This window comes from Xiphophorus couchianus, chromosome 7, assembly GCF_001444195.1.
Source record: "Xiphophorus couchianus chromosome 7, X_couchianus-1.0, whole genome shotgun sequence".
Taxonomy (NCBI): Eukaryota; Metazoa; Chordata; class Actinopteri; order Cyprinodontiformes; family Poeciliidae; genus Xiphophorus; species Xiphophorus couchianus.
This window is the reverse complement of record NC_040234.1, coordinates 24,807,383-25,039,665: the sequence shown is the minus strand read 5'-3', so window position 1 is coordinate 25,039,665 and position 232,283 is coordinate 24,807,383. Positions and strand designations below refer to the sequence as shown.

The 232,283-nt window shown below is 38.4% G+C and overlaps 9 protein-coding genes and 2 long non-coding RNA genes across 18 annotated transcripts; 3 read left to right on the top strand and 8 right to left on the bottom strand.

The window, feature by feature from the left end:
• Positions 1-86: 86 nt before the first annotated feature.
• Positions 87-6,682, bottom strand: eve1 (even-skipped-like1). The gene is made up of 4 exons (XM_028021967.1): positions 6,638-6,682; positions 4,644-4,719; positions 3,839-4,062; positions 87-769 (listed from the first exon to the last, which is right to left on the bottom strand). Exons 1-4 carry the CDS (start codon positions 6,680-6,682, stop codon positions 293-295), a joined length of 822 nt encoding a protein of 273 aa, XP_027877768.1. The 3' UTR covers positions 87-292.
• Positions 6,683-22,148: 15,466 nt separating this feature from the next.
• Positions 22,149-35,493, top strand: ube2z (ubiquitin-conjugating enzyme E2Z). Its single transcript, XM_028022818.1, has 7 exons — positions 22,149-23,015; positions 24,289-24,361; positions 25,212-25,399; positions 25,967-26,078; positions 31,164-31,276; positions 31,377-31,467; positions 34,293-35,493. The coding sequence occupies exons 1-7, from the start codon at positions 22,558-22,560 to the stop codon at positions 34,473-34,475; spliced, it is 1,218 nt and encodes a 405-aa protein (XP_027878619.1). The 5' UTR covers positions 22,149-22,557; the 3' UTR covers positions 34,476-35,493.
• On the top strand, positions 32,186-34,154 carry LOC114147974 (uncharacterized). Its single transcript, XR_003596175.1, has 2 exons — positions 32,186-32,487; positions 32,729-34,154. It is a non-coding gene; the product is annotated as an uncharacterized LOC114147974 (long non-coding RNA).
• A 2,198-nt stretch (positions 35,494-37,691) lies between the features above and the next one.
• Positions 37,692-107,321, bottom strand: LOC114147999 (potassium voltage-gated channel subfamily C member 1-like). 3 transcript variants are annotated; one of them, XR_003596177.1, is made up of 6 exons: positions 106,757-107,321; positions 75,110-75,241; positions 73,846-74,707; positions 72,536-72,748; positions 48,719-51,301; positions 37,692-46,119 (listed from the first exon to the last, which is right to left on the bottom strand). XR_003596177.1 is itself a non-coding variant. In XM_028022875.1 (5 exons), the coding sequence occupies exons 1-5, from the start codon at positions 107,297-107,299 to the stop codon at positions 46,106-46,108; spliced, it is 1,764 nt and encodes a 587-aa protein (XP_027878676.1). In that variant the 5' UTR covers positions 107,300-107,321; the 3' UTR covers positions 37,692-46,105. The 3 variants fall into 3 exon arrangements, 2 of the variants coding, with proteins under 2 accessions (XP_027878676.1, XP_027878675.1); XM_028022875.1 differs by lacking the exon at positions 48,719-51,301; XM_028022874.1 differs by lacking the exons at positions 37,692-46,119; positions 48,719-51,301 and adding an exon at positions 52,617-53,211.
• A 194-nt stretch (positions 107,322-107,515) lies between these two features.
• On the top strand, positions 107,516-113,737 carry LOC114148000 (uncharacterized). The gene is made up of 3 exons (XR_003596178.1): positions 107,516-107,667; positions 108,497-110,430; positions 110,514-113,737. It is a non-coding gene; the product is annotated as an uncharacterized LOC114148000 (long non-coding RNA).
• A 513-nt stretch (positions 113,738-114,250) lies between these two features.
• Positions 114,251-127,741, bottom strand: aoc2 (amine oxidase copper containing 2). Its single transcript, XM_028023211.1, has 5 exons — positions 126,125-127,741; positions 122,853-122,971; positions 120,489-120,655; positions 114,944-115,076; positions 114,251-114,849 (listed from the first exon to the last, which is right to left on the bottom strand). The coding sequence occupies exons 1-5, from the start codon at positions 127,695-127,697 to the stop codon at positions 114,559-114,561; spliced, it is 2,283 nt and encodes a 760-aa protein (XP_027879012.1). The 5' UTR covers positions 127,698-127,741; the 3' UTR covers positions 114,251-114,558.
• Positions 127,742-134,910: 7,169 nt separating this feature from the next.
• On the bottom strand, positions 134,911-154,504 carry LOC114148167 (synembryn-A). 2 transcript variants are annotated; one of them, XM_028023212.1, is made up of 14 exons: positions 154,410-154,504; positions 153,126-153,228; positions 152,392-152,439; positions 151,342-151,359; positions 147,677-147,766; positions 146,663-147,165; positions 144,426-144,561; positions 142,830-143,012; positions 142,445-142,539; positions 142,182-142,332; positions 140,789-140,884; positions 139,512-139,656; positions 137,558-137,840; positions 134,911-136,071 (listed from the first exon to the last, which is right to left on the bottom strand). In XM_028023212.1, exons 2-14 carry the CDS (start codon positions 153,213-153,215, stop codon positions 135,900-135,902), a joined length of 2,010 nt encoding a protein of 669 aa, XP_027879013.1. In that variant the 5' UTR covers positions 153,216-153,228; positions 154,410-154,504; the 3' UTR covers positions 134,911-135,899. The 2 variants fall into 2 exon arrangements, with proteins under 2 accessions (XP_027879013.1, XP_027879014.1); XM_028023213.1 differs by having other exon boundaries at positions 153,126-153,225.
• Positions 154,505-157,774: 3,270 nt separating this feature from the next.
• Positions 157,775-197,685, bottom strand: prr12b (proline rich 12b). Of its 3 annotated transcripts, XM_028022617.1 has the most exons (16): positions 197,110-197,685; positions 192,299-192,456; positions 186,722-186,883; positions 182,077-186,557; positions 179,647-179,859; positions 175,339-175,422; positions 171,196-172,009; positions 169,610-170,205; positions 167,157-167,273; positions 165,374-165,507; positions 164,512-165,257; positions 162,901-163,020; positions 161,969-162,066; positions 161,722-161,853; positions 159,993-160,088; positions 157,775-158,842 (listed from the first exon to the last, which is right to left on the bottom strand). In XM_028022617.1, exons 1-16 carry the CDS (start codon positions 197,190-197,192, stop codon positions 158,708-158,710), a joined length of 8,169 nt encoding a protein of 2,722 aa, XP_027878418.1. In that variant the 5' UTR covers positions 197,193-197,685; the 3' UTR covers positions 157,775-158,707. The 3 variants fall into 3 exon arrangements, 2 of the variants coding, with proteins under 2 accessions (XP_027878418.1, XP_027878419.1); XM_028022618.1 differs by lacking the exons at positions 192,299-192,456; positions 197,110-197,685 and having other exon boundaries at positions 182,077-182,836; positions 186,722-186,828; XR_003596162.1 differs by lacking the exons at positions 157,775-158,842; positions 159,993-160,088 and having other exon boundaries at positions 161,802-161,853; positions 162,901-163,036.
• Positions 197,686-197,794: 109 nt separating this feature from the next.
• prrg2 (proline rich Gla (G-carboxyglutamic acid) 2) lies at positions 197,795-209,690 on the bottom strand. 3 transcript variants are annotated; one of them, XM_028022626.1, is made up of 7 exons: positions 208,515-209,662; positions 208,332-208,422; positions 205,168-205,340; positions 204,008-204,041; positions 202,472-202,610; positions 201,476-201,625; positions 197,795-198,153 (listed from the first exon to the last, which is right to left on the bottom strand). In XM_028022626.1, exons 1-7 carry the CDS (start codon positions 208,554-208,556, stop codon positions 198,114-198,116), a joined length of 669 nt encoding a protein of 222 aa, XP_027878427.1. In that variant the 5' UTR covers positions 208,557-209,662; the 3' UTR covers positions 197,795-198,113. The 3 variants fall into 3 exon arrangements, with proteins under 3 accessions (XP_027878427.1, XP_027878426.1, XP_027878425.1); XM_028022625.1 differs by lacking the exon at positions 197,795-198,153 and adding an exon at positions 200,427-200,542 and having other exon boundaries at positions 202,472-202,607; positions 208,515-209,690; XM_028022624.1 differs by lacking the exon at positions 197,795-198,153 and adding an exon at positions 200,433-200,542 and having other exon boundaries at positions 208,515-209,681.
• Positions 209,691-210,385: 695 nt separating this feature from the next.
• rras (RAS related) lies at positions 210,386-220,850 on the bottom strand. Its single transcript, XM_028022627.1, has 6 exons — positions 220,246-220,850; positions 218,225-218,312; positions 216,478-216,580; positions 215,043-215,151; positions 213,764-213,882; positions 210,386-213,053 (listed from the first exon to the last, which is right to left on the bottom strand). Exons 1-6 carry the CDS (start codon positions 220,330-220,332, stop codon positions 212,966-212,968), a joined length of 594 nt encoding a protein of 197 aa, XP_027878428.1. The 5' UTR covers positions 220,333-220,850; the 3' UTR covers positions 210,386-212,965.
• A 2,512-nt stretch (positions 220,851-223,362) lies between these two features.
• On the bottom strand, positions 223,363-228,385 carry LOC114147890 (dual specificity protein phosphatase 16). Its single transcript, XM_028022623.1, has 5 exons — positions 228,173-228,385; positions 227,811-227,903; positions 225,957-226,116; positions 225,673-225,796; positions 223,363-224,339 (listed from the first exon to the last, which is right to left on the bottom strand). The coding sequence occupies exons 2-5, from the start codon at positions 227,901-227,903 to the stop codon at positions 223,637-223,639; spliced, it is 1,080 nt and encodes a 359-aa protein (XP_027878424.1). The 5' UTR covers positions 228,173-228,385; the 3' UTR covers positions 223,363-223,636.
• Positions 228,386-232,283: the final 3,898 nt, after the last annotated feature.

Genomic DNA, 232,283 nt, shown 5'->3' with positions numbered 1-232,283 from the left:
AATGTAAAAAGAACAATTTTAGTAAACTTCTGAATTTGGAGTAAGGTACAATTATTTTAAAAAATCAACCATTATTCTGTCATCTAACAAATCAAAAAAGAAAAAATGGAAATCATAACTGCCATAAACAAGATGTCAAAAATTGAAGGAAAAAATAAATGTCTTTAAATAAAATGTTATTAAGCATCTGGGTTTAACTGTGATTGTTTTAGATTCTGATGTCAACACTTCTTCTGCCTTGCTCTTCTCTTTCAGTTTTGATTGTTGCAGTTGTAGTTTTTCTTAGATGCATTCACACTTTTTCTTCCCTCTGTTGCAGAGAACCAGTCTGTTTTTTGGCTGCAGAGTTGTTGGCATGGCTCAGTCCCTCCATTTCCCACTGGACCTTATGAAGATCTTGTTGTCCCCACTGAGGGCAAAAGGAGCAATGACTTGAGACATGATGGTGCATGACGCCAGGAGAGGGATAAACAAGTACTGCTGTTGGAGGCCCCTCCCCAGGCTTGTTGTGTTGTTGGGAAAGGGAGAAACGCTCTGGCTGCTTCATTAGTGCACTGTGTGGACCATTTATCATACCGGAAAAAGTCAGTGGACAGTAGTGCTGAAAAGGTAGGTGGGGCAGTTGGGATGTGGAAAACGGGTAAATCAGGTTAGAAGATGGAGAAGCATGACCCATCAGCAGTGTGCCCAGTGGGTTGATGAGTGGGTGAGACCAAGGTAAGGAGTGCCTCTGACGTTTGTCCTTCATACGCCTGTTCTGGAACCACACCTGAAAAAGCAGAAAAAAGAATCAAAAATATTAAGAAAAATATTAAGAAAAACAACAAGTGTCACTACAGGGATAATATTACAGCAGGCAATACAAAGGTTCACACAGGGCTTTCGCTCATTTGGAAAAAATGTAATGACACTAGCACTACTACTACTACTACTACTACTACTACTAATAATAATAATAATAATAATAATAATAATAATAATAATAATAATAAATAGTAATAGTAAGTGCAGTACAGGCGTTGAACTGCTATCTGTTAGCATAAGGCCATATTAGGTTGGGAGTTTTGATATGTTTTTATATGTTATTGTGATAACTGTGTATGTGCCCCCCTCAACTAATGCTGCAGCAGCCTGCTATGTCCACACAGGCAGACTCCAAGCACAGAACCACAGACCCTCTTTCTGATCTCCCAGGATTGGAGTCGTGTCTCTCTGTCCGTCACTCTCCCCACCTTTATCCCCATCATATGTCACCTGATACACCAGAGACAATAAAACACTGGGTTAATAAACCCAGTGTTTTATTGTACACCAACACCAAGATATGGTATAAACATATACCTCATCACCTCTCTACCCATGATGTTCATATCACAACCTAGTTCATCAGTAGCCTGTGTACACAAAGAACTAGCTGTGACATGCACAGTGAAGACGTGGTCCAAGGACTCTGAGACACTCTGAGGGACTGTTTATGTCCCACTGTGGGGGAAGAACTCCGAGCTCCTCAGGAAGAGGATGACAGCGATGTATAGTAGTTCCATAAAAATGGAACAGATGCAGGGTAAATTTCACCATCCAGCGCTGGGCTCCACTCAGCTCACCTTAAGGTCGCCAGCAAGATTACACCAAAGATTGTAGTTCTGCGAGCTCTGATTTTACCTTCTCCTCATTCTGCTCCCTCTCTGAGGCTGTTTTTTCTGCTTAATCAGGTTTCGTTTATGCAACAGAATCAAGGTTTCTTTTTCAATAATGGAATAATTCAGTTGGTTTTGTGAAACCAGAACCCTGTAATAAGAGCACTGGTTGTGGTGACAAATTGTCTGATCCCTGTTTTGAATCGTTCATTTCTGATGGTCTCACTGACAACAGACCGCTCTTAAAGCAAGTATGCCTCCTAGTAGATGCTGGAGGTTCTGAGTCAGTCATTCTCTCAAAAGTCTTACCTTTCTCACATGAGAGTGGACATAGTTTCAACTCTGCTCTGAGAGGGATAGAGATTGGTTATGCTCCAAGAACAGTAAACAGAGTTTACATAAAATCAAAACTGAAGCCAGTAGACAGCGACAGGATTTTTCCCTGTCACTGTCTACCCAGATTTACCATCGATGATGTGGCTTTGCTAGTGGGGAATAACATTTCTGGAAGTTTAGTACATCCAAGTCTGGAGATTTTAGACAATCCTTTAAATCAGTGACTGACGCCAGTCTTATATGCTTCTGTCAGACCGCAGCTGTAGCTACTGTCCAGTAGTTTGCCTCCATCAGCATGTCAGTGTGTGTGTGAATGGGTGAATTATTGTGAAGCGCTTTGGGGTCCTCTGGAGTTGATAAAGTGCTATAGAAGAACAAAGCCATTTACCATATGTTATGGTTATGTAAGCATGCAGCACTGTGTATGTGAGCAGATAAAAGAGTCAGAGGAAAGATACTCTGACAAAATCTGCTGATTTTGTAAGTGCCTTGGTAAGATGTGTGCTATAAAAATAAGTTGAATTGAATTAACCTGGCAAATGTGATGAAGCAAAATTTGTTATATTATGTAATCCACTGCTGTTGATACTATCACATGTATATATAACAGCATCACGGACTGGACTAACTTATTTGAGGACAACACCGTGTCCATCAGTAAGGCACATTGATTCTCCAAAACAAGCCCTGGATAAATCCTGAGATAACGGTTCTACTCAAGGAGAAGAAGGTGGCATTTAGGTCAGGAAACAAAAAAGAGCTGAGAGCTGTGCAGAAAAAACTGCAAAAAAAAGAGAGAGAGATGGGGGGGAAATGATGGAGGTTCAATTGCAGCAGAAAAGCATCTGTGGGGTTTGGAAGAGCCTGAGGACAATTTTAGGCCACAAACTGCCTAACCTGTAAGCCATTACGTTTACAGGTTTGACTATAGTCACCCCTCACTTTGTGCACTGATACCAGCTGAACCACATATTGATTGAGATTAGTTATACTTTCTATAAAGAAAACCTGGATGTTCACCTAAACAATAAACGGAACTGGACTCACTTATGTTCTTTAGGCAGGTGAGATCATTTGCACTGCAGGCTGAGATTCGGATTACCTGTTAGTGAGCTGATTACAAATTTAAAGCAATGAATTGGACCTGTTTTGTAAGTGCCTTGGTAAGATATGTGGTATAAAAATAAGTTGAATTGAATTAACCTGGCAAATGTGATGAAGCAAAATCTGTTATGTAATCCACTGTGTAGCAGAAAACAGATTTCTTATCAGATATGAAGATAACCCCTTTTATATGAATACAAGTTTGATACTATCAGCAGATGTTAAATCAAAGAACAAGAATTGAAAATGTCCTGGATGTTTTGAATCAGTCTTATAATTTTCTTTCTACTACACAACTGTATACCTGTTTGTGTTGATCTTACATATTCAATTCCAATTTAATATATTGATGCTTGTTGTTATGTGGCAAAATATAGAAAAGTTCAAGGTCTATGAATACTTTTGCAATCAACTGTTTGGAAACTAAACATTTAGCTCATACATCAATATTTAGTGTGTAAACTAAATGCTTAACTTACTAACTAAATATTTAATTTGAAAGCTAAATGTATTGTTTGTAAGATAAAGATTTAGTTTGTGAAATAAATATTTAGTTTGGAACTCAAACATATGAATAACATCGTGAAAATATGACTTTGAAAAATGAACATCCACATTTTTCCCCTTTATGACATGCTAGATAAATCTAAATATTGCTGTTAATTTTTAACTGTAACTTTACAAATGGCACCTCACAATCCCGCACTAAGCAGCAATGAACGGTTTATCCTCTGCTGAAACTCTTAGAAAGCAGTAAATACCTTTATCGTAGTCTCTGGAAGGTTGAGTGCTGCGGCCAGCTCGCAGCGCCGAGCCCGGGACACATAACTCTCATTGCGGTACTCCTGCTCCAGTCGGGACACCTGATCCCGGGTGAAGGCCGTCCGGTGCCGCCTACTGGGGTCCAGCGAGCCCTGCTGCTGCTCCGGGCTGCTGTCCAGGGTGACCACAGCACCCCGGACTGCTGTCTGTCTGCCTTCCGCCACTAAAACGACAAAAGCTTAAGGGTAGCCACTGTCTGCTGGAACAGAAGAAAACTATCCTCCACAATCATACCATAAATACATTTTAGAGTGTTTTTTCTATTGAATATGTTTTAGTAAGAGCTAAGCTGCAAAATAAGATTGTTTAGTAAGAGACTAATAACATAGCAATAAACTACATCCAAGTACAAACAAAGTAATTGCATCTGGTAACCTATCAGGTTTACTTCCCGGCCTGCTCACTCATGCTCATCTAGCCTACGCAAAAAGCACAAATCAAAAATCCTATTGGCTTCTCCTTCCAGCTTCATACCGCTCTTATGACAATAGTTTCATTTACGCTAGATAAATCCAAATAGAAATGCGTTCTGTATTTAATCTACTTACGCATAAATTAGTTCTGTGCTCAAAAATAAATCAGAGCACCTATCGCCCTTTGTGTTTATCGCTGTGTGCCTTTCAGGTTAATTTTCTCCCTAATTCAATCTGCGCTTCTAACCCAGTGGAGTGGGAAAACACGCAGACATATTTATCTACATACCCTACACCAAACCTCTCCACCCCCCACCGGTCACACACAGACCTCTCCTGTCCGGCTCCTGTCTCTCGTCCTGCAGCCAGCATGTTTTTCCAGGTGGAGCAGGATCGGCGCCGCGGCTCTGAGAAGTGTTTATAAGGTGTTCAGAGATAAAACCTTTGGTCGCCTTCTCAGTCTTTGTACTTTTGTTGTGGAGAATTAAAGACTTCGTTGTTGACTCGTTGTTCAGACCGCAAACAGACACTTATTGTTTTCGTCTGTTTGATGTGTATGAGTTTGGGAGCGAATTATCACTGGTTTACTGTCTCCAAAGAGACCGGCTGATCAGGGGGGAGAGGAGTTAGTAATTTAGATAATTTTAAGGCTGCTAGTTTGTAGCTACCTTATGATGCCAGGTTACTTCTATACATATTCTTTCATATTCTTTGCAAATAACATAATTTGGACAAATATTGAAACCATTTTCGAGTTTCATTCATTCACAAACTTTATTCATAGTTTGTAAATCCCACTGAGACATTTGGTCTTATTAAGCTTTTGAAGCTTTTTTAAGCTTTAAAGGAGTAAATTAATGTTTATTCTTGGTGGTCCCAAATTTTCCTCTATTTTATGAGATCTTTGAAAAGATGACGTATGATCAGTTGACCATGTCCCCTAACAGCTGTGGACACTGATAACCTTACTGTTCAGAACTGACCTCCAGTAGAAACCTTCAGAGAAAACACCACAACTGCATATCTCTGGTGCTTTTTTATTTTAATGGGATTATATAGAATAGAATAGAATAGAATAGAATAGAATAGAATAGAATGTACTGATCCCCTAGGGGAAATTGATGAAATTACATTTGATCAATTTTCAAACTAATATTAATAAAGCTTTAGCAGATTTTTGGAAATGTCACAATATTAAAATAAAACTGGTAATAAATATTAAAAACTTGAAAGATATTTATCAAATGTTCTTTTCATAATTTTAGTCTAAAGACAAACAGTACAGGTGTGGAAGCCTACCTACAGGCAGAGAAGGAAAATGTCAAAGTTTACTGTGTAGCACTACATATTGTGGATTTGATGAAAACATGTTTATTTCAGTTGTTTGAGACTTGACCTGATCTACCCCTCAAAATTTGAGTCTTCACCTGGACAGCCCTGCTACATGTGGGTGGTCCCCCAATGCTCCATGCTTTCTAATCTACTTCTGAAACATACATAAGATTACCACTGGAATGACTGTCAGGATCTGTGTTTTCTGTGTGTTAATTTCGAGTTTTCTGTGTCCTTGAGTCTCTTCCTTGTGCTGTCCTCCCCTTGATTGTTCCCAGGTGTGTCTCGTTCTCTGATTACCCGCTGTGTATTTAACTCCACCTGTGTTCCTTGTTCCTTGTCGGGTCCTTGTCAATGTCTTGTGAATGTGTCAATGTGCGTGCTGCCGGTTGTTTGGACTGTGCTCTCATCATTAAATTTTATTATTCATCTTACCTGGGTCCGCTGCGTCTGCCTCACCAACCCTCACCGCACCGCTTCGTGACAATGACTGGTCGTGATGTTTGTTTGTGTCAGAGATGTTCAGCTTTGTCCAAGTCAAGCCCAGTCTTAAGGCTGTAAGAGGATCAGTCATTGAGTTAAATGAGTGTCAAACATCTCATTGAATGGAACAGGATGTGCTTTTGATTTCTAGAGAAGGTTGGGGGTATAAGTTACATTTATTTGTTCTGAAATGATCCAGTCATTAGTTACACAACATTCACTTCAAGTGACATCCATGGTCATTATTAATTAGATAAAAACTGTGACTAAGACTCAAATTTTAGACCAATACTATATTTACTCTATATATACAGTAAAATTTGTATTTATATGTTAAAGTTCTGGCAACCACAGCTGCTGGCATTTTACCATAGATTAGAGATGGGGTTTTTTTGTTTTGTTTTTTAACAGGAGTCCAAGTGAAGTCTCTAGTCTTTGGGGCAATAATCAAAGTAGAGTCTGATGTCTGTTGCAAATTAAATACAACTTGAGGCTGAGCGTCAAACTTACTCTGATGTGTGCATAGGGTGTTATTCCATCTTGGACCAGTGTCATACTTTAGATGTTCCCCTTATTCAACACCCTGATTTATAGGAATGGTTCATTAGTAGGTATCTGCTATGTGTGACATGCTGAGAGGGTCATTCAGTCATTTTAACTAAATGAGTTGGAAGAAGGGCATATCTAAAATGTGCAGCACACCAGCAATTAAGAGATTTTAACTGAACATAATGGTTTAGCAACCACTCAAATTTTCAGAATCAGAATTTCTAAACCTCAAACTGGCTTAAGTCAGATGCAGTACACTCTGTTTTCGTCTTTTTAGCAAATTCATAACTGCTTTGCTCAACCATGACAAAATTATTTTTACAATTTGAACATGAACATTTAGCAATATGTTTTGAAAGTCTTATAGGTCATGGAAAAAATCTTGGAAAGTTGTTGCTTATGGTTCTCTAGTGTCCTGTTCTCGATAAGTGATCACACAGTCTCACTCTATTTCATTATATCCATGTTTGTAGAATGATGAACATGTTGCATCACTTTTCAATGCATATGTGAAACACATTGAATGTAACTATGCAACACATGTTGCTAATAAGTTCTGAGAATACTGGAAAAAAGTGTTTGTTGTCCCTGTGAGACACACACAATGCCTTTTGGAAGTAAATATGTCTCAAGCCTGACCTGACTCTCTATATTTTAATGTATCATGGTAATTTCCATCAAAACCAGTATGGAGTGCTGCTAAGAAATGGAATCTCAGATGTTAAAATGTAAAAGAAGTGAGTCTCAGAGGTGAAAACACAAATAGCAATAATGATAATAAAACAAAAACTTTGCTTAGTCTGTGGATTCTGGTGACATCTTGTGCTCTGCAGTTCAGGTTCTTCTCTCTGTGCCACTGTAAAAAGCGTCATGTGCAATTTAGCTACAGTTTTGCAACTGATGTGATGATGCTATACAGAAAGAAACTAGGGACAATATTTGTTTGCATAAATACCTGTTAGACTTAAAGTGACAGGATTACATTCGATTAAATTGTCGTTAGTTGTTAGCTATAAGTTGTTTTAAAATATCTTGTTATTTAAATACAATGAAACCTGCCTATGTTCACCATAAAAACTTAATTTTAAATACACTGCCTGGCCAAAAAAAGAAAAACGTCGCTGCCAAAAAAAATATATATATATATAAAAAAATCACATGCTCTAATATTTCATTGGGCCATCTTTAGTTTTGATTACAGCACATATCCACTGTGGCATTATTTCGATAATTATTGTAATTATTTCTGCAATGTGACAAGATTTATTTCTATCCAGTGTTGCATAAATATTTCACCAAGATCTTTCATTGACCGCCACAAAAGCCTTCTCCAGCACATCCCAAAGATTCTCAATAGGGTTAAGGTCTGGACTCTGTTGTGACCAATCTATGTGTGAAAATGATGTCTCATGCTCCCTGAACTAGTCTTTTACAATTCGACCCCCATAAATCCATCTTGGAATATTCCCCTGCCAGCTCTGATTACCAGCTGACCTCATTCTGTGAGCACATGCTGTTGCTGAACCTGGATTTGACCAACTGCAGAAACTCCAGATCATAGCACTGCCCCCACAGGCTTGTACAGTAATCACTAGGTATGATGGGTGCATCACTTCACCTGTCTCTCTTCTTACTCTGCTGCACCCATCACTCTGGAACTCAGGGTAAATCTGGACTCATCAGACCACATGACCTTCTTCCATTGCTCCAGAGTCCAATCTTTATGCTCCCTAGCAGATCGAAGCTTTTTTCCGGTTAGCTTCACTGATCAGTGGTTTTCTCAAAGCTATAGAGCTGTTCAGTCCCAGTGCCTTGACTTCCCTTCACATTCTGCGTGTGGAAATGTTTTTACTTTCACTGTTAAACATAGATCGGAGTTCTACAGTTGTTTTTCTTCTAATTGATTTCACCAAACATTAAGTGATCACCAATGACAATCATTCATGATTTTTTTCCATCCGCATTTCTTCGTTGAAGAAAATTGGTCTCCATTATCCTTCTAGTTTTTAATAATGCATTGGACAGTTCTTGACCCAGTTTCAGTAGTTTAAGAAATCTCTTTAGATGTTTTCTCTGCTTGATGCATACCAATGATTTGACCTTCTCAAACAGACTGACATCTTTTCCATCTCCTTAGACATGGTTGTTTAATAAATGAGAAGCAACTCATTGCACCAGTTGGGGTCAGATAACTTTTTGCCAGCTGGAACAATATCGACTATGAAGTAATTATCCAATAGGAGTCTTGTACCTATTTGTTTTGTCAAATCCAGGTGACGACTGTACTTTTGGCCAGGCAGTGTAGTAATTTCACTGTAAAACAGTTGCATAAAATTTATTTACAACACCACCTAAAGTTCCACCAGCTGAATCTGATTAAACTTTTACCTTCTTTAAATGGAAGATGTTCATCCACAATAAATCCTAAATATTTAGATTTTTTTGGAACAGACTAAGTAATAGACTCAAAGCAAAGACTAAATGTTGTCAGTTTGTGACTCAGCATTCGAAAATTAATAACGTCAGTTTTATCACAATTTATGTCTAACCTAATTTTGCTACACCAAAAATAAACCACACTTAATTTCTGAAGATCTCAGCAATAAGCACCATGTCATCTGCATACAGACTTCTATATCGCTTTCTGTCACTCCCACATCTACCTTCTTAACTGCCATTACCAGATCATTTATATATAAGGCAATGAGAGTAAGATACGGGACGTCACCTTGTTTAACACTGTATGGTGTTGGAAGCCAACCTGTTCACCTGAACACAAGATTGTGAATTATGATAAATAGCTTTTACAGAGTTATTAAGTTTCCCATCAATTCCTGCTTTTAATAACTATTTAATAGACTTGTATGTTATGACCAAACAAATAATCTATGATTTTCAGTCTCCTGTTCCTAAAATGCAAGATAATACCTAAGAAAGGCAAATTTAGAGTCTTGTTTTCCATGGGGCAGACTTGATCATCACCAGCTGGTACTTTTGTGCTCAGTTCAGCAGTCATACACTAATACCAAATTCAGTACCAGTTAAGAGGGACAGTGACTGGATACAGTGGCAAGTGTTTTGTTCTGTGAGAGATGTGAGCCTTATTAGAAACACATTTCTTGCAAAAGAGGATAACTTATTTTTTTCCTTAGTGGGATGAATTGAATTATTTGTGACCATGCATGCCAATGAGGTTTTTGTTATTGTCTTTGATTTTATCCTTAGCACAGAGATTTTAAGAAATGTAATGATTTGCATTGTTGCTGTCACATTCTGCCAAACACTCTGTCCCATAGGGTTTGTAGTTTTGATCAAATGATCAGAGTACAGTTGTATCTGTACAACACATGGGCATTGAACCCCTGCCCTGTTGCATGTTTCCCAACTATGCTGGTGCTGAGTTTGCAGTTTGGTGATCATTTATAAATCTGTTCATAGTTTGGCCGTCGTGTTTTTTTATAATGGTGTATGAGTTTCCACAGTATATCACGACATTGCTGACTTTATTTTTGGTATGTAATAGTCATCAAACTAATGATAAAAATCCCTGTGTACCTGGAATTGCAACTAAAATATTTCAAAAGCCAACTTGAATTCTCAATGAAAATCTTTACATATATATTTTTTTTCCTTTGGACACATCCACAAGGGATTTTTGCTTGGAACATCAAACAAGAAGCAAGAACTCTCCTAGTTGAAATATCTTTGTTTCTCAGCTAGCCTAGGAACGCCTTGGGATTCCCCCGGAGGAGCTGGAACAAGTGGCTGGGGAGAGCAAACTGTGGGCCTCCCTTCTTAGGCTGTTACCCCGCAACCTGACCCCGGATAAACAGAAAATGATGGATGGATGGATGGATGGATGGATGGATGGATAAATGCACATACATAAACACACTCACATGCATGATACACACAGCACAATAGAATACCGACGGCAATGTTAGCTAGCTTGGTTAGTTAGCTAGTTTCAAGAAATGTGCTCTTTCCATCCCCTCCCCCTCCTGCCCACACACACACATAATGGACACTGACATTGTTCCAACATTGCTGTTATAAAATTGCTGTTGTTGTCATTTCGTTTTAAAATGTTCTACAAATCATCACAAATGTTCGAATTGTTCTATAAATGCTTAAAAAAGTGAAAATTGAAAATATTTCAAACATGAAATAACTCTTATGTGAAATAAAACACAGCAGAAAGTATCATACTAAACATTATTTTGAATCAAAATGACAAAAGTAGCATAAAAACACAATGATTTAAACATGGGTTCAAAAAGACCCACTCATGGAAGACTGTATAGTCAATATGTCATGCATCAGAGGGTTAAACAATACAGTAAAGTTCACAACTGTTCTTCAGTAGATTTCCATAGAGAATAGATTTATCAGAGATCAAGTGATGATGGCTGTTCACAGCATTCATACATGTGCTGAACGTCAGGAGTTGATGTAACTGAATCACAAGCTATTCTGGAGCCTAAACCCGAGAACTTCTCCATGCAGGATCAGGTTGGGGAGACAATACAGCTTCTGAGAGTTCACACTAAAAGTTTCTAAAACTGACAGATCTGGGATCACACACATTAACAACTGCACCTGCACCTTGTGCTATATTTTTTATTTAGTGTATTACACTAAAAGTTTATTATTTCTGTATTGATAACTAATTTCATAAAAAATTTATTAGAAATTGTGTTTCAGGTTGCGGCGCAGGGGAAAGCAATCAAAGAGAAAACTAAAGAGACTAAAGAGAAATAAATATTAGCGGCATACCCAAGAGAAATGTTTACATATGGCCAAGAAAAAAATGCATCCAACTCACCATGTTCACAATCGTTGCATTTATGAGGCAATTTTATCAAGATTTTCATCAATATTGAAGTAGTAAAGGGCCAAAACCAAATTTCTCCAGAAAAAAAAACTAATAGCCTTAACTGACTCCATCAAAAAGCCTTTTCAGCATCGATAGAAATTATGATGCTGACCAAATTATGACCATCATCTACACCTATTATAGGTGTAGATGATGGTCGAGATTCTCCAGCTTTTCCTCAGTGTTGGTGTTTATTTAAATGCTTTTTCACACTGTACATTTATTTATCATTTCATTTTTTCTATAATATTGCATTGGGATGTTTGCTGTTATGGGTGCACACATTTAATAAACACCTTTTTGGGTTTATATGCCCAACATTGGGTGCATAAACATTAACCAGTGTCACAATCTTATACACCAAATTTGCCTGATATGATAATGAATTATCCACTTTGATCTGAAATAATGTTAGAAATAACAAATGGGCTGTTTTGAATAATTTGGATAGCAGCAACCTTTGCAGATAAATACTCTAAAAGATAAAAAAAAAAAAAGCCTTCAGAGATATCGTTTACAATACTGTGGCAAGCCACAGTGTGGGAAGGATTCTGCTGCCTTTCTCCATGGGTCAAAAGACATGTTAATTACAGCTTTTATTAGAAGTCTCATACTGAGCACTAACTTCGTTACAATACACTCGGAACCAGCTCTGAACATACTTTTTAAATACTCAGCTCCTTCCCTTGTTGCTTTATGTGCTTGCCAATGCATGCATCAATAGAGATGTGAAAAATCTTCATTTTTGTTCCATCTGTCTCTCATAAAGAATGTGATGGTGACCATATGTGATGTACTTTCACTTCCAGAATGTATTTTGACTTGTGTCAACAATAAGTGAAGGCAGCTGGTGTTATGAAAGGAGTTGTAGTTGCAACAGGAAAATAATCAGAGCTAATAGAAATCGGATGAACAGGCTTTAATAAGTTGGTGAGAGCTCTCTGCTTATTGACTTGGTATGTCAATAAGCTAATACCCCTGTCCCAGCCCAGCAACTGATACAACAAAATAGCAAATTTGCATTACACACTATCTCTAAGACTACTTTTGATAATGCATATAACACGTTTCTTCCTAATATCATATGCTAACATCTGTTGTAAAGCTTCACATTTCAAAGGAGTGTGTCAATGTGTATATATATCTATATATATATAAGCACCTCTCCCTTTCTCCTCACAGTTGTCACTCCACGCCCAGCATGACAGCTTTCTCATTAATTACACCAGAGATAAGTCAATACCAAGGGAGCTATTTCAAATAACTCATATTACTTACTGGATTAGGTTCTGTGTATTTGTACCTGCACTTGTGAGGGGGTGGGCATGCATGTGTGCGTGGGGATGTGGGTGTGTGTGTGTGTGCGTGGGGGTGGGCGTGTGTGTGTGTGTGGGGGGGGGGGTGCCTGTCTTCTTTTCTTTGCTGTGGTTGTCATAAAAGTAGGTCTGCACCACACAAACAGTAAAGAGATTGCTTGTAAAAAAACACAACAGCTACAAACACAGACATGCAGACCATGCATGAAAAGAGAGGCTGTGTTATCTGCATTACATGAAAGACGATTGGTATCACAAACAACAAAGAACTGTTGTTTTGACAAAAATACAGAAACATGGAGTTTCATTTATTGTCTGTGTAAAGGCAGAATAAAATGCTGTCTTTTTTTAAATGGTGCATTTTGACATTGACAACTATAAAGGAGTTAAATCTGATGACAGCATTACTAAGACCTGCATCCATTCTTGAGTTTCATGACTAACAACATTACAGAAAGAATGATACTTCTAGTATCTAATGACAATTGACTGTTCTAGAAGGTAAGAGTGAGGAGCTTAGATTTTTTTAAGAAATTCAAATAAAGCCATAATGTTTTCTGTCAGTCAGTCATCCCATGACCCAGGGGTCAGAAATGTGTTATGCTGGATGCTTGGACAGTTAGGTTGGCAACCAAAGTTACTGGGGCCAAACCTGGAAACATGTGATGACATCTAAAAAAATTATATTGCGTAAAAGTGCAACTTTTTTTAAATGTTCTTGATTGACCAGCAAACCTCCCTGACCTTTAACCCCATGGAAATTATCTGATCCTTTGTGCAGAGGAAGATAATAAACAAAACCCAACAAAGCAGATGATCTGAAGGCAGCTATCAATGCAAGCTGGACTTCTATTACACCTGCAGTGCATTGATACAGTAATTCATGCAAGTGAGAGGAGGCCCAACCAAGTATTGAGTGTATAGAAATGTACATACTTTTCAGAAACCTCACATTTGTGCTCAAACATCTGGTTGGTTGGTCTACTGTAATATTCTAATTTTCTGAGACAGAAATTTAGTTGTCTATACCTGTTAGCCATAATCATTAAAATTGCAAATAAAACTTCAAAATAAATAAATAAATAAACGAAAGCTCAAAATACTTTTTTCTACATGTAATGAATCTCTATAAATGGCATGTTTATGCAATGTTAACAGTGCATTTCTCAAAATAATTTGTACAAACAGCAAAACAACAAAGCCAGCCTTTCTCAAAATATTTAATTCATTTCTCAAAAGTAAATATGTGTCAATGAACATGCCAGTGCTTCAGAATGATAAGTCCTTTTCTCATTGCATATGGATAAGATGTCAAATTAATTAGTCATGTTGTCAGCATAACATTGTACTTTGAGAGGATGTACTGTTTTAAGTTATAGCTAAAGTTTTGATGATTGTAACTTGTAATTTTGGAAGCTCAATGGCAAGAGACCAGACAATGTTCATATTCATGTTTTTACTGTCATTTATTGAGAGACCAGGTCATTGTGATACAGAAAGGACAAGACAGCCCTGCAGAGAACAAGGAAAAAATTAGATATGGGAACATAAGGTAATCTCCTTTAAGATGCAGTACATAACTTTTATTTTTTTTAAAATTATATTTTTGTTACATATTTGTTGAAACTAACATCAGTTACAGTATTGTGACAGTATAGTATGAGACAAATAATGTGTAAAAAAATAAAGCTTCTTCACCTCCTCTTTGAGCTACTATTGTGATCTAAAGAAATGCACTGCTCCTGGTTAAAAACAAGCAATTAGAGTCAGAGGAGGGTCTTAGCATTGTCAATCAACCTCAGATATGCGTGCACTGCTCAATGTACTAATGGTGAAGAAACAACTTACTGTTACAGAAAAACTGTTTATCCATCGTTGTCAGTGGCCCTGCTAACTAGCCTAAGTATTCATGTAGCATTTATGTCAATCTCTGCAGATGGGGAAAAGATATAGCATAGCAGAAAGCAAGGGGGAGTGAATGAGCAGCATGTACACAACCATGAATGATAGAGCTAAGACTGTCCTTGTGGCTCTCTGTGTGTCCGGCACCGCACCATGTTTGTGTTTTCCTCCTGTTCTACCCCAATAAGTGGGGAAACCAATTTTATGTTAAAACAGCCTGCCAAGAGGAAGTTACATTCCAGATATCATAAACTGGTTTATGACTAGATGTATTAGTAAAGTAAGATATATCTAATTTAATTTGAGTAGTATAAATGATGTCAGATTTACCATTGAGTTGTATGGAAGCTTCAATTCAAGATATCTACAATGAAATATTGACTGTATAAAATACCTATTTCAGATACCTACAATTAAATTACCGGTATGACTAGTTATAGTCAATCTATCTCGCTTTTTGTTCTGACTAGACATAATTCTAAATAAAGATTTCTTGAACGACACCATAATTCAAGATATTTTAATTGTATTTTTTGATAGGAGATATGTATATTTGGCATGTGCAAATTAAATTGCAGATATCTTCAAAGCAATAATGACTAGGCAAAACCAAATTACACATATCTGAAATGATCATTTTGACTTGGCAAAAGTCCTTTTAAAAATATCCCCAAATGAATTACAGATATATTTAATTACACACATTTTATAATGTGTGTAATTAATACAGAATATTATCTTGAATTAATATTCTGTCTCATCAGAATGACATTACTGATATCTTGAATTTGTTTTATGTCAAAATGTCACAGACGTATGTGGCGTTTAGAAGTTTCAATTAAGCAATGAAAAAGAAAACATATTAAAAATTATTTTTGAAATTGCACTATTTTCAGTTTGGGAATGGGTTGACAGAAGCACTTCTAACTTTTTGGAGCCATTTTTAAGTGCATTGTGAATAAAGAGAAAATTCTTCGCATATTATTTAAGCAGTCGTTAAGTCTAAGTTTTCCGCATACTGTATTCCTTAAAGTTGAGCTTTTTCTCCATTCTAACAATTTTATGCAAAATTCTGCAGACAGGCAGACTTTTGAATAAAATGCAAAGACATAGTTTTGACTAGTCATAGTTACTTTTGAGGTTTCTTAAATTGTAATTACAGATGTGTGACATGTCAGATGACAAATCTGGTGATCTCATTTGAGATATCTTTTGATAGTTTGACTTGTCAAAATGAAATTGAAGATATGTTGAATTGTTATTCTTACTGTCTGAATGTAACTGCAGATATCTTAAATTACCATTCTGGATATTTAAAGTATATATCCAGTATCTATTTAATAGACACATTCCTTTTGTATTCATTAGTTGTGTCTAGTATTGTATCTGTATTTGTAGGTATCTGGAATGTAATTATGGATAGTCAGACAAAACCCATTTTATGTTAAAAAGGCATGCCACAACTCACAAACCAATTTCATATATCTGGAACGTAAGAATGATGAAATTGATTTTATGTTAAAATAGCCTGCCATATATTATTGTCCATTTAGAGAACCTGCTGTACTCTTTGGGGGTCAAGTGAATACGGAGCCCTTTATTGATTATTTGCATGCCGATAAGTGTTAAGTATAAACAAATACAGAACACATTTATGACCTTAGCTACATGTTATGCACATCCCCAGACGGGCCTTTAACAACATACAACAGTTTAGAAGATTACAAAGCAACATACCATGATAAAATGTACATAAACACTGGCACTAACTAGACCCCAATGAAACAATAGCCATCCTGGAACCATCATGGGCTAGCAGCTAAGATTAACAGTCAGCTTTTCATCAAACTGTGGGATTCAATTTGTGTCAAAAATAAGTAGAAGTCAAAAGTGTAGAAGTTGTTGGTCTATGATGTTGCTATGTGTCTTTGGTTGATGTCTATGGTCTTAATCCATTATGGATATGTTGATGCTGTATATGTAGATGGTGCATATGTAGATGTTGCATATGTGTTTGCTACATATGAAAAAGTTGCATTATGTCTGTAGCTGCATCATGGTTATTATGCACTGCCACCTTGTCAATTCATCTGCAGTAAAGCAGTGAATCCCTTGCAGTTGTTTTTTGATGTGATTGCCCCTGTGGTTGGTTCATGGAGTTGTATGAATGTCTTTAACTTCTGTGATTGAAAAATGTCATGGGTCCATGCTATTAGTTTAAGTCCTTAGTACTTGTTGTTGATGAGTGCTGCTGTTGTCTGTTCTCGTCATCATTAATAACTTTTGAAATAGGTATTGTTGTGTGATCAAAGTGCTTATTAGATATTACAAAAATGGTGGTCTTTCAATATTAGTGGTTTCAAAATGTTAAGATTTCTACCTCGTATTTTCTTTCGGTATTAATCAGGGCAGCTAAGGAAGACATAGTTCAGGCTATTTACTATGTGTAAATGTGTGCTCACATTGGAAAGACCCAGACTGCTATACACAATGTCTAGAGTCTGAGCCACCAGATTGTTAACCAATTAAAAATTGATTTTGACAATAGGGCATAATGGAAGCTAACCACTTTTTTCTTTTTTGGGAAATTTGTTTATATTAATATCAACAAAGAATACATAGTTATTTTTGAAGCACTCACTAATATTAAAAATGATCAAAATGCCACCCGTGTGGTTCACACCATAGACATAATATAAGGGTAGACGCCGCATTGGCCGCTCCGGCGCAGGAAATACGGCGGCCATCTTAGAGCGGTATACCCTCGTACTTTGCTGAACCAAAACAACAGAAGATGCCTCAGTTCTGCTCGGCTTATTCGTGTTTAAATCTACGAACTGTTGATGTCAGGGACCGGGGGATAACTTTTCACAAGTAAGAATGACATATTATTGTTAGTATGTTGTGAATGTAATATTACTGTACTGTATTTATGCCCACCAGCGAAATGACAGCAAATGTTAGCAATCGGTCTTCAGCCGGAGATTTGATGACAGGAATATGTTTCAAACAGGCCTACTCACAATTTCAGTAGCTTTGTTTAATTATCATTATCAACAAATTTTAATCAAATTTGGAGTTTTATGTTCTTTAAAATATGAAGATCAAAAATAGTGAGTGTAACGTTTTTCTGAATGCTCAGCTTAAGCAGGCAACAAGGCTCCTTAGTTTCAACCGTTGCAAATAACATGGACCTCATTCGGACAATGTTTTTGTGTACACACTCCCAGATATCACGTTTTTGTTTTAAAGGTTTCCAAAAGATAAAGAGAGGAGGAAGAGGTGGGAAATAGCTTTGAGGAGGGATGGATTCACTGCAAGTGATTCATCTGTACTATGCAGTGAGCATTTCAAAACGGAGGATTTTGACAAAACAGGTCAGATTGTCAGACTGAGAGCTGATGTGATACCATCAATTTTCAGCTTCCCAGTTCACCTTCAAAGAGTAGGTGCATTATTAAAAGTTCATTAGCATTCATAAATGTGCATAATGTTAGCCTTAAGGGATATATGTGTGTTTATGTACAGGTAGTATATACTGTGAAGTCCATATTCATAAGGTTTTTACATTTAAGGTTGAAAACTACAGAACTACAATAACCTCCACAAAAGCCCAAAGTAGTGAGTATGTGGCCTCTCAAGATGACCCAGAAACTTGTAGTTCAGACCTGCAACCTCAGTCTAATGATGTGAGTATTTTTTCTATTGTAAATATCATATCATAATGGTCAAGATCATATTAAAATCTAAATTATTTTCTAACCCTCATGTTGAATGTTGTCACAAATAAAACAAATAAAACCAACATAGTTGAAGACACACACAGTGCTGCTGTCGTCTGAAAGAAAGTGTGCCATAGTGATGTCTAAGTGATGGGTGATGTCCATCTCTCTGTCTTTAGGATCATTGCTATGCTTTGCCAGCTTCTCTTACCGCTGTCACTGCAAAACATTATACCAATTTCCCACATCCAGTTATTGGAGAGAAAGTATTTGTAATGATGGATCCATGCCACATGCTGAAGTTGACACGTAATATGTTGCAGGTAATTGATGATTGTGGTATACCTAATCCTGCAAGTTATGTATTTGTCTGTTCATGTCCATAGATTTGATTGGATTTAGTGGTCAACATTTAGCTGCTTATACTTATTTAAGTTGTGACTCATTCTTACTCTGCAGGCACATAGCCCAATAGCAACAACCACTGGACACATCAACTGGAGGTACATAAATCATCTCAATGATGTTCAGAAACAACATGGACTACATGCTGCCAATAAAATTTCGGACAAGCATGTGTACTTTGAGAACCACAAGATGAGAGTGTCCCTGGCTGCACAAACACTGAGTCGCTCCGTGTCAGTGGCCCTCCGCACTATGAGAGATCTTGGGTACTCTCTGTTTAAAGATTGTGAGGCCACAGCAGCATTTATTGAGGTAATGCAATTTGTTAATACGGAATGAAAGTACATATTTTATTAATCTATTATAAAATGAATTAACATTCTGGTAAAATAAGACTGTGCTGTTACTTATAAAATTATTCTCTGTATATTTAGAACAGAATTCAGTGAATGCAAAGTATTGAATTCACCTATCGGATAACTAACGAAACCCTGCAAGTTTGGCATTTCAAATAATGATTTAGATGTCGCAATTTCTTACAGATGATTGACAGGATGTTTGATACAATGAATGCACGCAATCCTCTTGCTAAAGGATTCAAAGCTCCCATGGGATCTTGGAATTGGATGGAAAGAAAAGCATTTTTGTCAAGAGCCCGGGAGTACTTGCTCACTTTGTTGACGAAAGATGGAACACCCCTTCACCGATCTAAGAGGTTTATTAAAATAGTGCATGAGAAGTTCCTGATTTCTGTTCTGTTATCCATCAAGTTCTTAAGATGGACTGTTCTCTGCATCAAGTTCATAAGATGTTACTGTTAAAATGTTTTGCATTTTGTCACACAGTCTGTTTTGTTTGTCTTAATTATCTTGTCTTCAGTGTATTTCAGATCCCCGATGCTTCTTGGTATGTATTACACAACATATATTTTGTGCAGAAATCATATTTTATGTACATTATGTTGCTATGATTGTGTATGTATGTGATTGTGTGTTTGGTGATGGTCAGAGTGAATGTCAGTGCAGAATGGCAGTACCGCTTCTATCAAACTGACCCAAGCTGGGCTGTGGCTCCAAACCACCAAGAATGAGAAATGAATAAAAAAGATATATGTTAAGTGTCTTAGAGTGTCGAGAAAAGAACTGTACAAAAATGATTTTATTTTACATTTTAAACAATGTTCTCTTGTTTAAATTTTTTAAGATCTGCAGTTTTGTTTCTGTTGGAATCGTCTTTTCTTCAGTGTGTTACAGGTCCCTAATGCTTTTAAATGGTAAGTACATTATTTAAAAAATTAACTATAGGTAAGTGTGAAAAAGGTATGTATTGTATGTGTTCTGGTTCAAGTTCATATTGGTGGTTTCTGAAAGTACCGTTTGAAGCAGCATCATTATGCTTTTCTGTGGTGCTTTTTTGAGGTGTCTTGTTTAGCCATGTTCAGAGCAATAAAACATTTTTCTTTTGCAGGTACCTCTCTGTCATTGGATTTGTCATCAACATTAACACGTTACTGCTGATGATTCCTGAACTGCTCCAAGTGCAGCGGTATGTCCTCACATACAGGTTCAGCCAAGATCACTTGGAGCTCCTGTTTAATTCCATCAGAGCGTCAGGTACTGTTGATGTCCTTTCAGTTAGAATAACTTCATAAAATATACTTCATGAATGTGTTCATATGTTATGTCGTATGATTAACACATGTATTGTATCCCTGTATTCCATTCAAGGTGGCTGGAATAACAACCCATCAGCATGCCAGTTCCAGGCCATCTTCCGCCGGCTGATGGTTCGGTGTGGGGTTACACCCAGTGAGACTGGCAATGTGGCAGCACAAGACAACACCGTGTCCCTGTCTGCTGTTGAAATGTCCTCTCCTGAATCTAATGAAGAGCATCCCTGTCCTTTTGCTAGGATTTCAGCCATTCTGGATGACCACAGCTATCTTCCGACCAAGTTTGGTGGTCTGGTAGAAAATGCCTTGGTTTACATATCTGGATTTGTTGTGAGGCAGATTCTGCGTAAACTAACCTGTGACCCATGTCGAGTCAGTTTGATTCAAGATGCCACACCGTCTTCATTTGATGAGAACTACCATCTTCTGACTTTGAAAAATAATGGCGGGTTAGTGATTCCCTCACAAGGCGTAGTGAAGGTGGTGAGAGCTGCAGAGAGGGTGATTCGTGGTGCTTCACCAAACCATCCTCCTAAGCTGTCCGCCGTCACATACATAGTCCGTGAAGACATTGGAACAGAAGATGTTTTCCAGCTTGGGGAACACACTCAGGAGACACAATTTGGCATTGACAATCACCATTCTGACTTGCTGTCATTGGTTGTGTCTGTGTTTCTGAAGATAAGGATGCACCACATTGCAAAAGTCACATGTCTTGGTTTGCAGAAAGGCAACACCAGAAAAAAGCTCTGCAAAACTGTCCTATTTCAAGGCTATTAGATTGTGTAAAAATGTAATGAATATGTAAATACTGTCACAACAGATAAGTATGCATGTGTGTATGTGTGTATATATGAGATTATCGGAATATATACATAATGTGTGTGAATAAATTGCATCTTTGGTTGTATCTTGCAAAACATGTCATACTTTAAAACATTGTATTCCACCAAAATTATTTAAATATGCTAAACTATACGTTCCTATACATGCAATTTTAATAGCTGTATGCCTAAAATTTAATTATGTGACAATGTGATTACTGTTCAGCGTGTTATGATCTATTAAATGCGCTGATCCTTTATTGTGCCTGCCAAATATATAAGGCTGAGTGGAGTGGTATACCGCTCCAAGATGGCCGCCCTAAATCTCGTCAGCTCCAATAGGCGAGAGCGGCCCATGAGGCGTCTATCCATATATTATGTCTATGGTTCACACCCTCACACTCCGTCCCACTGAACCGGAAATAGCTTACCGAGATTCTGCCGTGAACCATTACCGCCACCTGCTGGATCAGTCTCGTCCATGCACTACTTCAAAATAATGCACCTGTGCAAATAAAGGTTTTTAGTACAGTCTTAAAAGTAGATACAGGATGTGTAAAGTGATCCAACTATTTGTTTTCAATTCTTACTGAATTTTACCGCAGAAATTATGCTACGTATTAAACCATTGCAGCTCCGGCTTTATGATAAGAAATTATTGTCATGGTTTTGAAGTGGTCATTGAAAAAAAAAGTCCCAAACAGGAGTTTTACTTTGAAAATCCTCACCGGATATTTAAAGTTTCCTCATTTCCAGTAGAGCTGACGGTGAGATGTTCCTGAAGTTGCGATATGCTTCGTTAGTGATTGTGATTTGGTCATTTTAAAGCTTTTTTCTCCACACAAACACATATAATTACATCGATAACATCTAGCGGAAGAACAGATGTCATTGTGATCGCGAGAAGACCGTTTGAATTCAGATTAAAACGGAACACTTTATTGAGGGTTGGTAAAAATATATATTTAAGCTAACGAGAGACAGCCATCATGTCGTGGGAAGAATTTCCTTGTTCGCTGGACTCGCCTCAAGCCGCCTTGTTCTGTGATTGAGCTGGTAAATAGAAAAGTAAAGGGAACTTCTTACTCAAGAGTCAATGAGGCTTACAAGTTTCAATACAAGTTAGTGCACACCAGATTTATCTAGCTTGCTAGCTCGTAAGCTATGGCGGACAGCTTTGGAGAAGAGTACAGCGGCAATTCCCATGACTTAGGCGTTCCCGGACAAGGTAGCGGTGCCTTCCCACTGCCCACTTTAGCCAACTCTTTGCCGGGAGAACATCCTGCAGCGAGCGGTGCGCACCCTAGCCCGAACTCGGCCTCTCCTTCTCCGACTACAGCGGCGCTGGGTGGCCTGACCGCTGTAGTGTCCCCTATGTCCGCTGTTACCTCTTCTGCTACCGGGTTTGGGAACACATTTACCTCCGGCTCTTCGATACCTGTCGTGGCCGTGTCCCCGATCGTACACACGTCCTCACCCCTGTCCGGTGTCGGCCTAGGGGTGGCTGGGTTGGCAGGAGGGGGCCTCTTGTCCCAAATCCACGCCACTTCCTGGGACCCGACTCTTAGTGCAGACTGGGACAACGAGAAGGCATCCCAGCAATGCATTTTGAGGATAAAGAGGTAAATAACGAGTAGTTGGAGACTGTTTGTATGGTTTACTGTAAACAGCTTTTTTTCCTCCTAACATGTAATAAGGCCTAGACTAGGAACGAAGCCGTAGAAAGTAAGAAAACTTCCTTCAAAGTATTGTTGTTACTAAACTCTTAATTAAAATTGCATTCGACGACGTTATACCAAGTAATTAATGATTATTTTACAGTTTGCTTTAACGAATTGAATATGTACTTAGTCCCTGCTCTGTAGCCTAATAAACAATGCCGCCTGCTCCAGCTACTGTATAACTGACGCTCACACATTTCTAATAAGTTGACATATTTTATTTTAATTTCTTCTACCATTTCAACACTTTGTTTTAAAATGAACGGTAAGCAGACTTTGTAGGTATTGAAAGCAGCAGCACTGTTCCAGCTTCAGCAGAAAGTGAAAGCAAAACCTAAGCTTTGCCCTCACCAAACGGAAAAAAGAAAACAAAGTCGACTAAAAGGAAGAAATTAATTTTACGCCATCTTACTGTAATTAATTTCACCTTATCTGTTGTAGAAATTTATAAAATGTCTACTTGGAATTATTTCCTTATTATAATATTTAACTGGATGTTCAATATTTTATAACATGCATATTATAAGGAGGAGGAATGCCAGGGGACTATACAATTCCATTTAATAGACACATTCCTTTTGTATTCATTTTTTAAAATCTTCTTTTACTTTCTAGCTACCTCTATAGACATACAGAAACAAAAATATGTTTTATAATGATGGATGTAGATGTGCATAGCAATACAATTACAATACTATTCATAATTAAGCCATAAATTGTCCATCTGAGGTTATTTCTGATGCTCAATATCAGGAGGGATTTCACCATCTACACCTGGCAGATTGGAAGCCATTGAAGTTATTGGTGATATGTGGTCACGCTTCTGCTTACCAATGAGAAGAATGGCTGCTGCACTGCACTAGTTGCAGTCAGATGACATATTAATTTCTGGTGAACCACGTGGATTACAATAATCCAGCCATGATGATACAAGGGCCTTGATCCCTTTCCAGATCACTGAGAAGGAGCTAGTCTTTCATCTTGACTGTAAATTTGATTAGAAAACCTGCTGGAATAAACACCTGAGAGACCAGATCAATCTTAGGTATGGTTATGCTGGAATCATAGCACTTCAAAGAACTTAGACAGTATTTGAAAGATCACTGATAGAACCAGCGGTCTTCATTAGTTTGTATGATAAATGTATGTTAGTTTGTATGTTCTTTCATTGCAGGGATATTATGTCCATATACAAGGAACCCCCCCCTGGGATGTTTGTTGTTCCGGATCCTCAAGACATGACCAAGGTAATGAACACAGACCAATCACCATGTGGGAAATGTTCCCCACTTTAACCAGATCCCCTCCTTTCCTTCTTTTAGCGTTCTCCTCATGCTCCTGTTTTCATTCTGGGACATTTTAATAATGGCTCTCTGTGGTTATTCCTTACAGTCAGTCAGGAAGAGGGTCTGAGCCCTGTCAATGAACCTGATGTATGTGCTGCTCAACTCCTAACCATTTTTCTCTGCTACTCTACAGCTAGTTTTCCCACAACAGCCTACCATGACAGGTCAGGCTAGTTAGCATAGTCACCGATGAAAGGGGACAAACTGTTTTCTTGAAACGGTAAATTGTTTTTCTGCCATTAGCACATTTAGCAGCCCATACATGAGTAGATTGACAGCTCTATGATCCTCCTCCTGGTCATAGAGTGACTGGTTGTTTCTGAGTGAACTGTGTATTTGTTCTTATGACAGCAGGACCATATTAAGAACACAAAGGACTTATTTTTTTTATTTAATTGTTTTGCAGAAAAATAAACTGGGTTTACAAAAGCCCAGTTTACAAAAAACACTGGGTTACAAAAAATAGTTTTTGGAAGTAGTTTTTTTTCAACTGAATTAGGACTATTTTGCACAGCTGACTCCAAAAATGACAGTCAGGTCAGTTTTTTATTCTGATTTGATTTAGAGAAATCAGATCTTCTGACTAAATCGATTACATTTTTGTGACATTATCAGTTCATTTCCTTTTTTAAAGAAATTTTTAATTACTACTTAGATAGTGGATGGATAAGTACATTTGACAGATTTGGATGTATTTTTCTCACATTTTTTAAATCTTTCCTGTGCTTCATAATTATCTTCCACATTTTAGATCCATGCTCTGATCACAGGACCGTTCGACACACCGTATGAGGGCGGCTTCTTTCTTTTCTTGTTCCGCTGTCCCCCTGACTATCCCATCCATCCACCTCGGGTGAAGCTCATCACAACCGGACAAAACACAGTGCGTTTTAACCCCAACTTCTACCGCAACGGCAAGGTGTGCCTCAGCATCCTGGGGTGAGTCTGCCTCTCTGGCTTTGTGTGCTTTTCACTGTCTTAGAATCCTGAAATTTAAGCCCATTTGTTGTGTTGCCACATGAACCTGTGATAAATAGAAATATTCTGGGATGATACACATTTTCTTAACTTTGTAGTCTCTGATCATATTAGCTACTTAAAAACATGGAGTCATGTTTTTTTAACATGGAGTCATGCCTGTATTCACACAGGCAGAAAAACAAACAGATTTTGCCTGGGTAACATGAACTACCTTCAAAAAGTTATGTTAAGGTCATACGTCAAAATAACAGACATGATAAAGAAAAGCTCATTCCCTTTAGATTTCAGTGATCTGAATATTTTTTATGTGTTTGGGGAGTTTTTGTGATGTACTTTTTATTTGTTTAGTAAATATTGATGTGGTTGGAGGTTACTGGGTTTTTTTTGGAAGTCTTAAAATTAAATGATTAAAAAAAATCTGGTAAATACCAGAACAGTGGATATGTCATGTTTATTTTTTGGCTATAAATAGAAAGTATTCCAGTAATGACTGTATGTAAATTAGTTGTGCTGTTGTATGTGTAGGACGTGGACTGGCCCTGCATGGAGTCCAGCACAGAGCATATCATCTGTCCTCATCTCCATCCAGTCCCTGATGACGGAGAACCCCTATCACAATGAGCCCGGCTTCGAGCAGGTAGCGCCTCCTAGCAGGGCTGCTAACACCATGCAGCTGTGACAACAGCAACAACACAAAGCTGAGCGTTTCCATTACAAATGTGTGCAACACTTTGTCTATATTCTGCTAATGTTGAAAAAACACAATTTCACAGTTGCGGTGTTTCCATTGAATAAGAAATGAAAGTAAAATCACACATGAGTAAGTTTGTTTTTGCATTAGCTTGTTCACGTCATTAAAAATCTTGGCAGCAATGGATTTATACAGTTCAGGGTTTCCCCCAAGAAAACTTGCTAAGCCCAGAGGTCCGGACACTGATTCAATCCACCTCGTTTTTGTATTAAAAGTTGGGGCATGCTGTGGTGGCGTAGGGGATAGCGCGACTCACTTTTGGAGGCCTTGAGTCCTCAACGCGGCTGTCGTGGGTTTGATTCCCGGACCCAGCGACATTTGCCGCATGTCTTCCTTCTTTCCTGTCAGCCTACTTTCATATAAGGGAGACTAGAGCCCACAAAAGACCCCTTGGGGGGGAGGAAAAAAAAAAAAAAGATGTTAAGTTTACAGGAAATGTAAAAATGTTACTGGGTAATTATGTTACTGGAAAACTTTATTCACAAAACTTAAACATACAACTATAGAGTCTTCAAAACAACAAACCCAAAAAAATACTACTAATAAATTTAAATTTTTTGCACATCTGTTAAATCCCAATTAGGTAATCAGCCAGTGGATCTAAAAACACGATATAATACTGATCACAAAATGAACTACCGTATTTTCCGCACTATAAGGCGCACCTAAAAACCTTCAATTTTCTCAAAAGCCGACAGTGCGCCTTATAATCCGGTGCGCCTTATATTTGGACCAATATTGAGCCACAACAGGTCTGGCAACTACGGTAAGCAGCCGCCGACTTCATTTTCCCCCGTGGAAGAAGAAACGGGAAGGCAGACGGCGACTTTATTTTCCCCGTAGAGGAAGAAACGAAGGAAAGCAGACGCCGACTTCATTTTCCCCGTAGAAGAAAAGGGGAAAGCAGCCGCCGATGCAGCCAGCAGTGCAAGCTGGGTTTTGTGTAAAGACCCCAAAATGGCTCCTATTAAGAGACACGCTTACGACGCAGAGTTTAAGCTCAAGGCGATCAGTCACACAGTAGAATATGGGAATGGGCTCTTTGCACCTGCCGCGCTGACGTCACAACCGCATGCGCAAATGGGCTCTCTTTTTTCGCTTTGAGTTACCATGACAGCTAGAAAAGACAGCCTTATTTCAGACGCAAATAAAACAATACTATGAACATTGCTGTCTTCCTAATATAATGGGCTTTTAAGTTTTCATGGATTTCCAAGCGGTCCTGAATTAAGAAGACGATGGTTTGTAAATATTCGTCGCTACCAGTTGAAGCTAAAGCAGCACAGCAAATTTTACAGCCTTCGCTTCACTCTGGATCAGCTTCTTCAGCCTAAAGAAGAAGGTAAATGAGCCTCCTGTGTTATTTCCATGGAATCACTTCTGTATTCAGCCTGAAAGAGAGTTTATGGGAACGAGAGAGCAGACCAGAGCCAGGCAGCCGAGCTACTGATCCGCCTGTACAAACCGCTGTAAACACCGTCCTGCTTCACAAGAAACATGCAAAGCTAATAAAGCGAAATAACACGGAGACCTTAAGGAACACGGCCATATTTTTCTAAAAGCAACAACTGAACCTGAACAGTCAGCTGAACTAGAACTCCGACACCAGAGCTAATGTTAAGCTATGGGCTCGTTGTTCTTCAGAAGCAAAAAGCCTGAACCGTAAAATCCCCGTTACTTGGTCTCTGACACTAATGACAATAAACGCACGTAATATACTTGAAAACAAGGTAAAAACATTGTCCGTTAGAATGGATGAAAAATGTTTAGATACTTAACCCTATAACGCCAAACGTATCATATGTGATACATGAGTTTTTGAGACCTCCAAATGAGCAGTGTGACATTTTTTTCCCTAAAAAACCCGATGTATACAATTAGACACATGTAGTGCACTGATAATCCAACAGGGGGTAGTAACTTTCTCACCAGAGGCCTTTTCACTGATACTACAAGACTGCCATGGCAAAGGACTGGGACACATGCGTTTTCAGCAGGAAAACTTTGCCAATTTTAGAAGGTTAAGGTAAGAAAAAAAAATTTGTTTTGGGGTGAACTATCAATAGGAACACTTACTGAGTTGATGCAATGTAAAATTACTTAGTATTTTATCATAATTTCTTTGTAAAACCGTGTTGAAAAGTGATGTATCAAATTTGATACAGTGGGTCAGTTAACTCGAAAAATCAGTCAATTGTCTTTTATTGTACTTCATGTATTTTACATGTATTTCAAGCAATGTACAGTCTTTTTTCATATAAACTAATGATATGTTTGCATGTTCATAATTTGGTACATTTATAGCTTAAAAATAGATATGCAACTTGCACCTTTTGCTTATTTTCATTGAAAACTGACCAATTCAAAGATAAAATAAACACTCTATTTTTTGTGCCTGTGGGTTTTCTTTAGATGGCAAAGACATACACTGTTGAAGATATTCTGAATATGATTATGGATGGGAATTCAAGTGACACTGAGCAGCTAGGGGAGGATGAGGATGAGGAATGGACTCCTGCAAGGCTTGAGGAACACCCAGATAGCGGCGATGATGACCACCTGAAGAATGTCACGCTGTTGACGAAATCATGGTGCCTTTCAAAGGAAAATCACATCTACGGTGCTACATGCCAGGAAAACCTCACAAGTGGGGGTTCAAGATGTGGGGACGTGGTGGGCAAAGTGGCTATCTATATGACTTTGATGTGTGCCAAAGGGGAGGAAATCTTGACCAAGAGAAATCTGATGTTGGTGCTACAGGAGATGTTGTCCTGAAAATGACCTCAACCCTTCCAGCAGGAAAGAATCACAAAGTTTTTGCTGACAATTTCTTTACGTCAGTTCCATTGGTAGAGCACTTGAAACAAAGAGGAATCTACTACATAGGCACAGACCGAATGAACAGGGTGAAGAATTGCCAACTGATGGATGAGAAAGAACTGAAGAAAAACGGCAGAGGGTCACTGGATTTCAGAGTAAACCAGGAAAACAACATCATTGTGAGATGGTATGACAACAAAGCTGTGAACCTGCTCTCTTCTTTTGTTGATGTTGAACCACTGGGCAGTGTGAAGCGTTGGGATTGAAAAGCCAAAACCCACATAATGGTTCCCAGACCGGCCATTGTTGACACTTACAACAGGTTCAAGGGAGGCATTGACCTTCTTGATATGCTTTCTGCACTGTACAAGTTCAGCTTCAGATCCCGAAGATGGTACATCTACATTTGGTGGCACACCATCACAGTGGCAGTAATCAATGCATGGATCTGCTACAGAAGAAACCTGGAGAAACTGCATCACACCTGCTCCTGCGAAGGTTTCAGGCCTCTGTTGCCACTGCCCTCACAAGTGCACGAAAGGTCAAAAAGTGTGGCAGACCTTTGTCCTCTCCGGAAGCAACGCCAACCCCTCCTAGGAGGAGGAAAACCACTGAGTTGCCCCCTGATGTGAGAAAGGATGGCCTCAATCATTTCCCAACATGGGAAACCCGACAAAGATGCAAGCACTGTGTGGGCCACTTTGCCCATGTGTTCTGTAAGAAATGCAGAGTGCATCTTTGTCTGAACAAGGACAGAAACTATCATAATGCAAAATATAAAGGTTGTGAGCCACAATATGTCTAGAAAATAATTGAAATGTTATGTTCTCGAGACTGCCACCCTGCCAGTTCCATTGGTGGATTTGTTATTGCTGCATTGTTGTAGCACTTTTTATGTTTGGAATTAACAATTTATCTGAGTTATTTGTGTTTTATTATGTTTTTGTTTGTTCAAGAAAAAATAATCTTTGAGCATTGTGACCCGATGTATCAAATATGATACAAAATGAAACTCATATATGGAAAATGATATTTGAAAAAAATTTTTTTTGTTTGTTCAGAGGGACCAATAAAGGCTCCAGTTTCAAAGAATTGGAATTTTCTGTCAGTTATTTCATGGTGTGGGCTTTACAGGGTTAAATAGCACATTTTTACAAGAAAAATGTCTAGCATAAGCTAAAGCTAATGTTAGCCACAAAGTTTAAAGAAAGTAAAACTCACCTTCGTATCTGTGTATAACGAGGCGAACATCTTAAAACCTTTCTCCAGCTACTTGTCAGGGCTTCGGATCGATGTACATCATTAATTGTTACCTTGGACAAGCCCTGCAAATACCCAGTGTAAAGAGCCTTTTTCAATAGATCGGAAAAGATTGAGCCGCTTTTCCCTGAACGCGAACGCTGAGGTGCAAAGAGCCCATAGAGCAGCAGCAAGAGAATTTAACATGAACAATCAATGGTGCGGAAGTGGAGGAAGCAACAGCTGTTCATTTTGGGAATGAACTGAGTTTTCAGAATGCTGGTTTGTAATCTATTAATAAAGTTTGACTGACCTATCTGACTATTTTGTCGACATTCCCTTTATCGCAGTTCCATCTAATGGATGCATAACGTAACCCCAGCCTCTACTGTAGTGTCTATTCTATGCGCCTTATAATGCGGTGCGCCTTATAGTGCGGAAAATACGGTAATTAACTGATGAAGGCCCCCATAAATGCTAACATTTTAACCCAGACCACAGATATAGAAATTTAACATTTGTTTATTCAGAATGACAATGCTGTTAAATTTGATTTAGTGGTTTTAGCAGAGATAACTTAAAATACTTAAAATTGTTTAACATTTAAAATAAAGAGTTTCAGGAGCTAACAAGCTTACTTTTTAAAAGTGCAAATAACAATCTCCGTAGTTATATTGTATTGTTACCATAGCTACAATCTGATGCTGTGAGTTTATTCTTTTTGTTTGAGCAATTATTTTTTTTCACAAATATAAATATGAAAATTATTTGAAAACAGAGCAAGCCAAAAGCGGGTTGTCTTGGTGAAATGAGTTTTTGCATTAACCATATGTGCTAATAGAGCTAAGATCTCAGGACTGCATCATGTCAGAGGCTCCACAGAAAGTTTTAGAACTGTGTGCTTTTGAACAGGAGCGCCACCCAGGGGACAGTAAGAATTACAACGAGTGTATCCGCCATGAGACAATGAGGGTGGCTGTATGTGACATGCTGGAAGGCAAAGTTCCCTGTCCTGACGCTCTGAGGTGAGAAAACACACATTCTCACTAAGGATTATATGTATGCCTCATTTACTGTCTTCTTTCTGTCTGGTGTAATGTGGAATGTTTTGCATGTGATGTTTAGCAGTGTGATGGAGAAGTCCTTCCTAGAATACTACGACTTCTATGAAGGAGTCTGCAAAGAGAGGCTGCATCTGCAGGGTCAGAACATGCAGGTAAATCTGTTTTATTTTGAACTATTTTTAAAATCTTTTCATCTGAAACATTGAGACATGACAAGAGCTTGATTATCACCTCAAGGTCACAGGTCCAGTCTATGATCGGTTACAAAATTCCTTCTTTTTAACATTTCCATTTACAAAAAAAACAGATCTAGAACACGAAGCAGGAACAAAAGACCACTATTCTGAAAAGACATTACTTTTTGTACATAACCATAAGGAGATTCAGGAAGGAGCCAGCGTCTGGTGACAGTTTTTTATTTATTTATTTGATACAAATATTTTATATTGTCGGGTAGAAATACTGTTCTACCCAGAATAAAGGTGGTATTTCAATCTGGAGAGACTCAGACGGAGATAAGAAGACAATTAGAAGAGTTTATTGACAAACAGAATTTAAAGTCTTTGGCGCTCGGGCCCCGGCTGGGGATAACGGTTATCGCAGCGTTAGCGATAGGCTTCAGATGAGCATCCCGATGCTGTTAGGAACGTCATCCCCCAGGGCCCGGCACTGGTGGTGGAGGTTGAAGAAGGGTGCGGGCCTCAGGACCGGGCGAATGGAGGAGAAGGGGTGGTGGTGGGTTGAGCTCGGCTGGAGAGCGAAGGACACCATGAATGAAGGTTCTTATCAGCTGGGACTTGGTCGATGATTGGACGTGACGTGGCTTGGTCCGGCGTTGATAGGTCAACGATTGTGAGCAGGTCGCTTCAATTAACGGGTCCCGGTGGGGATAAAAGAGTCTTCCAGTTTGAATTTGCGCCTAGGCTTCATTATTTAAAAAATATTTTCAATATGTTTGTGTATTTCTATATAGTAAGCTCTTATTTACTGTACAGCCCAAATTATGCCAGTGGTTGGGTTCTGTGTTTCCAGATTGCCTCCAGCTCTTAGGCTCTCCCCAGTACAAGGAATTTTCATTTTCAGTGTTCTAAAAAGTCTAAGCAAGCATTTCCAATGAAACTTTCTCCATGAATATGAGTTTGTACATTTCCACACTGTCATGCAATAACTGCGTCTCTCTTCTGTGATTTTCATTTTACTTTTCTTTTCCCATTTTGAATGTTAATAAACTTGAATAAGCTTTTTTACACCACAAGTCTGTCATATAGCTGTGACATAATACACTTTTTGGATTTTGCCTGATATGTCATTAATATTTCATTAATCACTAGTTCCCGTTCCTCATGTCTCATAACTTCCCCATTGAGATATTGACGTACCTTTAGATATTTACAGAAATCCTGTTTCTATAAGTTACAACTTGTTGCAAGTGTTTGAAAATCTTTCATTTGACCTTTATCCATTATTGAGAAATGTATTGTTATACTTTTAAACGACCAGTTAGGGAATCTAGTATTTGTTTGATTGGTGTTAAAATCAGGGTCATAGACACACCATCTTATAATTCTCAGGTTATTGTGTAGTTTATGTTCTTATTTTACTTCTGACCAGGTTTATAATTGGAGTTTTATTCAAGGACTTTCAGTTTTGAATTGAATCTGTTCTAAATCTTTATTCCCCACCATTACCTGCAGAGGAGGATTCTGTATAAGAGCTAATTCAATGTCCTTCCATCGAACGTGGTTATAGTTTTTATTACATCGGTTTATCAGAGGTTTTATTTGTGAATAGGAGTAGTTCTTTACATGCGGTATGTTCACTTCCCCTAATTCTTTTGAGAGTTGTAGTGTTTTAGATCTATTTGTAAGCTTTTTCATAGCCATATAAATCTGGAGAGCATTGTATCCATCTCTATAAATTGCTTTTTTGTAATTTTTACCAGTAGGGTTTGGAACAAGAGGATAAATATTTGTAATATTTATATTTAATATTAATATTAAATAATTTAATATATTTAATATTTATATTTATTGGTAATATTTATAATATAATATTAATATTTACAATATTCATTTTGACAGATTTAATTTGTTAGGTTAAGCTCATGAAGAGGGTGACATGAGCTCAACCCATGGTTGTATATCCAATCTTATTTAAGTCAGGAGATCCTCATGATTACACTTAGCTCTAGTGGTTGCATCTTTGGGCATTAGAACACCGAGGTATTTCTATACGGTCTGGTCCCATTTAGGTTTTAGTTCAGCACACAAAATTTTTGAGGTTTATAATCAAATGTCAATGTCTGCGTTTTATTCACATTTAATTTATGTCCTGTATTGTCACCAAAGTTGCTCAAGCTCAGAAATAACATAGGCAGTGATGTGTTTGGTTCACTTATAACAGCACATCATCTGTATTTAGCGCCACCTTGTGTACATCACCTGAAATGCTTATACCTTTCATGCTTTAAAACGTTTGCCTTATTAGTTGACACTAAGAGGTTCCACTATATGCATAATTATGAATTGAAGAAAGTGTGGATAGTGGAAAGTATACACAGGAGTTGGGGTAACTATTGTTAACTTCAACCTGCAGGTCTAACAGTCAAACCTAACAGCAGAGCTAAACAGGACAGTGGCTGATTTTTACACCTTTGCCGAGGAAGATAAGATCAGTGGATAAGATCAGCTTCACATTTAATTATTGGTCAATCACTGATCTTCAAAAGTGAAGGAAATCGATGCTGATAGATCGGCTGGTTGATAAATCAGTGCACCTCTAGTTAAGGCACCTCAGTCATAGGACACTGTTAGATACTTAACACAAAAAGATACAAAAATCAAATATGAAAGACAAAGAGATGCAACTTTTTTTCTGGTGATTTGTTGGGGGATGACTTGGGTTTTGTTCCCTGTTTGTTAACAAAATGTTCCTGTTGAGGTTTACCACAGATGAAGTAATGTGACGATTTCCTCAGGACCCGTTTGGTGAGAAGCGTGGCTGTTTCGATTACCACAGCCTGCTGGCTCGCCTCGGCGCCACTCACAGACGAATACGAGAAAAAAACCTGGCAGACGATAACCGGAACGACAACAACTCGGACTCAGATACCAGTTCTTCCGAAACGGACCTGGACAGCCAGGGCAGCTCCCAGCCCTGAGTCTCCGGCTGGTTTTGAACTGATCAGAACTTTAGTTCTTGTTTTGCTTCTTTTTCTTTTTAACTTGTTGATTTGTGTGGAGGAACATGACGTATTATGATGGGATGTCATTGTCTATGGCTTCACCAGCCAAGATGAATCCAGGGCTTATAGCTAAATGATTCTGCCACTGTGGGCTGAGGGAACAGTTCCATGGTCCTGTTGTTCTCCCACTGCTTCCTGCTAGTTTAATGGGGACTGGTCTTACCAGGTTTGTTTGTTCAACCTTTGCAGCTAATTGGTTAACTTTACTTTGTTTTACTTGGATAAAAAAAAAACAATAAAACTGTAAAACCCAACTTCAAATTATTTCTCCAAGCAAGAAGAGAGTCATGGTGATTAGAAAGTCCATTTGTTCCAACAAGTGTTCTAGTGTATTATAAAAATGCTCAGATTCCTTTAAGATTTTTGGGATTGACTGTTGTCAATAAACCAGAAATGAATTTACTGTCAGATATATAATGAAACTGTTTGAATCTTAATTGGACTCATTTTCCATCAGATATATTTTGTATGGCTTTTTTCCTCAGTGCTGTACAAAAACAACTGGTGAGTACAGTGTGCAGAATTAGTTGTTCTTGTCTATTTTTTTGTTTGTTTTGCTACTGAAATACAAACAAACAGTTCACTTGTTCAGCTACATCCATCAGACAAGAAGATCCAAAATCCAAAAGGAACACTCCAAGTAACACTTCAGTTCTGTTTAAGGCAGTGTAACACAATAATAGTGATTTTCGTTTAATCTCTTAACATACTTAAAAGTGTCAAATCAATAATTAAAAAGATAAATCCTCACCAGTGATGGTCATTATTTAAAAATAAAAACAGCATTTGCATTTCAGTATCATCATGTCTCCTCTCAGTTGATATTTGTTGAAAATGCACCGTCATCATTGGGCTTGAAAGGAAACGTGTTCACTGCCCTTTTCCACTTCAGCAAAATGTTTTTGCCAATAAAACGATTGTTTTCCCAAAAGTCGAGAGGAGCATTGTGTGTTTTTGTTCTCAGATCATAACTCGGGATTCTTTTTCTGACTTGGAAAAGAATCTAAAGAAAATATTTCAAAAATAATTTTGGCCCAGCCTTTTATTCATACTGTGTTATGACTATTGGAAATGAATGAATTACACTGGATGTAATTTACATGCAGCACTAGATTTCTGGCCTTACCTGTGTTTTAAAGAAAGTGATGTTTTTAATACATTAACAGGTTTTACAATGTTATGACAAATCTTTGTTTTGTTTCAGTCAATCAAGCAATCAATCAATTTCAGCTATAAAGCATCCTTCATGTTGGAGACAGCTCGCTGGAAACACAATAAATGGTATTTCTGAACTGGATTTGAACCAGTTACCTGCAGATTGTTACCAGGGTCACAGTCTGCAGGTTCAAATACTAGAGTTGTGACGTAAACTGAAACTGGTGGGATTCTTCCTTTTTCTCCCCTCTTTGTAAGTGGGCTGGTGGATATTAAAAGCGATGTACTTTTTTTCTTCAACACTTCCCTGGACTAGCCAGGGGAGTCATTGCTCGTTTTCTTTGCTTAATTTCTTAATAAACTAATAAACAAAATGCTTTTTGATTCGTTCTTGGTTCGGGAACAGGGTCTACAGTTGTAGGGAGATTTTTAATAATCTCAGAGAAACCTTGAGGGTTTCAATGTGCGGATTTAGCATTTTCGACGCACAAAAATAGTCGGAAAAGTCAGACGAAAGACGTCTCGGTTGTAAAACGGGGATCCGGATCCAAAAGGAGTTCTTGCGTTCTTCCTGACTCTTTTAAGGCAGACAAATAAAATAGGGGATAGACTGTCCGCACAAATGGATGGGCCGTGGTGATGGATGTGGTTCGTACGGAGCCCTCCAAGGGACACGTTCCCTCGCAAAACCTTTGCGTGAAAAACCTCACATAACCTTATATTAAAGCAGAAAGTATGGCGGCCACCGTACGAAAGGCTTACAGTATTCAATTATGTCGAATGAGCTGATCAGTACCTTTTGGGAGGTAACGCAAAAGTTTTGCGAGGGAACGCAAAATAAAAAAAATGTCCCCATGTCATTTTTGTCTTGGAACTAACCAATGGCTTGGTTTAAATTTAATGTTGTTGTTTTTTTTTGTTCGAAGTTTTTATTGATGGAGATAAAAAATAATGTATTGGTTTAATTTTCTCCTTTTCCCTAATGACATTCATTAGCCGCCTATCACCATATGAGAGGAGATGGGACCTCTCATATGGATATGATGTATCAATATGATATAAGATATCATGCTGCCACTGCTGACAAATCAAATCGGACTACAAATCTAAGGCATTCGCCTTCATTTTCTTTAATTCTTGTTTGAAATTTGAGAGAAACAACTTATAACTTATTCAGTATAATTATCAAACTGTTGATTGTGATGCAGGTCCTAAAGTAGGAAATGTCCAGACTTGGTTCTTTTGGACTTATTAAATACAGATTACTTAATCCTTTTAAGATCCTAACGTTCTGTTTCCTCACCTTGACCTACAGGTCAAAAATGACCCACCCTACCAAAACCACAAAATAAAGCTGCTGAATTGAATTTGAAATCCAAAATCTATTTTGCATGATGAAACAATCTGTTATTTATTTATTCAACTAAATTTAATTCATTTTTCAAAAAGATGATCAACAGTATTACACTTTTCTTTTTACCACAAAGCAACTGTCATACCAGTTTTCTTTAACACACAGTAAAGGTTCATTATTGTAATTATATAAAGGTGAAGTCATTAATTCGGCACTTCATTCTTTTATATTTTTTGAATTATAAAAATACTTTTCTCACAGCACATGTGCTTGATTTTGTGAACAATTTTGTTCTTATGTTGAACAACATCATAAGTACAACATAAGATGTAAAACATTTTATGTTCAACACCTATACAATCATTTTATTGCTTCTATGTTGAAGATGTTCAACAGAATATCTTAAAGAAGTAAACTAGTAAAGGATCTCTCTTTCATTAGTTTTTACTCAGACAACCTTTATTTGAGAGAAGTTAGACAGGAAAGTGGGTAATGAAAGGGAAGACGAGCAGCTAAGCTCATCATGTGTGGGTGAAACTGGTGGGTGTTATGATGCTAGAGTTCAGTGACATGATGAGGTTATAAAACTACATAAATAAGAAAAAAAACACACAACAAATAAATAAAATTTCTTAAAGTCATATTTTTATTTGTTGTCTGAAGTTTTCTCATTCAACTGAATGTGTTATTTTTTTCCAAACATTTTTTTAATGTAATATTCTTAAGTTCTTTTATTCATCCTATTCTTTAAACGGGTAGTTGATCAAGTAAATCAGCATTCAGTCAGAACTTGGTGTTTTCTTTTACAGCATAGCTTTTTTATAAGTCTCTTTTCAACATTTGTATTCATTTTTACATGTTTAAAAATAGAAAATGTAAATACCAGGCTTGACATTCAATCAAAATACATTGTGTACAGTGGAAGATACTTTGTACTTTTTTTTCTCTCCAGTGTTTTGACAATATACTCAGATTCAGCATCTTTATTGCATAAACTCATTCATTAGTTGTTGGAAGCCTCTCATCATTAAGGGAATTTATTTTCTGTCTCTTTATTGTGATCACAAAATCAACAGGGCAAACATACAATTTATTTTTGATTAAAAAATGATAATAGGATTGCTGTAAAAACAAGGAGGAGGAAGTGGGTAAAAAAATACCATGACTATGTCAACTTTTATTCTGAAAGTCAGTGCTTTAAGTGGGCCAGTATGCATCGGTACGCAGTAGAAGCACTTTTAAATGTTACCCCACAGCGGAATGGGAATTTTGGAAACGTTAAATGAGTCTTAGTCCATTGGTAGTATACATTTTATATGTCCCGCAACAGTAAAAACTCAAGTCTTTCACTTCTTTATGTCTTTAAGAAGCTTTTATTTTATATCTTTAATTGTTTTATATGTCCATGTTAACACCATTGAGGCTTTAAGTTAATAAAAGTGCCTCCATGACACTGAAATTTGCTTCTTTCTCATTTCTGTACAATAATACCTTTGATCTCTATGTGAAGAGACAGATGTACCTAACAGCATGTCTTTTGTTCCACTTAAAGCACTGCTGAAAACTGAGACATTCATCTGCTCCATTTCAATCTGCTGTTGAAATCTCAAAACACAAAACTTGTGAAGCTCAATCCATTTGCACACTTTACTCTGACACTGTGTACTCCTGTTAATCCATAAAATTGCTTTCTCCTCTCACAGCGAAAAGAAGAAGAGATAACTTTTTTATCAGCAGAGGAAAGACTTCCTTTCAAAAGAACATTTACATTAAGGTCAGTTTAGTCGGTGTCCTGCACATGCATTTGGAATGAATCTAAAACAATTTGTAGAAAACAACAAATTCACATATAGCAACTTATGGCTCAGGAGCAAGAGACGGAGACATGAAGGGGATGAGGTCAAAAGTTTTGCCTTTCCCTCAACCTGAAGTCATATAGAAGAGAGATTACTGCTGGAACTCATTGCAAATTTTAAAACTAAAAGTCCTTTTTATCACAGATATGTTGAATGAACAATGATAACAGACCTGTGATTTGGAAATTCTGAGTCTAAATGAACAGTGATCATTTATTATATTAGATTATTATCAGGATGTCAGAGAGCTTGCATGGGTCACTATTGGACAGCCTCACTGTATTTCTTCAGAAGACCAAACAAAAGGTAGATTCACTTGAAGTGAGGAATAAATTATAAAAAATACTTTACAGTGATTTGGAAATAATGGAGTTCCATTATTTAAATGTTTATCCATTATAATAATTAAAATCAAGCATTCATTATAGGTTAGCTCAAAGTAAAAGCTCACGGCTTACCTAATTCAACCCAGTGGTTACTTCCTGAAAAATAAATTCAAATGTTTTTGCACAAACGCACATTTTAACACACATGGAAAAAAAAACACAAATAGGTCTTATACATTGAGCATGAATGTGAAATGCTCTCTAAATCAAAGTTGGACAAAACAGATGCATGATGGGAATCTTGTAAATAAACTTGCTCTTCTGACAAACAAAACAACAAAATCTGCCTTCCTTTTACATCCCTTGATACAGCAGATTTGAGGCTCTTTTTACAACCAACTAAGTTTCAGAAAATTTTATCTTCTGAAACTTTGAACATTTTTTTGACAAAAAACAATAAATGAAGGTAGGGCTGCACTAGTAAGTCACTACAGTCAGAAATTCCTCCACCTTACTGAACTGACCAAGACATCTGTGACACATGACCAGGTGTTTCTTGGAAAGCAATAACCAAAAGCTAAACTTAGTTCTTGCATAGGCTTTTAAGTATGTTCAGTGCATGCTTTTGTTTCAAAGTCTTTATAGATGCACTTATCGTTCTATTTGTGATCACAGTTTTAAAATTACATGCAACAAAATGATGTCACTGATGTTCAGATGTTTTTCTGTTTGAAGCAAATACAGAACAGTATTGTGAGATGAAAACATTCGCTTGATAAATTTAACATAAGAGGTTGTAACTTCCTTTTAGATCCTTTCGAAGGTGAAGCACATTGGAGCGGTCTGAAGGGGCAGCTTGATACAGCTTTGACTGAAATATCTACCTCAAGACTTCAAGTAAAGTTGGACAGATCCAGATCAACAGTTTGAAATAATCAGAATATTCATCTGAAGTTAGCATCAATGACCTTGAAAATATATACAGCAGCATCATAATATTTCACATTGTATGTCTGATTTTTATACAAAATATTCCTGAGAGTTGTTCTCTTTTGATTTAGTTAATATGCCATTTGTTATAACCCTCCACATAAAACAAAGAAATATGCAAATATAACAGCAAAAATAAAATAACAGCAAAAGCAATCTTTTATCACTTCATTTAGTTAGACTTGTTGCAAATCAAGTAAATGTTACAGTTTATGTTTATCAGATATGACATAGTTTAAAGTTTGCAAACCTTCATGGAACTCCAGTTTCCAAACTCAAATTATTCCAGTGTCTTTCTGAAACTCAATGTTTCATCTTGCTTGCAGAGGCATGAGCAGGTTTGCAATTATTCAAATACACAAAGGACACAAATGACTAAGTTTTTCTTAGTACTTATCCAACCAAAATCAACCCTGATTTAAATATTTTAAGCGAAGATTTTGTATAAACTTTCATTGCAAAACATTAGGAAATACTTTTATAGCAAGTTTACCAAAAGTACTAGAATTCTAGAAAGACTTCTATAGCCCTTAGCAAAGAAATATTTAACATCATTTCTTGTCTATTACTGTCGAGAGATTTTTAATCATTATTTACTTAACTTTCTTAGAGGAAAGCAAGATGCTGGGGAGGAAAATTTAGATAAAATATTTTGAAAGTTTATGTGGTGCAAAATAAAAGGCATACACATGATAAAAGAACAAAGAAAAAAACAGAATACTGAGACGATTTTCAGGCTCCAGGTCAATTTACCCCTTTGCCAATTTATACCTCAATCCATACACTTGAGCTGCCATTTTGTCCCAACTCAGTCACCTGACATACCACTCAGCACACCATTTCATTTACACATCCGTTGGGTATCAGGTTATACTTCTAGGTAGTTAAATGTAGTTAAAAGAGAATTTCACATTTATTTGAATGTATTTGTCTATTTTCTGAAGACTTAAAGTAAAACCCTGTTTCCATTAAACCTAGTTCTGATCCCCATTTGGGCTTATTGATTGAAGTATCATTATGTTTCAATATTTTGATCAAATCAAAATAGATTGCTTCATGCAGACAGATAATTGCATTTTCTGATAGTAGACTAGTCTTAGATTATAGAAAATGACTTGAAATCATTGGTGACTGAATTAGACATGAATAATAGTCCCATGATGACTGCATAGTATGAAATGTCATAGAATGCATAGTATGAAATGTCTTGTGGTAAATACCCCATCCTTATATGGAAGGACCAAAAGTCCACATTATGCAAAGGCAAAGAGATGAATAGACCTGAACCCTCATTGCTGACATGGACTCTCTATTTCTCTTTAAAGTTTCCAATAAATTTGCTGTCACAACTCCAGAACAGCTCACACACAGCACCTTCAGACAAACCAAACACTACATGATACAGAACATATACTGTATATTATACAAATCTTCAGGTGAAATTTGAGTATCAAATAACTGCAAAAATAAATGTGTCTTATATAAAATTGTTCTCAATCTATCCAGAAGGTTGATGAAATGCTGTGGGTAGTTGGCCAAATCAATATCCTCTCAACTTATCAAGGTTTTTTTGTTTTGTTTTTACTCCGCATTTCTGCCTCTATTGTTATTGCACCATTTCTTTTCTTATTAATTGCTGTACTTGAGTGAATTAGCAGCTCACAGACCCAACTCATTTCAGGAAAACATACTGTTGTCTTTTTAACATGATGAAAGCAAATCAATTGGTTTCCACTCTGAGCTGCTGGTAACAAAACAAAAAACAAAGCAAGAATCTTCCACTTCCTCTAAAATGTTTCACTTGCTTCAGTCCCAGTTCCTGACAGAGAGTTTTTGTTTGCACACAGAAAATTCTAAACTTCTTCAGTTGGCTTCATTACACACATTTTTTGCTGTTTTTGGACTTGTTGCTTATTTCCAAAATGTATTAATGATACACTTGTGTAAGTTATACATAGCTTGAGGAAATTCATGCCTTTTTCAGGGAAAACCTAAGAGCAACATCTGAATTTGAATGGAAACCTTAGTGCAATACGACTGCTTGTTTGACAATAAATAAAGGAGTTTCTATGAATGTTGGGAGATACATTTCATTTTATTGGATCATTCTGTAACTAAATGCTGTGAGTTCATTTTTAAAGGTTTTTTTTTTTTAATTTGTATGTATGGATATCTAGACAAGTCAATGACCCTACTTTATACATTGCCTGGCCAAAAAAATTCACATACTCTAATATTTTGTTGGACCGTCATTAGCTTTGATTACAGAACACATCCACTGTGTCATTGTTTCGATAAGCTTCTGGAATGTGACAAGATTTATTTCTATCCAGTTTCACCAAGGTCTTGCATTGATGATGATAGAGTCTGACTGATGTGCAAAGCCTTCTCCAGCACATCTCAATGGGGTTAAGGTCTGGACTCTGTTGTGACCAATCTATGTGTGAAAATGATGTCTCATGCTCCCTGAACTAGTCTTTTACAATTCGACCCCCATAAATCCATCTTGGAATATTCCCTGTCAACAGGGGTGAAAAAATAACCTGGTCATTCAGTACATTCAGGTAATCAGCTGACCTCATTCTGTGAGCACATGCTGTTGCTGAACCTGGACTTGACCAACTGCAGAAACTCCAGATCATAGCACTGCCCCCGCAGGCTTGTACAGTAATCACTAGGTATGATGGGTGCATCACTTCACCTGTCTCTCTTCTTACTCTGCTGCACCCATCACTCTGGAACTCAGGGTAAATCTGGACTCATCAGACCACATGACCTTCTTCCATTGCTCCAGAGTCCAATCTTTATGCTCCCTAGCAGATTGAAGCTTTTTTCCGGTTAGCTTCACTGATCAGTGGTTTTCTCAAAGCTATAGAGCTGTTCAGTCCCAGTGCCTTGACTTCCCTTCACATTCTGCGTGTGGAAATGTTTTTACTTTCACTGTTAAACATAGACTGGGTTCTACTGTTTTTCTTTAATTTCATTTCACCAAAACATTAAGTGATCACCAATGACAATCATTCATGATTTTTTTCCATCCGCATTTCTTCGTTGAAGAAAATTGGTCTCCATTATCCTTCTAGTTTTTAATAATGCGTTGGACAGTTCTTGACCCAGTTTCAGTAGTTTAAGAAATCTCTTTAGATGTTTTCTCTGCTTGATGCATATCAATGATTTGACCTTCTCAAACAGACTGACATCTTTTCCACGACCACAGGATTTGTCTTTAGACGTGGTTGTTTAAGAAATGAAGCCTAGACGTAAATTCAAACAGAAAAACTCTTCAGCCTCACCTGTGTCATCCAATCGCAGGTGGATGACACAGGTCAACCACCTGATAGGTTGTTGTTCATACACCACAGCCTATTAGCATTGGACCATGCCCCGTCATAGCCAATCATCATTCACTCATCCATTTATGAGGATCTTCATCCATGATACCATCTGCTTTCCAGCCATGCTCAGTTCACCTCCACCCCTTCTCCACCTCTCTGCTCCTGGCTCCTTCAGGCTACATTCCTTTTTCCGACCTCCAGTGTATGGGCCCCGGGGGAAGACGTCTCAAATCATCATCGCTAATTCATAACAAGCTTATCGCAATTCACAGCACAATGTCTTCTGCCAGGGTTCGACTGCCAAAGAACTTTAATTCATTTAAGTCAATAAAACTTCCTAATTGCTGTTTTTCTCTGTGTGAGTCTCTCCAGGTTGAAATGAGAAGCAACTCATTGCACCAGTTGGGGTTAAATAACTCGTTGCCAGCTGAAACATAATTGCCCATGCATTAATCATCCAACAGGAGGCTCGAACCTTTTTGCTTAGTTAGATTCAGAAGGTGACTGGGTTTTTTTTGGCCAGTAGTGTACTTTGGCAGTAAAACTGAAGGGCTGGAAAAGTATTTGAACTAGAAGTTTCAAATGTTAATACTATGCCAGCTTTGTGACATAGATTTGCCTAAAATATTGCCTACATCTGTGTGTTTGTTCTTAATTTAAGGTCTTTTTTATGCAACTTGCACAACATATATTATTGTTATTATTGTTCTCAAGTTATTAATCCCAGTACCTGAAAAAGACATATTATAATGTCAAATAAACAAACAGAAAAGCTGTGGTGGGAAAAATCCCTCTGGAAATACATGGAACAGGTTAATACCATAGATACCAGGGTCAGACAGGAAGAACCACATAAAGGGACAGTAGACACTTTCAGCTCAGACTCTCAGAAACAGTGACAGCACAGTTTAGTTTAAAATAATATGTTTGCATCCGGTAACTGGCACAGGCACACACAGCTGCCATTGTATAGTTCAAAGTTTGAGTAAAAGCTACAAGAAGAAAAATAGGAAGAAATGCTGTGGGGAGAAAGTAAAAAAGCAGCCATATTGGAAATAGTATGAGAAACAGAAGAATGTACTACAATGTTCTAATATACTAAAACATATACTTGCATTTTTTTTAAAAGGGTTTCCATGTATGATGTAGCTATCTTTTTTGTAGCAAGCACAGAATTTTTTGAGCATAGGGATCTTACTACATCCAAAAATGAATGTTTTGTCAGTACAGTCTGTGGCATTTAAACACAGTTTAAAGTAAACACACTTAAATTTGTAGAATTATTATTCATAAGGAGAGATCAGAGTGACTTGCAGGAGTCATGCAAAATATTCATGCTGGTAAACAATGTCTTGAAAAGTCATTGTCATTTCTATTCCTAGAATAGCTTAGCAGAGATGTTCTAATATTGTTGACAACCTGCTGTCTTAAAGTTTATCTTCTTTCACATTCCGGGAGGAGCATGGTCTGCAGGATCTCTGTTCCTCTTCATTTGAAAAAAAAAAGGACACAGAAGTGCTTCTTCATTCATTGTGTCTCCAGAAAGTGCTGTTTTCAGTAGGATATGTTTTTTTTTTTTCTTATTATTTTAACAGCAAGTCGTGGGGTTCAAGGCAAAATATGCATTTTTTTCTAAAATTACTAAGTGGAAAAATATATAATATTTCACCCACTGACCTATTCTCTGGATTTTATTCATTCCTCTGATTGCATTTTCCTGTTTTAAATTGTTTCAATTCATGCCATGCAACATTTTCTGGAGATGAGGAGCAGCTTCAATGCTGAGTTGCAGAGAAGGTGGTGGAGGTGGCATGGAAAGATATCATAATGTTGGAAAAAGCAAAAATGATCCAGTTAAATCTTAATCCTCAGTGAAAGACTCTTGCTTGTCATGAGAATTTGAGTGAGCTCCTGCTTGTACCATCTGATTTGCCCATCCAAGTGTCTGTCTTTGGTTAAATTCTGTCAAAGTTGGTGAAAATGGACAGCATTAGGACTTTAGGGACATGTCAAGAAGACATTCAAAATGCACTGCAAGATTGGAAAGATGGCTTGTATTTTCTGAAATCTACTAGACTTCAGTGTTTTCTTGTAGGTCTGGTAGCTGAGTACAGATCAGTGTGAGTGGAGCAGTAGGAAGCTTAGTTCAGCTTTTATCGTCCTCAGTAGAGCTGAACTGATATAACAGCTACATAAACCAAAAGATATGACTGGAGTTCCTTCAAACAAAATATGTCATCTGTAAAGCAATAAATATATGGAGCTGTGGGAATAGTGACCTCCAGACCCAAATCTCATGATATTCATTTGTGAAGCTTCTTCTGTGCTTCATTTGCTTCAAAAGTGGTGGAAGGATTTCATACCTCTTTTCTGTAGAATATGATAATGGAAGTAGTGAGAACGTAAAACTCCGTTTTTTCCTCTTGATAATTTTTCAGTTTCTGCACTGAAAATATTAGGAAAAAAGTTGAACAGCAGCACATGAGATATTTACTGTTGTCCTCTTCATGATGAGAAAGTGTTGGTTGAGTTAGAAGCTCAGCACTGCAAGGAAAGATGAGAAAAAATCAGTCAGCATCCAAAGATTATGAGCAATAATGTTTGATCCTTCAAACACCAGACAATGGTTCACATTGCCATTTTTGTGGATGGGTAATCATTGATAGTTCAAAAGTCTAATAGTTAATATTTTTTTATGTAAACGATTTAATACATATTATTGTTTATTGGATTTTTTTTACACAGAATGAATACCATCCAGGTCTGGTGTAAAGAAAGGTCAGGTCAGATCACCAGTGACAATGCAGGTGGGTAAAATAATGTTTAGTTTGTTTTCACTAACTTAGTGACTTAAAGTGGTTGAGTTAGCAGCACCAGCCTTTATTAATATCAAACAGATTGTGACTTATAACAGCATTTTATTTTAAAAGTTAAGCACTATCAGGAGCACTGGGAAGTAATGTTGGAGCTATGTTTTCCTAAGGTTTCACATCTATTGGAACAAAAAGCACACAGAAGGATAGAAACCAAAATCTCTAATTAGCCTTGAGTCACAGAGAGCAAATGAAACAAAATGCCTGAAACGGCTCCGTTCTACCGTCCAGATTTAGGATGTTTGAAGCAGCTGGTGCAGCCTTCACCAATCAGTGTTTCTATGACTCCTTCTAATCCTAAATCCACAGTTAATGACTGGCAAGATGGTCAATTGTCATTTAGACCAGAGAGCCAAAAAGCAGGGGATTTAGGAGAATCAGTGAGCAACATTGCAATTATTTTATCCACCCTCACATAAATATGTCTACTATTTATTTCCTCGGCTGTTAAATTAACACCCAGTATGAAACCACATAACATGCCAGTCTTTTTGCCAAAAGCATCAATACTAAATTAGATTTGTTTGCTTGCTATATACAGACGTAGACAAATTTGCTGGCATACCTGATAAAGATGCATGAAAAAGCATGAAAATAAAATATTTTATTTAAAATCTTTTATTGCAGCAGCATAATCTCAACACCAAAAAGAAGAATCCAACCTATTTGAAAGAGTACATCTATTTAGTGGTGACAATAATCCTATATTAACAAATGATGCAGTAATACATTGTAAAACGTCCTTTTCCAAACAGGAGAAGTAACATTTTTACAGAGTGAGGAGTCTCTGTGGTCAGATTGCCCTTTGTATGAATGTTGCTATAAATGAACTCGCCTTGCCTTGATATAAATAAGCATGCCTTTTTAAAAATAATCTTTTTTTTGCTGACACTGATTTTACATTTATTTGTAAATGAAGCAGAACTTACATTAGCTGTAAAGTAAAAGATTGTAACTGTCAACGCATTCACTTATGTTCTCTTGCTCTTGTGTGTCTCTGAGTTCCAGAATAACAATTAATAAGCAAGTAGGTCAGGTAACATATTTTTAAGGGATTCAGTGTTTTCTTGAGAAAGTAAAACTCATTTTTTTCCTCTTGGTCTATCTTTCAGTTTCTACACTGAAAATATTAGAGTAAAAAACAAATAATTGGTTTCAACCAAATGTTAAAACCAATTATTTCTAAACATGGATCCCCTCCCAACTACTTCAATAAATGCAATTAAAGGTTGGAATCTTCTTTTCTCTACAGGCTGATATTATGCAACTATAGCAAAAATATTAATTTATTTTAAGGCTGTTTCACATCTTTATCGACATCTACTTTATTCAGTAACACTCTTTCACATTTTTACATTCATTTGTATGAATGACCAAATGAAATGCAAGCCACAGGTCAGTGGCTGCTAGGCTTCAAAGATGCTGCTGGCAAAGAGTCCATTGTGATATTTACAATGCTAAAAATTATAGAAAGACATTTTTACTTTACCACAGGCATTCAGCTTTCAAATAATTCCCTTAAGTTTGTGCAAGAAAGAAAATTGATTCCTCTTAATATGTAGTTTCCCATGTAAAAGTTGTCTGTGTGTGTGAGAGTCCTTTGTGTCAGTACAGTAAAATTAAAGACATTAGTACGACACTCCCACAGCAAACCCAGCATGCAAGTACACTATAAACAAAGCTTGATTATGACACAGATTACGTCTGGTTAACCCACAACAAGAATTCAAATGCAGAAGTCATTGAGAAGGCTGCGCAGTTCTCTGATATAACAAATAGCAATTGGCAATAAAGTCAATCTGTGAAATTGCTAAATTGTCAGAGTTCAATTTTTAAACCAGAGGACTGCAGCCAACCAGGACCAGGTTGAAGTCTAGAAAAAAAAATTAAAATAAATAAATAAAAAACAAACAGTAGTGAACCTCTGTTGGTGTTTCCCACAATTCCTGTTCAGACCTCACAGACAGTTTTAGCTGCATCACATCAGTGATCATTAATTTGATTTTCTTGCAGTTTGTGTTTTCTCACATGACATTCTGCAATCAATCACCCTGCACCTGTGTGAGATGGAAAAAGCTGGAAGTGGAGTTTGGAAAGGCAGTTTGGCCCTGATGTGGAACAAACAGAGGCTGTCGGAAAGAAAAGGACTATGAAACATAAAACAAAATGAACGGAAAAGAAAGTGTTACAGCGATACACAACCACAAACACGGGGTGAGGACAAACAACACAAACAGTGCACAATACAACTGTGGAGTTCACATTCTTACATGATGAAGGGAATTTTCCTCTGTTTCTTTCTGTCCTCCATCATTTCATCACACTTTTCTGTCTTGCCCAGAACTTTTCCTTCTCCATCTCCTCTCTTCGATGTTGCTCAGTTGATAGACTACTCAGAACACATCATTTAAAGCACTTACACCTTGTTACCTCTTCAATAACATGTCACTGTTTTTTCATCAGCTTATTTTCTTTTCCTGTCTCCTCCTCAGTTAAATCCCCTTTTAAGTCAGCTTTTTTTCTATTCATATGCAAAAAGTAGTTCATTTAGCCATTTTATGTAATTGCACTATGTGCATAAAAGGCTGGTGTCTCACAAAAGTGATCTTCTATTATTTGGGATGTGAAGGCAAGGGGACGTCACAAGGAGCAAGGAGCCAGGATACATAATTGAATAGTGAAGGTAAAATAGCATTTTGGAGCGAGGTGACCACAGCATGTGGTAGAAACATGCACAAAAGAGTTCATTTCTTCTTCTCCACTCTTTTTTCTATACATACAATGCATAAAGTTGGAAAACATTGCAGAAAGGAATCACAAGGAAAGTAGTGGAAAATAGATACCTGAGTTGTCAGTGAATGAAAAAAAAAAAACAGTGCAATGGAAAGAAGCTCAACAAACTCTAATGTCAAATGAAATCATTTCATAATTTCAGAAATTTGTCTTCTTAGTTAAATTCTGTCTCTTATACACACTCACTTCTGGAACATGAATTAAAAGTTAAATTACAATTGTGGCAAAATAGTAGTGAACAGTCATACACCCTTATAGTGTTTTCTGCATTAAAATAATTACAAATATAATTTTCCTTACAGATGCTTTTATCTTCTGAACTCACTGTAGTTTAAGTGACACCATAGACATCAGGGCATTGCAGACTAACAGTTAGAATGATGTGTCCAAACTATGAATGCAGAAACTTTGGTGAGAAGCAGTCTTGGAAAGAGAGAGTTTTCTTTTTTCAGTTGCAGCAGAGGAGTTGAGAAAATTTTTAATATTTTTTATTTTCACTGAATTAGTTCAACTTCTGCTTCTACTTGCATATATCTGAAAAATACATAGCTTTCTCAACATCTCTTGAATAGAAAAGCAAATAAAAATGAAGTATCTCAACATCTATAACAAAGCAGCTTCATAGCAGTTACTAGAAATGGCTCCCCTTCCCTTCCTGAAAAAATAATCTGTCCCTCCCTCACCCGTCCCCATTACAGTAGCGAGGTTCATCTGTTCCCACTAACATGCATCATTTCAGCCCCTCCTGTTTCTTCCTGCATTCACTGAGATAACAGTAGCTTTGTTCTGCATGCCAATGTATGCTATGTGTATGCGTCCAGACGCACACACTCTTACAGCAGTCTAAATGTTTTATATACATTGCTTATGTTTTAAACTAAAATGCCGAGCTTTCTTACATTATTATTCACATATCTGTACTTGCTGCTTGCGTTGGAAGACCATGCAAATCGTCTACATATTTACAGTGTTGTGACAAGCAGAACCCTCAGGTAAAGTGACTGATGCAGTCATAAGGAACATTTGACCATAAAGAGACAATGAAGAGTGGGAATTGTATATGTCTGTCTTTAACATACAATATAAAAAAGTAACTTTTTTTCTTGCACAATTTCTCCTTTTTAGTCAAATGATGCAACTGGCTGTGATGTTACTTTAATGAATGCATGTAGCATTAGGGGTTCCTGTTTCTGCTTGTAGTTCCATGTTTTGTAATGGAATGTTTATTTGTCAGTTAGTGTTGAATTAGTGGCCCTTTAACTTTTAACTGTCCTCTGCAACAGAGTCTGTAGCTTTGAGGTTGTATCACATGAACTTATTTTCTTCACAAGTTGAAATCAAATTGTAGATGTAGCTCTGATCTCAGTACGCAGCTTTAACTGGATTTTCAAGATTTGCATATTAAATGCATTTAATAAAAGCTCTGCTTTAATAAATTCAAGCTCTGCATTTATCAAATCATCCTAAACTGTGGTCTCAGGTGTCAATAAGGAAGAAAATTCTATTTTTTAAAATATATCCAGCAAACACTGATGCCTGCCTTAATAAAAGCTATTCAATCATAAGGAATCAAATGTTTGATTTAATAAAATCTTATTTTCTCTCTCCCAGAACAGCATAAGTGGTGAGGGATGAATGTAAGAGCAGGAGTCGGGGCAGCTCAGCTTCCCTCCATCACCATTACTTCATGGCCTGTTGCACAATTTCTGCACAACAATCTTGTGTAAAAAGCATAATCTTTAGAAGTCTTTATAGAGAAAAATTATGACAAAGATGCTGAGACAGATTAATCCTAATGAATACCAAAGTAAACGTGAAAACATTTATCTCTTGGTGTCTTTCTTTAAAACTAAAAAAAGCAAAAGAAATAAATCCAGGTTGGAAAATATGGATGCATCTTTGTTGAGAGGTAGATGCAGGTCAGGGCAAACTCTGCAATCCTTTTAATCTCAGCCATTTTTCAATATTCCTCCTCGTTGTTCCCTTCTTCTTTTCTGGCATTTGGCGTCTGCTCTTCTACCATGGGCTGTCACTCCAGTAGCCATTCATGGTGCCTCCGACTAAGCAGTCGCAGCCGAAAAAAAGACAAGATGGACAGACAAAAGAGGAAGGGTGGGGTTTGGGGAAAAGTTTGGGGTAAAAACAGGGAAAGACAGAGAAGCCAAAAAGGGAGAAAACTAAAACATACTGATTCTGATTGCAGATTCAAGTAGTAATGCTATGGATGGCAGTGGCGGTAAGTGAAATGTCAATCAACTCAGACCTGAGGAAAACCCAGCTTCTCATCCTGATGCTGAGCTGCAGTATCTGAAAATGTCATCATGTACTGAACACATAACATAAAGTCAGTTAAAGTCAAGGGTTACCATGGCCACCACTGGCTTCTGTTGTTAACTTCCAACCTTAAGCTGACGACTTCAACACAGGATCCGTCCTGAACCACAAATCTAGACTCTGCTTCCACTGCCTGGCACTGAAAGTGTTAAACTACAACACAAAACAGAAGATGTAAGAGAACTGCATGAAAAAACTCTGATCTCCCTTTTGCTTGTTTTAACCAAAACTATACTTTATCTCCAAACTCAAAAACTGACCAATTAGCTTTAAACATTACTTGATTTTATAATCTTAAAACGTTTTCCATATGGCATACATCTTGGATTAACAGCAGATTTCACTAATATACTCCTTATACTGTATGAAAGATCCACCCACATTCTGACTCTTTGAAACCTAAACTAATCATTGTATGACAACACAGATTTACAAAGAAATACCAGCAGGTTTTACAGCTCAGTGTTTGGAGGAGAGCTCAGGTGAGAGGACAGCAGATGGTGGGTGAAATTCTGGAAGAAATCTGTTGTTACAATGAAGGCCAACCTAAACATATGTTGTGATCACGTTTGCTTTCATTTTTCCCCAAGTGAATAAAATGAATGTTACATGCACCAGCTCTACAGTGTTAATCCCTTTTGACAGTGATTCCCAACAACTATTGGCTTGTGACACTTTGTAAGAAAAAACATAATACCCTTACTCATTAATTATTTATTGCTTGATTCAATATGGAATCTTTGTAAGACCTCATTTGACTAACAATATATTAGTTTCTACAACTTCTAACTCAGAGATATTTTACACCCCTCAGAGTTTGGGACTCTAGAGAAGCAGCTATCAATTACACCTACAGAGGAAATGGGGAGGAAGTAGAAGCAGAGCTCAAGCTTGTGGTGGAGGCTTTTAGTTGGTCAAATCTCCCTCTGGCCTCTCAGTTTACAGCAGTTTTATATTAGGAAGAAAAAATTAACTCCGCCAGCTAGGTGTTTTTAAGGTGCTGAGTTTTGAGGATGTATGACTAAATGCTTTTACTTTATGTAGTTTACTAATGGGTATTCTATATGCAGTTATTTAAAAATGTACAGTTTAAATACCACAGTTATTGTGTTTGCTGAAGTCTTAGCATTATTTTTCTTCTCAGCTACTCTTTAGCATTGAATTAAACCATTAAAGTGACAGGGCAATCAGCAACAGGCAAGGATTAATATAGGGTAACTAGACAACTAAGTTATTCTCAGTATTAACTAACCAAGACCTGTTAGTAGGTAAAGTCTGTTTGTGGAAATTGTTGTATTTCCAAATGCAATTGCAAAATGTTCTTTTTTGTGTGTCTTAGATTTAGCTAATCTCTATAATTAAGGATTTCTGGCACAAAAATTTTAGAGAATGCAATGAAGGACAAAAGAACAGCTTATAAATAGCACTTCTTCAATGTTATTGCTTTTGTGTTATTTGCATGTAGTCTTCTCTTTTTGGGTGAGCTACAAGATGGATGGGATGGGGGAGTGACATCGCCTGAGGCCAGATGGCTCAAAGGTCTCGAAGGTGGAGTTGGTGATTGGAGTGAGTCGCAGTGGACCCCCCGTCATCCCGGAAATGTTATTTAGGCTGCGTGACTTCTCATAGCCTGTGACTACATGACATGCACAGGCCAAACGGTAATGGTTAAATCAGGGTGAAGATGATTCCCAACAGATATCAGAAGGTGAGGGTGTTAATTATGTACAAACGATTTGGAATGGAAGACCACAGATAAATAATAATGTTTTCATAGATGTTATGTTATGACAGCATTGCACATCAAGTACAGCAAGAATAAACCATTCGTTAGAGTTAAAAGCATATTAAAATGAAATAAAGTATAAAATAAATTAAAATAATTCCAAAGAAACCCAATGCAAAACACATAACATGTTCCAGAGTGAAAGGAGGATTTTTGAAAGAAAGACAGATGGATGGAGGGACAAACAGATGGAGAGACAAACACAGACAGACAGAGACAGGACAAGCTGTCAGTTGCCATTATATTACTGAACTAACTAGAGGTGGCACACTGCAGACCAAACAAAATATTTATGTTGAAGGGGGTTTTTGCATTGCACATCAAAATATTTTAATTAACACATTTTAATGTATTTTCACTCTACATCCACTGTATTAGTTTAGATTCTTAAGAACAGTGTAACAGCACTTTAAAAGAAAATCATCTTCAGCAAAACACAAACATTAATACATCCTTTACAGATTCGTCATTACATTTTTCCTCCCAGCTCTTTTGGCCACTGCAAAAGTTGGAAGAACTCACCCTGAAAAACACTAATCAAGATGGAAGTACAGACAGAAAGACAGGAAGACAGACTGACCATTATAAACCATCTGCAGGCTTGCAGTAAGCGATATCTTTGTCCTGCATCTGACGATCATGTTCAAATTAACTCAGTGTGAGGCACATTAGAACATTTTAAAGGGACATGTAAGGCATCACACATTTTGATTTCCAGAAAATGTCAAAACTAGCAAAGATATGAGTGAGCAATGCTTGATTTTCAAAATTCCTTACAGTTTTCTGATTTAAATCTTATATGTTGTTTCTTATGAGCAAACAAGTTCAGGAGGACTTTTTTGAAGAGAAACTTATTAGTTAAGTTTACAATACAATATTTGGGCACAAGTCTGTCTCTTCAGTTTAAAGCCATTTTAGTCAAGGAAGTACAGTTTTAAGAGTTTTATGCATTTGGCTGTTCATGTACAAAAAGCATTTCTGAAATAAAGAAAACAACCAAAAACAATGAACAGTGAAGACTAATTTTGAATTTGTATTGCTTGAATTGTAAAAAATGGACTTGTTCAGATGGCATGAAAACTGTTTTGTTTTAAACACTTTCTTCAGGAGGTAACTTAAGCAGTAGGAACAAAGAAAGTGTTCCATTTGGTCACATCCTGTTGAATCATACACAAATTTTGGTTGAACTGCATTGTATGAAATCAAATCTGTGATTACTGCTCATATATTGGATTATTGTTATGCAGAAATGTCTACATTGCAGAAATGGTAAAAGAGTTTCAGACTGACCCGAATTGCCCTTAAGTTGGAAAAAATAAAACACTTCAGACTCGCAGACTTTCGAGACTTGACTTTGACTGTTGGTCTGAGACTCAGACCAAAAGGTTTTATCTCATGTAATGAAGACTGAAATGAAGCCTATATCTGAGTTGTAGACTGCTCATCTGACGCATGTTTTACTGTGAAAGGATGACGGTGTTATTGGACAGTAACACTGGTAGAATATGGAAATTAACGGTTCATAGAAATCTGTTCATGTTAGTTGTAGCTTGACAAGTGAATACTGTATTGGGTGACTAAATCATTTAGGAGATGATATTAATAGTGGCGATAAATCAGCCCTTATGTGAAGCTGATCTTATCTTCCTCAGCAAAGGTCTAAAAATCAGCCGCTGTTCTCTTTTGTTCCCCTGTTAGAAGTTTGACTGACTGACCTGTTCACCAGGTTATGTCTGCATGTTCACCCAATTTTCTTGCTATATTTAGCAACATTTCAGACAAAAAAATCAGTATCGGACGGAATCGGCAAGTCAGGCTTTTTAAAGCTCAGTAACTGGTGATAGACCAGACAACTGCAATCAGAGTGGCCTTAAAAATAAACATGATTGACCTACTACTACTAATACAACTAGTACTTTATAAAGCACTTTTGAAACAACAACAAAGTGCTGTATGGAATACATCACAGCATACTCAAAATTTGCAACGGACAAAAGAAAATAGACTACAACAAAATCAGTAAAAGTTCAAACTGATGCAACAGCAAAAGTCTCAAAGTGTGTCAGAGGCCAAGGAACAAAAAACTGTATTCAGAAGAGTTTTCAAAGTGGACAATGAAAGGTCACTTCTGTAGTGTAAAGGCAGATCACATTAGCAGACATTTTCTCTCTGCTAAGCTAGCTCTAACATTACATGAACATAAAACCCTTCAAACCTAACCATATATATTTATAATGAAGGAGTGGATATTAACGGGTTAACTTTATTACTCATTCATCATTACTAAGGAATTGAAGCTTTAAACTTTCTTTGAATCATTCAGAGATTTAACATCAACAAGTTTGAATCTGTGTGTTATTGTTATTATTGTATCATATTTCTTACAGCATAAATGCCTGTTTCTATTTCTAATGGGGTAAATATCATACTTGAGCAATTTTCAAAGTAATACACCTTGGCTTTTAGCTGATAATTTGGATGGTGAAAAAATTGCTATTAAAACATTTTAATAAATATAAACTATAGTTATCAAATGTTCATGAGATAATGTAGGCCTACCAAACTGCACAGGTTTGGTACCCTAAACCACAGACTTAGAGCTGCACTAATGTGAATTTAATAACAAAACGTCATTAGAGACTTGAAGCTCTACTTTGACTTGTAGTGAAATACTTGAGACTTGACTTGGACCAGGGGTCCTCACATCCAGCTTCCTGCCGCTTTCAGATGTCTCTCTGCTTCAACACACCACAGTGAAATAATGAGGTCATTAGCAGGACTCTGAAGAGGTTGACTGGACACTGAGGAGGTGATTGAGGTGTGTTGGACCAGAGACACACCGACCCTCAAAGCCTGGACTTGAAGACTCCTGACTTAGACTTTCTACTTAACAACTTGAGGAAATGACTAGGAAAAACATCTCTGCTACAGAAACTAAGAGAAAAATACTATAATAAAACAAACTTTTTTCTGCATAATAATGTATTTAAGCTATCAGCACTGTGCATAATGTATTTGTAAATTGACAAGCAAAATGTTTGCAGCAGCAAAGGAGATTTTACATACAAACCAAACTAAGTGACAGGCATGTCATTGCACAATGCTGTATTAGTTAGGTCAACAAAAAATAACAATGGCCTTGTTTGTTGTTTTATGATTCCTCATCTTATAAAAATTGTTTTGCTTTGGCATGCGACCACTTGGCATAGCGTACATTTGCATAAGGAGCAGCTGACCTTTAAAAAGCACAGTCTGCAGGTAGCTTCTATCTAGAGGTTTCTGGCATTTTTTCAGTTCAATCAAGACTCTCAGCATGTCTAAAACTAACTCACTAACCTTGTAGCGCAAACCGTAAGGTGACTAGATTGTTTATTAATGCCATGGTAAGATGAATATAAGCAAGCGCAAAATAACATTAATACCTGAAGGTATTATTGCCATGACTTAAGCCACAACATTAGTTTTAGCTTCATAAGATTGTTTTTTAACAGGTTGACAAGTTTCACCACTTATTCTCTTCATTAATGGAAACGCAAGAGGCAAAGCTTTTAATCGCAGCAAATCTGCAGTGCTGTGACATGTACATACCTCCACTGGTCAGACTTTAGTAACACAACGAAGAGGAAGAGACTGAGGAGGATAGCCTGAAGATGGAATGATACACCAATGTTAGAATTTTGTGGGGTAAAGACGGCACTTGGGAAGATACAGAGCACAAAGCAGAGCCCTTCAAAAGCAACATGGGCCAATATAAGACTGGAAGAAAGAGTGAATATGCTCATTGTGTGATAACACAATTAATCCAGAAACTGTTTTCCTCTCTGATTTTAGGAAAATGTAGTTTTAGTGACAAGCAGACCTTTTCGTGCCTCTGTTCATCATTTGATAATTATTTGGCCTTTTACTATAATAAAGATTAATGTCTAATGATCAATTTAGTGTTCTGCTCAGTCTGTATCTATTTAGTAATTTTTAGTCATTTGTTTTCCTTTACTCAAAAGTTTTCATCCAGTAATCACCTCTTCATTGTATTTGTCAGATCATCAAACTCCTGTAGCTCTTTGTCCCTCATGTTCCTGAGTGTTATTCTTGTTATTCCACCTGACTCTAATTTTCTGTAAGCTTTGGACTCAGTCATCTTATTAAAATTTAATTATTCCTCATCCCTCCTTTTGGATTCTCAATACATCACAGAATATGACATTTTCATTCAGGGGGACTGACCCAAACCATTTCTGATTGTTATGTATGATTCTCCTGACCTGACCTTCTGTTTGATTAAGTATTACATACAAATAAGAATCCTGGATGTGACTGAATTTATTTTTTTACTTCTATGCTTTGAATATCCCACAGAGCATTGTTTAATCCATTATCTGAAAATAGAAAGACTATCTGGCGAAACTGACAAGCCAGGGCAGGAGAGAAATGATCAGAGGGTAACCATGGTAACTCTAGAGGAACTGCAACTGTATCTCAGGTGACCATTTTCTAATTACCCTTGAGCTAAGATTTTTGGACTTTCCAATGTCTGAAAGGAAAATTCTTCATGTGCATTGTGTGGAACACTTCCTTCTCTGAGTAAAAATAATTGGTCACATGACTTTGACTCATTTGAAATAATTTTGAGCTAAAAACAAAATACATTTTAACAAAATCAGGAAGCAGGTGGGATTTTATTCAGAAATAATTTCAAGAATTTCCAACTTAATGCATCTGATTCTCAGCTGTGGCTACATGCAGGTTATAGACTTGATGCAGTCTGAGGAATTTCCTTAGACATAACTTTGAAGCTGTCTGTATGATTGGATTGAATTTTGAGGCATCGAGTTTCTTTAAAAAAGCCTGTAAAGCTAGAAATACTAAATACTTGATAAATGATTATATAAAAAAAGAAAAATTACCGTTTTAGACATTTAAAGCTTTGTTGGGCCATAGGGTTTTTGAAGTAGCACTTGAAAAGCTGAGTTGTTCTGATCCTGATCTGTGATGTATGAACCTGTGATATTCAGTTAAGTTCAGTCGGTTATGTGGTTTGTTTGTCTTTCTTTCTCCCTTTTGCTTGTCAAACTGTTGATCTTGCCAGATTGTGTTCTAACTGACCCAGTTAACAAATAAGGAGGTACACTGTAAAAAAAAAATAAAAAATCTCTGATTTACAGTAAAATACCGACAGCTGTGGTTGCCAAAAGTAGTCAGCTATGACATACGGTAAAACTTTGGCAACTACAGTTACTGGTATTTTACTGTAAATGTTGGTTTTTTTTTTTTACAGTGTATGTGTTTGTAGCTTTTCTTCTTTATGTTGTACTTTGGCATACACAACTTTCATTTTTCCTCACAAGTCTGTCTTTGCTGCAGAATGTTGATAAGATACACAGAAATTGTTTTTTAGGGCTTGTTAAAAGAAACATTTTACTAGTTTGTCATAGGGTTGGGCGGTATTAATTTTGTTTGACCTTCTGAGGTTTTTTCAAATTATTTGTATGTATATAAAACTACAGTTTGTTGAAAAAGGCTTGTAGTGTTGCCATCATTCCATTCATTTGCTCTACCAGCTCGTCCTTGCAGGATTGTGGGTTACGTCACATATATCTCCAGCTGGGCTTTGTGTCAATAAATGCTTCAAATTGTGTTTAACTTTTTTTTTCCAATATTGAAAGGTGTAAGCTGCAGTTGCTGTTAAGTGGCAGCTTACCAGTAATAAAGAAATAAAATGTATGACAAAAAATGTCATTACAGTCATTACAGGCCTCAGGTTCCATCTGTAAAATGTGCACAGTGCATCCTTTCCTCTTCTTCCAAAGGGAGTTTATTAACCATGTAACATGTGGCCAGAACAGATCACCAGTTGGTTAAGTTAAGAAGCCTCCACAAGTGACAAGAATTCAAAAGGCAGGGGCAACAACAGAACTGAAGAGAAGAAGCATTTCTAAGAAGAAAAAAGTCCAGTTGTCTTGTTGAGACAAAAAGCTACACATCGCTGTAGATGCACCTTGAAGCACTTATGTGCTATTTATAAATGGAGACAACATGTTGATGCAGTGGTCCCAAGTGTTGTGGTCTTTGGAACAATTTGAGTTAATCCATCTGACCCTAGAGGCTGATATGGAGCCAACACTGGCAAGAAGAGCAGGTTAACACACTCCATTGTGACATGAGAAGAGAGATGCCAATATGAAAGTAGTTTGGGTTTGAGATACTGACAATAAGAAGGTAATTACAGTTTGATTGCAAAACAGTGTGAAAAAAACTTCTAATTATTTTATGCCACAGAGAAATGTTATAAACGAAGCAACATTAAGCCTTTGTCCAAAGTTTACATGGGCTGTCTCAGCAATCTTAGGTTGTAGGTAGCAAATTTCTGTGCTACTTAAAGGGTTAGTAATATGGGTGTGTTCACACCATTCAAGCTCAGATTGAACAGGCCATACAAACTGCAAAACCACCTCTGTAGACAAACAGCAGGTGTGTGAAAAGACTCCCAGACCAAGTCTTCTCAGGAAAAATGGATGAGGCCAGTAGATGGAACTTACCCAGAAAGAACATTAGCACATGAAAAGAGCAACATTTTTCAGCCTTCTATTGCCTGTGTACCTACAGCGCAGCAGTGCCACAGTCACACTGCTGCGTCTGATTCAACAAAGACAAACACAATCTGTTGCAGATGCAGACAATGCATTGCCACAAATGATGCTGGCCTGAGTGGTGAATGTGACAACTCGAGGTCACGAGACTAGACTTCTTCTGAGGAATAGAGGCACCTAAAGTTTTCCTTAATCCTTAAATCAGAAAAGGAGGTTTTGATAAATTTATATTTGTGGTAAATATGTATGTTAGTAACTTGAGTTCAAGTTCAACCATTTATGGACGGCTACAATGGATTGATAGGGGCAGGGACAGCAACTCCTGCAGGCTTAACAGTCCCTATGCTGCTGTGGTTTGTGAGCAGTCTATCTGAAACCAAAGGAGGACGTTGTAGTGATAGTGTCACTACTGTGATTTGTAGTTAAGACATCTTAAATGCAAGTCACAGAGGTGACTTCACCAGATATAAGGTTATCTTCCTTTCCTCTCATTGGGTTGATGGGAAATGTTGTATTGACATTATTGTACAAGACACTTAATATTTCAGCACTTAGAAGAACCTCAATAAGATCTAGCCAGGAGATGCAAAAGGCTTACAAGCCTTTAGGGTGAAGGCCAGTCTTTACTTAGCAGTGGATGAAAGGGTGAAAGGTGTTTTCTGATGTGGGTTATGATTTTTAAAAAGTGACTAGTAAACATTCTTGGCCTCATTTCTTTCTGAGCACATGCACAGACGGCTTCTGCACAATCTTGACAGAGGGCTGTTACGTTTAGCCAACATAAACCACAAACACAAATCTCATTTTATGAGCTTATAAATTGAACAGGTTAATGAAAAGAAAACACTCCCTCATAAGCACTGTATATAAATCAGTATGCATAACTTTTGCCATTCTGGTAGATGATATTACCATATTACCGCCCAATCCTAGTGTTTTGTCAACTAATAATGGCCTGTTGAGCACAACAGCATTCATGTTCTATCCCAAGAAGATAGTGAAAACATTTGGTCCTTTGTCAGCAGGTCTTTAAAACACGTCAGTCTGCACAATTTGCCCTAATCAATTTGAGTCAATAGGACATCTTGGGTTTCTACGGCTGTAAGATGCAACTTGTGTTCACTATCAAGAAATGGAACATGAAATCAACAAACCAATCTACAGCACAGTAGTTGTTTTCACTCTGGAACCCTTCCCAAAACAAACATGCACAATTAAAGTATTTTGTTTTTGTTTTTCCATTTTTATTATTAGTATTCCTACCTCACTGTGTTCTATGATACAATCATTTTGCTTCTCTCTTCATTGGTTATTATAAGTCTAATCAGAAATCTGGTTGTCTTCTTTCTCTTTGCTTAATGTTATTTCCATACTAGGGGATAATATGTTATATGGGCACTTGTTTTGGGACAGTCTTTACCCTAGCTGTAAGTACCAGAGTGAGAAGAGGCTGGGTGTGAGGAGGAGAACGAGGAGGAGGAAGAAGAGCAGGAAAAAGGAAAGATCACTACGTACAAAACACAGACGATGATAAAAAAGGGACAGGTGTAGAGACAAAAACAGAAAAAGACAAAAATATGACAGTGTAACTCAGACTAACAAGTAAATGTTTTAATTCACAATTTGCCACACATCCTGTAAAAGGAGATAAATCAAAAACATAAAAATGACAGCAACAACAACAGCTCACATTAAACAAGCATCTGTTTTGGTTAGATTTTTTGCTCACTGTAAAATATTCCTTTGCATAACAGGGACACAATGAGAATGTGGTTAAGGTTAGGGCAATATATTTTAACATAGTTAAAAACCTTTGTAATGTTTTCATTTACTTTATTGTTGGTGAGGTTGATGCTGTTAACTTTGTGTTCTCCTACAGAGTATCCCTTTCATCTTTTAATAAAACTACCAAAATATTTTACACTGAACTGCATACCTATTTTATATATCAAAAACTATTTGGTTACTTTCCCCGCTGCTAACTTTACACACACCCTTTGCCACTATAACAAATTATCAGGGAAGGCTATGTTTACAGGAATTTTTGCCTTCTACTTGAATTTATACCAAATGTGCTCTGTTAGGTTAAGGTAAGGACAGCTTCTTTACAGAAAATTTACTCATCCATATCTTTGCAGAGCTAGTTTTCTGGTGTAGAGCCAGCTCTAGATGTTTCGATGCCTTAGTGAGTGTAATGTTTGCTGATAAACACTGTTGAATTGCTAAAGTCTTTTTGAAAAAGTCGGTTATATGGCAACATGGTGTTTAAAAGAAAATTATAATCCAATTGAAAGTAATAGATCACATTGTTTCTTGTCTTTATGGAAGACAAGAAAGGTTTGAAGGTTCAGCAATTTTCTTGGCCTGGTAGTCCCCAGTGTGTCCAACCAGGACAGACTAAATTCACCTGCTGCTGAGCAGTAGAAGCAAAACATGCATCAAAAATGCTTCATGTGTTCAAAATAAATTACTGAGTTTAGATTATAAATTTAGAAAATAAGAGGTTGTATTTCATTTATATAGTGACAAAGTGGCTACAGTAACTACAGTAACAAAATTAGGCAACTACAGTATACTTTATTGTAAAGAAGCTAGACTAAAAATATTAGATCCTGAACAAAAACAAGAGAAGAGTTGCAACATGTTTCACGTCCAAATGAGCTGACAGAGTGAGACATTCAGAACAAAACTATATTTAAAGCAGAGCTGTTCTTCACCAGACATGACCAATGCATGTTGTAATGACCGTGACCACTAGGGGGTGCTATCATTATTAAAGCTGTTGTGAGGGATTGCTATTCTGGACCCTGGAGAACTCAAACTGCATGGGCTCATTCTGTCTGTATGACCCAGAGTCATACGAGAACAGTGAGCATAAAGCTACATTGCTCTTTTACAATAATTTAAAACTGGAAACCAATGTTTTAAGTGGCAGATTAATTTCTATGCAAGAGAAAATTATGGAAATTAACAGAACAACTAAACAGACACACATTCTGCATGAACCGAGTGTTAAAATAATAAAACTTGTTCCTATTTGGACATCAAAAGGATTAATAATAATACACTACTGATATAGAGTATTTTATATTATAAAAAGTAAAAATATATTTAAAGTTTTGGTTTGTTTTTTAACTAATTAATAATTTATTTTCAACCTTTTATGACATCTTTTTGGCCAATTCACGCAGGAAATATTATTCAACAATCATTCATATGATGGACATTTATATATTGTCGGGCTGACAATGCAAAATCCCTCCAGACTTCATTACATACAAAGAGTTTTATTGGGATATGTGTATGACTGGTTTAGTGTTACTCCCAGCATACTTCACCAGTAGCAACAGTCTTTAAGAAACTTTCAAACTTATTGTTTTGTAGGCATTTGGAGACTTTTACTGCGTTGCAGCAAGAAGGTCCTAGATACAAATTCCTGACGATGTGTTCTGTGTAGAGTTTGCATGTCTGAGTTCTTTCTGGATTCTCCAGTTTCCTTTCCCATGTTTGAATGTGTATTGAGTGTCAAGAGATGAATGTGGCTCTAGTGTTCAGACTTTATAATGTAAAGTTACAGAGACCTAGACAAGTCAAGATAGGACTAAATTATTCTGCAGTAAATACAACGCAGTTTGTGCTCTATGAAAACAAATAACTACTGTTTAGCATATAATAATTTAGTCCAGCTTTAAGAAGTATTTTTTATATTTTTATCCAGTGGAATTTTTTATTATTTATAATAATGGACTTCTGTTTAGACAGAACAGAAACCCCCCAGATGTTCATCTGGACAACAAACTGGACAGTGAAACTGTCTATAAGAAGGAACAGAGCAGACTGGACTTGTTGAAGATAAGATCCTTCAAGGTTTCCAGCAAGATGCTGCAGACCTTCTATCAGTTGCCAAGAAAACCCGAAATCATTGCACTTCCCTCATGCTGGAGATTTTAGTTTAACAGTAACAATAATAAAGTTACCTTTAAAATGAATCACACAATAAAATAGAATTCAACTTTATTGTCATTGCACTGTCACAAGTGACATCTATACCCAACAGTAGACTCAAACTTCAATAATATAAATCTGGTTATGTGTGTTGTTTTTGTCTCCTGCAAACTTTGCTTTAATTCTATTTCCTTTTTCTATCTAATCATAAGAAATCATAGTCAGACAGACAGAGTCATGAAACAGGAAGAGCAGGTTTCCTGGAAAAAAAGAGGAAGTAAGTTTCCAGCCTGCAGATTTATAAAAATAGTTTAGACTATTCCTTATTTCAAAGCATGAAAGTTTTAAAGAATGAAATCGAAACATTTTGAGTAATTGGATAAGATTCAAAGTAAAATACTTATATTAATATTGATTTACTTGTAAGAATATTTGCACTTACATTTGTGGAAATACTTACAAGTAAAACAAGTAACTGTAACTTTGGTATCAAATAATTACAATAATAGTTTATTCTTGGTTTCTTTTCAGAAGAACATCTGTAATAACTCACATTATGATTATAATAAGAGTAATAAGTTATGGTTATCATAATATTATAAATGAATGCTAAAGCAGAGAAGCTAAATAAGTTATAAATGTGATTTTGACATTGAACTTGAAATGGTGTAAAATGTGTAACTGCAATTAAACATCACTGATGTTGTATTGGAGATAGATAGTAGGCGAAAGGATAGGGGGAAAGGAGGAACTAACAGGAGAGCAGAGATGACCAATGCCTTATTTGGAAACAGATTGTTGAACAACTTAAACTTTTCAAAGAAAAGGTTGAGCAGACAACGGATGTAGGAGGACCATTGAGCAACCCTGAGACATTAGCACAGACATCAGGTCATAATGTCTCTAAGATAAAGATGGATATGAGATCATCTATCTAAGCACACAGCCAATGAAACAAGCACAGCAACAGTGCTAGCCAATGCAAACGCACCAAAAGTGTGGATAAGCCATATAAAAGGTGAGTGCAAAAGAGGAACCTTTGGTTAGATGCTCCAGGCATCTATGAGCCAAGGTCAAGATGGACAAAGAACTCTGCAGCTGAAGAAGAGCCGGGGCCACAGAGCCGAAGACTGTCCCGCTCATGGGGACCAACCCGTCAGGCCCACAACATGTGGCTTCAAATCGCACTTCTCTCATCAGCTGGGTTCAGACCCCAAAGACAAAGATGAAGATAAAGGCAAAGAAGAAGAACTGGTGCCTTCCTTCCATGAGATCGGCTCGTCTACATCTCAACGGACCAGAAAGATCGTGAGACAAGATGAAGGAAGCTTCAGAGCCGCAAGAGAAGAAGCTGAGGAACGCTACACACATTCTTTTCACTTTTACAAAGTAAGCTTCTCAATTAAATACTACATTTAAATGTTAAACAATTAAGGGGTTTTAATGTATCTCTACTGAAACCATCAAATCAAATTTTAATAGTATTGTCATTCTCAAAAAAACTTTTATTATCATTAGGGATCTGGGGTGTCATCTGTATGGTTAGTACTTTCTATAAGGTTTCCACCAGAGGGTACCATGGGACCAACAACACAGGTTCTTCAGAACCTCCAGCTAACCCGTCTCCTCCAGAGGTCCCCACTGAGTCCTCCACTCCAACCTCGGCACCAACACTCTTCTGTAATGTCACTTCCCCAACTACAGGGACATTTTTGGATGAGTTGGGCCGAGTTGGAGGTAAAACGCATAAGTGTACCATGCATATAGCCCATGTGGTTGTCAGTTTAGGGGCATGGGTCAAATGAAACTTCCTTTGCTCTTTTGACATCATGCTTGCAGTAAATGTTCCGCTTTGGATCATTTTTGATGTGCATTCTTTACCTCAAAAAAGCTGCTGCTTTCTTTCACCATTAATGCAACCTGAACCGCAGCATGCACCCCCACAATATATCAAAACTTGCGGCTCGATCCCATAAAGTATTCTACTACTTTTGTTGGCATAATGAGCAACCATGGCAACATAATTAGCAAAAACCGAGCAACAATCAAATCAAAACAAAAACTTACTACTGAGAGCTGAAGAGCTGGAGGTTAGAACTATGAAGACATGAGTCGAGTAGCAGCACGGACCAGGAAGGAAGTTTACCCGGAGAGCGGAAGTTAACTCTAACCTCTTCTGGTCAAAAGCAGCTCAACAGAACTTAATACACTATTAATTAGGGAAAAGCAAAGTGTCGCTATTGGAAAAGGAATGACAATAAAGTAAGTCATATGGTGCTGGTCACTGGGCAGTACCAGCAGAACCAGGGGCAGTTGACTGTTAGCGACCTCAAGAAGGCTTCTTCAGTTAATGCCACCAACCTAGCTTAGCTGGAAGTGAGGGTAAGCGGCTAAATAGACAACTTATCGGCGCTCAAAACAAGCTGTTACGGAGCTGAAAACTAGGTTAGTGCAGTAAGAGGAGACTAAGCTCTGTCTTAAGCAGTGGCGGATGTGGAAATTGTTACAAAAGTTACAAAAGTTCAACGTAACTGAGCCGGGGAATTCCGGAAGGAATCAACCATTAAAAACACTTTGTAACAAAGCGAAGGGGGTCGGGGGGTCAGACGAGATGGCGTCTCAGTAAGGCTTCTATTCTCAAACTCCACTAAAAACTAGACTTAAAGCCATAATTTTAACCTGTCTAGTTTGACATCTCGGTCCTTATCACGATCACACACTATTGGATAACAAGAGAAAAGACCGTAAGTCGTCCAACATGAACAGTGTAAATCTTGATTTGCATAACTATGCTAACATCGCTGCTACTTTCGATGCTACTGCTGAAGCATCTATGGATGTCGGAGACTTTTTACTCTCGTCGCTGCCTGATATCCCAGTAAAATCCCCTCTTATAAAGAAGGGAAAGCCCTCCGCCAGTACCGATGACCCAGATTACATTGTTATCAGACTCTCCGCCATCATCAATGCCCGGGCCGACTCACTTGAGAGCATGGTAACATTAAAAATTGAGGGGCTTAAGAAAACTATTGACTTTGTCTCTGAAGAATTGATGGATATTAAAAAGAAAGTAATGGAGGTGGATGCTAAAGCTAAAAAAAGGGAGGAGCAGCTGAGAACAGTGGAGAACAGCATGATGTGGAGCTTGAACACTACTCTCGCTGATGGAATCTGTGGCTGGTTGGGGTCCCTGAGAACCACCAGGAGAACATCAGAAAAAAAGTGATTCTGATCTGCCAGAAAACCATCGCTAATGATAACATAAATGTGGCAGACGGACTCGACCTCGTTCACAGGCTTGGGAAAAGTGATCACAGCAAGAAGACGCCGCGCAACATTATTAACCAGTTTCTGTCTCGTACGGTGAGAGACGTCCTCTGAAGAACCGCCAAGAAGTCCAAGTTCCTGTCGGACAACAACATGCGCTTCACAGAAGACCTGACAGCAGAGGACCGGGAGAAACGACGCCTCCTCTCGCCATCAGTACAGGAGGCGAGGGCGGAGAGCAAAACTCGTCCAGCTATTTCACAGCTGGACGAGTCTTCATCAACGGCAATGAGATCTTCCCTCCCTCCTCCACATGATGCTCCACCTGCTGGTTTTAAGTTCATCCCGATCCTGTTTGGTTTACAGTTTGTTGTTCAGTTATAATAAATTATCTGCCATTAACAGGAATAGGTTGCTAGAATATAGCCAATAGTCATATGGCTCATTCATTATCAATATCTTCAGTTTACAGAGCTTGAGCACTAACTCATTTTTTCATAGGTAATTTGCTATCCCACTAATATTGTTCTTTATTGTTCTCTATTGAGGATTTGTTCTTTTGTTCATGTGTCTCTCGTTTCTTTCTTTCAATGCCATCAGGTTAAGAAATAATTTGAAGCGCAAAGCAGTCTTTTTATCTATTAAAAAATTTAAATGTGATTTTTATTTTATTCAGGAGTCTCAGTATTGTAGATGACATGACATTCTGGAAAAATCAGTGGGGAAAGGAAATATGGGCAGCACAATGTTAGAGATTTTTTGGTATTATCATTTTATTTTCTTACTCTAGTTCACATTAAGTCTATAGATCTTTGTGATTTTCTGTTTAAAGTGTTCTCTTCTTTAAATGACCTGGAGGTCACTACTGTCTGTTCAACTTTACGAGAAATAGATAACACTGAGTTTCTCAGACTTTAAACCCTTTTACAAGAACACCTCCTAATTTAGTAACTACCTGTGAACAGTCGTATTTTGTTTTCTTGACAGTATTGACCGAGATTTGAACCGGGCTCAGACCTTTGATCAGATATCACATCTGGAGCTGGGTTGTTAGATGTTTGGGTTAGAAGCTTTACGACCTCTGTTGTTTTCTTGACTGCCCCTTGCCTGTTCTTCTTTGACAATAAAAACAGGAGCTGTTGTGAGGGCAGATCAGAATGCTCTGTGGATTCTTCGGAGGAAGAGTTCTCAGAGCCTTCCCTTTTGCAAAAGCTCCACGTAAAATTCATATACGTTGTCTGTGGTTCTTTCTTTTATTTAGGTTCGAAAGGAAAATACCTATCACACATGGCTCAGAGAAAACTGCTGGGGTTTTGATTCTAAAAGATGCATTTCCAGGGGAGGCAATGAGTTACTACAGGGACCCCAAGGGGCATCTCATTGTTATGGTTCTTACTTTCTCACAGACTATTATAATAATAACCAACATATATGGCTACAACTCTCATTCAGACAACAGAGAGCTTTTTGAAATCTTATCTTGGTTATCAAAATTTCCTGAAGCCCTTCTAATTTTCGGTGGTGATTTCAATGTGGTTTCTGATAATAATATTGATAGATACCCTCCTAACAACTCTAACTCATCCAATGGCTACCTGAAAGATTTTATGGACAAATTTGATGTCTTAGACATTTTTAGGGAAACATTTCCTATACATAAATTACACATTAAATCAAAGACTCTGTGCTCCTAAACCCTGTAGACTCAGGTGGTTTAAACGTTTTAGATTTCTCATCTTTAAATCAAACATTTAAAATCAATTGGATCAGAATTTTTTTATTGAACCCTGACTCTTTGTGGAATTTTATCCCTAATTATATTTTTTCCAAACTTGGTGCCCTTTCATTTTTACTTAAGTCTAACTATAACATAGAAAAACGTCCCCTAAAACTAGCCAATTATCACAAACAGATGCTCCTTGCTTGGTCCCTAATTTATAAACATTCTTTCTCATCTGGAATAACTAGAATATTCTTTACAAAAATCAATCTCTGTGTTTCCCTAACTGGTTTAATAATAATATTATTTTTGCAAAACAATTACTTAACTCTGACGGGTACCTAAAGTCTTACTCTGAATTTTTATCTACCTACTGTATCCCAGTTCCCCCCAGGGAATTTGCTATTGTTATGGATGCCGTTCCTAAAGAAGTTCTCATGCTCTTTAAGGGCCATCATCATTCTGGAGAGGACAGAGCTGTAGACATACAGTCGATTCTTCTGTTTTTGAATCTGCTGTGGGTAAAGTTTGTTTCTCCTCTAAACCCTCCACTAGAAACAAGAATATAAGATCCTTATTTCAGAAGGACATTGCTACTACAACTTATGTGACTCACTACTGACCAAACTGTCCCCATCAATGGGGACAGTTTGTTTCTGATACCAAATGGACAACGGTTTGGACTCTGCCCTCCAAATACTTCATTACGAACAAACCTCGTGATGTGTGCTTCAAACTTCTCCACCAGTGCTACCCTGAAAAACAAAACCTGCACCAGGATATAGACCGTAGCTGCTCTTTCTGTTAGTTGGACAATGAGACAACAGTCCACTTATTCTGGAGATGCCCCTTTACTGTCTCTTTCTGGAAAGACTTTGTATATTATATTCAATCTCATATTCTCAATAGTTTTTCACTTTTATACACAGATGTAGTTTTTGGTTTCTACAATGTCTGTCCTGCTAATAAGAATCAATTTTATGTAATTAATCTATTGTTAATATTAGTTAAAATTCATATTCACGAATGCAAATTTTCTTTCAAAAAGCCTCTATTTAATCTGTTTTTATCTGAATTACAACACTGTGCAGTAACTATACAGACCTCTACAATCCCAAAGCTGTAACTGTATTCCCTGAAACACTGCCTTATCTCTGTTTGTGCTCCTTGTATTATAGAGATGTTCAATTACGGTGAAGAATAATAGGCACCTTCCATGCATTGCACATTAGAAATTTGAATAGGCAGATATGAATGACACTCTCAATGGGAGAACATCCCAAATTTTAGGGAGAGAGCAGGGTAAAGGAGAGAAAACCTTTGTTGTAACCTTGGGCATACAACTATATGTGTTTTATTGGGGTAAACATAATTTATTTAAAATAACTAAACCACAGAGAACGACATTCCAGACGACTCAACGACACACTCTAGCAGGTTGAATATGTTCCAGTACAGTACTACTTCACAGGGAAGCACCCGATTTCACTGGTTATTTAAATAGACATTAATTGCAGAATAAAAAAGTGATATTGATCTCACTTACATTATTTTGTGTTTGCCTTTTTTAAGTTGGTGTTTAAGTGTTGTCAACTATGTTTTCCAATGGTAAATATTAACTAAGTAAAATTTAAAAAATTTCTATCACGTCTTAACATTTTGTAACAAAAGCATGGTAGGGTATCGGTGGAATTTCCTAGCACACATACCACCAGGATTTGCATGTTTTCTGGGGAGAATCTTGTGTAAGTTTAACGTGGGTTTATTAGTTGCCATTTTTGATCAGTGTCATTGTTCCTGATTTGGTTCAGTTAAAGATGCTTTCTAGTTACTTTGTACACCTTATTTATTCAAAAGCACTCTTTCATCTTTGTAAAAGTGTCTAAATTAGTGCCATGCTTTCTCAAAGTGATGCAGAAAATAAAGATAAAAAAAGAAAGAAAATGCAAGTTATGGTTAACAATTATGGTTTTTTTGATTCTGTATCTTAAATTTTTTTATTTATTCTTAATTTTTGCAATATTTTCCAAGTATTCTTAGTCCTCAAGAAACAGAAATCAGCTACCCTCTCCACACATTTTCCCCCAATGGACATTACACCACTAACCATTGGGGGGAAATGTGTGGAGAGGGTAGCTGATTTCCGTTTCCTGGGGGTCCACATTGAGCAGGGCCTCACATGGAACATGAACACCTTCAAGCTGATAAAAAAGGCCCAGCAAAGACTGTACTTCCTGAGGGTTCTCAGGAGGAACAACATCAAGGAGAAGCTGCTGGTGTCCTTCTACAAGTGCTCCATAGAGAGCATACTGACCTACTGTATCTGCGTCTGGTATAACAGCAGCACTACAGCTCAAAGGAAAGCTCTCCAAAGGGTTGTGAATACAGCCCAAAAAAATCATTGGCTGCCCTCTCCCCTCACTGGAGGACCTGCACAGCGACCGCTGTCTAAGAAAAGCACAACACATCACAAAGGACACTTCTCACCCTGGACATTCTCTGTTCACACTGCTGCCTTCAGGCAGAAGATACAGAGCAACCAGAACCAGAACCAACCGTCTCAGAGACAGTTTCTACCCGATAGCAATAACAAAACTAAATGCAATCAAAAACAACCATTAATCATCATAAATGATGTATGTGAGAATGTGGCTGTTCTTATTTTTTTATTTATTTTTTATTTTTATTTTTATTTTTTTTGCCAGTTGTTTGTTGATTCTTGCGTTGTGTGTGAATTGTGAGACAGTTATTTTTTGTTTTTGGGCATGTGCACCGACTGATGGCACCCTTTGAATTTTGTTGTCCTTGTGACAATGACAATAAACATTTATCTTATCTTATCTTATCTTATCTTATCTTATCTTATCTTATCTTATCTTATCTTTAGAAATAACTGATGATCTGGTGAAACATTTAGGGTTATATTTAAATAATTTTAGAACCAGTTAAAGACCAGATCAAATAGAAAATCTAAGAATTTCTTCTCACCATGATTGAAGGTCACTAAAGTCCTCTGCTTGTCCAAAATACTAAAGTAATGGTATGGATGGGACATACATAACAAATCATTCTCCTTTACCAAAAAACTAACTCAGCTGAGCTCTTTTCTCTGACTGTTTTTAGCCTCTTATATCTGCCTGATTTTAATTCTGCTGAAGTGTGTGAGTTTAAGAATTACTTTTTGTCCTGTTGCCAAAGTCTTGATAAACATGAATCGCACATTAAGGTTGAAGTATTAAAGCTGAGTTTAATTACTCCAAACTTCAAGTTTGATCTTTATAAACTTCTACTCAGGGCAAAGAGACCACCAAATGCCATTGAAATCTGAACAACTCTTTATGTGCCACAAGATAGTGCATGCAAAGTTGAGCGGTCTCAAGGGAGTGACACTGATGAAGCTGAGCTGTTACACCTTATAATGGTTCTAGGCAGGAAACTGTGAGAAGATGTGTCTTTATATGTATTAAAGAAGGTATATTAACAGAAACATTACTTCATTTTTAAGTATAAATATGTTTTTCTGAGTGTGTCAGTACATTTTGAATCTGGTTTTGTACCATTATGTGCCATTAACATGTATCATTTTGTCAGGAACATGCATCAAGTAAAAGCTTACTGTTTTTACTGAGGTTCCCTTTTCCTGTTGCTCGCTTACCTTTCCGAACGTTCCCATCTGTGGTTCGCTGAAACTCCCCAGCACTCAGAAGAAAGCAGGCACGGTCGTGTGGGTACCGTTCACGGCTGGTGTTAGAGCCAAGTCCTCCAGTGACTGGACTGCGCTCATCCCCAAGAACCTGGTCTATGGTAGGACAGTCCTCATTGGCCAGAGCTGCTGCATTGGCAGCTGCATCACCATTCTGCTTAGAGTCTTAGAAAAAAGGTGAAGAAGATGGAGGGAGAGATGGAACATCAGTAAAGTGACAAAATGAAAGTGAAAAACAGATAACAGTTACTACAAAAAGTGAAAATAAAAATATAACTTATGAAATACAACTGGGAAGAGAGGAAAAGAAAAAAGTAGTTTACACTGAGAACAAAACAACTTCAACAGAACAAATAAATGAAAGTCATTGTAAGTAAACAGAAAACTAATATTTTAGTTATATGAAGTGACATTAACATTTAGGAATGGCCCAACCAAAGTCACAATTGGAATCCAACATAGAATCTGATCTAGATGGCTCAACTTTACACTGATTTAGGACTAGCTTTTTTATTCTGTTGTAATTTTTATACACTGTAAAAAAAACAAAAAAACATCTCTCAACAACCCATTCATGATACACAATAGAAAGACACACAGCTCCAAATAACACCTGCCAATATTTGAAATAAGAATTTCTAACAAGTTTTACCAAGCTCTAATGTTCAGCTATTAAGTGAAATATTGTTTTATTTCTTAGATTACTTATTTATTAATTTTTCAACAAGCTAAAACACCTCACTGCATGTCCTTTAAGACACCGACATGCATCCCTGAGAAATACAGTGAAAGTCCATTAACTTTTCTCTATTCAGTTTTTTTTAATACTAATTTTCATTCCAGTCTATTTCCCAGGTACATAGACTGTGTCTGATAAAAGTTATTACCCAAATAACCTATAAAGGAATGGAGCATAAAATAAATGGATTCACCAAACAATTTTGCAAAATACATTATTTGAGATTTAATAGCAAGATTTGGTATTATGATTGGCAAAAAACATCTCCAAGTTTTCATTATTACCAATTATTAATTGTGAAAGGTATTGAAAACACTTTTTAAAAATCTATTAATGAGAAAGTGTAACCATTAAACTAATAATGTTTTACAGATGTGTCATTATTGTGTTTTTATTTATTTATTTATTATTATTATTATTATTATTATTATTATTATTATTATTATGTTAATTTCATCACACAATGTCCGGTATGTCCTTCATGACATTCTGAAGCATGCATATTTAATCTAATCTAACTTACCTGCTCTGTTTATTTCAATGATCTCTTCCTGTGCCAATGGACAGTCTCCAGTACCTATCATGCTTCCAGATTCCACCAAGCCTGGCCCAATTACATTGCCCATTAATCTATGTGGAGAAGCAGTTGCCATTGCCAGAGCATCTGGCTTGCAGTAATTAGGACTTCCTGGCTGTGGCGCTCTTGGGATGTGCTTGTTCCTTTTCTTTGGAAGCTTCTGCTTTGCCATGGCCAGCGAGTAGTACATCCCAAAGTTGTTGACAATAACAGGCACAGGCATAGCAATGGTTAGCACACCAGCCAAGGCACATAGGGCACCCACTAGCATTCCCGACCATGTTTCCGGGTACATATCTCCATATCCAAGAGTAGTCATTGTCACCACAGCCCACCAGAAGCCAATGGGAATGTTCTTAAAGTTGGTGTGGGCTGCAGCAGTTGGATCCTTAGGGTCAGCTCCAATACGTTCAGCATAGTAGATCATAGTAGCAAAGATGAGGACGCCCAGCGCCAGGAAAATGATTAGCAACAAGAACTCATTGGTACTTGCCCGCAAAGTGTGGCCCAAAACCCGTAAACCGACAAAATGGCGGGTTAGCTTGAATATACGCAGGATACGGACAAAACGTACCACACGTAGGAAGCTCAACACATCTTTGGCTGTTTTAGAGGATAGGCCACTAAGTGCTACCTCCAGGTAAAAGGGAACAATAGCCACAAAGTCTATGATGTTAAGGGTGCTACGGAAGAACTCTGCCTTGTCAGGGCAAAAGATGACCCGGGCCACCACCTCAATGGTGAACCAGATGACACAGACACCCTCCACATATGTCAGCCAGCCATCTGTCACAACTTCATATACAATCTGTAAAGTAAATAAAAAAGGAATTAGAGGAGTTTATTACTTACTTAGAGAAATGCATTTACCTTCTGATTCTCTACAGTGTCTATGATGTTATTTATATTTCATGGTATAACTGTATAAAGTACTATTTAGTTTGTTGCTCTTTCTTTGGCTCTAATTAAATACAGAGTGGAAATTAAACACAACTTTGTAGACGTATGACTTATGCTCCCCCATCTTCATAAAAACATGCACTGATGTGTATTCTAAGATACTGTGGTGATAGTAGATGCAACTGCATATAGTTCCCTCTTCCAGCAAAGAAAAAAGACAATGCAAACCTCAAACAATACCTTTGAGATGTAATGAGTAGTTTAGGAGTTGTTATCCACTATAGCCTTAATATTAATATTGTCACCTTACCTCCTCATGTGTTACGTTGCCAGTAGTGACATTCTCTGTTTTGTTGTAGATGGTATTGAAAGCCTCATGGGTCTCCAAACAGAAGGTGGAGATCGAGAGAAGGATGAAGAACAGCGAGGCCAAGGCCACATACTGCAGGAAGAGAAACAAAGACAGTGCAAACCAAAAATGTGTTACATTTGCATCTCAAGCTTATGAATTTCTACATTAAAACATTAAAAAATTACACCATTGTAAAATCATACTGCATGTTGTGAATAAGTGTCTTTCAGCAGAATTTTAGTATTCATATTTTGCAGGTTATTTAGAGGGTTTGAGTCATTGCAGTATATGCAGTACAAAAAACTGCCAAAAGGTGGCAGAATTTACATACTGATCAAAACAGAAACACTTCTAAGTCAGAAAGAAATGTTCTGACTGTTGAAATCTGCTACATACTAAAGGAACAGAAATATTGATATTGACATTTGATTCCTAAAAATAAGGACAGAGGTTCAGCAAACATATTGCAAAAAGAGAGTAAAAAGAAAACAAATAAATGTAAACACATCCAGGATTACGACACTGATGTGTTTAAAACATTTCATTATATAACCAAAAAAAAAGTACTTTGTGAATAATTACCTTACATTAAGAATACTGATGCATATGCAGAAAGACAATTAGGTTTGTCATATACTGTACCATCTCGTAGTTTTTCTGCAGCAGCCAGATTTGGTATTTTGAAGTCTACTGCAGTCTAATGCCTCCTGCCACACCTCACCCACCTTTACTCACTGTGTTTCAATGCCTCGACAGATTAGGAAATATGACAATCAGGCAACTTTTATCTCTTATAACTTCAGATCTAACCATAATTACGAATCTGTGGCTGCAAAATATCTTTAATTTAGAAATGGAAATTCTTGCAAATAAATCACACAAATAATATTTCATCAGGCTAGCTAAAGACGTACAATACTTACAGTAATAACATTATTGTCAAAAAGAAATGTGCTGACTGTTGAGATGGTGTGGAGTTGTACTACAACCAGAGTCAATCAAACCAGAGTATTGATAGGGGGCATGCGGTGCTAATATGTACAATATTACATATAAAAATAACTCTTCGGCAGATTATGCTGCTATGGGCTCTTGGTCCTAGATTTATAAAGAGATTTTTATGTATAACCCTAGTAATCCATACCTTATTGTCAATGGAGTGGAGGGGGAAGAATCTGAGATTAGGCAAGTTTTGAACCATACTTTTAAGATCTGCATCCCTGACAGCGTCAGTTTTTACATTACAAGAAAATAATATGACTTTTAGTTCTAGCATTAATGCTGAGGCATTCACAATGTTTACTTTTTTTGCTGGAAAGGTGCTATGTTGTCACCTGAATGCATCATAATGAAATAGGACAGCTACATGTACATTAAAACTCTGTCCATACTCTTTGTCAATGTTGAGTGAAAAAAATGACACACTTGTTCTACACTTTCCTTCGTACAGAGAGTCTGGGCTCTTAGGGTTACTGTAGAGGCAAACTATGGTTCACATGTAAGAAAGATGTCAGATCATGTTTTTTTCATCCAAGAAAAGAGATGCAGCAAAATTGATTAATGTAAAAAAAATTCTCTCTCTTATTAAATGTATCACTAACTTTTAGATCTATCAAAAGAAACTACCAAGACTTCAGCTCCTTCAAAATTATTCTGCTAGGTTGTGTTCCTGAAATAAACAGTCCAGTTTTACATCACTACCTCATGATGGTTTTGGGGCCATGATTCAAGTCAAAATCAAAATTTTATTTTAAATAATTTCTGCTTCAATCTATAGTTGTCCAAAGAATCCTAATGGTCTGATTTGCAAGACATAATGAAATATTTATACAAGAGTGTATATAGTAAGTGAATTGTGAGTGTGCATTGTTGAAAGGTTTATTCAAAACTATACTTAAATATGTATAATGATACATATTCTCTACGTATTCTCTAGATACAAAAACATTTGCCAGAAATACTATTATGCATATAATCCCACACAACATAACTGTGTTTTACCTATCATGGAGGAAAATTTAAAAAGGAAACAGATTTTAAAGCGGATTACAAAAAGGAAACAGTCATCTTATGAACTCCAGTTAGAATAAGACTTAATAGTGCTGCTTTCATGTGTTATATTAGTTTGATGCAAACAAAAGGTCTGACTTTACAGAGGAAACTGATCAACATAAACATGACACGCTTTGTTTTCCTGAGGAACATTCATCAGGATGAGAATTGACAAAGTCTGAAGAGCTTTGAATTAGGTAAAATATAATTTTAGATAAATAGATTTTAACACTGCTGGTCAAAGTAAATCATTTTTGTATCAGGCCAGATTTAAAAGGTTGAACACCAGGTGTCATATACCTTTACCATTATCATTATCATCTATTATATTTTTCATTTGTTAAAAGTGTTATCAAGATTTTGAGTGATGGTATGATCATAGCATGCCTATACATTGGATGTTTGCATTGACTATGAAAGTCTTACATGTTAACATATGTATGTGTGTCTGTCAGGTCAGTGATGAAGACAGGCTGATGAAGTGTTTTTTTTAGCCCTCAGAGAGAACACTAGGTCCCATTTCTTATTATGATGATCTAAATTAAAACCGCTATATAGAGCTGCCCTAGATATAAACACACACATACAAACGCACCCACACACCCCCACGCCCCCACACACATACACATCTGAGCAGCTGTGGCTCAGCTGGGAAAAAAGTATTTTTCTAGCATTTGGGAAGTTGTGAGTTCAGCTTCTCTCCACACCATATTTCAAAATGCACTTAGGCAAGACACTCATCCCAGAGTGGCCTACCGATCTGTGGATCAAATTATAAATGTTTTAATTGCATCACATGGGTCATTGCATCACTGGAAATGTGTCAATGTAAGATATTTACCATCATCAGCTCATGCAAGTATTGGAGATTCTTAGTTTAGAAGATTTTAGTTTGGTTTTGAAGCACCAACTGTACACAGATACACCAGTTTCCTCATTGGCTGATACAGAGATGAGGAATCATTATTTATTTATTTATTTTTCAATTAAGTGTAAAGAGAGAGATGACCAGGAATTATCATAAAATTTGTGTTTCAAATGTTTAAAAACTCAAAGACAATAAGTATACCTATAAATGCCTATAAATAATTACTGAGGGAAATTTATCAAATCTAGCAATTTAGATCAAAATTACCATGTTGGGGCAACACCTGGTTATCAGGAAATAATAGCCAGGTAAATCAGTCTCTTGTTCAGTTATGACCTATAAATAACCCTGCAAGGGCTTAGGTATTAAAAAAACAATAAATGAAGGAATAAATCCAGTACCGGCCACAAACAGCTTCACTCCAATATACAAGAGTTCAACTGGTGAGTTAAAATATTTTAATTCAGACATATTTTATTGATCCCAAAGGGAAATTAGATGTTGTTGTAACTCATTAATTCAGATTCTTGAAAGAGTTACTGTAGATGATGATGTTCTCTTGTAGCAGTCTGTATTGCAGTGAATTTGAAGAAGCCTCTAACTGAAGATATTCAGTTTTCTCAAGACTTGTGAAGAGGATAGCCAAGGGTGTCCATAATTTTCTTGATTTTCTATAAAATTCTTCTTTGCATAATCATCTCCAGAGGTTCCACAGTCATCCCCAGAACAGAACCAGAACAGAACCAGAACTAGCCTTTATCAGGTCTGAGTCTTTTTAGGTCCCTGCTTCTGATGCTGCTGCCCCAACAGATGATGGCAGCAGAGATGACCCTCTCAACAACAGACTGATAGAAGGTCTGCAGCATCTTGCTAGAAACCTTGAAGGATCTTATCTTCAACAAGTCCAGTATGCTCTGTTCCTTCTTACAGACAGTTTCACTGTTGATTCTCCAGTCCAGTTTGTTGTCCAGATGAACACTGAGGTATTAATATTCCTCAACCACCTCCACTTCTTCACCCATGATGGAAATAGAGTTTGATCTAACCATGTTCCTCCTGAAATCATCAATCATCTCCTTTGTTTTGTTCACATTTAAGATGAGATATTCTCACACCATGACACAAAGCGCTCCACCGGGTCTCTGTACTCGGCCTCTTGTCCATCTCTGATACTGTGGTGCTCCTGTGTTGCTGACCACCTGGTTAGATACACAGTCCTCCAGGCTGGTCACTGTTTAAGTTTTTGTGCTGCTAAAAAGTACAACTACAACAAAAACAAAACTATTTTAAGTGTAAAGTATAGCTATATTTTCCAACGTCATTGCTGGAGACATTTGACTTGCTGAATACAGAGCAAAATTAGATGTATTCGCACATGTAAAGTGTACAGTGAAACAAAATTATTTCAATACTTTACATTTGATTGTTTTTTGTTTTGTTTTTTTGCAACAGACACACCTTGCTCTGTGAACATTGCCATATTTCCAGTGGAAGCTTTTTATCATGTCATGATTAAAATGTACTAACATTCGATTTAACAGTATTAAAGGTCATTCCTCCTGCTATAATTCAGCTAATTAAATTCAGCTGTTACTGAAAAGGAACCATTATAAATGGTTGTAACTTTATAGACAAAAATGCAACAAGAAATTCACAAATAAGACTCTGATGTCAATTTTATTCCCCTCCACATAGGGAAGAAAACATTTGTTTACAAATCATGGTGATATCTCTAAAGAAAACAAGAACCAAATACCTTTCTTTTACACTCTCACAAAAACAGTTTAAGAAATTAATATCAAAATGATGTATGAAGTTTTCCCTGTAATGACTTTCTGTAAAAGAAATTCAAAATCAACAGGGCCCGAGAGAAAACCATGCTTTGCCCCAGTCCCAATACTCCCACTTCCACCTTTGTTCCTCCCCTGTTTCCTTCAAACACATGATGAAGGTTTGGAGTGCATAGTGTTTTCCAATTCTTCACATCTGTCTTTCACCCATTTGGGATCCTATTTCTACACTTCTGCTAAGCCCAAGTGGACTTTGGCGAAGTATATTACCCACAAGGGGTTCACCGATTGTGATTCTGGCTGATCACAGATTGCCAATCTTTAAAAAGCTGACGATTCCAATTTTGGCCAATACCAAATTTTACTGACTGAAATGTCGCTAAATACAGCAATGATAAAAACCCAGCAAGTAATTTCTGGGTTTTTATCATTTTTGGGGGGACCAATAAGCATCCTTAAAATTACTGGCGCGATGCCTGGAGTATGGAAGCCTTTCTCCTCCCAGAGCTGCTGCCTGGTAGCGGCGAAGAGCGAAGGTCAGGGAAGAGCAGGGCAGGTGTATTTATACAGGTGAACAAATAACCTGAACACTGAGGACCGCTGTGCTGTAGTGGATGCTTAATGTAAGCGCAGCTTTACAGACGAACCAGAAAATGAATTTCATATTTTGCGGTGGCACTGGGATAAAGCACAACCTATGTATGGAGGCCTCAGTCCTCAATGCACCTGATACAGGTTCAATTCCCGCCTGATGACCCTTTGCTGCATATCTTCCTCCTCTCTCATTACCCACTTTCCTGTCGGACCACTTTTAAATAAAGACCACTAGAGCCAATAAAAACCTTTAAAATAATAAAAGGTCTATCAGAAACAGACCTCACTGTCTTCTTGTGTAACTGGAACTATTCACAAAGGACTAAGCTTCATATGCAACCCTTGATACAATATAAAGGGTCAGGCATTCCAAAATAATTTTGGATCTGGCCAAGCATTTACTTTACATACAGTACAATAAATAATTTTACAAAAATGGTGTAATAACAGACCCTACTTGAATAAAAAATATTTTTCTTTTTTAGTTCCAAATGCATTTTAAAACTCATCTGATCATTTATAAATAAATGCCTAAAGACCATTCAAATCTGTGATCATATCTTTAACTCAGTCTGGCTGCTTTCTTCTTTTGTTTTACCTTCTTCCTTTTTTCCATCTTTTTCATGCCACTTTTTAGCATATGAACCTCCAGGGGCATTTAGGACCACTACATTACCTCTGGGATGACAAGAATAGCACAAGATAATGGAGTCTGCTACAATGCTATGAAGAGGAAAAGGAGAAAGAGAGGAAGGAAGGACAAATGGATGAAAGTAAAACATAAAAGTCTTTTTTTTGTAATGACAACTTCAAGACATCTCCTTTGTGGAGAAACAAGTCACTTGAATTGGTCAGGTGTGATTTTGACTCATTCCAACTGTCATCCTCAAATCATCAGGGTTCCAGGGATCCTCACTTCAAAGTCAGGTGATTGACTGGGCCATAGCAGCTCTTTGACTAATAGCTAACATTTCCTATGGTGTTAGGGTCCCTACGGACCCGTTTTGAGCTTTAGCATGCATAAAAGTACTTCATACAATTGTTTTTTGCGTTGAAACTTTTTGACTTTGTCAGGGACTTACATTTAAACAAAGTAAAATCAATTTTTTTTAAAACTTTTTTTTACTAAATTATAAAGTGCTCTGGTGAAAAAAAAAGACTTTTGTGGTGTTCGGGTCATTTGTGACCCGGTTAAAATTTTTGATTATAAAACAATAAAAAATGCCAAAAATTAAATCATGAACACACAATCAACCAACAGCCTCTTCCTCCAACCACTTGAGCTTCATTTAGGGGCTTTTCTCTTTGACTTTTTGCGAGAACAAACAAAGGGAGACATGTCCAGGTTTGTCAAGCCATTTGAGTGTAGAGGTGGTGACTTGCAGAGTACACATCTCCAATTCACAGGATGCAACAATGAGGAGAAGATTCACTGTAAATGAAGCTTTGGATCACATCTTTGCTGCAAATGAGGCAGAGGACACACAGGATTTTAGCGATGGAGATGAGCAGGCCTCTGAGAACGAAGATGATGTGGAGTACCAATTGGAAGAAACAGACACAACTGATCAGTCTGAAGAGGAGGTCACTGGTGCTGAAGCTGCTCCTGCTGAATCATTCCAATCCAAACGTGGCAACATCCGTTGGAGCACAGTTCCTCCTGATGTGCATGGAAGGACAGCTGCTGCAAACATCATCAAAATGACCCCTGGGGTCACGAGGTTTGCTGTGACAAGAGTACGTGACATCAAGACGTGCTTTGATCTTGTTTTGCCATTGTCACTAAAAAAAGTCATAATTGCTATGACAAACCTTGAGGGGAAAAAAGTCCATGGCAACACGTGGAAAGACATTGATGAGACGTACCTGGATGCCTACATTGGTGTTCTCCTCCTTGCTGGAGTTTACAGATCCAGCAATGAGGCAACTGAGAGTCTCTGGGATGCATCAACGGGCAGAAATATTTTCCGGGCAACAATGTCTCTTCGGACCTTTCAGATGATCTCAAGAGTCCTCAGATTTGACAATCGAGACACCAGAGCAAAATCTGACAAGCTTGCTCCCATCAGGGATGTTTGGGAGAGATGGGTGCAACTCCTTCCACTGATGTTCAACCCAGGGCCAGAGGTGACAGTGGATGAACGTTTTCTCCCTTTCCGAGGAAAATGTCCATTCCGGCAATACATGCCCAGCAAGCCAGGCAAATATGGCATAAAAATCTGGGCAGCCTGTGATGCTAAAACAAGCTATGCGTGGAACCTACAGATTTACACAGGCAAATCTGCAAGCGGCATCCCTAAAAAAAACCAAGGAAAACGTGTAGTCCTCGATTTGACTACTGGACTGCAGGGTCACAACATCACTTGTGACAATTTTTTAACTGATTATTTTGTTGCCTTCTTCTCTTAAGGTTCATTTGACCACTTTTTAGACATTGAAAACGAGGGTACGTCTCATCAATGTCTTTCCACGTGTTGCCATGGACATTTTTAGACATTGTTAAAACAAAGGCCCAGGGGGCCACAAAAAAATATTAAAACCAATCTTTGCATGGATGAGGGAGCCCAACCAGCTAAACAAGAGTTAAGAAAAACATTGGATGATAAAAGATTGTTTTTAGGGTATTTTATGGCTGATTTAATACACGGGTCCAAAATGACCCGCTAACACTACAGATGGCAGCAGAAAGCTAACACCAGAGGAAGGTTAAAGAATTTCTAAAGCGAGCAGACATAAATCATTGTTGAGTTCTGCTGCAAGTCACTGACAGGTTTAAATATTTGAAAATAGTTGAGAGACGTACATGCAGTCAAATTTATAAACATATCTAAAAAGTTATTAAATCTAATAATACACATTACTTCAACATAGCAATAGTCATGCAATTACTTTTAAAATAGCACAAATTGTAATGTAGCTGGTTCCAGGTTGACATGAACCTCCTGCCACTGCAGAAGGAGATAAAGACCAATGGCAGACCTGGACATGCACCACTCAGCCTCCTCTGGAACTTGACTGTCTTAGACTTTTGAGCTCTCGGCTTGTGTTTAGCAGTTCTGTAATGCATCTCCTCCCCCCCTTCCCCCACCCACACACACCCTTGTCTTTACCTAAATGCCCAAGATGTAAACCTGCATGTGTAAAAATTGTATGAGACAATTTTGACCAAATGAGTGACATAGTATAATCATCTAACTAATAATCACTGACAAAAGGATGTTTGCAGTTGTGTCTTTTTTAGATGGTGGGCTGAGTTTAAAAAAAAAACTGTTTCAGTTACTTTGTCTGCTTTAACCCCAGTGACAACAAAAATTACCATTGTACTATTCTTCTCAGCAGCTTTTTGAATGCTGCTATAAAAATCTATGCACAGCAATCTAAATATAACACCAAAAACAAGAACATCACAAATAGAAAGATAAAATTAGAAATAAGTATCAGCACATATTCCACCTCTAAGGTAGAGCTCATCAAATGCAGCAAACAAAGATGGCCAAAAATTAAGCTATTGTTGCAAAAAAGAAAAAAAAAAACATACAAAAAATACACATTTTATATCACAGTTTTATTTCTGTCTGAAAAACATCTCCCTTTTTATTAATTATTTTATATTTATAAATATGTATAAATATTTTTATGATTGCCTAAAACCATGAAAATATTGCTCAGATATTTGAGGTGGTATGTGGCATAATGGCATATCTTCACCCGTCTTTTTCGTCTTGTTTCTTGTAAAGATAAAAGTGAGGGGAAATGCATTGGACTAAATTACTAATACAGCTGCCCGTCCACACTGACACACTCAGTAGTGTGCACCTCAACAGGACAATGCTTTGGTTCTTTCTCAAAGAAATATTCAAAATTTGCCTGAAGAAAACTCAACATATTTTTAGGGTTTTTCCCCAAAACACTTGGTAAGCCCGGTCTTATCAAATACTTGAGCAAGCAAATACATAGTCTTAAAAAGACCAAACAAAAAATTACAATTAAAATAAATATCTCTTTTTTGTAAGTGCTTTTTTCCCTCACCAGCACACCACCACACCAGCCCACTGTACAACACATACTGTATGTGAACTTTATCAAGCTCCAGCACTGATATAGAGTCAGGCACCTGACAATCGTGTGTCAGATGGAAACGCACACACCACATAATTCTTTCCCAAAGATATGTTGTTCTCACGGCATGCTCAACATATTCCTCTAAAAGCGTGACTGAAGCTTGTGTTTGCAGGTCACAGTGAGCTAGCGCAAGCAGAGCAAACGCTGTGGCTTTTAAAACTGACAACTACCTTGGTACGATATTCTCCAAAGGAAAATGAATCTTCACATGGACCATAAATTAATATACATGTATAGAACATTTATAGGACCATGGTCCTCAGGGACAGCGAATCCTGTCCTGCTACACAGCTGCACCTGCTGCTGCACAGCTGGCTGAAATGAGTGGATGATAAACAGACTTCTGCAGCAATTGGAGGCTTGTCAAGAATTTAATGTAATAATTTCAATCAGTTTTGCTTGGGTGGGGACAAAACACTGCTCTAGGGGGTGTCTTCTAATCTTCAGTGGGACAACCTGTTTTTTGATTCCACTTTAGTACTTTCCCACATTCACAACATTGGATGATATTGAGATCACAGAATCTCAACATCATCTTGCTCATGTGTTTCATTTAAATACATAAATAAGAACAAAAGAGCTGGGTAACATTACAATTCATATGCTACTAATAATACCTTTCATAAAGTTCTGTTCAAATGTACTTCACTGACACAGACAGGCCTCCGGACGCATAGATAAAAAAAACTGTAAAAATGTCATATTAAAGTGTGATATGACATTGATGAGGCCAGTGAAAATTAAGGAAGTAATTGATTTCAGATTTCAGGCTAAAGTATCTGGTAAGAGTTCAGGAAGAACTCAGGTCCAGCTTGTGAACTTTTACAAAAGTCGAGGTACTGAAAAAGGGAAACTTTGTCATGTTATGTTTAGACTACCAACTTTTTGGAGATGTTCAGCTACTTGTTTATTTACAGCTATTGTTTTGCTTGAAAAGATAAAATCAGCCTGACTGCCAATTTTACTGCACATTGCACTTTGTTGATACTGAATACTAAAGCTCTATTTTTTATGTCAAATAATATATGTGTTGTTTGATATGCAGATATGGTGCAAATTAATTTCCCATTTCATTAAAATACCATTGACCTTTGAAATTACCATTGATTACTACTCCAATAAATGATATCACTCGCTTCAGATAAAACTTGTGACTGCTCTATCCACCTTGAATGATTCAATAGTGCTATAGCTTGACTCCAAAACAAGACTTTCTCACTGTTCTCTAAAGTGTTTTATTTACATTCTTCATTTTAGCAGCTGTGTAATGTATCCTAAGATTTTAATTGAATTTTTTTACTCAAATTTTTAATTCTTTTTTTTTTTTCAAAAATACACCAGCAGGCACATTCAGGTCAGTGTGTAAAAGAATTCTTCCTGAATTTGATTAAAGCAGGGCAGGTTGAGAATATGTAGGTTAAAGACTTCTGGACTCTTCACCTCACAGCAGGAACCTAAACTCATAGAAAAATGACAGGCTTGCATTTTTGTGTAAATTTATCAAACCTAAAAGAAAAGGAAAACATGAAAACAAACTATTATCAGATCAGAGCAAGGCACGTTTATTAATTCATTTTACACTGTTAATACAAAGGGCTTTATGGGAAATCAAAGGAAAGACCAACAAAGAATTAATGCCATAAGTTACTACCGTAAACATAAATAAATGTTAAAATGTAAAGTTAAAGGTAAACTTAAATAAAGATGTGATTTAAAATTTAATTACAGAGGTGAATTATACCTTCAAATCAATACTTCAATCATTCACAATCAAGAATCAAGAAACAGTTTGTTACTGAGTATTTATGATCAGTAAACAAAAGTGTTTTCCTAACTTAAAATAACCAAATGTTTCTGATAATTTCAGGTTTCATTAAGTGTTTTCTGTAGCTGTAGAATAGACCTCTGTCCTGGGAAGACTGAATACTCGGGTCTCTGATGATATGAGGTGCTTCAATAGTTCAACTTTGCAAGCAAATTCGAAATGTGCTTTGGCCCAAAATGCTTTTTAGACCAAAAACAGAATTTTTAAATCTATCACAAAGGAAATCAGTCCAGAAATTTAGGAGTTGGTGTAATATGACCCTTTATCCTGGTCTTGGCCATGACTCTGACAACTTCCTTTTAAATTTTGCTGCAGCAGCCTAACAGACAAAATCAACCTTATGAAAACCTACTGAAAATAAAAGTGTGCACCAGTTTTTGTGCCATGGTTTGACCAGAAACTCTTTGACAATGAGGTGAGAGTAAGTATACATGGTTGTTAACCATATCTTTGTTTTTAAAACAAAAAGCCTGCATTTTGTGTAATTCTTAATTCCAAGTACTCCAAAGTGTTTTATACTACAATCAGTATCCACCTATTCACCTATTAAATCCACCTATTAAAACCATCAGTATCCCACTGATGGTTTTAAGCTACATCTTAGCCACAGCTGCCCTGTAGGCGGCTATTCAATCAGCACCAGAGGGCCCTCTGACCACCACAAGAGGTGAGCAGGTTGAATAAGAAACTGAGCAGGGGAGACCAGAAACTTCATGTTCTTTCCAGATGCAGTCACATAGAATAAATGAATAATATCAGTGAATGTTTTCAACTCAATTCAAATTCAAAAACACTTTATTGATCTCAAAGAGAAATTAAATGTTGTAACTCATATTCATTCAAGAGTTTCAATTGTAGATAGTGATGGCTGTTGGCAGTAAAGATTTTTATTTTGAACATTTGTTAAAGCTGTTACCATATCGTGACAGTATAACATGAGATGGATAATCTGTGAAAAAAATCAAGTTTCTCTGGCTCCTATCTGTTGTCCTACTGCCATCTGCCAAACATATCGCTCCAGTTCAGAAACAACCAATCAGAGACTGTCAATCACACTAGTATGCACATTGCTCAACGTGCTAGTGGTGAAGAAAGAACTCATGATTACAAGATAACTGTTTATCTGCCATCATTGACGGCCATGCTAACTAGCCAGCAAATTCATGGCACACTCCTCTGTGGGGAACCAGATGTAGCTTAGCAGAGAGCAATGAGGAGGGTGTGAGCAGCATGTACATGAGGCTGACTGACAGCACTAAGACCCTCCTGCCAGGTTCTGCTGGTGCTCTTATTTTGCTGTCTGCTGTTATCATATGATATGATGCTTTTTCAGGATGATGCGCAATAAACAACTTGATACAATCATATCAGCTTCCTTAGATAACTGTTTACTATTTTTATAACATTGAGATTACATTTAATATTAATTGATTCTATGTAAATCTACTGAGCTGAATTAATTAAACTGACACCTCTAAGCGCTTCTGAGAAAACCAATTGACATCTGGCCTTCTTTGTACTCTTTCCAGTGTCACTAAAAACATGTTGATATACCTTAAAAAAAAATGGTTTACATATTGGAAGATGACTAACCTAATGACCAATTGTCCAGGAGAGTTCTAAATTCAGGAACCAAAAATCAACATAAAATATTGCAATTTGCCAAATCTCTGCAGATTTTGGGAGAATACAGCAAAGCATTTAGCATGGTGTGTGCTTGTCCATACACTGACTGATTTTCAGCACAATATGAGGTGAAGTTTAGAATGAATTAAACGCTATATTTACAAACACACCAAAAAATGAGTCCCTTTGTCTTTGTAGGATTTTCTGCCAACTGCTTCCAGAGCTAAGCTAATGCAGGTATTTGCTTCACACTAATTCTTATATCCACTGAAACAAACATTGGCGTTGGTGTTATCTTAAGCGAGCCAGAAGAAAAGCCTTATGTTAGCTCAAGGGGTGCAGCAAAAAAACACTTAAAAAGTTATGAGTGCCGTGATTAAAGCTCCTGAGCTCTGTTTTTGATCTGCCCAAATCGGTGACAAAAGACAGCATTGGTGGAGTCCAGCTCTCACCGGAAACGAGCCCGACTTACTGCCGGCAATGCAGACCAGACTCTGACAGCGGTCATACAGGGACCTAACAGCCCGTATCAAAGGGCCTGGAACTCCATATTCTCGAAGAATCCCTCATTTCTCCAAGTCCACAAAACACATGTAGACCCATTGGGCGAGCTAAAACACACCCTCCAAGACCCAGCTGAGGGTGTAGAGTTGGTCCAGTGTTCCACGGCTAGGAATGGTCAATTCTGCTGAAATAGTTGCCCATACAGTCAGGATTGTCCTAATTATTTCAAGTTTAGTTTTCAAATACTGTCAGCCTTTTAATGTCAGAGTGGGAGAAAGTCCTTCTACAAATGCTGAGTTAATTTCCATTCTCCAGTGCTTCTGGTACTAATTAGACAAGAGATTAGTTGGTTGAGATAGGGAAGAGTTAATAACCTTGCTTGTCATCTAAAACAGCATTAATAAATTATGCAACAATAATAAGAATATCTGCAGGGATATTCAGGAAACTAATATAATTTATATAGGTTAAATCTTTCCCTGCACTACGATCCTTTCAACAAAACTCTGAAAAAAAATTAATAAAATCAGAAAAGGAATTAAACTTTCACTAAATGTTTATTATTATGGAATCCCATGATACCAAGTTAGCTCTGGTGCTATGTAACCAAATGTCCTCCAGCACCAGTGCACCCCCCACACACTCACCCCCCTTCCTCTCTGGCAACAAAGAGAGCACTGTCGCAGCATTATCATGTAAAAATGGGGGAAGGGAACCCAGGTGGATATATTGCTTATAGTGCATCAAAACCAGCAGGCATGTGGTTTAGGGGTGGGGGAAGAGCAGTACTAAAAAATTTCAAAGAGGAAAAATAAGCAAGCTTATAAGTGTATGTCTACTATTGTGAGAAAAAAGATGGAGCGTGGAAATGGGATGTGGGGCTAAATGTGGTCTTCTATTATGCAGATTTTGCTGTTCAGCATGAGGGTTCGTACTGATGACTATAAAAAAATATGTATCATCTAAATTTATTTATCTTTCCAATATTTTGATAAAATAAACATTGGTTTTTACCTTCAGTGGATATTCAACTGAACACTCAGATGTATAATTTGATCCAAAATGCTTCTGAATGTCCCTCTTTGCCCAAATTAGAATGGAAAAGATAAAAGACACGTAGCACAAGTGTAAAGAAAGGATAGTCTAAAGTGACCCCTATCCTGTTCTCTTTTTTAGTCTTGTACTGCTTCATACTCATGAATTTCCCACTCCAACTAAAACACCTCCCATTCTGTCACTCCCTCCCTCTCTCTGTTCCTCTCCTCCTCATTCTCTGCAGCACTCTAGAGCGCAGTCAGCTACTATGAAGACTGCAGTATTACGCTATAGCACAAGCAGAATGGGGGGCTACGGGTTGGGGTTGGTCCAGGGAGGAGAAAGACATGCAGTGGATACTTGCTTGAAGGGACTTCATATAGATATTGGGCTATGCAGCTCTCACTTTTCAGACAGTGAAAATCATAAGGACTCTGCTGATTCCAGGGAGGAAGGGGAAGAAAAGATTAAAAGAAAGCACAAAAATATAAAGTCATACTTTGAAACAGTTTTAAAAAGGTGTCATATAAACTACATGGCTAAACTACACCAGGCAACTGATTGCTTCTTTTTCTTCCTTCTAAAACTGGGAAATCCTTTAATCTTAAACCATCATAAACTACTATTGTAAACCAGATTTGTCTCCATGTTATACATTTAACAAATTAATGTTTTCATGTTGACAGCACAAGGTGGTATTGGACACATAGCTGGGTACAAATGTCAGAACTAAACTCATGCAGACTCTGACAAGGTTACTTTGTCCAGTCACCGGCAAATGCAGAGCAGCATGGGAGACATTTATTCATCAATAGTACTGGAGCAAAGAGCAATTCCTCAAGTGAAATAAAGTACCTGTTATGCTGTTACGTGTAATAATGTGAGTGTATAAAGTATGAGTGATCAGTGAATTTCCCCAATGTGAGATCAGTAAAGTATAGGTATTGTTGTGTGACGCAGTTTTAAGAATAATACTACATTTATTCACACCTAAAATATCCAGTGCTCCCTTGTCAGTTTTTTATGCACATGTACCAAACAAGTAGAGCATTGTTTTATACCTAAACATGTATACGCTTCTTATGAATGAACTAAGTGCACCATTCTGTACTATTCCAAAGACTCACAAGTACTGGAAAAACATAAGCTGATTTCACAACACAGCTGTTCAACCACTTCAAATAGGGTAAATGGTAAAATGCCTTGTTCTTGTATAGCGCAGGATCAAAACAGCTCAAAAGTGATTTTGATCTTTTTTATTATGAAAGAAAAAACCCCGGAACATTTATCATTTTCAGGTGTGTTTATCATATTCCACCCACTTGTCAGTCTGTCCTTCTGTCCATCTATTCTTACATCCAGTTAGTGTCAGTACCTACCTATGCTTAACAATCAAACCCAATTTTTATTTAGCCATGTAGTGTTCCCCTTTATTTTCACATATAGGTATGATTTCATATTTTCACAGGGCCACAAGGCCACCATGCTAACAATCAATGCAATTTTTGATTGTTGGCAATCAAAAATGGCTAACAATCTATCAGCAGATCTTTGAAGATCTGCTGTTACCAAGATGGAGTGGTTGATAATGAGAGCTGAAAAATTAAAAAAAGTAGGGACTCAGCTCTCCCTCCATAGCAGTTGGCTCTTCTGATTCCCTGCAAAGCACTGGCTCTTAGAGCCGATGCTTTTCAGCATGGCCTATCATTTACAGTAATTATAAAATTTCTGCAAAGTTTCAGCAAGTCCCATTTAAAACATTTTAAAACTTTTTTTAATGCTACCTTAAATTAAATTTAAGACAGAGAAAATATAAATATAGGTGATGGTTGCAGGAACATGTTTGATATTACAATCAAATATAGCAAAAGTTGACATTTCTGAGGTCTGTATGTGGCTTTTGGCAGTGGCTTTGTGCTTCCCTGCATATGGCTATACAGTCTTAACCCCCACTGTGCTGAGCTAAAAAGTGTTTTTGTACAGGATGTACCTAGCCTTGTACGTGTTGGCAACACAAGACATCCTGTGGTGGAGACGAATGCCATCCAGCCAACTGGTTAGAAATTTCACCTTACCCCTGATAGACACAAAAAGCTAACTAGCTAGCTGGCAAAAGCATATTAAAAGTCTTAAGCACCTTCAGTCATAGAACATAATGGAGATGACAGCAAGCAATTCAAATTTATGCCTGACAGAAGAGTAAGAAAAAAAACCCTACATATTGGAGAATATACAAGAATACATATAGCTGCCATAACAAAATTTAAAAACTGTAAATAATGTATATAAAGCTTACTTAAATTTTTCTCATGGAATCAAAACATTTTAAGACTTTTTAAGCAGGCACGGACACCCTGAATTAAAAGAAAACATTCCCAGGCAGAATTAATATAATTTCCATTTAAAATAAGGAAATATAGCACAGGATATGTAATCGAGAGAGCTACTTACATTGGTGAAGAACAAACATGCCTGGAAACTGGTCAAAGGCCACAGTATGAATGTCATACTGTGGTTGGTATACCATATTATGATTTGTATATATCATACTGTGACCAAAACAACAGTACTTTATACAGATACTATACAGACACAACCAATAAAACTGGTTGTGTGGCTCAAAATGAATTGCAAATAATTAAACTTATAGTCGTGCTTTTGGTGGTTTGTGTTGAGCTCACAGTGAGACTGATGTGAATGCAGATATGTTTGTGTACAAAGGATAATGTGTAGCTTGTGCGTCTACATCTCACACAGAGATTGGTTCTGTATCTGTGCTTGCGGCTTGATAAAGTTCAAGTTGAAATTCTAATTCAAATATACTTTATTGATCCCAAACGGAAACTAGAACTGCATACAGTTATAATGGGTTTCTCACTGACCTGGAAAATCCCCCCTTTGCAAAGCCCCCGTCCCTCCTGCCGGAACATCTCCCACCCACACACCCCTCACGCGTGCGTTCCTTGACCTGGGTTTTGCTAGCGCACTGTGTGTGTCAACCAAGTTGGAAATTTTTTAATAAAGTTTTGAGCCCGAAGAGCATTCAGATGCTGGACAGTCCTGAAAATAAATGTACTGTTGCACCCAATGTGAACAAGACAAGTAAATGTACTGATGTTTACAGTTAGCACCACTTCCTTCTGGGAACAGGCCGGTGTTGTAATTGAAGAAATTGAATGTAATTGAAAAAAATGTGAAAGTGAAACAACACAAAACACAGAAAAATATATACAAATCATATTATAATATGCAACCAGTAGGAATACCATACTGTGGCCAAAAACAGTACTTTATACAGATACAATTAATTATAAAGTTCATTTATTCTATATTCACTGTAGATTAAATTAGACAAGGCATGTCAAGGTTTAGACAAGTTGCTGGCCAAAATAAATGTGGATATGGCTTCATCATATGGCCAAAAAGAATTACTACACTATCATGGGAAGTTGTTTCTCATCTGTTGAAAATGTCAGGCCATGTAAATACATTTTACAAGAAAAAAAATCTACATATGAAGAAAACACTGCAAACAAATGAACATAAAAGAATCACAATAATAAGTCATTATAATATGATACAGTAAGCCATAACTGCACTGAGACCGAATAAACAGTTTATATAGATATGATGGCTTAAATGGTTCATTTCACGTTGATAAAGTCAGACAAAGCTTAACTTTACTGGCTAAAAAGCATGTCAAAAGTTGTTAAACCTATGACAATATTCACATTTCTAATGTCTCTCAATGTTATACAAGTCAGATACTTACTCATACTGGCAGCCAGAGAGGTAGAAAAGAGTGGATGGCTTTTGATTGTGAGAAAAGTGTCATGCTTTCTTTCCCTTGACAGACACAGATGACTCAAAGATGGATCCTGTTGGATTTCTTCCTCTTTATACTTTGAAGATCCTAACCAGATGCTTAGTTTACTTTGTTGTCATTTCATTCCTCCATGGAAGATGACCTTCCCTGCAAAGCCAGTGCTTTGCAGGGAATCAGAAGAGCCATACAGAACTTTATTATTTGCAAAAGCAAACTACTTTTGCAAATAAAGTAGTTTAAATAAAGTATTTTTATTTAATAGTACTTTGAAAAAGTACTTTTAAGTACTTAAAGAATTGGACCAGCAAATTTATTTTGGTGTTCTGGATCTGGTCTCTCCACCAGACATGAGAGCTTTAGTCACGGCCATTTTCAGGACTTGGAGTTCTTCCTACTTGTTTGCCAATGATCCCACACTGTTCATTATGACTGTTGGAAAACATGGCATCCTCTTCCATTTCTGAATCTGTAAGTAACTCAAAACAACCCCAGGGAGAATTGTTCATGATTTTGCCATAGGGAGTTTCATTTCTGGTGTTGGTGTATGAGGAATGCACAGAATAGTTTGATGTAAACAAATCTGAATTAGTTAAAACTTGTCGCAGCCTTTTGTTCCAAAAAAGCAAAAAAAAAACTCCAATAAAGGCTGTGGGTGGTAACGGGTGGTTTGGGATTTGTACGCACTTTGACTTGATTCATTTATTTTTAAAGTTGAAATAAAAGGTCTTGTAACTTAGTTGAAATGAAAAATACTCTCAATTTAATGTTCAAGTGTTCAAAAAATCATTCTCCAAAAACCTCCCGTCCACACCAGACATTCACCAACCAATCCACCAAACAATCCACCTGGCACCTGGCACCCAGCACCCGGTGTGTTCTTAATTGCTCAAATTGGTGGGCGGGTCTAACAATTAACAACGTAATCTAAATAATTCCAAATATAAAAATTAATTACAAATTTTGAATCTAAATTAACTTAAATATATTCCCACTACCCAAAGAACAAAACAAAATTGGTAGAAATTATAAACTACAAAACTTTTACATAAATGGCCACGACAAAACTCATTAGCACACACCAAACTCCTCATAAAATAAATCGGCTTTCTCAAAAGTCACAATTCTTAGTTAACATCACAAGAAGAACCGGTGCTGGAGGCAGCACTGATGCCAGTAATTTTGATAATGACTCTCCAATAGATAGTGTCAGCAATCCAAGTGTAGATGTCAAGATAACTGTCTCAGAATAGAATAGAATTCAACTTTATTGTCATTGCACTGTCACAAGTACAAGCAATAGTTTGCATCTATCCAGAAGTGCTCTACAAGATATAAATATTTATTTACAGACGTACAAGACTATGTATGTATGGACTATAAGGGGTTATAGCAAGAGATATAGATATTGTGTATAAATATAAATATGGGAGCTATATGCACAGATTATACAGATTATACAGAATATACAAGAATGTTAGGGAATGGATTATAGATAAATAATGGCAGATAAAATTTACAGGTTGTATGTGTGTGTGAAGAAAACAGTCCGTGATGTGTGTGTGTGTGTGAGGACAGTCCATGTGTTATTGTTGTATGAGAGGATAGGGGAGTACAGTCCTTATAGTTTATGTTTTATGTCAGGAGGCGTTCAAAAGCGTGACAGCTGTGAGAAAGAAGCTGTTCCGGTGCCTGGTGGTTCTGGTCCGCAGGCTTCTGTAACGCCTCCCAGAGGGCAGGAGGGAAAAGAGTGTGTGTGCTGGGTGAGTGGAGTCCTTTGTGATTTTCCCGGCCCTTTTCAAACACCGCTTCCTGTAGATGTCCTTGATGGCAGGGAGCGGTGCCCCAGCGATATACTGGGCAGTTTTCACCACCCTCTGCAGCGTCTGCCGGACGGAGACAGAGCAGTTCCCGTACCAAGCTGTAATACAGTTGGTGAGGATGCTCTCAATGGTGCAGCGGTAGACGTTCGTGAGGATCTCTGAGGACAGGTGGTTCTTCCTCAGGGTCCTCATGAAGAAGAGGCGCTGATGCGCCTTCTTAATGAGTTTGGAGCAGCTGGTCGTCCAGGTCAGGTCCTCGGAGATGTGGACTCCCAGGAACTTAAAGGTGTCCACACGCTCCATCACTGTCCCCTTAATGTGGATGGGTGGATGTGGGTCAGCGTTCCTCCTGAAGTCCACGATAAGCTCCTTGGTCTTCTCGGTGTTCAGCTGCAGGTTGTTTTTGTCGCACCACTCAGCCAGACGGTCTACCTCCTCCCTGTAAGCGGCCTCGTCATTATCTCCGATGAGGCCGATCACCGTGGTGTCGTCTGCGAACTTGATGATGGCGTTAGAGCCGTGGACAGGTCTGCAGTCGTAGGTGAAGAGGGAGTAGAGGAAGGGACTCATCACACAGCCTTGTGGCACTCCGGTGTTTATGATGATGGTGGATGAGAAGTGGTTGTCCAGCCGGACATGTTGAGGTCGACTGGTCAGGAAGTCGAGCAACCAGTTACACATGAGTGGACTGATGCCGAGGTCTGTGAGTTTGGTAATGAGTTGTGATGGGATGACAGTGTTGAATGCTGAACTAAAATCTAAGAACAGCAGTCTGGCGTAAGTGTTCTTACTGTCCAGGTGAGAAAGGACAGAGTGCAGCGCTATAGAGACTGCGTCCTCTGTGCTCCTGTTCTGCCTGTATGCAAATTAGTGGGGGTCTAGTGTGGGGGGGGAGACAGGATCTGAGGTGTGCTAGGACCAGCCGCTCCAAGCACTTGGTAATGATGGAGGTAAGGGCTACCGAGCGGTAGTCATTGAGTCTGGGTGGGTTGGGATTCTTGGGGATTGGGACGATGGAGGTAGATTTGAAGCAGGTCGGTACCACAGCGCGGGCCAGGGACAGGTTGAAGATGTCCATCAGCACTCCTGCCAGCTCCCCAGAGCACGTTCTGAGGATACGTCCAGGTATGCCATCAGGACCCGCAGCCTTGTGGGATTTAATCCTGCTCAGAGCCGCTCCTACGTCAGTGGGGAGGAACGTCAGTGGCTGTTGGCCTGGGGTGGTAGCTGCTTTGGTTGCAGTTGTGGTATTCCCTCTCTCAAAACGAGCATAGAAGTTGTTAAGTTCGTTGAGGAAGGAGACATCAGTAGAAGAGGGGGTGGTATTGGGGTTCTTGTAGTCTGTGAGAATCTGAAGGCTTTGCCACATACGTCGGGGGTTGGCGTTAGAAAAATGATCCTCCACCTTCCTTTTGTAGTGGTGTTTGGACTTCTTGATTCCCTTCTTCAGCTCAGCCCTGGCTGCACTGTAAGTCTGTGCATCCCCTGACCTGAAGGTGATGTTGCGGGCCTTCAGCAGGAGACGAACGTCTCGGTTCATCCAGGGTTTCTGGTTGGGGTACATGGTAATGCGTTTGCAGGTGGTGACACGTTCTATGGTGGTGGAAATATGGTTCAGTACAGATGAGGCGTACTGATCCAAGTCTGTATGGTGGAAAATAGTCCAATCTGTATTCCTGAACCGGTCCTGGAGCACAGCGTCTGAGCCCTCTGGCCACACCTCTACTGTCCTCACGGTAGGTTTCACACGTTGGATGAGTGGTAAGTACCGAGGTGTGAGGAACAGGGAGAGATGGTCTGATTGTCTGATGTTGGGGAGGGTTGTCACATTGTAAGCTCCAGCCAGATTGGAGTAGACATGGTCCAGGGTCTTGTCTCCTCTGGTGTGGCAGGAGACATCTTGGTGGAATCTGGGAAGAACTGTCTTCAAGTTGGAGTGATTGAAATTACCTGCAACAATAAAAGCAGCCTCGGGGTATTTGGTTTGGTGTTTGCTAATAGCTGCATAGAGTTCTTTCATGGCTAGCTTGGCATTAGCATCCGGGGGCGGGGGGAGGGGTGTACACGGCAGTGAGGATGATCGAGGTGAATTCCCTTGGGAGGTAATAAGGTCTGCATTTGACCATTAAAAACTCCACATTCTGTGAGCAGTGACTCTCGGTAGTAGCAGAGTCTGTGCACCAAGCTTTGTTAATATAAATGCACAAACCTTCGCCTCTGGTCTTGCCGGAGTCATCTGCTGTCCTGTCGGCTCGGTGTGTGTGATGTCCACTTAGCTGGATAGCATTGTCCGGGCAGCTGTTGTTTAGCCATGTTTCGGTGAAAAACATGACATTTGAGTCCATAATCCGTCTGTCACTCATGATGGATAGTCGTAACTCGTCCATTTTATTAGCCAGAGAACGGACATTGGTGAGGAAAATGATGGGTAAAGGGAGCCGGTGTGGTGTTAGCTTTAGCCTAGCTCGCACCCCTCCACGCTTACCCCGCCTTTGTTTACGTTCTCGTCGCGGCCTGCGTACCCTTCCACCCGGCCGGGAGAAGTGAGCAGCCACCGGTGTTCTGGAGCTCTCTGGGATGAGTCGGAGATCGGCTCCAAAGGTCCAGAAGTTCATGTCTGCTGTAGTGCAGCAACGCTGTGCAATTCCCAAAAAAAAGTCCAGTCATGAATAGATAAAAAACCACTAAAGAGCAGATTCTGGAGAGACGCTGAGCCTCGCGTTGTTCACGAGCCGCCATCTTGGTCAAATAGAATATAGCAGTGGCTTAGGCAACAATGGTGAAATGAGCTGATCTAACTGTACAAACTAACCAATTCTACACACTGCAGCTAAGATGGTGTTCCTCATTCAACAGAGGTAAAAAGAAAACTCAAGGAAGATTAATTGAGAAATGGTATGTAACATGCATTTAAATAGAGACAATTCAGAAAACAGATTAGTTTGAATTGGACCAAAGTTAATCCTTAAATACAAATGGTTTCTCTGTACTCCTGTAAGAGACTATCGACCTGTCCAGGCTATACTCTGCCTCTCGCGCGTTGACCGCTGGAGATAGGCACCAGCACCGCTTACAGCCCCACAAGGGATAAGTGTGTTGGTAGATTGGATGGATGGATGGATGGATGGATGGATCCATCCAGAGCTCTGGCCTGAGGGAACCAATGTGAGAAGGTTTTAAGAGCCACGCCAAACTATCATCGGCGCAAATGCTACCCTTTCTTCCATGGACATATGCGCGCCTATTGCTGGCGTGAGCACAAAGTCATAATAAATTATGGACATTAAAGTCATCTCCTACAACTGTCATGGCCTGCGCTTAGGGCAGAGTACAGATGATAAAGCTCGCCGTTTGGTTGTCGACCAGTTGTTGCTCATTGTGACATCTTGTGCTTGCAAGAAACTTTTTTAGCCAAACAGGATTTAAAAGGACTAAACTCTATCAATGACCGTTTCCTGGGTGCTGGAGAATCTACTACTGACCTCAGTTTGGGAATTAAAAGAGGAAGGATACTAGGAGGGGTGGATATATTATGGAAACAAGCCTGGACTCAGTGATAAATGTCATGAGATTAGGTGTGGATTGGTGTATTGCAGTACACGTGAAACAGCTTGACAAAGAGTTTATTATTTTAAATGTCTATGCTCCATATGAATATCATCATAATGAAGAAGAATACCTTAGTAAACTTGCTTATATTAGCTCTTTTATGCAAAATGAGAAGTCAAAATGTATCTATCTTATGGGTGACATGAATGCAGATATCTCGGATAAAAACTCGCTGTTTGCTAAACACCTGATTCATTTTTGTACATACTTTAATTTAATATTGTCAAGTAAAGAACTTTTGCCAGCTGCAAGTTACAAGTTTTAAGTGAAGCCTGGCATACTACATCTTGGTTGGACCACTGTATCACTACAGCAGATGCTCATGCTGCTTTGATATATATTAATATCTTATACAATGTGTCCACTGTTGATCACATCCCCTTCAAGGTATCAATTAGATTTGATCATAAACCTGCAACTGTAAATAAGAACAGTATTCAAAATCAGACACATATAGACTGGTCTTCTTTATCTAGTGAACAAGTAGCCCGTTACTATGCCCAAACTGATCAATTGTTATCTACCATTAACTTATCAAGAGAGGCAGTTACTTGTACAGACTGCAACTTCTCTAATATTGAACATAGAATCAATATAACTGCATTATATTCCGACATAATTGAAGCGCTACTGGGGGCTAGCCCACCTTTTAATAAAAGTAATGTAAAGATTAAAAATAGACGAGGTTGGAACAGATATGTGTCTAAATTCCACAGTGAAGCCCGTGAAGCTACTACTTCTTGGGCTCTAGCAGGTAAACCTAGGCAGGGCCCTATATTTGAGCATAAAAAGTTGTCTAATTCTAAATACAAATATGAATTATGCTTCATTAGACAGAATGAGCAAACCATGAGGGCTGATTCCTTGGCAAAAAATCTTTTAGGTAAGGATACAAAAACCTTTTGGAAAGAGGTTAAAACTATCAATAACAGTAAATCCTCTCTCCCTTTCACTGTCGATGGTGTTTCTGGGGTGAATATGATTGTGAATTTTTGGCAACACCACTACAGCAAGTTATTCACCTGTGTACTACTAACCTTGTCAACCCGTCCAGGTTGACAAGGTTAGTAGTGTAGAAACTATCAAAACACACGAGGTCTATCAAGCAATTAAAGAACTGTCTGTAAATAAATCTATAGGAATGGATCTTATTTCAGCTGAACATCTCAAATTTGCCAGTTCAAGGGTCGTCCCTCTTCTTGCCTTGTGTTTCACTGGTTTTATTATGCATGGTTTTATTCCTGAATCCTTGATGAATGTTCTTCTACTTCCTGTGATTAAAAACAAAGCTGGTAAAATTGGCAGCTCTGATAATTATAGACCTATAGCCCTAGCTAGTACACTGTCTAAAGTCTTTGAACTAATTCTTTTGCCAAAATTTGCAAAGATAGTTATGTCCACTGACAATCAATTTGGGTTCAAGCCCAAACATGGCACTGATATGTGTAGATATGGCCTAAAAGAATTACTGAAAAATTATAACAGCAAAAATTCTACAGTTTTTCTGTGCTTTTTAGATGCTACTAAGGCTTTTGATCGTGTAAATCATAGAAAACTATTTTTTAAATTGTGCCAAGCTGGTGTTCCTAAGTATATCGTAAGATGTCTGTACTACTGGTATGCTAATCAAACTATGCAGGTGAAATGGGACAACTGTGTGTCTGCATCCTTTCGTGTCCTCAATGGAGTCAGACAAGGAAGCATTTTATCTCCTATGTTGTTTAATTTTTATATGAATGACCTCTCTAAGCAGCTAAACCTGTGTAGAACTGGCTGCATGGTTGGTAATATTATTATTAATCATTTAATGTATGCTGATGACATAGTGGTTTTTAGTCCAAGTTCAGCTGGTCTTCAGGAGCTGCTTAATGTCTGTTCAGCATATGGTGAATTACTTGATGTAAAATTCAATCCATCAAAAAGTATCATCTTGATCTGTCGCACTAAGTAGGACAAAAATAGAGTATTTCCAAATTTCAAATTGTCTGGGATTTTATTGAATGTCTCAAGTGAAGTAAAATATCTTGGCCATGTGTTGACAGACCATCTGTCTCATGATGAGGACATTTACCGTCAGGTTCGGATGTTATGCGCTCAGGCAAATATCCTTGTCCTTAAGTTTGGATTCTGTTCTGATGAAGTGAAACTGAACTTGTTTAGGTCATATTGTACATCACTGTATACTGCACATTTGTGGTACAATTTTTAAAAAACCAGTCTTCAAAGATTGAAGGTGGCTTATAATGATGCACTGAGACTCTTGTTAAGTAAACCCAGATGGACCAGTGCTGTTTCTTATGAGGGGCCGTTTAGGACAAAATTTACGTTTTGTCTCTCACACACTACCAAAAAGTCTCGCATACTCCAAAAAAATAGCCACGCACACTCCAAAAAATTACGTTTTGTCTCTCACACACTACCAAAAACTCACGCATACTCAAAACAAATAGCCACGCACACTCAAAAATTACTCACGCACATTCAAAAAATACTCAAATTGCGTATACACACACTACTAAAATGTCACACACACATTCACAAACGTTAACTTTCTCGCTCACATACACTACTACCAGCTCGCGCACATACACTACTACCAGCTCGCGCACATACATACAAACGTTAACTTTCTCGCTCACATACACTGCTAACAGCTCGCACACACACAGACGTTTATCTCTCACATACACAAGACTAAAGTTGAACACACACACAGTACTAAGACTCGTTTTATGTATGTGTGAGAGCGAGACTTTTTATGAATGTGTGAGAGCGAGACTCTTTTTGAATGTGTGAGAGTTGTCACGGAAGAGGCGGGGCATAATTTTTGGATCAAACTGCGCATGCGTAGATCCTAAACTATAAGTTTCGATTGTTGACTCACTGTATGTTCTATTACTTAGTATATTTGTGCTTTTAAATATATATAGAACGTTTAACTTTCTTGTAGATTAAATGTCTAATTCGAAACGAGAGAGAATTGGTCAGGCAGCTGCCATTTTAAACAATTAGAGTTAGCCATGTTCGGTATAGCAAACTCTTTCTTCTTCGGCACTAGTTGGCGCCGGTTAATAATTCCTGTAATACTGGCACCCAGTGGACAGATTGTACTACAGCAATTTTGCTATTTTTAATCAATCAATCAGATTCATTTATTTCTATAGCACATTTAATCTACAAGAAAGTTAAACGTTCTATATATATTTAAAAGCACAAATATACTAAGTAATAGAACATACAGTGAGTCAACAATCGAAACTTATAGTTTAGGATCTACGCATGCGCAGTTTGATCCAAAAATTATGCCCCGCCTCTTCCGTGACAACTCTCACACATTCATAAAAAGTCTCGCTCTCACACATACATAAAACGAGTCTTAGTACTGTGTGTGTGTTCAACTTTAGTCTTGTGTATGTGAGAGATAAACGTCTGTGTGTGTGCGAGCTGTTAGCAGTGTATGTGAGCGAGCTGGTAGTAGTGTATGTGAGCGAGAAAGTTAACGTTTGTGTGTATGTGCGCGAGCTGGTAGTAGTGTATGTGAGCGAGCTGGTAGTAGTGTATGTGAGCGAGAAAGTTAACGTTTGTGAATGTGTGTGTGACATTTTAGTAGTGTGTGTATACGCAATTTGAGTATTTTTTGAATGTGCGTGAGTAATTTTTGAGTGTGCGTGGCTATTTTTTTTGAGTATGCGTGAGTTTTTGGTAGTGTGTGAGAGACAAAATGTAATTTTTTTGAGTATGCGTGAGTTTTTGGTAGTGTGTGAGAGACAAAACGTAATTTTTTTGAGTATGCGAGAGTTTTTGGTAGTGTGTGAGAGACAAAACGTAATTTTTTGGAGTGTGCGTGGCTACTTTTTTGGAGTATGCGAGACTTTTTGGTAGTGTGTGAGAGACAAAACGTAATTTTTTGGAGTGTGCGTGGCTATTTTTTTGGAGTATGCGAGACCTTTTGGTAGTGTGTGAGAGACAAAACGTAATTTTTTGGAGTGTGCGTGGCTATTTTTTTGGAGTATGCGAGACCTTTTGGTAGTGTGTGAGAGACAAAACGTAAATTTTGTCCTAAACGGCCCCTCATAGTTTCTATCTACTTGCATCAGCACTTTGATGGCTGTTTTAAGAAAGCTTATGTATAAATTTATTTGTCTTTTAAACAAGTCTAATAATAGAATTATACTACTGTTGATTAATATTAAATATAGTGCAGTAAAATACTCATCTGTACTCTGGAGACATTGGTATGATTGCCTTCTGAATGGCTAGGAGTCATTTTTTTATTGTACTTTTTATTCTTTTACTGTCTTTGTTTTCCTTTTTATGTAATCTGGACTCTGAGTCTGTAATAAAATCTATCTATCTAATACCTTGTCAGAACTGTTGCACATCACAAGTATCCAAAAATTAAACATAAAAGAGCAAAAATCCATCCAAAACCAGAGGGGATCATTATTTACACATGTAATGCTTCAACTCCAAAAAACTGTAAATAAAGAACAAATCAGAACTAACATAACAAAGAACTTCAACATGGTGCCACCATGAGCAGCGCAATTCACGAAGCCAGAATTCTGTAAGAACTTTATTGATCTCTTGCAATATTCTATGTAGGGCTATACAATATGTAGGAGCCGCACTTACACAATATATCAATAACATGAGTCACTACAGACACATTGTCTGATAGAATATTCAATATATTGTTGTGGAAAGTACTGTACCTCTGTTATAAGTGATAAGGAGCTCAGTAGGTAGTGTGTATATTTTGTGTGGGTGAGGAAGATGTGTGACAGCAGTCCTCCGGTCAGAAGGGGGCATTGCATGTTGTAACATGTATGTTTTGGATCGAATGAGAGACGGTGTGTGTGGCAGAGAGGAAGACGGCAATCGGAGCAGCAGTAGTTAGTAAAAGCCTGTGCGGCCTGTTATTGTTGAACATAGAAACTATTAAAACGTTATCTCTTCAGCACCTCAGTGTCACTGTGTTTTCATGTGCTTCGTCCCCATCATGGGCAAAAGAGGGAGTTAACCCTAAAGAACACACCCACTTCGGCCCTGGGGGAAATATCTTCCCTGTGTTTTCCAACTATGGTCAGAAGACAAAAGCAGGAACGGTTAACAACATAGAATATTCACTGAACTCCAATTCAGAACTGCAGCTTTCTGGGGGATGTAGGCAGAGGAGAGGTTTTAGCCACTCAGCCTCTCCTGGCTAGCAAAGCAAAGTGCTTTGGTTACCTAGCCATAACCTGTTGAGTAATTTGCACAGCAGTAGTTTACGGTTTGGCCACTGTGCCTCAAAACTGTGTGAAAATACAAAAGAATGGCATGAAGGAATATCAGTGAATATAACAGGAAATGTCACAAAACCAGTTTGGTAGTATTTCAGATTTTAAGACAAAAGACTAATCAATAATTAATCGATATCAACAAATATGAAATATTATATCATGATGCGTTAGCAACAATGATGGGGGTTTTCATTATCAGTAAGTGATAATCATCAAAATTATAATAATTAAAGGTTTGAAATATTTAACTCTATATATACTGAATCTGTTTAATGAGTTTAACTTTCTATGAGTAACTACAATTAACTTTTTCCACTATTCAAATTTTTCAAGATGCAACTGCATCAAATATCAGCATGATATTTGAACATATTGTGAATCCAAGCCTGAAGTTTTTGACATGAGAAAACAGTGCTAGATTGTATTAAATGGACAGGAGAGATCAAAATGATCCCATTAGTGCTGCTTTCTTAATCCATGACAGTGATTTTGATGAAGATGTACAATGCATTTTGACTTCAGCCCCAAGGTCAAATGCAAACTGCAGTGGATGGTGAGAGATACTTGTTTGCTTATTCCAAAAATAGGATTCTGTCTAGGACCTTAGTAATGTGTGATGGTCAACAGGTCTGAGGTCATTAGGGACTGAATGATTGTCTTTGGTGCTGGACAAGGCAGGATTATCCTGGGTCAGGATAGAATCCCAGAGTTGCTCCACAAAGCCCTTCATGACTGGGCTGACACCTCTGGACCTGCAGCATTGTCACAGTTCAGCTTTTTAAGCTGCCTCTTTAGTTGACTTCTAGAGACAGATAGACAGAATGGGGAGACAAAGTGATCACCAGAATGTTCTTGCTTTATTAAGAAGTAGCAGAATCCATGGATGAGCAGCTAGGTGACATATTTGAGGTGTGACAGAAAGCTGCTGGTCAAAGTCGTGTAGGAGGAGAGATAGATCCTGAGCTTTTTGCTGAACTAAACCTGTTGAGGAATGAGTTTAGCAGAAAGGCTCTACATATAAATGAAAAAGTAACATACGCATGGATGGCAAGGATTCCCAGCATAACATTGCCCAAAATATCACACAGCCTTCTTGCCATTGCAGATCCTTTGACATATGTTCCTTAAGGAAGCAATGTGGGCCCAATCAGCTATCCATGTGATACAAAAGAAAACATAATTCACTGAACAAGCCATTACCTTCCATTTATTGGTGGTTCATTTTTGACAGCAGTCAGATGTCACCATAAGCACCTTGACTGGTCTCTGCTTCTATGCAGCACCATATGCAACAAACTGCAGTGCACTGTCAAAATACATAGTGCACCAGAATTTTCTTCTCTAGTAAGTTGAGCTACAGTAGTTCATTTATTGGATCGGATCACACAACTTTCACCCTGCAACCAGCATAAATGCACCATGATTCTGTCACATGTTCACCTGTGTTCTTTTCCCTAGATTCATTTTGATCAGCTCTGTGCACTGCAATCCAGACACATCCCACAGAAACTGTCCTGTTTTCTTGCCATAACCATGTTGCCTTTGTCAAACTCACTCAAATGCTTATGCTACCCAGTTTTCTAACACGTCAGATTTAAGGACAAACTGTTCACTTGGTGCTTAATATGTCTCACCCATGAAGAGGTACCAACAGGAAGGGGTCATCAGTGTATCTCTGTGGACAGACTTTTACATTTGGGTTGCACCAAAAGTTGTCAGGAAAATAAAAATAAAAAAGACAAAAAGAAATCTGTTTACAGGTGAACGTTAATATGTGTCTCTTTACTTCCCCATGCAATCCCCCACTCTCCATTCATTGCTCCGCTATGCACCAACAAATACAATAAACAGAAGTCAGAAGTGTTGTTTTGCAATACAAAGAGTTAGATCTTTCCTCAGGAGGAAATCTACATATCACTTCAATATTTTTGTATATACTGTATCTTGAAATGTATTTAATTTAATTATTTGTTAATTATTATTAATAAAACAATAAATTATATTTTCCTTTTATTAATAAATCCATAAACAGAATTTAATTATATTATTTAAAGTAAAAATGCCAGTATTAGTATAACATAGATGCAAGGGGTATTTCTTTAATATATTGTTTTATCCGAGTTTCAATTTCAGTTTTTCAGCATCAGAAGCCAAAAAGACTAAAAAACTGTTTAGCTCAGATACAAAAGAAATTATCAGAAACATACATGGACCTATTATTTAGATTACCAGGCATATAGTCTTATAAATAAAACAGAATATTTTAAGAAATATACTACCTCAACGTTTACCTTCTAACGACAACACACCTCAGTAATCCCAACCACAAAAAGGGAAAAAAAGGAAAAACTTGCCACTATGTTATCAATCGAACCATGCTACTGCACATGAATGGAAAAACATGAGTGACAAAGAAAGAATCTAAACTACTTAATGAGTGCATAGTTGCAACTACTAAATTGTTTAATGAAAATATGTCAGTTTCGTTTGGGGGGTAAAGCCGCAGTATGCTTGAAATCTTTCAGACTGGCGACACCAGAAGTTTAACATATACCAGGGACCAAATTAATAGAGCGCACAGAAACAAATGTTAGGAAAATTAGCATTAAAAAATGTAAATAGATACTGGAGTTCTGTCCAGTCACTCACCCGGGCGTATTTGGAAGAGTAAGGGTCCTCGAACAGCGCCCACATTCTGGGCTGCCATACTTCCCACCAAGTCGCTTTGCGGCCGTCCTCCTGCATGCAAAGCCGCTTTAGGTCTCCATCCACTCCGCCGGTGAGCGCCGGGTCATCCTCAGGTACGTCTGGCTCCGGAGTCTCAAAGCTGTCCAAGGCTTCCTCTGCGTCGCGGTGCTGCCTGTAGTTCATCCAGCAGCACGCCTCCACGTCAGTCTCATCAATGCCCCAAAAGGCGAGCTCCTCTTCAAATAATGGTCCACAGACATCGTTCGGACAATGGAGCTTACCCGTGCGGTAGTAATTTAGGATGAAAGCGAAGGTAGCTGGATGGCGATCGAAAAAGAATTCGTCCGACTTAGGGTCGTAATCGAAGTTGCTGAAGGCATCGGGCTCGGTCAGCCAAGACAAACGCGTCCCGGGCAATGTCTTCAAAGTGCTCCGGTAGGTTTCGTGTCGGATCCCGCCGCAGTTTATCACAATCTTCTCGCTGTCTGAAGCCGAGCAAGTCATGGCTGCCCTGGGGCATGCTTCGGTCCTGCGCCCAACTGCTGTGGATGATGCTCTCCCTCATCCACCGTTGGTCCCTGCTCAGCACTCAGTCAGGACAGTGCCAGTGAAAAAAACAGGGCAGCAGAATTCACGAAAAGAGGAGGAGTTTGGTCATTGTGTTTCTGAGACAGAGAACACACACAGTACACACACACACGGGGAGAGAGAGAGAGAGAGGAAGAGAGAAATGACAGATTTCATGTTGTTTGATGATTAAGCCTAATGCAGCTTTTTGTTCAGTAGCATCGTGCTTTCTTTTGTTTTACTGCCTCCTTTTCAAGAAGTTGCCCAGAAATACCATGTACCTGAAGGTAGACCGCTCACCACCGGTAAGTCTTCTGATGATTACCTGATCACAAACTGATGATTACCTGATCACAAACTGATAATTATCTGATCACAAACTGATGATTACCTGATCACAAACTGATAATTATCTGATCACAAACTGATGATTACCTGATCACAAACTGATGATTATCTGATCACAAACTGCCATGCAGTAGATTTGTTCACCACTCGTGAATCCGCAATGGCAATGGATGTATGAAAGGATTCATCAGTTTCAATTATCATTCATTCAAATTAATTCCAAAAAATGTCTAAAACAATACAATACAATTCAGATTCAACTCAAGTGAAGTGAATTTTACAAACGTTAATGTAACCACACAAAAACATTTTTTCTTGAATGACTGGTTTTGAATTGTGTTTTTAACCAGTAGTTCAGTGGTTCAGTTGAAAGTTGACAGAAATCTTTCAAAAGTGCTACATCCCAGGTTCATTATACATTTTTTCTATTGGAATAATTCAGGAAATTCTGTCTGGATTAGAAAGTTGACATGTGCTATTATTTTGGAGAAATTACTAATTTGATGATGTAAATGTAAAGATTATTGGAGAAAACATTCACGTGTATTCATAAATTTAGATAAATTATGAAGTCCGGACATAATTTATGTAAAATTTGTTTATCTTACATTAAAGTAAGTTTTCATTACTAAAACACCTTGGTGTCCTTTCCACCCTCTACTCTGCATCACTTCCCACTATCTTTCAATCTACTAAAGCACTTTACTTAATTAGAACACAGCAAAAGGAGAACGGAACAGCTTTTTATGCCCACTAAACATTCTCTCTCTTTTTTTTCTTTCCAAGATTGTCCCTGTACCACTAACCAAAGAGGAGGGGGGAGACCAGCAGCAGAACGAGTATCTGCTGAGCACCACAGAAAATGCAGAAAATACTGCAGACCATCACTTCATTAGACTTTTCTAATTTTTTTCCACTCTACTTTCCTCAAATATTACATCCTTTTTGCCTATCAATGTCTTCAACATCGTCATCATCACATCCCTTACATACCAATCGCACATGCATTAACACATACACATGTACACACAAAAACGTATACCTTCCCCTCCCCACTTATCTCTGCCTCTTTCTCTGGTGCAGAGCTAATGTGCTGTGTCGGTCTATTGAGAAAAGCCTGCAGCACTGTGCAGCACACTACAGTATGAGCCTGTTCCAATATCACAGGAGCACACACTTACACTCTATTGGGCTATATAGCCTTTTCAGTTTGATACCCTCAACCACCACATTAACTAGTGTCCACTGTTGACCAGACTGTGATTCATATGTAAGGAGGAAATGACTTATTCTTGGTACTGCAATCAAACATGTTTTAAAGCAAGCTGAGAGGGGTAACGTCGAAGCCAAAAATAATCTTTGTCAGTGGTCGTTAATAAAACATGTCAGTGTGGGATTAGTTTTTGCTATCTGCCCGGTTTTTCCAACGTGGTGAGGAAGGTTGTTGCTGTTATTTCCCTGACTCTCCAAAGAACGTATTCACAGTCCCACAGTAGCTTGCCTGTGTAAGGGCAAGCCAGCTTCATAGGTGGACTGGCCATCTGGAGTAATTGGCAATGCCATGTTGGCCATCGCAATTCACGGCTCAGGGCTGTTATAACTTAAACCAAACAAATCTAAATATTTTTTGTCGACCTGATTTTCTTGTAGGATAGTTGGCTAATCCAATGAAATCTCTTCTCCTCTCTCCTTTTACCAAAGTTACCAGATTTTGCCATTTAAACTGAGGGTTAAAAGTGACATAATTAAATAATTAATGAAATGTCATTAAAAATTTAAGGAATTTATTGTGTATATATAATTAAGTTGTATAGTATTCCATTAAATTATTAAAGTTGAAAGTTAAAACACATGCTATGTATTAATAATTAAATGTGCATTTATTTGTTTCATGGTTCCTGTCCCTGCAGTTCCACCATGATTTATTTTATCTGTCAAACTCATCCATCAAAGTTGAGGGGCAGGGTTAATTGATGAAAATGTTTATTTATTTTGTATTACTTTTATTTTTAGTTAACCAAAATAAAGCCAATTCTTTGAGGACTTTGAGACGGTTATCCATCCCTTCATTACCATTCAGCTGAATTACTGTAATGGACTTAAAAGAAGAAAAGCAAAACTAGAGTTCTTAATAAGTTCATAAAGAAAGCTAGAGTCTGGAGGATGCCAGGGATGAAGGAAGACCCAAAGAGCATTGGCCAAAGAAGCTTGGCGCCTGAAGTACTGCGGCGCAGAAGAAGGGTCCTTAAGGTTTCCGTTGAGACCTGGGGATGTTGTAAAGGCTCTGGAGCTGGGGAAGACGGCCCATGTAGAGGAGCAGAGGACCACTTAGAGGCACTGAGGACACATGTAGAGCACTGAATCAGGCACTGGAGACAGATGAGGGTCGTCCTCGTCCCCCTCAGAGAATGGAGACTAAGGTCCTCAGCCAAGCTCAGGAGGCTGGAGATCACAGTGGAGCGAGCGGTGCAGCCTGGAACCCTGGAGCAATCTCAGCAGATGCTGCCGCTAGAGCTGGCAAAGGAGAGGCTGTGGAGACATTTCCTGTGGATGCATCAGACCAACCCTCTGGAGAAACTGTGGAGGCATCAGGCTGACTCGCAGGAGAAGATGTGGAGGTTTCCTTGCGGCGGTGGTGTCTGCGATGAGAGGACAACAGAATCGGGAAAGCAGAGGTAGGAGACATAGGTGGAGTCTGGGAAGGAGTATCAGATGAAAATGTGGGTGGTGATCGTAGTGGAAATGTCTGAAGATATAACTTTGTGAAAGCAACCTGACGATCCCTCTGCTTTCTCTTCTGCAGATCTGAGATGATTGATGATGGAAGGTGAGGAGCCCATTTGTGTAGCACAAAATTGCAGTGGGGTGGAATCTGACTTGGAGTGGAGGTACTCTTTAATAGTGTGTAAAAAGTTAATAAAAATCTCTTCCGAAAAGGGATCTGCTGGGTCCTGTGGGCTTGTTTCTTCTATAATGTTGAGTGGTTTATTGGTGGACCCAAATACAGATAGGCTGAGATATCAAGTAGATGATGCAGGTTTTAATGAAAAAAAGATGGTGAAACAACAAAACTTATAGCCATCCAGGTGAACACAATATCAGGAACCAGGAACACAAGGAGCACGACGAGGGGAATAGACGGGGTACACCGGGTGAACCAGCAAGGAGCGTGAGCAGGAGAAAGGTTTAGATACTGGTGAGCTAACAGGTTGCTGGTGTGAGGGGAGACAGAGAAACAGGAAGTGACACGGGGCAAGGGAAGGCATACTGGGGACTAGGAAATGAATCTGTCATAAAAGAATAACTGAACATAACGAACAGCAAAACTAGGATAACTAAGAGAGGACTAGACACAAGAAATAAACAATAAACTAAAATCATAGTTTTTTGGAATGGGGAACTTTTATAATGGTTTCATTCCAGGGGAAGCTGACCTTATAGACCCCCCGGTACAAAGAGCAGCGTTTCTCAATTTTGGTTCTCAGGCACCTTAATATTTTATTTAGATGTATTTCTGTTCCAGAACACCTGATTCAAATGGTTGCATAACATCTTCTATACTGCAGCAGCTTGTTATTCACTCATATATTTATGTCAGGTGTGTGGCGGGAAACACCTAAAACGTGAAGTGCAGTGGTCCCCGAGGTCTGGGATTAAGAAACATTGGGTTAGAAGCAAGAAAGGGGACTAACAGATCCAGTTGACTCCCAAGAGGGTACAGGCATTCAACAAGGCCCTGGCTAATGGTGTGATTTTGGCCCAAAATGGGGAACTCCTTTGCAACCAAAATCTTAGCATTAAAACACGATGTTGTTTCAGTTCAGTTAGTTTCTCCTGCTCCTCTACAGTCATGTCCTTTCCAAAAACTGATGATGATCTAAATGGGCCCCTAATCCAGTCAAGGCATTCAGTGAAGGATGAAGACAAATAAAATGACAACTTTTCTTTTAGAATCTTCAGATGTTTAACTATTATCTCACAGTGCAGCAGTGTTGGCATCTTGCTGTTTCTCTGTGAGTGGAAACATCTCAAGGTTAGTCCTTTGGACATGTCATGTTATTGTCAGAAATCCATTTTCAAACAGAATGCACTTATTTTATCTGTGCTTGACAGCAAGTTCTTATGTGTTCAGTTCATTCAGATGGTGAAATATATCTGCCATACCAACCTTTAACCCCACCCCTCATTAGCATTTGAATATTCAGACCTGTCATTTGTAAAAAAAAAAAAAAAACTCTTTAAATGTTCGTCACGTAGCTCATACTTGCGGTGCTTCACCTTGCCCCGCAACAACCACAGACCTCCATATGGAGCAAGAAGGCTTTATGCTCTTCTCCCATTTCATCACACAAGGATGCAAATGTGCACATTTTCACAGATTGGATCTTAACAAAGTTCACAATGTGTACAACATCAACTATCTAAATGCCACTCTGTATTTCAAAATCAAAATTTTTTGTTGCTGCTACTCCATAAGGTTAAAACTAACAGCCATAATAACACTGGTGTGATATAAGCTAATTACAAACAACACTAATGATAGTAAGTATGTTACATACATAGAGTAGCTTTGGAATGACATGTTGATATGGTGGGGACATATTAAGTTAAGTATTGTCATTTTAGATGGACAATACTTATTTCACGGAAGGTTGTTTAAGATGCGCTGAATGGCTGGTGTAAAGTCTCTATAGAAAACAACTGCAGACCCGACTGCAGATCACTGTGTATGGCAGGCCATTTGAACATAAATTCAGTTTTACTGCATTTACGTTCAAGACATCTGAAATTGGGTTATGAGTAGACATATTAGGAAATTAAGATATATGTGAATATATTTTTACTAGACAAAATACCTATTTGTGATATCTCTAAAAACATTCTGACTAGTTGAAATGACATCAGATTTACCACTGGGTTATATGGAGCCTTCAATTCAAGATATGTACAATGAATTACTCAATCTCAAAACTAATATTTCTGATATGTACAATAATTTTATAACTAGTAATAAAGCTGACAAACTTGGTATTAGCAACAATCTTACCACTCCTGGATTATGGACATGTTTTGTATATGAATGCTTGGACCAAATGGCTTCAATCCTTGAATACTGTCTATCATTGTGCTTTAAGGTTTGTAACAGGTAGCAGATGTTTTACACAACATCATTGTGAGTTGCATGGGCTCCTTTAAGCGTACGGAAATATCAGTTACTTGATGATATGAAAGTCATCAAGTGTAGATTTATAAAAATACTCGGCTTGGCTCCAGTTTATTTAAATCCTCTCCTACAACAAACTGTTACTGCCCATTCTTTATGCTCCAGCAACATTTCCCTTACATGTTCCATGTGTTCGAAGAAGAAAAAGGGAAGCAAACAATCAGTTCCAGTTTGAATTTAATATCTCAGCTCTTATTTCATTGTACTTTTTTTAAGCAGTTCTTAAAAACATGCAAAATATTCATATCAATTAGTGCCATTGCTTTTAAACTGTTTTGTAATTTTCTTTTAAATTTGTGCATATGTTTTAATTTATTTTACTTTTGGGTAACCAGGTTGTTGTGCATAGCAGGTGTCTCTCACTCTTAAAAGGAGATCTAGATGTCAGTGTGGTTTTACCTAGCTAAATAAATTTAACAGAAAATTCGATTTTTTTTATTTTTATTTTTTTCATTACGGCTTGTCAGGCAAAAGCGAATTTATGTTAAACTGGCCTGCCATACTCTGAGGCTTCATAGAATTGTATGGAGGAAAATGACTCCAGAGCAGGCAGCACCCTCTCCTGTACGGTTAGTTGAATTACCTTTAGGTCTCAGTTCTGCTCCATCTGTGAGACTGCTGGTGCAAAATAAGAGAATCGATGAATTCAACGAGAAACATGGCTTAATGATCCTCCAGTGCATAATCAAAATCAAAAAGTCATTTTTTATTTTTCAAAAGTTCTGTGTCATGGCAAAATGGTGACATGCAAGCATTTTTACAAAAATAATATAAGGAGTAATTAAAGTGGATGGAATAAAAAACTGTTTTACCTTTATATATTTATATGAGGATATATACATCATACATTTTATATATATATATATATATATATATATATATATATATATATATATATATATATATATATATATATGTATATATCCAGAGCTGCATATATATATATAAATGTATATATGTATATATATATATAAATGTATATATGCAGCTCTGGAAAAGCTCTGGAAAAAAGACGACTGCACTGAACTGCATTGAAAACCTCCTGGTTATTCCACCAAATATTGATTTCTGAACTCTTCCTGAGTTCAAAAATTAGTATTGTTGTTTCTAAATGAATATGAACTTGTTTTCATTGCATTATTTGAGGTCTGAAAACACTGCATCTTTTTGGGGGTTTTGACCATTTGTCATTTTCTGCAAATACATATAAAATTTTTGTTTGGAATTTCAGAGACATGTCAGTAGTTCACAGAATAAAAGAACAATGTTCATTTTACTCAAACATAGACCTATAAAAAGTAAAATCAGAGAACTGATCATTTTGTAGTGGTCTCTTAATTATTTCCAGAGTTATATATACTGTATGTATGTATTTACATGTATATCATTAGAGTTCACCAGAGGTAAAACCGTTTTTTTAGCTTTAGTGAAGATAAAAAACTGTTTTTCACCTGTAAACAACTGTGTTTATGATAGGTAAATAAAACAACATAATACAGAGGGATTTGCAGGCCCACAATATAATGTGTATTAATTCAATTTGTTACACTAAGTTAAACACATAGTGCAAAACTTTTCTTACATATTAAAATAACTGTGAAGCTTTTGCTCAGCAACACATAAATCATTTCCAGTCCTCAAACTTCATAACTCCGTCGAAGCCGTGGTAAGTAAAGGTCTCCAGGATGGGGGTACAAGTCTCGTGTGTCAAGCATGCCATCCTGTTGTTCTCACAGCTGCCTTCAGCACCAGGGCTGAAGTAAACAGAATCTGTAGAGCTGATAGATGGGTCTTCATCAAAGTAGTTATGTGGTCGTAGTATGACTCCACCACCATTACCTACTGTCACAGTGTTAGGTATGTCTTCAGCATGAGGGATATGAAGGAAGCCTGTGGTCACCCAGGCAACAAGGTCCTAAAGACACATAATAAGGCAGGTTGGTTATATTTTTCAAATTTGAGGTATTTTGAGTGGTTACATTCTTTTGTCAAATCATGTCACAACATACTTGATTTTCAATGCTTTCGTTGTCTTCAATATACTTGCTGAAGTCAACAGCTGGAGTCCAAACATCATTCTGACTGTAAAGACTACTGCTGGTTTGTTCCGAGTCCTTATGCTTGGTGATGGCAACTTTATACCTGGAAAAGACCGAAAATATACTGTAACAAACAGGTTTGTTTTCTCGGAATGTTCAGAGAGCTCAGATTGTGATGTTACAAAGAGATTTCAACTTCTGACATTGTTTAGTGACATTGAGTGTTTGTCCTTGGGAGTTGCGTACCAACATACTTTAAGGCAGAAGAGGAAAATAGCTAAAACTGATTTCCTAAAGATAATGTACCTCACTAATAACATGATTTTTAAAATCTGTTTTATTCAAATGGGAAACACCAGAAACATGTAGAACAACCTTAAAGACCCTGAATAACAAGAACCTCCATTATGCCTTGTGGAGTGGGATTTTCTTAAATTGGGTTCAGGTTTTGAAAGACACCACAAGATCACTTTATCTTGGTATTCAAAACATTAGGAAGACATTATAAACAATTTGGATTGACCCTTGGATAACTCCATCCAGTGCTGGACCAGGGGATTAGGGGATTTCACTGAGAGCCTTGGTTAGGGCTGAACGGGGATTCAGAAAACCCGTGGAGAACATTGTCAGGAAGCAAGATGGATCATTTGCTGGTGATTGGCCACGAGTCATGGAGGACCCAAAGAGAAATGCTGCACCCTTATTCCCTCTGAGGGACTCTGCTTTGTGTCAGGAGAGCTCATGTACTTGATTTCATAATTTCAGGGCTTTTCCAGACCAACATGCAGAAACAGATGCAGAAACTGAATTTAGGAGTTAAATAGTTCATTTGCAAAGGAACAGAAATATGTGCAAAAAGGAGGGCCTATGGTTCTTCAGTCATTATGAAATGTCTGAAGAAGGAGAGAGAGTAGTGGTTGTCAAATAATGATGATGATGATGATGATGATGATGTTGAAGAGATGAGTGCAGAATATTGGAGAGTTTGTATCTTCAAGCTTATAATACATTGGAGAGCTTTCAGCAAGGAGGGAGGAGAAAAATCAGTAGCTATAAGTGGAGGTGCTGGTTGTCTTGAGTAACCAAAGGGAAGTGAGAATCATCTGATTCACACCTGGAGTGAGCAGAAAGCAGAGGTTTGTCCTGGGATGGAGGAAATATAAATAAACTGAGTATTTCTGTACATGACACAAGTCTGACTTGTGCTAGAAGTCTGATAAGTGAAAAGAAATGGTGGGAGTACAATCCCTAAGCCACTCCACATTGCCTCCAACATGCAGAATTGCACTATGATTGGTGCAATTATGGAATTTTAGAAAAAGCTTGAAGGCTGTAAAGCTTTTAAATTTTTTTGTTGAAGGTATTTCTTGCAGTGGTGGGCTATCAGGACCTGCTGGCCTAAACACTATCAGAATCCCTAACATATATCCTTAATATATATCTGCAACCTAAATTACTAATCCGCCCTAATTATATTTGAAAAAGAAAAAGTTTTTTTATCTACTAGATTTAAAATAATCTATTACTGCAATGTGATTATCCTAAGACCCATGATTAATAAAAAAGAAACTATATATTTTACTAAACAAGAAAAATCAAACAACTTCAAGCTCCATTGCATCTAAAACATTACATAGTTTCATTATTTCCCAAAAGACTACTTTGTCTTTGGTTCCCAGAGTTTCTAAAAGTAGCGCCCATGGGATAGTTTGTTTTAACTGCAGTCCTGTGAAATTCTTACTAGTAGGCAGGATGTAGACAGCAGCAGAGTAAGTGACAGAGAGACGCAGACTCTCCACATGAGGTCAGTCTATGAGAAAATGTATGAAATTTCTAGTGGACCAAGCAATACAACTTTCATTAATAGTCTTATTTACTGCAGACAATGTCCAACTGCACTAATCAACTGGGATTTTTTTTAAGTCTAATACCAATAAACTTTAAAAGAGATACATTATACAAAATCCATTTTTAACCCCTAAATAGGAGTGCAAAAACATTCAATTTATTCTCTCCTGGAGTTGCATAGAAATTTTTATGATCTTTTTGGATTATATTTTTCAAACTGTAAATTTTTCTATATTTACTATAATGTTTTGACCTCATTGTATTTGCTGTTGAACTGCTAAACAAGGTCATGACTTTCAGCCAATCAGTTCTATGAATCTGTCATTTTTTTCCTTGCAGCGATTTTATAGTTCAAGGTCAGTTATGCCATTTTGACTTACAAGGAGACGAGTCAAAATGTTCGTTTCTACCACGTATTAATGTGCAGGATTCTTTACATTGGCCCTCGGCATCAGAACCTTTTCTGAATATTTTTCAAGGGAATGTACCCACATCAGTGGAGAAAATCTGTTTCTGGAGCACTTGTGGATCAACACTTCAGCAACCTGCACCAGTTACAAGAGGGACTTTCCAAAAGACTTCATCTGATTGACACGTCAGTTCCTTCCCTCTATTCAAACTTCTTTCCCTCTATTCAAACTAGATAAGCAGCAAAGCAGTAAGCTCCAAACAACTCTTTGCATGACTGCAAACCTTACTTTAAACATGAATTTTGTGTGCTGAAAATTAACTTGGAAAAACAAATGAATGTTACCCAGCTCAGTTCTGTTATTTTTATGGTTGTTATTTAGAAACAGTGTTGGTTGTAGATCTGACAGCTGGTGGGAGGAAGGGCCTGCATTTATATTGCAGGAAGGGCATGCCTTTCCACTCCAGTCACAGTGTGAAGCCACAATGTTCACGGAAAAAAACAAAAAGAACTTTTTATGTTTGGGGCACATACCATCAGATAGCAAGCAGGGTTTCCTCTTAATATGATGGTACTCTAGTAGAGAATACCACAACAGATGGCTGGGTCCATAACAAAAATAAAGAGGGTGTTCAGGGATGTTCTGGAAGAGTCTGCTTATATCCTTCAAGAAAAATGCATTAGTTAATTTCAACCCAAGATGCAGCTGAATGATGTTTAAACAACATGTTTTCATGTTAAAGTTTTGTTTGTAGATTCAAATTTGAAATTATTTAAATTCTATCAAACTGTTTCTGACAGCAAGGGTAATAGACATCTCATAAAAGTACCAAAAACAATCTTATGGTGAATATAAATAGGAAATACACTTTACTCTTCACACAATGCAGAATCGTAATGGCAACTGCCAAACCCAAGGTGGTCCTATTCAATTTTCAGGCTGAAAGCCATGATTTATTTCTCCAGTGAACATGTTTATTTTTCTCTAGAGTCTACAGCTGTGTGAAGCATCCAGCTTCCTCCAGCTGCATCCAAAGGCTTCCACTGCAGTTGTTGATGTTAAAGCTTTACAGGCAGCTGCTCAGACACAGAAACATTCCATAAAGCTCTCTCCAAACTATTTTTAAGTTCATCCCTGGGCCACATGAAGTTAGATCGGTAGCTATAGAACTACACTACATAAGTTTGTTTTGCAAAAAAGTATGATTGCAAATATCATACTTAACCAAAGTGAAGTTATTAGAAACACAGAGTGGAGGAGGCTGTGTGAATCAAATGGAAACTGGAAAACAGGTGATGATAGAAGCTGAAAACTGCACAGTCAAGTCTAGAACTCAGAAAAAGTCCTTGACTCTAACAATTGGCCAGCTGGGCAAACCTTGATAGTCCTTAAGCTCACTGACTGACAAAAGAGTGACAGACATCGAAGGACATCAAGACAGAAGAGAGTAAAGAGTAAAAGATGCTACATTATTACAACAGAAAGCGAAATACACAATTATTAAAAAAAAAAAAAAGATTAAAACGTATCACAAGTGACTAGGTCACTGTGTAGATAACCATATTGTGTTATTTCTCTGAATATGGTCTTAGGCTGTTAAATGGCAGTATGTAAACTGAACTCCACTGTTCCCATGACGCTATTATTTAATGCTAATTTCTCATTGCTTAATTTCCTTGGAGATTTTTTTGTGCTGGATACCCAGCTGGGTATCTGGGAGCAACTTGGAAAGTGAGTTTAAGAGATAACTGTGTGCATATAAAACAAGGTGGTAGGTCTGGGGACCTCCAGAGAGAAATAAGGAAATGGTCTTTGAAAATAACTAGTGACAACAAAAGCTAGCAGAATTGTATGAATCTATTGTGTGAATGAAATAAAGAAAACAAAAATTTTGCAACAACAAAATGATAACTTTATCTTTAATGCATAATCATGAATAACCACAGGAATAAGAATTTAGAGCACCAATAGTGACCTTGGGATCAACAAGATTATGTTTAAGTTTCAGTGTTGTTGTGAATTGACTATACTGTCAATTCACAGTATAGTCAAAAGGCCTGGTTGACTGACTGTAGATTAGATATTTGGAATCATATAATGCCATTGTGCACAGACTAAGGGCACTGCGCCAAGAACATTGATCTGGTTTTTGACGGACTTAAGCTGACTGACAATGACACTGTCCCAGAGACTGGACAGACCCCAACAGACAGCGGCTGCTGAGACAACGGCACTATGCAGGATAGGATTACTGCAGTGATCCTTGGAGTTCTCACTCTGCAAGTTAATACACATTTTCTTGTGAGAAACCCAACAAATGAAGTTAAAACAAACTAAAGTCCATGTCAACAATTCTATTAAGTACATTAAATAAACAAAAATATATAATGAAATATTAATGAAATAATGGGTAAAAATAAGAAAAGAAAAGGCACTGAAAAAAAGAAGGATTTAGAGCTGGAAACAAAAGGAGACCCTCAGCTTTCCTTCTTTGTCCCAGGAACCTGAGCCGCTCATTGAATGAGAAGAGTCAGCCATCATTATAAATGCAACACTGGAAATAAATAAATCTTGTGAAGTTCAGTATGGTGATCAGAGGAACCAATGATGGATGTTGACTGTGCTGCTAAAAAAGTACAAGAGGATTTTTTTAGAATGTGAGCTTTAAATAATTACTGCTGGACACAGAACTAAATCCAGTTAGCATAAAGAACAGAAAACAAGAATGCATAAAACTGAACTCAAAGAAATGAACTGAAAAAACCTTTCTAGCAATAAAAAACACAGGAACGGAATAAAAAATGGCAAGACCTAATTGGACATAAATTAACAACCAGAATGTGGTGAAGACAAAAACAAAAATGGCACACAAAACTCACATGTTATGGTTCATAACATATATGTTAGGAACCAAGGATCATAACATATATGTACATTCCTGGTCAAGAGATTGCAAAAATAATTGCAAGTATACTTGCAATTATTATTATTTTTTTATTCAAACTTTGTGCTGCTGTACTGTAATCAGATTCTAAATTGTGAAAAAATGAGTTTGAGAAATCATCAATGGTTGGCTGATGAAGTATTAATTATATTGATCATAATTAATACTTTATTAATAATTAAATCATTAATTATTAATAATAATAATTCTCAAGCAGTCAATAAGTGAGAAGCAGGTTGCACATTGAACAGTAACTGGACCATAGCATGGATTTTCCTTTATATATTTATGTATTTAATTTGTCCATTCCCACCTGGCCCAGGACATTGATCTCTCTTCAGTCTGGCTCTCTGGTAGGTGGTCTCCTGCAAAGCTAAACACCTGCAGTTTGTAGGAACGCTGATGACCCCAACGATTGGTTTTCCTGCTAGCGATGTGAAGATAGCGAGGTATCTTGGTGTCATAACGCAGGGCGGCCTCCTGTGGAAGAGTTCCAGAAGTCTGACAGTCAAAATCCACGATGTGACAAATGGCATATGCAGATTTACAAACAAATTGAGATTTACGAGTGAGAAGCAAAAAGATGAGTTTGGCATCCTATGATGATTTAGTTCATCATTCAATTCATTCAGTTTGCATATATGACAGTCATGAAATACACAGCCTTTTAGAATTGGTCATTCTAAAATTGGTAATTTAGAATTACCAATTAATTCTAAAATTCTCCCACTGTCAGTGTTTTCCACTGAAGCTGCTCTTGTCATGATGTGTGATTTGATTGTGGACCCAAATGCAGAAAGGCAAAAACATTGAGTAAATGAAGAATGTTTAATAAAAACATTATCAACAAACTAACAAAAACGTACAAAAAAGTGCCGCAGGGAGCGAGGGAGAGGGCACGAGGGACTATGAAATAAGTCTAAAACTAAAGAATAACTAGACAAAAGAAACAATTGAACTAGAGCAACAAGGACATAAACTAGAATCATTAGGAAGACCTGACAACACATTCTCACTCCCAACTCGTCATATATTGACGCATGGGACGGTCCGTCCTCGTCACATATTGACGCGCAGGGTACCCTTTCGCGTCAATATGTGACGCGAGGTGTTTTACACTATGCCTTACCGTAATTTTTGCCCTAAACCTAACCAAATCGTTGGGTTTTTAAGGTTCGGCAGCAGTTACGAGAACCCTTCGCGTCAAAAATCCATGTAAAACATGTGACATTCCCAAATCGTCAACATGTGACGCTGAAGGACCCTGCCCAAGTCGTCAACATATTGACGCGAAGGGGGTACCCTTCGCGTCAACATGTTGACGTGAGAATGGATTGGACCTGAACTAAACAAACAGAAACAAGACTGATCGAGTCAAAGAAAGAGACTAATGAACACAGAATAATAAACAAACCTCGAAACAACCCAGGATATAATATCATCCCCCCTCCAGCCTCTCATATTTAAATATGGCACCATAAATATGTTGTCATATTTATGACAAAAGTCATAAATATTTGTGAAGACTCCATCATGTTCATAATAGGTGTTATGTCATGTTTGCAGAAACCAGACTGAGGACTAATATGGCCACATCATCTTTAAAGTTACTGTGCTGCTTAGATTGATCAGTGATCAGTTGGGACGTGGAAACAGGATCTCCACATTTACTTTTACCAAGTGGTTCAATACCTGCAGTCATTCTTGCTACTTTGCTAGCTAGACTATTTGTTCTTCTGGTTGAAATTCTCTCTGGGTGTTTGGTGTTTTTGTCATGGGGTTTTATGTTCCATGCATTTCTGTTTTTTAAATTCTTTGCTTATTTATTTGTGGGTTTGGGTTCATAGGCATACCTGTCAAGTTTTGGACTTGAGAATACAGGAAATATTCTCAAGTCCAATACCTCAGTCCTGTTAGGTTCTATTGTCAGAGCGGGGGGAATAGGACGGCGGGAGAGGGAGGCAAAATACAGTAGTTTTCTGGAAAAAAAGGGAAACTTGGCAGCTATGTATAGTTGTCCTGGTGTCATGTCTTGTTTCTCTAGGTTATTTCCTGTTTGTGTTTTATTTAAGTTACATTTTTGTTTCAGTTAGTCTCTTATCTTGTTCTCATGCCTGATCTTGTCTATTCATTGTTATTCTAATCTTCTTCATCTGGGTTCTGTTCTAACCATGATTATCATCCCTATACCTCAGTTATGTTCTAGAATCCATGTTTTGGTTTTTTTTAGCTTTCATTTGTGTTCTGGTATCCTTTAATTGTCATGTTTTATTTTTTGTTTTCATTTGTTCCTGTATTCTCTGTCTAGTCTGCTTCTCCAGCTAAGTTCCTCAGATCAGCCTTCTCAGTCTTCAACAGTCTCTGTAAACAAAATTGTCCTTGTCCTTTATCATGTGAATAATTGATTTATTGCCTATTGTGACAGGCCTAATTATCATTAAAAAAACAGGATTCACATTTTGTAAACGTCTCCACATGTTATAATAATGTTATTACATAATCTGGGAGAAAGAAATACAAAATCCTGCATTATTGCATAATGCATTATTACAAACATATAATGGATTGATTATTGTGACACTTTACAAGGTGCCACAGTAATGCTATGCATCATAAAATAGAAGTTATTTTAAATAAAATAAAGACAGAAGAATAGCAGAGGAAAATTAGAACAGACCTGTTCAGTACGGAGCTGCTTTTCCACCAACCGAGGAACCATTGCATATCGATCAGGCATCCAAGGCAAAGATACATTGGTAAACTCCATGTCTTTGGTCTGGAATACATTCTCCACTCCTGAAAAGGAAAAATAGATATTACAACAAAACCCAACAAATGTGCTTCTGCGTTTACTATTTTTACTTTTTAGAATTGTTTCATACAGTGGATCTAATATGTACTGAAAATGTCAGGGTTTTGTTTTAGTAAAGACATTTCTAATATGTCCCAAATAATCCACACACAAAGAAATCAATGCAAATGAGTCCACAAAGGAAGTTTTAGATAGAATATTAGAAGGATAAAGGAAAATAAGTTATGCCATAACAGAAATATATTAAATATTATGAGGAAAATTACATTACATTTATCCAGGAATTTGTCCTTCAGTTATCTGAAGGCTGGACATACTGTACAGCCCACACCATGATGTTTTCTACTGCAGACTTCTCATGTGTTTCAGTGTTGATGTGCAGAGCAACTCTTCCACTAAGCTTGATGTGAGCAATGGCATCCAATGTATCCAGCTTTGGTTTCATCTGAGTATAAATGAGTTCATCAGATATGTCTATGTCTTCTCTATCTGAAAGATTTCCATTTACTGAGAAAATCAACCACACATTCAATTCCTTTTCTGTCCACTGTATAGACACCCTGCAAAGGTTAGTCCTGTCCACAGCAAATGTAGAAATAATCAAATGGTTATATGATTACATACATCACTGTTCTACTTCAGAAAGAACAGCAGTGTCGGTATTTCCATTTTACGATGAAAAAACACACAGCTTCTCATTTCTTTTTACAGGTGCCTTGTTGAAAGTATTCTAACCTAAAGCAGAAAATAACGGCACAGAAATCATTGGGATGGATGGGAGAGGTTTTCCTGTTTCTTTCTGGCTTCTTTTCGGACATTGCTGATGAAATGGGGATTGACACATACAATGAAGGAGTGACATGTCTGATGTGATGCGAGGCATCATTTGCTATATATCACATGGCTTTCAGCAAGACAACACGATCATCAAAGCGGGGCTTCATCTGACACGTCTTTTTTATTTTGTACATGCCTGGAAGCCTGTTGTCTTCTGCGCCTCCAGGTCCTACATAAGTGTCAATCCGTTTGTGGAACGGAAACTCTTTGTGTACACCTGCAACTCTGATGTCCTAATCTACCTGCCTGCTCTTCAGCAACAACCTCTTCACTCTCAAAATCTTGGCCTCCCTAGATTCTCACACAACCCCTGGATGTCCAAACTCACTTCTAGATACCAATCCTTCAAGCCCACTGCACACCGGACCTGATCTGCACCTTTACCTTTTACTTTACCTTACCTAACAGTAAGCTGCCTTCAGAGGAATTTGGCTGGGGGATTATGGATCAGTAATCAGGCTTTGTATTTAATATAAATATATATATAAACATTTATGTAATGCTAAGCCTGGTGGGGGCACAACTTTGTGGCCCGCCAGGCTTATAATACACTGGGGGAAACTCTGATATTGATAATATGCTGATGTTCTTATTCAAGTTTAAATAGAGGAGTAGGTAGTTCACCCAGGTGAGCAAAGAAAGAAAATAATGTGCAGAAGTTAATCAGACTAGAAGAAGTGCTGTACCTTCAACTCAAATGTTTCCTGCTGAGATATTCCAGCATTGAGGATGTGTATAGTGGATCATCAATTCAGCTTCGCAGAACACGCTCTGAGCTGTGTTATCTTCTCTGTTTAGTTTAAAGTGACATTTTGTGACACTTTTTGTCTGTTAAATGTAAAGCTGGGCTACATTATTAAACAAAACCCAAGATATTTACCGCAGGGCTAGAAGTTCATTGGATATAGATGTTGTGTACAATGATATAGTGATAATGAATTTGTAATATATTGTGCAGTACAGACCAGAAACGTTAAACTTTTCATAAAGAACAACCTTCACAAATGGAAAGAGTATGACAAAACTGCAAACCTAAAATGACTGGCAATGAAGAGCATGAAAGTGGGGGAAACAGAGGATGGCAGGGAAGGCTGGGACAGTATTATGCAAAATTCTTTTGAGCTTTATATCATGTCATAATGCCATTCTCTCATCAAAAATATACCCACTGTGTTATGTTGCAGGGTATAATGCTGATCAATTTGACTTTATTAATATTAGGTTTATTTATTTTGACTATCTGCATTTGTATGTTTACTTAATTTGATTTAACTTGTGCAAAAGACAAGTGCGAACTTGTCTTTTGCACAAAAAGTAATTAAATTGTTTGGAAGAGGGGTTAGATATATGTCAGACAGTTGCATTACCCACAATACAATCAATACAAGTGAGATTTGGTCTTCTAGGATCATTTCTCTTACTATTTCCATTCTTTTAAGGCGTAGCAGTTAATTTAATTCTTTTGTGCTTGAAACCCTTGAATCAAACAACTTTGATTCAAGTTGCCATGGCAGCCATTTGGGGGTGCATAAGCACTCGCTCATACTATGCACCGTCCATTTACCCAAAGCTCCACTTTGGAGCTGCTTTCCCAAGCCGAGCTGCCACTCCATAGAGCACCCTTCACCACACAGTTACACCCAGTTATTTTACAGAATAAGACTGTACATCTAGGTTTGGAGTTGTGGCATGCTGAAGTCAAAAATGTTTGAGTGGTAAGAATAAATTTGAGATATTCTATTTATAGAGATGGAATCTGACAGATGTAAAGTTAGAGGAAACAGTAAAATGATTTATAGCATAATTTAGTTTATGTCAGTGTTAGGACAGTAATGATTTTTACCCCTTAATCGCGACACATGACAGCTTGGTTGAATAAAAAGTTCAATGATTTGCGTCCAATAATATGAATGAAATAAAAGGAGTATTGTATATAGGGGGAAAATCTATTAACCTAATCACCCTGTAATTCATTGATCAATGGAATCTAGACAGAATTCTCTTTTTCATTGACAAAACCTTCAGGTCATTCTTTTTCTTTTACAAACAATTACCATGGTAAATGTTTTTTTTAAATTAGCGTGGCTTTACTTATTTACCTCTGGGATCAATCAAAGAGTAAATATTTTTTTCAATTGAATTAATTTGAATTTTAACAAAACTGTATGGAGAATTATTTTTTTCTACCTAATAAGAAAAACTGTTTATTCATATTTCCAAATGTTGCACATGTAAAGAGAATAGCTAACAGAGCACTAATTTCCAATGGTCACTTAGACATTAAATAATATGATGCTTACCTGCCACATCTAGGTCCACCTTGAAGTTGATGAAGTGTGTGTGGATGTTCCCGAGGACTTGTTCTGCCACTTGGTGTCCGTACTCCTGACTACCGTTGACCAGGTAGGAAGATGAGATGTAGCCAGTCGCGTGCACTTTGGCTTCTACTGATCCACTTTGATAAAAGATGAAATCCCACATGTAGTCATAGTTTCCTATAGCTGTTATTGTTCTGAAGACTAAAGCGCTGTTCACCATCCCACCGTAACTGTTGTGGAAAAAATCAGAGAAGTGTCTTCTTAGGGGCTGACCCATGTTGTGCTCAAAGATGCATATGGAATTCCTGAACCTGACTGGAACCGGGACATCGATGTACCGGTATGTGTCAACATAGTCAGCGTTATAAGGACAATCGACACCACGTACAAGTTCATGTGCGAAGCGCCCGATCCCGATGCTTGAATCCAAAAACTTTGTAATAATCATCCCTGGTGTCACTGAACCATACACCGACATCGCCTCCTGCACGCTTATTTCATAGGCGATTCTTTCACCATCAAACCTCACATCAAACACTCTCATACCTGTGAGAGAACTAAGTCCAAAAGCGAAGCTCCAGTCCAGGTACAAGACGTGGTTGCCCTGAATACTGTAGCGCTTTCCCTCTGTATAAAACTGCTGGGGTGGGATCTGCAGCGGCTTTTTTCTAGGCTTGAGAGAGCCGTAGTCAGGAGATTTCTTGTAGACAATTTTTTTCACATTCCCTTTGTCATATTGCGTCTTAAGCTCTTCCACCGTGTCAAAATATTCCTCGTTGTACAGCAGCTTCTCCAATTTCCACTCAGATGCGTTTGTGCTCTCGTGGTTCAGCAGCGCCTCGAAACCCACCGGGTGAATGTACATGCCGCTCATGTCTCTGAAGAAGGAAACCCAAGTCTTTCTGTCCCCTGACTGGACCCCACGGGGCATTTGTTCAAAAGCATTCAAGCGTTTTTCACCATCCACACCAAAACTCTCTTTCATGAGTTTCTTTAACTTAGAGAAGACCTCTGTGTCAAAAAATTTAAACATTAAAGCGTACTCCCCGACAGTAACCAGACGCTTGGTGATAGGTAATTCCATTTTGTATCTTTCGTTCGTTACATCTCTGTGGTTTGTCGGCTTGGGGAGAGGCCCCACCACATACTCCTTGATGTGGCCCTTCGTGCCATAGAAGACCACCACTGTTGCTTCTCTCACTGGCTTTTTGCCGTTCCCGTCTAAGTACGCCACAGCCTCCGATTTCTTTGGTAGTGAGAGATCAATTAGAAATAAAAAGTTTTCCGACGGCATGGTGGTCTGTCTGGTGGAGATATTCAGCTCCCTCTGTTTAAGCATGTACTGCTGGACTTGCAAGTACTCCTCCTGAGTGAGATCAGCAAACACCAGGCTGCGGTCATCGTGTTTACCTTTCAGCTGGTGGACATGCTGACCCGAACATTTGGGCTTCCTACCCGAGTGGATGCCTATGAGGACGATGTTGAGAATGACCGAGAACAGTCCAAAAAGTATGAGCGCCCATTTTACAAGGGAGTTCATCCTCCTCTCTACCATTACACACAGTGTGGAGAAAAGACAGGCAAGAATTCTGAAGGGGAGGAGGGCTGTGGTAGTTAAATAGTGTGGGAAAGGGGAGGCGTATCGAAATGTAACCAATCCCTCCCCACATGGACCCTTAACCTCTTGACACTCCTTTTTTCTTGGAATGCTCTCTCTCTCTAATAGGATATATATATATATATATATTTCCAAATATAGAATTTGGAATCTTATTGCAAATTTCTCCTTGAAAATAGTCATTTATTTATCACCTCAAACAATGTGTTTATGCTATAAATACTAATTGTGGGAGCTTACTAATAGCTTTCACACACATTTTCAGAAACATTACTTTAAGGATTTTTTAATATAATGAAAGGTTAGCATAACTGTTTTTATATCAGTAAACACTAAACATTTGGATTAAAACCAGTTTTAAACTGGATAAATTATAAACAGCACTTTGCAACCTACATGCCAAAACAATGCAGCAAGTACAGCAACTTGCTTTGGATTGAATATATCAACACCACAGTCACTTAGTGTTCATTAATTCTAATCTTTTTTCCATTTTAATATCCATCTGTTATCATTAAATGCTAATTAATTACTAATGAATCAAAATACAGTCACTTGTTTAGAAATTTTATTGAGGTCCAAAATTAGTTATATTGAACTGCATGCACAGTTTATATCTAATTTATAGTTGCCACCATCTTTTACACATAGTATATTTTGAGGTCCACTCTCCATCACTGATTCTCACACTAAAATAGTGTGAGAATCTGTTGGACTTGGATTTGCTTTCATTGCTTTGATTCTGGGTTTTTGTTGTTCCTGTGTTTTGTTTGTGTTCTTACTGTATGCTATAGGTAGATTTTGCTTACCCATTGTTTTCCTGTTTTCTTTGTTTTCCTTTGTGTTTATTCAGTCATTCTCAACAATCAGCTTTACTTAGTTACATCTGTGTTCTGCACCTCATGCACTCCGACTCAGAGATCAATCAAACCTATCACTTTTCCTAGAAATCAGCTGTAGGTCAAACATTCCTCTAAGTTCACACATGCAAGATTCCACTCTTCGATCTGTGCTGCTGCTGTTGTTGCATCACAAAAACAACCACACACAAGTTACCATGGTGACTTATTTTGAGAAGCTTGCCAGGCCAGCTGCAGTGGCCTGGCAAGCAGTGAAGTTTAATTGAGTGAAGTTTAGTGAAGTTTAGTGGAGGAGGAGAGTGTTTTACATTCTATTTTACATTTTCAGCTTCTAAAAATTAACATGTTTGCTGTATCTGGTTTAAGCAACTGTAAGCGTTCTTGAAGGTTGGACTTGGGCATCCCTGCCTTAGATATTTTAAACTAATCTGAAGAGAGTGAACTGAACCTAATGCACTGTTTGATAAATAGGATCATTCTTTCTGAATGGAGTTGGTATTTGCTCACTGTTCTCATGTGTTCTCATGTTGTCCTGTGATGAATTAGCAGGTTATACCCTGCCTCCCACCTGACTATTGGGGATACCAAACCTTGAGCAATAGTGGATGGATGGATAAGGAGTGGAGCAATCTACCTCTCACCTCTTTCCTGCAGGGGGGAATAAATAGCAGCAAACAAACTCACTCAGTTGTCTTAAAAATCACTCACGCGTGTGTGATGTTCACAAAGAAATCACTGGACATATAGTTCTGTTCATTAGACTAACAGCCATAGATTCAATTCTCTGCATTTTTCAAGTATCATCTGAAAAGTTTTGCAGGTAAAACTTTCTGTTTGGAAAGTGTTTGCTTGATTGTTCATTGTTATTCCATGTTCATGTACCCAGAGTCATTGGTATATGACTCTAAGTAGAAGATAGTTTGATTGTAGCTATAAGTGCTTTCTGTGGAAATACTTAGTTAGGTCAGATCACCTGTAAAATACAACTAATATCTTTAAATTTGTCTTTATTTATTGCTCCCGTATGTCAAAATGTAAATGCACGACACAAGAAGCAAAAGAAAGCAACATTTTTGTGCTTGCTTGGTAACTTTCGCAATTTGTTGTGACCAGCAACTGAACTCTGAAAAGATGAATGTCTTGGGAGCAATTCTGCTTATACAATTCATTCTTTGGATTCCTGTGACTCCTGGTCTGAGTCAACTCCACACTTCCCCTGTTTCTACGGAGTTTTTGCTTGGTTTTAGCTCTTGGAGAAGCTGAGTTTATGGTATTAATAAAGGGTCATAATGTTCCACTGTTTCGGTGATTCTATCATCAGTATACTATTGAACCCAAGTGGATCATAATTATTTCCATCAAGTTCTTGTCTGTCTAACTTGCATCACATATACATGATGCAACAAAAAATAAATCAGTAAATAAATAAACTGTATATACATGAGCATATATGCATTATGTATTATGTATACATACAGTACATGTCTATTAATGTATGCAGTCATATATGTATGCAGTTTTTTTGAGCATGTTAAGATTATTGTGGTACAAAAACTATGTGTCTTTTTCATTTCTTGTTCATGTGTGTGATTTTGTTCTACTATCATGTTTGAGATAAATAAATAAATAAATAAATAAATAAATAAATAAAATGATTATGCTCTAATTTTGTTTCTATGGCTATTGTAACTGTATTTTTATTTTTACCTGTTATGGATTTTCGAAACTTGCATGCTGTCTTTCCAGGAATAGTCACAGATCAGAATTCTTAGTAACAGCTAATAGTTCAGATATTTATACTGGGATGGGAGTTTTCTTTTCTTAACGCTCCCAACTGCTTCCTTTGCTATCTCACACAGCACCTTATTTGGTCTTTGGATTTGGGATGCTAAGAAAAGAGAGGAGGACCAACACTTGGAATGTTGTCACAGTTCTGCAGCAGAGCACAACCTTGTGATACACAGATGCAGAAAAAAATATCTGTGCATTGTTACAGAAAGATTAGACTTCTTTATAGCAAGCCTTTTCCCGACTCTCTTCAAGTATCTCAAAATGTTCTTGCACAAGATCAGTAAAAAAAACAGGAGAGGCCATATTTCGCAAAGTTTTCTTCGAAACCTTCCACATGGAAACATGTAAACTAAGGACATGTCTGTTTACACTAGCCATTTGGACATTGACATATAAACATACTCATGCATGTTTATACAATTTTTGGGGTCAACTGAAACAGCAATCTCCTCACACCATTCTTTCCCCTCTTCCAAAAGTATCTAGAAAGAGTGTAAAATGTTGACCTACCATAGTATTGACAGACTACAGGGAGAATGTAGTCTAGAATTTATTCTGCTTTGGGTTGTGTCACACTTAGACATTTCAGATCAAATACCATAACTTTCTTAAACACACAACACAGACAATGACAGTAGGGGTGGGCAAATTGGACTTGGTTTTATCACAATATTTTGCAGTACTATTATAATATCAATAAACGTGAAAATAAGACATACCGGTATTCCTTATTTCTTTGTAGGTAACTTTACAGCTGTAACTTTGTGTGACAGCAATTGCAGAACCATAAACACAAATACTGCTCTTGAAAAACATTCCCATTTGTAACACACTTCTTTACGTAACAGCAGTTACGTAAAGAAGCATTATTTGTATCACTAAACTGCACTCAGAAACTGTTTTCTGTTTCAAATTTATTAGTATTTATTGGTGCTTTCATCGTACAGACAGTGCAGAAAATAGTAAAACTATCAATTCCGACAATAAGGGCAATTTGAGAGGGATTTAAAACATTATTAGTTGGAATTTATCATCACAAAATAAACTTTATCAGAATGTTTAAAATTCTTACTTTGATATGAAATTTATCGTGATAAATGTTAAATGATACAGTAAATGCCCAAACCTAAATTATAGATTCTGTTTATGTTTCATGTGACAGTTCTGTCATTGAAGTGTGCTGTACTTTTGTCATGTCTGTTTTTTATAAAAAAAATTATTTATTGTGCATGTAGGTCTTTGGACCCACATGCACAATTTGCTCATGTGGACAACAATACATTTTAAAGAGTTCATTTCTAAGAACAATGTAATCCTTTTTTTGATCTGGAAGGATTCTCTCAGTGAGGAAAAACAGAAACACACACCCAGAGGAACAGGAGAGAAGCAAGCTGAGAAATGGATCCTGAAGGTGAGTAATAGGGGAGGATTATGACAGGAAACCACTAGGGAGGAATAAATAAAATCTGGGCCATTGGCCCACATTAGAGATAATCTTGACAAAAAGTGAAACAGATGGAGTATAGGTTGGAAGAGGATGAACAGGTCATGGGAAGAAAAAGTGAGTATTACTAGTTTTGATCAAGCCTTCCATGTTTTCACATATTGGTCACTATATGGGAGTTTAAAAGTTTAAATTCTTAATATTCAAATAAGACAGAATCTAGTAATAGTTACAAGTTTTGGACATATTTTCTCACTTTCTTATATTGAATATTCCCCAAGAACACTGCTAAACAATGAGTTAATAGAATTATGTTGTACAAAATAGCAATTAAAAAACACGACCAATACAGAAAACAATTTAGAGGAACTTCATTTTATTACCCTTGGTGTGGAAAACAGCATACATAATTTACACTGTGTAAACAGCTCAGATGAACACATGGCATTCCTAAAGAGCTTAACAGTTTGAATGCAAACAGAAAACATGAATTCAGTTGAAAATAGTCATTTTTACATGTTTAATTTTTCTTTCAAGAACCCCAATACCACCCCCGCTTCTACTGATGTCTCCTTCCTCGATGAACTTAACAACGTCTATGCTCATTTTGAGAGAGGGAATACCACAACTGCAACCAAAGCAGCTACCACCCCAGGCCAACAGCCACTGACGTTCCTCCCCACTGACGTAGGAGCGGCTCTGAGCAGGATTAAATCCCACAAGGCTGCGGGTCCTGATGGCATACCTGGACGTATCCTCAGAACGTGCTCTGGGGAGCTGGCAGGAGTGCTGATGGACATCTTCAACCTGTCCCTGGCCCGCGCTGTGGTACCGACCTGCTTCAAATCTACCTCCATCGTCCCAATCCCCAAGAATCCCAACCCAACCAGACTCAATGACTACCGCCCGGTAGCCCTTACCCCATCATTACCAAGTGCTTGGAGCGGCTGGTCCTAGCACACCTCAGATCCTGTCTCCCCCCCATACTAGACCCCCACCAATTTGCATACAGGCAGAACAGGAGCACAGAGGACGCAGTCTCTATAGCGCTGCACTCTGTCCTTTCTCACCTGGACAGTAAGAACACTTACGCCAGACTGCTGTTCTTAGATTTTAGTTCAGCATTCAACACTGTCATCCCATCACAACTCATTACCAAACTCACAGACCTCGGCATCAGTCCACTCATGTGTAACTGGTTGCTCGACTTCCTGACCAGTCGACCACAACATGTCCGGCTGGACAACCACTTCTCATCCACCATCATCATAAACACCGGAGTGCCACAAGGCTGTGTGATGAGTCCCTTCCTCTACTCCCTCTTCACCTACGACTGCAGACCTGTCCACGGCTCTAACGCCATCATCAAGTTCGCAGACGACACCACGGTGATCGGCCTCATCGGAGATAATGACGAGGCCGCTTACAGGGAGGAGGTAGACTGTCTGGCTGAGTGGTGCGACAAAAACAACCTGCAGCTGAACACCGAGAAGACCAAGGAGCTTATCGTGGACTTCAGGAGGAACGCTGACCCACATCCACCCATCCACATTAAGGGGACAGTGATGGAGCGTGTGGACACCTTTAAGTTCCTGGGAGTCCACATCTCCGAGGACCTGACCTGGACGACCAGCTGCTCCAAACTCATTAAGAAGGCGCATCAGCGCCTCTTCTTCATGAGGACCCTGAGGAAGAACCACCTGTCCTCAGAGATCCTCACGAACGTCTACCGCTGCACCATTGAGAGCATCCTCACCAACTGTATTACAGCTTGGTACGGGAACTGCTCTGTCTCCGTCCGGCAGACGCTGCAGAGGGTGGTGAAAACTGCCCAGTATATCGCTGGGGCACCGCTCCCTGCCATCAAGGACATCTACAGGAAGCGGTGTTTGAAAAGGGCCGGGAAAATCACAAAGGACTCCACTCACCCAGCACACACACTCTTTTCCCTCCTGCCCTCTGGGAGGCGTTACAGAAGCCTGCGGACCAGAACCACCAGGCACCGGAACAGCTTCTTTCTCACAGCTGTCACGCTTTTGAACGCCTCCTGACATAAAACATAAACTATAAGGACTGTACTCCCCTATCCTCTCATACAACAATAACACATGGACTGTCCTCACACACACACACACATCACGGACTGTTTTCTTCACACACACATACAACCTGTAAATTTTATCTGCCATTATTTATCTATAATCCATTCCCTAACATTCTTGTATATTCTGTATAATCTGTATAATCTGTGCATATAGCTCCCATATTTATATTTATACACAATATCTATATCTCTTGCTATAACCCCTTATAGTCCATACATACATAGTCTTGTACATCTGTAAATAAATATTTATATCTCGTAGAGCACTTCTGGATAGATGCAAACTACATCTCGTTGCTTGTACTTGTGACAGTGCAATGACAAAAAAGTTGAATTCTATTCTATTCTTTCCTTCTGACATCATTGACACTTTATCTGATTTGCTGTAGATGCAGCAGCAGAATAATCACTCAGATTTAAGTCTATGAATAAAAAAATCTTGAAATAGGATGAAGCAACAGCATGCTGTAGTATAATATCCTGAAACTGGAACATTTCTGAAGAAATTTAAAAGGGGTCTGCCAAAGGGTGTGTGTCGGTTTAAACCCAGTGTTCTGATGCTGAAAATGAGAAACAATGCTAAGGTGAACTAAAATGTAATCAATAGTTTGTGGCATATTATTATTATGTTGACTAACATGGACTTATTCTATTCTGTATGACAACATTAGTGTATATACTAAAATTAGCTTAAATTCTGTCAGTAGCACAGGATGTTAATTTAAATGGACTTAATCCATTGACTATGAAAAACAGCTAATAAATCAAATATTATCTAAAATGTTTATTTTAGATACAAGGATAATGTTAGCATGAGAGTTACAAGCATATCAAGTGACTAGCATTTTGATACTACCAGTAGGATGAGGGTTATCACTAACATATTGACTAACATAATTACTCTGTTCAGTATGCAAAACATTAGTGTATAAGCTAAAATTTGTTATAATGCTAACATGTTGATACTACCAGTAGGATGAGGGTTATTACTAGCATGTTAACTAATATAAAATTACTCCAGTCAGTTTGCAAACATTAGTTTATGAGATAAAATTAGCTTAAATTATAAGGTTATCTTAACTGCTGTCAATAGCATCTGGGGCATCACTTGGGTATAGACTTACATTGACTTACTACATTCATTATGATAAACATATGTAATACATTTTCAAAATCATCTAAAATGCTTACTTTAGCTATAGGGCTAATGTTAGCATGAGGGCTATCATTATTATGTTGAGCAACCAGCATGTAGACACTAGATGGATGTATGTATTATCACCAGCATGTTGAGTAACATCGAGGTACTCCATTTAGTATGTAAAGCTTAGCTTTTACAAAAGACCCAGCTAAAATGGTAGCTTAAATGTGGCAGCTATCACTAGCATGATAAAGTACTAGCATGCTGACCCTACCATTAGAATGTGTGCACTGACAATCATGGAGTCTTGGTCCTAAGCCAATATCTCATTGAACAGTTCCCTCAACTTAAAATGTAGAGTAGGTAAAGAACAAACAGGCTTTTATTTAGAAATTTTTAGTAAGCTTCATTTTAAAAGGCCACACCAATCTCATGTGTAACAGTGGTTGGGCTATAGCAGTCATATATGTAAAACCCAAAGTTGCAATTACCTGCTGAGTAAAATTTGAAGGCTTTTATTTTGTAGGGTACATTGTTTTCTATTGTAATTCAAAGCCATCGTTTGCCACCATGTTTACCATGGAAATTGAAATGGCAACAGAAGTAATAACTCCCTTCTCAAGAGTGGGCTGCACATTTTGATGTATATTTTGTGGGGTGTATGTATATGTGTACGGTGACGGAACAAAAATAAATATTAAAGAGAACAAAGTGTAGAATTAGAGCGCCCCAATAAGAAATGATAATAGTTCTCTCATACTTGTTTGTTCATTACTGAGTGTAGCATGAAAATATTTTGCTATTTCATTGTTTTGTCTTTCAATCCCTGTGGCATTGAACTCAAGCCCTGTTCTTCCTCTTCATACTCATCTTCCTCCTCTTCTTTTTCTTCTGTGCAGCTCCTCATTTGGCCCCAAAGAGGAGCCAGTCTCCCATCTCTTGTCACACCCATTGGCTGAATGATTTGGTCTCTGAATGAGAGAGAGAAAACACAAACAGAACATCTGTAAAACTTTCACGGCGCTTCTTCTACATATTGTAGACAGGTCACCAGTGCATCACAGGGCAACACAGAGACAGAAAGGACAACAATCATGCACACACACACACACACACACACACACACACACACACACACCTGCACGCACACACACACCTAAGGAGAATTTAGAGAGATCAATTAATCTAACAGTCTTTGGACTGTGGGAGGAAGCCGGAGTACACAGAGAGAACCCACAGCATGCACAGGGAGAACATGCAAACTCCATGCAGAAGACCCCAGGCCGGGAATAGAACCCACAACTTTGTTGCTGCAAGGCAACAGTGCTACCAACTGCGCAGCCCCAGTTTAGCTCCTTACCCCAAAAATTTTTTTTTCTCTTGACTCAAAGACAAAATATCAAATTAATAGAATAGAATAGAATAGAATAGAATAGAGTAGAATAGAATTACTTTATTCATCCCAGCAGGGAAATTATTTCACAGTTACAGCAGCATAGAGACAAGACACACAACAACCACCACTGAGTAGCAATTGTAGACAAAATAAACCATATCAACAGCATTGATTTTGATTAATTTTTTCTTTAGTTGAATTGTATATGGCCCAGCCTAACTGATCTAAATGCCAGTTCATAATGAAAAACCTCAATTTGTTAATTAAACAAAAAAAAAAACACTTGCACACAATATTCGCATTGTTCTATGATTCCTCAGGTGGCCAGATGTAGAGGGGTGTGGACACATTGGGAGACACTTGTGGTTGAAAACTTCTTACATTTCATAACAAAACTTTTTACGGTTGGTTGAGCAAGTTGTAGAAGCATCTAAAGCAGTGGTGACCAATTTTGTTTCTCCAAGGGGTGAAAAGCGGAAAACTTAAACTAGTGGTTTGTCACAAAATTCAATAAATTAAAAATGCAAAAACTAGTTTAATTTTTCTTGTTTTGTTTTACCTGCTTGATAGTAAACAATCTAACTAATTAATTCCCAAATACCTAAAACATATACAAGGTTTCAGAGTGTTGCCTTATTTGAAGAAAAACATGCCATTGCCAAATTTTTAGGGTCTTCAACTCTATTCCATTTTGTTGGCTAAATTTTTACCGGTCTCAACTTGTGTCAGGGGCCAAACAAAATCATTTCAACAGCCAAAAATGACTCCCGGGCCACACTTTGGACACCCCTGATCTAAATGATGATCAGTGGAAACAAGATGAACCTGAGCTCAATTTATAGTCATGGAGCAGGGTGTGAATACTACTGTACTGTACATCTATTTTGTTTTGTTGCCTTTAATAAATTTGCCGTTTCTTGTTTTTCCCTCTGTTGCTATGGGTCGTTATGTTTAAAACGTTTGCTGTATCATAAAATGTAGAAAGAGGGAAACTTTCTGAGTACTCTGAATAACTGAGCAGACAAAAGGATCATGAGTCGTATCATATCAAATGTTCTCACTGTGATAGTCTGTTGATCATGCAGATGAGACGACATGCCTCTTCCTCTTTCTCTTCTTCTGTCATGCCTTCCATAGGGTTGGGCTGCTCTGCCTCCACCCTGCCTGTCACCAGGTTAATCTTTGATCTGACTTGGCGGTACTCCTCTGTGTCTGAGTCGGAGTCGCTGGAGTAGTGGGAGGCAAACTGGCCGTCCCCAGAGTTCCTCCTGCCGTTCAACAGACCCCGAGCTGCCAGCAGCCCTGCAGCATTCCCGTAACCAGTGTATTTAACAAAGCGGCTTACTGCAAAGACACATAGGATGAGAAGAATACTGAGGCAACTCTTCACAAGAAAGATTGTATTTCTTTTCTTAGCAGAATGTTTTCAATAATATTAGTGAAAAGGGAGGATCATGAGCAGGTAGGTTCATGATCTCTTGTCACCTGCATTTAGTCCTTAAATGCAGGTGACAAGAGAAATGGCCCAAATGTCGGACATTACCAACTAGCAATATTAAAGCAATTTGTTCCCTATGAGATCAATGAGATATGTCGAGTCCCTCTAAATAAGACATATGGTGAGCAATATGGCACCGGAACAGGGTTTTCCTAAAATGCAAATTTTTCTTTAAAAAAAAATTCTAATTTGGTCACAATTAGAGGGGAAATGAAGCTGCAGCTGCATTCATCAAGGCATGTGGGGAAGCCTTCAGAAGGTTAAAACTGCAATGGGTTGAATGGGAGGCAGTGTAAAGTACAGAGATGCTAAAAATAAAACCTCTGACAACTGCAGATGCAGCAAAGCTGTATACAGGGTGAAGACACTTAATCTGCTGTCTGCCAGTTGTAAATGATTTTATTAACCTAACTGTAAATAGTTTAAATACTTAGAATAATGAATTCTTGTGTGCGTTCTGAAGGCAAGATACGCAGAAGAGTGGCTGCTGAAGCAACATCTGTTCTGTTCTCTGATATTTTAATAAGGCTACACATAAGAACAGGTAAGACACCTCCATTTTATCAGATCTTCTTTACTTTTCACTTTGTTCCTGAACATAATGAAGCACAAAGGTTTCTAACCTCAGATTGCCTGTTACTGTTATAAGGGTCCATGTAAGAACATGTGGGAACAAGTACTGCAAATTAGATGTTGCTATTGCACTATGACGCAAACATGGGACTGCTGTTTTGCTCAGTTTGTCTATGTTGATGTGTGTCTGTCCCTATCAAATAAACTTAATAATAATAATGATAATAATAATAATAATAATGTAGAAATGTAAACTTAAATTACACAGCAGAAAGACACATTCTGTAAAATAATTACAATTATTGATTATAATTTTGATTATAATCAAAATTACAAAATTATAATAAATGTTTTCCACAGCAAAATATTCTAGAACTCTAACTTAATATTACTGTTTATGTTTCTATTTAACACTAAAAGTGTACAAACTTAAATCTCTTTCTAATCGCAGTCCAGCACTGGATTTAAGATACATATACATCTCAGAACAAACATTAAAACAATCTCTGTAACATTTAACAAAGAGAGCAGAGTGGACTATCAAAATTCCCTACCTGAGTTTGGGGAATATTCTGCCTCATGCAGGAAACTCACTCAGTTCCTATGAGCAAATATAATCAGCTGGAGGTGTCATAGTTCTCTGTGCAACTCCACCGGAAGTAGAGTCTGATGGCTAAACTCCTGTTAGTCTAAATCTGGACCAGGTTTGTGTAGAGCATTCATTATTGTTTTAAAATGAAGCAAAGTAGATTGTTGTGTTAACTTTCCTCTACATTTAAGATGCATCATTAACAGTCACAAATTAATATGATTCTGATGTTCAATTAATATACATGTCTGCCTATCACTGTACAATCAGTAATATCTTGAATGATTGGACACAAAGTCATCTAAGTAAAACTTTTATGAAGACAATATCACAAAGATGTAGGATGTAATTGTACCATTTTCTTTGCAAAGCACGAAAAGCAGCTCTGCTGCACAGTCCTTAACATCAGTGTCAACATGTGTCATCAGTCGGACTAGCTGGCCTCTGAGTGTACTGTCCTGCTCAGGCCGAACAGCAACATCCTTCAGAGGAGGTAAGATCTGAGAAAAAAGGTTATGACAGAAAAAAATACAGCTCTGATTCAGATGTCAATATTGTACCACCAATGAACGTCCTACAAAAATATATGTTCAAAACTTTGTTCGCAACAAATAAGCATTCATTTACCTAGAAAATATTCACAAAATTAATAATATCCTATCCAGGAGCGATGCAGTGCCCTACCTTGCTTCTCAAGGCAGTGCATTACTCTCCAGGCCCCAATGAACTCAAATACTTAATATAGCTGTAAGTCTAATGTTAGCATGAGGCCTATGACTGGCATGTAGAGCAAGTAGCATTTTCACAGTAGTATGTGTGTTATAACTAACATGTTGACTAACAGTGACTTAATTAAGTCAGTATGCAAATATTAATATATAAGCTAAAATTTAAAAAAAGGCTAAGGTTAGATTAAATGCTGTCAGTAGCATGTGGGTTATCACTAGCATGTTACCCTATTAGAATGTTGACGCTACCACCAAAGTGTGTTCTATCATAAACATGGGAGTCTTTATTCTAAGCCAATATCCCATTGTAGCCATTTGTCAGCTTCATATGTAGAGCGTAGATAAGGAATAATGAGGCTTTTATTTTTTTAATTTTCAGTAAGCTTCATTTTAAAAGGCCATACTAATCCCATGTGTAACAGTGGTTGGGTTAAACCAGTCACATAAAGCCCCAAACAGCAATTACCTGCTTTGAAAAAAATGAAGGCTTTTATTTCGTAGGGTATGTGATGCTCTTATTTTGACAGCTCAATGTGGTTGTCAGTTTAGGGGCATAAAGTTTCATGAGTCACACATTCTTCTCATGCTCTTTTGCAATCTTGCCTGTAAGTGTTCAGTCAAGGTGACGTCTCTGTAGTTCTAACCATTACTACTGCCTTCCTCAGTGGTACGTGTTACAACTACAGAGTGAGAAAGAATCTGAAAACTGTTGAAAGGCCATTTGTTGTCTTCATTAATAATACTATTATTGAAGAAGACATACAGATTCATCTGTATTTACTCTGGTTATTTTTATGTGGTGGTATGTTTGAGGATCTGGAACATTCAGAGGTGATAAAAAAGCAAACACAGAAGAGACAGAATAAGGAATGTCAGTGCAGTCAAAGAAAAAGAAAAATTTTACCTTTTGCCTTAAATAGTGTCGTGTCTCCCTGTGAACCCGAGAACTCTCTGTCAATAAACTTAGAACAGGAGTCAGCTTCTCTTTCAGCTTCTGACCCTGAGAAAAAAATAGGTTTGATAGTTTTCAAAAGTTTATGAGACCGCATCCATCATAAAGAGCAGACTGAGTTTATTCTATGGCCATGCCATCAACAGCTGAGCAATACTATTGCAAGCAGTTCCTGCATCATCCAGGAACTGGATTAAAGAGACTGGATGTTCCATCTATTGAATGTTGTGTTACAGTCAATTACAACAGGGTGGAAGTCAGCAGATGCACGAGATTCTTGAAAGATGCATTGGCACCACACATGGGAGTTTGATTAGGCCACATTATTGGTTAGCATGAGACCAGATGGTTTTACAATTACCAAACCATCTGAAGACACCACACCAGAGAAACCAGTGTCTCAAATGGAGCAGCAACTACAAAGCACTGACTGATGATAGGTGGAGTGATGATGGCCCCCAGCAGAGAGAGTCAGTGCTTCCAGTGTTTGAGTAAGAAACACCACTGTTTGCTGCATTGATTGCTGCTATTTCAACTTTTAACTTTATGTTTTCTCTCACTGGTGTTCGGTTTGGCTCTGATTCCATCTTGGAGGAGAGCATCAGCTGAAATAATGTTGTCATTAACTAATCATTCTCCCTATCCTGCTATTAACGTTTTACTTTTCACTAAAATAGCAAGTACTGCTGGACCAACGCTTCTGTTTCTTTTTTGTGTCTCTGCTCTGTCTTCTCAAACCTGCAGGCGGTGGTCAAATGGATGCTTGTACTAAGCCAGGTTCTTGTTCTGCTGGAGGTTTTTTCTTTTTGACTTAATTACTGCTAATGAAGAGTTTTCCTCTCCACTGTCGCTACTTGCATGCTCAATCTAGGTCATTGCTACAAAGTCAACGACAGAATTCAAGCAATTGTTGGTATGTTCTCCTCCAGGAAGAATAAATGCAGGAAGTCACTGACGCGACGCAATCTGCTGTCTTTGTCAGATTGAAAATATTTTAAACTAACTTGAATACTGAATTCAATATCATGCGCTGTTTGAGTTATTATTCATTGAAGAGATTGTATTGGAAAGAAAGCAGACATTTTAAGAGCAAACACTACAAAGGTATGAACTTCTGCTCTCAAATGTAAGCTCATGATATTTGGCATTTTAATTCCTGCCTATGTACTGGCATGAACTCTGTGAGGAATTTCAAGTAATTTGGTGGAGATATGGAAGAAAAATTGCAAAGTATCAATGTCATCATGTTAGTATTGATCTGATACCAATAATCACTTTGGTGTTGATAAGATTGATTTATAGATCGATTTGTCCAGTTTCTACCTATGACAGCACGTCTACTTGCCCTGTTCAGTCGTCTGTCCATGAAGAGCAGCAATGCGTGCACACAGTCCATGTTGACACCTTCATACTGATGAGACGCCTGTCCTACAGGGACAGCCAGCATGACGTCCAGGCAGGTCAGAGGCAGGGCTGACAGGATGTTTACTGTATGTCTGAGGGGAAAATACTTTATGAACGTCCTTCATCTGTTCTTAGTTCATTTTTCTCAAGCATATCTGTAACATGTATATAATCTTTAACATGGGTTAAAGATAAGCCTCTGACCCTTGTAGTTCCTCCATTGTGTCTGCTCCATCACATGACAGCAGCAGACAGTGGCGTAGGACAGCTGCCAGGCGGCGATATAAAGTAGCTTCTTCCTGTAAAGACATCCTTCAGATTTCATCTCTGACCTAACCTCATGGACTAAATTTGGATTTCATCTTAAATTTCACCACAAAAAACAATCCTCTAAAGGCATGGGTACATGAAGCACTCTGACAATCCTTATTATGATTGCTGCATTAGCTCATTTTATTTAATTTGGTTATTCCATTCCACCCTAAAATGTTTTACTGGCCTGGTCTGACCAACTCTATGAAAACTTTCTGAGGACCCCCTGCCTAACTATGGAGACGTTTGCCTAGAACTAATGGCTTTGTGTTTTCACCTCGTCAGGCACCTGCCTGTAGAACCTGTGAGCAACGTTGAAGATGGTCTTGAGAATCTCAATAACATCCTGGGACACCTCCTTGGAGACAGAAGTGCTGTCAGTGATCAGCTGATTTCCATCGGCCCATCTCAAGACCAGGCACTGCTCCAAAGCTGAGGTCAGAACAAACACCCCACGCTCCTGAGCAAAACAAAGCACTGAGTTCTACGGACCGTGGTAATCAGCTTCTGAAGCATTAGTTGTAATAAAGAAATTGAGTGTTTGTAAAAGCATTCACACCCTTTGAACCATTTGCATTTTGTCACTTTACAGCCACATAATTCAATGTGTTAAATATGGATTTGATGTGACAGACCAACACAAAGTTGTACATAACTGGAATATGTTTGCAGACTTCCCCTGGGCCTCGTGGCTCCTTCTCTGATTGAATATTTCTTTGCCCAGCCATCATAAAACATTTATCCTCAGACGATGTTTACTACTTAGGCAACTTCTAAATGTAACTGGTCAGCCTGGAGTTTATTTAGGGGTCTTGAAATAAAAGGGTCTAAACAGAAATTGATCATTGAAATCATGGTCAACTGATTTAGTAATCAATTAATTGTTAACTGGAGTGTACAGACTGAAAAAAGAGCCATTTTCTGAAAGAACATTATCAGAGTAGTAATTAAGTCAAACCTATACAAAAAGCTATATACATTTTGCATTAAAGTTACAGCAAAAAAAAATTTTTCAACCAAAAGTTTTCAAATGGTATAGTTTTAGCTTCTCGTAGTTCTAAGGGCTGCGCTTTTCTAGAATTATGGAATTAGCTGCTGATGCATCAAGAGTTCAAACATTCACTTTAGGAATGAACTATTTTTTAATTGCATTTTTAATATATTTCTAATATTGCATAAAAAAAGGCTTAGCCTTTTCATTCTGTAGCTAGTTAAATGAACAATCTGCAGAATGTGCCAGTTTTCCTATCAAATTAATCATCAAAATAATCAAGAGAATAATCAATTATTACAACAATTGTTAGTTGCAGCTCTAAACAGGAATGCACCACACACTTCTCAGAGTTTTATGTAGACGTTTTCTTAAGCTATCCATTATTTTTCTTCTACATCACCATTATGACATCCAGAAATTTGCAGTTGTGACAGGGGAAAAAAATGAATGGTGGGAATACTTTTGCAAATTCATTTCTAGAAGTGAATTTTTGCATGCTCAATATTCCACAAAACACAAATGTTTAGTTCAGAGTAAATGACTTGGTACTTGTATAGCAATTTATTAAGACCAGAGGACCCCCAGGTGCTTTACACAGCTGCCTGGGGACAGGCTGCCATGCACCAGCACCACCGGGCCCTCTGACCCCACCGGACTCTCTGACCTTCACCACAAGGCAAGGCTGGTAAAGTGTCTTTATTAAGGACATAATGACAGAGGTGGGTGGAGCAGGGACCAAACCAGCAATCTGTCAATTGCTGGGCAAACTCCTAATACCTTCATCACTATTGTCCCAGAGTCATGGTTGAGATTAGCAGTAGACTGAGACAAACTTTAGATGAAGCCATTAATGACAGTGAGAGGGTGAGGAGTGTTTACCTGCTGCAGCTGCAGCCTGAGCTCAGGCCTCAGGGCTGTTAGTAAGAAGAGAAGCCTCAGTTTGTAAAACTGGCCAGTGGGTGGTGCCCCACTCCAGATTCCCTGCTTCAGACTCTCCCATAATCCCTGTAGAAGCCTTTCCATGGAGACAGACATGAAGCTTTTCGTGAGGCCAGGGGTTGCTAAGCAGCTGTAAAGCACCATTCATTAAACCTTCAGAGCATCTAAGCTTTTGGTAGAAAATGTATGAATAGCACTTTGGTGCTCCTCAAATGCAGAAATGACGTGCCAGTATGCATGGACTGGGATGGTGGTGTTACAGGCAAATCACAAAGAGGCTGTGTGTGGTAACCCTCATTTACATACAACCACACTGATGTGATTAGTAGAAGCATAGCTTTTTGTGAAGAAAATTATAGCAAAGGTATCTCCTAATAGCAAACCATGCATGTCAAAATTGTTGAAAAATCTGTTGAACAAAAAGGCATTCAGTGAAGGAAACCTCACATTGTGTAATTCACTTGAAAGGGAAATTAATAATGAAATAAGAATTGAATTAAGAGGAAAATCTAGAAAAAGACCTTGCCAATAATATATTAGGCCCAGTTTGGAATGGTTTAAAACAATTGTTGCATCAGAGATCAAGGTCAATAGAACTGCGGTTCATCCTGGTTTTAATTCTGATGTCTAATTGGCAAATTAGTTCAATATGTTTTACCCTACATTTGATTCTTCTGATTTTAGAAATGAGATCTAGATTCTGAAAAACAAACTTCTTTGTTCTGGTCCTATCCCCTTTGACATTGTCTGCCTGAATTGTTTACACACTGTAAGGTTGGAAAAAGCCCAGGTTCAGGTAATACACTACCTGGCCAAAAAATAGTCGTCACCTGGATTGAACTAAGCAAATTGAACTAAGCCTCCTATTGGATAATTACTTCATAGTCGATATTGTTCCAGCTGACAAAACGTTATCTGACCCCAACTGGTGCAATGAGTTGCTTCTCATTTATTAAACAACCATGTCTAAGGAGATGGAAAAGATGTCAGTCTGTTTGAGAAGGTCAAATCATTGGTATGCATCAAGCAGAGAAAACATCTAAAGAGATTTCTTAAACTACTGAAACTGGGTCAAGAACTGTCCAACGCATTATTAAAAACTAGAAGGATAATGGAGACCAATTTTCTTCAAGGAAGAAATGCGGATGGAAAAAAATCCTGAATGATTGTCATTGGTGATCACTTAATGTTTGGTGAAATCAATTAGAAGAAAAACAACTGTAGAACTCCGGTCTAAGTCAAGGGACTGGGACTGACCAACTCTATAGCCTTAAGAAAGCCACTGATCAATGAAGCTAGCCAGAAAAAAAGCTTCAATCTGCTAGGGAGCATAAAGATTGGACTCTGGAGCAATGGAAGTAGGTCATGTGGTCTAATGAGTCCAGATTTACCCAGAGTTCCAGAGTGATGGGTGCAGCAGAGTAAGAAGAGAGACAGGTGCCTGCTGAACCAGAAGCCTTTCAAAATAATGCCACAGTGAAAGAATGCTGCAATCAAAGCTAAAGGTGGTCCAACAAAATATTAGTGTGTGACTTTGGTGGCGACTGTTTTTTTTGGCCAGGCTGTGTAAGGGTCAACTGCTCTCCTCGTGTGGAACAGTTGGCTCCCATTTTGTATCAGATCTTCCAGCTGTCACTTAACCAACAGAGGGCACCAAGCTGCTGGAAGCAGTCCATCGTGATACCTGTGGCAAAGACCAGCCAATCAAAAGTTCTTAAAAACTTTAGACTTGTTGCACTGACTTCCCTTGTTATGAAATCCTTTGAAAAACTGATCAAGAGAGATCGCCATATTCAGACTTATCACTTACTTGACCCTTTGGTTGTCTATAGAGCTGGTCATGCAGTTGAGGATGAAACTGCAACTTTACTAAACTGGGTTTTAAACATCTTGAAGGAAACAAAAATTGTGATAAGTTGCTGTTTGTAGACTTCTCATCAGGGTTTAATACAATCTAGCTCCAGATTCTGATCAACAAACTTCTTAACTTTCACCTAGATCTCAATATGATGGACTGAATTCTTGATTTTTTAAACATTTAACTGAAGAGATTGTGTAAAGAGGAATGGTAAAGGATCTCTGTCTGCTCCAATAATCTCTGATTTTGTGTCAAAACTAACTGAAGTTTTGAACTTTTACATAATACAGAAACAACAAGGCAACTTTAAAACTGTCACCTCAGTGCGCTGGCTCTCTCCCGGGCCAGGGGACTGTTGTAGATAATATTACACAAGACTTTCATGGCCTCCTTCCTGCACACCTCCCCATCATCCACTTTCCCGTCTTCTTCACTGTCGTCTTCCCGGGCATCTTTTTTCCCAGCAGCAAGCACAAGGTGCCCTACGTTCCCTCGCCGGTTAAAGGAGTGACACTCTGAAAAGGAAACTGCACACCTCTGATCGGAATCTGCTGCTTCATGAGACCCACTTGCTTCTTTTCCATGGATCTGTGTTTGTGTTCTGTCACACTGATCTTGAATTTGTGTCTTGTCCTGCTGTTGTCTGGGCTGCAGAAGATTGATACCTCCCAGGTGTGTCAAGGTAAGAAGGGAGCTATCAGTGACCATTGGTCCCAGAGCTCTACGGTCACGAGAGAGGATTCGCAGAGTATGCAGACAAGCTCTTAGCACTGCAGGCTGCAACTGACCACCAACAAAGCACAGCAGGGCTGCAGCCAGATCCTGCAGGAAAAAATATTATGGTGAAATCTAAGAATTCAGCCTCAGCACAAATCAACTACATGGACATTTAAGGAGTCTTAAGTTTATTACATGTACTAGATTCAAATAATAGATTCAATTCAAATTCAAAAATACTTTATTAATCCCAAAGGGAAATTAAATAAGAATTTAGATTCTTCAAAGAGTTATTGAAGATGGTGATGGCTGTTGGCAGGAAAGATCTCATGTAGCAGTCTGTACTGCATTGAATCTGAAGAAGCCTCTGAATGAAGATGCTCTGCCTTCCAACACAGTCTCATGAAGAGAATGGTCAGGGTTGTCCATAATTTTCTTGATCTTATGAGGAATTCCTCTTTGAATAATCATCTCCAGAGAATATGATTAAACAAATAATCACGATTAAACAGATGAATCTAGATACAGGTAAATCTGCTGTAAAAGATGAATGGAGGTTCTGGGAAGTCCAGAGGATACTGAAGAACAAACAGACCACATGAGTTTACTGGCCTACCTCTCTGAGAAGAAGATTTGGCCTCTTGTCATCTGAGTCAATGTCCGAATCAGAGTTTGAAGCGCAGTCCCTTATTTTGTTCTTTCTGAACTGATGAACCAAGAGATGGAATTAGTAACATTGCAGATAACATCCGTGATAATGTATCACACTTCAAAGTGTTCATGAAGTATTTGTACTCTGTTTATTCCCTGGTCTGTTCCACTCAAGTGGGTGGTCCTCAGAAAAGATATTAAATCCAACATCACCCTCCACTGGATTTCTTCTTTATAATATGTTCCATCATGTTTAGGCTCACTGGTCTTGTCTATATGGGTTACTTCACACACAGAACATCATTCAGCATTGAGATACACTTCTTACAAATTTGTTTCACCAATTATAGATCCTTGGTTCCAATGTTCAACACTAAGCTGGCCACCAATGACTTTCTCTCAGGTCAGTGGTTTTCATTCCTTCTTTGAACTTTTATTGGTAGGCCATAAGACGCTAAAAAAGTCCTAGAAGAACTGCAGTTGCAAAGATGCATTGACCCTGTTGATTACCCATGGCAACACAAAGATCTATTTTCAATACCTCAAACTTTAAGGCTTCCCTACTGTCTAATATCTGTAGAAACTTAAAGGGAAGGCAGATAAGCAGAGGCACAGTGTGTCACATTAATGAATGTGTATCACTCGACCCAACAGATGTTACACATATTCTACTGAAGTGTAAAGAGATAGAATATATTACTGGACTTCAGCCATGGGTAGTTTTATTAGAGGTATTAATATTTTTCATGTTCAGAAAGGATTGCTGGATTCCATATGTTGGGAGTGTTGTTACTGACCAGATACTGCTGGTGTGGGCTGTTTAATAATAGGGCTATATTTTTGTGCTCCCAATAGATATCAACATTTACAGAACTCTTGGTGTTTTTGAGTCTGGTTTCAGTGTTACATATTATTGCTGTAGCATTAATATAGCATTGGTCCCTACTGTGTTTTTTCTGTCTTGTTGTCTGACAGTGTGTGGCCAATACTGGGTAAGTAACTCTCCAGAGAATTTAGAACTTAGCATTTACAACCTCGAAAACTTGTTCTATGGGTGAGCATGTGCAACAGATGGTATGCCTATCTTACCAAGGAGCCACCTCCGTCCATACACCTGACCCAAGCATTACCATACCAACTTTAAGAAGGGCTTTAAAACAACCACAGCTTAAACATAGTGCTGCACATAACTTACATAAGAATGCTTAAAAATCAAATAATATTTGTTTTAAGATTAGTTTTAAAAGCACACAGTAAAGGAGCCTCTCGTTAGATCATTCCCTAATGGAGGAGCAACACTAGAGAAGGCCCTACCCCCTCTGAGCTTCCTTCCAGACTGCGGAACCTGCAGAAGCTGCTCAATCAATCTGAAGGACCAAGAAGGTAAGACAGGATTCTGCATTGTAACTGTATGGTTTTGTGGCTATGACTCAATGCACAGCAATGGCATCTTCAAACACACATCACTAGCTGTAGCAGCTAATAGGCAATTTCCAATCCAGTAATATCAATGGTCACTCTACTCCCCAACTGCTCCAACCAGCCCCAAAAATGTCTCACTGAAAATCTTGAAGAGCAGAGAAAAAGACATGACTTGGAAATTGGTTACACCATCATCACTGACATTAGTACATTATTTGGTTTCAACAGAGTACAGAACCTGTCTGTCCACAACTGTCTCTGTGGTTCTGCAGAGACAGCTGCAGAACCACTGGTGAGACTAAAGAAGTTATGAAAAATGAATTAAAACCTGACTTATTGTATAATTTTACAGTAAAGAAATGTGTTTACTGTATTATAGACCCGTCATGTTTCATTTGCTATGTGTAATTCAGCAGGGCACAGGTTTATGCCAGTCAGTTCAGGGACAGCTGTGGAAGTCAGAACCACATAATTGTAAAATACAAAGTTTCCACTGACAAGGATTCATTTTTATTCTGTTTTTTGAATTCTTTAATAACATTTTGATTGCTACTGAATCTAATGCTGTTAATGTTTTTGAGTATTTGATCAAATCCGGCAATAAAATGCAACTATATTATTATGATAATTCTTCCCAACAAATATTACTGAATTTTGTAACTGTTTTCAACTGAAGGCAAATATACAGACTCATTCTATAAATTAGAATAACTGAAAAGTTTTTAACTCGCCCTCACGCCCACAAATATGGCTCTATTGGTATGAAAGTCAGTCATGACATCACACCGAGTGTCTGCTTCCATAAAATCTTTTCAAAATTTCTCTGTTTTCTATCAAGGTGCTTCAGAGCGAACTCCCATCTGAGGGTAAATCCAGGCTCCCAGAAATTAATTTTCATAATTTTGTCAAATATTTCAGCTAATGTATGTGCTTTAATATAGCACAAACATTAGCAGTGCACTGCCCCCCACTGCCTTAGGTAGTGCATTAATGTTAGCCCTTTCCATAAAATAAGTATTAGCTATTTCTTTCTCACATGTTAGCGCACTGCCTTCGCAAGGCGGTGCATTTATATCAGCTTTTTCTAAAATAAGCATTTTAGCTATTTCCGTCTCTCAAATTAGTGCACCGCCTTGCTTTGCAAGGCATTTACACCTGTCTTTTCTTTATAATGATCATTTTAGCTATTTTTTTTCTCTCAGGTTAAACAAGGCCATGCACTAACATTAGCTCTTACCCTAAAATAAGCATTTCCTAAAATAAGTATTTCTGTTATTTCTTTCTCAGTGTACTGGTGGGTAAAATAAGCATTTGAGCTATTTTTGATTTATTAGCCATGATTAGTATGCTGAATAGAAGAAGTCAATGTAACACAATATGCTAGTGATACCCCACATGCCACTGGCAGCTTTTAGGCTAACATTAGCATTTTGGCTAATTTTAGCTTATACACTACTGAATGGACTATGTTCATGTTAGTCAATATTCTTGTGATTCTCCACATGCTATTAATATTATTTTAGCTAAGCTTAGCATTGAAATCTTTAGCATCAGAACGCTGGGTTCCAACAGACTGGCACACTTTGGTAGGCCCCGTTTAAATTTCTTCAGAAATGTTCTAGTTCTAGCCTAGTCTTGTGCAGGATTCTTGTGCGTCTTATGCCTGTAATTTGGTGAGCACTCACAAGTCTTTAAGTTAAACAAATATTCATTAGCATTTTGGCTCTCCCTTGTCTCCGCCTTCACCAATCCTGACACTTTATATACATCTGTGATCAGGAGCCCACTATTCCATGGGTTAAAAGAGTTATTTTTATATAGTATTGTATGTTATGTGTTAAAGGTGAGTTGCATTATGTAACATCCTTCACATCATGTCCCCCTTGTGGGGATGGAAAAAAGTTCAGGCTCAGGATTTTTTTCCACTCTCAGCCCTGAACCAAATCCACCAAAAGAATGAATTCCTATTAGAACAGAGTCTTCAGCACAAACTGTCTGAAACATACTACGAAAGTGAAGGTCAACACAGAGTAATATGATGAGTCATGAGGTATCTAAACAGCTTTGGAACACATGATTAATCGCTTTTGGAGGACACCCATCCATACAGAGACTGGATGTGACTAAACAGTTTAAGCACCTTTTCAGATTAATGTAAGACGGTGTGAACTCATTGTCAGCACAGCTCTGTCTGGGTGATTTATTTACCTCTTCCAGTTGTTGTTGCTACAGACAGGTGGTCCGAGAATGAACAGCAACAGATGTATAAAAAAGAAAAAGATAATAAGTGTAAGACTTAAAAAGAGCAGACAAAAACAAAGTGGTGACATTCTTCTATTGACATTTTGGACTTGGATAGTGTCTGGTCAGAAAAATGGGGATTCCTGTTTCTCAATGAAAAAGATGTCCAGAAATAGATTCAAAGAGATTATGACATGTGTCCATTTTGATAAGAAGTAAAGTCAACATGCATGACTGTTTTATGCCTTCACCAAACAGCAGGTGGTGCTGTTCTCAACAACTCCGGTACTGTGCAAAAATGTTCATATTCTTCAAGCTGTGGACACGGGTGTGGACATCATAGATGACCGAAGGCAAAGCCAAAGTCTGTCCAGTATTACAATGACAAAAATACAGTATAAACATTCTCAATCAGATGACAAGAAAATGCTTAGTAGAGGGCTGCACATGGAGGTTGCCCATTGTCTTGTTTTATAGCAACCATGTTCTGTTCCAGACGTTCTGCAGCAGAGAGATGGACAGTCATGAAGGCAGGTGGAACATGATGGAAGTCCAAGCCGTCAAGACTCAAAAGTGCAGCAAGCTCAAAAAGGAGGCAGTGCCAGGTGTAGAGACACTGCACTCAGAATAAAACCGCTGGCATCTGCAGAAGATGCCACAAAGCTGTGTGTGGGAGTTGGTGGGGTTGGGGTGTTGGTTCTGGTTCCAGTTGGTTCTTGGTACTTGTATCCATCGCTAGTCTTGGGCTCCATGGGGCTTGGTGGTTCTGCTGCCATTTGCTCTGGGGTAAATATGCCAGAGTTTCCCTTCCTTGGAGGATCATGTTGGGCAGTGAGGGAGTTGGTTCCCTAGGAGAGCTGTTTTTACAGGGTTTGGTGCCTGGTCTGCTGGTTTGAGGGATGTTTGTGGGGAGGTGGTCAGGAGTGTTGCTCCACTCTGTATGTGGGGCGTTTCCTAACTTTATATGTGAATATTTTTGCAAGATGATTCACAGACTCAAACATTTTGTTTACTGACCTTTTTTCTCTCTTGTGCCTCAGTATTGAAAAAGAAGCACTCTGCGTACTGTGGAGAGATTAAAAAAAAGATGGAGGGCTGAATGTTTTACAAAGATCAGCATCATTTGATAAAGACAAAAACTTAAAGCAAATGACATACTGAGAAAATATTACAATTATGATAGTGAGACAATAATCTCAGTGTCAATAAAAACATGGTAAAATGATAACTGGATGACATTTATATATTGCTTTATCAAGTCAGAGGACTTCAAACCTCTTCATACTTCTATGGGTCATTCACCCGATCACACATTGATGATGTGAGCTACATTGTACTTGACTGCTGTTGGGCAGACTGACAGAGGCATGACTGCCATTCAGCTGGCCCCACCGGGCCCCAAGGTCATGACAGAGATGGACAGGTTGGGGATTCAAACTACCGTTTACAGGATAAACAGCTGGTACATGTTTTCATTTACTTGATTCATTTTGTCACAATATACCAAAATTATCTTGGTATTTGGAAGTAGAAAGCAGAGAAAGAGAAGCGACGAATGCTTCAACATGTTTCTGGGCAACATGCAGCCAGAGACGGAGCCGACCAACTTGGTGCTCCAGCAGACATTTCAAACATTTCTCTAGGCATTGACACCCATTCTCATCGTGCCTTGCACATTGTTTCCATGGTTACAAAATAAGGAAAATGTCTCATGCCAAATTGAGGCAGTTGTCATGGCAACCATCAGTAACCTGGGTATTGTAGCTGTCCAGTAAGAGCTGGACGGCGTCCTGGTCTCCGAGGCTGATGCTCTGGATGATCTTCTCCACGTCTGGCGCCATGCCTGAGCGTCTGCTGCAGAAATATTCAAACTTATTTCCTGTAATCAAGAACAAACACTAAAGTAATCTCTTTATGTAAGTGTCTTTATGTATGCACTTACATAAAGGCTCAGCAATTATAAAAGTAACTTTTACATAAGTGTTTTTTCAAACATTTTCAGGCTGAGGGTCACTTAACCCATCGAACAAACACTTTCAGACAAACTAACTTGAAATTGCTCGACAACAACACAACACCTTAACGTATACAAACTTAAATTAGCATCTTAACACACTTATTGTTTTCTTTGTTCAACCATGCTGTTTGTAAATGGGACCGGCCAAGTCGACTCTGGGTGTTTTGAGTTATTTAAAGATTCTGAAAGTATGGATTTTGAGCTTTCCAATAATGTCAAACACATGGAATTCAAAAATGAAATTTACTACCAAGTGTTGTGTGCATTTATAGCATTTTAGAGCTATTTGCACAATAACAGAAAAATAGACTTTAGTTGCTTTGACAGAAACAAAAGTCATTTTCTGCACTATTAAATGTAAAGTTATCCACCCATTTCTATCAATTGTATTCATCTATTGCATTAAATCATTTTTAATTAATTAAAAACAATAGCTGTTGCCGTATGAGGAGAGTCATATAAGCATGCAGTCGTAAGAACAAAGAACAGTTCTCATTAACAGACTGTAGACCGTCCAAAAGAATCGAATTGCTCGCACATCAGGTATGACTTTTTCTTCCTCTGATCATATAAGTTGTCTTGGTTTCTTTCTTTCCACCGATATCTTCAGCTTTTATTTTGTGTGACCTGGTCTTAAGCCATTTTTCCATTATTATTTTTAAACATAATCCTTTGGTAAGCTGATTGTCTGCATCGCACTTTGAGCTCACATGACGGCAAATAAACGGTTGTTTACATGCAGTACTTTGAGGACTACTAGAGGGTGCCCGCGGACCGCTGGTGGTCCGGGGACCACAGAATGAGAAAGACTGTTCTACATAATATCGACAGCAATAAATGACCAATAGAAAGCAAATGATAATGTGGTCTCTGCAGTTGCAATTATTTAGCCATCAAGCTGCTATTAAAGCTAATTAATGTGAATTGAAGCACTACGTTCAGATACTTTGAGGTGAATCATTAGAAATAATTCTAAGTAACATTCAGGGCACTAATGTCTATGAACTGTTGCACTTACCTGTTGGTGTAATAACCCACTCACCCCGTCCAAAGCAGTGTCTCTGTCCTCCAAATAAAACAGTGTCTGTAAGCTTAATGTCCTTCCTCCTCTGAACATCCCTCCTCCTCTTCACTCACTAATCCTTGGATATACTCACAGCCCCCCCTCGACCCAGCCCAGCCCCAGAGCACTATGTTATATCATCTGCTCTACATTTCAACAGGATGGAGAATTAAGAGTTACACTTAGACATATGCTCAAATATAGACATAGACAAAGATAAAGCCCCCATCAAGCTTCAAGCATCCACCATTCTTATAAGAAATTACTGTGTTCATTTAAACTAGATGGTTTCCTGAACCAGTTTTTAATGTTGTACAAAAGTTTAAAAATTTTTTTTACATATTTTTTTTAACTGTTACTATGTTGTGACAGTATAACATAAGACAGATATTCTGAAAAAAAAGTGCTCCTCTCCCCCTCCCTGTGGTCGTACTACATGGAGTAGCAGCAGTGCTTTTCTTCAGAAACAACCAATCAGCACCATGAGCAAAGGTCTTGGTGGGTCTTCGCGCTGACAATCATGCTGATGCACACAGTGCTCAGGATTGCCACTTTGCTAATAGCAAACAAATGCATACAGCTGCAGGAGAACTGTTTATCAATTTAGCCGTTATCGTTGGGCATGCGAGGAGGCAGAGGAGCTCAAATCTTTTTATACAGTATTTCTGTTATACTGCCATGATATTAACGGTTTTAACAAGCTTGTTAAAAAAAATAAATAAATAATCAAAGTTAGCTACTGCAGTCCTGTCCCATATGGCTCTGACATCAGCAGGATTGATGCCAGGACCTTACAGGAAGCTTCATGTTAGCCTGTTTTATCCACTCTAAAACCAGCTCTGATGAGAGTTTAAAATCACTGTCCTGTTAATAACCCATCTGTGTCCAAGTTTAAAGTATTTTAGTTGTTTATTTGCACTGAATTTAAGGAGTTTGGAGATTGCCTATTTCTTCAATATTCCATCCACCTGCACCACTGGCAGTGAAGTAGTGGTGAGGAATAAATCAGTCTAACTTTAAGCTTCTGGAATGTCTCCAACCTCTAAGGACTATGTCTAAAAGCTTCTTGTGTGCCAGCAAAATGACCAACCGCGTTGACCTTTGTCAAGAAAATCCGAGCTCATCCCACTTCCCCATGCTGGAGATTTTAGTTTAACAGTAATAATAAATAAAGTTATCTTTAAAATGAATCACTCAAGTGACATCAAGGCCCAACAGTAGACTTAAGTGTCAATAAAATAAATCTGGTTGTGTGTGTTGTTTTTGTCTCATGCAAACTTTGCTTTAATTCTACTTTTTTCTATCTAATCATAAGAAATCATAGTCAGTCAGAGAGAGTCATTAAACAGGAAAAGCAGGTTTCCTGGAAAAAGAGGAAGGAAGTTTCCAGCCTGCAGATTTATAAAAATAGCTGAGACTATTCCTTAGTTTAAAGGTAAAGTTTTAAAGAATGAAATCTAAACATTATTAGTAATTGGATAAGATTCAAAGTAAAATACTTATATGAATATTGGTTTACTTGTAATAATAATTACACTTATATTTGTGGGAACACTTACAAGAAAAACAAGTAACTGTAACTTTAGTAGTAAATAATTAGAATCATGTATTATTCTTGGTTTCTTTTCAGAAAAACATCTGTAATAACTCACATTAAGATCATAATAAGAGTAACTAATAAGTTATGGTTATAAAATTATAAATGAATGCTAAATCAGAGAAGCTAAAGAAAATAAATGTGATATAAATGTGATTTTGACATTAAACTTGAAATGGTGTAAAAAGGTGTAACTGCAATTAAACATCACTGATATGTTGGAGGTAGAGAGTAGGTGAAAGGTTGTGCAGGCAATGGACACAGGAGGTTGAGCAACCCTGAGACATTAGCTCAGACATCAGGAAATGTCTGTAAGACAGTGATGGATATGAGATCATCTGTCTAAGCAGACAGCAGGCGCACCAGGGGGGTGGATGAACCCTATATAAGGTGGGTGCAAAAGAGGAACCTTTCGTTGGATCCTCCGGGCAGCTTCGAGCCAAGATCGAGATGGACAAAGAACTCTGCAGCTGAAGAAGAGCCGGGGCCACAGAGCCGAAGACTGTCCCGCTCATGGGGACCAACCCGTCAGCCCTGCAACCTGTGGCTTCGAATCGCACTTCTCTCATCGGCTGGGTTCAGACCCCAAAGACAAAGATGAAGACAAAGGCAAAGACAAAGAAGAAGAACTGGTGCCTTTTTTCCTGCCAGCACCAAGTCCTGTGTGACCTCACCATCCATGCGGAGAAGAAGTTCATCGGACCTACAGAGATCCTGGCCTTCGCCGATCAACATCTTCCTCCTGCTGCAGCACCTTCTTCATCATCAAGCCAGGTCTGGGGTTCGAAACGCCAAACTCCCTCCGTCTCTCTCAAAGGTTCCCTTTTTTAGTTCTCAGTGTCAGCAGTAGAGAAAGATAGACTAGATGATTGATTTTACTTATTTGATTATTTCTGCTACTGAATTAAGCTGTACTGACCCTTGCAAAAATGCCTTACTAATAAAATATTTAGCATAAAGAAAATCTAAAAGATGTTGTGGACATTCAGTTAATGAGTCACCTTAAAGTCTTTTGATGGTTGTAAAATAGCTGTGATGTTTGATTCTGGAGAGGAAAAAGTGGAAAATGTTTTTAGGTTGCTGGTAGCCCAAATGTAAAACAACATCCTTGGGACTCGCCCGAGTCACTAAAACCTACCTGGTTCAATAACAAATGCAAGTTGTAAAATAGAGAAGGAGCGACCGTTAACAGGTGTGCTCTGTGAAACTAGTTGGCTGTAGGCTGCTCAGTCTGGCTAATTCACAGGGGGAAGAAGGGTGGGACACCTGGATGTAGGCCGTCAGATAACCAGGCGAATCGTTTCTCGAAACCAGCTTAAACAGAGTTTACTTCAGTTCTGGACAGGGTAAATCCCAGCAGATTTAGGAAACTCAACGGACCCGTTAGACGGAGAGCTGGTAGCACATCTCCCCTCTCAGAAGAGGAAGTACGAGAGTGAGAGAGTAGAGACAGAAAGGAGGGGGGGGGGTGTTGCGCAACAACACCTTACGTCATCATAGAAGCATGAAATTTGGTGCTCCAAGACCTACAGAAAAGCCTCATGCACCCATACCCTACATGAAACAGGAAGTTGGCCATCTTGGATTGAATTCCGATTTTGACTTCCTTCCTGTTGGTAAATGAGCTCTACTATTTTAGCCTGTGCATGACTGTGGCATTAGGATGATGAGTGGAGGATGTGAATGTTTTATACTCACATTCTCTCAAGGAAATGTGAAAAACTTGAGCACAATGCTGTTTATTTTTCATCACGTTTGTCATTTTGATCAGTTTTATTTCCCTTTTGTCAAATACAGGAGTTTCATGTACAGAAGAGTGACTGCCAGCTCGAGAATGGGGCAGCTGTACAGTATTTACACACTGAAAGAGTCTCCAGGAGAGGCAGAACAATAGGAAATATCAATTAACAAGAAACAGATAAAAATGACTAACATTAAAACACTGACATTTAGGTTGCTAGAGGATCTTTTCACCTCACATTTCTTTAAATAAAGGCGTATTTATTTTTTCATTCCTTCATGATTTATAGCAGTAGAATGCATTTTAAAAAGAAAAAAAATATCCTGGTTTGGAGAATAGATTTTATATCATTTCAAACAGCTATTTATTCTTTTATCTTAGCTGAAGATTGTAGAAACATCATATAGTGCACTAAGACCTCATTTTACCTCATACATCCCCAGTTTGAACACTGCGGGTTGAATGGTACAATAAAGCAGGGTGACTCATTTATGTACATCCTTTGAAAATATTCTTCAAAAAATAACAACAAACAACCCACAGCCAGGGGTGGTCATTTTTAAAAATGTCACTGTATAAATTATACAAACCACAGTTATTAACATGTCCTTACAAACAGTGTCTCATCACGCTGCCCACGTGACTTCCATCAATAGAATTTTGGGAAAAATCCACCATATCCACAGAATCCATTATCTTCTATTAGTCAATACAAACTTTGAACACAAGAGGTACTTTAAGATGGACTTTACAACAAAACATGTACCACAAACAAACCGACACCAGCTGCTCAGTTTGTATAGTGAGATTCATTCACGTTACTGACTCCAGATATCTTCAGCTATTTGATACTGTGTGTGTGGGGGTGGGGGTGTATGTGCAGGAGTTCAGAGGCTAAGACTGAGGATCTGATCTTCATGCCTTGGCGCTAAGGGTGAGCAGTTCAACGAAGGAGCTAAAAAGCTTCTCCAGCCAGGCCTGGTTGGCCATGCACTGTTGCACCACCTCCTCCTGACCAGGATCCTCAGCTGCCTGCTCGATATTATCTGTCTGGACGGAAAACAACCGACATCACAATAATCAGAACATTACTATAACATACCTGAGGGGATCTATGGAGAGAGGTTCTATGATATAACGTAGGCATAACAACAATTTACAAAGGAAAATGGGTTTGACGACTATGATGAAATGAAGTATAAACATTTCTGTTTGGAGTCAAACTGAGGTGCAAGAAGTATTTATATGTTCAAAGTACTTTATTGAATGTAATAGTCTTTTCTGGATATGTTTCTACCAGCTGTATGTCTACGGTTGTTGGTCTTTATATTCAAACTGTAATGTACAGCGTCTAGTTTTCCTCTACATGTAGTGTTTTGCAGTTTTCTTTATCAGACCTCTGGTGTCCTCACAGAACAGCTTGGATTTATAGTCAGATTAAATCACACTCATCTGGACTGTATACTGAAGTGGTTCCACAGAATTTAATTCTGGGTACCTGAGTTAAGAGGACTGAATACACATCACAATTTTCAAATTATTATGTACTATTTTGTGTTGGCCTATCACATTAAAATTGAATAAAATACAAAAGTAACTTATTAAAATGTAAACAGAACATAGGCAGCCTAAAGCCTTCAGTTATTTTACTCATTCACTAGTTTTTGTTCAGTAAATCATCAGAACAAAACGCTTCACAGTTTCTTCTGTCTCTAGATAAATGAAGAGTCAAATGTTTTAAATTGCTGATTGCTACATCCTAATGTCTGATTTACTGTGTTGTAATCTATGCCTAGCACATGGACATGCTGGGGTTTACAAACATGAGATCAGATGACGTTTTCAATGGCTGCTCAAAAATCTCACCCATCGTTTTGGTAAAGGAACAAGGCTGTGAAGCACAAGCCCCTCATCTGTCACAAAAGGTGAATTTTAGGTTTAAGGTCCAATTTGTAGTGGCTCATACTTTTTGCACAGCAGTGTGAAATTCAACAACCAACCAAGCATATTGGTGAAAATACTGCTGATATTTATTAAGTGCCAAAAAAATCACGAATTTGACAAATGTTCAGAAGCAGAGGAGTGAGTCGAAACAAACAGCCAGTTTTAGATTCTACAGCATTCAAGTAGAAGACACAAAACAGCCACAGGATAATAATCACCAAACTGTATATAGATGCATGCATGAAGCCTTCCTTACCTCTTTCTTGCAGTGCAGGAAGGTGTGATACTTGTAGTGGTGGAGAGAATGATACAGACTGTATAATCGACAAGTTTCGATAGAAAGCTTTATATCCTGAGGGAGGTTGAAAGAGAACAGCTTAGCACAGTTATCTTCTTTACCATTTCCAGAACATGAAAAAATGTCCCATTTTCCTGAACTCTTCCAGTTATAAAATTAATGGTCTGTTTCTGACCCAGCAATCCACAGAAAGACTTTAAACATGATTGGTTTATAAAGAGTCATTGTAAAAAGTAATTCCCAAGTTCTTCACTTAAGAGAACCGTACTATGAACCTTACTGGAGTTTTAATCAATATGATGTCCAAGCCACTGTTTTAATAGCTGCCTTCAGGTCATCTGCATTTTAGGTTCTGGTGTATGGTCATCTTCTTCTTGACAACATGCCAGAGATTTTCTACAGAGTTCTGGTCAGGCCCGTTTGCTGGCCAATCAAGCCCAGTACCACCAGGGTAATTGCCAAAGGCTTCTGGTACCTTGTAGTGGTGGAGAGAACGGCAATGTGGGCTGGTACCAAAAATAAAATCATCATCACCATTATCACCATTACAGTTTGTGGGCAAAAGGAAGCATGAAGTGTGCTAGAATGTCCTGATAGATGGACATTGACTGTGGACTTCAGAAAGTCCAGTAGACCAGAACCAGCAGATGACGTGGAACCTCAATCATCACTGACTGTGGAAACTTCACACAGTTCAATCAGTGTCTTTTCCATGACTGTGTAGCTTACTGACACAGACTGACAAACTGTGTAGAGATTCAGGAAACCTTTGCAGATGTTTAAAGTTAGTTCGCTGATTGGGGTGAGACACCATGAAGTTACATTATTTAACTTCTTCATAATAATTACATTTTCTGAGACAGAGAATCTTGACTGTTTATGCTTTGTAAGCCATATTCATCAAAATGACAAAAAAGGGCTATTTCATTGTATGTGTGATGATTCTATATGAAATTCACTTTCTGAAATGAGGGACAAAAACAGACATTCATGATATTCTAATTTTTCTTCCTCAAGAAACTGAAAATGGCTGGACTCTCTGCTCAGTTGCTCAAAAACTTCTATAGAGCTATAATTGAGAACATCATCTGCCTCATAATTGAGAGCGTTCAGTTGCCATGTGGTATGGCAACTACACAGTCCAGGTCAAAAAGGACATGGCCCAGGTGGTGAAAACTGCCCAATGCATCATGGGGAATCAGTTCCCAAACCTGGACTTAATATATCCTGGCAGACTGCCAGGGAAGGCCAGTTGCATTGCCGCTGATCCCACCCACCCAGAACACAAACTGTACCACTGCCATCTGGGAAATGGTACAGGTACAGAAAAACAACCACATGGCGAAAGAACAGCTTTGTCCCCAAGAGCTGTGAAATCTATCTGTCCACCTTCCATCTCCTCTGCAGACACACTCACCCCCATTTGCTGCACAATAAGCACTGATTAAGACTTTGTCTATATATCACCACTCCAATGTCATTATGTTCTAGACACAATGACAAATAAAAAACCTTATGTCTAATTGTTTGAGATGTACAGTTATTAAACCAAAAATACAGAATTCTAGTAACAACCACATATGATTTCTGATTTCTCTTTTAACCCATTGTGATCCTTAGCTCCTGCTTAGTGAGTTGGACATACAACACCTACTGTATACTTCAGTGTGAAACTGCATCACCTCACCTGTTGCTTAGGAAAACTCTTCTTGACACGACTGAGGGTCTTACGACTGTAACCTTCACCATCCAGATGAACTCTGACAGCGCCAGACTCCAGAGGGTCTGCTGTCATTTTAGGGTACATATGTAAAACCTCCTGGGGAAAAAAGGGGACGTGTCAGCTGAACTCTTCCACTAGTGTGTTTGGTATAATGATCATACGGTTTTAGAATGTAACTGAGAGACCACAGAAGAAGAATGTAAAGGCCCACCTGATGAGGAACACTCATATTGATTCTTCTCAACAGCCTCTTCTTCTGTTCACTCAGCAAGCTGTCGATCTTCCTCATTGGAGGGAGGTACAGCTCATCTAAGCAGTCAGAACAGAACAACAGTCCTTCGCTTTTAACTTTGCCTTCTTCCTGTTTTTTTTATAATGATGGGTTTTCTTTTCAAGACGAATAATAAATAATACAGCTTCCAGGATTTTTTTAAGTCATAAACAGAGAGCACAAAATTTGTTCAAAGTTGTACCTGCATGCTTAAACATGCACATACATCATTACCTCAAATTGAGTTAAATGTCTTTTAGCAATTTGCAGAAGAATAGCCCATATTCTAGCCCATAAGAACGATTCAGGCATTATTCTGGCTGAATATTTAATCACAATTCTTGGCAGAAGTGGTAGACTTCATAAAAACAGGTTGTTTCCTTGCTTGAACATGATTATTGATCATACGTTCACAAACTTTCAATAGTCCTGGGTGATACCAGAAGCTTCATGTTAGCCTGCTTTATCCACAGTAGAATGAGTTCTGATGTGTGTTTGGGGTCATTGTCCAGGTAGGTTTCAACCACAAAGCTGATGACCTAAAGTCTACATTCACACAGCAGGTCTTAATGCTCCATTTCAGTTTTGTGCTGAAATCCAAATTTTTGTGTGTGTAGTAATTTATATACTAATTAAATGTGACTGCAATCAGACTTCTGTGTGAATGCCATATAGCAGTGCTCTAATTATCTCACTTGTTGCTAGTACTTTTTCACCTATATGAATTAATTATTGACTTAAAACTATTATGCTGAGAAGTTACTGGCAAGTTAGTATTTCAAGTGTACTATGACATTTGCACAGGAAACTAGACCAAAAACTGCTAGGTCAGATTTTGTGTTTTTGCAGTGCGTTGTCCATGTGAGACTCACCATCAGTGTCCTCCAGAGCCTGGATCATATCAGGGTCGAGTGCTGTGCTCACCAGCATCTCCACGTAGCTCTTGAACATCTCCCTCATGGCCCGGCTGCTGACGCCTCCCCACACCGGGCCTAGAGCATGGAGACGCTGCAGTGAGGGGGGTGGACACAGCGCAGCGGCGACTCTTAGTTTTATAGGGGTTTTTTTAGCAAGAAATACTTATATTATTTTTTAAGTAAATGGCTTGTACTTGTGTAGCCTTTTATCAAGGTCAGATGACCTCAAAGCGCTTAACACGACATTCAGTCATTCATCCGTTCACACACATATTCACACATTAATGGTGGCAAGCTACTAGATAGTACTCAGAGCTTTAGCTGGAGCAGTCTCACAGCAGCAAGGCTGCCATGGAGAGGGCTGGTGGGCCCTCTGACCCCCACCAACAGGCAGGGCAGGTGAAGAGTCTTATTTAAAGTGTACAAGAATATTTGCATTAGGAATTAGACCAAAAATACTTTTTCAGATTTTGTGTTTTTACAATATTTTTCAAAAAGGGGCTACGATCAGCAGAGGTTCTTGGCTGCTGGAGAACTTCAAAGTTTCTTCTCCATATGTCCCAAACAATCAGAAGGCAAATTCATTTTCAGGAGACTTTGTCTGTTCATCTTGATACTTCAGGCAGAATTTCAGTGTCCATTGATAGTTTTCTTGGATAAAAAAAAATTCGTTCCTTTGGACCAGGAGAAAATGAGGTAAAAACTTTTTGCAATAATGTCATTTATTCCTGCGGTATTATGGTGCACAGTCACCTGTAGATCATGTTGGGTGGCGCCAATATAATCTTTAAAGCCAGCTGTGAATTGTGGGGGTTGTGGGGACCCAAACGGACCCCACAATCTCGTGTCCGTGTCTTCCCCAACCCTTTTGCATCCACCATTTCCAGGTTAGTTTTGCATGGCTTTAAGACTAGTTCTTAATAGTCATGCCTTCTTCGGACAGGACGGTCAGGTGGTGTGGTGTCTTTCCTGCTGTCTGGGCGCGCTGTGGGCTTGGGGTTCTCACCGGCCCGGGGGGCTGGGCTTTGGGACCCACATAGTTAACTGTGCATGCAGGTTTAATTTGTCATTTGCTTGCATGTTTTGTTTTGCTAATTTGTTTCTTGACTTCATTTGCATTGTTTTTGCCGTTTGGTTTGAGGTGTTCTTTTTTTTGTTTTTGCATTAATAATTTTTTGTTAGTTATCAATTGGGTTTGACAATACAATTTACTGTTGAAGAGCTAATGTGCAATATACAGTATATACAGTATGTTGTGTATTTGGTCCAGTTAGTAAATTGTACTTTATGCAGAGTAATAATCAACCTCTCTTTGTTGTCTTGACCTGGCACAGCCTTTTTGTAAACAGTGAGAATTTGAATATTCCTGAGTCTATAACCCCAGGTGGTGTTGTTGGTCATAATATTTCATAATTTAAATTTCAGACACAGTTTCTGTCACACTATGTGCTTTCTATGCCGTTTCACCACAATCTGAAAATAAAACTGAAGTCATAAAAACATTTGTGTCACTGAGAGTGGACAGAATGAGACTGATATGTACAGCCATGTTCACACAGAGCTGACCTTCATCGTCACTGGGTCGGGAGGAGTCAGACTCAGAGGATGAGGACGGTACCTCCTTCAGCCACTTCTTCCTCTTCTTTGGTGGAGGCTCGGCTCTGTCTTTAGAAATCTTGCTTTTCTCTCCTTCTCCTCTCTTCTCTTCTTTCACTCTTAAAATGTCCAAGCGGCTATCTCTTCCTTGTCTCTTTTCTTTCTCAACATCTCTTCTTTCCCTTCCTTTCTGCTCACTCTGCTTTTCTTTCATTTCCTTCTGCTGTTTGAGGATTTCCCTCCTTTCTTCTTTCTCTTCTTTCTCCTTCTGTTCTTTCTCTTGTCTCAGTCTTTCTCTGAAGTCTTGTTCCGGTTTCTCCTTCTCTCTCCTCTCCCTGTTCCTCTTCTCCATCTGCTCTCTTTCACTGTTATTTCCCTCTCGTTCTCTCTCCTCTCTCCCTGTCTGCTCATTCATCCTCTCTATCTCTCTCTCCGTTCCTCTGAACTCCCTCTGTTTTTGCTCTCTTTCTTCTCGTTCTCTCATTTTTTCTTTCTCTTTATGCTCCCTCTCCTGTTTCCCCGTCCCCTCTCTTCTCGCTCTCTCTTTGAGCTCCCTTTCTATTTTCTCTCTCTGTTCTCGCTCTCGCTCCTTTTCTCTGGCTCTCTGCACCTGCATCTCTTTTTCTTTCTGTCTCTCCTTGTCTCTGTTTTCTCTCTCCACTCGGGACTGCTTCTGACTCTGAATGCTCTGCACCTGTTTAGTCAGAGACTGCCGTCTGTCAGACAATTGGTTGGAAGAAAAGGACAAACATAGTGAGCGCCTCTCATCAGGCTCAGGCTCAATCAAGAAGCTGGATAATGAATCTGAAGTCAGTAAGAGGAGAAGCCTTACCTCAGGGCCAGGCCGGCTCGGTGCCAAGGCTTGCGAGAACACACCCGGACGTAGTCCTTCTTGTTGACGTTCTCCAGGAACTTCACGTACAGACGTTGGTAGCACATTTTGGCATCCCCAAAGTAGCCCAGATACTGAGGAAAACAGTTATTCACTTGTTCTAGCTAACGTTAACTTCTGTTATGAGTTACTGCAATTTTATGTGACAGACACACCAAGTGCATCCATGTGATGTGGAAGAAAAATGATGAATCATTTTTCAAATGTTAAATGAAAATCTGAGAAGGGTAGCCATGAACAATCAACCTAATATACTAGGAAACCTCTAAGATCCAGCACAGAGAAATTTAAAGTTTTAAGTTCACTGGACCAGGGTCATGTGCTGATACAGATGTATAAAGCTGAGTGTCATCAGCATATATTTAGTAGGAGACAATGTAGTATGTTAAAATCTGAGCTATGCAGCTCATATGGATCCTTAAAGGGGCAGTATTATGAATTTTCTAGGCACATAGTGCCATTTTATAGCATACTCAAGTAACTATACTACCTTTAGTTATAAAAATGTTATATATATCAAATATGACTTAAAAAATGGCTTTGTAATTTAATGTCTTGATATTGGGTCTGTGTCTCTTTAAAAAAATCCTACTCTTTCTGAAACTACACCCTTCAGGAGTTTCAGAAAGCAAAGCGCTGTTCAGGAGTTGCACTGAGAAGTAGCATGTACAATGAGTGCAGTTCCACTAGGAGTTTGATAATTGTTGCTGGCTAGTCTGAAGGAGCTGACTGGGAGTTGCAGGGGAGGGCTGATATGAGGTGGAAAATTTTAAGACATTTTTGTTCGAGCTGGGTCTTTAAAATGATGTTCAAAATAGCAGGTATTCAAAATAAAATTCACGTAAAAAAATAATAATAATTTATGCGTTTATATTAATTTATTAAAAGAAATTATGTGGAAGCTCTAAAGTTTGGAAATTACAGCTCCAAGGAGGAGCTGTGCCTCGAAAACAGAGCTAGGGCCACCCAAGTGTTTGCACAGCTGAATGGTTGCCATAGGAGATTAAAGGATTTCTCAAACATGCATAAAAAATAAGGTGACAGTCTAATTGTGTTTTTGATGAGGGAATAACATAACATTTTGTAAAACTCAAAAAGTCATTTTTACATAATACTGACCCTTTAATAGAAGTTGGTATAGAATGGACTCTTGAGGAACCCCACAGCTGAGTTTTTTGTTTGTAAAAGTAAACGAAAAGCTTAATAAAGGACAATAGTGGTTCACCTCACAGTAGGACAATAGTCCTTAACATACAAACTGGGGCTACTGAGAGACGGTCTAGATCCAAGTACATTCATGGGCTGGAATGGTCCCATCAAAATTCAGACCTAATCCAAGTAAGAATCTGCAGCAAGACTTAAAAACTGAAGTTCCAAAAACACTCCATCCAATCTGACTTAGTTTGAGTTATTTTGCAAGGAATAATAGGCAGAAATGCACAAAGCTAGTAGAGACATAACTTTAGTTAAAGGTGCTTCTAAAAAGTGGAATTCAAGATGGCCAAAAACAAAAAACACACTTTTGAGCAATTCATTTAAAAACTAAATGAAATCAATTCTTCCATCTTCTTTTTAATTCATGGTTCTCTACCACTTCATGTTGGTCTGTCGCATAAAATCTCATGAGACACATTGAAATTTGAGGTTATAGGGTGACAAAATGCAAAAACAATTCAAGGGGTATAAATACTTATACTAAGAACATGTACTTTGGAAAACTCACATTGCTGGTTGCACAGAATTGTCTTTGGCCATCTTTAATCTCTGGGCTGAATTTCTGGAGCAAAGCTTTCTGGACTCTCCATATGGGTGGAGGTTCTCGGCCTGTCTGCAAAGCCATCTATCAATATAAAGAAACAACTCAGGTCATTTGACAATGAATCTTTTATTCACACCACTTTCAATTGATACCAGATACAGTATATTGATACACTACTGTATAAAGTATGTATACAATGGATGGAAAAGCATTTGCTCATCTATCCAAATGATCAGAATCAGGTGTTCTAATCATTTCTATGGCCACAGGTGTATAAAAAATTAAGCACCTAGGAATGCAGAATGTTAGACAAACAGTTCTGAAACAATGGCTCACTCTCATGAGTTCAGTGAATTCCAGCGTGGAACTGTGATAGGATGCCTGCTCTGCAACAAATCCAGTCGTGAAATTTCCTCACTCCTAAATATTGCACAGTCAACTGTCAGCGGTATTATAAGAAAATGGAAGCCACCAAGTGGTAGGCCACGTAAACTGATGGAGCGAGGTCAGCTGAAGCACGTAGTGCGAACTTTATAGGTTGTCAACCTTCTGCAGAGTCAATCATACAGATTAAATATTTGTTTTGTCTTAATTTCTTTTTTAGTCCTAACACCAGTTGAGATTGTGCAGTGCTACAAATCTCTCCTCAAAGCATTTCCAAAGACCAAGACCATGATGAAAGCTTTTCAGAAGCACAGCATCAACAGAAATACTGTTGTGTCCACTTCATCAGTTGGGGAGCTTCCTTAAAATAAGCTTTTATAACCTGCTGAAAAGTTACTTATGAGTTAGCCTTGTCTCATTCCAAGAGTACTAAGATATTTTCACTATAAACTAGGCCAAAAACACTTGGCAAGATTTTTTTTGTTTTTGCAGTGTATATAAACTTTTTTATAACGTTCTATTAACTTTCTTCAGCTTCAAAGGTTTCCATCCATCTCCTCAGTATTCTGAAGAATTGCCTTTTAAAATATACTGCTTTGGTCAAATGTTCTGAGTTTCCTTCCTCAAGTGTCTCATAATGGTTGCTGTACTACTGGCCCATTTCTCCTGACAGAACCAGTATAACTGGATCTTATTTGGAAGCCTTTCTTCCACACACATCTCCACTTATGCCCAGAGATTTTCTATGGGACTGAGACCAGGGCTTTGTTAAGACCTCTTTAACACACTGACTTTGTTCTTTTTAGGACACTTGGAAGACACTTAAAACACTAATTAGGTGGTATGCTTTGAGTCATTGTACCTTTGAAAGACCCATTACTGTCGAGGCTTTAACTTCCTGGCTGATGCCTTGATATCATGCTTCATTATTTTCCCATCATTTCCTCACAATCCCATATAGTGAATCTCATAGTTTACCACTCCCACCTGCAGCAAAACATCCACACACTGTGATGCTGCCATGCATGTAACTTACTTCCCTCAGCAAAGTGTGCAGCGGAGGAGAGACGCATGCAGTGTAAATTTGGGATGACAGATGTTGAGTTGCATGAAGCAGTAATACCAAGAAGGCCTGCCTGCAAAATCATTTCAATTCCTCTCCTTGGCAACGTACAGGGTGTGAAGATGTAACTTCACAGTTAACAAGTCTCAACAGGTGCTCCAGCAGTTTTCAAAGGTAGCACCGACCGATAGCTATCTAAATGAGCTACGGCAGAAAAGTGTGACAAGGTCGCACAGATCGTCAGAACACTGGCAGCATGTTCTTTATGTTCCCAACTGTGGAGACGTTTCTCCAGCCCTGGCCATCTAGCTTTCAGCATTTAGCTTTCAGTGATGTTTACTGCTTGGTTCATGTCCATCAGTATGAATTATTTAATTCATCAGTTAAAAATATGTGTCATGAATTTTTTAAAAAACCATATAATTCCCTACTGACTATAAAACACAGGACCAGCCAAACTATGAAAAAAGTCCTACTTATTGTCCAGAAAATATGGCATATGTTGATACTATGTGTAGCTACATGGACTGGATCTCCACTTAGTGTTAGTCTTGTGCTTGAACATGGATTGGGGTGACTTCAATGTAGTGGTGGGGGAGATTATATAGATATAGAATATATACTGATAATCCTAACTGACTTGAAATACAAAAGGTTTAGTTGGATTTATTGTCACACACAGTAAAAATACAAAATCTTGCCAAGTATATTTGGTCTGGTTTCTAGTACAAATATCTTAGTACAGTTGAAATAAAACTAAACTAACTTACAAATAACTTTGCTGCAAGATTAAGAGCTTGTTTTAAGTCAATAATTCCTTAACTTTCATATAAAAAGTAAAAGACATTCTTGCAATGCCATAACATTTTGTGTTTTTGAAGAGTAATAAAGGCTACATGTTTTATGCAGTGTACTTATAGTATATGGTTTCAAATGTAGGTCTTGGAAGCTGTGTGTGTGGGGCGTTTACCTTAAGAGTACCAATGTCTTCGGTTCGAACCACAAATTCGTCTCGCTCCCGAAAGATTCCCTCTCCTCCACTCCCACTGTCCTCCTGTTCGCTTTCCCCGGCAATGGCAGCGTCAGCCTGCTTCTTTGCCAGGTGCAGAGAGGTGAGGCGCTGCGATGCCTGGGTCTCCTCTGGAGTCGGGGGTGACGGAGGCTCAGAGGACAATGGGGAGGGTGAGGAGGCAGACTTTGAAGAAGGAGAAGGTTCGCTGGCTTCATAGTCCTGGTCCTGATCGGAGGACGAAGGCGGGGGCGTAGTGGAAGGAGGGGGAATGGACTGGGGAAGGCTAGAGAGGGGGGATGATTGGATGGCCGGGGGGGAGGTGGAAGGAGGTGGGGAGGTGGAAGCCTGATGATAGGAGGACGGCTGAGGCTGAGACTCAGAGGACAGGAGCACTGGGCATGCCTTGTCCTCGCCCTGCTGAATGGGCAGCGATGAGGGGATGGACATACTTAAAGTGTGGAGGGGTGAGGATGAGGAGTAGGTGAGCGGTGAACACTGGGAAGAAGGGGGTTGATAGGAAGGTAGTGGGGCGAGAAATGGTTCTGGTGGAGGATCTGAAACACAAGTTAGAACATTTTCTACTGAAGATTAAAGGGGCAGGCAATATTATGTATTTTCCAGTCACATAGTGACATTTTATAGCACAACCAAGTAACTATGTCACCTTCATAAAAATGATACATAGAAATCAAATATGGCTTAAAAGAAATTTTACTTCCTGATTAAATGCCTTTAAATTGGACCTCTGTCTCTTTAAAAACTCCTGCTCTTTCTGAAAGTAAGTCTTCACAACATGGCTCCTCTATCACCCCTTTAACAACTTCTTTTTTTTTTACCAGCATTTCACTGAGACGTATCTCGTATAATGAGCTCAACAAACTACAAAAACACAAAATCTTACCAAGTATTTTTGCATAGTTTCTAGTGCAAATATTTTAGTACACTTGAAATGACACATAACTAACTTATAAGTAATTTTTCAGCAAGTAGCTTGTTTTAGGTCAATAATTCCTTAAAATTGATAAAAAAGCACTAGTTCTACTGGCAGGTTACTTCATTAATAAAATGGGAAAGATGTCTTGTGATAAGTGAAATCTGTCAATGGAACTAGTACATTGTCATCAATATTAAGGAATTAAGATGGGACCTTAATTATTGAAAGTATGCTCCCTCTCTTGTTGAAAAGTTACTTGCAATTTAGCATTGTGTTATATAGAGTGTACCAAGATATTTGCAGTAGAAACTAGACCAAAATTACTTGATAAGATTTTGTGTTTTTTCCAGTGCAGCTTCACAGTTCCACCAGAAGTTTGGAAACTACATGCCCGAGCAGGAGCTGTGTCTCGAAGGCGGCGTTTGATCCACCCTGGAGCTGAATGGTTGCCACAGGAGATTAAAGGATTTCTCAAACATGCATGAAAGAATAAGGTAACACTCCAGGTATGTTTTTGATGAGAGAATAGCATAACATGATGTAAAGCTCATAAAAGTCAATTTTACATTATACAAAATAGTCATAATTCATTTCCTACTGATTTTATTACCTTCAGTGTTACAAGGCTCCAGATCATCAGTCAGTTTTTCCTCCACCTCCGTTTCTTGACTCTCCAGATTCTCAGATTCTTTTCTTACTTCCTCATTATTTCCAGACTCTTCCCCTTCCTCCTCCTCTTCTCTCTCTTCTTCTACCCATTTCTGTGCATCTCTCTCCTCTGTTTTTAGTCTGTTTACCCATGTAGAGGTAACCCTCTGATCCTCATCTCCTGGTATCTCCTGCTGACCGTACGCCAGCGACTCCTCTTTTATGTTCTCTACAGTGGGGACAACAGGAGGCCCAGCAGGTAGGGGAGGGCTCACAGACGCCCCCAGAGGCATCAGTGGGGAGGGGGTAGGCTGGGTCTTGATTATGGCGGAGGCCATCACTGCAGCCAGTGAGTGTGGGGTGTCATAGAGGGCCGAGATAGCAGACGAGATGCTCTTCTGCAGATCCTGGTTTTTGCTCACAGAGTCCTCCTCGTCCGAGGAGAAAGACGGCAGCGTCTCCAGGTTCCGCTTCAACTCCTCGTCCAGAGGCTTGCAGGGACTTGGGCAGCCAGTGAGCACCAGCTCAGTCCCCTCCTCACTCTGCCTGTCCTGGCTGAAGTCTTCAGGAGCTGGCTGTGGAGAAGGTGGAAGTAGGGAAGGAGGAGATGAGGACAAAGGCCTGATTCCTCCCTTCAGAGAGGAACAGGCATCCAGGACTTCCTGCTCAACTTCATCTTGTTCCAGCACCAGGTCAGACTCTTTCTTGCCTGTCTTTAGGAAATCCAAAAAAGACGCCATGAATCCAGGTTTGAAGTCCAAGTCTTTATCATCAGCCTGGAAAACAGGAGAGTCTCACCAGTGACTATATTTAGGATTCTTTATTACAAGATTGTTCCATTTCTAATGTTGCTGTTTACACATTCTCTCCCTATAATTATACTACATAACTATATTGTAGTATAGTTATACCCTAACCCTACTAAACTAGTAGGCTTTACCCTTCAACATTTCAGTCACATTTACAACCACAAACATCTACACTGTTACTCATAACATTGTTCTTACTTGAAAAGGGTGAGTGAATATAACTTGACTTTGGTCAAAATTTTTGCTAATACTCAAATAGGTTCAGTACATTTTTGAGTGTATAGTGAATTGTAATGTTGACTTAATAGAATGAAGTGAATTAAGATTTTTATTATAATACTTTGATTTTAATAGGTTCAGGCCCTATTGAGGTGAAAACATAAAACCAGCAGCAGCAACTAATTAAACCTCTTTTTTATTTGTTATAAAAATTTATTTCAAGATATTTAAGGTGAAAAGGTAGACTCCAAAGCTTTGAATAGTTGTCTCTCTTCTCTTTTTCCTATATTGATGAATCATTTATATTTTAATTGTCTTTATATAAATGCCCGAGCAGAAGCTCGGGCATTCTTTTATTTTGGTGTCTATTCTGCCCAGGGACTGAAGCTTTTGAAAAGCCTCTCTGCTCGTTTTTGTTCATTTGAAGCAAATGCTCTTAATCTCCAAAGTACCTGTCAAATAAAAAAAAAATAAACCAATTCTCTAAACTGAATCACACTAGAAGATATATAACGCAATTGAATTCAAATCTGTCCGTTGATATGCTTGAGTTGTATTGTATTGAATTCTATACATAGAACCACAATAAAGTACACTAAATGTGCTAATACTGTTGGAAGGACACTATTTGGATATCACGTTTGGGATATGGAGCTACTCTGATTTGAGCCACAAGGGGGCGGTGATGTTTAGCTCACCTTAATGAAGCAACAAGCCTCATATTTCCAAACTGTGTATTTGCTTCATGAAATCTAACTTGTTAACCGGATCTAAAGCATATGATATCGGCCATTTTTACTATATTTGAGTCCCACGAATGAGAGCATATTATAATACTATTATAATACACTATGTAGTGTATTAGCTGAATGTCAAAGATGAAAAATTTGATATACAGTATATATACTATATATATATACACTGCTCAAAAAATAAAGGGAACACTCAAATAACACATCCTAGATCTGAATGAAAGAAATATTCTCATTGAATACTTTGTTCTGTACAAAGTTGAATGTGCTGACAACAAAATCACACAAAAATCATCAATGGAAATCAAATTTATTAACCAATGGAGGCCTGGATTTGGAGCCACACACAAAATTAAAGTGAAATAACACTACATGCTGATCCAGCTTTAATGTAATGTCCTTAAAACAAGTCAAAATGAGGCTCAGTATTGTGTGTGGCCTCCACGTGCCTGTATGACCTCCCTACAACGCCTGGGCATGCTCCTGATGAGGTGGCGGATGGTCTCCTGAGGGATCTCCTCCCAGACCTGGACTAAAGCATCTGCCAACTCCTGGACAGTCTGTGGTGCAACGTGACGTTGGTGGATGGAGCGAGACATGATGTCCCAGATGTGCTCAATCGGATTCAGGTCTGGGGAACGGGCTGGCCAGTCCATAGCTCCAATGCCTTCATCTTGCAGGAACTGCTGACACACTCCAGCCACATGAGGTCTAGCATTGTCCTGCATTAGGAGGAACCCAGGGCCAACCACACCAGCATATGGTCTCACAAGGGGTCTGCGGATCTCATCTCGGTACCTAATGGCAGTCAGGCTACCTCTGGTGAGCACATGGAGGGCTGTGCGGCCCTCCAAAGAAATGCCACCCCACACCATTACTGACCCACTGCCAAACCGGTCATGCTGAAGGATGTTGCAGGCAGCAGACCGCTCTCCACGGCGTCTCCAGACTCTGTCACGTCTGTCACATGTGCTCAGTGTGAACCTGCTTTCATCTGTGAAGAGCACAAGGTGCCAGTGGCGAATTTACCAATCCTGGTGTTCTCTGGCAAATGCCAAGCGTCCTGCACGGTGTTGGGCTGTGAGCACAACCCCCATCTGTGAACGTCGGGCCCTCATACCATCCTCATGGAGTCGGTTTCTAACCGTTTGTGCAGACACATGCACATTTGTGGCCTGCTGGAGGTCATTTTGCAGGGCTCTGACAGTGCTCCTCCTGTTCCTTCTTGCACAAAGGCGGAGGTAGCGGTCCTGCTGCTGGGTTGTTGCCCTCCTACGGCCTCCTCCACGTCTCCTGGTGTACTGGCCTGTCTCCTGGTAGCGCCTCCAGCCTCTGGACACTACGCTGACAGACACAGCAAACCTTCTTGCCACAGCTCGCATTGATGTGCCATCCTGGATGAGCTGCACTACCTGAGCCACTTGTGTGGGTTGTGGAGTCCGTCTCATGCTACCACGAGTGTGAAAGCACCACCAACATTCAAAACTGACCAAAACATCAGCCAGACAGCATAGGTACTGAGAAGTGGTCTGTGGTCCCAACTGCAGAACCACTCCTTTATTGAGTGTGTCTTGCTAATTGCCAAAAATTTCCACCTGTTGTCTATTCCATTTGCACAACAGCAGGTGAAATTGATTGTCAATCAGTGTTGCTTCCTAAGTGGACAGTTTGATTTCACAGAAGTTTGATTTACTTGGAGTTATATTGTGTTGTTTAAGTGTTCCCTTTATTTTTTTGAGCAGTGTATATATATATATATATATATATATACATACAAATCATAATTCATTATAGATCTACAAGGTGTAACATTTTTGCTTCATTTATTTTACCTTTTAAATAGTTTCATATAGTAAGAGTCTACATGCTAATCTGCAGCCAATTTCACCCAACAAACAGCAGGTGGTAGCAAGGTTCTTGTACAGAAAAATGCAGTAACTGTGGCAACAGCTGCCGTGGTAACACGTATCTCTCTCCTCTCTCTTTTGTCAGTCAGAGCTGGCTGTCAGTCAACTGTAACCCCCTTTTATCTAAACCTTAAATCAGAGAAACATGGCTGAAATCTTATTAAGATGTTGCATTTTTCCCTTTATCTGTCAAAGACACATCAGGAAATACATTTTTTATACATTCATGTTTCCAAAATACCTGTAAGTACCTGTACATCACATTACATCATAGAGAGTGGAAAAGCGGGCACCTAAAGTGTGAATCAGTTAGAGAATTTCCTTTCTCTACCAGAGGCATTAGTTTGAATAGATGAGGTAGAATTATATATCAGGCTCAGAGGCTTTTTCATTTTACAGAGGGTGGAAAGCAACTTACTGAATTGGTGAGTCTCTGCAGATCAGCCCAGGATTCAGGATTCAGTGGATGGTCCATTTCTTTTTTCCAGCTACACACCATCATCTGAGTTGACATCAGAGAAAACGGCTTTTAGGATCTCTTTGTTAGACCTGAGATTTGACACGAACTGCAAGGTATTGTTCATCAAAATCGCTTTGAACAGCAGCATAGTTTTCATTTATTGAAAAATATTTTTTTAAAAATACTCAGTTTACGGTGCTATTGCCAATTAAAACTCACTGTTTGTTTATCTGATAAGCTTAAATGTTTTAGATAGTCAAACTAATTTGAATGTTGGACATTAATAATCTGAGTAAATACAAAAAGTAATTTTTCTTTTTTTAAATTATGATTTCATTCATTAAGGGAAAAGAGCTGACCAAACAAACATTGCACTATGTAAAAATAGTGATGAATCATGAATTCATTTGGATAAAGTACTTTTGTTGCTATTCACACCAAATCCAGATTTCCATCTGATCTACGTGATTAAGAAGACACACAAATTGGGTGCTATTTATGAACAATTTTGATTCAATTTATAGAACTGTGCCGCTCAGGGTTGCAGTATATTATTCAAATTCAAAAAATACTTTACTAATCCCAAAGGGAAATTAAATTATGAAAGTACAAAGCTACTCAAATGTGCTGCCACCTTCAGTGGGGCAATTCTACAACATATGTACAGTATGTTAGAGTAGCTCTTTACTTGCATTGAGATTTCTTTCTCTTTTTCAAACTTTCATTCCTGCCTTTTTGGAGGAAAAAATCTTTTTAGGACAACTGTTCCGTTTTATTTGGATACTGTGTAGTAGGACTGAATTTGGGCAATATTTTTCATATTTTTGCTATTCTGTTATGATGCGTAACCATAGCAACAGGGTGGTTTACAACAGGAAGCAGCTCATAATCCGAAAAGTTGAAATAATAGTTGAATAAAAGCCAGAAATCCTAGAGGAGCTGAAAAGGAGGCATTGTGGATGCAGAGCAAGAGCAAAAAGGAACGAAAGGAGGAAATTCAAGCAACCTCTTCCATCCATCGTAATGGGCAACGTAAGATAGTTAGCTAACAAGATGGATAAACTTCAAGCCCCAACTCAGCAAGAATATAAGAAATGCAGCATAATGTGTTTTATGGAGACATGGCTGCAGGATTATATCCCCGACTCCAACGTCTCTCTGCCAGGCTTCGTGTGAACCGACAAAGATTTAGAGAGCAGCAGGAAAAGCAAGAGAGGTGGATTAGCAGTGTCTGTGAACAACAGATGGTGTCATCAGGACGTTACTGTGAAGTGTCGTCTCTGCAGTCCAGACATTGAACTCTTGGTAGCAAGTTTATGACCATATTATTTAATTCACCAGTGTTATTTTGGCAGTTGTTTACATCCCACCCTCAGCTGTTGCCGATAATGCATGTGATTTCATCAGTTCTGTTGTTGTTAAGATAAACCGCAATGCATTTGTGGCAATATATAGTGATTTTAATCATGTCTCACTCTCTTCAATACTACCAACATTTCACCAGTTTGTCAGCTGCTCCACCCAGGAAAACAAGATTTTGGATTTGTTTTATGTTAATGTCAAGGATGTGTCTCTAAACCAAGACCTCCTCTGAGGAAATAGAACCATAATTTAGTTTCTCTATGCTCTGAATACAAACCTCTGGTGAAGAGGCTACCTGTTAGGAAGATGGCTGTTAGGAAGTGGTCAGAGGAAGCAGAACAGGTCCTCCAGGCTTGTTTTGAAGCAACTGATTGGACTACTCTCTGCCAGATGCTTTCCAAATAACAAACCCTGGATCACCTGTGGACTAAAGAATCTGTTAAAGAAAAAAAGAGCCTTTAGGGAACCAGACAGGGAGTTTTTGAGGAGTACAAAGAAGGACCTCAAAGTAAAGATCAGAGACAACGAGGAGAAGTACAGGAAAAAGCTGGAGAATCAACTGCAGAGGAACAATATCAGAGATGTGTGGACAGGGGTGTAGAAGATTACAGGCTTCAAGCAACAGGAGAATAAGATAGATGGAAGTCTGGATTGAGCAAATGCGCAAAAGTTGTGCTCAGCAACATCTGCTGAGGTTTTTGTGTTGTTTCCTTCAGTGGTTGTTGGTGCAGCACCACCACAGGCGAGGTGGGGAACAAGTTTTTCAAAGGGTTTGGCTCATTTGATACAATGCAGTGTGACAGCAAACCACAACAGCTAAAAATGTTGCAATTTTACCCCCCAATCAAATTAAGTCCACCAGACTATCAGGTGTGAAAACACGAGCGGAAAGAAGAGCAGTTGGATGCAGCTTCATCAGCAATGACTACACAGCGTTCCTGTGTTTCTATAGGAACTGTGCCATAAGAAACATCTGCAATTACCTTATTTCTGCAAAAATCTAGAAAAGCAGATTTCTTTTTTTTCATAGCTCTCCTGTTCCATTATGAAAACACTAATTTATGAATAATTCTTCTACAAATAATGTCTTAATACCCACCATTAAAGTTCCTAACACTTTTCATTCATCCATCAGTAGGACTATGAGAAGCTCCACCTGCATTTTAAAGAGCAGACAGAGGTCTGCTGATGAGGACAGTTTTACGGATTACTCAGCACTTCCCCTACAGAATCCTACAAAGCCCTCACAGGATGTAGATGATAGTTCACCAAATCATCTCCCCTGAAAATCTCCTGGAGATTCATGTGGGAACTCGAAGTGCCTTGTACATGTCACTGTTGCTGAGGAAACAAGCTTTCTTTCCATCCTGCATGTCTGTCATCCTCTACAGGTACGGTGCATTTTTAATCAATTAATTTCATGCTCAACAGAAACAAAAACACTGGATCAACAAATTAAGTCAATACATTTACAGAACAAATAAAATTTGAAAAATTATTCACATCCTTTATACTATTTCATATTTTCCCTACACAAAGTCAGACATCAGTTTTTATTGGAAGGAAAAGGATGTGTGGGTTCAAATCAAAGTGCTTTAATAGAAGAGTATGTGACTTCTTGTTTTTTATTACATATAACAATATTAGTTCTTGAAGACATTTCACCTGTCATCAAAAAGACTCAACTTTCCATTTACTCAAGGACAAGGGCCACTGGTTTGAAGAAAACAATGTCCACATTTTGGACATGGTGGACAGGCATTTTGAGTGGGAATGAAAACCAACACTAAACAGAGGAGGTGACCTCAAATTTCATCTTTCTAACACCTGCTCTATAGCCCTTACTTGGGACATGCAACCAAAACATCTCACATATCAGTGATATGTTTAGTTCATCCAGCAATAAACTTATTGAGCTGCATGCATCCATTGGTGACTTCAGTGGTCCTTGTGATTGTTTCAACTACATATTATTCTATAGTGTGCAACTTAATTGGCAAAGCAATGCATTTTAAATCTATGTAAGACATGATACATTTTAAGATTCATTTTCAACTAATGTATAAGTATGGAGAAATTTTTCTGCCATAATCCAAGAGCACACATTTTCAGTCTGAAAGCAGGATTTCATGTCTTTTGTTCTCAAAACGTTTAATACTTTTGCTTACAATTTAATTTTGAAAGCAGGACTTCATGTCTTTCTTCTTAAAACTTGTAATGATTGCACTCAAACCTTTTCCTCTCGCTCAGACTTAGGCTCTACTCAGAGCCAATCTCCTAGAGACTTAGTCTGAGTGTGAGGAGAACTTCTGAGTACAAGCATTACAAGTTTTGAGAAGAAAGACATTAAGTCCTGCTTTCAAAATGAAAATGGAAGCAAAAGTATTACGTTTTGAGAACAAAAGACATGAAATCCTGTTTTCAAACTGAAAATGTGTGCTCTTGGATTATAGCAGAAAAATTTCTTCATATATAAAAAACATACACTATTTCAAGGGTATCCAAAGAGGGTACACAACTGTCCAGATAAAAGTAGTTCTGAGCCACAGACATTTATCTGCATAATTTTATGATCAGTGAGAATTTTACTTTTTTGTTGAAATAAATCTGCTATTCTTGAAGTGGACAAGGGCTGCACTGCAAATGGCCTGAAGAACCTACTTTGGACACCCCTGCACTATCAACAGACATGTTCTCTGATTCTTGTTCATTGTTTTCCAATGGTATTCTCTTATCCTTATCATATTTTAATTTATTTGTATGTTCTATTTGAACAAGCTGTACCACCCGCACAGAAGACTTTTAAAACTGTGTGGAATCCCTTTTCAACAAAAACATGCAATATTCTAACCTGTTGATCAGGCAAATTGACCAATGTATTACACATGTCAAACTATTATCTACCTCTCCTTCTCTGTGCTGCAGCTTCATCACATTGTCTTGTGTCTCATCATGGTCATTTCTTCCAATGTCCACGACGCCGCTTGGTCCAGGACTCATGCCCAGAGATGGTGCTGACCCCACTGATCCATCAGACAGAACCGGCTCCCAACTGGACAGAGAGTCTGTCTTCAGCAAGGACTCTGACTGTGGCATGGTGGAATGCGGTTGTTTCATCTGAGACACAGACAAGTAGGATGCTGATGAGAATTCAAAAGCATTTTAAATATTTCTAAATATTCATGCTAAAATGTTTATATTAGTAAGTTCATATGTCTGCAGCAATCTTTCTACTTTCAATTTCAAACATTCAATTGCCTGAATACTAATGACGTCTTCTGTGTGGTTCAGGTGAATATTTTACTCAGTTCATTGCTGGTGTAAATGGGAATGAAAGTAGGAGTTTAGCTGTGCATTCAACCATCTGTCTGAGAAAGCCAGAGGTTCAGGGAGAACAAAATGGATTCATTTTATTAAACAAGGTTTATGCTCATTTTTCATTTACAAATTCTAAATTGTTCCTGCAAGTTTCATAAGATGCTGGACATTTAAGTACAAAATATTTATCTTGAACTAAACACAAATCACCAAACAGTGCTGACAGTGACTTCTGATTTTGGGGCAAGCTAAAGGGCCATTTCATAGCTTTCTGGCATCAAAGCAAAATTATAAAAGCTCTTTAAAAATCTGGAACTCTTGTACCTGTCAAATACTGATTGGATTATGCTCCAACACATCCAAAGCATCCCAGCACACTTTGAGGAAAATATATTTTTTTGAAAAACAAGCTGTTTCGTTTGGATAAGTATCAATCACAATCAGCCAATCAAAATACTGCACCAACCATCAAATATTATGAAACAAAAAAATAAATTATATAAGAAATACTTAAATCTTAAACCTCAGGTATATTTGGTTAAGCATATATACTCAACTAAAGTGGACTCATACTTGTGAATTTTAGTTAATAACCACCCACCTCTTCTCGTTGAGATCACCACCACCAATAACTGTGTTTTAATACAGATTTGGTGGAATTTGGGAGAGGGGGTCAAGTTTAACTGGCCATGCTTAAAAGCAATCAGTGGTAATTGATTATTATTTGCTGAGATGTGTTTGTGAACAAACTGAGCTCAAACACAAATATTAAACTCAGCATCAGGCTGTAGCTATGGTAACATAACACAATCAAATAATGGATTTATTTAGTTTTTGCCCTTTTGCAACGTAAACTTCCCAATTCCTTTTAATCTTAAATTTTAAACAATTTAAAATATTTTATTTTATCTATGTTGAAACCATTAAGTCAATTTTAGTAGCATCGTCATTCTCAATAAACAGATGTAGAAATTCTACACCAGTTTTTACATCTCTGATGGTGGCAGAGATACACCACCACTGAGATACACCAATAGAGCCATATTGAGATCTGGCTCTGATTTGGATTCTGAAAAGAACCCTAGGATTAAAAAACAGATATTGAAAGACCTAAAACTGGAGAAGCCCTGCTTTGCTGGATGTTAGGGCTTATTATTTTGCTTTTAATTTTGGGATTATTCAGGCACTGGTTGCAGAAAAAACATTCACTATCTCCTTGCCTAGCTATAGATGCAGGTCGCTTCTTTCTCTTCAATATGTATCTTCTCTCCTTCATTTTTGTCTCACACTCAACATGCCTTTAGCTACAAAAACACCTGCATATCGCTCTTAATTTGATAGCAATTCGACACCACTTTCAATTTAAAGCATTCTTAGATACTGTGGCCGACAATCGGTCATTTCTGTTTTTAAGACTGACAAGAGACTACAACTCAGAGAATTTTTTTTATCTTTAGGATACAGATGTAATTTTGCTTTGGGTTTGTTGGAAAGTGAAGAAAGTGTAACATCAATGTTACTAAACTCATCATTCCACTTGAAATACACAAAAAGTAGAAAAAACATTTGGATGTTTCATCTGGCTATCACGTACACAAAGGTATTCAACTCTGCATATTCTTGTGCTTTTCCATGTCTGGGTGTAGTTTGGAGATTATTGGAAACAACTAACAATCAGCTGACTGATAATAATTGGCACCCTCAACTATTGAGGGTGTAGTAATGTGGATGTTGTTCGGAAAAGAACATTTAATGTCCATCTGAAATTAGTCAAATATCTCCTAATATTTGAGATACCTATTATTGTATCTCAAAGATACGAACCTTTTGAAATCTAGTTTTGAACAGCCAGAGTACGGATTATTAGCATTCCAATGGCTTTCCTACAAACTCGTACTGCTATGTCTGTCTGCTACAGGTAGAACAACCATTTGTAATAATTTCACTGAACTGTGACTTTAAAAAATCCAAACCATTCATTTAAATATTTTTTTTTTCTAATTTTGTTGCATTTACCTTGATCGCTTTAGCCAAGTCTTGCTGGGGTGTATGCTGCTGTCTTTCTTCATAAACTTGATGGTGGTGCAGTTGGTGGGAAAAGGACACTTCCTGCTGAAGATGGAGGTGATGCTCCACATGTTTGTGTGGAGCTTGAGGAAGGTCAGCCTGTTGGCTGTAATATTGTTGTGGATGTTGGATGTGATGCCGTTGGCTGTACTGTTGTTGTAGTTGGTGTTGCTGCTGCTGATATGGAAGGTTTTGTGCTTTGTTCATGTTTCTGTGAGTTTTCACCAGTCCTTCCTCTCGTCTACCACGTCCCCTACCTCGCCCACGTCCTCTCCTTGTTTCTCCAGTAGCTAAGCCCATCAAACCCCTGCAGTAAGGAGGTTCTGGAAGAGGGCGAATACGTGGTCTGCCTCGTGGTCGAGGAGGGCCTTCACGTTTTGGCTTGGTTGGTTTCCTGCCCCTTTTCTTAGGGCCATCATGAGATAGGATGTGTGAATTGTGCCCAATTAGAGTGTAACTAGTAGGGTGGCAGAAGTCGACATCACTCGTCATTGGACTGAGTTCTGTAGCCCTCCTACAACTTGATACCAAATCTGGCAACAGGTCTGGAAGTCGTCGGCTGTTCAGACGAATATCTGCCGGAGCATCAGCTTTATCTTCATCATCTTCAAATTCATATTCTTGAGGATAGTTTTTCTTTGTTTTGGGTTGTGGATCACGTCGCTGTTTGAGCAAGTGAAAAGAGCTAGTCTTCAGTAGTTTTTTGGGTCTAGAAGAACAAAAGATAGGTGAAGTCAAACCAGTAGTGCTGGAACTTCCAACCACAGCTCCCATTATTTTGTTAGCAGATGCATCACCTTGGGCTGCTGAACTCAGTGCTATAGAGTGATTCTGAGACTGGATGAGGCCAAGCTGGTCAGTATTCACAGTAGAAGGAAGCTCATGGGTTTTTACAGAGTCAAGGTCTAAATGCAGATTGCCATTACCTGTTCCTGGAAGGGTGTGACAGTACTGTCCATAAACTTGATCAGTGTGATGATTACCCAGACCATATCCCTCTCCAGCACCTCCAACCTTTAGGTCTTCTACATCTTCCTGTGATTGCCCACAACTCTGATTAAGAGTTCCTTGAATAGCCTGTCCTGTCCCAGAATCCCCAGCACAATTTGACTTATATTCAGATGAACAAAACATATTCTCCACTTCAGGAAAGAATGAGCGATCCTCATCTTGTAAGAGTGAGTCTGGAAAGCAGATGGATGATAGAGGTGGAAACCGTTGCTGTTGCTGAGTTTGATCCAGTCCAACTTTATTTGCTGGGGTAATTGTGTCAAACTGGTGCTGTTTGAGCTGGTCTAACCGGGAGTGTGGAAGTTGTGTTTCATGCTGTCTTTGTTGAGCTTGCTGTGGATTGTGAGGAGGAGCCATGTTTGCTGACATTAAATGGGGTTGCAGATGACCTAACTGTTCATGTGATACCTGCTGGTGAATGTGTGCTTGTTGCCCTTGGAGAGCATGGGAGCGGGTGTGGGCAGGTGGCGGGTTGAGGTGGTGAAGGTGTGAAGATGTGGATAAACCTAAATCTGGTTCAGCAAGAAGATTATGGAGATCTGGGTGCTTTTGTTGAGAATGATGCTGAGGTGTAAGTCTGTGCTGGTGTGTATACCTTTCTCCACCACCTCCCTCGATTACTGGAACAGTCATACCAAGTTCAATTCCGTCGAGTGGTTCACTAGTGTCAATGTTATTGGTCTGTGAAAGAGATTGGTCTAGCATTTCCAGAGGAGGTATTGAATTCTGACTTGTTTGAAGCTGATCTCTTGCTTGAGTAGCAAGTCTGTAGTCGGAATCTATACCTTGGTTCTGCAGTGGAAGTGGCAACTGAGGAGAAAGGTTCTGTGAATCTGATTCCACCCCAGCAACCCTCGTTTCACCTATTGTACCAATCATACCTGGCTGACTCAAAGGGTTATGTGGTTGCTGTTGGGGCCGTGTGAGTACTTGCTGAAGGTCCATTTTAGTGCAGGGGGTATGAGAATGTGCAGACTGCATGACATGTGTTGACTGAGAAGGGTCTGGTGGATTTGTCAAAGAAATGGGGGCCTGACTTTGGCGAGCCTGAAGCAAGTCAGGTGTATTACATATATAGGCATTGTCATTTGTACTTGAAGGCTTTTTTTGGTCAGTACGTGGATTGTTCCAAGTATGGGAATTGGCCTGACAATGCTGAGAATGTTGAGAGTGCTGAGCAAGTTGACTGTGCAGGGATTGTTGGGTAATTTGATGGGAGTGTTGAGCATGCTGTTGAGAATATGGGGACACATGTAAATGATAGGAATGTTGGTGGTGTGGGTGTTGGGTATAGGGATCCCCTCTTCCATATTGTACTACAGACTCCAAAGACTCATGTTGCTGTTGATTGCTCTGGATAGTAAGGGAGCAAGACAGAGATTCTGAAACTCCTTGTACTTCTCCAGCAGGGCACTTTGACACAGTCAACTCTGACGTGGTCTGTTGTTTTTTCTGGGTTGATTCTAACTGTCTGTTTAGGTCATTTGCTGTTTCAGTAATCATTGACTCTGAACCAGAGTGGTTGGTACCATTATTGGTACGAATGACACTCTGAGAATGGTGGCGCTCATTTGAGAGCTTGTTGATATCGAAGCTCATCCCCTTCCTTTCACTATTTCTAGCCTGTGATATACATTGGGATAACTGTTGAGAATGTGAATGATGCTGGGAATGATGAGGTGCTGCTCTTTGTGTTTGTAGTAAATGTTGGAACAAGAAATCTTCAGTTTCTTCTGCTTCAACTCGAGATCGATCAGCTACCAATAATTTTGAATCAGGTTTTGGTTTGGTTGGTGTTGAGTGATAGGTGTCGCTTTGAGTTTGTTGTGTATTGGGGAAACTTTCTGGTGAGGACATAAAAGCAGGAGACAAGATAGAAGACAAGTATTTAGTCCCTCCTGAGCTACCAGGGGTCGGTGAGGGGCAAACAGCAGCAGGGGAATGTAAAGTAGAGTGACAGAGAGTAGAAATGATAACAGGTGATGTACTTGACTCAGGCAGATGATAGGAGCTGTTACGTTCATTACCAACAGCAGGAGTAACACTCCCTGACCCTACAGATTTAATTCCACCCCTTTGTGTAGCTTCTCCTGATAAAGGTCCCATCCTTGATGATTCATTCCCATATTCCAAAGGACTGCTTGCCCTCCTGAGAGAAGCAGAGCCATAATTGGAGTCACCAAAGACTATTTCTGAAGCAAAAGAGTGTCCTCCAGAACCTATACTGGTGAAAGCCTTTCCTCCAGTGACTACTTCCCCAGAACTTAAATCCTCGGGACGAGGTGAGCTAAATCCTCCAAAGCTCTGGACCATGTGTGCAGATGGCACTTGGGTGGGGGAGTAAGACTGGACATGGGGAGATGGAGAGGTCTGGTTTGGCATGACAGTGCTAGATTTCACCAGAGATTGAGAGCCATAGCTGGTTAGGCATTGTTTAAGAGCAGGTTGTTGAACAAGGGAAGATGACACCACTGGCAGTAGAGGTGGAGCTGGGGCTAGCAGAGGACCATGCTGCTGACGAGAGCGTGTGGGCAAGGAAATACTGTTTGCCTTGGAACTAGAGGAGGATTCTGATGGTGGACTGTGTGCAGTATGGGTGGAAGACAAAGAACCTGAAGTGGAATAACCACTGTTGGAACTGGAGCCAATGGGTCCCTTTGTGGCAGATGAAGAGGATACAGAGGAACTAGATGGTGAGGTTGTGTAGGGAGTTTGGATAGTCGGTTGATATGACTGAGGTTCCATCTGAGGTGAGGGCTTAGGATCAGTAGACGAACTTTGTTCATCCAGGGGACTACAGGGCATTCCATCATTCTGATGTTGACTGACTAACTGTTGGTATCTAGATGTCCCACCACAACTGGTATATTGGTGTAGAGCTGTAGACTGAGCTGGAGGTGAACGCTGGTAATGTTTGATCACACTGTCTTGCCGAGAAACTACACTCTCTGGAGCAGACTGTGGCTGGGGAACTGCTGCCCCCAGCAGGGCGGGAGAAGAAGAGAACATGGATGAAGAGCATAACTGAGAATGCCGATTGTGAAGTTGAGAAAACAACAGGTTGAACTGGGCAGGAGGTAAGTGGCAATTAGAGTCGTCGGATGAAATTTGGTTCTGAGGAGCAGGGGACTCTTGCGATCCCCTATATGTGGCACTTTGAGAAGAAAGCAAGCGATCAAAGCCCAAGCTAGACTGGGAGGGGGTTTTAATGTGCAGATTAGAAACATGGGGGGATAACAATCCATTAGAAGTTGGGTTATATGTAGGGGCATCCTGCAAGGATAGAGAAGGAGTGAATGATCGTCCAGGGAAGGAGCCAGGATGTTGATAAGCGGAAAGGGATGAAGAAGAGGGAAAGGATCCAGAACCTGGAATGGCCCCAGAAATAAAGAGCTCCGCAGGGCCTGGTGTATGCATTGCTAGGGATCACAATGATAAACAAAAAGTGTTATTTAACACACAAAGGTCATTTTTGATTTTCAAATCAACAAAATTTTCATTTTACATGTCTGCAACTTAGATTTGAGAAAATCTTTGTGGAATTGAATAATCATTCAAATTTGAGCAGATCACCGACACTCACAGGGCTGCCAAGAGGGTGTCCGAAACTGAGAGAGAAGAGAGGAAGAAGAGGGTGTAGCCTGTGGACCCCGGGACTCTAGTGCTGAGATCAGATTAATGACAGCAGGGTCAGGACCAGAGGTGCTGGCGTGGTGCAGGCTGGTGTCAAACAGCCCAGAAAGACCTGGCAACAAACAATAATTGAGTTCAGTTTAATTCCATTTTTTATATGGCAGTAGTAAATAACAAATACCACCTCTAGGTACTTTAGAAGTGCCTTGAGGCGACAGTGCAGAAACACAATAGAGACAGAGAAAATAAAAACTCCTCTTTAACAGGAAGATACTTGCAACAGAACCGAAACTTAACTTAGTGTGAGCTGGCATCGGCAATAATAGACAGTATTTGAGAAAACATAGCTTACAGACAAGAAAAGAAACTAATACACTGAAAGAATACTTTCTTTGTTAAAAAAAAAACAACAAAAAAACTAAGATGTAATGGTAAGTTAGTTAATGGTTTCATCTAGAAGAAAACAAATAAACTCTGTGCTGGTTTTTAAGTGTTTAAAAAGAAAGAGCATAAAAATGTATGGCAAAGACTAGAATATTGTCTTTGCGCTATTGTTCTCTTTTGTAGGTATGAGTGACAATAATTTTTTGTCACTCATATAAAGTGAAATTTAAATATTTTAAAGATTCATTGCACATCTAGTGAATTATTTCAAACCTCTATTTCTTGTCATTTTGATTGTTATTCTCACCTCCTGCATTAAAGTTGCAGGAGGTAACTTTTATTAAAAAAAAAAAAAAAAACAATAAATTTGCCCCAAAATCGCAGAAATTTCCAGAACCCAGACACCCTAAAAAAAAAGGAAAGCTCCAAATCTGAAAAGTTGCAAACCCACCAGACAAAACCCTCAAACCTTGAGAACAATCTCAGAACCCTTGTGAAAGATAAATATACTAAGTTAAATCTTAGCATACTTGAAGCCAGGCCAATTATCAGTATACATCAAGTTTAAGGATTATAACTTAAAGCATGCTGTTTTATAACTATAATTTTGTACTTAATGTATTTTAATTGTAATTAAATTGTAGAAAATCACATTTTCGTGCATTTGGAGTGCACCGAGTGTATTATGTGCTAAAGCGGAACAGCTTTACACTTCAGATATATAGCCTTTATATGTAAAATAACTATGCTTGATTAGTAAAACTTAAGTTTATCATTTTGGTAAAATATTCACATTTGAATATATTTAGAATATCTTCTAAATTTATAAGCATTATATAGTTTATATATTAGTACTGTAATCACAGTATGTTCCAATTAAACTTTTAGTTTATTATAATTGCTAATGAAGTACACTTTTTAGTTACATATCAATGTCTTTCATTATTCTTCTTTGCCACTTTGTACATTACATGCCTCATACACACTACAGTACTGCAAACACATCAGGCTACAAGAACACAGAAGGATCAATTGCAACACACTTTCCAGGAGAAACAAATACAATGTGTATTCAATATATTCACATTTTTCAAGAGTAAATTGTTAATATACCATCACAGACTGCAAATATATTATGTTTACAGATATGCTTATAAAAACTAGCACAATACAAAAAATTGGTACACTTTATTGTAAAATATTGTTTTAATTCAATGCCACAGTATTTCAGTATTACTCCAGACAAACTGACATTTCTCCTTCCTAAGAACAGTGAGGATCAATGACAGAACATTCCCATCCATTGCACTTTACAGAAACCTACAAAAGAGAACAATAGAGCAATTAAACAGAGAAAGCTCTTGTATTTTAAAGAGTTCAGATAAATGACTTAGACTTAGACTTAGACTTGTACTTTATTGATCCCTTGGGAAGACTCCCTCAGGAAATTGAAGTTACCAGCAGCTCCCAGGCAAAAAACAAAGACACACAGTAAGTAATGTGCAAAAGAATACAAAATACAAATTAAATACTGAGGTACACACCATATGTGAGTAACCAAAACCTTAAATTATGCAAGAAAAACCTTAAATTATGTAAGAAACAAGGAATAAGAATATAGAATATAAGTAAATATAAATACAACACAAAAATATATATATATAAGAATTTGGCGGATAGATTGACCAGTGATATCGTATTGCACTATGTGGTTTGACCTGATAAGTATGGAGAAAAATACAAGGGGTCACTACTCCTTCTACCCTCTGTCCTGTGTCACCTCCCCCCCCCCCAGTGAGGAATTGTACAGTCTGACGGCATGGGGGACAAAAGAGTTCTTAAATCTATTGGTCCGGCACTTGGCATTGGCAAAGAAAACAGTACGGCTTACAATTTTAGGACATTGTAGACTCGCTTTGTATGTGGCAGAATTGGTCTGATGATTGGGACCAGATGCCTGGGGTGAAAAAATATTCTAGGTGACTTCTTTGCCTGTTTATGTTAGAAGTAGGAAAATAATCAGCAATATCATAAAATCAGTTGATGATTTCCTCAACTTAGATATAAAGTGTGGCTTAAGTGTGGACTTCAGGGAGACAAACTACCTTAAAATCTTTCCATCCATGATCTGAACACGCTGAGCCTTGAAGGATGGTGAGGGGGACATGGTGCCCATGTCCAGCAGTCATCAGATAAGAGGCGGGATTCACCCTGGACAGGTCACCAGTCCATCTCAGGGCCCTGAAAGCTAACAACAAATAAAATGTATGAAACAGAAATGTTTCATACATTTTAAGGGGAATAAATTCTGTAAAATTACTTTTCAATCAAATCATGTTCATTAAGCACTTATTGTTGGAAACACACCAGTTTTGGCTGTTAAAAATGTAGACAGGAAAAAAAAACATGCCGTACCCTATGAAGACATGGAGCTTCATCCTCAGAACTGGTTGGTGATCTGGTGGAGCCAGAGCCTCTGAGACAGCAAAGTCTTTAGGTTTTCTAATTCCTGATCCCTGGCTTCCTCTTTCATCTTCATTTGCTTACTGTAAAAATATGTTTTAGATAAAAACAGTGATTATCAAAGTCTCTTTGGCATACTGAGCTTAATTAAATCCAGGTTGAGTTTATCTAGAAAACTATATTAAGTGTCAACACACAGAGCCTCCATGCAGTTATAACATGATGATGAATGATTGTTATAAAAATATAATCATAACATTTGTTAAAATATCTATTTCTGAAACAAAGTTTGTTTATATATATGCTGCACTGTTTATAATTAAACAAAGATAATTAGCATTTTGAAGCAAACTTACCACCAGCTAGCAACACGTTAGCAGCCTTCGTCCCTTCAGGCTCCTTTCGTGACCCACATTTCATTTGCATCCAGTTCTTGTTCTGTTGTGTTGTCGTTTAACTTGGACTAGGACGTAACCAGCTTGAATTTACCAAAACTACTAATTATTATCAAGGCTCTCTATACTTTTAAGGCAATATTATGCGAGTAAAAATGGCAAACTTGAACAGCATCTCTTCTCCTCTCCAGCTCACGATGATGCCGGGAAAAGTGCCATCTTGTTTTTATGGCACTTTTCAAAAAAACTTTCAGTTCAGCATTACCACCACCATCTGGTCTGGAGTGTGAACAGGAGCTAATGCCGTTCACTAATAGATAGATCTTACATCACACATCTGAAAATGGATTGGGTAAAATTAGCTTCTGTGTTTTAGTTAAAAAACTGGAGACAACAGATCATATTCGGAGAGATGTAAAACTGAAGATACTTCCTACATTTAGTGTTAAGGACAAGTATTGTTTTTGTTGTAGAACCTCTGTCACTAAACTGTCGACGTTTGTTTTGAGGCATGAACACATTTACTTTTGTTAAACAACATTACATTAAGTTCCACAATAAGGATTGTTAAATTTTTTTATCCTTTGCCATTTTAACAAAGTAGTAGAGGATTACTAAGGCAACTAAAAAAGCATACTTCATCAGCTTAAAGTATATACTAAGATGTAATTTAAAACATAGTGAAATTTCTGTATATTTAATAGTTTACCTTTAAAGTAAGCTTTAAGGGAATTTAAAAAAATCCTATTTTGAGCATATTTTTTAAAATGTACACAAAATATCTTTTAAAGCATATTGTTTCATTAGTACACTTGAGCAAATACATATTTTGTTCACTTAAAGTATACTTTTATTTAATCTATTTCTTAAATGTGTATCGTGGTACAATTTCAGTGTGTTTAAAGTTACAATTTAAAATTGGCACAAGCATGCTTTTACTATATACTTTGTATATATTTATATGCATTACACTTAATACTTAGCGTACTTAAAATGTACTTAAAGAAATGTAAGTATATGTGAAATGTACAATTTTTTTTCCACTAGGGATCTCCAGAATATTGCCAGAATTGGAAATATTCTATCCAGGTGTAACACTGAAAAACTAAATCATGCATTTGTTACTTCAAGGCTGGACTACTATCAGGAAGTCCATAAAATGCAGTTCAAAGCCGTTAACTGATCCAAAATGCTGCAACAAGTGTTCTGATGAAAATTAAAAAGATAGATCAAATTTCTTATATTTAAGCTTCCCTTTCTCACATATAAACCTCTTTGTCAAATGTTCTATAACTTCATGGCTTTCTACACTTGAAAAAGGAGGACTTGATGAGACTTCAAGATTTCACTCACTCAATTTTATTTACACCAGTGAACAATGAAGAGGTGAAAAACCTACGAAACACATCCAAAAATTTTGAAATTTAGTTTAAATTTAATAAATTCTTAGTTATCATTCCATCATTAACTTTAGACATGAATTTCTTTCACAATTTTAACCAAATTGATTTTTTTTTCTTTATTTATTTTTATTAATTTTGTTTTTTTAATTCAAGGACATAAGGACTGAATCCTTGAATCCTTTCTTTGATTAAACCAAACAAATCCTACATGAAGTCAAACATTTTTCCAAATTAGATTTAAACTTGTTTTTCTCTCAGGACATAATTTTTACATTAATTGAATTTTAAATAATTGAATAATTGATAATTGAATTTTTGGCTCTATTTAAATAATAGAGACAAACTTTAAAACCCAGCAATACAAATTGTTCCTTCAATAAATTCTACATTTCTCTTACTCAAATACAAAAGCAAAGCCAGACTACATTTTCAGCTGAGTCCAGTGAAAGGCTTACCAGTAGACCTTATAAAATCTAAGTCCTTTTCCCATTAATTTGATCAGTTTGTCATTGAACTGCAGATTTGGGGGCTGTGTCTGCCTTCCTCAGCTCTATTGCAAAACCAGCCAAATGATCGGTGGATTCCTTATATTACCTGAGTTCAGGATGCTGCTGATTGGACCAAATTGCTTTCATCTGCTGAGAAGTGCTGCAGAGTGGCACACATGTTTATGCACCCACATCTGCACTCATGAGCAGATCTGCACAACACCCTTAATACACATACCATTACACCTCTGCCATATTTGTCTCTCAACTTTGAGGACAAAGTGTTCCCTTGCTGCCTATTATATTGGCACAACTAATCAGATTTTTATATAAAAAAAAAAATTAAAAAAAAAACAGGAATTTGATATAATAGACACAGCAAGCAAATCCTCACCTATTGTCTGTCCAGGAGGACCCCAGGCTCCACCCTGCCTGGAGCTTCTAGGGTGGTGGTTGGTTGCATAGGCTCGGAGGGGGTGAGGGGGACCGTAGGTTTGGCGGTGGAGAAATTCTGAGTCTGGGTGGGATGACCTGGAGCTCCCATATAAAAGGCTGCAGAGCATATTTAGAAAGTTTGATTTTAAGAATCATTTTAAAACATTTTATTATAGTCTGCTTTGACATAAAAACATCACACTAGCAATATGCAAATAATAATGGTAATATTGTTTAAACTATTAGTTTATTTTATTAGTTTATTTATCTCACACCATTTCACTACAAAGGTTGTCTTGAGGCACTTTATGAAAAATCATTTCAATTCAATCACATATCTAATTAATCCTAGTTTAATAATAATAATAATAACCTGAGTTTATTATTCAAATTGGTTGAAAGAAATTCTAAGGAAACCCACAGTAGATTGTATTGTGTCAATAACTTGCAGCATTCACTCATCCTGGACCAGCACATAGTGACAGTAGACAACTACTGGCATTTTGTAGATGACTTTACAACAATCCCTCATACTGAGCATACATGTAGCAACAGTGTAGAGCAAAATTTCCCTTTACTGGAAGAAAGCTCACGCAAAACCAGAACCTGGAGAATCTGGATTCTCCAGGTGAGATAAGACACACAAAAAGAAACAGAAGAACTGAGGAGTACTTTCTATGTCAACAAGAAGTAGAATGTTAATAGCAGGAGATTGACAATGTCTAATAGTTAGCAGCATTCTCTCAATCGATTCCCTCCTCGAGGAAAGTGCCAGACATCCAACCTGTAAACACACCTGTAGTTATCTGAAACATTTACATAAACACAAGTCTTCTGCAGTCTGCTAGAAAAGGGAAGAAAATACTAAGTATACGTTCACTGCAGACAATCCGGAACAACCCACAAAATTGTGGATTACAGCCATCTGTGGAAAAAACTCAGTGAGCCTAAGATTAAATTTTAGATTAAATTTATTAAAAATCCATTGTTAGCATAATGGCACATTAGATGTTGGCACATCTAAGCTAACTGCATGCTTTGGTCAGTGTATAATTTCAGGTTAGTATAATAAATCATGCCTATTATTTGTTTTCTAATTATCACGGAGTTTGAACTGACATATAGTTTTGTCCATACTACATTCTTCAAATAAGTTTTGAAAGAACTTCTGTCAGTGGGATCCAAGTGAATTTTGTCAGCGGACAGTGGATTCTGGAAAGTTTAGATATGCAAAAACTGAATAATAATTCATTCTTTCACAACTTATTCCCCTCTTCAACATGGCATACTGTTAAAATTGCATGTCAAATTGAAATTGACATGCACTGTAAGAAGACACAGCTTTCATGTTCTCTTATCTTCCCACTGTCAGACATTAAAACTGCAGAAGGTAGCTTTTAGAAAAAGTTTGGTTTTTTACATATTTCTTAAGACTTTTACTATGTCCCAGTATAGCATATTCTGAGACAGCTCTGTGAGAGAATCAAGCTCATCTGCTTCCTCAATGTGGTCCTACTGCTATCTGCAGAAATACATCACTCATCTGCCATGCCATCACCATGTTACTTATTGGTTCTGGTCCACTTTGTTTCCTGAAGTCCACAGTCTACACAGGACACTTTGGGACATTGTAGAGCACTGCATGCTTCCTTCATGACAAACTGTATGGAAATGCTGGTTTATTTTTCCAGCAGGACTTGGTATAAACCATACAAATGACCATGGCAGTAGCGCTAAATGGCCAGCAAATTTTAAATTTTCATTCTCTGTAAGCCATAGTCATCATATTAACAAGAAATAAAGGCTTGAAGCATTTCTCTCTAAGTGTGGTGAATCTATATGCATTTCACAAAATGAGGGACAAAAAATATTAAACTTTTTCATAACATACATTTTTTTAGATTTACCTCTTATAACAAGAAATACATAAGTTTTATAGTATAACATGCTTGACAGCTAAATCAGAACTTTTCCTGTTTCTTATTTTGAATATATCTTGTAGAAAATAACTGGCAATTTGGGCAATTTATGGTGAAAAAAATAAGTGAACATTAATGTAATACTCCCAATAAAACCTGAAGAATTTTAGTGAATTTGTCCCCAGCCCAGAATAGACACCGTTGTTTAGCTCTAGACTATAGTCTCCGATTTAGATTTGCTGCTTGTCATTCAGCTGCAAGCCACTCAGATCAGTGCATCTTGTAATATTAACAAATAAAAATAAATTGTTTGTACAACTTTCTTTTTAAACAAATTGGTTAATTAGCTGTTTGAGCAATGATAGTTATTGGCTAAACTTGGCTCCGTGTATGCATTACAATTATCCCTCCAGTAATATGTAAGTGAGGATAAATACATGCACAGATCAAGCAAATGTTGCCATATTTAATTTTATACCAAATTCAGACAGGATGTCAAACCATAATTCTTCAATCAGAATAATCAAATGAATCAGTATTTTTTTTTTGTATTTAACTTTTGATTAATTGTTCTCTTTTTATGTAGATTTTTCTACTCTACATAAGGTACCATATATTGTCTTGCTGTTTCAGGCCAATGTACCCAGAACTGACTCTTTTCATAAAAGCAACTGTCTATAAAACCAATTGGTGGAGGGGAGCTTCAATAACTCAAACAACTAATTAAAAATAAATTTATAAATAATGGTAAAATGTGCAGTAATGACTGGTGCCCTTTGTTTGTGTCCTGTATTGAAAATAAAATTCAGAAATATAAACAATAGCCACACCTCTGCACCCCGGCTGTTTCTTGTTATTTGAGAGACCTCCCACCACTCTCAAATGTATTGGAAATTGTATCAACGTGCCAAAATCAGCTAATCCAACATCAGTGAAAATGAATAAATGCTTTAGAGGATCTTAAAACTATATTTTGCAGAGGCTCAGAGTGAATGCTGACCTTTCTAAAGTCTTCCTTAAGCTGCAGCAGAGCTAAATCACATTAGCAGGACGGTCTGTTGTTGTTAGAAGCTGAAGTTAGTGTATCACCCTGTGGTTTGATAGATTCTCTGTGTGTTTTCCACCTGAAACAGCTTTATGTGACCTGCTGAGTGGTTGTTGGACCACACTTCTTATGTTAATGGGACTTGTCATAACAAGTTGAAAATAAATGAATGTTTTTTAAAATATCAAAAAAATTATTTTAAAATAAATCAAAATATTGCTACTTAAGCCGCTGCCTAACTGTATCAGTGCAGTGGGTTGTCTTTTATTTTAGAAATTGCAACTAGAAATCCAGCAGACTGTCTGCTGCTGCTGCATGATCTGCAACAGGTAAATCTAAGCTACACTGGTCCTGAAGAGATGTCCTGCTATGTACCACATTTTTTACACACATTAAAGCCCTAAAAGTACATTTAATTGCACCAAAAACATGGCCAAACTTTTTAACTCATCTAAACTTCCAGAGAGACCGAAAATATAAAATATTTCATTTTCATATGAGCACAATTTTGCTCGAATTTTGTCTTTCCAAATACCAGTATCTTATATACAACGCTATCATTATTATTATTATTATTATTATTATTATTATTATTATTATTATTATTACAGTTTTATTATTATGGTAAAAAAAAATGTTTTCCCAGTGATAATAGATACCGTTTTCACATAAAATACAGACTGCAGACATGAATAGTAATTGAAGCTGGACCAGTTTATCCACATAACCTGTAATACATCAACAGTTGGGCCGGAAAGTAGTGGAGTAAACCACAATCTCACTCCAATCAGCTTGCATGACTAGACCGCAGACTGATATGGTTGTCAAGGCGACCGCTAATGTGGACACAAGCTAACACGGAGCTATGCTAACTTTAACGTGACTTTCAGGCCGCCCTTTCAAGACAGTGTGGACGTGAAAGGACGCTGCGTTTTATCTGCCTCCCCCCAATTTACAGACACATACGCACGAAGTCTTCCGTGATCTTGATGAAACACGACGTCCCCGTCACCGGACAGGTCTCCAGCCTCCTACCGTGGGAAACATCCTGAGAGCAGGAGCCGAAACTATTAACATCGTGGAAGTGTTAGCCCTACCGCGTAAAATTAAACGGTGTGATATCCCGGGCAACGTCGTCTGTTATGTGACATTACTGTAAAGTATTGTTTACTGATAAGGAAAGAACGTTCCCACCCGTATGTTCCAGTTGCGTCAGTTGATTGAGCTCGAGCCGCTCCGCGCACCTCGGCAGGTACACGGCTCGAGCAGAGACGGAACTTTTGTTCTCCACTCAGATCAGAAACAGACGTGCCTCTGCGCTCTCTTTCAGTGTTGCATTACTTTGCCTGATGGCTGCTGACAGTAAATCTGTTTTAATTTCGAACATATCTAATTAATTGTGACGTTCCAGTACAGCAGCCGGGGAGACCTGTCATGCACTGGTGAAGCCAATAAGCAAGACAAAGGTGCAGCGGAGACAATGCAGTGATGAAACCTGCAAGTCATTTCTCTTATTTTTATTAGTATCTGCTTGCAACAACCCATCCCCCTTCATATTTCTCCTCTCCTTGGTCTCCAGATCACTATTAACCTTCCAACGCATTCCATGCATTTTAGTTAGAGACAGCCCCCGACACCCCTCCCCTTTCCTGGATGACAATACTGCTTGCTGTACCTGAGACTGGTGGCCATGAAGCGCCAGCAGCAGCACGGTGCCTCTGTGGCTGAATGCAGCGGCGCAGGCAGCTCTGTTCACTGGCATTGTTTCAACTGAGCCTCCCCTCTTTCCCACCACCACACGCTTACCTTGCTTTTACCGATCTGTCGTAACTCCATCCCGTCCCTGCCCCTAGGTCTCCAAATCCTGCTGTGGGATAATTCCTCTCCATGAAAAGAACAGGCTGGATGAAGATGGACAGATAGCGCGCGAGAGAGAGAGAGAACGATAGAGGGGGGAGAAGGGGAGAAAAGGAGGGTTGGAGGACCGTCCTCTCTCCTCAGCGCTCGATTCTGTTTATTTCTCTGCTTGACGAGCCTGTAGACTCGGAGGAATGAGGGGAGAAAGAGGGAAGACACAGCAGCCAGGAGCACCTCCTCCCCTCGCCTCTCTTCTCCTCATATATTTCTCTGTCTATTGTCTGTTGTATTGAGTTGATGGGCCACAGAGCAGATGCTGCGTGTTCTTCAGCTACTTTGATGAGGCAGAGTCTGGATTCAGTCGCACAGCTGCTGCTGCCTCGCAAGTACACTGAAGCTATTTTCCCTCATTTTGTTCACAAGACGCCATTTTTCTGCGATGAAATGACTGAGCTTGGCGTTCACCCTTATCTGTGTAACACACAAATACACTGCGTGTCTAATATGTATTGGAAGACTGTAGATTTATATCCCTTGGAGGAAATATTAAGACTTGGAGCCATCATATGTAGAGAGATTCGAGGACTCCCAACATTTAGGTGAATATGTGGGACAAATTCAAAACACCTGGACACATGTCTTCTACATTTATTTTTATAAAACATCGCACTGTGTAAAAAATAATGTCAACTTTTTTTAGTTCTTTTGCATAAATCATCTTGGGGTGAACAGCAGAACCACCAAAAGTGAACCCCACCCACCTCAAAAAAAGCACATGAATCTCATGTGTGCACATTGTTTAACCAGGTGTGAGCATCCTGTGGTGGATGTGGTTTACCATAAATACGCATTCATCATGACCAAACAAGCAACAGAAAACAGAAGGCATAAAGTTCTCTCAGTTAGACATCAGGCACAGAAAAAAGACGTTCCCACCAGGGCCACCTTTCTCATTAGTCGTCTCCTGGTTCAGCGGGTTCCGATGGCGCCTCCCTGTGGTCAGAGATAGGAAGTATAATTATAGAATACGTAGCAGCCTAGTGTCAGAGCATAAAGGACAGTGGTGCTCTGACATGTTAGAACGTGAGGAGGTGATGTAAGTGCTGCAGAATACAGCACAAACCTTCAATCAAATGCATTAATTATGCGTAACATCATTATAAGATAAGATTTATTTGTCATTGTCATCAACAGATTACAATGAGATTGAGATTTGCTCGACTCGAGTTAAGATGCAGGTTATGTGTATATACGTAATATACCAAGATAAAGAAATGAATAGTACAAAAATTAGAAATAAATAGACATCAGAAGATGGCTGCAGCGCCTGGAGGTGTCGCAACAGAATTTACATTTATAACAAAGTGGTGTCAAGAGCAGAAGTTCTTATGCCTTTGAATTTAGTGCCATGATTGCCATTGGGTAAAAACAGTTTTTTAGGCGATTTGTCCTGGTTTTTATTGCTCTGTATCTCTTGCCTGAGGCAGCAGCTGGAAGAGACCATGGTCAGGGTGTGAAGAGTCATTTAAAATGTCCAAAACTGTCTTGTGGAGCCTGGAAGTGTAAATCTGTTCCATAGTGGGGAGGGGGCAGCCTATGGTTCTCTCTGCTGCCCTAACAACCCTCTGGAGCGCCTTCTTGTCCGCTTGTACGGCCAAGCAGATGTGCTGCTGCCGTACCAGACACCCAGACCATACATGAGCACACTCTCTATGGAGCAGTGATAGAAGGCCTGCAGCAGGTCTGAGGGTAGACGGTTCTTCTTGAGTATTCTCAGAAAGTAAGTCTCTGCTGTGCCTTCTTCAACAGCTCCTTGGTGTTGGTGCTCCAGGTTAGCTTGTCCTCCAACTCCATGCCCAGAAACCTGAACACTGGGACCCTCTCCACACAGGTCCCACTGATGGTGAGAGGCTGGATGTCTGTTTTGTTCTTCCTGAAGTCGATCACCAGCTCCTTTGTTTTGGAGGTGTTGAGGAGCAGGTTATTGACTTTGTACCACTCTGACAGCCGCTTCACCTCATCCCTGTACTCCAGCTCCCCCTTCCCGCCTGAGATGAGACCAACAACAGTCGTGTCATCTACAAACTTTCTGACCTTGTTGCTGAGGTGGTTGGAGACACAGTCATGAGTGTAGACGGTGTAGAGAAGTGGGCTGAGCACGCAACCCTGTGGCGATCTGGTGTTCAGGCTTAGATCAGTGGAGGTGTGGGGGCCCAGTCTGACCCTCTGAGAGCGACCTGTTAGGAAGTCCAGGATCCAACTGCAGGTGGCTGATGGGAGCCCAAGGTTTGCTAGCTTGGACACCAGACGTTGGGGAAGTATGGTATTAAATGCTGAGCTGAAGTCCACAAAGGGCATTCTGACGTAGCTCCCCTGCTTCTCTAAGTTGGTCAGGGCAGCATGAAGTGCAGTGGATACAGCGTCCTCTGTGGACCTCTTTGCTTTGTAGGCAAATTGGAGAGGGTCCAGCTCAGCAGGCAGGCCAGCGAGGATGTGACTCCGCACCAGTCTCTCGAAGCACTTCATGATGATCGGTGTGAGTGCCACTGGGCGGTAGTCGTTCAGGGTGTTGATGTTGGTTCTTTTCGGCAGGGGGACAATGGTAGAGGACTTTAGGCAGGGAGGGACATTATGATTTATTGTATGTGTGCCTTAGCAGCAGTCCAGTTTGTGTTCATACTGACTTGTCTTCAGAACAATGGTAGAAGGCAGTTTGGCCCAGTGGATTACATTTTCTTCAACATCAGAAGGATTCCAGGGTGTGAGTGCAAAATTCACTAGGAACACATGGCATCATGATGCACGATGATAAAAAGGTCCATTCAGTGGGGAGAGTGTGATGGTCTGTTCTACTGAAACTTGGGTTCCTTCCATGAGTCTGTTACTTGGATTCCTAGGCAGTGCTACACACTGTGTACATCCCTTTATAGAAACTTTATAGAAAACTTGCCACCAAGCAAAAATGCTTCAGGAATGGTTTGAGAAGCCAAAGGTTTTTCACTTGACCTCCAAAGTCCGTGGATCAATGGAAACCTAAGGGTCTGCAAAACCTAAAGGGTCTACTACTAACATCTTTATGCCTGATACAACAGAGGTGCAGTAAAGTCAAACCTCAACACTCAAACACTCAAAAAGCAGGAAGCGGACTATAGCACATTGCATTCTGGTTAAGTACAACTAAAACAAACATGAATCTAGAGCTAGTGTAAGAAATGGCTCATGGTCTTTTGCCAAAGAAAAATGAGAAATCCTATAACCGCTCTGACACCACTCCATTTTTATTTTCATTTTGTGAAGAAAGATGTTGTGCTCTGTTTTCTTCAGAAGTTTTCATGCTGTTTCCTTCAGTGGTCCCTGGTACAGTGCAACTTCAAGTGAGGGCCTGAAACAGGTTTTTCAAAGTGACACAGTGTTTCTGCACTGTGTAACTCATTTGACACAGTGCAGTTTGAAAGTGAACAGCACCAACTGAAAATGTAACAAGTGTTAAAATGTTGGTCCCCAATCGAACCGAGTCTCCTGGTCCACCAGATGTGAAAACACCCTTAGTCACTTGTTTGCTAATTCCTTATCAGGCATGTCAGTAGATGTGCTGCCAAGTTTTGGTAGCTCATCTACCAAAACTCTCTCTCTATATATATACATACATATATATATATATATATATATATATATATATATATATACTGTATATATACTGTGTATATATAGCCTGCCATATAGAACACACTCAGGCATACTTCATTTACCAAAGCAGTTAACTTCTGAAAGTAGTTAGTACACTACATATTATGAATGTGTATCCAACTAGACTGATGAAGGTTTGCCACAGTTAACAGACATTTATTCTATGCTATTATTTTGTATATTTCACATTACAATATATTATGGAAAAGACACATAAATAGTATTATTTCTATCCACTTATTAGTTAGACACAACTTTGTTTCTGTTTTTCCACATTAAATTCTTTTCTCACTCAGATTGAAGTTTTGTGACTGTAACGAATATGAATATGCAGACTGTCTGTTGAGATTAGCCCCCTGTGCACTAGGTGGCAGAGTTATTCCACAGAAAACCCATCACATTGCTGTGAACACTGCTGTTGAATACTGATGACTGAGGCTGGTGAATGAGCTCTCCAGCCAGGGGTTCCCTGTGTTTTGCCAAGCATGCAAGAGATGTTCAACAAAGTCTGTTTGCTGTCATAACTGGGGCCGGTTAACTGGGGCCACATTTGTTTTCTTAAGTTCCATCAGAAGTTTGTATTGGACATTTTGGACGTCTGTACATGTTTACTACCCCACCCACTTACCCTGAATAAGGTGGTGGAGGGGCATCATGCTGTCCACTGTGGATCAAAGCTTCATTGTAGCTGGGTAAAGGTGGAGGTGGGACCACCACTCCAGACAGGGGCACCACCTCAGGGACTGGGGCCCCATCTGCTCCCATTCTGACTGGAGTACTAGAGCAGAGCAAGGACATAAAATAAAAGTACAGAACTGAGGAAGCTGACTAGCAAAACAATAGAAAGATAGAAATGTTTTAAAATTGGATAAAAATAAATTCATTTTATAAACCAATGACATTAGCTTGTATCACATCTGTTTCCTACACATACAGATACATTTACTGCCTGCTTTGCAAACAGGAGTACAATCATGATAAGCTCACATTAAAAAACCCAACCATTAGAGTACATTTATTCAATGGAAAAGGATAATCCACACTAGTGTACTACAGACTGTGCACATCCTTTTATAGAAAACCTGTTTTGAGCAGCCAGTGGTCTCTTTCAGCAAGATAATGCCTCCTCTATGGGGGAAATTTTCTGCCAAAATTTGAGAGCACATATTTTCTGTCTGAAAGCAGGACTTGTCTTTCTTCTCAAAACTTGTAATGCCTGTACTCAAAACTTCTGTTCTCTTTCAAAGATTCACTGTGCTTTCTCAAATCTTTCTCTTCGCACTCAGAACTTGTCTGATCAAATCTCCGCTTGCAAACCTCTGATCGCTCATTTCAATCGATCATTTTCTGCTCACGCTTGGAACAAAGGAGCAACTTCGCCTGGCAACTTCTTGGCCAGTAGAATGAAAGTGTTATACTTTGTGTGTTTGTTTCCTTCTAGTAGGTGTACCTGTGTGGCTACTATTTAATTGAAGGGGCACATCTAGAAGTTTCAGGAACGTTTCCCTCTAGAAATGCTGTTTGAGACAACCGCTTTAAGGTCAACTGTGTTTAAAATTTGCCTTTTATTTTGATGATTTGTTCTGATTTTTCAGTAAAATTTTGAACTTTGACGTAAACATACCGGCCAGACCTTGTCCTGGGTTTCTTCTTGTTTTTGTAGCAGTAGACTCCAAGGACTGTGGCAATAACAGCAGTCACTACTATGGCCAGGATTCCTGCCACCAACCCAGAAACATCCAAGTTGGAGGAACTTGGATCTGCTAAAATAAAATGTTTGTTACAAACAATAAAAACAAAATGTGTCTGCACTCTATTGAGCTGATCTGCTTTTATGATTTATCTTTTACTGTGAATTCTCATTTCTTATAACAGTTCTGTTTGCTGGAAACAAAAACTCCCTGAAATTCATAATGTGCAGACAGTTGACTGATGTTTTTAAAGATGAGGTTAAAATGTATTGCTTTTTACCAATAATTTAATAAAAGTTATTTCAAAAATAGTTACACAGTTTTCCAAAATGCTAAACAATGGATTTGGTCTTTCATTTAAGCTTGTTTCTTTTCAACAGACAAGCAAAATTGAAATGATTTGACAGAAGATACAGAGCAACCAGAACCAGAACCAACCGTCTCAGAGACAGTTTTTACCCGATAGCAATAACAAAACTAAATGCAATCAAAAACAACCATTAATCATCATAAATGATGTATGTGAGAATGTGGCTGTTCTTACTTTTTTTTCGCCAGTTGTTTGTTGATTCTTGTGTGTGTGAATTGTGAGACAGTTATTTTTTGTTTTTGGGCATGTGGATCAACTGATGGCACCCTTTGAATTTCGTTGTCCTTGTGACAATGACAATAAAGATTTATCTTATCTATCTTATCTGATTTCCTGAGAATATTCAATTCATTGTTTTTACTACATGTATTGTTTTAGTCCAGGTTTCTGACTTTGATTTTAATGGCGCTTGTCTTGGTTTCTAGGTAACCTGTTTTGTGTTTTTATTTTGTGTTTTAATCTTTTCTCAAGTTTTAATTTGGTTACCTAGAAATTTATTTAGCTTTAATAACACTATTTTCTGTCTTATTTTGCATTTGCAATACATTTTACCCAATGTTGCTTTATTATTCCAAGTCTTAGCTTCTAATCTGCACTGAGTTTGTCACTATTATCTTACATGTAAAGTTGAAACCAGAAGTTTACATACACCCAACAAAAAGACACTTTTTTACAGGCAGAAGTTAAATTTGACCAAATGTCTCTTATTTTAGGTCAATTGGGAATTACCAAAATGATTTCTATTTGCTAAAAGCCAGAACACTTAGCAATAAGATTCAAGAATCAGACATTTATATAAATAATAATTGCTACCTCACCAAACAAAGAGGGAAAAGTGATCTGATGTCATAGCTTTGAAAACCTTTGACAGGTTAACTGACACAATAATGTATGTATATGAAATGAACTGGACCTGTTTTATTCTGAATTAAACTGAACTTATAGATTATGAACTCTTCCAGAAGTGTGTTGTTGCCTTCAGTGCACTAAAACATATCCATCCCTTTCCCCCCCCTCACACCTAAATGTTTTACATTCACTTTGGATGAGCTCAACCTAAAGCCATGCATGAAAGAATGAAGATGAAGATTTTTCTAACCTGGTTTCTTATCATATGTACTCCAAAACTTTCTCTGAAAAAAGAAGAAAACAGCCGGTCAATAAAGTGGCCTTCGATTGTATTCTCTTTAAAACATTTTCCATTCACTTATTTTTCATATTTCCTTTCCAAGCCACCAGACTTTCCTTTCTCCAGTCGTCTTCAGTCCCTTTACAGGGTTTCTGGAGGTTTTAGAGGATTGGATCAATGTGAACAAGTCTTCCATATTTCAAGTTATGTACAAATACCCTTTATAAACATTTTTCATATTTTTCATCTCACAGCCATAAACGTCAACTTATTTTCTTTAAATTTTACATATTTTACATTTGTAGCACAGATCAATACAATTTTTGACTGTGTGTGCTGAGTTTTTTTGGAAGGAAGGAAAAGAAATTGTAATAAGATTTTGGATCTTTATTTTTTGTATTCACTTTTTCTTTTTCTTTGATAAAGATTATTTTGTTAAATTCACGGTTTTGCATGCATCCATTACTTTTCCAAGAGTGCTTTGAGAATGACACAGCTACTTGATCATAAAAAAAAGTCTTTAAATTAATCTTTTACTGTAGTCATAGCAGCATATCTTTGCAATATTTACCATCTAGGAGACTGAAATTGTGACTTCATGTTCACTGTTACTGACAACAATGTTTAGGGCCACAGACCAGCAAAAAAAAAGGCTACTGAAAAAAATCCCACAGCATGATGCTGAGGGCACTGTTAGCCCTTTCTTCTTGAAGACCTCATCATTCAGCCTATTCTCACTCCCTACTCGTCATATATTTGTGTTGCATCATTAGCTCCATCCATCTTCTCATCAACTCTGACCTGCTTTCTTGTTGCTGCTGAACAAAAGAGCCTCCACGACAGGACGCCGTCATTCACCCTATGTATGTTGCATTTAAAATATTTATGTGTCTATATAAGCCAAGAAGTTCTGCAATTGTCTAATCTAAGCAGAGCACATCAGGTGGTCCATCATCTCTCCATGTTGAGATGATGGAATGAGATTTGTGGCTGTAGCATGGTAAAATGCAGAAATGTTTATGATGTATGAATATTTTGTTAAGACAGGTAGTATTTTCAGGACATGACTCATCTGTACATAACTGATTTGTTTCAGGCATAACATCTGAATGAACTCTTAGAATCCTTACTGTCTTTTCATCATCTTCAAAAATTTCTCTGGCCTCCTCATAGTTGCACGTTTCATCTATGCATTCCCTCTGCAGGTCGCCCTTCACCACCAGCTCAAAGTCCCAGTGGTTAGCGAGCAAGGAGCGAGACATGAAGGATGTTGCTGACTCTGCATCCAAAAACACTGGATCTCCTGCAGGAATCAAGTCATTTTTCAGATCAGTGAAAGAAACCAGACTGTAACAGGCTGCAGCTTTGTGCTCACGAGTTGAGGTCCAATTCTTGAGAGGTTGTAACTGAACAATGTTGGGGAACTTTGTAGGAACGCAACTCATCATGCATCATTAAACAACCTTGGGGTGTTTTTAGGAGTAAACTTTTGGCATGTGGCAGAAAAAAGTCCACAGAACTTTCATTCCAAATGTAGGATTGAAGGACTCTGATCCTCAGTGGGTGGGCTTAAACAGAATCAAGAGTTTATCAAACAGGAAAATGGTGGTGGTTTCACTCCTTTGGGATTAAAAAATTCACAGAGAACCTGAAGTTGTTCTGATTTTATAGTCATAAAATTAAAAATAAATAAATAGGTCAGAGCGTATCAATCCAAATATTAGAGTTCATGCTGGCACATATGATGGATTAAAATTTCCCGACACAGAAGTAGAAGTTTCTGGCAGAGGCTATTTAGACAAACAAATCTGAAATATCCAGATACTCTCTGTAATAAATTAATGCTTTTCATACTGTCACCTGTGACTTAAGATGCAATTTTAGCAGACCAACTAAACTATTACTATTTATTCAAGGAGCTGACATAAGTCTTTCTTGAACTCAAAAATATATACACATTTTGGTGTTTTAATAAGGTAGGAGGATTTTCTCTTTTCTTAAGGTGCAATTTTCAGCTGAGCAGATTGTCCTTGAAACAGCAGATTTTCATAAGCAGGTTCTTCTTTAATGAAAACTCATTTTTATTCATAATTTTGTGCCACATAATATTCCAGTGTGAATTAACAGGTACCTTCTGATTGATAGAAAATCTATTTTTATTGAAGAATGGTACTCAAAAGAAGTGTGGGCTGTTGAAAAATTTTATTTAAAAATACCGTTCATAATTTAAAGTATTTTGCATTTCCTCCATCTTCTTAATGAGTTTTATGTGTTAATCTGGTAATCTTTTCATATATAGTGATTTTTATTCCTCCAAATAAAAATAACATTTAATTTATTAATGGCTTTAATCATATTGGTCAAAACAGGAAGTAAATTCAAGCTGGTTACGTCCTAGTCAGAGTTAAACAACAACACAACAGAACAAGACCTGGATGGAAATGAAATTTGGGTCACGAAAGGAGCCTGAAGGGACGAAGGCTGCTAACGTGTTGCTAGCTGGTGGTAAGTTTGCTTCAAAATGCTAATTATCTTTGTTTAATTATAAACAGTGCCGTACATATATACACAAACGTATGTTGGTTTCAGAAGTAGTTATTTTATCAGTTGAATTGTAATTTCTATGATTATTATTATAACAATCATTCCTCATGTTATAACTGCATGGAGGCTCTGTGTGTTGCAACTTAATATAGTTTTCTTCATAAACTTAACTGGATTTAATTAAGCTCAGCATGCCAAAGAGACTTTGATATTGTGAGGCTGTTGTTAAAACTTGTTCATCATTGTTTTTATCTTCAACATATTTTTGCAGTCTAAGCAAATGAAGATGAAAGAGGAAGCCAGGGATCAGGAATTAGAAAACCTAAAGACTTTGCTGTCTCAGAGGCTCCACCAGATCACCAACCAGTTCATCGTCTCCCTGAAGTCCACACTTAAGCCACACTTTATAGCTAATGAGAGCATCAACTGATTTTATGATATTGCTGACTATTTTTTCTACTTTTAACATAAACAGGCAAAGAAGTCACCTAGAAACGTTTTATTCAAGGAGCTGACAAAAAATCTTTCTTGAACTCAAAAATATAATCACGTTTTGGTGTTTTAATAAGGTAGGAGGATTTTCTCTTTTCTTAAGGTGCAATTTTGAGCTGAGTAGATTGTCCGTGAAACAGAACGGACAATCTGCAATGGGAATTGCAGTGAATTCCCATTCACTGCAATGGTCCAGTGAACGGGAATGTTCTGTCGTTGATCCTCACTGCCTTAGGAAGGAGAAATGTCAGTTTGTCTTCAGTAAAACTGGAATACTGTGGCATTGTATTAAAGCAATACTCTGTGCTTGGTGAACTATTTTTCACATTTCTCTAAAGTGTATTTATTTTATTATGGTGCTAATTTTCATAAGAATGTTATCTGTAAACTTTTACTATATTAATAATTTGTAAAATTCTCAGATAGTATATTGGCAATTTACTCTTGAAAAATGTGAATATATTGAATACACAAAGTATTTTTTTTCAATTGAAAGTGTGTTGCTGTTCATCCTTCTGAATACTGGTAGCCTGATATGTTTACAGTACTGTACATGTGTATGAAGCATGTGACGCTGTTAAGTAACTAAACGGTGTACTTCATTAGCAATTATAATAAACCAAATGTTATTGTGATCACAGTACTAACATATAAAATATATAATGCTTATAAATTTAGAAGACATTCTAAATATTCTTTATATGTAATTTGTTCACAAAAATTGTACACTAAAGATATACTAATCAAGCAAGTTATTATTACATAAAAAAGCCGTATACTTAAAGTGTACAAAGTATAACTTTAGTTGTATACTAAAGGTATACAAATCCAAAAGATCCAAAAAGCATGTGATAGTACACTTATTACACTTTAAATTGTGATTTTCTACAATTTAATTACAATTAAAATACACAAAATTAGTTGTTCCAAAATAACATACTTCAAGTTAAATAATCCTTAAACCTGAAGTATAGTTTAAGGATCAAGGAAGTGATGATTGGCTTCAAGTATTTTCAAGTATGCTAAAATTTAATACTCTTAGTATATTTATTTTTCACAAGGGAATGGACAGAGCAGACAGGTTCTATCTGATGTCATCAGCTAATCTTCACTCAGTTTCAATAGTCATCCCACTTTGCATAGCGAGATCATAATCTCATACATTCATGAGAAGTATTATATTTCTGATTCTTTACTCAAAACGTTTTCCTTTTCTAGTCAGTTGTGTTTGTTTGCTGTGAGAGGAAGAGTTCTTTACCTGGTGCTTGTTGGTTACGAACATAACATTGGCCTGTCTGCAGCAGGGACAGCAACACAATCCAATGTAATACTGCCATCAAGGGAAACGCCTAGAAGAGAAACAGGAAAACATGGAGTCTTTAGGGTGAACTCCTAAGATCTGAGATCAGCAGAGTACGGCACAAAAGAAAGGAGCACTCACCTGCCCAACAGGACTGCACCTCTGACCGTCAGAATGACCCATTCTTCAAACCCTTAAATGATAAAAAATCCATTCAACACTTCAGACTTTCAGCAAAATGGGAGGAGCCACGAAGCCTGACACTGAGCTGGCTCGATACTGCTGGTTGAGATGACCACAAACCTGTTCTGCAACATGTCAACTGAAAGCAGGAAATTCTCAAAGCAAGTCTGAGGGCCTGCCTGTTTCTCTGTTTACTCACTGGCTGCATAGGGAACTGAGCCAACAAACAAAACAGGGACCAGAAGAGATAGGATCAGTTCTTCTGGTGAGCTCTGCTCAAACTGAGTCAGCATGACAGTACAGCAGGCTTGTCAAACTTTGCTTTACAATAAATTGTCACAGTAATTGTTGAGATAAAAGATAATGTTGCTCTGAGACCCTTTTCAAGTAATATTTCGATCAATTTTGTGTCTCAGTTAACAGAAAACTATGTTTTGTTAAAGTATACTTAGGTAAGCTAAACTGTGGACTAGATGTTTATAAGTAACTAGTGGCCTTGCCCTTGTATCTGTCTGATCTGCTTCACTCTCTCCCAGGTCAGCAAATCAGATTTCGTTAGTTGTCCTGAAACTGAAGAGGAAGTTGAGAGGTGACAGCTCATTCTCATTTGCAGTCTCCTTTTAAAGCTTCTGTTTTATCACTGGCTTTTAACTCAGCTTGAAGTATTGGTTTTTGCCGTTGTTGTTGTATTGTTTGTTTTTGATTCTGGTTGTGGTGTACAGGACTTTGGTGAACTGTGTTGTTTTTTTAAAGTGCTTTATAAATCAGCTTAAATTGAATTGAATGGGAGTAGTGCAATGGCAGTAAAGAGAACAGTACACTTGTGTCATATACTTCAGCAAACTAAAATGTGAGCCACAAATATATACCTATTACACTTATAGCATATAAATGAGTCTGCTGGCTGCATACTTGAATGTATAACTTGGTTGACATATTACTTTATCACACTATACTGAAATAAACTTTATATAAAGTTAAAAATGTCCCAATTTAATCCAAAGTAGTATTAAATTAGTATTCTTTCTTGTACACAAGTAGATGGTCCATAGCACACTTGATTTACTTACACTCCAGTATACTTATGAACTTCAGATATTCTACTTTTTGCTAACAGTAATGAGAAACATAGTTGTGCTGAAGTCAGAGAAAAAGAAAGGGTAGGAGCTTCTTAAAGAGACAGATGCCCAATTTCAAGGCATCAAATTATGAAGTCAAATTTATTTTAAATCTTGTTTGATGGCCTTTTTATAACAGCTGAAGGTAGCATAATTACTTGATTGTGCTATAAAAGGCACTATGTGCCTTGAAAATACATAATGCTAATACCAGTTTAACTGTCTTGCAAGCTTATTCTACATTCTTGATGATTTTCTGTCATGTTACAGCCATAAACATCAGTGTAGCCTAATGGGACTTTAGATAGAAGACTAAGAAATTCTGATAAGGCAATGTTTTATTCATGGTTTTAAACATTTTTACAAAACAAAATCTGTTCAGGCTCCTCTCCAGTGGAACCAGCTCCCAGTTTCAGTGTGTGAGGCAGGCACCCTGTCTATCTTTAAGACAAGGCTTAATCATTTTATAAAGTTTATACCAGGATTGGCTTAGGTTATTGTGAGTATCTCTGTAATTTTGCTGCTGGAGGACAAGATCATTTTTCTTCACTCTGCTACTTTCTCATACTACTATCTACTTTTGCATTTTCAGTTGTTGCAGCAATTTCTCATCCTGAGCAAAGTTAATAACTTGATGGTTTACTTAAATGACATTTTACCAATTTGACTTTGTCCAATTAGATCTGGTTCTCACAAAAATCACAAGACAAATTTTTTTCTAGAAATGTTTTATTGATGTTTAAGCATGAAAAAAACGAAAATTGGATATGTGGATTGTATGTTTTCAGATAAAAATGATGCCTCTTAGAAAAACAAACATAAAGCAGCACTTAGAAATGTGAACATTTTGATAGCGATATGGGAGGTCATAAAACTCTATCTTGCTCTAAAATAAAAAGCTGAGAATATGCCTAATTTGATTGTCTATTGTAAGATTTGAGTATATACATTAATTCCTTGTGATCTCCTGAAAGTGGTGATAATATGCTGACAACATTGTCATATAAGAAAACTGATTGTTTTATACTCCAGGACAAAGTGATGTTTGCTACAGTTTCAGGTAAAGCTTTGAACGACACGTCCCTTCTTATGTTGGAAACCAAATAAATGAGAGGCTTCGCTGTAATCATCTGGATTTGTAAAACAGATAAAAGGTGAACCAACCTCCTCCAACGTGAAATAAACACCAGGACCACAGTGTAGTTTGCATCTCACAAAGCTTATTATAACAACTTTAAGCCATTTACTAATCAGGACACAAAGGTGGCTGTCTGTACCTTATTGCATTGTGATAAAACAACAAATAGCACCTCACCTATCCCCAATAAAAGCATCATGTAGGAAGTATATCTGCATGTCCAATAATTCGTCTATGAGTTAAAATGTGCAGGTTGTGTTTTTTCATTTTACCCTGAACCTTTATGAACAGCAGCCAAATGGCCCTGAACGCTCCGCCCCCCGGGCCGCTGCTGCTGCTGCTGGAGAGTAATACTGTCAACAAAAAATGAAACAACAAAGCTGCTTTGGGGTAAACAATAATAAAAATTATTTTTAAAATGAAAATTACAGCAGATTATTATCAACATATATCATTCCTCCTTTGCAGAGGCACAGCATTGTGAATGGACTCATGAGGATTTCACAACCTTGGATTTTTCCCACATTTCCAATTAGACAATCCTCCATTAGGACTCTGGTTAACCGGGAAAACTTCGGAATGGGCTTTCAGGGGCAGTAGCCCAAGGCTCTGATTTTTGAGGGTGGCCATAAAAGTTTTTTTGATTACTTTTTTTTTTTAATGAGTGAGTATTTTGTTAACTTTGTACTTTATATCAAATTTATAGGCTTAAATAAGTTGAGTTGCCTGAATATTTGGGGATTTTTATGAATATAGACAATATTCAAGTATTTCAAAAAATTATAGTACATTTCTTTGTAAACAGCATGGAGATGTTCACAAAGAAACATCTTTTGAACAAAAGATAGTCACCTATTTTGAAGGTGACTATACTATACTAACTTGAACAAGTTAGGATATGTCTATGGGCTACTTAACATGAATCAATTCATATTTGAATGAATGCATTAAAGCAGCAAAGATAATCCTTTGCTGATGTGAAGGATTACCTATTAATGTACTGTAATTTGCATTACTAAAAGATTTTTTCCTTAGTGGTTAGGAAACCAAAACTTGCTCTAGACCCAAATCCAACTCTGCTGATTACACATGTAACTGTTGTCTAATTTATTTTGTCCTTTAAATCTGTGAGAAAACATCGTTCTTCATTAATTGTGGTTATTTTTTATTCGTTTCTTGGAGCGCATATGCAGTAAAGCACTGAACTATTAACCTCCTCTTCTTCAGCCAAATGCAGAAATGTGTGATTTAAAATGATTACTTTAAATCCTTTTAAAACATGAACACTAGGGGTTTTACTGAAGCACAATCTACTCCAAAAGTTCTGGGTCATTTTTAAAATACTGCCTTCACTGCTGCTTCTGTGGCAAATTACTACCCTGATAATCTCCTCTTACCATAGTACAGGTGCTGTAGTCGATGAATAAGTGCCCTAAGTGTGCAAATAAAGAAATCAGTTCTGTTAAGAAATACTGCATCCAGCTGACGTCTATGTAATATTTTATAAAAACACAATTTCCCCACTAAAGCACCAAGCTTATGTGGGCCATGCATTGCAAAAGCACCAGGTGAAATACTTTAGATGTGATCAGAGCAGAGAAGCCACAGTGTTTATAGTTGCTATGGCTACCGGTGATAAACCTCCTCAAACTGTAGACAGAACCCAAAGCATAAGCACACTACGAAGCAGGCATGTTGTTTCAGCCGTCAGGCTCTGCTGCCCCCCTCAGGAAGTCATGGGAGATGACAGTACAGCCCATGACTAGTTTAGGGCGTGCCACATTGCACAAGAATGTGAAATACTTTCTGACTCAAATCTACACTCAGGGTCTGCATTCAGAATGCAGTCTGTCATTGAATGATGAGGCAGCTCTTCTTCTGTACATCAGGCTCTGATGTGACAAGTTTCATTTCCTGTTTCTCTATCTGCTGCTGTAGACAACCTTCTCTTTACATCCTTCTCATGAAAATAATACAAAAAATTAGAGGCTGAACAAAAAAAAGTTTTTGGTAAATGGCAAAGAAAGTGTTCTGGAAGGTTGGTTGATAGACCTTATCTGTCACTCACTCTGACACACACACATGCGCACACACACACATTTCTTTGTACAAGCTCAAGTGGGATGAGGGTTTGGTGTCCATAGTAACGATGCCTACAGGATGACACAGGGACAGCCACGACTGTTCTGTTTCCCAGTTTGTTGAGTTGGAGGAGGAGGACTCTCCATCTCCTGAAACCGTCTGAATGAGGAAGATGGAGACAGACAAAATAAAAATGGGATCAGATTTATGTTTACACACAAACTGTTAACACTGCATTATGACTGGTGTGTGAGTGTACCTGTAGTCTAATTATTTACATCTAAGATATCTTGAAGGTGACTATACTATACTAACTTGAACAAGGTAGGATATGTCTATGGGCTACAAAACATGTTCATTACAGTTTTTGCACAAAATAATTCTCAGATTATGAGATTTCACCTCCTCACTTTTGCTTCTTTGAATGAGCTGTTTTAACTCATTAGATAATAATAATAATAATAATAATAATAATAATAATAATAATAATAATAATAATAATAATAATAATAATAATAATTAGAAAAACAGCAACATCTTGCTGGCAAAAAAGCTGAATTATTTTTTTTTTACTTTAGTTTTCTTTTAATGGAGGAGCAAAAATGTGCAGGAAGTATATTTTGCACAATAGGTTCCCTTTATGCAAGTAAACATTTACATGTTTATCTTCCAAGTTAAACATGCAAGCATCCCAAAGCTGCGATGTACTGGCCTGTCCAGGGTGACCCAGCTGGAGGGAGCCACCAGCACCCGTCATGACCCCACTGGGGATAAGTGTGTGGAAGGAAGGAAGGAAGGAAGGAAGGAAGGAAGGAAGGAAGGAAGGAAGGAAGGAAGGAAGGAAGGAAGGAAGGAAGGAAGGCCTCTACCTGATGATCTGCACCAGCTCCACAAAAGCTTCATCCACATTGTAGCGATTCTTGGCAGAAGCTTCCATGTAGTGGATCTTGTTCTCTCTGGCAAACGCCTGAGCGTCCTCCCTGGAGATCTGCAGACACATCCAGCTTCATGTCAAATCAAGTAAGGACTCACAGAACGAAAAGGCCAACTAACACCGTCAAATCTCTGATAAGTCCCTATGTAATTGTGCGTATGGTCCTAATCATTACAGTACACAGGCTAAAAAAAAAAGATGATTTGTTAAATGAACAATACACTCAGATTAGTAATTATGCCAAAACGTACAAAAAAAAAACAACATACGTTTTGCATTTAACACAAAAGAAAACCCTTTGTCTGTAATATTCTATCCAGAACAAGTGGAGGCTTTAATCCATTAAGCACATTTTACTATCCAGTTATTAACCAGTTAATCCAGGAAATGGCCAACAAATCAGCCCTGGACAGCACTGATGTTAAGTCAAACAGAAAGGCTTTCCACATGTTGATGTTAGGATTCTTGAGTTGCAGGGAAATCCTGTTCTATAAATGATCAAGCACAAAAATGAATTTTAGGCAATAACATTTTTATGTTCTTATTTTAACAGGAATTTGTTTATTTGCACATTTTATCATATTTCTAATATTATATTATTAAGGCTTAATGAAAAGTTTGTAGAATATGCCTATTCTTATCTGATTAGTCATCAGATTAATCAATTACTAAAATTATCATTAGCTGCAGTCCAACCGCACTCTCATAATATTTTCCCAGAAGTCTTTGAGATCATCAAAATATTTTTGGGCCTTTGTGTTTTTTAGGGTCAGCAGTGGTTCTGCTGACCCTCGGACATGGAGGCCATTTTTGCAAAGTTTCAATGACTTTCTCACATTTCTTCAAATCAGTACATGATGAGTTGCTTTTTGAGATCTTTTAGCCCATGTCATGTTGTCAAGCAGGTGATTATGTGATTTCTTGATTCTACTTGTCATGCACTAATAAGCTCTGTGTGTGGCTTGTGAAACTGAACTAAAAAATGTGGTTAATCACAGTAAATTCCTGATTTAATGTCCCAGCTATTATTCTTGGCTTTTCACCCCCCCACCCCCACCCCACCCCACCCACCCACCGGTCCCCATTGATGTTACAACAGTTGATCTGAATGTCAACAGCGCCTAATACAAACCTTCATCAATCAACCTCCCTGGGTTGATTGATGAAGGTGGTTCGCCCAGGGCGCCAAACAGGCTAGGACTGCCTCTGCGTACCACTCTATGCTGCTCCAGGTCAGCCTTGTTTCCAACCAGCACCATGGGAAAGTCGTCTCTGTCCTTTACCCTCAGGATCTGGGTGTGGAACTTCTGGACCTCATGAAAACTGTACGGATCACAACAAAAAACAATGAGCACTTCCAGTATCTATACAAGCACTGACTTACAAAAAACGACAGTTTAAGTTATGGATTTTAAACTAATAAATGATAGACATGCCCCGTGATGGATGGTGACCTGTCGACAGTAACCCCACCTCTCGCCCATTGACAGCTGGAGACAGACACCAGCACCCCTCCTGACCCCATTAGAGAAGCATGAATGATGGATGGATGAAAATAAAAAAAATAAAAACTTGATCTGAGGACAGGTTAAACTGTGAAGTATATCGTTGTTCATAAAATTATTTTAAAGCATCTTTGATTATTTCATTATAATTACGAGCATCTTTAATAAATCTTTAATATGCGAGATATTCTGAGTTGAGGCCCTGTTTCTAAGAAGATTGACCAAGTATCAATTAAACTTATTAGCAAACTCATACATCTTTTGCCTCATGAAAAATATACATTTTTCAGTTTTCTTTGTTAAAATCTGCATCTCTCACACTATTCAGACCAGGCAAATTGAGGGAAGATCCTCAGTGCATAAAAAGGCAGCAACATCTTTGGAATGTTTAAAGACTTTTTCCCACCCGTTATGATCGGTCCTGAAGCACAGCTGGTTACAGCATTGACAACATGATCCTTCTCTAGCTGCTGCTTCACCGAGTAAAACTCCTGCTGCGGAAAAATCCTCAAACATCATGAACCGGCCGTCTTTGTGCCCTTCTTGCAAATCTGCAAGAGGGGCAGATTTGCAACTTTCAAGCTTTATCTTGAAAGTTGTGGAGCTTCAATAAAACTCAAATTTTCCAAATAAAATTCAAATTCACATTCAAATATACTTTATTGGTCCCAAAGGAAAATTAAATATAGTAAGTGAATAAATTGAGATTATTAAAAGGGTGATGGTAGCTGGTGATAGATGTTGGCAGGAAAAATCTCTTGTAGCATTCTGTATTACAATGAATCTGAAAAAGCCTGCAGACAGTCTCATGAAGAGGATGGTCAGAGTTTTTGATTTTATGATGTGCCAAATATAGAGATGCAGATACAGATTTAATCCAATGTATAACATATAATTTCATTTTTAAAAGCTAATGTGGAATAGTTTTTCACTTAAAAACAATTTTCATGCTTCAAACTTGAGACTGTAAGTCATTTTTGAATCATGCTGTATTCCAAGCAAAATGTTTTCCTATTATTATTTTACTAGAATTTTTGGTCACTACTGATGTCGTTACCAAAACCCTTTGCAAAACCAACCCTAACTTTCGTCATTTAGATGCTAGAAACACAGAGACACACACGCACACACACCAGGTCATTACCTGCCCCGGTCGTTGAGAGCAAACACCAGTAAGAAGCCTTCTCCAGAGCGCATGTACTGCTCCCTCATGGCACCAAACTCCTCCTGGCCTGCTGTATCTAGAACTGATACACACAGAAAAATTACACTAGACACTGTGAATATTTTGGCCAAAGCGAGTCCAGTTTTGTAAAACGAATAAAATACAGTCACCACCGTTAGCTTGTTAGCCCTTCAGGAGTTCTAAATCTGGGTGTGTCCTTTATTACTCAACCTTTGGACTTATTGGGTCAGCATTGCCATTAATAGTTTCTGCTGCAGACATTTGTTCATTTGTGATGGTGGTTCGCTAACAAAAACACACAGGGGTAAATTTAAAATCTAAATAAATACAAAGTAAACTATTTCCCTCCCAAATGTAAAGTCAAACATGCAAAATGGAGGCAAAATAATCTAAAAAGCAGCTACTGAACACACAAGAAAGAAATCATTCCTGAAAACACTGCAACAGACCAATAGCATGTGAAGAAGTCAGGGGTGTGTGTAACAAAAAGCATCCGGCAGAACTGTTGGTGCTGTCCACTAGTTTGTAGGTATTTTTACAAAGCAGAGATTTCCTTCTACATTTCAACTTTTGTTTGCAAAATAAAGTTTCTGGTTGGAAACAAGAGATTCAACAGATCTGAATCTGATCTGTAAGTGCAGCTTGACAAATCTGAAAATGTTTCAAGCTGCACTAAAAAGAGAATCAGATGATACTGCTGAATAATCGTAGGAAATAAAAGCAATTAAATCAAAGCTACAAGCAGTGCTGGTGACCCTCGCCGCTCAGCGCCGCTCTGGCCTGGTGGTAGTGGTAGCCTCCTGTAATATTCCCATGATAACATGATTTCTCCATTAACTTAAGAGGTTTGCTGGCATTATCACAGGAGGTGGATACATTTTATCCAGTGGGATGTTGACATCTGTGGGAAACTATGTTAAAAATAAAAATTAAAAAAAAAGAAATGTAGTTTCCAACGCAATAAGAACATCTAAAAAAAATAGAACTGGTACCTTAAGTACCAGTTCTTAAGGTACTGAATTCTTTTGTCGAAATTCAGTGTAATTATTCAATGAAAGAAATAGAAAACAACTAAAAGCTGCATTTGTTGTTATAGCTAGATTTTAAAACATTAATTAGTTCTTTTTCATTTCTATTCCAAAGACTCACAGGTTGCAAACCTTGGACTTAAACTAACTTGAGAGAATCAATCAGAGAAGGAGATGGTTTAAATCATAGGACATTCATAAATTAGAATGGCATAGTCAAAGTTCACACATTATTTCAACTGACAAAGTCCACAGATGTGCTCCCACCAATCTGAGCAAAAAATGGTTCAACTACAAAGTATTGTAGTGTCTCAGGTACTACAATACTTTGTGTTGGTCTATTACATGAAATACATTTCACTCGTGGTTGTGATGTGGCAAAATGTGAAACAGTGCCAGGGGTGTGAATACTTTTCCTAGGCATAGTAGAGTCATTTTCATGGAGTTCTAACAGACAGCAGATGTCCAGAATTAGGATGGAGGTTTATCTGATGTTTTCATGAAATGGTGAAAAAGCAGCATGACCCAACTCAGCTGGCCTGCTGCAAGTCCAAACAGGGCAGTGACACACACACAGGGAGCAAACACACACTGCGTGAGTCTTCTCAGACTCTGGGATGTGGAACAAAACTGTTGACACAATCGGAGTGAATCAGTGTAATGTGGTGCAGCCTTACTGTCTAGCCGAGTCTCCTTCCCATCCACAGTGCACACCTTGGTGTAGGAGTCTTCAATGGTGGGGTCGTAGTCTGACACAAAGTAGGACTGTCGGACACATTCAGCGTTAGTGGCGGAGCAGTTAACACAGTGTACTGATTTCTTCTACTTTCTCCAAACAAAAACATTATTCCATCTTAAACTACAACAGAGACTTTGCTTGATCCCATTATTCACCTGACCAACATTTAAATAAGCCACTTGTTGGAAGGCACTGAATGCTGCAGTTCATTCACTCCAGCCCTGTTTAGTTGGCTTTAATCGAACTCCAGTTCGTTTGTCAAGAAAGTCTGGTTTGTTTGGGGATGTGTGAATGTGCAATTGAACTGAATGCTGAGGTCAAAGTTCACCCAAAAAACTGCCCGCCAAAAAAGTCTCAGTTAAAGTGAAGTGAACACTGGTGCTGGTGATGCATACTAAATCACCAAGATGACCGGAGGCCGCTCCCAAGCAGTGCATTATGGGTAAACTACAAAAACAAAATGCACTAATCTAAAACAAGCAGGAGAAATTGATCATGTTTTTATTTAACCAAAGACAAAAGAGAAATCCTACAACCACTAAAATTTGACCCTACTCCATTTTTGTTCACATTTCATAAAATATAAGCATGTTATGTCTTCTTCAGAGGTTTGCGTATCATTTCCTTCAGTGGTTCTTTGGACCAGCCAATTATGTGGAGATTTTAGATTATGGTGTCTAACCAACCGCTTTCATGAAAACTAAGTTCCTTAAGGAAAGTGACCTTTGTTAGTAGAAAAATGTACTCTGAAAAATAATAAAAACGTTTCAAGAGGAGTTGAAGAACCCAGTCATCTCCAAGGCGGCCTCAACTCCTAGGTTATTCCCTGCCTTTTGTTTCGTAAGGCTGGGAATTCTTTTTTTTTCTGACGAATCCCAGGTAGAAAATGGAGAACAAGACTTCACAGAACACAATATGTTTGCAGAGTGCCAAAGAAAAAACAAGATGCCAACTCTGCTTTGAGTGGATTTGGGTTAATGGCATCACATCAATCAAGCTGACCAGCTGGAACTACTAAACATTGTGGTGGAAACTTCCTGACTGATTTTGACTAAGTGTTTGGCCAGTCTATCCTCACTTAATTGTATTTTATTGTTGGAAATTGTCCCAAAACCCACATAGTGTTCTCCAACTCCTCACCTTCCGGATGTCACCATGCAGACTAAAAAAATGATGTCTATGAAGAAAAGTCTGGCAACTAGCTTTAACTGGTCTGTGCTGCTCTTCATCAAACCAAACCACTGCTATGGATTCCTTCATACATAGTTTGTGATCTGTGAAATCTTCAGTTTAATCTGGAAAAACATGTAAGGAACCATTTCAGTACATCTTAATGCATTTACACCACTATGGATGAAGCCCTACTGGACTCCATCCATAGTCCAGCTATGGATGGACCTCAGTGCAGAACTCCTGGGTTTGATTCTCATTCTCAGACCATTTGTCTTCCCTCTCTGTCTCCACCCTACTTTCTGTTAATGAAAGTAACAGAAATTACATTTTTAATTACTTAAAAAGGTCATTAGAACTAAAACCAATCTTTAAAAACAACGGTGGACTGAATTATTTTGAAGGGTCACCAGATTATGAAGGTTTTGTTCTGTCTGATGATTTTAATGCTTTCTGGGCATGTGGAATACATTACTCAAAATAGGAACAGAATCAGACCTTTGTGTCCAGGTGTGAAAAGTATGAGTTTTAGAACCTTGAGATGAATGTCCAGAATACTTAAAAACAGCAAACTGGTCCTTTAGTCGCAGTGAGGAACCACAACCTAACTTCAGGACAACCCGCATTAGAAAGGGCGAACTGGTCCTTTACTTCCAATGAGGAATCACAACCGAACTTCAGGGCGAACTGGTCTTTTACTCCCAGAAAGGAATTCCATCCTAACTTCAGAACAATCCTCATGACAAAGCAAGCAGGCCGTTTCTGTAGAGACAAAGTTCATGTACCTACCTGGATGAACTGGATGGTCAGGGCGCTCTTCCCCACTCCACCTCCTCCCACCACCACCAGTTTGAATCTCTCTTCTTCCCCACTCATTCCTGACGGGGAAACTTTCTTTGAAGATTAAAAAGCGTCTCAAGGCCTGATTCACCAGGTCTCGCCCAAAAAGCCCAAACCAAAATCCCCCCAGACCTTGAAGCGTTAACCGGAGCTTCAAACACGGACACACTGCACTTCTATCGGCACAGTTTCAGACTCAAACTTATCGTGCGCATGTTTTTTCTCCCCCTGACGACGTGTTAGCGGACAGAGCCACACCTGGGTACCAAAGTCCTCCGAAGTCCGGCGGCGTAGTTTAGCACCTACTTTCGTCTTGATAGAGTTAGGACAGAAACAGCTCCGGTGCTGAGCTCTTCCCTATTCTTTCTGCTTGTCTTCTACCTCAGCCCTGAGCAGCTTCTGAGGGCGGAACTGCTTCCTCTTTAACCCTGTGAGAAACCTGAAGCAGCGGGGCTGAGCTCGCTTTCAGGCCAACTTTCACAGAGCAGCTGCCTGTGGTGGGTGTCTGACTTTCCTCTTTGAAATGCCTTGTTGATTTGCAGCTCATTAATGCTGAAAACTGTTCCTATTCAACTCAAGTTTCAAGTGTCACTTTCCTTATTTGGTCATACGGGATGTCCGTGACATCATTTCAAGTATCTCGCAGGATGTACAATCAGCGCAAGCTCGGAAAACTTTTTCGGGGAGCAGTTTCATGCTCGTAACCTTTTCTGTCTGCTAAACAGGTTGAGTTTAGCTCAGTTGGTCAAGAGCAGAAACGTTAGAATGGGTACAGATTTTAAAAGACGTGTTAAATCATGTAAGCTTCATTCAAGAATAAGTCAAGAGCAGAAAAAGCCTACATAGAAATGCATGCCTCAGGCCACACAAACTACGTGGACATTTGCCAAAACGTCACACTCCAGCGCCACCATGCAGACTAACTAACCAACACTGAAGCCGTTGCTGAGCTGTTGAAAAGTCAAGAAGAATGTATTTGTACCCAGTTACCATTTCCTTGTGTCACTCAGTTCCAACCATTGACTTCAATGTGAAAGTTTAACATTAAGTTTTGTGCAACTGTGTTGGATAAAATGATTCTGTGTTCTTCCTCTGTCTCTTTTATCTGCTCACATGCACAGGACTGCATGCTTACATAACCATAACATTTAAGGCTGGCGACAGTGTTATGTATCACACATAAACAAAACCTGATTAAGCCGGAAAATAGACTCAGAGAGGGAACAGAATGAGGTAAAAGCAGAACTCGCGCTACAATCTTTTCTTCACTTGGTGTCGCCCTTAAGGTGAGCTGAGTGCAGCCCAGAGCTGAACGGTCTGTTTGCAACATTTGATCATTTTTCAGCATTAAAGGCTGTTTTATACTTAACCAAATCTCATTATTTCTCAAGGTAATGGCAGTGAGGGTTATTGGTTTGGTCCCGAAACTAGTAAACGGACAAAGTTGGTGCACAGAAGGGAAAATGGGTTAACTACAACAACTGTGCAGAGGGAGGAGAATTATTTGTCATGCATTTTTCCTGTTAAACCCCAAACTAAAACCCCGTGACACCATCTGGGCCCCTTTATTGATGAGCCGGTGGGCAGCCAGGAAAAATAATGACAATTGGATGTTTTTCTTAGCAGAGCTATTTGTCTTATTTATCTGTCCCTTTAAAGCTACATTCACACAGCATCTTAATGCTCAATTCCAATTTTTTTCTGAAATCCTTTTTTGACTAATCAAGTCAGAATGCTATGAAACTTAGTAAATAATTTCCGATCCCAAAGCCTTCCCCCTGCGCGCAGAAGAACGTTGACATCACATAACACATTTATGAAGTAATTTATGAATCGATTTTAAACTTTATTTAGCAATGGGTCACAGCAGGAGTGAGGTGCATGTGATGTGCTTTTTATGAGCGAAAACAACGAAATTGGGCTGTTCAGATTGCTGTGGGAAAAGTCTATATGGGCCCAAAAAATCTGATTTGTGTTGCGTTTGCTTACTGTGAGTATAACCTAAGATACTGTCAGTTTGGGAGCTACCATTTGACCAAAACAACCTTGAAAAGCTTATAGTTGGTGAAGATCACTTCAATAGCTCACATCTTCTAGAAGTCTAGTAGGCAAACCTGCTGAGCAGTAAATACGGCAAGACTTGACAAAGCCACATTAAAGAAAGTAAAGGCAACAATGAAGAATGGTGTGAAATGTGCGACGCTCACTGATTTTTATCAAGAGTAGAAGACAAGCACCTAGCGTAAAATATGAAGCTAATGTCGCCACAATAAGTAGCTAAGCTAAACAACAGCCTGAACTAAATTATATATTTAGGTGAAATGGTGTTTTATAAATACACTGAATTGAACTGCCGTTTCAAAGGAGAGTGATCAATGCAGACAGCTTTCAGGAACTTGTTTTTTTGTTGTTGTTTTTGCAGCTTGTTAAAGCACATTTAGCCAAATATTAGTATCATTTTGAACAGGCATAACTGCATTAAATTTAGAGCTCTAACATATGTTTTCTGTTTTGAGTGAGTTCAATAATTTTCATAATTTGGCTTCAGAATAAAAGTCTGGTATAATTCCAATACAAACTTTTATTTTATAACTAAAAATACACTTTAATTTTTATAAATAACATAAGTACCAAACAAATAACAGGATTTATATTGCCTTCAGGATGGCAGGACTTTGAATTAACTCTTTCTCAATTATCAAGATACTGAAGAACAAATTCCATTAACAAGTCTTTAAAAATGTCAATATGTTTTAAAACGAGTAAAACATACAGCAGGTCAAGTCCAGAGACCTGTAAACTCTTGAAACTTAAACTTAAAGAAGATTAAATACCAACAGAGCCCTCATACCACATTTAGTGTTTTTCTTATTACATTTCAAAGCCTATCTTTGTGGCGGTTGACATTTTCTGTTTCTGTTTTATTGCCCAGAAGTAATTGAATTAACACTTGCACTTCGAAAATCACCATACCCCTCCCACCCCCAAAAAACCCAGATTGAAACAATATTCAAGCTGCTGATGATGCAACTTAAGTTTTTCCACTAATACAAACATGCAACAAGGTTGGGTTTCAGTGTGATCTTTTATTTATTTCAAGATGTTGCACCACAGACTTTTCAAAACTGCAGCAGCTTACAAAGTGAAACATGAGCTGTCGACTGTTAGTATGTACCAAACAAGAAGCGCTTGACAAGAATAGTTCTTAAAATCAACTCTTCAATAAATATATAAATAGAAGACAATGGTTTCCTTCAGTATTTCTGTAAATCCTGTGTTGTCAGTTTTGTTCTGATGAACATGCATGAGAACCGGTCAGGTGTAGCTCCGCTCTGCAACCTCAGCACCTATAGGGCAGCGCAGGTTGTCCCATCTTCACCGGGTGGACCAACCCCAGCAGCACCCTCTCTCCCCAGTCCAACAGCTTGTTCAGAGTGATGCCGGACGGCGATAACAGGCCTTGTTCCTTCTCTTCAGCTCGGCTGCAACCACTGAGACGAGGACTTCGCTGTGGGTGGGGGTCGCCGTGGACTGGGGACACTTTCACCACTGATTGTGGGCGGCTGCTCACCGAAGAGGGCGGGCAGAATCCCAAGGGCGTCAATGAGAGCGTGAGGCTTTTACGCTTCTCCAGGACAGAAGTACAACCTGATGGGAATTGTAGTTGTCTGCACTTTGGTAGAGGATCTCTGGACTCACAGAGGCTCGATGCAGGAGCATCGCATAGCTTTTGGTTGCATCGTTGGTTTTGACACGCTGTCAGGTCAAAGGTCCAAGGTCCTCGCTTGTTACCGCTGTCGTCTAAGAGCGATTTTCTCATCTGAATTATTGAGTCTTCTGTGGCGGTGTGGACGCAGTGGTTTCTGTTCTGACTGCGCAGTAATCCGGTCCCTCCGTTCTCTGTGGACGGCTGCTGATTCTCCTGCTGCTGCCTGGTCATATCACAGCTGGATGCCTTCTGGTCCAGGATGCCTTGGAAGTGCTGCAGCTGACCCAGGAAGTTGAAGTTTGGGGAAATGGAGGGCCGACGCTCTTTCACAAACCTTATGAGGGGACAGAAAAGATTTGGGTTAGACTGATTACATGTCACTAACTGGTGAACTTTTGCATCTAAATGTAGAATATCCAATATAAAAATGTAGACTACACCACTGGGTCAGAGCTACTGGTGGACCACATAATGACTCATATCTGCTCTGTAAATAACAGTATAATTGAAAAAGAAACAAACAGAGAAACATAACTAGAGAGACTGCGCAGAGTAGAGAGAATGGAGCTCCACTCAGCCCGTTGTGGGCCGAGATAAGTCCAAATTCTGCTTCTGTTCAGGAGATGCTGGCTAAATGCTTGACATCAAAAATAACAACTTTTTAAATCCACTGTTACTCCATGACAATATATTTTACAGGACAATAAATTGGCCCAGAAATGATTGCTATAAACAATAATGTTGTTTTTAGGCCATGTTCAAGTAATACATAGATAATGTTATAATAATGCAAGTTTGCCTCTCAAAGACCAATAAGCTTTAATTTTGTACAAACACAACAACCAAACAACAATAAATAAAAAGCAAATAAAATCTACACACAACCAAAACCATGCAAAAAATGGATTATGAAGTCTCTCTAAACAAGATTAACCTTCAAAAAGTATTAATAATAAGAATGGATATTATCAAGCTCATTTTAATTTGATTTTTAATTTTAATTGCTTATTGCGGCAGGTTTATACTCCACGAACATGAATAAAACGCACTCCAAAGTTTCCTCCAACAGCATAGGTATTTTTTTTCCTTTTCTAAAATAAAATTCTCTGCTTACTTCAGACATCTTCACAGGTGCCTTAACCCAAGTCACCTGTGAATTTGTGAGCCAAATAAAATGTGTGTAATTTGCAAGCAGTACCTGTGTTAATGCTTAACTGTGTAGAGGTCTGGTAAAATGAGGTCCTACCACTCCCCACTAGTGGTTATTGTACCCAAGATCATATTACCGTAATTTACTTTCTTTTTTGGGGGGGTTATTTGCAGAGTTTATTTGTAGGTTACATTTTTTTTGTTTTTTGTTTTTTTTTTTAAACCAGAACAAGAGCAGCAGCAGGAAACAATGGAAAGATCTTTGTATGCTTGCTAAACCGGGATAAATAAACTGTGAAAACAAACTCCAAGTTTTTTTTTTGAAATTGGATTTCTTTTGCCTGTGAACGAAACATCACCAGAGTGCAGAAGTGGCTCCTAGTTTGAACTTCTATAACATGTCTGATTGTCACTCTATTCCTTGTTGTCGGACAAAGGACATTTTTCAAAACACATAGTTCAGGCATCTAAAGTAAGATAGTGCTACTTAATTGAAGCTCAAGGCCTGTGTGCTGCACCTGTAGGCGTGGTCCAGGTCCATTTCCAGGCTGTACATGATGTAGGCCACAGCCAGAGCCGGGGAGCGGGAGATTCCTGCAGCACAGTGCACCAACACTGAGGCCCCAGAGGACATGGCTGAATCTGCACACACAGCATCGTGGCACATAACACTCTTATTAGCATGGCTAATCCAGCTAGCACAGTCAGGACTGAAGAACCAGTCAACTCCTAGCATTAACATGGTAGTGCAACAAAGAAAACTGTGAAGCAGATGTTTAGGGTGAGGGGGGGGGGTTCTCACCTATGAAGCTGAGAGCCTGGGGGATCCAGGGCAGCAGGTCGTCCCACAGGGAGTCATCGATGGGAATGCGCAGGAATCTGGAGTGAGGCAGGAAAGACGGCTGGGGGCTGCATCGGCTCACACTCAGCACGTAGGAAATACCCAGAGAGGTCAGTTGGTCCTGAACACACACATTTTCTAATGTTACTCTTTCTGAACTTTAATTCAGAAAACTGCTTCAGTGCATTTTCTTAATACGTTCACATCATTCTCCATCAAAATATGAGAAATTCCAAAACACCAAGTTAGTGTAGATTTTCTCCTCTGTGTGGTTTTGTTTACTTGTTTTAAAATGTTCATCTGGGGAAGCTGGAGTTCTATTTTTGTTGATTATTTATTTATTTGATTTGATTATTATTATTTTTTTTTTTTGCTAAAATACACACAAGATGGAGTCAAGCAACTTTCAGCCATTACATTTTTGGCTTTAAAAAATTGAAATCAGATACGTATCATTATATTTTAGGCCGATCATTTAATCGGACTTTGAGATCATAGAGGTGAGATCAAGTTTTATCATAGTTAACAAAAACTAACGAAATAAACTGAAACTGAGAACATTAACTGAACTAAATAAAAACAGTAATTAATGGGGGGAAAATATAACTAACTGGAACCATGTCATGGATTTATAAAACTAAAATGTACTGAAATTATATGTATAATACCGTTCGTTTTTGTTTCTCCTTTTTTCAGCGGTTACCACTGCTTAATCGGTTGAAAAGTTGAAGTAAGGGGATTTTCCGAACTGTCTTTAAATGCACCATCTGCGTACGCATGCTGACGCCCCGGTTACACCTCTGGGTCTGATTACAGGACGGAGAGCAGCTGTTGAGCAGAACTGAACGCTCTTCATCATGTTCAGCAACTAGTCATAGTCCTTTTTTTATTTTTTTGACGGTGTTGTATGACTAATCAATGGTTGAAAATCATAATTACAAAATTATGAATGAAGTCCCGGGCTGCACAGTGGCGCAGTTGGTAGCACTGTTGCCTTGCAGCAAGAAGGTCCTGGGTTCGATTCCCGGCCGGGGTCTTTCTGCATGGAGTTTGCATGTTCTCCCTGTGCATGCGTGGGTTCTCTCCGGGTACTCCGGCTTCCTCCCACAGTCCAAAAACATGACTGTCAGGTCAATTGGTTTCTCTAAATTCTCCCTAGGTGTGAGTGTGTGTGTGAATGGTTGTTTGTCCTGTATGTCTCTGTGTTGCCCTGCGACAGACTGGCGACCTGTCCAGGGTGTACCCCACCTCTCGCCCGGAATGTAGCTGGAGATGGGCACCAGCAACCCTCCCGACCCCATTAGGGACAAGGGTGAACGGAAGATGGATGGATGAATGAAGTCAGTTTCACTGACGCGAATCACTGCTGGCTCTGACTACACATCCAAACAGACTTCTGTTCAAAGGTTGCAGTCAATGTGGATTAGATGGTTGCTATTAGTTGTGCTTTTTTATCTTTATTTATCTTGCGATTTTGTAATGATATTTCCGGCTCCCTTTTCTGAATAAACTTTGAAACTGATCCACAGATGAAGGCATCCATTATTACTGCCGTTAACAATGACCTGCTGTATGTCTACCTTCTTCTGCACGTGCGGGTCGCTTCGAGGTTATAAACCACACAGAAGTTTGATTGTACTTGCATTAGTGACCAAGCAAATAAAAAACCGGAACTGAACGTCAAAGCCTGCTGTGTGACCATAGCCTATGATTCAAAGTGCCCCCTTCTGGCTGCCCCTTTAAGAGAACTTTGTGGATGCGCCGCTTGTAGGGGCACTAGGCACTGCGCAGAATCACTGTTATTTTGATTCTTACCTGCGTCACGTCGCGCTCCGCTCCGAGGTAGAGCCGCGGCAGGATGACGGACAGCTGGGGTCGCTCTGCCTCTGCGTCTCGGGACCAGACCATCTGCAGTGTCACAACATCTAAGTTAAATGGTGGCTTTTATTCTTCTTTTAAAAGCAGGATATTATTCATGCATCCTCTTCTTAGTCGCTAGGATTGTGAGTAGCATAAGTAAGTGACGCAATTCACGGTTTTCCTTCTTAGATCAGGAGGATTATTGAGCTTTTCCTGTTGCTATCTTAGACAACAAGCAAATGATAAATAGCCACTGTTCTTTCTGCTGGTCATTTCCCTCATGCGCACAGATTATTTTTAAAACAAACTTTACTTACTGTGTGGAGCGTCTTCCTCTTGCAGTAGCAGAAGCCTCCTCTCTGTTTGCAGGCTGATGAACAAACTCACAGTCCGTAACTGCCTAGAAACTGGCTCCTCTGACTCTGTTGTGCTTCTAAACGATGAGCTCATCCTCTTTCCACAAATAGAGCCGCTATGGGTGATGTCATCGTCAGCCTATCACCGTACTTCCACACGCGCAGGCGCACCGTCTCATACTCTTGCAGGAAAGACTTAATCTGACAAACACCAGAGTCTAATTTATTGAATTTGGTTTTAGTTCTCTTCATCCCTTCCATCCCGCACGGATGTGTGGAGCTGTGGAGCTCCTCATGCATCACACGCAGTGGCATGCGCTTCATCTGACCATCCATTCTCATTTGTGGTTAAAAACAAGCCATGAAACTTAAAGCATAGATCTCCTATACATTCATCTCTCTCGACGAAGTTCCTAACCTGAAAATGTAATTAAAAATTAGCAAAAGAGCTTGAAATAACAATATTTTCCCGCAGTGTAAATATTCCTTCAATCAGTTTAATTTAGTGCGTCATATTGAAAAATACTGAACAGGTACCAATGCCTGCATATTAATGCTTATATTAAATGCCTCCTATAGAATAGAATAGAATAGAAGTACTTTATTCATCCCAGCAGGGAAATTACTTCGCAGTTACAGCATAGAGACAAGACACAACAACAACTACCACTGAGTAGTAGTTGTAGATAAAATAAAAAAAATAAAAATAAAATATAAAATGCTGTTAATATAAAAAGCAACTTAGAGCAGTCCTTGCAAAGATTCAAAAAATGCAGGTACAGTATGTATATGTAAATATATGTACAGCACCCCTGCTGAGCAGGGGTGTATTCTTGAAGTTTCGAAAGAGGGTAAAATGGGGGCCAGTGGTTATCTTGGGGTGTCACAAAAAATAAAACTCAAGCAGAAAGAAGAATAAGTTTTAATAAAACTGAATGACCCAACATGGTCAAAGATTTACATAAACATAAATACACAAAATGCCTTTCTTACTAACTGAAGCTATTTATTTTCTTTCTTAAGTTATTCATTAAAAATAGCATCCACACAAGACTGGAGAGCTACTGCACATCTGATTTCAAAGTCCTGTTCATCAAAGTCCTCACAATCATTAATCTTTACTGTCAGGCATTGATTAATGGCCGACATCCCGGTCGTCTTCAGAAGCTGTAACCATAATAGCTGTAATTTATTGTATCTTTAAAATAAAATTCTGTGTGAACTGTGTGATGCTATACTGTCAAAGTGGACAAAGAATATCTGGGGAATTGTGTTCAACGTTTTGTTCAATATCTAAAACAAATAATTAAGGCAGCTCCCATTAATAAGTGTACCTCAGATGGCCAGTGAATGTATAGATTTCTAACTCTGCTCTAGTCAACCAATTTTTGCATAAACTTAACGGACCTGATAAATAAGTTATCTGTCAGTGAGGTTCATGTAAATGTGTGCTCCTGTGCTTCAGCTTAACAGTGAAATTATTGTTACGAGTTGGACAAATACAACAGAATTTATACCATTTAGAATTTTTTTCTATGTGAGAGGCCACCACAGCCGGCCCAAGGCATAAGCCATCTAAGCAGCTGCTTAGGGCCAAGGGCCACTAAGGGGCCCCAAAGTGGAACAAAACAATGCTCCTGGGGGCCTCCTTCACCGGTGCAGAATATTGACTGTGCACACAGTAACATTGGGGTTTTACAGATGCCTTAGTTTTGGTTCTGCACTGGGTTAAGTTTTGTTATTCATTCTGGCGTTGGGGTTTCCTCCACAGGTTACTGCTGTGTATGCTGGCAGCTAACGGTTACTATTAAACCAAGATAACAGCACAACGGAACTCCTTATTACCGCAACACAAACCACTGAAGCTTTGGACTACAGTGGTTTTGTGATTTATCTCGTGTTGTATGTTTGTGTAGAACCATTGTGCTTATTCGCAACATGGCAGACGGCTTCAGTCAGCCCGACCATCTAGTATTTGATGGCAATACAGCGGAGAACTGGCGTGTATTTGAGCAGGAATACAAGTTGACCCAGAGGTGAAACCAGTAATTTGCCCAGCTCACTTCATTCCTGTAGCCATAAAAAACAAGGTCAAAGCTGTATTGGATAGGATACAAGAAACAGGGGTAATCGCATCGGTGTCGGGCACATCTGATTGGGTATCGTCCATGGTTGCCACCAATACAAAAGATCAGAATATGGTGACATGTCTAATGGTACTTGTTGGGTCTAAATACCTATTAAACAAAACACAGGAAAGACAAGAGAGTTAAATTCTTTTTGTACTCGCGAGGAGAGCAGACAGAGAGATGCTTTCAGTTACAAATCTCCAACCGCTCTGAAAACACATCTCCCGCTCCCTCTATTTTATTGCTTTTTTAGGGGACCCTCTTACACTGAGCGCTTTAACTCTCAAAGGGAGGGGAAAACAATTTATCACATTGTTGCAGCGCTAATGACATTTACTATTAGACACATGTTATCTACACTCTAAATCTTTCTGCTCCAGTCGAGTACCAGACACGGCGTCGAGTACCACAGGAGAGCAGACAGAGTTGTCTCCGCTATCTCCACGAAGGCTTCACTGCTCTCTTTCTCAAAGAGGTCACAGGAAGGAATCATAATTATTCAACACACAGAGACATTACTTAGAATAGAGGAAAAAGAGAAAAAGCATATAATTAAACATTATCTAAATGTTACTACAAAGCTACATGATACAACGAATATTTGATAATTACTAAAAATACAATTTATCCAACAGTTCCCCCCTGTTTATCAAAAATTTGTTCCACATCTCTTATCCCTCCAAAAACAGTCACTTCAAATGATTTTCAACTGGGAGTTCATTTTTTGGAAAGCAAACATTTTTACACTCAGGGGTTATACCCAGTCCAAAAGCCAGGATCTGGATACCTGTCAGAAGAGTCATCATCAGAGTATTCTTTGTCAACATCAGATTTTTTCTCTAATAAAGGATACATCTGTGCCATCACCTATCACAAGTTGTTAAAACAGACATTACATCATCGACAGGAGTTTTCATTAGCATCATAAACATAAGCACAACATTCTCTAGTGTCATCGTCATTATCAGTGTCAGCATAATCAAACAATGGCTTAACTTAAAAAGAAAGTAAATTTGCTTTGTCATTTTCCATCAAGGGAATTACTTTAATCCTTTTTATCAAAGAAGCAGACCTTGAATGAGACCACATCCGCAGGGCACCAGGAACTGCAAAACTGTAATGACAAAACAGAGATCAGATTCTCCAAAGGCATCAATTCATTTGTGTAGTCATCACAAATATCTTCAATTCACTGTGTCCGAGTGAATTCTCCAACGCTCGTGGCTCTGTGGCTGCTATCGTCAAAACAAGTGTGCAACCGCTTCTTCAAGCAGTGGCACTCTGCCTCAGAGACAACAGCTTGTGTTGCAGAGTTCAGAGTCAGGCTTGGAGCTCAGAACTCCAGGGCAGTCTGTATGTAGTTAGCCATGAGCAACTCATCACGTGAAGCCTTATCTCCTACTTTGTCCAGTTCTGCTCATTAAATGGTGGATGTGATCTATTCAATCCATGCTTCAATTATATATATATATCACAACTCCAACCGATGGAAAATACCAAAACCCTGTAATCACCAGCTTCAAAAGACACGTTTCCAAAGTAATGTCAACTTAACAAATCTAGACATTTTCAAAATATACCAATTTTACCTAGGTCTTTTACTTGTCGTTGAATTTAAAGTTTTATTCAAAATCGTTTTAAATGGATATAAATCAAAACAAAATCAAGTTTAGAAAAATCACCATAATCCCACCTGAGTACTTTTACTGATTAGTGATAACTTTAATCAATAACAGATTCTTCAAAACATTTCTTAAAACATTCTTGCTCCATTAAATTAATGCTCTGAAAATGGCTAACACAATAATATTTTTAATTTCTATAATTATTTTCCCAAGTTAATTTACCAAAATATGCTTCATTAATCGCTATAAATTTGTTATCTATCGTTTCAAAATACTTTAGCCCATTCTCAGAACATCTTTCAATGGAGAACGACTCAA

Coding starts and splice junctions, on each gene's coding strand:
- eve1 (XM_028021967.1), bottom strand. CDS start 6,682: ATGACACTGGTCCAAGATGGAATAACACCCTATGCACACATCAGA. Junction 4,720..6,637: donor CACCCTATGCACACATCAGA/GTAAGTTTGACG, acceptor AACACTTCTCAG/AGCCGCGGCGCCGATCCTGC. Junction 770..3,838: donor TTCCAGAGACTACGATAAAG/GTATTTACTGCT, acceptor CTGCTTTTTCAG/GTGTGGTTCCAGAACAGGCG.
- aoc2 (XM_028023211.1), bottom strand. CDS start 127,697: ATGGTAGAGAGGAGGATGAACTCCCTTGTAAAATGGGCGCTCATACTT. Junction 122,972..126,124: donor GGTGGACCTAGATGTGGCAG/GTAAGCATCATA, acceptor TTTCCTTTTCAG/GAGTGGAGAATGTATTCCAG. Junction 120,656..122,852: donor AGCAGCTCCGTACTGAACAG/GTCTGTTCTAAT, acceptor ACTCTTCCACAG/GAGGCCGCCCTGCGTTATGA.
- LOC114147999 (XM_028022874.1), bottom strand. CDS start 107,299: ATGACTTGCTCGGCTTCAGACAGCGAGAAGATTGTGATAAACTGCGGC. Junction 72,749..73,845: donor CATTGAAATAAACAGAGCAG/GTAAGTTAGATT, acceptor CTTTTTTCTAAG/ACTCTAAGCAGAATGGTGAT. Junction 53,212..72,535: donor AGATGGGAACGTTCGGAAAG/GTAAGCGAGCAA, acceptor CATGTCATGTAG/TCACAGGCTATGAGAAGTCA.
- rras (XM_028022627.1), bottom strand. CDS start 220,332: ATGAGTGGGGAAGAAGAGAGATTCAAACTGGTGGTGGTGGGAGGAGGT. Junction 216,581..218,224: donor GAAGGAGACTCGGCTAGACA/GTAAGGCTGCAC, acceptor TGTGTGTATCAG/TTCTAGATACAGCAGGCCAG. Junction 213,054..213,763: donor GAGCTGGTGCAGATCATCAG/GTAGAGGCCTTC, acceptor TTCCTCATTCAG/ACGGTTTCAGGAGATGGAGA.
- LOC114148167 (XM_028023212.1), bottom strand. CDS start 153,215: ATGGCGCCAGACGTGGAGAAGATCATCCAGAGCATCAGCCTCGGAGAC. Junction 147,166..147,676: donor CAAATCTTCTTCTCAGAGAG/GTAGGCCAGTAA, acceptor TTTTTCCTGCAG/GATCTGGCTGCAGCCCTGCT. Junction 143,013..144,425: donor TCAGGCTGCAGCTGCAGCAG/GTAAACACTCCT, acceptor TGTTTTGCTCAG/GAGCGTGGGGTGTTTGTTCT.
- ube2z (XM_028022818.1), top strand. CDS start 22,558: ATGGCGGACAGCTTTGGAGAAGAGTACAGCGGCAATTCCCATGACTTA. Junction 24,362..25,211: donor ATCCTCAAGACATGACCAAG/GTAATGAACACA, acceptor TCCACATTTTAG/ATCCATGCTCTGATCACAGG. Junction 31,468..34,292: donor TGCAGGGTCAGAACATGCAG/GTAAATCTGTTT, acceptor CGATTTCCTCAG/GACCCGTTTGGTGAGAAGCG.
- prr12b (XM_028022617.1), bottom strand. CDS start 197,192: ATGGAGAGGAATTATCCCACAGCAGGATTTGGAGACCTAGGGGCAGGG. Junction 172,010..175,338: donor TGCAGAGACTCACCAATTCA/GTAAGTTGCTTT, acceptor CCTGTTTTCCAG/GCTGATGATAAAGACTTGGA. Junction 165,508..167,156: donor AATTCTGTGCAACCAGCAAT/GTGAGTTTTCCA, acceptor TGTTTTCCTCAG/TATCTGGGCTACTTTGGGGA.
- LOC114147890 (XM_028022623.1), bottom strand. CDS start 227,903: ATGGTCTGGTCCCGAGACGCAGAGGCAGAGCGACCCCAGCTGTCCGTC. Junction 226,117..227,810: donor CGGAGCGCGACGTGACGCAG/GTAAGAATCAAA, acceptor GTGTGTGTTCAG/GACCAACTGACCTCTCTGGG. Junction 225,797..225,956: donor CCAGGCTCTCAGCTTCATAG/GTGAGAACCCCC, acceptor CTGTGTGTGCAG/ATTCAGCCATGTCCTCTGGG.
- prrg2 (XM_028022624.1), bottom strand. CDS start 208,556: ATGGGTCATTCTGACGGTCAGAGGTGCAGTCCTGTTGGGCAG. Junction 208,423..208,514: donor GGTGCAGTCCTGTTGGGCAG/GTGAGTGCTCCT, acceptor TTTCTCTTCTAG/GCGTTTCCCTTGATGGCAGT. Junction 201,626..202,471: donor CCCAGGACAAGGTCTGGCCG/GTATGTTTACGT, acceptor GCTCTGCTCTAG/TACTCCAGTCAGAATGGGAG.